Source organism: Mixophyes fleayi, chromosome 4 (assembly GCF_038048845.1).
Source record: "Mixophyes fleayi isolate aMixFle1 chromosome 4, aMixFle1.hap1, whole genome shotgun sequence".
In the NCBI taxonomy this organism is placed as follows: Eukaryota; Metazoa; Chordata; class Amphibia; order Anura; family Limnodynastidae; genus Mixophyes; species Mixophyes fleayi.
The window spans coordinates 309,822,846-310,098,478 of NC_134405.1; the positions used below are offsets into that span (position 1 = coordinate 309,822,846).

General features: G+C 41.1%; 1 protein-coding gene across 3 annotated transcripts; it reads right to left on the bottom strand.

The window, feature by feature from the left end:
- Positions 1-34,811: 34,811 nt before the first annotated feature.
- On the bottom strand, positions 34,812-221,974 carry RNF130 (ring finger protein 130). 3 transcript variants are annotated; one of them, XM_075210032.1, is made up of 9 exons: positions 220,885-221,974; positions 165,295-165,489; positions 130,700-130,950; positions 117,432-117,503; positions 92,958-93,040; positions 80,341-80,437; positions 71,348-71,552; positions 57,029-57,122; positions 36,817-36,919 (listed from the first exon to the last, which is right to left on the bottom strand). In XM_075210032.1, exons 1-9 carry the CDS (start codon positions 221,120-221,122, stop codon positions 36,916-36,918), a joined length of 1,239 nt encoding a protein of 412 aa, XP_075066133.1. In that variant the 5' UTR covers positions 221,123-221,974; the 3' UTR covers positions 36,817-36,915. The 3 variants fall into 3 exon arrangements, with proteins under 3 accessions (XP_075066131.1, XP_075066133.1, XP_075066132.1); XM_075210031.1 differs by lacking the exon at positions 36,817-36,919 and adding an exon at positions 51,792-53,109; XM_075210030.1 differs by lacking the exon at positions 57,029-57,122 and having other exon boundaries at positions 34,812-36,919.
- Positions 221,975-275,633: the final 53,659 nt, after the last annotated feature.

Consider the following 275,633-nt stretch of genomic DNA (forward strand, 5'->3'; position numbering starts at 1 on the left):
TTTGTAATTTGTAGTTCATTTTATGGAAGAGCTGTCACAATTTGTGGGCAATTCTTTTAGACCAGACCAAATGTCAAAATGTTGTACAGACTCATCTGCATCAACACTGGGTGTCTAAGTTTTTTCCTAGCTGCAAATTCCAGAGAAACTGAAGGAGGAGACGTCATTGTGTCATGTATCACTTGAGTTGTCAGCTTGCTGACCAGGAGCTCATTGCATCTCTTGAGATCTGGGTCAGTTGTAAAGCAAGAGAAAACATAGCTTTTAAACCTAGGATCCAGCACAGTTGCCAAAATGTAATGATCAGATTTCAAGATGTTGATAACTCTTGGATCCTGGCGAAGCGATAAAGTACTTAATCTACAAGTCCAACATAATTAGCGTTATTGCTTTGTTTCATTTCCTCCTTCAATTTCTCTAGCTGCTTTTCAAAGAGTCTAATTAGGGGAATCACTTAACTCAAGCTAACAGTGTCTGCACTCTCTTCACAGGTGACTACTTCGAGTGGTTTCAGCACCTTGCACAACACGGAAAGCATTCTCCACTGCGCTGGACTAAAGTACATTCCCCCTAAATTCTATTCTTCTTGCAGCTTCTGCATTCTCCTACATGCTGTTGCAGAATCCTGAAAATGACCCTAAATATTTTGGGACACAGACAGCATATCCTGCATGTCATTGTCATTTTTTTAAAAAGCTCTGTACCACCAAGTTGATTGTGTGAGCAAAATAAGGAATGTGATGGAATTTCCCCCGCTGTAATGCTCTAACAATATTGGTGGCGTTATCAGAAATGACATATCCTCAGGAGAGTCCAAGCAGGATAAGCCATGTTGCAATGACATCCCTTAGTTTTTCAAACAGGTTATTAGCGGTATTACCTCTGACCTGCGCCTTGTGTCCTCTCTGATAACCACCTCTCACTCCCGCCTTCAAGACTTCTCCTGTGCTGCTCCCCACTTATAGAATTCCCTGTCACGCTCAATCAGACTTTCCCACAGCCTTCATATCTTTAGATGCTCTTTGAAAACCCATCTCTTTTTTAGAGGTGACCTTATCAATAACACTATTCACACTAATGCACCCTCACAACTATCAGCTGTGCCCTCTTCCCTTTAGAATGTAAGCTCTCTAATGAGCAGGGTCCTCCATACCCTTTGTTTTCATGTCTCCATTCATTTTGTCTGCCTTGTCTGTTCTTGTTTTCCGTATGTCCTGTTTTATGTATGCCCTTGTCTTCCCTACTGTACTGCGCTGTGGAGCACTGTGGTGCCTTACAAATCTACGCTAATAATAATAATATGCCTCTTAGTGAAGCAGATGATACACAGTGTAGCCTGTCTCTGAAAAATGTGACGTTCTTGGGTACATGCTGCTGCTGTCCCTGCTGGTGAAAGTGAATCACCAACCCAGTGGGCTGTCACAGTCATATAATCTTTAGTTTGCCCAGTTCCACTTGTACACATATATGTGGTTAAGTGTACAGTGGGTAGAATGGCATTTTGTAGCCCAATAATTACATTTTTACAAACCTTCTGGTACAGGTGAGGAATAGCTTTTCTAGTAAAATGGTGTCATGATGGAATTTGGTAATGGGGACAGAAGACCTCAAGTAACAATCTAAAACCAGCTGCATTTATAGTGAATTTTGGAAGCAGATATAATACTAGCGTCTGTGATCTGCTTTGCGACTGGGTGACAGCTTTCATACTTGGTTCCTTCTGCAAAGGATTTTTTAACAGTCAATTGTTGTAAACTACTAGTAGTCTTCTTCTTGGTCTGCTTCTAGTTTGAAGATCCACCCTCAGCAGCAGGAGCAGCAGCAGTGGGCCTAACGCTCAAGGATTCTTCTGAGGAGTCCTGGATAGGGGAGGAGTCATCTCGCCTTAGAAACTTGGAGGATATTGATGATGAAGGTGTTGGGGGTGTGGATTGCAGGTGCTGGGATCTAGCTGACAGAAGGGAGGTACCTCATGCTGGACTGCTTGTTGTTTTTTTTAGCATAAGTTTCTGATTTTCACAAAAGATTTCCATGAACTCACTTCAAATGGTGTAACATGGATGAGGTTACTAGATGGGTAAGGTCCCTACCTCTACTGAGTGTGGCTTTACAATGCTACAAATGGCTAGACAACGGTTGTCAGGATTTGGGTAAAAATAATTCCACACATAAAGATGGATTTTTTGGTCTTATGCCCAAGCATGACAATAGCCTTCTTCTTATCACTGGCAAGAATTGCTTCCACTGGTGCATGACTTGCCACAGTAGAGTTTATTAACAGCACTGTTTGCTTAGGTGCCTTAAGCCCATTGTTAACTTGTTTTGTGGGGGGCCAAACAAACCAAGCACTTCAATCACAAGTGGCACTGCTTGTCGCTGGAGTGCTTGGTTTGTTAAACTGTACATGTCCTTTTCAATATCTTACATAAGGGTGGATGGGAGGGGTGAGAGGGCCCAAAGACAATTCCATCTTGCACCACTTTTCTTTTCTGCCACTGCTGTGTGACAATGTTTCCTAGATGTGCTATGAACTGCCGTGTGTTGCAGCCAGGTCGCTGCAGTCTTTGTTTGAAAGTGCATGGAAAATAATATTGTGACCTGTGAGGTGGTCAAAATTGACTGAAAATTACTTGAAATGAGTGTTATTGAGATTAATAATAATGTAGGGGGGAAAAAAGCAAAATTATGTAATTTTAGAAAACAAGAATAGGGATTTTAGAACAAAAATAGGGATCCAAAACCAAAACATGAAGTTAAACCAAAACCAGAACACCCCGTGTTCTGGTTTTGGTTTTGGATCTGGTCAGTGAACAGCTCTAGTTTTATAGTACCAAAGCACATTGTATCGTTTGATTTAATTTTATAAATGGACTAAAAATCACTATAAACTATGGAACGATGTCCTGCCACTTCTGCAGTGTGAATGTACTCACGATCATCAGTCCGACAATTCTAACAATAGTTCCTCCAAAAGCGATGCCGTTGTGGGCGCGCATATTTAAATTTATTATTTTGTCTCTTATGTCTCCCGTGAGCTGTGTTGTCCAAACGTCAAGTACATGGAAATAGTAGTCTTTTCCTAGCAAAGGGATAACAAAACTTTTTTTCAACCCTCTATATGTCAACAAATGTACAGCTCTGAAAGGAGTTGCGGAACGTACACTATACAGAGAGCAATGAAGGTTTATGGTGCTATTTTCTGTTTCTGGATGTATGTTTGTGGGTGTTATGTGCGCTGAGATTCTGCCTTTTCTTTAAATTACTTTAGCATATTGCTACAGGGACGGCAAATATCTGTACAGTGTTTAAGGAGTCACAATAGTTTGAGCCGATGGTTATGACAGACGAAAATCACAGATCTGGCGGTAAATTGTGTAAAATCGTGTAAGTGTGTACACATGAATCGGGAGGCTGATTGGGATTTTCAGTTGCTGATAAACTCGTTAAAAGATATCGCATCGGGAGAAATTTTCCGAGCTTAAATACCCTACCACACACACTAGGGTCCATTTTAGTCAGCAGCCAATTAACCTGTCTTTGGTGTGTGGGATGAAACCCATGTAAACATGGGGATAACATAAACAAAGTCCACTCAGATAAGGCCACGGAATTGAACTCATGACCTCAATGTGAGGCAGAAATGCTTACCACTGTGGGCCTCAATCATTAAGGAAAGGAAAGCAAAAAAAAAACCAGTAGCTTTGCACCTTGGCAAAATCGTTGCATTGGAGGGGGTGTAAATTTAAAATAGGGTGGCAGATTTATAGTTGGGGTAGAGCATGTCCTAGGTCAACTTTAAATTTCAGTGTAAGAATAAAGCTATCAAATATTTGTGAGCTACATGAAAAATACAGCCAGTATTTAACTTATGTGCAAAATAATAAACTAATTTGCACCCCTTGCATTCATCATTATCATCATTTATTTATATAGCGCCAGCAACTTCCGCAGCGCTTTACAATTGGGAAGAAACATTAATAAAACAATACTGGGTAATATGTACAGACAGAGAGGTAAGAGGGCCCTGCTCGCAAGCTTACAATCTATGGGACGATGGGTGTTGGGGCAGCACGGTGGCTCAGTGGTTAGCACTTCTGCCTCACAGCGCTGGAGTCAAAAGTTCATTTCCTGACCATGGCTTTATCTGTGTGGAGTTTGTATGTTCTTCCCGTGTTTGCGTGGGTTTCTTCCGGGTGCTCCGGTTTCCTCCCACACTCCAAAAACATACTAGTAAGTTAATTGGCTTCTATCAAAATTAAACCTAATCTCTCTGTGCGTATGTTAGGGAATTTAGACTGTAAAATCCAATGGGGCAGGGACTGATGTGAATGAGTTCTCTGTACAGCGCTGCGGAATCAGTGGTGCTATATAAATAAATGGTGATGATGATGAGTTTGAAACACAAGGGCACGTGCTACATCATATTGCACATTGGACTAGCTAGAATGCACAGGTAAAAAGTATTGAGTGGGCTGTGTGATCAGTCACACAGCAATATTGGTCAGAGGGTTGTTGTTTTTTTTTATAATTTTTATCTTTATTGAAGTTTTTAAGGCAGTTTCAACAGAGATTCACAAGAACAGATAAGTGGGTAACAAAACCACCTCATTAATACAAAATGTCATAATAACACATTCAAATAAATGTTAAAAGGAAGAAAAAGGAAGAGAAAGGGTCAGAGGGTTGTTATCTTGTGTTAAGTGTGTAGAGGGTGGTAATAGGGTAATCTAGGGAGATTAAGATGGTGGTTGAGGAATATCATAAACTTGTCTGAAGAAGTGGGTTTTCAGAGAACGCTTGAAGGTTTGAAGACTAGAGGAAAGTCTTACTGTGCGAGGGAGGGAATTTCACAAAGTGGGTGCAGTCCGAAAAAAGTCCTGTAACCGAGAATGGGAGGATGTGATGAGAGTGGAGGAGAGACGCAGATCTTGTGCAGAACGGAGGTGTCGAGTTGGGAGATATTTTGAGACAAGTGAGGAGATGTATGTTGGTGCAGTTTTGTTGACGGCCTGGTATGTTAGTTGAAGAATTTTATATTGGATTCCTTGAAATACAGGCAGCCAATGTAGAGATTGACAGAGTGGCTCAGCAGAGGAATAACGGTTTGCAAGCAAAATCAATCTAGCTGCGTCATCCAAAATAGATTGTAGTGGTTCAAGTCTGATTTTGAGGGAAGGAGGGAATTGCAATAGTCAGTGCGGGAGATGATGAGTGCATGAATTAATGTTTTTGCAGTGTCTTGTGTGAGATATGTGCATATTCTGGAAATGTTCTTTAGGTGTATGTAACATGATTTAGATATAGAGTCGATGTGGGGAACAAAGGATAGTTGCGAGTCAAGAATTACACATGGCAGCGGGCTTGCAGGGTGGGATTTATTGTCATGCTATCAACAGAAATCGAAATGTCAGGCAGGAAGCTTCTGTTTTTGGGTGGGAATATTATTAATTCAGTTTTTGAAAGATTGAGTTTGAGTTGGCAAGAAGAAATCCAAGATGAAATGGCAGAAAGACAGTCAGTAACGCGAGACAACACAGATGGTGAAAGATCAGCAAAGGATAGACAGATTTGTGTATCATCTGCATAGAGATAACATTGAAATCCAAAGAAGCTTATTAGTTTTTCAAGAGAAGTGGTGTAGATAGAGAATAGCAGAGGACCTAGGACAACTGAGCCTTGTGGTACTCCAACTGATAAAGGAAGCGGAGCAGAGGTGGATCCAGAGAAATGAACACTGAAAGAGCGATTAGATAGGTAGGATGAGAACCAGGATAGGACAGTGCCTTCAAGACCTAGGGATTGTAGCGTTTGTATGAGGAGAGAGTGGTCAACTGTGTCAAATGCAGCAGAGAGATCCAGGAGAAATAGAAGAGAGTAATGACCTTCAGTTTTTGCTGTGATCAAATCATTGACAATCTTGGTCAGCACAGTCTCTGTGGAGTGTTGAGAGGAAAGCCTGACTGAAGAGGAAGTTGTTTACTGTAAGAAAGTGTGTGCGGCAAGTGTAGGCAATTCTCTCGAGAAACTTGGAGAGGCACAGGAGCTGAGAGATGGGGAGGTAATTTGACAGAGAGCTTGGGTCAGAATTTAGTTTTTTTCAAAACAGGAGTAATCACTGCGTGCTTGAATAGTGATGGAAACATACCAGTAGAGAGAGATAGATTACAGATTTTAGTTAGAGGGGAAATGAGCACAGGAGACAGGTACATACCAATTTGTGGGGGTATGGGATCAAGAGGACAGGAGGTAGAGTAGGAAGATGAGAAGAGTAGAAACTTCCTCTTCATTTGTGGGATTAAATTATGAGAGAGTGTCAGAGGATGACTGGGAACTCTATAACCTTCAGGGAGACTAAGCCCTCCCTGTCTTAAATACTTAAAAAAGGACCAATCAGCAGGGAGAGGGGTAATTGGCCCCCAAGAGTAGACTAATTAATGGACTAATTAGTCCCACAGGTTTTAGGGCGCAGGCGCCTGGCTTTCAGCATTGCCGGGACACGGCGCTGACCTAGAACGGCGTCCCGGCCGTTTCCCTGACAACGGTCGGGACACAGGATGCGAAAGTGACATCCTGGCCATTGTCATGACAACAGCCAGGACGCAGGTAGGAACAAGCGACTGCTCCCGTCGCTCATAACAGTGGGAGGGTTTAGAAGAGATCTAAATGTGTTAAAAAGGTGCTTGGGGTTAAAAGCCTGAGCATAGATGAGAGATTGGAAGTAGGTTTGTTTTGCAGTGTACAGAGTGTTTCGATAGGAGTTGTAAATATCAGTATATGTGATCAAATCATTAGAGGTACAAGATTTATGCCAGTGACGTTCTGCTTTACGAGAAAGTTTTTGTAGAGTTTGCATTACTCTAATGTCTCACAGTTGGCAACGAAGTCTACACGGAGTATGTAGAGTCGCTGGGGCCACTTGATCAAGGGTAGTTGCTAGAGATTGGTGAAAATGGGGTCCTGCCCAATCAGGGGAGGAGAAAGTAGAAATTGGGGAGAGAGGCTTGGAAGAGTTTGACACCAGGGAGGGTAAAGAACTGGGGTTGAGCGAGTAGCTAATAAGGTGATGATCCGAGAGGGGGAAAGGAGTGTTAAGGAAATTAGAAACTGAGCATAGTCTAGAGAAAACAAGATCAAGACAGTGGCCATCCTGATGAGTAGCGGATTCAATCCACTGGGAGAGGTCATGTGTGGAGGTTAGAGAGACTAGTTTTGAAGCAGCATTGGAACGTGGATTAGAAATAGGGATGTTGAAATCACCCATGATGATGGTGGGGATGTCATAGGATAAGAAGTGAGGGAATCATGCAGAGAAGTGTTCAAGAAATTGTTGGTGTCATCCATGGGGGCGATAGATGACAGCAACACGCATAGAGAATGGTTTAAAATCCTAACAGTATGTACTTCAAAAGATGTGAACGTGAGTGATGGGACACTTGGTAGAACTGTGAATGTGCACTGTGGGGAGACAAGTAGTCCAGCACCACCTCCTTGTCTGACTCCAGGTCTGGGGGTGTGGGTGAAATGGAGACCGCCATGTGATAGGGCTGCAGGTGAGGCAGTATCTGATTGCGTGAGCCATGTTTCTGTTATTAAGGTTAATAAGGTTAAGGTTGTTTGAGAGGAAGAGATCATGTATGGAGTTAAGTTTGTTAAAAACAGCGTGCATTCCAAAGGGCACATTTAAAGGACTTTGGAAGATATGGGAGACAGGTGATGTGTTTGAGGTTTGCTGGATTTCTGTAGCGTTCAGATATATGAGTGTGAAAGAAGTGTGGGGGACCTGGATTAGGTAATATATCACCAGCTAATAGAAGCAGGGAGGAAGAAAAATATGAAAGATGATTGTAAGATGTATGTTGCATTGTAAAATGGTTTGTCCAGGAGAAAATTTACTCCTTTTTTGTCTTACTTTCCTTACTGAATGAAGCCCTGTGTCCCCATGCATATAGAGAGCAAAGTAATCCTGCAAAAAGCCATTAAGCGTTTGAATCACAGGTGGCACTGTGAGCTGATATCTGCACATGCGTCTTTCAAAAGTGGGAGAAGTCAGACAGGATAGTCTCAGATTTAATACAATTAGCACTCACACTGCAACATTCAATACAGCAATTTACGGATTGGGAAAACTAAAAGATTGTAGATTGACATTAACACCTTGTTAAACAGAGATCATGTGACCACATTAGCTGTTAGCGGAGGAGGGGGGTGTTCTAGTTGCCCAGAACCAATCCCGCACGCCCTGCTCACCGGAGGTTCTTGCTATGTTTGAGCTCCATTTCTGCCATTTTAGAATCGGTATTGTGGCCACTTCACTTCTTATTTAAATACTAAAGTACTGACTCGCGCTGCGGAAGTAGTGGCGCTATATAAATAAATGATGATGATGATGATGACTCCAAAGTTGCAAAATGGAGGTGCTACTCCAACCTTAGCAGCTAATCCAACCTTATTGGGCTTTTGAGGATCTGAGAGGGCGGTGTGCAGACTTGAGCAGTTAGAAGCACTATGTGAAATGTTATACCTAGCAAGTTATCTACATATAATAATAATATATGATATCTAATATATATAAGCCTAGCGGCGTGTTTGTGTTAGTGTGTGTGTGTGTGTGTAAAAAACTATTTTCTCAGAAAGGGCTCATCCAATTGACCTGAAATTTGGTATACTGACATTATTTGACAAAAAAATTATAATAGTGAAGTCAGTTAACTTCCATCATCCCCCCTTCCCCCCGTGGGAGGGGTAGTAAAGGCTAAATTTACCAGTTGAGGGCTCAAACTCTTGTCCGTGTGGGTATTTATTTACCAGAGCCTGTCTTTGGTCATGGACAATTGTATGTCGCATTTTCATGAGTACGGAGAAGCAGTGATGTGAAAGTGCAGGTTATGAATACTGCCCTTCAAGGAAGACTGAATGAGCACAGCGATAAGGTGTTTAGCAGAAACGTTGTGTATCGAGAGGTTTTAGAACAGTAAGACGATGGAGATTAAGGATGTGGCGATGAAGATGAAGGATGAGGTGATGGAGAAGAATGATGAGGTGGTGACATGTGGACAAAACCACGTTAAAAAAGGGCGCTTACGTCGGGAAGTAACGCTCTTCCCCTGAGGAGGCCTGGCCTAGCCCCAAATGCATGACAAGAACCTTTTTAACACCTTAAGTAGCTTGATTTGACTAGAATGCATGAGTATCATGCACGGGTTAACTTGTATATCATACTTCCCAACCGTCCTGATTTGATGTCCTGCGGGTGGGAGATTAGGAAGGTATTCTGAGTTCACTGGCGCTCTTCATGGTGACATGCGTACTTTTGAGCAGCGGATTGAAGGTGTTTGGAGGGGGGGAGAGAAAGGGGGAGCCTAGAGCTTCAAAAGCGCTAGACATGCTTCTGGCTGTGGCCACGCCCCCATCATGACATGGCTATGCCCCCATCCCGACATGGCTATGCCCCCATCCCAATGGCGACTACCCAGGTATGATACATCAATAAATATATATATACCTGGGCATGTCTTTGCACTTCTACTTTTGTCATTAAATTTGGAAATATATTTTTCATGGCTGGTGCTGGTCTGTTCTGATTCCTGAAACAATTGTCAATTGTGGATATATATATATATATAAATAAATTACCTTCTATTATATACACATTTATTATAAGGAATAATATTCAGATTTAATATTAAATATATAATTTATTCCCTAATTCAGTTTCGAGCTGGTTTTAATGTAACTATTATTTTCTTATTTATGAAGCACCAATTTAATCACAGTTCTGTACAGAGAGGAGGCAAAACATACATTACAGAAGCTTCATCATACATGAGGTCCTTCGTTAATGCATTCAGCACTTAAGCATCATTCACCGTGGGATGAAATGATTGTGAATACATTGTGGATATTATACTTTAATAGTCTGCCTCTTGAATAGTTTATGTGTATGTACACCAGTGCTGTCAAAATAATTATATGAACATTGTCACATCAAGGTTTTCACAGGCCACAAAATACAAATATTATCCACCCAGAGGAGTCTATGGTGGACAGGGATTTTGGGTGCCACAAACAAGCCATAGAGCACAGGCAAATGGAGAGGGGTTTCCTAGTGCCTGGAAACCCCCCTTCAAGCCTGGGGCACTGTATAATTGAGGTGGCTGGACCCTGCCTCTGCTTGACATGCCTCTGCTTGACATGGCTCTGTTTGAAAAGGGAGAGCTGCATGCACCTAGCAGTAGTCCATGCAGCATTGCCCATTTATATTATAGGGATAGGAAGAGTTGGAGAGCAGCCAAGCACGGTCTAATATTATAGCCACACCCCCCGCATGCTGGTCGCGCCTGCGTTTGCCCCTGTAGAGGGCTATATCTAACCCATGGGCCACCGGTTTGACAGTCCTGGCAAATATCATAGGAATTATTAAAATTGTTAGAGTGGAACTTAAGAAAAGCCCTAAATCTGGTGAAAATGGGTGTTTTCCAGGGACCTCCCACAAAGCGTATTTATCATGGACAGCGGCAGTACACCTCTGTCCTCCTATCACTGCCGACCATCTCAGTATGGAGATAGCCGTGGTGTCACTCAGAAAAAATGCTTTATTAGTAAACTAAAGCATTTCTTCCTTTTATCCCAACATTTTTCAAGTTCTTTTTTACCATTTTTATTTTTAAACTTTATTATTATTTTTTTATCAACCCAAGTCGAGGCTTCTATTTCCAGTTTGCATGAACGAACTAGCAAGTGGCTGACGCATACACAGAGGGATCATTCATCAGCCTGGCAGGCGGTAAGACTTCCGTATCGGCGGGGAGCTGAGCATTGATAGAAAACCTTCAATATCACCAAATATTGATAAATCATCATCACCACCATTTATTTATATAGTGCCACTACTTCCGCAGCGCTGTACAGAGAACTCACTCACATCAGTCCAATGGGGAACATTGGGGCTTACAGTTTAAATTCCCTAACACACACACACACACACACACACACGGGTCAATTTGTTAGCAGCCAATTAACTACTACTACAATTAATTACTACCAGTATGTTTTTGGAGTGTGGGAGTAAACTGGAGCACCCGGAGGAAACCCACGAAAACACGGGGAGAACATACAAACTCTACACTGATAAGGCCATGGTCAGGAATTGAACTCAGGACCCCAATGCTGTGAGGCAGAAGTGCTAACCACCATGCTGCCCTAAATAGACCCCAAAATGAGAAATTGCAGTACAATTTTATTTTTACAAATGCACACATTTGACAATACCTCCCAATGGTCCTGATTTCTGAGTGAACTCTATTTGTGGACCACAAAGGGCGGGGCATAACAGGATAACGGGTTGGGTTTTGTCCATTTGTGGGTGGGGTTTGGGAGGAACTGGGGCGGGGCTTATTTTGTCCTGCCTTCGGGATTCTAAATATTGGGATGTATGTATTCACTGGTGCACACCCCCAACAGATGTGGTCAGGAATGCAGTGAGAAGTTGGAGGTTCTGTTTGGGGGAGTACCTGGACCAGGGGGAAGAGAACAGTATCCTAGGTGTGATAAGGAAGCAGAGAGGAGTAAGGCTTGGTACACACTACATACAGATTATCAGGCCAATCAAATGATCTACAAGCGTTTGGTCCAATATTGCATTAGTGTGTACACTGCAACGATGAACAATTAGCTTTCCAAAGCTCATCATATCATTTCATTTGATTTTGCAAGTGCAGAGCCAAAAATCACCTGTAAGCAGCAGATTTAAGGAACTGGAGAGACTGGAATGTTACCCACAATCTATTAGTCAGAGACAACCAGAAAACCTCCCATAAAATATACTTCATATCCATGATGTTTCCCGTGGTTACTTTTACACATTTAGAGCAATCACAGAAAATTACCCTGCAATGTATTTGTCTATTTCTCCAGAATTCATGGATACCAAATATGTTTACTTTTAATCAATTGTTTAGCGAGTTATAAGGGCAGAAGCAAAGTAGTGTTTTAGTTTTCTTTTTCTTTTTTTTAACTAAAAAATAATTTTTTCTTCCTGATAAGATATAAATACAGGGACCAAAGAACAAAAGGGTCTGGCAATTCCAAGCCACTTTCCTCTCAGAAGAGCAAGTGAGCTTGCATCAGTCCAGTGCATGTGCAGTGAAGTCCTGATTGAAGATTCTGGTTCTGAAACTAAAAGCCCAAATGGGACTTCACTACACATGCCCCAGCCCCTGTGCATGCTCAAGAGAGCAGAGCGGCAGCCTACATAGCAGTAGGTCTATCCAGGGTCACTGACAGAGCCGGAATAAGGGGGCCACAGAGCTCACGTGCCCCAGGTCCCCCTCTCTAAGAGCCCCTCTGCGCTCCTAACGCCAGAGACAGTTATTTGCCTCATGCATCACAGACTTCTCAGAGCGTTGTCTGAGCGTTCCGAAGAGATGTCTGGCTGAGCAGGAAGCAGTGCACAGCACATCTGCAGAGCAGCACCAACGGCAGGCCCGGCGCTCCCATTAGGCAAGGTTAGGCACTTGCCTAGGGCGCCGGGCTCTGGAGGGCGCCTGGAGGGCACCACAAGAATGTAAATTACTTTAAAACTGTGCGGTGACCACTGACCATACCTGTCACGGCCGCCGCACAGCATTCAGATGCCCGGGGGAGGGGGGAGAGGCTATTGCTCACCACCGCCGCCTCTCTGCTCCGTCTCCTCCCCTCCACTTACTAGTGTCAGTGAGTGGAGGGGAGGAGACGGAGCAGAAAGGCGGCGGCAGTGGTGTGACAAGGTAAGGAAAGACGGGGTGAGGAGGGAGGAGGGCGCCGATTTTCGCGGGGGGTGAGGCGCCGATTTTTTCAAAATGCCTAGGGCGCCATGGACCCTAGCAACGGCCCTGACCAGCGGTCACAACTAACGCTAAGTAACATGCAATGAGATGGAGGGATGGGGCTGCAATAAGAACTATAGGGAGGGTTCCACATTGAGAACTATAGGAAAGGGGCTGCATTTAAAACTATAAGCATACCTCCCAACTGTTCAGATTGCTTTACAGTGCAAGGCAGCCCTCTGTGGGCTTGTCCACTACCCCATCATAAAGTGGCCACGACCCCTGTCCTGCTGCCAAGGACTGACATGTTGGGAGATATGTTATAGGGAAGGGGCTGCAATTAGAACTATATGTAGTTACCTATAATGAAAATTATAGGGTGGGGGCATCAATGAGAACTATAGGGTGAGGGCATCAATGAGAACTATAGGGAGGGAGCATCAATGAGAACTATAGGTTGGGGGCATCAATGAGAACTATAGGGTGGGGGCATCAATGAAAACTATAGGGAGGGAGCATCAATGAAAACTATAGGGAGGGGGCATCAATGAGAACTATATGGTGGGGGCATGAATGAAAACTATAGGGTGGGGGCATCAATGAGAACTATAGGGAGGGGGCATCAATGAGAACTATATGGTGGGGGCATCAATGAAAACTATAGGGTGGGGGTGCAATGAGAACTATAGGGAGGGGGCTGTAATGAGAACTAGAGGGAGGGGGCTGTAATGAGAACTATAGGGAGGGGTCTGCAATGAGAACTATAGGGAGGGGGCAGCAATGAGAATTATAGGGAGGGGGCTGTAATGAGAACTATAGGGTGGGGGTGCAATGAGAATTATAGGGAGGGGGCTGTAATGAGAACTATAGGAAGGGGGCTGCAATGAGAATTTTAGGGAGGGGGCTGTAATGAGAACTATAGGGAGGGGGCTGTAATGAGAACTATAGGGAGGGGGCTGTAATGAGAACTATAGGGAGGGGCCTGTAATGAGAACTATAGGGAAGGGACTAAATGACAACACTATGCCCTTCATTTTAGACCATAAGGGACTCCCTTTGTTAAGCGCCCCCAAAGCATTAATCCAGCTCTGGCCAATGAGATGAATCGGAGTCCCTTGCACAGCTGCTTCTTTTGACACCCCTCTAGGCTGCATGTGTGTTTTCACATAGGAAGCTATAGGTCTGAGCTGTAATATTCCCCTACCCATAATCCACCTCAGCTAGGGCTGTGGATGTGAGGATGGAGCCGGAGCCATACCATAATCACCGCTGCCAAGCCCCCAAGGGAGGCCCAGGTACTGTTAACAACTCTCCTCTCACAATTTGGGTCTTCTGTATTTTGCATAGTTTTTCTGTGCATATTGCCAATTAGATATGAAAAAAAATATTGCAATAAGACCTATTGTCTATGTGTAGTTTACTGAAACTGGGTTTAGTAATTTGATAACAAAGAAAAGTTTGATATGTGGGTTGCAGAAATGCAGAGTCATTTAACTAATGATATTGAGGAAGTGCAAAGCTCTTGGTATCTCCCTCCTCCCTCTACAGATGCTGCAGACAAGTAACACATCATTTGATGCAGCATGAGCCGCAGGAGGGTGGTGTGAAGGTCATGGTACTGCTCCCCAGTGCCACTTCTGGAAGGGGAATCTGCTGCATTCACCAACCATGGTGTCAGCTTAAATAGTTCCAGCGTTACTGCAGATCAGAGGCCGAAGCAATGATAGGAATTACGTGATAACCGTGTGTGCCATATATAGCCACAAAATAGTCACTGATTCCCATCAGTATACTAATTAAGGAGACAATATTTAACTTGAATGTAAGATGTTTTTTACATGCACATAAATATATATTATTTTAGTTTCTGACCCCAACTCCCATGATGCGCAGCAGACACGATTAGGTTGCAGGGTCCAATAAGAACAGGGGAAAACTGAAGGCGACCTATATAGCAGTATATGACAATTATTAAGGGGATGACCCAGTATTTTACATGTTGGTTTGCACAGGCACTATTATGGCTTTATAACCTAATGTTGGTATTCTGTCACTTATCCTGCCTCTTTCAGTGATTATAACCCTTTCTATTGGAACTATGGCAGAAAAAGCATTATCCCCACATCTTTAGGCTACCAAAAATCAGGACTATAATGGGCACAATCCCAATACAATTACTGTTCTGCACAGTATCCTCTGTAGGAGAGAGGGCTTATTACAGACTGGGTGCACATATACAGACAGGTGCACTGCACTTCACAGGAAAGCTATTGTTTTCTGTTATCTGCTATTCCTATCTAATATATATAAGCCTAGCGGCGTGTGTTAGTGTGTGTGTGTGTGTGTGTGTGTGTGTTTGTGTGGAAAAAACTATTTTCTCAGAAAGGGCTCATCCAATTGACCTGAAATTTGGTATACTGACATTATTTGACCAAAAAAATATAATAGTGAAGTCAGTTAACTTCCATCATCCCCCCTTCCCCCCGTGGGAGGGGTAGTAAAGGCTAAATTTACGAGTTGAGGGCTCAAACTCTTGACCGTGTGGGTATTTATTTACCAGAGCCTGTCTTTGGTCATGGACCAATTGTATGTCACATTTTCACGAGTACGGAGAAGCAGTGATGTGAAAGTGCAGGTTATGAATACTGCCCTTCATGAAAGACTGATTGAGCACAGCGATAAGGTGTTTAGCAGAAACGTTGTGTATCGAGAGGTTTTAGAACAGTAAGACGATGGAGATTAAGCATGTGGCGATGAAGATGAAGGATGAGGTGATGGAGAAGAATGATGAAGTGGTAACATGTGGACAAAACCACGTTAAAAAAGGGCGCTTACGTCGGGAAGTAACGCTCTTCCCCTGAGGAGGCCTGGCCTAGCCCCAAATGCATGACAATAACCTTTTTAACACCTTAAGTAGCTTGATTTGACTAGAATGCATGAGTATCATGCACGTGTTAACTTGTGTGTGTATATATATATATATATATATATATATATATATATATATATATATATATATCTTGTGTGCTTGTGCAGTGGGACTGGAAGCCTGGATTTGGAAGGGATTAAAGCATTTTTAATGCTTTTAGTCTGGCGTTTTTGCCGGCAATAGGGCTTTTTGTGCTTTGATATATCAGCCCTCATAGTGGTGAAAAATGGGGCTGTCCTGGAAAACAAATGGGGGCTCTATTCCTACTGAGGGACCCAATTCTTGCTAAAGTGTGTATTCTTTCTATGAGTATTTTGAATAATTTTGGATTTATCCACAAATACATAAGAGACAGCAAGCCATTGTCCTTGTAATTGATTGGTTGCTTTAAAACATACTTGCCTACTCTACCACATATCTGGGAGACTCCTGAATTTCGGGGGAATCCTCCAAAACTCCTGGTCATTCACCCACATGCCCACTTCCAAGTTAAGAGGGAGGGACATGGGACTCAATTTCCCACACATTCCGTCATATTGGGCCTTCTTCCCCACTGGCAATAACAAGCAAAGTTTCATTCTTTAGATATATTGACTGGATAAGGACATGTTCTCGGCTGAGAAGTATACATCTAACCTAATTGTATTTCGTATGTAGCGGACTGTCAAATTACTGTGTATATTTTGTCTTTTGAAATAAAATATATAAGATGATGATTATTATTTTCTGCCCTCTTGGAGACAATAAGCACAATCTAAGAATAGTAGTTTGACACAGAGCTTTATTTGGCCTTCTGACCACAGATAAGAATGCTGCTGAGTAACCTCATCTATTAATACATCCCCAGCACTCTTCCTACCAGCAGTCACGTCAGCACCATGGTCCCTACACCTCCACCTGTCAGAGGCCGCTCTGGAATGTAAGGTCACCTTATCTCTTCACAACTCCAAATTACAGTGGCTGTATATTACTTAATATTTAACATGCAATAACTGACAAGGTCTCCTAACCTGTCATCCTTATCTAAATATGCTTAAGTGGCGAAGTTGAGTCCATAGTGGAGAAATAGTGCAAATTAAAGCAAAATTGACAACTATTCCTAATTTACAGGGAATGTAACTGGTTTTAAAGATTTGTCCCTGAAAATGTTCCTAATTTTCAATACTGACCAACGGCACAATGCATTTAACCTTAAATTCTTACTAGGTAATATTTAGTGAATATTTCAAATGCAAAGAAGTTATAACTAAATTTAATAAAAAAGATGGGAATTGTTGTGCTTGAAAGGCCCACATGACATCGGCTCAGCAGCTAAGTTTCCCTCAAATAATCTCAAATAATTACTACTGGTTACTTGCTCCAATAGAGTTAATTGAGACCCCAGGTTGTGTCTAACCACAATGTACCAATCAGAGCTACTTAATCATGCTCTGACCAATCAGAGCGAAGTTGCTTTGGATTGATTAGTTGTGGACAGGCCTCCTGACCTGTCATTCGCCCCTAGGCTATGAAAGAAGTTCAGCGGCATTAATATGCATTGATTTTAATTTTATTCCCAGCTTGTCACAGCTTTGTGCTGTTTGAAGCTTTGAAGGGAGACCCCACCCCTGTCTAAGTGTAAGGAGTTGGAATATAAATATATATAGGAGTAGTATATAAATTACATCCAGTTGTACATAAGGCCCTATATGTTTTACTAAGGTGGCAGCGGTGGAACTACCATTGGTGCTGCAGGTGCCGTGGACTGGGGCCCATGACGATAATGGGGCCCATGAAGATAATGGGGCCCATTGCATGGCAGATGCAGAGGGTTGGGGGCCCCAGTTCCCTCCTCCCCGCCTTCCTGCACTGGGGCCCACAGTTCGCTAATTCCGCCTCTGTAAGATGGTCTGGTTGCTTCACCTACTTGATGACAATTGTATTAAATAAGCTAACGAGTCTGGGAAAGAAAACCTAAAATGATAAGAGCTACAGCTTCCAATAATAAATATATTGACATAATAAATAATAAAAATAGAATAGCTGAAAATTGTACCAATAAAATAGATTACTATGATCCTACTCTGAATGATGTGTTAAAATTAAAATAATACACTATTTTGATTATAATGTTCCTTCGACTTATTGATATTTGCTGGTAAATTGAGAAATTAATCTGTTCCTATTGTTCTAACACGTAATTCATATTTTCACTAGAGGGCAATCTAATCCCCTGATACATGCAACAGTCAAATAAGATAACGCATCTGCATTCAGCTATAATCAAGCATTTACTATAAAAATTACTTGGTTTTCGCTTGTGCCATAAAGTGCAAGGTTTTAAAGGTAATAATTGGTTTTAGATGTGCTCATGTTGCAACATAAATGAAGGACTGTGAATTTTACTTGGCATCATGCGGCTGGTAAGAATTTGGGCAGAGACAAACCAAGACAGTTAAATGGTTTTCGGTGAATGAGGAAGGGGTCTAGTGTTTGAGGCAGTACAGATACAAGTTTCATATGTAGTGTCCTGAAGCCTGTGGTTGTTGTAAAACAACATAGTGGTGAAACATGGTATTGCAGGCATGACCAGCAATGTGGATCTGGCAATGTCTTTAGAGCAGTGCAGAGGGGAGACTAGAGCATACTTGCCAACTCTCCCAGGAATATCCGGGATACTCCCAAAATCCGGGTAGGTCTCCTGAACTTCCAGGAGAGCTGACAATTCTCCTGCATCTGCCCACTGCCTAGTGAAATGGGCAGATTTCAAGCATCCATGATGCGATTCTCTGTGAAGCGCATTATTTTGGGCCGTCCCCCGTGGTAAAATGATGCGTCATTACATCACAGAGGGTGGGGCCAAAATGATGCGATTCGCGGCGCGCCCCCCCTTCCCTGACGCCCACCTCCAGACACCCAGAGACCAATCTTCAAAGGTTGGCAACTATGGACTAAAGACATCGCTGGTCCCCTATGCACATTTTCCAATGGGTCCTAGTAATGCCTGTTCCGCCACTGCCAGTGATCTAACTCATACTTATACATTCACTGGAATCCCTACTCACATTATAACTGTGTAGACGTGTATCCTGCTATATAATGCCCAGCTGCTGCAGTGGTGAAGATGAGGAGAAAATGTTTCAGTGTATATTCTGTGGGAAAATATGTCTGTATATGGTGTGAGGACACAGCCTCTGCTATTATAGTGGTCCTATTAATTATGTGGCTTGGCATATAAAGTGTGGTGCACTAGTTGCTATATGTTTGGTACAATATTTGAGGGCACAAATTGGTACAGTACATGAGTACATGACTGGTATGTGTGGGGGCACAGACTCATACATCATTTTGTTGGTATTTGGTTGATTTATTATGTGTGGAGTCACAGGATTAATACACTGAAATAAGAGTATAAGGACATGGCTGGTAAATTAGGTGTGTGGCACAATATGTATTGGCATATGGTTGGCACAACACATACGGACATGTGGCTGGTATGTCATGTAGGGGGGCACAGGATGGTAAATAATATACAGGAGCTCATTGCTAGTATATTATGTAGGAGCATGGCAGGTATAATATGGTTATTTTACTTACCCACACCTGCCTATGGGCATAAATACCAACCTGTGCTGCTTGTTTGTTTATTTGTTTTAATGCCCATCACATTTTAAGCTATAAACTTGATAGACTTGCACCTAACAGTTGGAGTAATTTGTCTACACCCAGCATGGGGCTATGACTATAACACGTAGAGCTGGTATCATAGGAGGAAATGAAACAACTGGTATAAATGACATTCCTGTGTTCCTGCCTCACCTGATCCAGAGACCCCCAACTTCTGCTGGATTCGGGGTCCTCACTCCGACCAGCAGTGTGTTATCGATGGATAGCACGTTGCCTGTATGAAATAAGGCTCCACAACAAGAGTGAGTAGAGTCCCCAAATGTTTTCCTCCACTCCAGCCTGCATTATACAGTTCTGGACAGAATTAACTGTGAATTACAAAGTTTATCAGTTTTGTCTTCTCTCCGTCTTTTCATTTGGATTCCTGCTATCTCTTTTCCTGCCATCATTATATCCATTCTTTAGCTCAAAAAGGTACCACTGACTAGTTTGTTATTACTTATGATATCACAGCCTCTCACAGATGTTTTTCAAGTATGTTTTAATATATGTATTTGGTCAAGCAACTCACTGAGAAGAGACTTTCCACTTAGAAACACATTGGGCTAGATTTACTAAGCTGCGGGTTTGAAAAAGTGGGGATGTTGCCTATAGCAACCAATCAGATTCTAGCTGTCATTTTGTAGAAAGCACTAAATAAATGAAAGCTAGAATCTGATTGGTTGCTATAGGCAACATCCCCACTTTTCCAAACCCGCAGCTTAGTAAATCTAGCCCATTGTCTCTTCTCTTCTTAGGATAGCAGGGGGTAAGAAGATCCCTGATGACTTCTAGGGCCTGAGTCAATAAGGAAAGTAAGGCCAAAAAAAGAGTAAATTTGATCCCGGACAAACAATGTTACAATGCAAGGGGTGCAAATTAGTTTATTAATTTGCACATATGGAAAATGCTGGCTGTTTTTTCATGTATCACACAAATACTTGATAGGATTATTTTTACACTGAAATTTAAAGTTGATCTAGGACTTTCTCTACCCCAACTATAAATCTGTACCCATATTTAAATTTACTTCCCCCTCCAATGCAAAATGGTTTTGCCTAGGTGCAAATTTACTCATTATTTTTTGCTTTGCTCTTCTTAATGACTCAGGCCCCTGCTGATTAGGTTCCATTAAAAATTTTCACTCTGCAGCTTAATCTGCACATTCATCATCATCATCATCATTTATTTATATAGCGCCAGCAAATTCCGTAGCGCTTTACAATTGGGAACAAACATTAATAAAACAATACTGGGTAATACATACAGACAGAGAGGTAAGAGAACCCTGCTCCCAAGCTTACTGCACATTGCTCTTCTTCTGACACATCCTAGTCTAGTTCATACCTTGTCCATCATATGTACCTCTGTCCTTTCCTCTGCCTTCTATCCATTCAAAATCAAGACTCTTTTTACTACCAAAACTGACCCCTTTGCACCTTATATTACAAATTCCTGTCTTACCTCGTAACACATCCTGTCATCATATTCTACTCTTCCACAATCTGCCCAAATGGCTCTATTGTCTGTTAGAGTACAGTTGTCTCTGTGCTCCTGTCCCATTCTTACCATAAGTGTCGTAGCAGCGCTCTGGAACTGGACAGCACTCTATGGTGATCCCTCAGGAAGTTGGTCTATTAAGGCAGTCACAAGTGTCACGTCAAGCACTTGTTAAACACTTTATCAGACACAAAAATGAGCATTCCTACAGGACGCCAATGTATTTTTAATGATTCTGAATGTTGCGTTATGGGGGAACTTGCACTAAGAAAAGAAAAGTAAAGAGAACTTATCAGAAAATGTGTGTACAACAGTACAAGTCCATGTGGCATACAATATTTTTGGGATTGTGTGTCATAGCCCATGTAATGCACTTTCAGATGACCTTGGGCTAGATTTACTAAGCTGCGGGTTTGAAAAAGTGGGGATGTTGCCTATAGCAACCAATCAGATTCTAGCTTTCATTTATTTAGTACCTTCTACAAAATGACAGCTAGAAGCTGATTGGTTGCTATAGGCAACATCCCCACTTTTTCAAACCCGCAGCCTAGTAAATCTAGCCCCTTGTCTGTGTTTAAAGTCTTTCTGTGTGGGCCACACTGAACTCATCAAACCATGTCTCTGTAGTCCTTAATTTGTGCACTAGGGAACAGTCATGTTGGAATAGAAAAGGGCCTTCCACAAACTGTTTCCACAAAGTTGGAAGCATAACATTGTCCAAAATGACTTGGTATGCTGAAGCATTAAGATTGCCCTTCACTGGAGATAAGGGGCCTAGCGCAACCCCTGAAAAACAACCCCATACCTTTATCCCTCCTCCACCAAACTTCACAGTTGGCATAATGAAGTCAGACAGGTAACGTACTCAAGGCATCCGCCAAACACAGACTCCACATCTGACTGTCCAACAGAGAAGAGTGATTCATCACTCCACAGAACACGTTTCCACTGCTCCACAGTCCAGTGTCTGTGTGCTTTACACCACTCCATCCAATGCTTGGCATTAGTCTTGGTGGTGTGAGGCTTCCATGCAGCTGCTCGCCCATGGAAACCCATTCCATTAAGCTCCCGAAACACAGTTTTTATGCTTACATTAATGCCAGTAGAAGTTCTGAACTCTTCAGTTATAGAAGCAGCAGAGCATTGGCAACTTTTACGCACCATGCGCCTTAGCAGTTATTAACCCGCTCTGTGATTTTACGTGGTCTTCCGCTTTGTGGTTGAGTTGCTGTTGTTCCTAAACGCTTTCACTTTCTTATAATATCACTTACAGTTGAATATCCAGCAGGGATGAAATTTCATGAACCGTCTTATTGCAAAGGTGACATCCTATCATAGTACCACGCTTGAAGTCACTGAGCTCTTCACAACGGCCCATTTTGTATCACAAATGTGTCAAATGGAGACTGTATAGCTAGGTGCTTGATTTCTACACCTCTGGCAACGGGTCTGATTGAAACGCCTCAATTCAATAATTAAATAATTAACAGGTGTGGCCAAATACTTTTGTCCATATAGTGTATTTTATATACACAGAAAATAGGCTTCACAGCAGTCATCGTTGGGGTTATTCCCTCATATTTTGTATAAGTGTAAGCATCCATGCATTATAAGCAATCATACAGTATAATTCCCTTTACTCAGTTACATGATACAGACAGTATGCAAATTTAGTTGTGGCCAGACTGAACATGTCACTGACTGACATCATAGATTGTGTGATGTCCCTTCGCTGGGGTATAAAAGTTAGTGCTTGGTAGAAAACACTTTCAGATGCAGTGTGTACTGTACTGTTTATATTAGCTGGGTTTTTTTGTCGCTGTGTCTACTGAATTGGACATCACACAGTTTAAGGTGAGCTAAATGTATAACTTAAAAAAAAAAGGATTGATTTTTACAATAAACGGAAAATAATGTTATTTTAAAATAATAGTTTAATGCTGTCTTCTTTATAGGTTTCAACTAAAAAACTGACAATAATACAAGTTTTGCACGGTGTCTGATTAATATCTTTTTAATCTTAATATGAAGTTGACTTATATAACTTTATATGATGTAGTTTGTTTTAAAAATATCTATATTTCCATTGGTGCAACTGGCACTGTGAAATGGTTTCTTATAGTATTAAAATGCATATTTTCTTCCTAGGACTAGACTAGCTTTGGAACTTGAGCTAGAGGTAGTGGACATAAACAAGGTGAATGAGGGATAAATCAGGGACACGGAGCAGGTGGAGGACAGTGATATGGTCATTTGAATCATCCTTCGCCATGTTCTCAACAAACAGACGAGTGCATGTCTGGAGACAGCCTAAAGATCTCTACAGCCCTTAGTGCTTGGTGCCAACAGTGGAGGGTTCTGCTGGTTCTGTAATATTTCTTGGGCACATATTCCTGGCATGGTTTAGGTTCAGTCATTCTCTTATAAGCCAAGGCCAATGCTAATCAATACTTAACGGTACTGAGGGATCATCCTCACCCCAAATTGTAGTATTTCATTCCTGACAGGAAAGTTGTCTTCCAGGATAACAATGTCCTGTCCACAGAGCACATGTGGTGGCCAGTGGTCTGATGAGCATTACACTGATGTTATCAACAGGTCATGGTCTTGCCAGTCACCAGGGGGTAAATGTATCAAGCTGAGAGTTTTCCGGCGGGCTTGAAAAGTGGAGATGTTGCCTATAGCAACCAATCAGATTCTAGCTATCATTTTGTAGAATGTACTAAATAAATGATAGCTAGAATCTGATTGGCTTTTCAAACCCGCCGGTAAACTCTCAGCTTGATACATTTACCCCCAGATCTGAATTGAAATCAAGCATTTATGGGATATTCTGGAGCAATGTCCGGGACAGTGTTATCCAACCACCACCAGCCAGGTGAGCGACATTTTTCTGGAAGAATGGCGCTGCATATCCCTGGCATAATTCCCCATATACGTGGATTAAATGCCATATGAGCTGTACTGGCTGCACATCATGCTCTAATTCTCAATTAGATATTAGACATTGATTGGGGGATTCAGATATTTTAGGGTACTGCCATAATATCAGATCAAATATCTGACAGTGAAACATATAAATGCAGCCAGCTGTTTTTACCCAGCCATTGGTCTACCAAACTGCAGCCGATTTAGCTCTGTCTGGGGGGGGTGGGGTTTGGGACATACTAATCATCTGATTGCACCTTTGAGCTGCCTCCACGTTTCTGTGTTAGCTGATGTAATTCATTGAAAACAAGTGCATTTTTTTTTTCCGTTCTTGGACTATATTACTAAACGGTGATGATAATTGATCATTTTTTTTCTGTGCTTTCTGCTGGTACTTTATATTCCATATATGTATTGGACATAAGAGAACAGAATCAGCGCGGTATCTTTGTCTGAAGTGTATCTTTGTCTGGTTTACCTGTGACCACACAATTCATGTCCGTGTGCGGCAGCTGTGAGGCAGATAGAAGATGCACCCAGATTGTTCTGTTTAAATTAGAAACAAATTAGGAATGGCTGGGAAATATCCTCTGCCTTTCGGCTGCCAGTTGCAACCATAAACTGTGCAGCCACAATATTACTGCATATGCTGTCATACTTTGTAGACGCTTCTAGCATGCTGATTGGAAGATGGTCGCTGAGGGCCACCAATCAAAGTGCAGGAAGTTGTTTATTGGGTATGACGGTGTCACAGAACAAGCAAATTTATTCTCCAATGAGCAGGAATAAAGCATGGGACCAATGGAGTGGTAGGTAATCAATTTGGGTCACCACAAGAGATCTGGGGTCTGATGTTGTCACAAACATTGATGGAAAGATGAGGGTCAATACCAGGTCTGTATAGTAAAGCAACAAGTGATTTGTGGATGTCTGCCTTATAAAGCCATTAGAGATTTTAGGGGTCTGCACTGTATCACCACTAGAGATTTTGGGGCCTGTATTTTATAGTGTCCAGAACAGACTTGACACTGAATACCAGTCAGTCACTTAGCCAGTAAGATGTTGTCTGTATTGTACTTTATAGAGGTCACTAGAATGTTCTCTGTATTACATATGGATCATTAAGATGCTCTATGTATTTGTGGTTGGGTCCGGAGGTCTGCCTGCTGCACACCATCTTTAAATGTGCTCCAGCGCCAGGAGGGTTAATAACTGGTGCCAGAGGGGTTAAATTACCAGCGCTTGGGGACACGCCTAGAAAGTAATGTTTAAATATATTTAATAAATGAAAACTGTGTTTTAACTGTGCGCCGCGGTGCCGGAAGAGTAATACTCAGCGCCACAACGATGAAGGGGTAAGCCCCAAGCACAGTGGAGAGTAAACTTGTATTTAAGTGTAAGGGCGCTGTGGCTCTGGGGCTTACATGGTGCGCAGGGTCAAAAGGGTTAAGTCCCGGCACCTATGTAAAGGTATGTTTAATATATACATATATATATGTATTTAAAACTAAATGTATATTTAATAAAATAACTGGCTCCTATCTCCCATGTAGGCGAGTCAAGGGAGGGAGATTTATCTTTAAATCTCAGCCTAAAAATACTTTCCAGGACCCTGGTTCTGGTTCTCCTCCCCGGCTGAAAGCCCCCCTCTCCCTGGCAGCTTGTGGACACATGGTGGGTAGAAGTAGCCTCCCCCTGGGCACTAGCAATAATGTTAACAGTGTGACTCCAGGCTGATTCACGTGCAGGCTGCATGAATCAGCCTGGATTGGTTCTAAGGTTCGGGCCCCAACATCTAATAACAACACTCTGCCCACTACCCTCCAGCTCTGACCATTGTGAGTAAGACGTCTGCATGGAGCTTGTTGTCGGAGCTTCTATGAATATGGGCTTGTCCGTACCATCATTACAGAGGCAGAGGCACTAAATCACTAGTCCATGGTAAAAGAAAATAAGTTTATATATAGCAGGTAGGACACATGAGGTGCTCTCCAACTGTTTTGGAACTACAAGTTCCATCCTGCCCTGTGATAGCTCTCAGAGACTAGCAATGTAGGCTGAGGATTGTAGGGGGGGGTGGATTTTTACATTGTGCCTAGGGCGCCGAGGACCCTAGCACCGGCCCTGCATACTACTAGTACATCCAAATATATGTCACTACTAACTTTTGTGGAACTACAAATCATAGCCTGTCATATCAAATGAGAGAGCTGGCAGGGCAGGATGACACATTTATACTTCCAAAAACAGCTGAAATGAAACTACAACTCTGTCCTACACTCAGGCCTATGAGCAGCCAGGACAGGGTGGGGTGTAGTTGTACAGATGTTATTGTATAAATAGTAACTAGTAGTTCTAATATTATGAGACCATTTATTTGTTGTGGATATACAGGTGTCAGCTTGCTCCTTCCAGCCTCTGAGCTGCTGGGACAGGCTGGGAGTTCTAGTCCCACCAAAGGTAGTCATACTTGTATAATGCTCTAGGTGTACTCATACTAACTTAGCTATTTGGACACCCAAGGATCACTGAATATTTTGAAACAACAAATGTTATCCTTCCAAGCAACTGAGAGAGCTAGCAGGATAGGCGGACATATTTTCATGTTTTACAACAGCCGTTCTATGGAACTACAAGCACCAGTCTGCTCGGAGGCTGTTAGTGAGGGGGAAGATAGAAGGAGGCTCCCAAAAGACATTGGGCCTGAGTCATTAAGGAGAGCGAAGCATAAAAAAGGAGCTTTGCACCTGGGCAAAACCATGTTGCATTGGAGGGGGAGGTAAATTTAAAATGTGGAGACAGATTTATAGTTGGGGAAAGGCATATCCTAGGTCAACTTTAAATTTCAGTGTAAAAATAAAGCTATCAAGTATTTGTGTGCTAGATTAAAAACAGACAGTATTTAACTTATGTTCAAAATAATAAACTAATTTGCACCACTTGCATTGTAACATGGTTTGTCTGTGAGAACATTTACTCCTTTTTTTTTGCCTTACTTTCCTTAATGATTCAGGCCCTTTGTGGCTAGGGGCCTCACTTACAGCTATCCGGCACTGCATGATGTACGTTTGACATGTAGTCGAGACTACATTCCGAGGCCCTAGAACATCTTAATCAACCATTGGCTAATAGCCCTGAATAACTGCATTATTTTTCTGGTGTTATAAAGTGTACAACTTTAACTGAGAAATAACACCTTTACCCATATTACAATGTAATCTGTCACCCTGCTATTTAATGTCTTGGGTGATATCCAGAATTGACACATTTAGGGGCGTATTCAATTGTCGGCGGAAACGCCGAAAATCCCGCGGTCCACACACTATTACAGTTATTACGGTAATAGTGCGTGGAAAAACCGTTACTACGGTAATAGTGCGCGGAAAAACCGTTACTACGGTAATTTTCTCGCTGGATTTCAGTTCGCAGCTCCCTAATAACGGTAGTAGTTTTTACGTGGCGGGACTTCTGGACAATTGAATATGCCCCTTATAATTTAAGATTAAAAATGAGTGATGTTTTCTGTACCGTAATTGCAGAAACACTTTACTAATTGTATTACTGCCATATTGTGGTAAATTGTGATGAAGTAATAGTGACACTGTACAATGTTTGTGCACAGATTGAATAAACAGAGCTGGATATAAGGTTAATACTGTAGCAAGTGGGGAATACATTGTAAAGTGTGGAGTTCAGTCATTTGTTGTGTAAAAGGTTGTTGTGTTAGCAGTAAAGGAGTCCCATAGATTGTAAGCTTGTGAGCAGGGCCTTCTTACCTCTTTGTCTGTATTACCCAGTATAGTTTAGTACTGTTTGGCCATGATTGTGAAGTACTACGGAATTTGATCCCACTATATAAATGTTGATGATAATGATGAGGATGATGTAGTATAATGAGTACGGTTTAGTGGCTTGTGCAGGGATATTAATTTAGAGCTGTGAGACCAGGGCCGGACTGGCCATCTGGCACTTCTGGCAAATGCCAAAAGGGCCGATAGCTAGATGGGCCGGCCGACACTTCTTGGATTCCTGCACCTCTGCTGTGCGACGGACGAGCGCTCCTCTGCTCCCTCCCCCTTATTGCCCTGCAATGTGGACACAGTTTTTACAGTTTTTATTTTTTTTTCTGACTAGGGAGGGGATCACGGGGAGGGGGGGTGCCGTGATTTTTGCGGGAGGGGGGGCTCCGCGATTTTCGCGGAGGGGGCGCGGATTTTCGCACGGAGTCGCGGGAGTGCCATGATTTTTGGAAGAGGGGTGAGAGCCAGGAAGGAAGGGGGTGCTGGAAGATGGGTGAGAGCCAGGGGGAAGGGGTGCTGGAAGAGGGATGAGAGCCAGGGGAGAAGGGGGTACTGTAAGATGGGTGAGAACCAGGAGGGAAGGAGGTGCTGGAATAGGGGTGAGAGAGCCAGGGGGGAAGTGGGTGCTGGAAGAGGGGTGAGAACCAGGGGGGAAGGGAGTGTTGGAAGAGGGGTGAGAGCCAGGAGGGAAGGAGGTGCTGGAAGAGGGGTGAGAGCCAGGAGGGAAGGAGGTGCTGGAAGAGGGGTGAGAGAGCCAGGGGTGCAGTGGGTGCTGGAAGAGGGGTGAGAGAGAGCCAGTGGGGAGGTGGTGCTGGAAGCGGTGTGAGAGCCAGGGGGGAAGTGGGTGCTGGAAGAGGGGTGAGAGAGAGCCAGGGTGGAGGTGGTGCTGGAAGAGGTGTGAGAGCCAGGAGGGAAGGGGGTGCTGGAAGAGGGGTGAGAGAGCCAGGGGAAAAGGGGGTGCAGGGAGTAAAATAAAGTGAGAGGGACAAAGGAGAAGATGCTGCAGGGGCATAGGTAAAAGAAGAGACATCTTAAGAATGGGAATGTCAGGCAAGCAGCCATCAAGTAGTAATGAAGAATGGGAATGCACAGAGGGGACAAGTGTTAAAATAAAATAAAAAATCAAGCCTTCATACTCCATTCACTTATATTTTCCATACCCCAATTCTAAATTTCCACTTTGACCACTGCCCTCGGTCCCTGCTCCTGACTGGCTGTGTGAGCTGACAGCTGCAGATCCCTCATTGCCCAGCGTGCCCAGTAGGAATACAGAACACAGTATGCCATAATCAGGTAAGTTCATATATTTTCTCATGTGCAATGTGTTTTTAACCATCCTTTGTTGAACTGGGGGCACTACTGTGTATCCAATGATGTTTAAAACACTATGTATGTTCATTATTGCGCTGTAATTTTCTTGCATATTTATCTGTACAGAGACTTTTAATTAAGAGGAAAAAACACTGCTTGTCATAAATTTTATCTGTGATGTGTCAATATATCTATTTTTGTTTCCATTGTAAATGGTGTATTAAGCTGCTCCTGGGACTCACACTCTAGTATCTGATATGCTGTACCAATTTTTATTTGTGAATGAGTTTTTTTGTCTGGGCACTACTGTATGGCATAATGTTATTTGGGGGCACTATTGTGGCATAATACTGTATGGTATATGATTTGTAGGCACTACTGCATGGCCAAATATGAATTGAGGGCAGGGCCGGATTAACCATAGGGCTAACTGGGCTACAGCCCAGGGGCCTATGGCATCCAGGGGGCCCTTGAAAGTGCTCAGCAGCAGTATTGATCGGTCGGGGCGCCCCCGGCACGATCAGTGCTGCTGGGATCATGGGGGGGGGGGGGGGGGCGACGACAACCCTCAAGGGGGAATGGAGGCTCCCTTAGCCCAGGGGCCTATTTCCTATTTCCTTAATCCGGCACTGATTGAGGGTAATATTATGTGGCATAATATGACCTGGGGGCACTACGGTGTGGCATAATATGAACTGGGGGCACTACGGTGTGGCATAATATGAACTTCTGCCAAAGGCAAGTCTCTCATTGTTGAATATGACAGGGGCCCAAAGAAGTTGCTGTACTGGGTCCCAAAATTCCTCTTGTCAGCCCTGCCTGTGAGTCAAGGGGGTAGATGTCTCCAGGTAAATAAGCAAAATGTTTCCTATCTAATGAAACTGATGGATCACATCCAATTATCTCTCACCCACCTCCTCTATACCCCTTAATTAATATACTGTGTTATTTAAAATGAATAGAAAGGACGCATAACCAGTTACTGTAGTTTAAAAATATATTTTTCTCTGACATTTTTCTGTAGTTGGAAATACTTTTAATGCGGCCACGTGGGTTCAAATGATCATTCAATAGTTATGTTTTTTCTGATATATTTGTTAGAGTTTTATTCCATGTGGAATGATTCATGAAAATTCAGCCATTGCTATTTAATTGAGGGAAAAGGGTACCTGTTACCTATATGTGTGTAAGTATTCTGTTGTTGCTATTTTGTGGGAGATTTGAAAAAAGCAAAACATTTGTTTCCTACAGTGGCACCTGTATAATTGGTGGTATTGCTGTAGTATGGGGTGGTGTGGTGGTGGCAATGTTGTAGTGTGTTTGGGGCTTAGTATTGCTTATAAGTATGATAGGGTATTGCTGTAATGTGGGGATGATGTCGGTTGCTGTAATGTGGGGGGTTATGCTGGTTGCTGGAATGCAGTGGCGGATCCAGGGGGGGGGCGATCGCCCCCTCTAGCAGACACTTGCTGCCGACGGCTGCACAGTATGTGCAGGTCCGTCCAGCCGTGACAGGCAGTTAAAACACAATCAGAGCAGCCGGGCAGCACACTGTCCCTGCTTGTCACGGCTGGACGGACCTGCACATAGTGTGCAGCCGTCGGCAGCCTAAGATGTTAGAAAGGGGCGGGGCCTAAATTGCCCCCCCTAAATCGCCCCGGGTACAGTAATTTTCTAGATCCGCCCCTGCTGGAATGTGGGGGTGATGCTGGTTGCTGTAATGTGTGTGTGTGTGTGTGTGTGGGGGGGGGGGGGGGGGGGTTGATGCCGGTTGCTGTAATGTGGGGGTGATGCTGGTTACTGTAATGTGGGGGGTGACGCCGGTTGCTGTAATGTGGGGGTGATGATGGTTGCTGGAATTGTAGGTGATGCTGGATACTGTAATGCGATGGACGATGCTGATTGCTGTAATGTGATGGATGATGCTGATTGCTGTAATGTGGGGGTCATGCGGGGTGCTGTAATGTGGGTGGGTATCGATGTAGTAGGAGTGTGTGTGGAGGGTTATTTATTACTGTAATTTGGGTACTAATAATGTGTTGTCATGGTATTTATTGATGTAATATGGGTGCTAACAATGTAATGTTGAGGGTCATTAGGAGAAATATTTACCCCCCCCCACACACACACACTCATACTACATCATGTTGTACTGCACCAGCAACGCACACTGCGCCAGCATCAGTGTGCAACAATATAGTGCATGGAGCCCACAAGAGGTGGGCCTGTGTTCTTTAAATGCCAGGGCTGATTTTTAGTCCCAGTCCGGCCCTGTGTGAGACATAGTAAAGTGCACAATTTAGTATGTGTCATGTGGATAGATCGGAATATATATGAAAGAGACAGTTTTATGTTATTCCTCTGTACATGACATAAGCGTACCTGAGAGGGGGGCACTTGCAGTTGCTAAAGCCATATTTTAGTCCCTTTTTGGACCTTATGCCCCAGTAATGCCATACCCTGACTCCAATATTAAATATATCTCTTGTCACCTGAACGGGTGGGGTATGATAAAACTATGCTGGTAATTCCCACACCCGTCATGCCTCCAAAACCCCCCCGAAAGAATAGAAAATCGACTTGAAAATAATTAGACTTACCTTGAAGACGACGCTGGAGATCCTCGTAGACAGCAGCATAATGACAGGAAGGCTTTCCGATTGGAGAACATACCACCTCTGCTGCCTGATGTCATCGCGACGTGTGTCAAGCAAAATTTAAAGCGGCAATGTGGGGTCCCCTAAGGTTAAGTGGTTAAACACTTAACCGAACATTACCTCTTTAAATTTAGCTTGACAGACATCGTGATGACGTCAGGCAGCAGAGGTGGTATGTTCTCCAATCGGAAAGCCTTCCTGTCATTATGCTGCTGTCTTCGGGGATCTCCAGCGTCGTCTTCAAGGTAAGTCTAATTATGCTGTGTAATCATGTCCTCCTGCTGCACAGGAGACATGCAGGCAGTGGTGAGAGAAAGGGGTGGGGACACACAGCAGGGGAGAGATGGCTGTGAACAGTGCAGATAGAAACGATCTGCACACGAGCTGCAAAGTGGCTGGGTCCAGCCACCTCAAGCATACAGTGCCCCAGGCTGGGAGGGGGGTTTCCAGGCACTGGGAAACTCCCCTCGGTTTGCCTATGACACACCTGAGGCGCAACAGGCTGGCCAGCTTGCTCTACAAGCACCATCATAGTAACAAGAAGACTTTTATGCATCAATCACTTAATATCTACATTAGGTAAATACCAGAGGGAAACATATAAGGTTAGAGTCCCTTTAATGTAGCGTCTGTGTCAAAATGAAAGAGCAGAGTTACTTAGCAGGCTGGATATATGTAATTTGCAGTGCAGGAGTTGTCTGACATTTAAACATCGTGTCAACCCCTAGGTCCATGTTATAAAATGTAAATCCTGCATAGCCTTGTCCATGATCGACTCTAACTCCTTTGTGCTTGCATTCAGCAGCCTCCCCTGTTACATTTCACAAATATCTAAAGATCAACCAACATATTCTCCGCAGCGGTCAGGGGGGGAGGGCTGGCAAAGACTCGACTCAGCAGCCTATTAGGAACATTTTAAAGGAAAAAAATGCAAGTGGCCCAGTGACCCGGCCAAAGGTAGCCCAATATGGGACCAGCCTGGATGTCAGATGCCCCCCTGCCCCCCAGCCCAGCTTCCCTCTGTCATATGATATCACATCCAACAGGTTGTGTCATATGTCAATAACTGTCCCAGTGGTACCTGCTGCACAGATTACTGTACATTGTAATACAGCCGGGACACACAGAGTTCTACATCATATGGCAGCTTAACGATCAGGACAAATCAGTCCTGCCAAGGAAAAATAAGGGGCGGCCTGGTTCAAAAGTGGACAATGCTGTTAGGCTGTGTTCTTCTTTAAAATAACAAACAAAAATATATTACTTAGACATTCCCATAAAATCTTGTACTCCGCACATTGGTCATTATTTGTACTGGGAGCATCTAAGGACAGGTATACTATGTTTTAAGTATAGGCGTCTATAGCAGAGACAGATTTATATGTGTATTTCCATTTGTTAAATAATGACCAACTAGAAAAATCAATTTTACCGTAAAAAAATAATCTATTACACATGTAGATTGCTGATTGTTATCCTTTATAGGAAAATAACATGCTGTAGTGTGTACTGTAGATTACTCGTTAGACACTGGAAATGTTCTTTTCAGAAGCAGCACAGTATTGAATCTGCTTTCCTTGTATTTTTTCCTTTCAGCACTAAGTGGACAGAGTTGTAATACCCTTATTACAGTCCACCACATGCGATGTGAAAACACTCGACTGAACAGCTCTTGTTGAAAATCAGTGATCTTCTCTATGCAATTGTTATATGGTACGCGTCCAATATTACAGTCCGAGATGCTATTTGCAGCTTTTTGCTTGTTAAGTTAACTCTTACAAGTAGCACTACTGCAACTACTGGTGCTTAGTGGTCTACACCATGTAATTATAATGGATGACATTGCACAGGAGATGAACTATTTCCTCCACGCTGGTACTGGGTGGATGGCGGGGTGTCAGTTTTTCGTACTACCACGTAAAGGGCCACAGTCTCATTCCTAAGGTGGAAGAATGACATGGTTTCCTGCTGCCTCTTGTTTCACTATATTACATTGTTTGTATACTATTTATAATAACAAAGTTACATGTCACAAGACTCACAACATACAAATAAGAAAATACAATAAAATCACTAAATAAGGAGTATGCTTAGCGGGGGACAAGCAGGTTACTAGCCGGCAAATTTTAGCCCAGGGGGAGAGACCTGTCTTAGCAGCCTATTAGGAACATATTAAAAAAAAACCAAGCAGGAAGCCTAGTGACCCAGCCACAGGTAGCCCACTATGAAAGTGGCCTGGGGGGCAGGTGCTCCCCAGTCCTGTGGACAAGTGATGGCCATCAGTAGTGGGCTAATGCTAAATAGATTTAAACCTAATCGCTAAAACGTACTCACTTGGTCCTTCCAGTCCCTGGAACCGCCTTGTATCTGTGATATGTAGAACCAACAAAAGATATAAGCTCACCACTGTAAAGTGGCTTCAGTGAGGCGGTGTGAGCCAGAGAACCAATCAGCAGCTGCAATCTCTACAGTCCCACCCCGCTTTGCAGCATTACACACTTCTTGCTATCTAGAGGAACAGCAGAGCTTTAAAATCCAATGATAAACATAAGTTAAGGGCTAGATGTATTGCTATATTTTCTTATGTATGGCCTGCAAGCAGAAAAGTTATTATTTTAATACTGTTAGCATATATTTCTTTCATATACCTGAGGCCTGATTCATTAAGGAACTGAAATTAAGAAGTTTCTTATTTCAGTCTCCTGGACAAAACCATGTTACAATGCAAGGGGTGAAAATTAGTATTCTGTTTTGCACATCAGTTAAATACTGACTGTTTTTTCATGTAGCACACAAATATCAACTTTACATTTCAGTGTACAAATAAGGTATAAAGTATTTGTGTGCTACATGAAAAAACAGTCAGTATTTAACTTCTGTGCAAAACAGAATACTAATTTTCACCCCATGCATTGTAACATGGTTTTGTCCAGGAGACTGAAATAAGAAACTTCTTAATTTAAGTTCCTTAATGAATCAGGCCCCAGGTCTGTGGAACATGGTGGAGACGAATCTGTGTCAGGACACAAAGAGAGCCCTAAGTGAGCAAAAATATTAAACCCAATAACAGTTTAACGGAGTTCAACAGGCACGAAAAGGCAACAGAGCTCCCGTAACGACATAGACAATGTTTGGGAAACAATAATGAAAAGAAAGATTAAGGCGGAGAAACAAAGTGGGCACAGTCTGAGAATCCTGCTGCTCTTGGGTAAGCCAGTAACAACAAACTAGCCGTAAAGTGTGTTTATTAGTTTATTACCAGGTTTGTTGTTTTGTTCCATACAATTTTTTGCGTATATAAACTGCGGCTGCAATCTTGTTCTGCTGTATAAAGTAGCAGTCCCGCTTATCTTACAAAATAAGCATGTTTTATACAAACTATCTTAACACGTTAGGTCTTGTCACACTCTCAGTATGCATCTACATCACAAAAATGATGTACAAATACCAATGCTAGCTGATTTAGGACCTCTTGAAAACACGTCTGGATGAAAATAACGTCAACTGTTTGTCAACTGGAGGGATAGATTGCCAGCAAGCTAGCGAGTTCTGGAGATTGGTAAGTGTTACCAAAAAAAGCAAAATGTTTAAAGTTATAATTGGTTAAATTAAAATAACAATTAATAATAAAGTATTGAAAGACATTTTCCCGACCACCACCCACAATAACAAATGTCCAGGCTGTGGAGAGCTAATGGTTACTAGATCTCACACTGCCATATTACCTAAACATCTCTCAGCAGAAAATCCAAGGCCGGCAATTATCCAGACCTGTATCTTTTCCACAGCTGTAATCAATCTTGCTGAAAGAAAGACCAGTGCAAATGTCTTCTTTATAAGAACCACAAAGAAGCCAGGTAATTATGTTGGTTTCTTGAGCCCTCATTGGTTACCGCTCTACTGCGTAAAGCTGGGACTTTTCGATAACCCCACCACCAGCACAAAGATCTACTGAATGACAAAAGCCGTGATACCCACTTGATCACAGAAGTGATCTCGGTGACTGATAATGTGACCATGGCGACGGAAGAATTAAAGCGACAACAGGATGGAACAGGGCATTTTGCCAATAATGATCTTGTTTATTCCGACCACTGGGAATTTAAATATCGACAGTGGAGCTGAGTACTTGTTATCAGGTAACAGCGACCATAAAGCATTCTTAGATTATCTAAGTGACTTGGCAGATGCCCAAATGCAGTTGTATTGGAACATGAAGTTATTAATCACTTCTACAAATGTAATATAGAAAGTTCATTGTAGTCATACGCTAAGCTAGGACTATCTAATGACCTCTGGCTTTATTAGTCTTTATTGTACAACAATGTTTTGGCTCATGAAATTCTAATAGATAATTTGTTCACTCCACTGTCAACATCCAATCACATTGCCGTAAGCAAAAGAAACATCTAGGGAAGATTGAGGTGGCCACCACCCAATAATTTTTTTGGTGGCTGCATACATGTTGATTTGTAGCTGGAGCTGTTATTTTGCTGAATTTTTATTATTACCTTTAAGATGATGCTTACATACAATGTTTGCCACCAATTCGACAACCAGAGAAGCATATGTATGAACCCAGTAAATATGAAGACCCATGTTTCCACACCCCTCGTGTCCAACGGGTAGTTACAACCACCGTAACACATTGATGGAAAAGCAAGTTTGTGGCTAGGAGCAGGTGGGATTGATCTTTTAGAAAGTTCTCTGTTCCCATTGGAGATAATCCAAAGGCGAATAAGGATTAACCCTGGAGAAGCAGAATTCAAGGCAGATGTGAAAAAACATCTGTAGTATAAATAGTATTTTTTTCACCGACACCCAAGAAACAGGAAATGTAGACAACCATGGACCTGAGGTCTTGGCAGCATAGAGTTAGCAGTTTCAGATCTACTGTGATGAAAATATAATTACTCCACGGATGTTTCTCACAAACTGATACCAATAAGTAGGCGAAGGATGTAAAAGTGGAACGTAGCTGACTAGTTCCTTCTTTGTGCTTCTTCATGCACCATATTAACAAAAGACCTGAGTGCTCCCAGTCCACTTTGCAGCTGCCGTTCCTTTTGTAGGAGGGGATGGGATACTGTGCTTTGTTTTTATTGGCTCTTCACTTGAGACACAGGACACACAACAGGGCAGCACGAGTTGCTAATGTAGAATCTGGCTTTTTGAATGGGGAGTAAGGGAATACAAGTAGAGGTAGAGGGGCATCAGACAGAATGGTGGATGAAGCTCATGTTTTGTTCTCATCGTAGATATCAAGCGATGGCTCAATGGTGGAGAGTTCTGTGTCGTAGCCCATGCTCCGTGGTGACAGAGAGTTTCGATGAAAGAAGAGACTACCTGCAAAAAGACACATGAGAAAATAATTAATTTACAATTTTTTTTATCCACAATGCTTTGATCACACAGACTGTACCATTCCTGGCATAACTATAGCTTGTTTATGCGGTTGGATAATGACCACACACACACCAATAGCGTTCATCATTGGACAGCAATTATTAATATGTCCCATAATGATCCAATCGATTCCAATCAGATTACTATTGGGCATCATGGTTATTCTCAAGCCATATAAGCTGTACAGAGACTATGAATACAATGAAGCATAACAACACATACATGGTTGGTCATGAGCTAGCAAATATAGCTATGTGTGTTTAAAAGTGACCTATTGCATGGCTACAATAAAAGTTGTGTCTATATAATCTTCTTGAATGTCCAGACTTTAAGAATAATTTTTGAAATCCATGATTTAAAGCAGCACATAAATCCCAGTGTGACCCTATAAGAAGAATATAGGCTTTTATCAGTTTTCCTTGGTTTTGATTCTTAAGCCTACTATTAATAATGTATAATTCTGCAGTGACATGTGACTAGCATGGCAACCACAGTCACTTGATGTAGGGAGCAGAGGCTTTGGATCGCCCCTCTGAGTTGTTTACAGTAAAATCTTCCCCCAATGCCATCACATTACATGCTGAGAGCTGTGAGCATGAGAGAGACATTTTGAAAAGGAGATAATGATTTGTAGAACAGCTATGAAATCAGGCGCATGCTTAAAAGATACTTAACTTGCTATTTCAAGGGAGAAATAAACCTATGTGGGATTGCAGATTTAAATAACTGGAACTAAACTTTGGAATTGTCACTTCCTGTTCTGCATAGGACGCCATGTTGTCTCTTCATATTTTAAAATTTCACAGTAAAATGCTTCTTTGAGAGAAGTCACATTAGGGGAAAATGGTCCTCTCAGTCAAAATTCTATAAAGGAAAATACACATACCATATATTTATTTTTAAATGTGTGTCTTATGCAGTCATAATACAGGGCGAGTAAAGTTACTGAATGCGTACACAGGTCATATTAAACATGTGGCTGTGTGTTCTCTTGTGTGTTACAAAAGCATCTGATTGGATGTCCAAAATGCTTTGCTCAATTAGGACCTGGTATGTGTGTTCAAGTGCAGAGCCAAGTCTTCGATGTTACACCTAAGATCTGATGATCAAATGGATTTGAATTGTAAATGGACTGTACAAGATCAGGTATTGAAAGTTACATAGGTGAAAAAAAGCAATCATTGTCACTTGCTAAATTAAGTTATAACTAGGTCTGGTAAAATACAACACTGTGAAAGCTACATTTGCATAAGTATTTAAAACTATTTACAAAATAAATTTTCTGCTTTGTAAACAAGCAAAACTACAAAACTGGTAAGCAAACAAACAGCAATGTTGGATAAAGAATCGCTTTGTATATGTACATGAAGTTTAACTATGTTTGACTCAAGTTAAAATTCAATGAGGTTTGGTTATGAAAGTATTATATAGCTGAAAATATTTACACACTCCTGCCGTTAAAGGGTTTACAAATGAATGGGTGAAGGGGGCTGTGAAAATTTGTATTCATCTTCTACAACGGTCCTCTTCAGTAATGTTACAGCTGCCTGTCTTGAGGTCATAATGCCCATATACCCGGCATCGCCAGTTATTTATTGGCATGCCCCCACTCTCATCATAAGGACAACCTGGCATCCGATCCCGTCAGACACAGTGGCCAATGCTTGAAGTCTCAAGCCACCACAAGATTTTTTATTTAAACTTTTCACCCATTTGTGTGGGGACACCCTTTATGAGTTCACTGCGTGGAATGATGATGCGATGACCTGAAGAGCTTACAATCAACCATGAAGAGACATCCAGAAGAAGATGCTGAAGACTTAGGGGGGCTTCAAAATTAGACTTTTTAGAACCCGAGCAACTGAAAAACAATGTTTAACTGTAGATATTGAAATAAGATCATATGCAACAGGTCAGCGCTAATATATTGATTTCCACAAGATAATATATTTAGGCTAAGCACTATTAGCATATAATGAGACTTTTTAAAAACACTTAAATGCAGTGCAAACCTATGGGTCTAGTAAGGCTGCCACACGTATGTGCTTGATACCAATGGTTTAACCCAGTACAGTATTAATATGGTAACCCACTCTAGAAATCCAGCAGAAGGCTATATCTTGTGGTCGCAGTATGTGCTGCACGGTAAACACACTTGAATAGTCCAAGTCTCAGGAATGTATTTTGGATCACCCATGCATTTTTGTACACATACCCATAGGATTGTATAAGATCCAAAGCATATCCTTCTTCTGACACTAGGTGGCGTGCAGTTACACAACATAGAACCAGGTGCTCTTATCCTTGGGTCTAATTTGTACAACAGTGAGATAATTAGAACAAGCAATTTTTTCATCAACTCCACTTCTAATATCAACTTCGTTTACCACCAGGTATATCCTCTCCACAAGATGGAGTTAGATATATATGTATTACAGTACTGGGAACATTCTACAAAAGTATAGGGATCTGAAACAGGACCATCTTTTCCATTGGGCACAATGGGCAGGTGCCCGGGGGCCCCACGGGCAAGGGGGCCCCATAGGCAGGGCTCTTAATTAGAATAAATAATCCTGCAAAAGAAAAAACCTGCAAAAAAACCTTCAAGGGTCACTGAGCAAGTACATCTATCTATCTCTATCTTTATATATCTATATCTATATCTGTATCTCTATACTCCATATCAATATATATATCTATATATGTAGGGGCCCCCGGTGCACTGCTTTGCCCGGGGGCCCATAATGTTGTTAAGATGGCCCTGATCTGAAAATGATATTTATAACATCTGGCGTGACTGTGCAGTTTATCTGAATATTCTATAAAAAAAATCTTTAATGTGTAAAAATTCCTAAACAGGATAATGTCTTACTTTTGTATGCAAGGCTTTAGATTGTAAGCTCTCACGACAAGGTGCTCTATACCTTCTGTCTCATATCTGCACCTTCTCTGTCACCTGGTCTGTCCTTGTGCCGGTTTCTATGTATGAATTGTTATGACTCTCTGACACTACTTAGTTCTGTGGTGTCTTATAAATAATTATGATTCTAATTCAGTCTGAAAATAATCCGTAAAAAAAAAATACTAGAAAATGTGTATTCTAAAAAAGTGACATTTAATTTTTTGTGGCGTTAATTAAATCATGCTCACAGTTCACGAAAGAGGAGGCAGAAGAAATGACAATATAAAATGATAGAATACCATTTATATTCCTCCATTTTGTATAATATCTCCCTAACGCCCCTAAATATAATGCTACCAGACTAACAGTTATAAGTCACAGACTAAATATCCTAATTTACAGCACTACAACCATAAAACTAACACCCAAATCACCTCGATTATCTGTAACATGTTTCACACTTGACCATCTGCTGTAAATTCGACAGAATGATTTCATTAAATTTTTAGCTTTATCCTTATCTCTCTGTAGGCTAATTGATATCTAAATACTATTATGTGAATTATGGAACAGCAAAAACAACATGACTTTGTACTAGATACAAAAGGCAAAAGCCTAAGCTTTTCATTGTTCTATAATGAGCTCCCTTTATCCTCACAGACCTGGGTTTAGCTACCCAACGGCTCATAGCTAAACAAGAACTATAAGAACATTAGCATTTTATGTTCCGATGCCATAAATGTCAATATAACTATATTTAAGCAGATCACTTATTTAAATGGCATGCATTCTATTCTGCATGTATTCAGACTGAAATCTCTGCTTTCCTAACCCGATATGGCTGGTCTGAGAGCTTGAAATCTCCGGTCCTCAGACTGAGTCTACGGTTTAGGACGGGTAAGTCATGTCTTTGTGGGTCTTTGACAATGAGCTTTCTTTTCTGTCTAAATTAGTCAGCATCGAAAACAGTGCAGTGGTTGTATGCTGTGCTATCTAAGGAATAGGAGGATCCCTGGAATTTTGAGGCAAATTCAATTAAGAGCAAAGTTTCGTAGGAACCTTGCAGGATGTTCCTGCTTAAAATCTCATAGAGGTGTAAGCAAAAATTAGCTAAGATTTCTATACTGTAATTGGTGGTACAGCGGACACTATCACCGGGCGCAAGCTTCCTATGGGACTTCCTCTTAAATTAATTTTCCGCCTTAAAGTGCAAATCATACTTCCCTAATTTTCCTATGTCACCTCCACATTTCCAGGAAGTGATGGGCAGAGCTCGAAGCCAAAGACATCATGTGGGCGTGATAATGTCACCAAGCCCCACCCACCTCAGTAAAACAGTGGCATGGGCGTGCTGGAATGACCACTGCAGCTCGGTACTTACTGAGGTGGGCAGCGCTTGGTGATACAATTTGCATTATGTTTTCACCCACCTTGTGCCAGGTAAGAGCTTTCCGGGATAATTTTCTGCTCTCTCAGCAGGTTTCCCCAATTCCAGAGTCTCCTGGACATGTGGGATCTGAAGGCATTTTATGATGTGGAGATCTGAGGGCATGTGGGTGCATTTTGGGATGAGTAGTGTAGAGGTGCTGAAGTTGTTTTAGGGCTGTTTTTTTTTATTCTTGAAATTAAGAGTAATGTGCGGCCCTTTAGAAGGTTGGAGGGCCACACATTCAGCCCTTGAAGTATATCAGGTTGCCCATGACTGCCTTAGAGTTTTGAGCAGGTAGCGTCTGGACCTTATCGAACACCTGTCTGGCCATTATATGTTCATAGATGGTACCTGTCACAGAACTTACAGCACTGCAATGCGTAAAAGAAATCCTTATCCCACTTATTAAAGTAAAAGCCCATCAATGCTGTTTTTTTTATATTATTTTATGTACATTGACTAATCAGTGAAGATACATTCCTAGTACCAGGTCTACTGGAGACCTATCATCATCTGGGGGGGAGGGGGATTCAATTGTCCATGATGTCCCGCAGAGTGCCTCTGGACTTGTTGGGGTGGCACTCCGCAGCAATGCAACATTGTTGATTTTCCTTGCACCCCATAGATGTATGCAGGACAATCAGTGATGTTGGGGTAGATGAATACCCAGAAATGCACGCAGCAGAACATCGCGCAGAACTGAATTCACTCCCATAGAGTCCTATGGTGATCAAACTCACAAGTGTCCTATGGTGATCAAACTCACAAGTGTCCTATGGGTGATCAAACTCACAAGTGTCCTATAGTGATCAAACGCACAAGTGTCCTATGGTGATCAAACTCACAAGTGTCCTATGGGTGATCAAACTCACAAGTGTCCTATGGGTGATCAAACTCACAAGTGTCCTATGAGTGATCAAACTCACAAGTGTCCTATGGGTGATCAAACTCACAAGTGTCCTATGATGATCAAACTCACAAGTGTCCTATGGTGATCAAACTCACAAGTGTCCTATGGTGATCAAACTCACAAGTGTCCTATGATGATCAAACTCACATATGTCCTATGGTGATCAAACTCACAAGTGTCCTATGGTGATCAAACTCACAAGTGTCCTATGGTGATCAAACTCACAAGTGTTCTATGGTGATCAAACTCACAAGTGTCCTATGGTGATCAAACTCACAAGTGTCCTATGGTGATCAAACTCACAAGTGTCCTATGGTGATCAAACGCACAAGTGTCCTATGGTGATCAAACTCACAAGTGTCCTATGGTGATCAAACTCACAAGTGTCCTATGGTGATCAAACTCACAAGTGTCCTATGGTGATCAAACTCACAAGTGTCCTATGGTGATCAAACTCACAAGTGTCCTATGGTGATCAAACTCACAAGTGTCCTATGGTGATCAAACTCACAAGTGTTTGCAGCAGAATTAGTCATTACACAGCGTTTCTGTGAGTGCAGCCTGCACTTTTCCCTCCATTCAGAATGCTCCTCAGAGGTGGAACGCATGCACAAAGACATGTATTTCTACGTGTATTACATCTGTACGGATGGATTCTGTTAATATAGCTGTGTGTTCATCTCCGTAATTTGTCATATGTTCCTTATAGCATAAGATTTATTTGCTCCACAATTCCCTGAACGTCAACCTGCAAATAATCTTCACAAATACGAGCATGGCCTGGTGGGACTGTTAATGGACTAATATCAGCCTGCATAGCCTCCCAGTCTCATAGTATATTTAAAATATAAAAGGTGGCCCAAACCTGCCATACATGAAATACAGACATTGAGTAAAAGTTAAAAGTCCAAATAACACAAAAATAAAACAAAATAAGTAAATACATCAGACAGCACAGCAGTATGTAGGGGTTAAGGATTTTTATTTAAACATTGCTCACAACTTGAGTTCCAACTACAACACTGGAGATGCTCCATCAAAATAACAGTGATATCAATCATAAAGGCAGGATATAGCATGACAAGCGGTAAATTCCACTGAGAGGTCTCCAGTTACAAAGTACAAGGTCTACAGAGATTTGGTTACTCTTCCATCAGCGCTAATTTAATCAGAATACTAATGCAGCTCTCTGGTCTGCCGGTCTGAACGTTCAAGCTGGAGATTGTTGTACCAATTAACTTCCCATTACACAATCAGTTAATCGTAAGAACTTAGAAACCTTTGCTAAAATGATGAGCATTATGAATTCTGTTAAAGTGGATTTGTCACCATGAATTTACATTTTTCTGATTACATAGAACAATGATTACTAGTTCCAGGAATGCTGGGACATATTAGACTTAGTTCTCCTTTACTGGTGCTAGTGGACGTGGAAGTGCACAGGAGAGCAGAGACAGCATCTGCAAGCATTTTAGGCGTTAAGAGATTGCTACAACCCCCTCTAGGAAACGTAAAGATACTGACAAATGTATGTTGTAAGGGGGATAATCCTCTCTAACTACCTCTGCAGTTTAGCAATATAGGGCCTGATTCATTAAGGATCTTAACTTGAGAAACTTCTTATTTCAGTCTCCTGGACAAAACCATGTCACAATACAAGGGGTGCAACTTAGTATTCTGTTTTGCACATAAGTTAAATACTGCCTGTTTTTTCATGTAGGACACAAATATGAACTTTAAATTTCAGTGTACAAATAAGCTATCAAGTATTTGTGTGCTACATGAAAAAACAGTCAGTATTTAACTTATGTGCAAAACAAAACACAAATTTGCACCCCTTGCATTGTAACTTGGTTTTGTACAGGAGACTGAAAATAAGAAGTTAAGATCCTTAATGAATCAGGCCCATAGTGAGAATTTCTTTCTTGGTCACCCATAATTAACGGATAGAAGCAATTGGACCATACGAATTGACAAGAGGAGCAGCAGAGAATTTGATGATAGAGACTTTATTGGGAAGAAATTCTAAAGATGTCAGCATGGGAAGGAGCTGTGGGTGTCCAATCAAATTTCTACACTGAATACACACCTCCTGTCAGCTCCAGTCCTCCTCACACAAAAGCCATTTCATCCCCTTCTTATAAAACACCTTGCTACAGTAACAGGTAAGTGTCGATGTCTCTCAGAGGGACTTCAACCAAGCGATACAATGTGAATTGTGCATTAAAGGGGGTATCGGACCTTTGTCACAGTCAGCTTCAGCCTCCTCAATGTAACTCTAAATAACAGTTTTTGTATTAGCAACAATGAAAAAATACTCCAAAAAATAAATAAATCACAGGGTGGACTCATTGCAGTGTTACAGACACTAGGGGGGACTTTGTAAACTTTTACAAGGGAGTTCTTAGTAAAAAAATGTACATACTTATTTGTACACTTTGTAAATATGTACTGATGGGTAATTGGTAAATATTTAAAGAGTACTTGCCCTGGATAAATTCATATATTGTTACAAATAACATCAATATTGCCAGACGTGTCCAGTGATACAATGTTACACGATCTGTGCATTAGACTGCAACATCCTATGCTTCTATAGTGAAATAATGTATCCATGCAATCTATTTATTCATTGGTAGAATGCATGACATCATACAGCTCACACATCATTTGCAAGCTGTAAACCGGAGCTTTAAATTGTAATGATTTAGGAACAAAGATTGAGCAGAAAGGTCAGTGAGAAGAGAACCTACGTTAGGTTGAGTAAGGTAGATCTGTTTGAACAGAAAAAAAAATAATAATCAAGAAATCTATTACATAGAAAACAATTATTTGATTATCTTTTCTACACGATTAACAAATATTAATCAGAAAACGAAAAAAATTGATGACATGATAGTTTCCCTGGAGCAGAAATTACCCTTTAATTGCTATCAGAAGAAAATATCTCAGGATACAAATAACTAGACTTTATCATCAATTGTTTCAGGTTATCTTTCTTCACTTTCCCAAAATCAAATCTAATTTATAAGTCTGGAGTCACCTTTACATCTCCTGGATTGGTCATATCAATGCGGTCAAAATGAACATACTTATATTTATTTCAAACTTTGCCAATCTGTATCTCTCCCAATGTCTTTACATCTTTACCGCACTCCTCCTCTTAATTTATATAGGCAAAGAAAAAGTGCGACTCCGGGTTTTACAGATGCTCGGACATACTGAACTTTAAGTATTTCTACAGATCACTCAATGCATTCTATGGAATAGTCCTAATACCCCCCGAGTCTGGACCTTGATAGAGCAGAAAAGCTAGGAATAGCATCGGTTTCTTCCCTCCTCTGGTTCCCACGGCCAGTTCGTCCAAAATCGGTCCTACTTTACTGTGATCTCCAATTTCTTAGCAACCTGGGATTGGGCCACCATGGATTATCCCCTTCCCAGACCCATCATATCATTATTCGCTAACCATGGGTTCCCACCAGGCCCGTATCCCAAGCGTAGCATATATGAATAACATCACGTGTGGACATTCCTTCACCACCTTTGCTGAAATTTAAACAAAGTGCAACATTCCTAACAAGAATTTTTTTTCAGTTTCTTCAAATAAGTCATTACTGTAGTACCATTAAAGACCGCCTAAATTGCACCTCTAAGCGTTGTTGAGTCCCTCTGCCTTAGATAAACCTCTACAAAAGACCTTGGGTCTGATTCATGTTTGGACTTCAGTCCATTTGCGTGCCGAATCTTTCATGAAATTGCTTTGCTCATTTACTGAAACGGACCTTACTCCAAAGAACCCAAATGATGTAATTCATGTTTGAACGCAAATTACACATATGACCATCTATGACATGAAAGGCGGAATGGGGAACGGAAGGGTTGGGTTAACTTAGCCATGTACAGTATGGGCATACTGACGCAGTTGCATCAAATTTAAGACCTGGGTTTCTCATGAGCGTGCTTGTTTCAGAGGTATCACTTGCCAACTGATGGGGATGACTGACATAGCATGGATTTGTATTAAGAACTACATTTATGCCACTGGCTAGCACAGAACATGTGTGTATGAAGGAAGATTGACTGTATAAATGCATTGTATGAACAATAAACATTAAAAGCATCTTGGTTTATATATTTAATGTAAAAACTGAATTATCCATATTTATGATTATACTGTTAAGAGTTCATTTATTTTATAATGCCATTTTTTTGTGTTCTGATGGGACCTTTTAGTAAACGGACGCTTGTGCATATACTGCAGTCTGTTCTGTCTGTCTACATACGGCAAGTAACAATAAGGCAGAGCGTACGTCCACCCAGATTCAGACTGGGATATGCTTGGATTTGAATACAGTCTGAACTCTGCTCAAGTTCCGTGCTCTTTTCTTAAATGCTACGTGCATGCAAGTTCCGTGCGGACATGAATCAGCCCCCTTGTGTTTATGCTATATGCTGAGCTCAAGCTCATGGGGTCAACCTCAAAAGATAAAAGAGTTAAAGAGTTAGCATAGGAAACGGACCTGGGAGACACTGGATAGTGACCATTGGGAGGAAATTAGGGAAAACAAAGTCTACAGCTACAATTGTATTAGAATAAAAAAGAATGCCTACAAATTATACTTCTGGTATTACGTACCAGCAAGATTAAATGCAAGTTCTCCCGATATATGTAGTAGACCCTGGAGAGGCTGCTCACATTTGGTGGCAGTATCCCATGGTCTTAGCATTCTGGCCAAGATATAAAAAAAATGTACTAAGAGCAGTATTACATCTCAAAGTCCTTCTCTCTCCAAGGTTCTTGCTTTTCCCCTTAAATTTTCCATCCGCCTTGTGGCAGACTGGAAACAACCATCTGCCCCCATGTTGTAAGAGGACATTAATATAATCTGGCATGTTTACTGGATGGAATTTATGACCACAGTAATTCATAAGTCTACAAAATCATTCATTAAGGTGTGAAGGTCTTGGACATCAAATTTCAATGTCCGCCTTTTGTTTTCTTGACCCTGCTCTTAACCACTATCTCTTCAACTTGATATGAGTAACACTATCTTAGTGCTGTAAAACACTTTTCTCTAGTCCTCCTGGATCTTACCCTTCCCTTTCCCTTTTTCACATGGCCAGGGCCACCATCAGGAGGGGTACAGGCGGTACAGCTGTAAGGGGCATGGACCTCTCTGTCCGGGCCCCCTAGTCTGACCATGGTGACACTGCATCCCTGGTTCCCAGTCACTGATAGGCTTGGAGCGAGCAGGGGGTCATTTATGGTGAAGTGGGAGGGGAAACGGGGTGCTGCCAGTTTAATTTGTACTGGGCCCCACAGTTTCAGATGGCCGCTCTGCCTACGACAACCACAAACACACAGTCCATTCACAATTCATGGGTGAATGCATGAAAATGGCGTATGCCCTGTTTTTAGCACATTGCGCTGTTGTTCAGTTTGGACACTTTAAAAATATACAAATCTGCATATTGTGACCACAGGAGAAAATATATAAAAATTACCATCTGGGAGCGCAACACTAATGTGACATTATTATATTGAAGATCACTGAAGTGCTGGCTGTAAATGAAGTGAGAGTAGCTGGGTGACTATATTAGGTTATATCTAACAAACCTCACTACTAAATATATCCTGATCTAACACATGGTGGAGAATGCATGCAGCTGCACTTCAATTACAGCCATAAAAGTTGCATGAAAAATAGCCAGAAACCCATTTATTTGGATTTGTGAAAAAGTGCCTTAAGATGGAGAATCTAATTAAAAGCGTACTACATTCTACAGCTGTCCAACAGGTAGCCACAAGGGTACCGCAGCCATTGAGGAGGACTGAAGGCATCAGCAACTGGATATTGAGGAGCTCCGGAGGCAACAGAAGTTAGCCAATGAGGAGGTCCAGAGGCAACAGTACCAAGACCGCAAAGCTCTAAAAGAGGTAGTGCAGTCTCTCACCGCTTTGTCTGGCAATGCGTCCCTGGAGGTCACTACTTGCTCCACCTCCATACGGGCTAGTCATTTGCTCCAAAAGATGACCAAGAGTAATGATGTGAAAGAACCACCTAAAAATGGCCTAAAAATCAATGGGCAGGCCTAATGTCTCCCTTCCTGTCCAGAGGATGGCAAAAAGCATATTTTGATCTAAGCCTGACTGATGCTAAGCACTATGAGAAACTAAAAGCCGAAATTCTGACTCATTTGAGTGTCACAATGTCCATCCGAGCGCAACAAGTACATCCCTGGAGATATCAGGTGGACAAACCTCCCATCTCTCAAATGCATGACCTTATCCAGAGGGAGGGAGATCAGATCAATGCTAGCAAAGGAGAGGAGGACCAGGGTACATACCTGATATTTCTTACCTTTTAAATAAAGGAGTGAAGGGTTAGTTGGTGGCCTCAGTTGGGATACAAGCAGTGTTGGGCTTCATCCGTGAGGCAGGTTTAACAGCTAACCTGAAAAAGTGTTACTTAGGGATGGAGGACACGAAATATCTGGGGTTGAAATGAATGGCTGAGAATAAGAAGAATAACCAGGTGATTCTTGGCTCAGCACAATTATACAATTCTCCATAAAACATAGACCAGGGGGTAATGCAGAAGCATTGTCCCGAGTTTATTGTTAGTGGACTACAAGTGTTCCTCCCCACAGATTGAAACAAAGGGGAGGTGAGTGATATGTGACAGAAGCACTGGGAAAGTTATTAAAGGATATATATGTCCTAGGTTTCTTGTGCGTCTTAAAATTCTAGGGTAATTGTTTGTGTTTGGGAAAGAGCTTCCCAAGGAGTGTTTTCAGCTGTAGGAAAGCTGGTGTAAGAGTCCTTGGGGTTATGAACAGGGAGAGATGGGTGGGCTCCATTCATCAAGCCCATTCCAGGATTTCCAACCTACCAGACACTCTGCTGGTAGTCAAGAGTTGCACTTGTGTGTTGTTGGTAAAAATCTGTGTGGAAATTCCCTCAGTCTCCCTCACTACCTTGGAAACAGGTCAGATGCCTGTTGAGAGACACTGCAATTTATTACCAGTAAGTACTGATATTTTGTGCATGTGGGACATTAGGTCCTTTACTTTAGAGAGGGTGTTCCTGTTGTATTATTTAGAAGCCAGACAAGCTAGGACTTTTGTTTTTGTTTTTTTTATGCTGCTAAATAAAAAAAACTGCAAGTATTTGAACCACGGCACTGAACTGGTGTGATATTGTTTGGCTAATGCATTGGAAGTGCAGCCATTTACTTCAGGAAACGGCATCCTTCAACCGATCTTGTGACACTTTAGTACATCTGGTTTGTTGTAAGCTAAAGTCCTGTCAATATGCTGCAGTTCACATAGTTCTTTATCAAAAAGCAGTATGTTACTAATCTTGGGAACTAAATCTTGGGAACTAAATACACTAACAATCTCAATAAACTAAAAAATAAACTACAAAAACCACATTGGTCCCATAAGGTAGAGGGACTAGACAGGGAGAAGCCAAATCCTAACAAAAAATATACTTAATCAAATTACTATAAATGACAAGGAAACCAAACACACATCAAACAGAAATAGAAAATGTATTAAGAATTAAAATTGCACTTACATGTAGACAAAAGAACAGTGGAACATTTGCAAGCTGTTCTCCACCAGCATAGTTAACCTTCCGATGGAAATAATTGAGACAAATTGAGCCAATACTCAAAAAAGGAGCGTGGTCATGACACATCAGGGGTGTGCCCAGTGTGTCCAAAAACATTAAGATGCCCCGATCCCGCTCCCCTAAAATAGCTTTGAAGTGCCACTTGCACCAGTAGCAGGTCAACATGTCCCTGCTCACTTGGTGAGAGTGAACATACCTCCCAAATTCCTGCAAAGTGGGACAAACGTGCTAATTGGCGGGAAAGTCTCTTTAAATCAAGACTGTCCCGCCTAAATAGGATAGTTTGAAGGTATAACCATTGAGTTCAGGTAACCTGGATACACTCTCAATCAAGCTACACGATTCATATGTCCTTTTTCATTAAGCTCTGGAACGTTCATTTACAACACCTTCCAGGCCTATAGTTCATCTCTTTCACCTGTGTAACTGCAGTGGACCAGGTATCTGACAACTCCAGTTGTATATGTAGACTACTATTGTCCTGAATGGAATCTACTCTTGGCTCATAATACTAGCACTGGACTTTGTGCCATTTATTAAACAGGATATAATATTTTAAAAAATAAATAAAAGGAGAAAGAGGAGACACACACAAAAGGACAATCTTGTGACAAGAGCAGCATTAAATTATATATGTAGAATTGGCAGGCACCAACCCCTTAATAATAATGTTTGGCAATTATTAAGGATGCTGGACTAGTTTTCATTGGCCATTTGCCAATTAGCTAAGAACAGAGAAGAGCATTTGGTATTTTCTTGACAAAATCCTAGAACATGACTACCAGATATGAAGAACATTCCCTGTCACCACATCCTCCAAATCACGTGTCAGGATAATTAGGTACATTATGTAGATATCTGGCCAGGACCAGGTACCACTGATATTTTATATGCCGACTCATTCTCCAGGGTATTACACTATATGGCATTTCATGTCCCATCTTCCGGAGAATCTCTAAGATCAGCCTCAAGTTTACTTTTTATACTGCAGCTTATGCTGGGAGAATACGTATTAAGCGACTATATATCAAGGAGAGCTATCAAGCAAATGTGCTCAAAGACTGAAATTGCCTGGACTTGCTTGAGATCCTTTGTCACAAGCAAGTCAACATGTTTGATCTGGAGGAAATAAAATATCTATCACGTTGGAGCTTTATAAAGCAATGGGCTGAACTTAATTAAAGCTCAGCAGATCATAGATTATAACGAGGCCTAAGGAATCCCACCGTACTTTTTACAATGACTACCGCTTGACTACTAAAAATCTAAATATCTACATAGAATTTAGAAGGGAAAAACGAATACTTCTGCTTTAACTAACTTAACTCAAAGAACTATTACAAAGACACTGCCAAGGGGTTATTTTTGTTATTTGCCCACATTCGAGTCTGAAGAATGAAAAAGTTATAAAGAGAATCCCACCAGTCCGTGATGGTCATCACTAATGGCAGGGGATAAAGGGGGTGGAGCACCCACACAAAAGCGGCACCAGTACCGGGCTATGCCAGGCTGTGCAGCTCACTCTATAACAGGGAGACCTGCAGTGTGGGCTTCATCCTGTCCTAATGTGTGCGTGTCCCAGCCTGGTCAGCATGGGCTGGAATTCCCTAGGCAACGTGGGTCCACAAAACACGTGTCCTCTAAATCACCAGGAAAACCAACCCCATGCTGAATATTACTGGGGCTCCACCCAAACCTGCCATGCTGTGGGGGCCCGAAAATGTGTAAAAGATAAACATTACTTAAGTGTACGGATGTTCTCGCCAATAAATTTTAGATATAAACCTTCTTTAGCCAAGTGGCCAGTAACGCTGCCGTCAGCCATTAAATGCTGGGCCATGCTGGTCGCTGGTAGAACTACTACAGGGCTCGCTGGAGCAAGTAGTCCCAACATTCTAATTAGTAGTAAATAAAGACATAGACACCAGGTGTTGTAATTTTGTTTAATAGTAAATAAATGTTTACCGAAACACGTATTTACAAATTTATTGCAGTCGTAAATCCATATCTTCTTTTCTCCAGTCCTGTAGTAAATCCAAGAATAATCCCGGAGACAAAAAAAACAAAAACAAAAAACTGTTAAAAACGGCAAGAACCTGCTCCTAGTAGAGCTGTGACAGGAATGAATGACAAGAGGCCAGTCTGCGAATACTCAGAATGGCTGCCTCTGGTTGGCTGGAGCGTGAGAAACTGCTCTGATTTTATTTGTGTGTAAACCCATTAAAGTAGACTGATAAAAACTCTACAAGTGCCAGCATGACAAAGTAGTTAAAGGCTGCCCCAGATCCACAAATGTAATATTTATCCGTCACACATGTCTCTGGCCCCAGGTTTCAGGAAGAGCCCCAGTGCTATTCAGCACAGGGCTGGTTTTTGCCTGGTGGGATAGGGGGCACGTTTTTCCACTAGGGAATTCCGCATGTGCTGGCCAGGCTGGAGAACATTACAACAGTGGGACCCCATGTTATACTGTGACCTACCCAGTGTGGTGCTAGCTACCGCAATTACGCGAGGGACTCTGTCTCATTCATTTTTTTTTAACCAGTAAAGATACACCCTGATGATAATCATCATCAGCTCATATCTTTACACTGCGGCTAAGTAAAATGCACATGCATGCCCCCGAGCGCCTCTCTAGGTGAAGGGGAGGTTACGTTTAACTTAAAATTGTGCTTTGTTTAACAATGTGCATTTTTGCAGCCCGGGTATGTATAAAGGAAAGGAAAACCCAAAAGTGGTTATTGTAGCATCAAATATTGTTTTCCTTTTTTTTGCATTCAGTTGTGAATGTGCTCTGTAATAAATGTAACGTGCAAAACCCTTTCAGTCGAAAGTCCAGTAAAGGTGAAGATGCTAACAGCACAAAGGCTATACTTCATTTACATTTTTGTGAGTCATGGTTTCCCTTTAAAATCCGTATCTATTGGCGGAATATTACCAATTTTTTTCCCAACGCTAACTTTGGTATTTCTGTCAGAAATACTGATCTTTTTTGTCAGTGAAGAACAGTGAATAAATGTGAAATAAACGCAAACCTTATGTTTCAATTTATTTCACTAATTAGCAGTTTACATGTTTAATGCAGATTTGGCACTAGAGTAACAGCTTGAAAAAATGACAACGTCTTATTTAAAAAAAAGAAAAAAGAAGGACTTCATATGCAGTATGTTAAATGAAGGGTGAAAAAATAAAAACGGTTTCTTTGTCCTCTTCATTTCAGAAAGTGCCACTTCACGAAGATTCCGCTCTGGAAGGTGAGCATAGAAAAACAAGATGTAAGGGCCAGAAAAGACAACGCATGAGACAAAACAGTAATATCTTATTACTAATTAATATTATGCCGAATACACTGCACTTTTTCTTTTACAATGCTTTATACAACAGTGAAGGCTGCAGGAGGGATCTTGGAAAGGGGTATAAAAGTGACCGTAATGCTCCCTAGATGAGGAATACTGATAAATATTTAAGAAAAACCTGCAATACCATACAGAGCTGACCCAGTTTTCAAGTGTTAATTTGTCTTTTTGCAGCAAGTTCTGGGCTATTTTTGGCCATGATGAATGTAGACTGTAAATGTACTATGAAATAATATATATGCTGCGTATAAATAAAGGGCGTAATATGAGTTTTCCTCTGACAATTTGAAACCTCCACATAAAAACTCTGCACTTGTGTATGTGCTGTTTTTAAAAGTACAAAGAAAAAAAGCGGCCTTTCATTTGAAAACATCTAGATCCGAGGTGTGCAAACTCCGTCCTCAAGGGCTAACAGTTCATGTTTTCAGGAATTCTTCAACCGGTGAGTTAATCTATTTGGCTGGGTCAGTAATTATCCCACCTGTTTCTACAGACAGAAATACAGAAAACATGACCTGTTGGTAGCTCTTGAGGATTAAGTTTGGACACCTCTGATCTAGAACATCAATCTAGCTAAGCAAAAACCAGAAGTGTAAATAGGATTACCTTTAAAAGGGTTTAGATTTTTTTTATTTTTTTTCAAGCACCCAATGCTTGTATCACTGAAATAATCATGGACTGCTTGTGTTCTCTATGCGCTCACAACAAATCACTAACTTGACTACATGAACAACCACCTTACAGCGGGTGAAATACAAGTATTGAACACATCAACATTTTTCTCAGTAAATATATATTTAATGTGGCTATTGTAATGAAATGTGCACCTAATGTCAAGAACAACCCTTGCAATCCACACATGCAAAGAAATCAAACCATAGATGTCCATAATTTAAGTTTTGTGTAATAATGTGAAATGACACAGTGAAAAAGTATTGAACACATGAAGAAAGGGTGATGCAAAAAGGCATGGAAAGCCAAGACACCAGCTGATATCTATCAGTAATTAGAAAGCAATCCTGCCAGCTGGTTCAGCCACAACTGATGGCCTACAAGAAGGTGTCTCATTACAAAGGTGTCACACAAGAAACATCTCATGATGGGTAAAAACAAAGAGCTCTCTCAAGACCTTCGCTAGCTTATTGTTGCAAAACATACTGATGGCATTGGTTACAGAAGGATCTCTAAACTGCTGAATGTTCCAGTGAGCACTGTTGAGGCCATAATCCAGAAGTGTAAAGAACATCATTTCACTATAAACCGGCCAAGACCAGGTGCACCACAGCAGATTTCTGACAGAGGAGTTGAAAAAAATGATCAGAAGTGTTGTCCAAGAACCAAGGACCACTTGTGGAGAGCTTCAGAAAGACCTGGAATTAGCAGGTACAATTGTTTCAAAGAAAACAATAAGTAATGCACTCAACCGCCATGGCCTGTATGCACGCTCACCATGCAAGACTCCTTTGCTGAAGAAAAAACATGTTGAAGCTCGTTTGAAAAAATTTAATTCTTTGGATGCCATAATATACACCATATCTGGAGGAGATATGGCACTGCACATCACCCCAAAAACACCATACCAACAGTGAAGTTTGGAGGTAGGAACATCATGGTGTGGGGCTGTTTTTCTGCACACGGTACTGGCATACTGCATATGATTGAAGGAAGAATGAATGGAAAAATGTACAGAGACATTCTTGATAAAAAATCTGCTGCCATCTACCAGGATGCTAAAGTTAAAACGAGGGTGGACATTTCAGCAAGACAATGATCCCAAACACACAGCCAAGGACACTCTCAATTGGTTTCAGAGAAAGAAAATAAAGCTGCTAGAATAGCTCAGCCAATCACCTGACTTGAATCCAATTGAAAATCTATGGAAAGAGCTAAAGATGAGAGTTCATAGAAGAAGCCCACAGAACCTTCAAGATTTGAAGACTATTTGCGTTGATAAATGGGGCAAAATCACACCTGAGCAATGCATGCGACTAGTTTCTCCATAGAGGAGGCATCTTGAAGCTGCCATTACCAACAAAGGCTTTTGTACAAAGTATTAAATACATTTCAGAAAAAGTGTTCAAAACTTTTGCCCTGTGTCATATCACATTATTACACACAACTTAAATTATGGAAATCTATAGTTTGATTTCTTTGCATGTGTGGATTGCAAGGGTCGTTGCTGACACTTGGTGTAAATTTCATTACAATAACCACATTAAATATATATTTACTGAGAAAAATGTTGATGTGTTCAATACTTATTTCACCTGCTGTATATACTACCAGCTTCCAGGGCACATTGTAGTCTTTAAAATACACACTAAGCTGTGTGATGTATTTTTTATAACAGGAGATGATAACCCATTGACTTAATATATGTTACCAGATGATGCAACTTATACTTTGGTTATTGCTTTAATTTGCAATGGTAAAAAGGCCTTAAAAAACACTTGGTATCTGTACAAAGCGGAGGCAGCCATTTTGTTTACTGACAAATATTCATGAGGAAACTACCTGTCAATTCAGTAAGAGCACTGACACTTCATGACCAATATCCAAGATGCACCAATTCCAAGTGCATGCTCATTAAAATTGGCTCCACCCACAAAGTGGCTGCCTCCACCGTGTGTAATTGCCAGGTGCACTTTAAAAATGACTATGCTAACTGCAGGCACTAAAAAAAAATGAAAAGCCACTATCAAGCATATCTAACTTTATGGTACCTTTTAAAATGGCTTTACTGACAGCAAAGCTCCTATCTGTATGGACAGTTCAATTCATTACATTGCATGCACTCAGAAAGAGATCTTATTCAGTGCAAGGTATCGATCCCTCAATATAATAGGTCTGATGGACTTGCTCTAGTTTATCATAAGCGCCTCATGCCGGCAAGCATCGTAACTCATAAGTGACAGACGCGGAGGAAAATGAAGCCAGTGCGCTGCCACAGGGGAGTGTGCATTAATATAGAAAATGTACATGCATTTATTTGAATACTCAATGACAACCCTTCTTAGAGCTTTGAACACAGTTGTACAGTAGGCAATTTCTATGAAAATGCATTTAAAGCAATACCGTTATTCTGATCCAGACATAGCTGACTGGGAAAGATGGATTTTATAATTAGCCTTCTAATAAGATGACCTTGGGTTAAATACTGCTTAAAAAAATTATGTCATACAATAGTCTATGGAGATTTGGCAGGGAATGTGGGGATCACAAAAAAAAAACCCATAAAGGCTGCACATGGTCCAACCAGAGCTAAGCCAATAAGACAGCTCTGTCATAGTTAATTGATTATTGGTTGATTTGTACTGTAACTTTATTAAGTAAGGGGGCAGTGGAAACATTTGTCACCAGACATGGAGTCATCCATGCAGAATCTGCTTACTGGTTACTAGGCAACAACACACACAAAGAAACTGAGGGGCAAGGAAAAGTGGAGGTGTTGCCCATAGCAACCAATCAGATCAACCTCCAGAATGCACTACATAATTGATAGCTAGAGTCTAACTGGTTGCTATGGGCAACACATTCGATTTTTCTTTAGAACGTTTAATACATTTACCCCTGAAATGTAATTTTTTAAAAGTAGAATATCCTTATCTGCTGGCTAATCCTGTACCAACAATGGAACCCTCCTCTCCTGTTAACGAGGTCCACATAATAACAGGAGTCTCTGAATGGCGCTTTGAACAAAGTCAGCTTTATGTGTTATATTGTAAAATCTTGGCCGCTTTTTAAATGGAACACAAGCGTCTTCGCAGCAAACAGCACATTTGTAAAAACAGAAAAGACATTGTTACTTACTCTGTGGCATACAAGCTAGCCGTGGCTTTGATGATCATGTAACACAGTGTAAGGGCGCTGAGGAGGCCAAAACTGGCAATAATGAACCATTCTTCTGTTGACAAAGGAAATGGGAGGGAGTCACTCTTGACAGCAATTTCAGCAGCAAGGTCAACACATCACTCCCAGGCCCAAAGGCTGAAGGGAACAAGAAGGAGGGCGGCTTTGGGGGCTGCACCACAGGACTGAACCGACCAGCCAGGATGGAAAGCGGAGATTAGTATAGTTACTTGTAGGAGATAGAGAATAGGAGAATTAGCAGAAAATTATTATATAAACATACAGAACAGCAGCAGGAGTCAGAGCAGACCAAGTAACAGGGAGTGAAGGGATTAGTACTAAATGAGGACGAGCAGGTGACATAAGAGTGCAGTGAATAGGTATGTCCAATATTTTCTTTTCTAAACCGTAAACTCTCTCATTAGTTCAGACATATCTAATACATACATACCAACCTTTAAGATTTCTCCCCCGGGAGAACCCCGGGAGAAGTGTCATGTGACATGGGGTAGGAGGGGGGCGTGGTGACATGGTCGCATCACCATAGCCCATAGTCCCACCCCCACTATATAAAGCCGAAATTCACGGCATTGAATAGAGGGGGCAGAGCTTAATGACACGTTTAAGCCCCGCACCATCCTTTTAATGCCGTGAATTTCGGCAAATGCGGGAGCTTTGCCTACTCTTCCGGGAGTCCGTAAGGATTTCCCAAAATCCGGGAGCCTTCTGGGAATTCCGGGAGAGTAGGCAAGTATGATTTATTTACATTTTAAAAGGTAAAAACGATAAGTCCCCCATCACTTCCAAGTGTTTTACTTCAAGACGTGCCAACATAAAACAGAGCCTCAAGTGGATACATTTTTCAATACAGAGTCAAATTAGATTAACATAATAATTATTACGACAGCGGAATAGCTGGTCTTAAACTAGATTGTCAAGTACACTTAGTTTCCAACACAGGTCTATTTCCTCTGTTCTGAACAGCTCAGAGAAAGTCTGCATCAAAAAACAAAGATAAACTAAATATAAAGTTGTTACCGGTTCAACTAATTTTTCAGGTTGAACCAAGGTGTAGTGGATGGTCCAACAACAACTAAGAATTTACAAGGGTTAAGTTTCCAACAGCTGTATACACAATAGTGACATCAAAGTAATATATTTGCATTCTTTTGAATAATTACACCCCTGTATATCTTAAGTGTCCACACAGTTTTCATGCTGTATAAAAGAAAGTTAGAATAATAAATATTTTAAAGCGCAAATAAATATATTCCAGTAAACCAAGGGAAGTTCAGATTATGAACTGACAATAACGATCACAATTTAACTTTAAATTTCAGTAGCTCTAACATTGTGAAAAAAAACCCTCAACATGACCTCATACCTAAAACGCATCAAAGACCTCATTATAACAGGCATGTTGCCTGCAGCGCTCAGAGGTGTTAACGTTAGGTGAAATAGAAGACAGTTCTACAGGAGTGTTAATTAAGTACCAAGTGTACTATTCTGCAGGGAAACTTTAAGAAACCGTAATGAACAATCTACCAACGCTCTGTTAAAGTAAATGCAATGTGGATTTTGTGTACACTTTTATCTAGCATTGTTTTTAAGAGCCCTAAGCCTTATATATTTATATAATTGTGAAACAACGCTGTGCAAGTTTTTCTTTGTGCTCTGAACTGTCAACGTCTCACTGCCTTGTCGATTGTTGTTCCTTTTCATTGGTTAACATTGGTTACTGTATGCCATGAGTATTTATACTCATTGTTTTATAAGTTAGACAAGTTATTCTTAGGCTGGGTAAACGCTACAGGTTTTCCAACCGACTATTGGGTCAATCACACAATGCATGACCTTCAGGCCAATATCGCAGTAGTGTGTATACTTAAACGATGAACGATAGTTGTTCCGAAGATTCATTTGATTGTTCAGCAGAACTATAAATCTCGTTCCAATTCTGCGATGTGTACGCACTCACGATCAGGATCTCCTAGAGTTTACAGAGTCATGACCTTTTCAGCCGAATGTTGACAGTTGAAGAGCACAGATCTGAGGGTAAATCTTTTAAACAATGTATAGTGTGTACACATGAATGGCATGCTGATCGTGACCTTTTTATTTTATTTTTTCTTCAGTCATTGGTACAATCGTTGTAGATAACATATTAGTCGGAAAATTCTGTAGTGTGTACCCAGCCTTAAACGTGGCCATCTGTAGTGTTTAATCACGGATAAAAAGAGGATACGTCTAGGTTAAACAACCAGCATGTGCAGATACTATCAACCTTTTCTTGGTTAGCCAACAAGGTTATTGTATGCTAGTACCCTGGATTAGACTTCTAGGCACCTTTCTCCACAGGGATCCAACCACAATGGGGGAGGACACTCGGGGTTAAGCATTATCAATTTCTGACCTATCACAAGCTGGCTAATGACCACCATCAGCTCGATCACCGTGGAAGTAATGAAGGAAATATAATCGTTGTCTTTTTACTGTATTGGGGCATTCGAAGACTGAAGGCTTTACCTACAAAGAAATCGCATCTGTTGGGTGATTGTATATCCGGCTGTCTGTATTGCTATCTACGGAATACACTTCATTCTGTTTGCAACAATCTGCCTAGGTGAGATCAAAGAACCCCCTAAGATGTACTGTCCTCACAATGATGCTTAGGGCACATTATAGTAATAGATTCTATGGGTGGAATTCAATTTACCACAAAGTTCCGTCTGATCCTCGTGCAATGTGCTCCTGTGCGCATTATGCAATGTACCCCTGGTGCGGATATTACGGTAGGGGCATCTGTCAGACTGGACACTGACGTGGAGACACATCACACCAGTCTCCGGCTCTACTTTGCTTTGAATTGAACCTCCCTCTGAGGCAGACATTATATGTGATGTTTTATTAATGTAATTCATGAAAACACTGAAACAGACCACTTTACCACTGACCTGATCTTGTATGTGCTAGCACTACATGGACTCTGTACCTAACACCTGCATGACAATAGCCATTTTGTGTGGTCAACAATGTTCTTGAGAACGCAGTTCTATGAAATATCTAGGAACCAGTGATATCAATCAGGCACAAAATGGAGCCATTTTGTTTCCGGTGCCACTGTGATGTCCCCATCATAGCGGCACTGTGATGGGGTCTTATTATGCTGCATCCTGATTTTTGGTGCAAGCAACAGAAGGTTTGTCTCCACTCTTTGTAGATGCACTTAGACATGCCATCAGACAGTACTGGCTATTCTTGTAAGGAAACATGGGGCATTCACTGCCATAGGGAGCGTCATAGGCAGTCACTCATAACCAGTCACATGCCCTCTAAAGTACTGAATGTCTTCTCCAGCTTTCAGACCTTCCACCTATAGCTGTCGAAAGCAGCATCAGCAAGTAGGGATGTCCAAGCTCTTTAAATGAAAGTCATACCTTGAAAATAAATTTTACATACATAAAACATTTAAAATGGTGTAGTCCTGATTAAGGATTTAACGGTTTCTGCTTGAGTAGCAATGTAAAGTTTTATAAGACCAGTGCTTATAATATGTATTCAGAAGTCTTTGCTGGTCATACGATCTGTTGCGCTCCACAGGTTGACACTAAACCATCTGAGGTTTCTCAGAATGTCAAGGTAGTTGTTACAAGAGACCTATATAATATATAAGTGATGCTATTATATGAATTTGAACGGTGAGTTCTAATGTTATTGCTTATAATCTGTCATAGTATTCAACTAGAATACTTGTAATGATACAGAATAAGCTAAATACTATTATAATTTGCTATGGATATTAGTTAACAAATTGTAATGTGATGGAATTCTTCAGTCACTTCTAATATAATTTACAGTACTTTATTTACAGTACTTTATATCAACTTTATAGCATAATACAGCAGCTGCACATTTCACAATACATTCAGATCTGTCTCCGTACTGGCTAATGGTAAACATCTACACTATAGCAAAGACACAGAGTCAGGAAATATACAGCTTACTCACAGCAGTCCTGTATCTTACTAAAGCACTAACCTGGGCCATGCTGACTTAAGTCTGTGCTGTCAGAAGAAATGGATTATTGCTACTAAATGTTTTTAGTCCGGATTTATGTTGTTAAACTAGAGCCTGAATGGTGGCTGAGAATACAACTATTAGCTAATACAGTGGTTCCCAACTCCAGTCCTCAGTCATCCCCCACTAACAGACCAGGTTTTAAAGATATCCAAGTACGAGCACATGGTTAAAAAAAAAATGACACCGTTACTCAAACACAGATCTCCTTAATGTGAAACAGATAAAGCCCCCGGCGCTAAACGGAAAAAACTAAAGGACCATCAACACAAAAATATGAGTGGATGTATAAAACAGAAAATGTAAATACTGCTGTAAATAATAAAACCATAAACAAAAATCAAACAACGGTAAATATTGAAAAAACTTTATATAGGTAAAATTACCAGTAGTCTGCAGACAGAAAAGGATAAAATTTAATTTTAATTTTTGTTTATGATTTTATTATTATTTACAGCAGTATTTACATTTTCTGTTTTATACATCCATTCATATTTTTGTGTTGATGGTCCTTTAGTTTTTTCCACATAGCGCCGGGGACTTTATCTGTTTCACTATTGTATCTGTTTGGAGAGGATAGGGATTTCCTCTCTACTTCCCCATTATTTGGCAGCTTAGTATATGTGGAGAGTGCTGGTGTATTTTTTCTATTTTAGCCATTTACAGATATCCTTAAAACCTGTTCTGCTGGTGGGGGTGAGGGAGTTGAGGGCTAGAGTTTGGAAACACGGTCATAATTAATACCTTGTAGTATTGGAATTATAATGGGGCAGGTTAGAGTGAGCACAGCCTCCTTGGGTAGACGGCACACAGCAGAACAGTTTTTTAGCAACAGGTTGGGTGCACCCAACTGGTTTAATTTAGCAAGTTCACATAAAAATAAAACTCATAATACAAATGAAACCTATGGTTCCCCATAGGGAACTATTCCCTTTGCAGACTGTAAATCGATACAAACCTGGAATGGACTTCATGGAGTGGGAAAATAAGTATCTGTTCCTCTCTACACAGTGAAACTCACTCCACTTTCCAGGTGGTCGTGTGTTTCTGTGGTTCATAGACTAAGGTCGCCATTGATACAAACGATAGTCATGAGAATCCATCTCATCAATTCACTAGTATTTAATGGCATCACTGATGCTATGATTGTTTGTGGCACTTTACATATGTTGATATATCACTGATGAGGTGATGCATTTGGGAGATCAGACGAAAGGGTCATTATGAAAGGCAAAATAGACTTTCAATTGATTATTTCCCATAACATTTTATGATAAGAACTTGAGATCAAATCCAAAATGCTTTCTAATAATATTTTTTAGTGTTTAAAAATATTAAAATCAGTCACTGTAGTTCAGAGCAAATCCTATAACAAGCCTAATTACACATGTCAACACCTCTTTAATCAATTGTTCTATTCAAACCATGCAACAGTTTAGAAGCCGTTTATCTATGTCCCTGGGTACACCCCGCTTCATTCATATCAATGAGGAAAAGACACCAAAAGACTGTCAGTGATTACTGCCAGCCCCCGTATCCTTAATCTCAAACTGAAGGCAGCTACACAAATGCTATACATAAACTCAACACTCAAGAGCAAGTCAAGGGTTGGTCATGCCGGACTATGGTATTTCATTGAGTAGCTAAGGGGTTACAGCACTTTGTTTATTGAAATTGATGACTTGAATAAGTTTGTTCGAACCCATTTTATCCCCCTTGCTGCTTTAAGTACCAAGTAAATAAAATGAAAGAATCAACAATTATTAAAAAATGGTCATTATTAAATATCATCAATTAAACTATGTCAATTAAATTTTACTTTAAACTCCTATTCCCATTAAACATACCTTACTAGCCTTTAGAATTCTGAGGAGACAGATCCCGGTGGTTACCTGTGGCTCCTCGTTCCTTAATTCTACCACACCAATAATAAGGTTTATATTCCTTTTTTGGGAATCACACATTTTTAAAGGTAAGGACTCTAACAATTGAACGTTTCTATTGTCAACTAAATACAAGGCCTGATTAAGGGTATTACGCTCCTAGCACGCCCCCTTGCCTTCCACCCCGGCAAAAAGCGAACTTGTCATTAATTTAAAATCTGGCACACACCCTCACCGATATTCACATTTTATATTTGCACCGTTGCCGCCCCTGTCTCTCCAGCTCACTTATCAAGAGCCCGTCTGAGGATGACTCATTATCACAGCCTTTACCATCATCATAATTTATTTATATAGCGCCAACATAATCCGTAGCGCTTTACAATTGGGGACCAACACAGTAAACGAATAAACAAACTGGGTAAAACAGACAAAGAGATGAGAAGGCCCTGCTCGCAAGCTTACAATCTATGGGACAATAGGAGTCTGATACATGAGGCTAAGTCTACGTTTTGCATTTCGGCCCAGCCAGACTGCAAAGGTAAAAGTGACTCATAAGCTAAATGATCCTGTCACACAACAATGTTGGTCAGGGGGTAGTTGTCTTGTGTGAAATTGTGTAAGGGGTGGTAATAGGGTAATGTAGTGAGGTTAAGAGGGTGGTTGAGGAATATTATAAGCTTGTCTGAAGAGGTGGGTTTTCTGAGAACGTTTGAAAGTTTGTAGACCAGAGGAGAGTCTTATTGTGCGAGGGAGAGCATTCCATAGAGTGGGCGCAGCCCAAAAAAAAAGTCCTGTAATCGAGAATGGGAGGATGTAATGAGGGTGGATGAGAGACGCAGATCTTGTGCAGAACGGATTTGCCGAGTTGGGAGATATTTTGAAACAAGAGAGGAGATGTATGTTGGTGCAGCTTTGTTGACGGCCTTGTAGGTTAGTAAAAGTATTTTATATTGGATTCGGTAGAAAACAGGCAACCAGTGCAGAGACATACAGAGTGATTCAACAGAGGAATAACGATTTGCAAGGAAAATCAATCTTGCCACAGTGTGCAAAATAGATTGTAGGGGTACGAGTGTTTGTTCGAGTCTGTTTTGGGGAAGAAATTGCAACAGTCAATGCGGGAGATGATAAGTGCATGAGTGGGAATACATAAAATTTAAAACCTTACTACATTTTTCTTTCATGTTTTTTTTTTTTTTTTACTTTTGAGAACAACTATTCTCTTATAATAAGATAATACTACTACTACTACCACTAATAATTATTATTTCAGTTCATGCCTTTCCCTGTCACAATTTTGCATCACCGAAAATCTTGCTCCACCCTCGGATGCAGCCTAATCAGCTTATTGGATAATCAGGCCCTCTAAATATCATACCTTAGGCACTAACTGCACCACATTTCCTTTGGAGAGGACATGACAACGGCAGGAGCTTAGTCTGAGATAGCAAGTTGCCATCTGTTAACCTATTAGGGGCAGCAGATGAGTTTACTTGGAAGCTGTCCAAACATTTCTCCTCAATGGGTGCTGGCGGAAGGACGGTCAGACAAGGACGTAACATTCATAGACATCAGGGGCAAGATCAATCAATACCAGGCCCAGTAAAGACCTGCTAATGATCATTAAGCCTAAATGGGACCATTAGAGCGCACTGGTTACTAATAAATGAATGTCTACATTAGATATTAGCTCAATCGGTTTTTGGATAGCATTTCACATTAACCATTGTAGCATCAAACTTTAAATTAAAACTTAGGCTTGTCAGCAGCTCTCCACTTCGAAACAGAGATCACAATTTAATTTTATAATCTACACATAGGGCTCAGCGGTCCACTTGATTTGTAACAGTATTTCTACTGCTTGGAGAGATGGAGAGCAGGAAACAATCTGTTCTCATCTACACAGATGAAAGACCTAGAGGATAAGCACAAAGGATCCACTAATCAACAATGCCAGAATTAGTGGTACCAGTTTCATGTAAGTTGTGTAGCAAGTTTTTCCTTGGTACATTAATGTTCCGATTAATGTTCCGATGAAAACCCCCTACCAAGCCACAAACAAAGTATTCAGATAATAGCTGGCATCTTGGAAGAGACACTAAAGAATAATGAACTAATTCAGAGAGCTGATTGAACCAATTAAAAATTAACCTAGACGACATTGTCAACTCAGGAGTTTAACATACTCTGAATATTAATGTGGGCCAAAGAAAGATAGAAAGATATTCATCCTGCAATATAATCACAACAAAATAAAATAAAAAAATAACTTCTGTAAAGAAATAAGTCAGGCTTGTAGATTTTCCTTGGATATCTCCATTATTTATTTTTCAAAACTATTTATGGCTCAGTAATCAAGGGCGGTTAAGATAACACTATTTTGATAGGAAACCTCCCCTTTTTACTGACATACGAGTGGAACAGACTTTAGGACAGGAGTGTTTAAGGGGGATTTTTGAATATTGAAATATACTCCAGACACCAGTGTTTTGAGAATTTTTATAGGAGACTGTCTCAAATGTTTGTGTTAAAATATCCAAGGAGGTTGACAGGCCCTTCAAAAGATGTTGGTGATAAACCTGTAAACACATTTCTCAGTGGCAGTATACACCATGCAGGAAAGATTCTCCATGTTTGTACTACTTCATATATGCTTGAAACTCCTGTAACATTTTTATTGTTCTATTGGATAATAAGCTGGTTTAAAAATCATTTTTTTTATTTTCTTCTGTTGCCTGGCTGCATGAAACAAGACGGAAATCATCATCATCATTTATTTATATAGCGCCACTAATTTCGCAGCGCTGTACAGAGAACTCATTCACATCAGTCCCTGACCCATTCCCTAACATACATACACACACACAGACAGAGAGAGAGAGAGAGAGACTAGAGTCAATTTTTTGATAACAGCCAATTAACCTACTAATATGTTTTTGGAGTGTGGGAGGAAACAGGAGCACCCAGAGGAAACCCACGCAAACACGGGGAGAACATACAAACTCCGTGCAGATAAGGCCATGGTGGGGAATTATTAACTGTCTGCAACCAAAATAACTACATTTGACAGAAGCTCCATCCCATTGCTGTCACCACTCAGTGCTGGAATGTCAGTCTTCCACTTATCAAAGCACTTAGAGAGATGTGGACCTTCCTAGCCATGAGGACAGGGTAATGGATTGAAAAAGTTTATCTTGGTGGGCTCAGAACATACAGGTCCTTAAAAGGACATATGTTGATCTTGGGGACCGAGCTACCAAAGTAAAAGGCCAGCATGTCAAATTAGGTAAATATATATATATATATATATATATATATATATATATATATATATATATATATATATGTATGTACTTCTTTTAAAAAAAAAAAAAAAAAGCCATGGCAATGGGAAGGCTGAAGTGGTCTTTGAGGGTTTGAAAAGTTATGAGTATGTTTTCTGTGTAAAATAAAAATTTTAATCCCACATCTAGCACAAGTCTGTGGATCTGGTATGGCCACAAACTGTGGTAGTGAGGAGTTAAACCATAAAGGGTATTAGGCAACCAGTTGGTTTTAGGTGGATGGCACAAGACCTTATGCTCAGAAGGTGGTCCTCATAGATACTGTTATTGAAGGTTGCTTGAAGGCTCTCAAGACCTAGGACACCTCCACAAACACTTCAACACTGTAGAGGAATAGAGTGTATGATCATCTGAGAAGCTACGCAATATTTATGCCCTGCTGAGAGCTGCAAGAGGGAAAAGCTAAGTTTTGCGAGCCCCGACACCCACAGAACCGCAGTCAAACTTCTTAAGATAGTAAGGGGAGTCTTGGTAAGGGAGTCTCTGCCATACCTGGGCATACACATACCCCTTACCTTATCTATTATATTTGAAACTAACTTTTCCCCCAATTTTTCTCCATCTCTCCTCTTTGGCCAAGAATTGGATTAACTTTGAGTTCTCCTGGCTGGGTCACATAGCTGCCTTTAAAATGATGTTGTTACCCAAACTTATGTATATTTTCCTCACTATACCATATATTGTAGCCAAAAGATTGATGGCCCACTTTCATACTCTAATGATGACTTATGTGTAGAGACAGAAACGCCCCCTTCTCACTCACAAACGTATGACCCTATTTAAGTCGCGAGGGGACCTAATGCTCCCAAACCTAACTCACTCAAGAAGCCTGCACCTGTGGGATTGAGGACTTCTCCAGGCTTCTAAGCCATGGGTAGACACTGAGGGGTTTTGTGCCCAAGCTTTCTCCTACCTGACCTTGTTTGAATTCCCAAGCCCACCTACCCCTCAGCCATTCATAGACTACTGTTCATCTCAGATGCTATGCAAGTGTGGGATAGGGTCATCGGATCACACGCGGATTTGGCACTTCCATCTCGCAATCACTCTCTTCAAGTGGTTTCCAAACTCATTTCCGGGTCTGAATCTCACTACCTGGAAGATCAGGGGGATTGCCTCCCTGTTCGATTTGTTTGCCCGGAGTTTCTTTCTTCCCTTCTCTCTGCTCCAAGAATTCTATAGCTTCCCCTCATCTGAGACATATAAGTATTTGCAAGTCAGGCACTGGGTGATGACTGTCTAAGATTCCTCACTCTCTCTCCCTGCCTCCAGCTCCAGTTCTAGATAGACTGACAAAGGGTGCAAATAAAGGCGGAATAACGTTCTGGTACCAGTACCTCCACTCCTTGATTCCCTCCTCTAAACTCCCAGCCCAACTTTGCTGGGAAGCAGATGTGGGTCTATCCCTCACCTCGCAGCAATGGGAAAACATTTATTAAACCTTCCACCGTATGTCAAAGTGCATTAACCACACAGAAATGCAGGTCAAGCTTCACACTCAGCTATACCTCATGCCGGACCGGCTGCACAAGATCTGGCCAAGTCAATCAAAATTCTGCTGGCGCCACTGTGACCAGATAGCTGATGTCTTTCACATCTTTTAGACGTGCTCTGTGCTTCAGTCACTCTGGGGTGAGGTTTTTGCCTTGATATCCACTGTTTTGAAAACCACCATTGCTCCCAACCCTGCCTTAGCCCTTCTCCATGTTTATCCGACTTCTATTCCTAAACAAGACCAATACCTCTTTGGGCATATACTGACAGCCACTAGGGCAACGATAGCCCAAAACTGGAAGTCCCCTACCCCCCCCCCCCCCCACCATCATCCACATTATCTCAAAGATTCAATAAAATAGACATGCCCTATTCCCCATCTGCATCAGCACCTATAACGAGATGGTTTAGATGGCATGAATATGTTACAGACGGCCCTGGTGTGCATCGGGATCCCTCCAAAAATTTAGGCAACCACTCTGTAGTTTTAGAAGACACGATATGCCACATATAGAATCTGTTTTTGTACATTGATGCCACCAGCTATATTGTATTAGATTCACCATTGTAACCATTTCACTTCAATCCACCAAAACGGTTACCAGTTATTTTTAATTCTTCAATCTCATTCATTTTAATTTTTCAATTGTACTCTTTTTATTATTCACCAATTACTATCCATTACCTTCAACTCTTAACAGACAACAAACTACTGGCACGGGTCTATACCACCTACTGTTAACATTTATCCTTACTATTTTCAGATACCCATTACCATATTTAATAAAAACGTTACAACTAGCTTCACAGGATACGCTAGAGGTTCTAGCTATGATCTCCGTTGTGGTTTTATTTGCGGGTGAGGCACAGTGGCACAACAGTACCTTTAAAATATTTACTATGGATGTGTCTAAATAGAAGCCAACGGAAGTTTTTTAAATTATTGTTCTATTCCTCTTCCTAATATCACAATCTATTTATTTGAAAAGTTAGAATGACCGCTGAATCTGTCATCTCTGCAGAATGACACTGATAAAAGAGAGAGAAAAAAATTATAACTTAAACGTTCCCGAAACAAATAGCTACCATCAAATAAACGTGATACTGAAATAAAAACATGGAGTAACAATTGCTGATAAGGATGGTGTCACACTAGGGTTTCTGAACCACTGACTTCAGCCAAAAAACACAGTGCTCACAAGATGTCACACACTTAATTGAGTGAAACTACTGTACCAATTAGGAAACACTGTTTATCTGACACATGAGTGTTTCAAAAGCAGCGTTCAGAAACTCTAGTGGGACACCAGCCTTACGTAATGTCTACTAATAAAACAAACAAACATGGAGAAAGTCATGTTCTGTAATCCAACATTAGAAAATTATTCCCTACACGTATATTCTTTAACAAATGTGCATTCTAGAAATTCAATGTCTTCACCATAATGACAATTTTGTCCTTTGCTCCAATTGCCAGTGTAGAGGAATCATTTATCAGTTCTGTCTGTACACAACGCCTATGGTCACAGTACAAACACTGGAATCTCCTTCCAGAATAGAAACACAGCGTAATAAGCAGTTTGGGCCATGAATGAAGAAGCTCATTACACAGGGGATGAATAAGAACCTGTAGTCACCTGCTCCACAGATAATAATAAGTACCCTCTGCTCAGTTACGGATTACAGCATTAAGAAGGACGAGCATCCTATAGTGAACTACTGGGAGCTCATTATATCAGAAACACAACATTAGTGCTATAAGCAATGTCTGGGCAGCTTCTTCCCTATTGGACTGGGCCTCATAACCCAGAGGCAGCACCAGAGAGTTACAAACCAGGCAGTGCTAATTCAGCTGACTGGGTATGGGGTTTGTTGCAATGTCATGGGGCTGCTTACGGAGAACCACTAATTCCACATATGAAACTGTATGGTAGACATTGATGGACATGCAGATTGGGTCTGATACACAAAGCTTTACTAATTGTCATAATCAGTATCCTAACACCCACACTAAATAAAATATATCCTTTTTCATGATAGCAACATGCCAAGTATTTACTGCACAGTCTGATTTCTGCAGCAAGCCATGTTTATGTTGGAACATCTGAGCTTAATTTAATTAGTGCTTAATTTAATGTGGGTGTACAAGTGTCTGAATGATGTACTGATTCAACATGACTGATATTGTTTCACCGCAACCGTTTCTTACAAAGATATGCCCTCGATTCCCAGGTACAGGCGATAACTCGGACAGCATCCCTTCTGCAAGTAAGGTATGAATAATAGAAGGGCCGTAACAGAAATCTCAGCCATCACTGTGTTATTTCAACACAAATGATTTCTAAATAAAAAAAAAAAACTACAATCTGTAGAGGTTTGGTCTACAGATGCTCTAACAGGCAGCAAACACATTTTCCTAGTTCCCTTGTTAAGCTCCATTTGGAGAAGAAAATGTGACACGTTTAGTCTAAAGAGTCGAGAAGCAGACTGCATGGAGTGCGTTATATATGTTGGATGTATGAAGTACACGATAAACAAATACAAACGCATGTGATTTGATCCCTGTACATTTTAAAAGTAGTTACAAACAGACATCACAGCTTGCAAATGGAATACAATAGGCACCTGCACCCTAGTGTGACAAGCCTCTGTCTATCTTTTTTGTGTTTAGAAAGTTATTTCTTTTTAAAATGCTGAAAATGCACTAATAACACAATCTAGAGGATAATGAATTACACTATGTGCTATACATACACACAGTTATATGTACAGGAGAAAATGCACTGCAACATCTCATGTTACTTATCCACAAAGCACATATAGGGCTAGATTGACTAAACTGCGGGTTTGGAAAAGTGGAGATGTTGCCTATAGCAACCAATCAGATTCTAGCTTTCACTTATTTAGTGCATTCTACAAAATGACAGCTAGAATCTGATTGGTTGCTATAGGCAACATCTCCACTTTTTCAAACCTGCAGTTTAGTAAATATACCCCATAGTGTGTGTACGTACGTATATATATATATATATATATATATATATATACATACATATATAAAATGTGTGTGTGTGTGTTTCTGACATGTTATGAATGATAATTTTTTTTTTCTTTAAAGAAAAAACAAAACAAAAAACCTGCCAAGCGTTTAGCAAACTCCCCTCACCCACCCTGTGCATGTCCCATGTTCAGAGTTAACAATGACTGTGTGTGTATTTACATTCAGGTCAGAGGCATCAGTCATATACGTCTCTGAAAATACCTCTCAAAATGCACCGCTGGCTCTGTTTCTTTCAAAGGAATGCAGATTGTGAAGTTGGGGCCAGTGTAAAGAAGTGTTGGCCCTTTGAATCCTTGACTTCAGAGTAAATAATTTTATTGCATAAATAACAAGTCCATTGAGTTCTGGCTAGTAAGAGATTTCAAAGGATTTGATATACCCCCAAAATTTAAAAAACACTTCTTTCATGACGACTTACTTGTTACAGCTATGTTGATTTCTCCTGTCCTTGGAGTGATCTCTCCCTCATGTGGGAGCTGAGATATCGCAGAGGAGCGTAGGGATTCCAGAATCAGTGATCCCTCTTCCACCGGGTCACTTGGCGCAGATCCTCGTGTACTAGGCTGACTCCTGGTGAGCCGTTCTACGTCAAATGCTACATTATCGCTGCATGGCACATTAGTCTGAAAATAATAAAAAATATATATGTATTCTCACTTATTTCATCTCAGAGAGTTGGACATGTATTGCACAATATAGGAAAATTAGTTTGTTTTTTTTTTATTTTATTTTTTAAATAGCAGTAAAAACATAGTAAATGCCTTAGGTACAAAAAAAACAATATCAGGTACTTTCCAAGCCACAAGAATAACATACTAGATTATGGTTTGGGATTGTAAAACCAAATGTTGCTCACTACATGCTGCACTGTTCCTGCCTGAACTTAATTCTAAAGGCATCAACTTGTTCTTTTCTATACAGTGCCAACATTCCAGCTTTGTCTCCTGTATCTTTGGTTAACCCACTTCTATATAGTGTCACTTTACCAAATCAATCCCTTGTTGGTGTTAATTCAGATGGTGGTAGTTAACATATCGATGCTGACTACCCCGAAGGGCTCCTTCCCCGATTAGCGGCCAGGATGACTTCTGTGCAAAGCGGCAGCTGATGACGTCACCGATAACCGTGACGCAGTCATCGGTGCTGTGAAGGGGGTAATAGTTACATTAATAGTTACATTACCCCCTTCACAGCACCGATGACTGCGTTGCGACAGCTTCTTCAGGGTTCGCCATGACTGCCGGTCGCCCTGCACGCTGGTTGGGGAAGGAGCCCTTTGTCTCTCCACGTCGGGGTAAGTAGTGTCGAAACAATGACCATCATTATTTTGTACCCAATTCAGAGACGTGTGAATGACATGTGCATCAATCTGCCAGATACATTAGATTTTACTGTTCCTGGTGGGAAGAAATAATCTGCCATCTAATATACTAATTGATCTAAAGCTGGTATGCACCGCTGGTGGATGTACGGAAAAGGGACACGCAAGAAAAAGTGAACTTGGGTCTGTATGTAGAGTCAAACCCACCCGCAATGCATACAATTCAAATAGAGTACAACATACACTGAGTGTACCCATGATGGAAGCATCGGATATATAAGCCAGACAGCAATGTAGGATAGTCAGGCGTCTCACAATAAAGTCCCATTTACCATATTAAAAAATAAAAAAAAACACACCCCCTCCACATCCGTTGTCTATCCCTTTAAAAATGAAATGGGAATCAGCAAGTAATGTGCATAGATGGCCACTAACTCAATTAATTGTTCTAATATAGTCAGGATGCTAATGAATGGAGTGCTATCGGCTGCAGGTCAACCTGCAAACAGTTAATCAGAAGCGTCTAGATAGTGCTGCTGATAGCCATCATCATCATGGCGTATATATTCTCACCATCCCTCCAGAAGCCACAAGAGATATGTCTCCTGACAGACGTACCGCACCTGCATCCATATTTAAGTGTTTTAAGCTTGCTCATCCATTACCTCCCCATACTGCGCTCCAGGTGTAAAGAGTTGTACGTCAAAGATAAGGGGCCTGATTCATTAAGGATCTTAAATGAAGAAGTATCTTATTTCAGTCTCCTGGACAAAACCATGTTACAATGCAAGGGGTGCAAACTAGATTTCTGTTTTGCACATAAGTTAAATACTGACTGTTTTTTCATGTAGAACAAAAATACTTGATAGCTTATTTGTTCACTGAAATTTAAAGTTGTGCTACATGAAAAAACACTCAGTATTTAACTTATGTGCAAACAGAAATCTAGTTTGCACCCATTGCATTGTAACATGGTTTTGTCCAGAAGACTGAAATAAGATACCCCTTAATGAATCAGGCCCAAGATCCTGATACAAACGTATGCGAACATTTATTCTTTACGCGCAGTACGAGAATTCCTATCTTATGCAAAAAATAGACATACATCTAACTCTAAAACTTATACGAGTGAAATGATTGGCTGACCACACTGACTGGTCTCCATGTAATACAATCTAACCACATCGGCCATCTACCTGTTTAACAAAACTCAATACTAAAAACTCAAAACTAAACCAGTTGCTTTTGTTTGGAGCACAATCTGTTTCAGCACACCGCAGAAAGAACTAAAACACCCAGGTTTCTTTAAACATTCTAAAAATAACACAAATGTGCTCCAAACAAAAGCAACTGGTCTAGTGCAAGTAAAGCTGGTTATACACAGGCTGATCCTGGTTCTTGGACCATGTTCCGAGAAAACTAGCCAAACTGGAAAGACCTGTCCATATGGCACTTGAATAGCAATACACACATAGGCAGACAGATTTCTTATGTCAACCATATTTATAGGCAATATCTGATGATGATTCCGAGGATTTCAGACAATTTTCAGGCATTGCACGTTTTCATAGACAGAGTTAAGGCTGAATTCTAAAATGGGAAATTACAATAGAGTGTAGTTATCAGCACAACACACGAACTGCCTGAGGCATATACTGTAAAGCAACATGCCCAAGGTCACTGAGAGATGACAGCAGAATTCATATTGAGGAGAAATGATTGCCATCAGACTGGCTTAGTCACATATTAGCTGCTGTTCATTTATTAACACGGTGGTTGAAATATTTTGTACTTTCATTAAATCTGTAATAGTTTTGCCAGTGAAACTGCCCTCCTTCAACATCTCAAAAGAACTTTACACTATTTAAAAGTGGAATGTTCATTTATTGTTTGAACACATGAAATATCAGACTGGTTACTGACTAAGGGCACCTAGGAACAGGTAATAGCAGAAAAACAAATAGCACAATGATAATTTGGTAAAGAGTGACTGGGTTTTAAAGGGTGTGTGAGGAGAGTTAGGTGAGATAATGTGATATAAAAGGTGAACTAAATTAAAAGAATGTAATATATGATCTGGAAGATGAATTGTTTTCCTCTTGGATTTCATAACAGCTCAGCTTACTCAGAAATAAACTTGGTTGTTCACCAAACACTTCCATATTTCTGTAAAAGACTATCCTGCATCTAAACTAGCAGACATGGATGCATAAATAAATTGCCCTAGTGAATTGGATGGCTTCTCCAGTTTGGTGTGGGCGATGGGTTTTCTTTACAAATAATGAAACGTGTAATCATAAGCTACATACATTCGAAGTTTGGAGAATGATAGATGTCATGCTCGGTGGTAGTGCAGCTTTAAGCTAGGATGTCATTTTGTCGTATTCCTCTACACGTTATCTTAAAATCCTCAAGGGAAAGTGTAGATAACTTGTCATTTTTGCTTGAAACCACTTGTTCTATTACTAGACTCTTATGAAGAAGTGCAGCATAATTCTACTCTTAAACACTGCGTCTTAACAAGTTTCAGGCATACTTCAAAACACTGAAGAGTCTTCACTGCAAGACTTGCACTAATGTCTGATCCTGGAAGGACTGGTGAGCGCCCAACCTCTACACTCACCTAATGCTCCTCATCGCCAGCATCACTTGTTATATCAATATACACAGCTTGCTTATCGGACCAATGATACCGGCAAGTAAATGTGTAAGGAACCGAAAGACCAAGGGCTAGATTTACTAAGCTGCGGGTTTGAAAAAGTGGGGATGTTGCCTATAGCAACCAATCAGATTCTAGTTTTCATTTATATAGTACTTTCTACAAAATGACAGCTAGAATCTGATTGGTTGCTATAGGCAACATCCCCACTTTTTTCAAACCCACAGCTTAGTAAATCTAGCCCCAAATGAGACTTGGGATATGGATTGTATTTGAATGAAAACTTTGCTATGGCAGCAAAATAACTGATTTTTACTACCCATCTCCTGTCTTATCAGGCAATCAATATGACAGGATGATTCTGCTGTGATCAAGGCTACAAATGGGGTATGTCAACGAACAAGGAAAATAATTTGTAATTTTCCCCCTAAAGCATACTTACCTACTTTCTTCAGCTCCCTTCCGGGAGCCAGCCAGTGGAGGGGGGCGTGAAGGGGCGGGGTGGCCGAAATCGCGTCATTTCGGCCCCGCCCCCTGTGACGTCATGACGCAAATTGCGTCATTTGACAGCGGGGGCGGGGCCAAACGCCGCGATTCACCGGGAATCGCGGCGTTTGGGATCTAATTCTGCCCACTTCACTAGGAAGTGGGGCACTTCCTAGTGAAGTGGGCAGAATTCGGGAGATTGCCACACTCGCCCGGGAGTCCGGGAGACTCTCACAAAATGCGGGAGTCTCCCGGACATTCCGGGAGAGTTGGCAAGTATGCCCTAAAGTGTGCAGCTGCTTTATGTGGGACGTAACACATGAAAAAGTTTTAAAGAAATTCTACAAAATAGCAGGAGGGTACTCTTTCCACCTGAGATATGTAATTGGGATGTCATTAGGAATCAATCAGTGAGGCTGGGTACACACTACATAGGCAAACCGAGGGGGGTTTCCTAGTGCCTGGAACCCCCCTCCAAGCCTGGGGCACTGTATAATTGAGGTGACTGGACCCTGCCCCCGCTTCACACAGCTGTTTGAACAGTAGTGCACGCAGCATTGCCCATGTTTATTATGGGGATAGGAAGAGTTGGAGAGCAGCCAAGCACTGTCTAAAATTATAGCTACGCCCCCATGCATGCTGGTCACGCCCACTGGTGTGGAAACCCCCCTCTACAAATCCTGCGTTTGCCCCTGCACTACAGGGTATTCAGCTGATTATCGGGACAATCACACTATAAACGAGCATTCGGCCCGATAGCACAGTAGTGTACACTGCCACGATGAGAGATTATTGATCCAAAGCTCACTGTAACGTTTCATTTGATTTTTAAACTGAACTAAATATGTCGTTCATCAATGAAACAAGGTTGTTCTAATCCTGCAGTGTGTATGCACTCATGACCGGCTGTGTCCATAGATCCCTATGGAGTGTGCAGAGTCACCATCTTTTCAGCCGATGGTTATGACAGATGAAGAGCACAGATCTGAAGGTAAATCGTGTAAAAATGTGTTTAGTGTGTACACAGCTAATCGGGACTTTTATTTTTGTCTCCTGTCGTTTGTAAAATCACCACATCGGGAAAAAATTTCTGCAGTGAATACCGAGACTTAGTCATTAGGTTGGGGGGAGGGGGGGGAATAAAAGAGAGACAAAGTTCAAGTTAACAAGTTACCATCTGCAAATCCCAAATCTTGATATTAAGAAAGGCAAAGAAAACCCAAACAACTTATTTCAGCCTTGAGTCATGTAACAGGAAATAAAACGTGTTATCAGCTGGGAGCGGTTTGTGACCATTGTAATGGTGGAGCATTTTCAGGAAGTGGGTTCATAGTGTGATGGTAGATATCTCATAACTGGCAGTTGTAATATAGGAACGGAACAAAAAAGACCCGAAAAAACCCTCAGTGTTTCCAAAACAAGTTTATCAGATTAAGATTGTTAGTAAAACTGTCTGTTAATCTTTACACATCGCCTACAAAGCCATTGTGTCTCATCACTAATAAATGGTCTGATTTACAGAGGAAAAATTTAAACATAAAGCACTTATTTTGGATTTCATGTTAAAGCATTTGTAGAGCGTTCAAATAAATCTATTATACATACATATCTTGAAAGATTCTTTGTAGGATATAGTTATTGATAATGCGTGTATTCAATTTGTCCTCTTTATTGTTGACATAAATATCAGAACACCACTTGTTTCAGTATATCTGTATCTTTCTTCCATGAGTATCATAGTAGGCAGCACAGTGGCTTAGTGGTTAGCACTGAGGTCATGAGTTCGATTCCTGACCACGGCCTTATCTGTATGGAGTTTGTATGTTCTTCCCGGGATTCTTCCGGCTGCTCTGGTTTCCTCACACACTCCAAAAACATACTAATAGGTCAATTGGCTGCTATTAAATCTTTATAGAAAATAGCAGGAGGGTACTCCCGAGAAATGTAATTGGAGGGTCATTAAAAATCAAGGTTAGTCATTATGTTGGGGCATGGTCAATTAACCTGGTAGGTTCATTTGGTGCTATCGAACTGTCTCTAGTCTCTCCCTGTCTATGTGTGTATATTAGGGGATCTAGGCTATAAGCTCCAATGGGGCAGGGGTAGATGTGAGTGAGTTCTCTGTACAACGCTGCAGAATTAGTGGCGTTATACAAGTAGTTGCTGCTGATGATGATAGTCTGTTGTATCCAAACCCTACATTTTTAAAAAGCGAAAATCTGGACAAAATAAAATAAGCCAGACCCAATCCACACAGATCTGACCACATCCATGTCCTGACGAATTACCAATAGCAAACTTCTCAACTTTTGATTGTCCAAATCGGGACAGCTGGGCGCTTCCTGATAGGGTCTCTGACTTACATCATTATGCCATAATCATCTCTCTGAACGTTAGCAGTATCATGATGAGAACTCAGATCTGGATACTTAAATGAAAAAACAAAACAAGCTGTAAAGGGTTAAAGCACTATGACGACCGGGACAGAAGATAGGGCAAAGAGGTGCTCAGCTGTGGGTTACTCCCAAATTGGGTACTTGTCTGAGGGGGCCTAATTATATCAGCCACCCCAGCAGCACACAGCAAGGGGCACCAGAAAAGGCTCCCCAAAATGAAGATAGGCAGTAGTAGGGTGGTTGGGTATTACTTTTTAAAATGTTCGATCTTTTTCCAAGATCAAGCACTGTGACTGGTTTTAAACTCAAAGTTTAATGTTCAATTTTCCCAGAATTCAGATATGTTAAAAATTATTTAACAGGATTAGCAGGAATAGGCAAATATACAAACATACTCATACTTACGTATTCTCCCGTGACACGATGCAGTCACCTCGTCCCCTCCCACACTTCCCAGCTGACCTCCCCCTTCTGAGCAAAAGTTGTCAAGTATGGGCGTACTGTATGCTATCTAAGTGGTAGGATGGGGCCCCAGTTACAGCCTGAGCAATGTTTATGTTCAATGGCTAGCCTAGTTTCCTGCTATGAACATGCAGCAACATTAAGGATAATTTATATCCTCAAGCCAAGCAAGTGACTTAAGTGGGATAGAATTCCTAGAAATCCATGACAGTATTCAGGACACAGAAATGTAAGATTAAAATTTAACTTCTTGAGTAAAATTCTTTGACAATCAACCTTGTCAACCTTAAATAAGGCTGTGCACTTCATCATCATCAAATTAGAAATGTGAGGATTAGTTTTGCTATTGAAGGTACACTATCATCATAATTTATTTATATAGCGCCACTGATTCCGCAGCGCTGTACAGAGAACTCATTCACATCAGTTCCTGCCCCATTGGAGTTTACAGTGTAAATTCCCTAACACACACAGACAGAGCGAGACTAGGGTCAATTTTGATATCAGCCAATTAACCTACTAGTATGTTTTTGGAGTGTGGGAGGAAACCGAAACCGGAGCACCCGGAGGAAACCCAGGCAAACACAGGGAGAACATACAAACTCCTCACATATAAGGCCATGGTCAAGAATTGAACTCATGACCCCAGTGCTGTGAGGCAGAAGTGCTAACCACTGATCCACCGTGTTGCCCACTATGATTAAAGAAATATGTTTTATACCTTTCAAAATAGATAAAACTTTTCTTACTTTAGTAATCTGGATTTACTGTTGGTCATTCACGACCCACAAAAGCCATTTCATACTTTGGAAACCTCTCAAAAAAATAAAATCTGCAAAGTGGAGAAAGTCCCTGTAAACGCTCCTCTCTGACCCTTTTGTCTTATTGAAATAATCTTATCCAGCAAAGTGTTTGCGCTCCAGCTCCAAAGGAAGGCCTGATTATATGCCTAATGTGTACTTGGCAAAAGAATAACTTAATTCAATCAACTCCTTCCATCATCTGGTGCAAATAGTTGTATCATCCTCATACCTCCCAATATTTCAATTATTGTAACTGTGATAGGGGGGTGTTGTTACCTCTTGATGCATACATCGCAAAATTTATACATGCAAAACTGAGCTAAAATAATCCCCGCCCCCAATCCGATAAACCCCTACTTGTTAGCGAAGCTTCTCCCACTCCCATGCAAGTTCCGCCCTTTTGCAGCCTTTCGGGAGGAAAAATGACAGGGAGTGCCTAGCGCATCTGAAGCACTGGGTCGTCCCCATCCCCACTGCCCTGAAAGTGCCTGGGCTTTGCTGTGCAGCAGATGCACGAGGAACCAGCTCTGTGAGAGGGACATATTTTCCAATGTCCCCCGCAGCCTGGACTGTCCAATCACAATCATAACAGCTGGAAGGTGTGCATCTTAGTCGGCAAATCCATGCTTGCCCACAAAACAATGAGCAGCTGCACAAGCGTAAGCTTGTGACAAGAGCACGTACCCTGCGCTTTTTTACTTTTGCATTTTGTAAATGATCTTTATTGTGCGGACAGGTGCACTGTGGATCTGAAACAGTAGCTAGGTCTCACAAGATCTTTGCTGGATTCACTCATGTAGCCTGGCTCAAGCTATCTAAGCTCTAGACAAGGCTATTAGCTATTTAGTGATAATATATATATATATATATATATATATATATATATATATATATATATATATTATATTGTTTGCAGCATACTGGAAAATTGACAAACCACCGAGATTGATGAAGACAAGCAGCAGTAAAAACACGGGTGCAATAAAACAGTACAAGTTTTGTGCAAAGTTTTATCCACACACACAAACTTTGTCATTTTAGCAACTACACAGTTATAATGGCCATGTTTAAAAATAAATGTTAATGATACAATTATGATAACAGTGTCAATTTAAGAAGCCTTGCGGCTTCAAATCCTATTGTCACCTTGTGATGTTGTAGAAGTCTTCAATATCTACATTCTAAGCTTGACAAGTACTGGAAAGTCTACCTGAAAAATCTGTGTACAGCTCTGGGTAAATTTGTGCACACTATAAGGTTTGTATAACACTGCTGGTCACTTACCACTATTCCCAAGGCCTTCAAAATATTTAACTTGCACATTGGACAGGTGCAGTGCTCGCTGAGCCACGGATCCACGCACACCTTGTGGAATACATGCCTTGAAAAAGGAGAGAATACAATTAGAACATATTACTCTACTTGCTTATCATTTCTTCTCCATAACTCTTAAAAGATCAATAGACTTAAATGAAGACTTGTTTGTTGTAGGCCACACAATGCAATGTGGTTTTTCAAGCCCAAGTGCAAGAGCTTTACACACTGTGGTCAGTAAAGTGATGGCATACACACTCTGATGTAATCTCCAGCTCTGTTATGGTTTGCAAACTTTTGAAGATTGAATACCCCTAATAACCCAGATTCCCAGATGTCATATAAGGGGTCCTTATGTGTTTCATTAAAGATAGTGTGGAAATTTGCCAATGATACAGTTCTTTGTTAAATTACAGATTAAAATATAGTTTTAGATAAGTCATTGTTCCCTGTGAGTAGAGCCTCCCCCCAATGCTAAACATTAATTTATAATGTTCTCTGTGTTGAAGCTATGATATGCTGTTTGTAAAGAAGAGTCTTTGTGCAATGGTCCAATCAAACCTACTTCTGATTGGTTGACTTAATGCAGTCTGTCTACCCCTTCGCCTAGATTGGCCACCCTGCTGAAACATCCACTAGGATTGGTGCAGTAATTCAATGCTTATTTGAACTTGTGGAAGCGGTGGAGACTGGTTTTAGATCTATTTAAAGAGCACACGTTGCTGTACGGTGCAAGCTGTGATCTTGTACTGGTGGGTGTTCATAAGCTGGATGTCAGGACAGGCGAGGGGCAGGGCCGGATTAACCCGAGGTCTAACTGGGCTAGCCCAGGGGCCTCGGGCATCCAGGGGGCCCTTCAAAGTCCGCAGCAGCATTATTGATCGGTCCGGGGGCGGGGGCGCCCCAGCCCGATCAATGCTGCTGAGCACTGTCAGTCCAGTCCTCCGTCCCTGGCGCTCAGTACTCTGCTTACTGAGGAGATCTCGCGAGTGAACTCTCGCGAGATCTCTACAGTTAGGAGCTTAGGGGGGGGCCCTCACGGGGGACGGAGGCGGCTCACAATGGGCGCCTCTTGGGGGAATGGAGGCGCCCTTAGCCCAGGGGCCTCCATTTCCTTAATCCGGCCCTGGCGAGGGGTCATGGCTCCTGATGGACTAAGTGGAGAATCAAAAGGACTACTGAAGGACTGAAAGGATTAGCAAGTAGTCTTCTTTCTTCGGGTCTCTGTGGGTCTCGTGGATCCGAGTGACAGTGCCGGACTGCTGCCTTGTCGGCAGTGCCACTGCCGCACAGATCGGGTAGTCAATAACTGAATGGCTGTCCGTACAACTGACCTGATATGCTTTGACAGCCATGTAATCAATTCCACTGACAGTCAGTAATTCTATACTTGTAACTTACCTTCAAACTGCTCCCTGCTTTGAGCTAATTTTTCTGGTGGGGGGATTCTGGTTTATTGGGAATAACTACTAAGTAGAGTCATGCTGTTTTAAATGCAATAACTGCGGTCTACATAGCATACTGTACAAAGTCACATAGCCAATGATTAAAAACATATATCACATATGCTGTCTTACAGTAACAAATGCCCTTGCAATGTACATCTACACAGGCGCTGAGAAAAAGGAGGCAAAACTTGCTTTGCACAAGACTGGTAGGGACTTAGTTGAAACAAGTTGACATATTTCCATTTACTGGCCACACAAATCCACCTCCCTTTCATTACACCAAGTTCATAATCGGGAGATCTATAAATGGCTTTCAGACATAATGACTTTTAGATTTTATCGACTTAAATTGCGACTAGACTGTTTCGCATTGACTACCGAGCGCTCTCCCTCTCTCTCTCTCCAAATAGTCTGTGATAAAGACCCTTCTATATCAGTGCATTTTATCTTAGAAAACCATTTTCTTTGTGAAAGACAATATTAACGCAGCTTGTCTACTCTGTTATGGATTTGGCAGCTCTTGTTATAACATGCCTGCCAATGCTGCTGGACTTAAATCGTGGGAAAGTTCTTTGTGCCTGTACCACTGTCAAGACCAGTCGAGCTTTTGATATCTTAAAAAAACATAAACAAGACAACAAACAACCCGGCTTGGTTGAGTTGCCTGGCAAACTAGTCTAGCATTTCATATTATTTACACAGTGAACAAATGGTCTAGACATGGATTCTTTTTCCATAGCAGACAAACCCTGTGCTTCACTGTGATAGCTGACAACATAGAAGGGCTCATTTTGAGTTGTGAGCAAGGGTGCAAATTTGAACATGGAAAAACCTTGTGATGTAAGGGGTGCAAATTACTTTATTTTATTTTTCTATGCAGGGGAAAAATAGTGCCAGCTTCTACATCTAGTATCCAAATACTGGGCAGATTTATTTTTACACTGCGGTTTAGAGATTTTCTAGGGTGCTACAATTCTAAACCTTTATTTATTTTCATATATGTGCACGCTCAGCAGCGCGACATGAATTAGCCAAGGTGCAAAACTGCATGTGTGGCTTGATTTCCTCTTAACTCTAAGTGAAGCAGCAGCAGGTCAGTTGGCACAATAAACATGGTTTCCTATATGTTTGCTATAGTAGGGTATTATGATTGATCATCTGTACAATAGTGAAAGTAACAATTTCAGTATAAAAGGAGACGCAAACATCTCCGACCCCAACTAAACCATGTTTCTCTCCGCTTCTCCTTATGTCCTATGATTGTCTTAAAGGACAGCGCCATTGTAATCCAATAAGTGTGTGGAGCTGACAATTGCACCATGGATGTGGCTGTCACAAGAGGACAGCTGAGAGGTAGAAAAATCTGCAGCCGGCGTCGTTGAGATCAAATAATCTCATTAAGAAAAAGTATATCTTGATAACAGCTTTCCATTATAGCTCATGGTTGACACTTTTTGACCTAAAAAAGCAGCAAAAAACCTCTCTTACATAGCGACAACAGGACACAATACATAAAAACGGTCATGCAGGAGGGAAGAAAAGAAGATTAAAGGAACACGGACTCTCTTTGCTTTTGCTCTGAACTTACAGCCAACATAGTGGGTATACAGAAACTTGCAGCTCATGTTTGATCCCTGTTATTTCTAAACTATCATTACAGATCATGAAATGAGACTAAGTGACGGGACACATAACGTTCCCTCCATTTCCGACTGCTACTTTGGCCATCAAACACATTTCTTCGATAAAACCTCATCTGCACCACAGTCAATAATACTGGACTAGGCAATGGTCCCCGCAGAGCGACACAACCAAGTTTAAAATGATTACTGTGATTAGCCTTCAAATAAAGAGAGAAAAACGGAATTAAGGATGGATGGGGCACACTGGTAATTACTCGGTACCATGTTTCAAATGCTGAGGAAATAATAGAAAGACCCAGACACAGCATTTATCATTGACATCCATATCAGCAGAGCTGTTGTCTTGGTGCTTTAGCATCCACAGATAATTTAATACAACCAGACATAAAATCATTACTGCATAAGTATTTCTTCTGCGAGCCCTATTACTGCATGCTACAAGTGAGGGCTTGGAGTTTTCTGCACACGGACTGTTTCTATACGGTCTTTTAGCCCGAGATCGAGTTGCAGGCTTGGGAAAGGTTTATATGAAATACTAGAAATGGCCTAAAAAGAATGTTTTTTTTACTTGCATGGCGCCACTGATTCTATAGCGCCTGACATAATTAACATTAATGATAAACATGGAAACGATAAATATAATAGGAACTTGGGTACAAATCATCAGAATAATATATGCATGGATGCAATTAACAGAACAACAAGCATGCATAAAAATTCAGCATCAGAGATGTCAAAGACATAAAGGTAGACAGATGTTGGACAGACATGAGACAGAATTTAGGGAGGACCTTGTCTGTGACCGCTTACTCTCTAGAGCGGGAGAAGTGAAACAGCAGCATTAGTTGAGACAGTAAAGTTTGTGGCTTGGACCAGATATGACAATGGGGAGACCATTGGTGTAATTCGGAGGCGATGTCACCAGTGTACGGAGGTAGTTGAGGGGCATGAAATAGACCAGGACTTTGGTTTAAAATTCAGGAGCTTGGCTGGGATTTCCGAAATGGCATCTAGAGATCCATGACTGCAGGCGGGCAGCGAGAATCCCTTTTGAAAGCCTCATAGCGCATTACTAATCTCATGAAGATAAGGTTTAAAACCTGATAAGGTTGAACCATCGAAAGTGCGGCACAGGGATCATGTTAACTCCGATGTGCCCAGTAGCTCATTCCAGTATATTCAAAGAGACAACTGGATAGAAGCATGGTGACCGTAAAACCAATGCATTAAGCCACATGCAACATCATGCTTCTGGAACTATAGCCTAAACCTAGCTTTCTAGCATGAAGTATTATCTTGCTCAAAAAGCAAGATTAAACCTTTTCCATGAACTAATGCACCCGACTATAAACTATATCCAGATATTTAAATGTTGCCCTAATTGTAGCAAGGGACCCAATGGTTGTCACAAGAACACAGAAACCACACTATTACATCGCCAACCCACATTATTGACACCTGTATCAATAGATTCATGGACTTGTTCAGTTTTTGCCATATATGTCCCATCAGCCTGAAAAATTCACAATTGAGATTTATTAGACATGAGGACATTTTTCCAATTCTCTAATGTCTAATCAGCTTCCAGTGTCCAAATCACACTCTAACTACACCAGGTTTGCTAACAGGAGTGAAACTCGGTGAGGATGTCGGCTGCCAAACTCAATCTTTTATATTCAAGTTGTCCAATATAATATGCCAATTGAAGCGCCACTGTATTCAATACTCAGTTATTGAGTGATTGATTGTAACTCATACGATATAATGCACAAGTCTCAGTTGGATCTTTTATTTAATCATGTTTCCACAGGGCCACGGTTGGCTGAACGTTATTTATTTGGTGAACCATTCTCGATGCACCCATGAAACATCCCTGGACCAGGAATTTTCGTGACCTGTTGTATTGTGAAGATGGTTGTCTTCAGACCACAGATTCGACCCAGCACAGTGCAATAGTTCACCATTCAGTCCAAAAGCCTTTTATTACATCCACAACTAAAAGTTTGATTACAGGTATTCCATTTAATCACAAATGATTAATCTACAGACTACAGTGCATGGTAACAGAGGAGGGCTGGCAAATTTTAGCCCGGGGGGAAAGACTTGACTCAGCAGCCTATTAGGAACATTTTAAAAGAAAACAAAAATGCAGGTGGTCCAGTGACCCAGCCCAAGGTAGCCCAATATGGGAGCGGCCCAGGGGGCAGATGCCCCCCAGTCCCGCCTGCCCTTGCATGGTATACAACTGTAAATAGCTCAAATCCTTCATGTCTTAATACAGAGGAAATATTTAGATTTGCGTAAACGGACACTATCAAGAAAAAGGAAACACGGTTTATGTTTTGTTCTTATGCTATAAATATAGACGTATTTTCTGTCACACATGTTACCCAAAAGGTTAATGATGTATCTTGTTTCATGGACTTAAAATCACTGTTAGAGCAGGTCCACCGAATCTCCATAAGTATGGTGCTCAGCAGCTGGTATTCACCTGTTGTTATTAAATGCTCCATTACCTCAAGAAGGATCGGTCAACCTACTGACGCTATAACAAAAAATATTTTCGGATACTGACAGCAAACAGGGACTTGTTGGGGCCCTTAATAATTGTTGGAGAAAATAAGCCCATCTGGTTAATACAGATCTGCCAGCCCACCAAGACAGATACCAAGAAGTGCCTCAGTAATGTCACCAATTATTTCTGAATGAATAGGCTATGAATAAAACATCAGCCCACTAATGGCCAAGTGACAGGTACACTGTAAGCACTGTAAGGGATTACCAGATTATAGCATTAAAATGCATCACAGCTAGATTCAGTCCACTCTATAAATATATATTTGCATTGCTCTTTGCCAGGGGGACACATATTTGAAATTGACTGCAGAGACTAGGAGATCAGTTTCTCCACTTTTGCCTGGATTCTGCCAAATAAATAATTCTAAGCATTGCGGTAATTGCAGAAGTACAGAAGGCGGCAAAATCCAATGTGTGCAGCTTTACAATCAAGGACCTTGCAGGAGTGCATAATATACACCAATCAGCCACAACATTAAAACCTCCTGCCTAATATTCTGTAGGACCCCCCTGTGCGACCAAAACAGTTCCGACTCCACAAGATCTCTGAAGGTGTCCTGTGGTATCTGCCACAAGAGACGTTAGCAGCAGATTCTTTAAGTCCTGTAAGGTGTGAGGTGGAGCCTCCATGACTCGGACTTGTCTTTCCAGCACATCCCACAGATAATTGATCACATTGAGATTTGGGGAATTTGGAGGTAAAGTAACACTTTGAAATCTTTCTCATGTTTTTCAAACCATTCCTGAACAATTTTAGCAGTGTGGCACATTATCCTGCTGTAAGAGGATAATGTGCTCCCACCAGGGAATACCGTTGCCATGAATGGGTGTACTTGGTCTGCAACAATGTTTAGCTAGGTGGTATGTAACAAAGTAACATTCACATGAATCCCAGGACCCAAGGTTTCACAGCAGAACATTGCCCAGAGCATCACACTGCCTCTGGTGGCTTGTTTTCTTCCCATAGTGCAACCTTCTGCCATCTCCTCTCCAGGTAAATGATGGACACGCACCCGGCCATCCACATGTTGTAAAACAAAACGTGAATTATCAGACCAGCCACCTTCTACTATTGTTCAATGGTCCAGTTCTGGCGCTCACGTGGCCATTGTAGGCACTTGCGGTGGTGGATAGGGATGAGCATAGGTACTCTTACCAGTCTGCGACTACGCAGCAAGCTGTGATGCACTGTGTGTCCTGACATCTTTCTATCATAGCCAGTATTAACTTTTTCAGCAATTCATGCTACAAGGGCTCTTCTGTAGGGTTTGACCAGATGGGCTAGCCTACACTCATCACACGCATCAATGAGCCTTGGGCGCCCATGACCCAGGTCATTGGTTGTCCTTCGTTGGACCACTTTTGGTAGGTACTAACCACTGTATACAACACCCCACAAGACCTGCCATTTTGGAGATGCTCTGACCCAGCCATCTAGTCCTCACAATTTGGCCCTTGTCAAAGTCGCTCAGATCCTTACGTTTGCCCATTTTTCCTGCTTCCAACATATCAACCTCCAGAACTGACTGCTCACTTGCTGCCTAATATATCCCACCCCTTGACAGGTGCCATTGTAACAAGATACTCAAGTTATCCACCTTACTTGTCCATGGTTTTAATGCTGTATTTCTGTGTATGATACTAATGAAATTGTAGAAAAAAAGTTTAAAAAAATTAAAAACTGTGACGGGCGATAAAAGGTAACGAAAAAAAACTGAAGGAATGGAAAGGTAAAAGTAAAACCATTACCTTAGTTACAGCTGAGACAGACATTTCTAGGTCTGAGCCAACACTCATGAAAATGTAGCCTACAATTTCACTAGAAAGAGGGGGAATTGGTGAGAAATAGGGCTGGCACTTCATAAGAAATGCCTCATTACTTACTAGTCAAATGAAAATTGGTTCAACCCACAAGATGGCTGCCTTCACGCTGTATGGGTGATTAAATAGATGTTAAAATAGCACGACTGCATTTTGTCCTTTAGGGAGAGTTTCCCTGGCTGCTTAGAAGTGTAGCCGTGAAGTCCCTGTCCAATTAGGCTGGTTCACAAATGTACCACTGTAGAATAAATACAGAGAACTAATATAGCTTTGGTACATTGTCTTCCATATAATGCATCCATGTATTGCATACTAATAAAGTTGTAATCAATTTGTATATTTTTTTATCCAAGTGGAATACATACTTGATACAAATTGTTTTCTGTTTCTATGGGGCATATTCAATTCTTTAGTTTACCCGCGGCGTTAAAACCATTACCAGTATTACGGTAATAGTGAGCTGGATTTCAGTTTGCAGCTCCCTGAGCCGCGAGCTGAAATCCAGCGAGAAAAGTACCGTAATACCGGTATTTACGCGCGCTATTACCGTAATGACTGTAATAGTGCGCGCAATGCAAGATTTTTGGCTATAACGCCAACAATTGGATATGCCCCTATAAGTCTTTGGTAAAATGACTAGACAAATCACTATACAGACAACATTATATCTGTGTATGTTTGAACATAATGATCTACAGTGGAAATACTGTGCCATATTAATTGATTTGCAGAGTTAAAATATCATCTAAAAGAAAGCAAAGAAATAGTGCCACCTGATGGCCTTATTATCACAAATCATCTTTGCATGTGAAACCATATCTGTGGAACCAAGCAAGTCATAGATGGGGTTCTCTTGTTTAAAATATTTGTATAACTATGAAGATCTCTCTATACGCTGTGTCTATAACATTATTTATCTGCCAGCAGCCACCATTTAGGAGGTGGGTAGATTAACAACAAAGTCATTAAAGAAATTTGAATCTCCCTAAAAAGCTTCAGCATAGATGTAAATTAAATATTGCTTGTTTATTTTCCCTAACAATGCCCAGGTTTAATTAAATGCAGAAGGGAAATGTAAGGAGACTAAAACACTTCAAAGATAGGACACACACAAACTATGACGAGAACAGGGTCTTGTATTGATTAAATGTTTTATTTTCAAGGAATATTTTACCTTTCCTCTGTTTTATGCATCACCAATATTAAAACAAAGACAAAAGATAACATTTTGTAAAATGTCCAATATATTAACAGGGCCATAGAACAACGGGGAAACGACTCAAGTTGATTAAGGGGAAACAAGTAAAAGTGAGAGGATTAAACTAAGGATTTGATCAGCAGATTTCAAAAATTCACAGACATTGGTCCTGGTGCCTGGAAGTGGACAATACTCCACAGAAAGCAGCCACGTTCAATTCATCCTTGAGCACAAAAGGGCACTTATTACAGCCTACGATTTCATGAGGGAACAGGGTAAGTAAAGGCGTGCAAATCTGGAGCGCATGCAGCGGAGTCTGAGCCAAGCTCTGGGCTTCTCTCAGGTACTTGTTTTTCAGCCGTATCTCTTGCTCCAGCTACAGGACTAGTCTACGTGCTGATTACTAGAGATGACCACTGTGCATGCATGCTATAACATGTGTTTGCAATTAGGAGCAACTGTAAAAATGTATTTTATGTACAGTAGTAAACATACTAATAAATGTATTTCATGTTTTATCATTATTATTAACAGATGACATGAATTGAATAGTTCTTTTTTTTGTTCAGTGCATTCTTTTGAGAGTTTATATTTCACATATAAATTGGATGTATGCTGCAGTATACATATATCTAGGAGAGCACAGTGACGCTACACCCACATTCCATTCACATGTAGCTTTACACTCGCTCCTTGTTGAATTTGGGTGTACATATACCTGATTTACATGTGTTTTAAAACAAACGCCCATTGCGCTCAGTATGCATTTATTAATGAGTCAGGCCCATTAGGTGTAAAAAAAGGACATGAACCCCAAAGTTTAATATTTGTCTGTCTATATATCCTCATTCTGCATACTACTGAGCCAGAATAAATTGGGGGGAAAAAATCCATAAAATGAAAATGCTAAAAGTAGTGAATAAAGTCTTCCTGACTTCAAGATGACAATCTGATTCCTCTCTGGTTCAACACTCCAACACAGCATAATCCAATCGTCCTGTGTATTGTATTTAGCTATATCAAAAACATTTTTATTACAGCTACACTATACATCACAAGGACTAATTTGTCACAGGATGGTCCTGACCTTTGGTATTGGTAATGGTACTATTGCAAACTGGTGCATATGACATTCATTGTATATGCAGATATTTAGAAGTTTGTACATATATTACTATCATTTGTACATTATTAGTCAGCTATATTGATACTAGGGATTGATAGTGTAGGGATCTTATAATACATGATCTGTATGAAATGATACATGGATATTGGTTGATGACATTAAAAAAAAAAAATAGATTTTTTTTTTTTATTTTTTTATTTGATGTTGGTAGGAATTCTTATTGAAAAAGTTATCAATTTGATACAGGAAAACTAATGCAGTAAATACGAGAAGTGTTATATATTGTATGCTCATTAATCCCTGTGCTCATCACCCTAAATGTTTTTGCAATAAAGTTTCAGTGGTTGGTGCACCCACAAGTTACTTGTCCCAGGGCCCCCGCAAATCTTAATCAGACTCATTGGGGTACTTGCTAGAATGAGTGAACAATGGCTTCACGTTATGCTTTAAAGCAAGACATGAAGTAAGTACATTTTCTCAGCACTTTGTCTTACACTTGTACTTTAATCTAATACAGCTGACTGATAAACAGGCAATCCATCAGCCATCAGTAGGAATAAAGAGAGAGATGGAAGTTGATTGATTTAGAAAATAAGTACTTTCATACAAACCTCCTATGGATATTTGTAGGGGACAAATCGAAATGCATTAACCAGCCCATATTTTCTGCCGATACCCAAACCACACAGCCTCAATATAACATGTAATGAGACTGGCTAGATCAGACATAGCTGGAATCCACTTATTACAGTCTAAGTAATTGAAAGTGTGTTTTGCAAAATTTAATAAACCGTGTTGTACCATGAGAAAAGTACTTTCCACCACTCATTCCAATAGCTGCATGTATTTATGAAGGAAATATACTAGTTTAGTATAGAAAAGAAGCACCAAGCATTCTTTAGGTGCAGTAATACAAATGTAGATGTCAATTCTTACTAACTGAACAAACCCAGACTATTATCATCCAACATTATGAAGAGACAATCTATGCAGTACTGTATAAATATAAAAGACGGCCGTGTTCACAAAAGCTTGCAATCTAAATGGAAGAGAACAAGTAAGACACAAGGTGTGAGCTGAATGGGTGACATGCTGGTTTAAACTGCAGCATTTGAATGAGAAAGAGCTGCAGAAAACACACAATTGTTAGAGTGATCTGAACTCACTCCCATTCTGTGATAGGCCAAACCCCTTCCACAGTGTTAAAATTGAGACTCTCCTACAACATCCTGACTACTGGGAAGTTTGGAAGCATGGTAGTTGACAAGGGTTAGCGTTGGGTGGGGGTTTAAGAAGTGAGGATAAGCTTCTCTGAACAGGTGAGATATATAGTACAGTGCTGCCGAAAGCAGCAGCTCTCTTGGGGGGGGGGGGGGGGGGAACCCCCCCTTAAAAATCCTGCGTGCGCCCCTGAAGAGGGTTTGTTTCCTGGAAATTTTTATCGAAACAAGAGAACGTCCAGCTCACTCCTGTAATGCTTTCGGGTCTGTGAGGTCAGTATTTCCATTTGCTCGAAATCAGATGGGGTGACATGAAAATGCCAGATTCACTTGAAGCTATGCCAGATTCATTCATAACCTGCATTGATTATGCAAATCAGTCCAATGTGGACAGGATTAAAAGCCATTATTGATGTCCCTCTTCACAGCCCTAATGTGTAAATAGTGACTTACTTTATATTTTAAGATATCAAAATGCTAAAAGGCCTCAAAAGTATCCTGACTTTCTGTAGTCTGCACGAAAGCGCTTTACCCAACATTTTCAAACACAAAATATTTAAGTGTCCTAAATTTTGCATCGTCAGGAGCAGGGTCGCTTGTGCATGCTTTTTGGGGTTATTTGCTATATTGGTTTACAGCTGCATCTCTTAATAGGCTCCTGAAAAAGTCAAGTAGGATTCTAGATTTGACAGGTCATTAAATTCTGCCCAAGCAATTATGAAAAAACAACATCAAAAAATAACATAATAATTACTGCCTTTCAGTAAATTCCATGGGTACAAAGTAAAAGTGACATTTATTTACATTCATTCACAGATGCCATTTAAGATTGATAAACAGGAAAATGTAGCAATTATTAGGCAAGTTCCCTGCTCCATATCAAACTTGCTGAAGAACAGGTGCCCAGGCATTTAAAAAACAGTTTTTTCTATTTGGAGAAAAATGGAGACCTTTTTTCCTAGCACACATTAATGACCACAGCATGTTGCCCTAACCGTAGAGGCGAGTTATTTTAACATTCTTAAAAGTTCCACACCGTGGGCCTGGTTCATTAAGGATCTTAACTTGAGAAACTTCTTATTTCAGTCTCCTGGACAAAACCATGTCACAATGCAAGGGGTGCAAATTAGTGTTCTGTTTTGCACATAAGTTAAATACTGACTGTTTTTTCATGTAGCACACAAATACTTGATAGCTTATTTGTACACTGAAATTTAAAGTTGACATTTGTGTGCTACATGAAAAAACAGTCAGTATTAAACTTATGTGCAAAACAGAATAATAATTTGCACCCCTTCCATTGTAACATGGTTTTGTCCAGGAGACTGAAATAAGAAACTTCTTAAGGTAAGATCCTTAATGAATCAGGCCAATTAACATTAAACATTCTGTCTGTTACTTCACTACAAGACCACAAGGACTTACAGTTATTTTAGTAATGCAGCAGAAAAGTATTTAATGTGATCAGACCGATACAAACCTATGCAATCCGTTGCTGACCCAATGAACAATCACAAACATGACACACACACACAAATAATTACACATGCTTACTTGCATGGCAGGACGCGTACAATGTCATTCTGCTTGTAGCTCTCGATGCAGACGGCGCAGTGGTCAAAATCTGGGTCTGTTTCCTGTGTGAGAAATAACAGGATGAAATGTTTACTACGTCCAGGTCTCACAATTTAAAAGTAAAACACAAAACAATGTACTGGTCTATTTGTTGATCCACGTTACATGTAAAATGAACCAGACATACTTCTTGATTGTAAACTCATATTTTAAGTGCTTACCAAGGTTCATTCACACATATTATATTACAATCCCTTTAATAGGACCAGACAACATAAATTTAACATTTCGCAGTTCAGCAGAACACAAAACTGCAGACATATTGTGATGGGCGAGTATTGTATAACTTAACATTTTAGTTAGTACAATAATGAGTGTCTGCGGGCAACAGTGAAGCATGGTGGAGGTTCCTTGTAAGTTTGGGGCTGCATTTCAGCAAACGGAGTTGGGGATTTGGTCAGGATTAATGGTGTCCTCAATACTGAGAAATACAGGCAGGTATTTATCTATCATGCAATACCATCAGGGAGGCATCTGATTGGCTCCAAATTTAGTCTCCAGCAGGACCCCAAACAAGCAGCCAATGTCATTAAGAACTATCTTCAGCGTAAAGAAGAACAAGAAGTCCTGGAAGTGATGATATGGTCCCACAGAGCCCTGATCTCCACATCGAGTCTGTCTGGGATTACATGGAGAGACAGAAGGATTCCAGCAAGCCTACATCCACAGAAGATCTGGGGTTAGTTCTCCAAGATGTTTGGAACAACCTCCCTGCCGAGTTCCTTCAAAAACCGTGTGCAAGTGTCCCTAGAAGAACTGATGCTGTTTTCAACTCAAAGAGTGGTCACACCAAATATTGTTTTGATTTAGATTTCTCTTCTGTTCATTCACTTTGCATTGTGCTAATTGATAAAAATAAACTAATAACACTTCTATTTATGAAAGCATTCTTACTTCGCAGCATTTTTTCCACACATGCCTAAAACGTTTGCACAGTACTGTATATATATTTGTATCTATTTTTAAAATTCTTTTTTAGAATTAGTAATTGGATTTGGGCTTTCAGATCCACTTCACATGCACGAGCTGGCTGTGCATATTGGCAGGGACTGGTCCAGAGAAGCAGTAAGTTAATCCTTACTGCTCCTGGACAGTATCACCTGGGCACGAGGGTTCCCAGCTTCCTCAGCAAATTTTGATCAATTGCATCGCTAAGAGAATTTTTTTATCGCCATGATAAACGTCAGTATAGAATAACCCTTATTGCTGCATGATAAATAGGCTCCTAAATTCTTAATCTCTATAAAATAAGATTAAATTAAGGTAAGTAGCAATAAAACAGTATCCTGATCATTTCACTGTTCAGGTCAAAGCGTTTAGCGCTCAATATTATCCAGTGAAACTCCAGTTGATGTGAAAATGGCTGGCAGGGAATGCTGGAACGTGCTGTTCTACAAGAGACACTCGTTTACTAAGCCTGGTTTACAGTGATTCATAGGCAAACCGAGGGGGGGGTTTTCTAGCGCCTGGAAATCCCCCTCCAAGCCTGTGGCACTGTATAATTGAGGTGGCTGGACCCTGCCCCGCTTCACACGGCTCTGCTTGAAAAGGGAGAACTGCGTGCACCTAACAGTAGTGCACGTAGCATTGTCTATGTATATTATGGGGATAGGAAGAGTTGGAGAGCAGCCAAGCACTGTCTAAAACTATAGCCACGCCCCCATGCATGCTGGTCACGCCCACTGGCGGCGTGTTGTGGAAACCCCTCTCTACAAATCCTGCGTTTGCCCCTGTGATTGTCATGTTATGAGCACAGTCGTTCCTGTCTGCCAACAAAGTGTGCCTGGAACATGTAAGCACAGGCAGGCAGCTGCTCTGCAGCCTCTAATGGCTATCAGCAGGGTGCTGCGATTTCACTGTAGATGACCAGCTCAATCTTTGCCTGTTAACTAAAAGCATCTCCAATGAAATTAGGTGACATTATTGACAAATGTAAAGTACAAAGGCAAGGGCATCAGAAACCACTACAGGAACTAAATTAGCAGCCAGTCGATACTTCGTGTAGAGTCATCTGATGGGGCTGTAGTGATAAATCAAGGGCGTTGGCTGTTGCATTCTCCCTCTATGTGTGCAGGAGGGGTTTTGTAGGTGTACTGCTCAATGTTACTGCTGAGATTAAACTAACAGAACTATTTATTACAACGCCTTGAAGTACTAGCGGTTCTGATGACGCACATGGCTCACTCATTAACATTGCAGTCTGTCCTTAGCACAGCTACAAAACACAGCCACACCTGCATTCACTCCATATCTGTCTCCCTTCTGTGCCAGTCCCTGACCTGCAGTTGTAGAACATGCAAAGTATTACCTTTATTTACCAAGCGTTCCATTATGCCTATGACTCCCATGTATCTCAGTTTTCACAGGACAGTGCTCTTCTCATATAAAATCATTAGCTCACAATATTTATTTTTACATAATTTAAACTCTAAGGGGCATATTCAATTGACGGCGGGATCGCCGAAAATCCCGCGCTCCAAAAATATTACCGTTAATACGGTAATCCTGCGCGTAAAAACCGTTAATACGGTAATTTACTCGCTGGATGTCAGGGAGCTGCGAGCTGAAATCCAGCGAGATATTACTGTATTAACGGTAATATTTTTGGAGAGCGGGATTTTCGGCGACCCCGCCGTCAATTGAATATGCCCCATAATGCTCCAAAATGTACAGGGTAAGTGGTAACATGTTCCTCTCTCTTTTACAATTCTTGGAACTCTAAAAGAACTAAGGGCCTGATTCATTAAGGATCTTAACTTACGAAACGTCTTATTTCAGTCTCCTGGACAAAACCATGTTACAATGCAAGGGGTGCAAATTAGTATTCTGTTTTGCACATAAGTTAAATACTGACTGTTTTTTCATGTAGCACACAAATACTTGATAGCTTATTTGTACACTGACATTTAAAGTTGATATTTGTGTGCTACATGAAAAAACAGTCAGTATTTAAATTATGTGCAAAACAGAATACTAATTTGCACCCCTTGCATTGTAACATGGTTTTGTCCAGAAGACTGAAATAAGACGTTTCTTAAGTTAAGATCCTTAATGAATCAGGCCCTAAATGATTATTTTGTGGCCAGGCCAGACATGGATGTCCTAGTTCTTCATTTAGGTTTTAGGTAACTCTTCATTTAGGTTTTAGGTAACCCTAGACACACCGCTTTCCCTTACATCTTCTGAATGGAGCTCCAGATACTATCTTATGCATTTCCTGCCCTCCCACAGTGACCTGCTGCTCTTATATAACCTCTTCACACCAACACTCCAAGCCTCCAAAAACTTGCTTAAGACCAGAGATGAATTAAGACTAAGGACAATGAATAAATTACTTTAGGCCTAAAATCAACACGTAGCCCATCAGTGTACATGAGGGATCATAGACGAAAGCCTATCCCAAACATTGCATTGCCTTGAAGCTGGAAATCGCTGCACTTATGGCATCTATCATAAAGCATTGCAGTGCCGAAGAAAGAAAGACGACAAATGGATCCAAGTCATAAGCATTAGACCATATAAACAGGTTTCCCCTCTACCATCTCCTATGTCACATTGGGTGTCATCAAGTCCTATAACCCTACACTAACACAGCAGTATGCTATAATTCCCCAACAAATCTGTGATTCTATAATTGCAGAAGTCTTCGTTTCCATACAGCAGCAGCCTAGGCACTGTCAACCATCCATGGTTGGACAGACATATGATGCTTGTGCCAGAAAATTATAAGCCCCTGTCAATGAAAAAAAATGTTGCGGAAAGTTCTACAGTGTAAATATATATTTAATACACGATAAAGAATGGCTATGGTAATCATCATGTATATAGCACCACTAATTCAGCAGCGCTGTACACAGAACTGACATCAGCCACTGCCCCATTAGAGCTTAGTCTAAATTCCCTAACACACACAAGCACAGACCGAGAGAGACTAAGGTCAAATTATTTAATGGCTTCTTTCCATCTTTCCTCATACCATATATCTATAACACTATCTACGTCAGAGTTAAGCTGGGTACACACTACAGGTTTTTCAAGTAATTATTGTATCAATCACACGATAAACAACACTTAGGTCCGATACTGCATTTGATGAAACAATGTCGGGAAGATTATGAAGTGTGTATGCACTCACGACGAGCAGTGTAGGCAGATCTCTATAGACTTTACAGAGTCACCATCTTTTCAGCAGATGGTTAGGACAGATGAAGAGTACAGATCGGAGGGTAAACTGTGTAGGTGTCTACACAAGAATTGCCGTGCTTATCAGGACCTTCAATTGTTGGCGAAATCTCAAAATACAGAAGTCTCAGCTAGAGAAATGTTCTGTAGTGTGTACCCAGTTTTTATCTATATTAACAAATTAAATTAGCCACACATTGGCTACATCTGGTAATTTATCCGTTTTCATTCAGTATGTGGGCCAGGACAACCAACATTTTTTGGAGGAGAAAAAAAAAAAGACATTTTATTCATTAGATTTTAATTAGTTGTGACAGAAATGCCATTCGTGTGTGTTATCTGATCACAATTCTCATGACATAATTTAGCTGTGCATGTCATTTAGTCCAGTCTGGACACAGATATAGTAACTCTGCTCAGTCTAAACAAAAAGGACCTGCATGTGCGTGGACAGCTGCAAACTGACCACATACTGCAATCCTCACGGCTCAGGACCCGGGACACTAAATTGGACAAGATCCGGCCGCTTGGCTCTTAGATTTAGTAGCTGTATCACTTCCACCATCACCGAGGACTTTTAGTTCCATTGGAAGATGAAAAAACCCAAACGGAACATTTTGACCTTCAAAATTCATTTCCAAACGTGCTGATAATGATCCTATCAATTTCATATACCTCTGAACTGTCCAGATTCAGGTGCGTCCCAACACCTAGGATGTCGAGATGTATGTCCCCACTCACCATGGTGAGCAAGTGCCGTGCACTCCTACCACTGATACCCGTGGCATTTCACAGGCGTTTTTAGGGGGAATAATGTTGGGTGGGTGGGACCTAGGGCTTCAGAACAAACCCCAGGGGACATGGCACGCCCCCACTTGACCATGCTCCCATGCATGTAACCACACTGCTTTATCCCGATTCCAAGAAGGCCAATACTGGGAAGGTTTGATATCAATAGGGTCCTTGTCAGACAACACTGCCACTTTGAAGCCATAAGCTGCAATATTGGGGCAATAGCCAGCATTAGTGTTATTAATGGCAGCACGGTGGCTAAGTGGTTAGCACTTCCGCCTCACAGCACTGGGGTCATGAGTTCAATTCCCGTACATGGCCTAATCTGTGTGGAGTTTGTATGTTCTCCCCGTGTTTGCGTGGGTTTCCTCCGGGTGCTCCGGTTTCCTCCCACACTCCAAAAACATACTGGTAGGTTAATTGGCTGCTATAAAAAAAAAAAAAAAAAAAATTGACCCTAGTCTGTGTGTGTTTGTGTATGTTATGGAATTTAGACTGTAAGCTCCAATGGAGCAGGGACTGATGTGAATGAGTTCTCTGTACAGCGCTGCGGATTCAGTGGCGCTATATAAATAAATGATGATGATGATGATGATGATGATTACTCTTTTGGGTGATTGATAAAGTGTGATATTTATTGAGGTTAAATTCCAGACCCCAACAACATAAATGTCAACAACAATAAAAACAATAGAAGTAAAATACATTCTTGCCCTGACGTAAAGCTACAGCTCAGTTAAAAAACATATGAATAATTTACTAATATGCCCATCCCCCTAGCACAAACCCCAGGTCTGTAGAATGAGGCCTGTGGCTGGTCCTCGCACTCACATCCATCATCCATTTAAGGTTTGTGAACGTAATTGACTTAGCAACTCTATAATACTGGCAGGGAGAGGCGGCTGCATGTAGCAGCCCCCGGGCTCTGACCCAGGGGAAGGAAACCTTAGTGAAGTCATCTATGTAGGTAGAAGTGCAGCTTTAAGCAAAAGTAAGAAAAAAAATGTGTTTACATGTTTGTAGGCTGTGGAGGGCTTTACATTACTACGCAATGTTTTACAAACAGAATTATTATTTTTTATGACTACTTGCTAAGCAAACATCTTCCAGATGTCTCTCCAGCCAGCACTTAAAAGGAAATAATTCCATATGGTGACACATCTTGCAGGAAAATAACCCATGTTCATGTATTTGTCCTAAACTGATCATATAACTCAACATGCCTTCTCATTACAATGGCATTAAGCATATTGTCCACATCCAAAGTACAGTAATATAATTATTATTATACATGCCCTCATGTAACATTTACAGTACATTTTCTTCCCAGCCATGTCTTTCCATAACCATGCAAATATGTTTTGATTTGTGGGCCAATTTGCCAATATCTCTAGTGCTATTCGCATGTGTGCGGGGAGCATCAGATACTACTGTATCCAGAAAGATTCTATTATATAAAGACATGACTGTAGAGCACAGAAGGAAGCCAGAAAGAGTAGGCATAAAAAAATTGTACACTATCACTCATAATAGTAATGAGCCTGGATAGAACATGCCTATATTAGTGAGCATTCCAAAGATCTGATTGGCAATGCTGTAAACATTCCGTTAACCAAAGTTGCCTACTCTCCCAGAATGTCCGGGAGACTCCCGAAGTCGCGGGAGAGCAGGGCAACCTCCCGGTTCCTGGCGGCCATTAGTTTAGTGGCGGGGGGGGAGGGAGGGGGGCTTATGACGCAATATGTGCGTCATTGTTGCCCTCCCCTTGCTGTAATTGGCTAAAACTGTGTGATGTAATTAAGGGGACATGGCCAATGACAATTCCCAGAGCCCTGCCCCCTACACGCGCCCACCTCCCCTCCGATCTCCCAGATGCCAGCCTGCCCAAGTTGGCAAGTATGCTATTAACCCAATAGGCTAATAAACTGAGTACATAATGGTTGAGCAGGAGATGAAGATTAAATACAATAAGCTGCCCAATACCCTAGTCAAATTGACCGTAATATGGTTTCAAATGTTTATTAATATATACCCACCTTTAGGATAAACATGTAAAATGCAAGAATTATTTTTTTTTAAATAGTAAAAGGATTACGCATATATTAATTTGACTTTGGTCCTCATGAAGAGAGATATTATTTTACAGTTAAATCAAGAAGACAAATGTATGCTGTCTTTGAAGCTTCAGGAATGTGTGGGAAGTAAACACCAACACAGGTACTTTGTCTAGTGCTCCTTAACATTCTTATAGCGTGTATGTAGATTCTTGTACATACAGCGATCAGCCACAACATTAAAACCACTGACAAGTGAAGAGAATAATATTGATTATCCTGTTACAACGGCAGCTGTCAATGGGTGGGAAACATTAGGCAGCAAGTGAACAGTCAGTTCTTGAAGTTGATGTGTTAGAAGCAGGACAAATGAGCAAGTGTAAGGATCGGATTGACTTTGACAAGGGCCAAATTGTGATGGCTGGATATTTGGGCCAGAGCAGTTCCAAAACGGCAGGTCTGTGGGGTGTTCCCAGTATGCAGTGGTTAGTACCTACAACCAGTGGGTCATGGACGTCCAAGGCTCAATGATGCACGTGGGGAGTAAACGCTTGCCCGTCTGGTCCAATTCCACAGAAGAGCTACTGTAGCACAAAAACTTAATAATGACTATGATAAAAAGGTATTAGAACACACAGTGCATCACAGCTTGCTGCGTATGGGGCTGCATAGTCGGCAAACAGTCAGTGCGCTCATGCTGACACTGCCCACCGCCGAAAGCACCTAAAATAACCACACAAGCTCCAGAACTGGACCAAGGAGCAATGGACGAAGGTGGTCTGGTTTGATGAATCACGTTTTCTTTTACATCACGTTGATGGCTTGGTGCATGTGTGTCGTTTACCTGGGGAAGAGATGGCACCAGGATGCATTATGGGAAGAAGGCAAACCGGCAGAGGCAGTGTGATGCTCTGGGCAATGATCTGCTGGGAAATCTTGGGTCCTCTCATTCATGTGGATATTACACTGACATGTACCACCTACCTAAACATTGTTGCAGGCCATGTATACTCCTTCATGGCAACAGTATTCCCTTATAGCAATGGCCTCTCTTTCAGCAGAATAATGCACTCTTCCGCACTGCAAAAATTGTTCAAGAATGGTTTGAGGAACATGACAAAGAGTTCAAGATGCTGACTTGGCCTCCAAATTCCCCAGATCTTAATCCGATCACGGATCTTTGGGATGTGCTGGAGAAACAAGTCCGAGCAATTTACAGGACTTAAAGGATCGGCTACGAACGTCTTTGTGCCAGATACCACAGGACACCTTCAGAGGTCTTGTGGAGTCCATGGCTCATCAGCTCAGAGCTCAGGGGGGACTTACACAATTTTAGTCGGGTGGTTTTAACGTTGTGGCTCATGTGTGTATATATTATATACATTTTAACCTCTATATATCTGTCTTAATTATATTAATGAGACTGTTTATCATTTGCTGTTTAAACCAATATTGTCTTGCACTGTGTGTGTCTATTTTTAAAATGTAGGCTAAAGTTGAAGAATGTATTACTCCTATATTACTTTGTAATGTTAGATGTAGTTACAATGATGTAACGCAACGTGGGGTCTCTTTGTTAGATCGCTTTATGATAAATTCATCTATACTTTGCTTTTAATAAATGAATCTCTGATCATTCCACAACAATTACTTGGTGTTCTCTCTATATCTTCTGCTTTAGTGACTGCTCTCTGTAACTTTCTGCTGCCAGACCTTACTGCATTGGACTGGTGCGTACTGAATGATCAGATTGTCCTTTATACTGTAGGTATTACACCCTGACAATATGCCCTTCATTCTCTTTTGTGCACACATTTTTGTTGGAGTATTATCAGGAATAATAATGTGTTGAAAGAATTGAGGATTCATACATGAATTGAGGATTCATCTGGTCACGTTTTTGCAGTATGTGTCTAAATTCAAAGGCTAGAATTCTCCTTGCAAATACTTTTTTTTTTTTTTTAATTTTTCAACAGAACACTGAATTCTGGGAAATTCACCAACATTCACTTTGTTCCTCAATTATAGCAGAGTGTATGCAGAAATGAATTGAGTATTATATGCTGGAGGCAGCCATCTAGTACACCAGCAAGTGTTGAGTGGCTTCAATCGGCCACTATGTGCAAATATGTGCAGGACAACTGTAATCAATGTTCCCTTCAATGTACATTTAATTTAAAAGAAATTATAAGGTCTCAGTGGACCATTAAACATGAGCTTTGGAATAAGTACATTCCTTCATTTGTGACCAGCATTTTTTTTATTTTTAAACCGGTTTTATTGCATTTTCGATTTGTGTTTTTTTCATACAATTTTACGCACATACATATTTCATTATAAAAAAAGTAGAGAATTTGCATTTAGAAATATTGTCAGTTTTTTCTTGGGGAAGTTTGTACAAATATTTTGGGAGAAGAAATCAGCAGAAAGATGTAATTAACAGACTAGTGACATGATAACTGTTTTTACAAGAGAACTATTGATTATACACATAGAGAAAACTAACACCTGCAATTGTTAGGTCATAGAAATAGAACTTGTATTTTTGGAAGAGAGAAGAAGGTATAGACCAGGGGCAGGCTGGGCTTAGGGCCAGTCCCATAGTGGGCTACCTTGGGCTGGGTCACCTGCATTTTTTTCCTTTAAAATGTTCCTAATAAGCTGCTGAGTTGAGTCTTGCCCCCCCCCCCCGGGCTAAAATTTGCCAGCCCTCCCCTGGTATAGACTACCGAAGTTGAGTGTGAAATTGTATTGTTTTTAATACCAAATTGAATTTTAGATAATTTAAAATAATGAACACTTATACAAACACAATCCCCCTAGTGAAGCCCTCTTAGATGAACTTCCTTAGCCCCTCTGCCCAATAATGTAGAGGTTGAAGCGACAGGAGGACTAGTCTCATTGTGCAGTGCACAAACTGGCCATTGATAAATGCTTGTAAACAATACAAAAGAGTCAGTATCAGATTATCTTGTGAAATTAAGAAACCTTGGTTAGACAATTGTTAATTAAAGACCAGATGACTGGGGTTACTAATGATATAGTTGCAACTTTGAGCATGATCTCTGACAGGTGACAGAACATTGCCTTTTAATCTTATGGTCACATGATCTGCAATAAAATGCTGCTTGTAGATCATGTGACCAGCTTCAGACACATGCCAGCACATACCACCCCACCTCCAACACTCTAATAAACAGGTTTAACCGCTCAAACAATGAAGCTCTTATTTACCTGGAAGATTTACTGTGAAGCGCTAGGTTGTATTATTTATTGCTGCCCTGATGAAGAAAACTGAAAAAGCATTTTTGCACTCTTAAAACAGAAACTTTCTAATACTCTTACCATATTACACCAAAGAAGATATCTATCAATCCTTCTAGAAAGGAAAGTGGAGGTGTTGCCCATAGGAACCAATCAGATCCTAGCTATCATTTTTTTTAGAATGTACTAAATAAACACCTCTACTTTTGAGGTTTGATACATCCACCCCAGCTAAGACTTTGTCACTGTTCTGTCAGGGGAGATATAGTTTTGCTTTGGGAGTTCTGATGTAGGATACATTTTATACCACACTGCTCAGTCCAGCAGCATAGTTTCCCTTCATATTAAAGCAGTAACCAGGGTTGCCAACTCTGAAATGAAAAATAAGCAACCGCTAAGTGATAAACAAGCCCAAAACAAGCCCAAGCTAATCCTAAAAAGTCCCAAAAAGCCCAAACGTACAAGGGACAGGGGTATTGTTGTAGCGAAAACCACAAAGTTTATTGTTCATGATTAAATAAATACTTGAACTGTGTCTTTGCCATTTAAATGAACCAAGAAGCCAGGTTCAATTAGAACTCTGCTTGTGAGATACAATGAACCTGTACCCAGTAATCTATATGTTACTACTGTACCACTCAAATGAGTAAATATATATATATATATATATATATATATATATATATATATATATATATATATATATACACATATACATACATACACACATATATACACATATGGATACATACACACACACATATCACTTTGTATGTGAATTCATGACACAAGTTTGTATTACACTTTGACATACATACAAATCAGTTATGGGTAAACTATAAGTGCATGAACACAAGCACATATCACTTAAGTACACATCTACTACATAAGACACATATTTACCAATAAAAAGGCACCCTGAAATTCTATCAACAGAACTATAAGGAAGAACACATATGTATGCAATAGTAAAAATAATAACTTTCATTTCAAAGGAAAAAATTCCACAAATTAAACCAGTTATGATGCAGACATCAAAACATCAGACGACACTTGTCAATTTCACCACAATTTCCATTCATAGGCGCTGGGGTAAATGTCACTAGGTGCTTAGGCTGGGGCACAACCAGGATCTATTACCCAGCACTGATACGCCTAGACTGGCATTACCCATACCTGACACTCCTAAACTAAGACCCAGAGCTAACGCCTATCACTGAGCAGAAGACATCACAAAGCAATTAGGCTTCTAGACTGGGATCCAACCGGAAACAATTACATAGCACCTGCTTCACAAACAAGGAGGTCCCATATACACACACACACACACACACAGGTCCCATATACACACACACACATATATATACGAGACACAATAATGTGCATAGCTGTATATACAGACATAAAGCAGTATGAGTAGTGCATGGAGTGAGAGTCAGAGGGAGAAGCAGCAGGTGACCTGTAATCAGGGAGCTGGGTAGGGAGCGCTTGTGTCCTCTGCGGAGATCTCACTCTCTGTTACAGTGATAACCCCAGCAGTATGGAAATGACAGCATAGGACAAATAGAGCATAGTATAGAGCAGTGTGAGGCCCACTGGAGCTCGGACATAAACACCTGGATGAGGCGTCTTTCCAGGGACCGCTGGCACAGTGCACACAGCTCCTGATCTAGACTTGGATGATTTACTTGTCATAGTCTTGTCTTATGTTGCCTGCTTTTTGAGATTGGCTGGAGCTTTCCCTCTCAGAGGGGGCGGGGGCATATGGCTGTGCACTGATAGGCCAGTTTGGCTGATAGAATGGTGCAACGTTCCAAAGGGGTAGTGTTTCCTGGAGAAGCCATCAGAAAATTGTAAGAGGTATTCTGGAGACCTGAGCTCGTTACATGTATTTGCAAATCCTAAATACCTGCAATCCACAACTAGCACAAAACAAAACGCAACTTGGAAAAAAAAAACAAGCCCAATTCCGCTTGTTATAAGCGAAATTGGCAGCTATGGCAGTAACAAATATAAATTAGTAGAAACTTTTGCTAATATTGTTTTAGGTCTACAGTACACTCACATACACTTACTTTATCTAATGCCATATCTGAACTGAGATAAAATGAGTTTTTACACTTCTCTCCACCTAACGTTTCTATCTCCAAATGCTCTGTACGTCATCCTGCTTCACTGCTCCCTTCCTGGATAAGCAGGTAGAACATTATTGTATTCAAGTCACCTCTCACCTTATCTTATCAACACACCTTTACAAAATGCCGACATCACGGTCTATGCTTATGGTGTTGTCTAAGAAATTAAGGTGGTCCCTTTGTATCTGCTTAAGCAGTCTGTGCCCAGCATAAGGTAGTAGTGTGTCGTTATCTACCCTCTACTAAGTGCATGTATCCGAGCTTATAGCCCTGACGCATACCTGTGAGCTTGCAAAACTTAACTAAGTGAATATCTTCAATGACACCAGATATGCATTTGGTTTTCATGACTATGGACAGCTCTGGAAACAAAGGAACTGGTAGATAAATTACTAGATTCAATCATGTTACCCCCTGACATAACTATTATCAAATGTGCAGTTCACACCTCTTTTAAGGATGTCTCACAAAGAAACACTTTGAAATACAATGCTTCGAAAACAGTTATTTCTGGGATTTTGCAAAACACCACATACTTTATTTGCAGTACAGCATCATTCTTCTCTGGTCACTGTAAGAAATTTAGCTACTCTTCATAACAAACTCTGCAAAGGTTATGTGAAGGTCTTTTGAGTTGAACTGTCAATAGACAACCACTGGAAATCACCAGACGGTCGTCTGGTGGCTTCAGAAGTCTTGCTCCTGCCTTTACTAATATGCACCATGGGAAGACACATGTGAGCAGAGGATTGATGCCTTCTGCCATGAACTAACATGGGGTTTAAGTCGTAGTTCATAACTTGGCAGATCTACCACGTTGGTAAGTCAGAAGAGACACAACAATCTACACTGTCTCGTCGCAGAGTCCGTTTAGAAATATGCAAATAGATGGAATACAAATGTGAAAATTGTGTATACATGAAATATTTTGGTAATTGTATGTACTGAGGGATAGGTGCCAAAACATACACAATCAGAAAGGGAAAAAAAAGTTAAATTAAAGAATTTATTCCTCTTTTGGGATACAGTTATAAATCAGTTTAGAGATGGGTACGCATTTCACTGGACAGTTAATATGTAAAATATTTAACACTGTTTATATCAAAAATACAGTTCATGTTATGCTCATGCTTTAAGGAAATTAAATATGACAAAACAGTGTTAAAAAAAAAAATAATATACCAAAATGTGTGTAGAAATAGGGTTAAATGGTCTGATGTATTGGTTATGGCAGAGGTTCCCAAAGTGTGCACCGCAGCTCCCAGGGGTGCCGCGGTGCTGTCACAGGGGTGCCGCGACGAGCCAGAAAAACAAAACAAAACAAAAAACTTACCAATCCGTGTGGCGCCCGGGACCCATGATTCTCCGCTTTCCCGCGGCGCGCCCGACAATCAGTGACAAGCTGTAGGAGAGAGGCGGATGCAGGGTCCCGGGCGTCGCGCGGATTGGTAAGTTTTTTGTTTTTTTTTCTCTGGATGGCCGCGGCAGAGGGGGCAGAATAAGAGAGGGCAGAGGGGCAGTGTGAGAGGAGGCAGCGTGAGAGAGGGCAGAGGGGGAGAGTGTGAGAGGAGGCAGCGTGAGAGAGGGCAGAGGAGGCAGTGTGAGAGGAGGCAGCGTGAGAGGGGGCAGTGTGAGAGGAGGCAGCATGAGAGAAGGCAGCGTGAGTAGAGGCAGTGTGAGAGAAGGCAGCGTGAGAGAGGGCAGCGTGAGTAGAGGCAGTGTGAGAGGAGGCAGCGTGAGAGGAGGCAGCGTGAGAGGGGGCAGCGTGAGAGGGGGCAGCGTGAGAGAGGGCAGAGGGGGGGGAGTGTGAGAGGAGGCAGCGTGAGAGGGGGCATTGTGAGAGGAGGCAGCATGAGAGGAGGCAGCGTGAGAGAGGGCAGAGGGGGGGGGAGTGTGAGAGGAGGCAGCGTGAGAGAGGGCAGAGGGGGCAGTGTGAGAGGAGGCAGCGTGAGAGAAGGCAGCGTGAGTAGAGGCAGCGTGAGAGGAGGCAGCGTGAGAGGAGGCAGCGTGAGAGGAGGCAGCGTGAGAGAGGGCAGAGGGGGGGGAGTGTGAGAGGAGGCAGCGTGAGAGAGGGCAGAGGAGGCAGTGTGAGAGGAGGCAGCGTGAGAGGGGGCAGTGTGAGAGGAGGCAGCGTGAGAGGAGGCAGCGTGAGAGGAGGCAGCGTGAGAGGAGGCAGCGTGAGAGGAGGCAGCGTGAGAGAGGGCAGAGGGGGCAGCGTGAGAGAGGGCAGAGGGGGTAGTGTGAGAGGAGGCAGTGTGAGAGGAGGCAGTGTGAGAGGAGGCAGCGTGAGAGGAGGCAGTGTGAGAGGAGGCAGCGTGAGTAGAGGCAGCGTGAGAGGAGGCAGCGTGAGAGGAGGCAGCGTGAGAGGAGGCAGCGTGAGAGGAGGCAGCGTGAGAGGAGGCAGCGTGAGAGGAGGCAGCGTGAGAGGAGGCAGCGTGAGAGGGGGCAGCGTGAGAGAGGGCAGAGGGGGCAGTGTGAGAGAAAATTATTCTTTTCCCTTGGATTTATGTGTATTATTTTTGCATACAACTAAATAAGTATTTCTGTCCTGACCTAAATACTTATTACGTTTTTTTGATCCAACTATTTATAAAACAGGACTGCTCGCTAATTGTTTTAGAGGGGTGCCTTGAAAAAATTATGGAGACTCTAATGGTGCCGTGAACTGCAAAAGTTTGGGAATCACTGGGTTATGGTAATAATATGAAAAATATCCACCAAAGACATGAAGTTTGGACAATTCCATCATATTATTGATGGGGAGACGTGTGTTCTGCTTTTAGTTTATTTACTATCACAATAATGGAACATGCACAGTAGGAAATAGATTGGTTTTTGCAAAGTCCCTACAGTTTATAATCTGGCACACAAAGTAATGACTGACTGAGGGTATTAGTTTATTCGTGGGGTACAGGCATATCGGTTGTTACCTATAAACTAGACAGGGAGGTATTTGGGATACATTCTGCTGCCAATACATTCAAACATTGCATTCTGGGAGGATCAGAAATATCAAAGGAGAAATCAATCACTGATAACAAGGGTTATGTTTTATAAATCCAGTGTATGATCAATACCAAACTTTGTAGTATTAAAGGTGTTATCTGTGACATTGGAAAGGGTTAGTAATGAAACTACTTTCGCTCTTTCTAATCAGTGTTAAGTTTGCTGCAATTAGAAAGTTTGTTTCGGAATATAAAATGGTATTAGAATTTCCTACTAGCCAGCAGATAAAATACATCTGCACTCACGGGAAATGTTGTATGTTCATAAATGCTGCACACATTCCAAAAACTGCTAAAATATTTCATACAATAATTATTGGAGTTTGAGGATCTCATTTAGAGTCGGACGCAAAGTCCATGTAAGAAGTGTAGGAGTGGGAGTGTGCCGCAGCTTGGTAGGGTATTATGAGTGGCAAGCAACCCCAGTTGCATCCCACTCTTAATACCCTATGGAGCTGCGAGCAGTTCCTGCAGCTAGCTAACGCTTGCGCCACCTAATTCCTGCCGCACAGCTTTAGCCCTGTTTTGACGTATGTTGCGTCTCCGCATCACTGCGACTAGGATGTATTTACATGGTCACGCCTTCACAAATCCGTGTTCCTCCCATTCTCTCAAAGTGAGTCGCAAGCTGTCGCAAGTGTTAACTGCGTCCAAGATGCAGGCGGATTTGGTGCTTTCTGCACATGCGTGGTAGTGTTTTTTGTTGGATGCGCCTAAAATGGACTTTGCGTCCGACTCTAAATGAGGTCCTAAGTGCATTACTTTGAACATAGGTTGGCAAACACTATATGGTATTTTGACTTTTGCATGCAGTACTGTATGATTATTATCGCAGATTTGTAAAGCGTCACAGTGCACCGCAGTGCCGTACAGTAGGGAAAACAGTACAAACATAAAACAGGGACATACAAGGTAGACAAAATAAACACAGACATGAAAACAAAGGACCCTGCTCATCAGACAGCTTACATTCTAAGTGGAAGAGGGCACAGCTGAAACAAGAGAAGCAAATGTGGAATATATCTGTTTATTATCTTTTCAAAGTGTTCCTTAAATATGATACGTAATATAATCAATGAGCAACTTGTATCTGACACCTCATGCTAAGAATAAAGTAGACAAGATTCACCCGGAGAAAGTTAGGTGAAAGCAACATAAATGAACTCATACATGGTGAATGTATTTAAGTATTGTGCTATAGCACAAGAGGAGGGATTGAGGGGGTTATTAAATTGTAGGGAATACATTTTTTTTTTTATTTTTATTTTTTTTAAACCTATATGATTATTTTGACCTTGGAGCTCATGAAAACAGATGTGTGCTATGTTTTAATTTGAAGAACATGTAAGCTTTCATGAATATTCCTCCAAGCCACACAATTATGTAGGGAGTAGAAACTAAGAAACGAACACAGATCATTCGGCCTTATCAAAATCTGTCTAGTGCTTATTAACACAGAAATGTTTAATTTGAGCAGCACATACCCTGGTTCCTCACAGTTATTTTCAGTATAAAGATGGGAGTCCACAATGTAATCAAAAGCTGTACAAAAAAAGCCTCATGTTAATCCACTGAGCTATAATATAGAATTTAAATCATATAAATGTAAATCATATCGTAACAGCAATACTGTAGCTATAATTTATATACATACACACTACACAAATTTTCTGTTAGGTAAATGAATGATTTTAGTGCTGAAATAAGTACTCTGTACTTTCCTTTGTATGATTATTATATATATAAATGTGCCAAAAATGAGAAAAAGCTATTCAGAATGGTATAGCTCTGAAAGTGCACATGTGCTGCTTCATTCCGAGTTATTTCTAAATTATTATTATTATAAGTTATATGTAAAAAAAAAATAAGAAGCAAGGTTCCAGCTGCTGGCATCTAATGATTCTCTAAGAAATGGAATGCGAGGGCATAAAAAATAATTTCTACAATACAGTGAATGTTGTGTAAAAGGATATTAGGCTTAAAATTTACATATTGTTAAAGCAAAATTATTTCTAGTTTTCTTTTTACCAAGTAAAACAAGAGTACATCACCATTATCACATCAAAAGTCACTGCCTCATTATCACCCCAAAGTTTAATTTAACACTGGGTGCAACGTACAGCAGGTCCTATTATGAGGCAGACTTCGTTGTCTTATAATAGTCTGAGTATGAAAAGCCCCAGTCTACCACTACCGCTAGGAAATTGGAATGGGTGAATGTAGCAAATTGTTTGGACTCAATATTAATCCAGTAATTAAAATGTCATTCCTGCTTTCATCAGATTTATCCGTTTCTAATACTAGATCTAATTCAGATCTAATACTAAACAAATTGAATATTTGTCTAATACAGCTAATAAAATAAATGAGCACAACAAAACAACAACCTTTTGTCTGCAAAAAGAGAACCAATTTGAGATCTCATTTAAGAAAAGCAGACATCTTAGTCGCATCCTTATCAAAGTTAGCAAAAGCTATTAAACTTCACCATGGTGCCTCTATAGCAGGGGTGTCAAACTCAAACCCCTATTTTTTGCGGCCCCAACAGAGCCGCCGGTTTCCTCCCACACTCCAAAAACATACTAGTAGGTTAATTGGCCCTTAATCTCTCTCTGTCTGTGTGTGTGTATTTTAAGGGATTTAAAGTGTAAGCTCCAATGGGGCAGAGACTGATGTGAATGAGATCTCTGTACAGAGCTGCGGAATTAGTTGCACTATATATATATATATATATATATATATATATATATATATATATATATATATATATATATATATATATATATATATATATATATATATAAATAGATGATGATGATAATGATGATGAAGAAAGTAGTCAATAAAGTGAAAGGGAGCAAAAGCAACATAATGGAGGGCACAGTATGAAATAGGAGACGGAAGAAGGGGAGCAAAAGCAGCATGAAGGGGGCACAGTGTGATGAAATGGGGTGACAAACTTGCATATGAGGCTTTTTTCTTGCTGCCCACACAATCTTAGGACTTTGATTATTTGGCCCAATTGGGGTGTTGAGTTTGACATGCCTACTCTATAGGATGATCCTAACTGTAAACAATTAGAACATGTATATTGGGGACGTCCACCTAAGAGCACCAGAGTTTGAGAATGTACATACAGGTGTTAAATAAACCCTAGTTAAAGCATAGACAAAGCCTTGTACTTTACACTCATTTTAAAATATCATTAGAAGAGTATTCATTAATGTGTCTCACAGCTTTCCAGCAGCATAGTGCGTTATGTACAATGAGAATTCCCAGATGACACCATTGTATTTTACTTGACATTAACACTTGTGAACACTGCAATCAATGTTGAAACTGATGCAAAGTGAATGCTTGTCAAAAAGTGACATTAACATACATTATTATTTCTTGCACTATAGGCATCAAAGTGTGTTTTATAGGCATCTACCATTTTAAAATAACACCAATGTGTGAGGGGCCTTATAATTTAGAAAAAGCTGGATGGACTTTTCTTTGTAACCAAACTGATAGACTTTAATGCATGTGTGTATTGTCTCAGCGATTTGAAATAGATATTTTTACTTTTTGGTTTAGTTCAACTTTGAGAACTCGAAAACTCTATTTTTTGCATTTGAAAACAATGTGTAAGAAATAGGGAAAACTATTTTGAAATGTTGTTGTGGAGAATAGACTGTTCTAAAGAGACAGCACTGTGACTACAGACACACAATACCACGGCAACCAACTACAAGCAGCGTTACATGACTTTTTAGGCTAGCTTATAAAATTCCTCAACCATCCTCTTAAACCTCCCTAGGGTACCCTATTTTCATCCTTTACACAGTTCACATAAGACTACAACCCTCTGACCCTCTGACCAAAATTGCTGTGTGACTGGATCAAACAATGCACTTTTAGCTTCTGGCTGGACCAACATGCAATATGAGGCACTTAACCTCAAGTATCCCATTGTCCCACATATTGTAAGTTTGCAAGCAGGGCCCTCTTACCTCTGTCTGTGTTACCCAGTATTGATCTATTACTGCGTTTGTTCCCAATTGTAAAGCCCTATGGAATATGCTGCCACTATATAAATAAATGCTGTTGGTGATGATGCTGAAGTATAACTTTATTTTAGATCTACTAGGTGTAGGAACCCGTGTCTGCAGTGCACTCACATTACCTCCCACACTAGCCAAGAACAATAGTATACTCACAGACTGTTCAACCTTTGCCTCAAAATCAGATCTTGTTTAATAAACATGTTCCAAAATATATAAACTGAATAGATTATTTAAAAGTTGTTAATTCATTTGATACTTTTAATAGGAGCTCATATGTACCTTGGTTCATGACTGAGCCTAAACCCAACAGATTTTTAGAAGAAATATTGAATTATTTTATTTAACCAAAGGGCTCTTCTACAGTGGCAGGGGATTTAACTTTTGATGTGTAATTTACATTTTTGCCCAGTGCATCTCTACATATTTTTCAGCCTCTCCATAAACCTGCCCACACTGCCAGCCTACAGAGGCATATCCCCAGGGTGCGGAGCAGGTATACACCCTGATGTGCACTGTGCTGCCCACACCCTGATGTGCACTATGCTGCCCACACCCTGATGTGCACTGTGCTGCCCACACCCTGATGTGCACTGTGCTGCCCACACCCTGATGTGCACTGTGCTGCCCACACCTTGATGTGCACTGTGCTGCCCACACCCTGATATGCACTGTGCTGCCCACACCCTGATGTGCACTGTGCTGCCCACACCCTGATGTGCACTGTGCTGCCCACACCTTGATGTGCAGTGTGCTGCCCACACCTTGATGTGCAGTGTGCTGCCCACACCTTGATGTGCACTGTGCTGCCCACACCCTGATGTGCAGTGTGCTGCCCACAGCTTGATGTGCACTGTGCTGCCCACACCCTGATGTGCACTGTGCTGCCCACACCCTGATGTGCAGTGTGCTGCCCACACCCTGATGTGCAGTGTGCTGCCCACACCTTGATGTGCAGTGTGCTGCCCACACCTTGATGTGCAGTGTGCTGCCCACACCCTGATGTGCACTGTGCTGCCCACACCCTGATGTGCAGTGTGCTGCCCACACCTTGATGTGCAGTGTGCTGCCCACACCTTGATGTGCACTGTGCAGACCATTGTTTATTATTTCTTACTTATCACCCTTAATGTAATTCTTACTTATTACGCCGTGGGTTACAGTGAGTGTTTAATCATTTACATCAGTCCCTGCCCCACTGTGTGAACTTATTTTTGGACTGTGAGAGGAAGTCAGAGCACCCGGCGGAAACCCACATGAACATGTGAGAATGAGCAAACTCCACGCTGGTAATGGCTTGGTTACTTTCAATCATTTGTCATTGTGACGCCCCCGGACTAATCTATCTGTTAAAGCAGCATTTAAATCTGTCATATTCTTACAACTGAGAACACTTGTACCTCTATATACTAAACATTGGAATAGGTATAGCGCAGTATAGAAGAATGGAATTCGCTTGACACCAGAATGCGGCTAAGCATTGTAGAACGCTCAGAGGAGGCTAGACTGTATCTCATTGCAACTCTTTGAAACTGCATTTTCTGTAAAGATCACTATTATTTATATACAGTCATCTGAACGGTGATACCTTAAAGCAGGTGTCTCGTTTGCCTATAAATACGGCCCTGAGGATAAGACAGATACAATTTAAAATAATAACGTACACTGTGATGCTTACACCATGATTGTTTTGTAACATAACATCCCTCGTGCGTTTTGCGCTGTGCATTCAGAATGTTTCATAAATGAGATTTGCTGCTAATAGCTGTCTATTGAACTACATTCATAGGCAGACATTTATTTTATAGCACACAAATATACCACACCTTAAAATGTATCAAAGTATTGACATCACCATGGACTATCTCTGCAATATACAGCGCGCATAATACACCATGATGGAATAATTGTTGCAGCCCGTAATCAGTAAATTATAAAACTGATTAAACCGGCATGATGGAACAGTGGTTAGCATTGCTGAATCAAAGCGTTGAGGTCAGGAGTTCAATTGCTTAGCAGGGTCCTATCAGTGCAGAGTTTGTATGTTCTCAACGTGTTTGTGTGGGTTTCCTCTGTGTGCTCAGGATTCCTCCCACACTCCAAAAACTTACTGATAGGTTAATTGGATATTGACAGATATAACCATAGGGTGTGTGCGTGTGGTAGGGAGTTAGAGTGTAAGCTCCAACGTGTCAGGTACTGATGTGAATGACAAATGTTCTCTGTAGAGTCATGCGCTATATAAATAAATAACAACAATAATAAAGTAGCTATATATTATTCATAGGGGGGAATTCAATTCCCCCAGATACAACGCAGTGTTAAACATATTAATGTTAAAACGGTAAGTTTAACACTGATTTCTGCTTGCGGCGTTGAAATTACCGTACAAACGGTAATTATCTGCCAGGATTCTTGAAATTGTCTTTTTCAGAAAAACCCCACCCTTTTAAAACATATATGTTAATATTTTTAGATATACTTCTATTTGAAAGGTTTACATTCATCAAACAACCTGTGTTTAAGTGGAGATTTTATATTATTAAAACATGTAACTTAATCCGGTTGGTGACCAAAACCAAAGGCATAAAAGTCACTGGCAGAAGAAGAGTTAAAGCGCTGGTCAGAGAACGGCTTGTAGACATTACATGCTGGTAACAAAACCCAGAGCTTCATGTAAACACTCCCCCATCTTTATGACCCTTGCAGAAGGTAAAACATTCACACACTAAATTCTCTCACATTCTTCTTTCCAGTTTAACTCTGTGTCTACAGATAATGAATCCAGTCAGTGGGACAAAATTATTTGTGTGCTGAACAATTCACCAGTAATATTGTTGAGGAATCTTTGAGTGTAATAAAACTGTGAGTTTGAAAAAGTGGAGATGTTGCCTATAGCAACCAATCAGATTCTAGTTATCATTTATTTAGTACATTCTACAAAATGATAGCTAGAATCTGATTGGTTGCTAAAGGCAACACCTCCACTTTTTCAAACCCACAGTTTAGTAAATATACCCCTGTGTCACTAGTTTCTAGTGAATAGAAATGTTCTCATGAAAGTCCCCAAAAGTGAAACAAAATGACCTACACACCACTGTGTGTAGGTGACAAGTTCACTTTAAATCCTATACAAACATATTTTATTGACAACATAACTTAACTAAAGTTATTCTATACATAATCTAAAGACATGCTGTTAGGGAGAGCAACTAAAGGGTTAATCATGTACATTTTTCTATTGTGTAGCTACAATGTTGTTGAAATGTCAGTGGGTTTTGTACATAAATTTTACATTTAAGCAGGTGACATTGTATACTGCTGCCTGGTGTCTATTGCTAGAGAGCTCTGGAAATCTGCTTAGTAGTTTGGCAACAGTCGACTAAACCTGGGTTGTATTTCACTTGAATTGGCTTAAAAATAGCATCCATCAAAAGGAATGCTCAATTATAGGCTCCAAACGTTTCACTTCTTGAGGGTTTGTTACAGTATTACTGGAAAAGGTCCCTGAAAATGTATATAATCTCTGTCAGAACTATGCCGTGCTGAGCTAGAGCAAATAAGTGCATACACAGTGGTTAGCATTGCTGCCTCACAGCACTGGGGTCATGAGTTTGATTTCAACCAAGGCCCTACATGTGTGGAGTTTGTGGAGTTTCCTCTCACAGTCCAAAGACATATTGGTAGGTTAATTGGCTTCCGACAAATATTAACCCGCTTGTGACCGTAATAAAGATTGTAAGCTTCAATGGGTCAGGGACTGATGTGTATGATGATATATTCTCTGTAAAGCGATGCGTAATATGAAGGCGGTATATAAAGTACCGGTAAAAAATAATATAAATGGCTTCTTGATCCAGCTTATAATGTTACAACTGAAGACACAGAGGCAGAACTGCATGAGGAGCACAGTTATAGCAATAAGATGGTGTTTCAAAAAGTACATGCTGCCTATATACAATGGAGTCAGCCATTTTGTGAGTTAAACCAATATTCAAGAGCAGGCAGCCTACCAATTCACTAGACAGGGGTGACCTCACCGAGCCATTTGGCACTTTGTGGTTAATCCCACAAAATAGCTTAACAAGTCGCTTGGCGACAAGTACACTTTAAACATAAACATCTGACGCTAAGGTTTTTGTGGCTGGCAAACTTCATGATACTTTTTTAGTAAAGGGATGAACATGGGACATGAAGTACCTCACGACTCATTGATAAAGTACTGTTTCACAATTTAATTTATTTTTGTGCTTGGCAAAGTGCATGGTTTGTTTGATTTTTTTTAATGGATATTCCAGTACTCTCTCTTCAAGTAAGATCACCCCTACTTAGCAGAACTGCGGCACACCACCTGTGCGTATAAATGTCCCCCAAAATGACCACAGGATAAGGGCTTGGTCATAAGACTCAGGCTACTACATGGGAATCTTCCTGGGATTCTTGTATACAATGGCCCCAAAGTCCTGTACGTGTGTGTAATAGATAAAATAATATTGACCCCAAAGGCAAGTCAGCAGGATCTTTTAAAGAGCTATACAAGATGTGCACCCATTGACATCAGTACAAAAGACTCCCAAAAGTTAGGTCAGCAATAGCTTTTTGGGCACATTATCATTTTAAATTACTATCCAGGGAAAATTTGCAAACAATGAACACCATTCTGTCCAAGATCTGGGGGTATATTTACTAAACTGCGGGTTTAAAAAAAAATAGAGGTGTTGCCTATAGCAACCAATCAGATTCTAGTTATCATTTATTTAGTACATTCTACAGAATGACAGCTAGAATCTGATTGGTTGCTATAGGCAACATCTCCATTTTTTTTTTAAACCTGCAGTTTAGTAAATCTACTCCCTAGTCTCACAATCTGCTCACTCAGGTGGACTGAACCAGAACTGCCAGTGACAGCTATTACCTTATCTCCTTTTCTGACCGTCCTCGTTGTAAGTTTGCCGATGGCTTTCTTAGCTGCGTCTCCGAGCCGTCGCTGAGAAAACAGAGAGAGAATAATTAACCATAAGAGGCTATTCTGAAGATGAAGGATAAATCCAAAGTAGACTTAACAAAACATAACTTTTTGCTTGCGATGCACAAAGAAATATATCTAAAATCAAGTAACTGAATTCTGATGAAACATTCACACAAGTGTGAATGAACCCTTTAAAGAGAACTCCAGCCTCCTTTATTTTAAAACATTCTTAACTCCAGATTAGCGAAAGAGCGCGTATGTGTCTACCGAAGTCTTTTGTTCCTTAGATAATGCTGCCAACTCTACACAGCACTATCCAGGCATGAAATACTGGAGAATTCAGTGTGCAGGGACTGAGCCACGGCACTGAAGCAGTCAATGAATGCTACAAGCTTGCCCAAACCTTTAGGTTCTAGATCTTGGACTCTGCTAAAGATGAGCGAGATTTTCAAAACTATCCAGCAAAATATTAGCTGTATTCCTCATTTGGCTGTGACATTTTTTTAGCTGGTGGATTTTGGCTTCATCTGTTACCAGTCCTACCCAACTACACGGCAGAATAATTTAACGATGTATTCCACAAAATGCAATTTTACAAAGACAATGGCTTTCCGCAGAATGGGTAAATGTAAACTGATTTTGAATCGTCAGAACTTTCTACCTCTGCGGAAAAGGCCGGTTACTAAACACTTGATTCATGTAACATTTTACCAAAATTTTGCTCATCTCTAGCCTCTATTATTTTCCTAGTGGGGTCAGAAATGTTTAAACAAATAACCACGACCGGGGTTCTCCTTTAAATAGGTCAATAGCTACTTTTCATTAAAACACAACAACTTATAAGAGAACTCAATAAAGCAGTCTCCATCCCACCACTGACCATGACCCTAATAGTCTCACCTAATGCAGTGGATGAAAATGGTTGCGCAAATGTAGCCAGATTGGATATTACTGAAGTTAAAATATGTCCCTATCCATAGCAGATACTATATATGCATTTGTAAAAACTAACATTTAACCGGTCTATTATGTTGTTGTTCTAGTCAAACCAATGTGGAATATCATTTACAAAAGCAAACATAATTATAGATTGAATTAAACCTTATGGCCTGTTTTTACACCCAGTTTGCTTTTTAGTGTCCACTAAAAGCTCTGGCCAACATAATATTACAAAGATGCGCTTTAAACCATTCTGACATTCAAACACCAGGGGGGACAGGACAAAGTTATTATTTTTTTATTGCTATGAAAAAAAAAAAAAGTCACAGGTTTAAAAGAACTAAAAAGATCAATCTCCGGTCCAGCTTTAAAATCACCTTGTGAACAAAATCCAGCAGCACTGTGTGGAAAAGGTCAAACGCTAATGTGTCCCATCAAAGGTAATGAAGGTCAGCTTTAGTCAGTTTGCTCCCTTAGGCCCTGCAATAAAGGTTCTCTCTATTTTGAGGGAAATCGCCCCTGACAAAGCCATATTAACCCCTCCAAACATTTATCTTCCTTTGCTCTGTGACCTAAGGTAATAAGGTTGAGCAAGCTCCCCTGTAATGGTCCATTTTTTATTTTCAAAGTATAAGGTGTACTTCCATTAAATTCTTCATGGTTAGGACAACTTTGGGGTATATTTACTAAACTGCGGGTTTGAAAAAGTGGAGATGATGCCTATAGCAACCAATCAGATTCTAGCTGTCATTTTGTGTACTAAATAAATGAAAGCTAGAATCTGATTGGTTGTTATAGGCAACATCTCCACTTTTCCAAACCAGCAGTTTAGTAAATCTAGCCCTTTGTCTTTTGCAGTCTAGCTATAAAAATTTATGCAACCTTTTTCTGGTCCCATGTAATAGTAATTTTCATGATAAGTTTTGGTGTTGGGACCAATATATTTTAGATATAGGGCTAGATTTACTAAGCTGCGGGTTTGAAAAAGTGGGGATGTTGCCTATGGCAACCAATCAGATTCTAGCTTTCATTTAATTAGTACCTTCTAGAAAATGACAGCTAGAATCTGATTGGTTGGTATAGGCAACATCCCCACTTCTTCAAACCCGCAGCTTAGTAAATCTAGCCCATAGTGTTTAAGTGATATACGGTTTGCGTATAGTGTTTGATTTTAAATCCATAATGCTTTGTTTAACGTAGGCATTAATAAGAAAGCAGAGAGAATTTTAGGTTGAAAAACATGCATTCATCTGTGTAACCTTGATAGACGTCAGCCCCCTGCTGTGTTCAGGGACAGGCAGTGTTACAATGGCCTATTGTTGCTTTATTGTCATTTTTGTCAATACTGAGCAAACAAAGACATAAAAATACACAAAGGTTAAGAAAAAGGCTTTTGGCCAGGCACCTATAATGATCCAGAATACTAGGAAGGAAGGAAGGAAAGGCTCAGTTTTCAGCTTCACAGCAGCAACCAATCCCATTTGGAAAGAGACCAGCTAATTTTATATTGATATGTAACTTGGAAGATACTTGGTTTCTGATATTGATATTACCAGCGGGACGCCCTCGGGGAATGACACTCCAAACCCCCATCTACCGCTTTTCCATTGATTTTGTACAATGGATATTTAAGAGCTTAGGGACAGGAAAGTACTGCCAATGTAAGCCTATACGGGGGAGATACAGTAGGTGAGATGTTCATAGAGCCATCCAGAGGGCTAGAATAATCATCAAAATGAAACAAAATGCCTGAAAAAGTAACTATCCCAGTGGAAAAAAAATCCAACTATAATTGATATAACATGCACTCTAATGTAATAAGTGGATCTGATAAGTGGAGGTCAGAGATTGTGCAACAACAAACTGTTTAGATTTCACAATAATTATTAAAGCTTGAAATATAACATTACCCTAAGGGCTTTCCCAAATACATATTCACTGGCACAACAACACTGGGTTTTTCTAAATTATCTATTTATTAAGGGGTACAGAGCAAGTAGTCACATTTGTACATGCATTTGCATTAAACATTTGTATTACTGAGTTAAATGGTATACCTTAAATAACGGTTGTGTTTATATGTAACTGAATGTATTCAGCACATTGTCTGTTCAGTCCTTGAGAGAAAACGGATAATACTTAAAAGGATTGTGTTTCACTATCTTGCATGATGTTGGGGGAAGTTCAGAAATCAGATCCTGTTCTATTCAAAGCTATATTCATAAGGTAATCTGGTCTGGACTGTAGATATTACAACTTATTGATTATATAATAATAATAAAAAAAAATTAATAAGGATGATAATGATAATAACTAATAATAATAATAATCCCAGAACAGATGACTTCATTATAATTTTGAATTACTACAATGAGGGTTCCTATGATGCGGTTACACACATTAGTAATAGGTGAACTTTCATTAACCTATATTAAAGTGTGTGTGACTGAGTTGAAGTATCCTAGGAAACAAATATCCTCTTGCTTTCAGACACAGGCATGCTTTGCTTTATCGTTATATCTTTTTGTCCGATATCCGTTCTGGATGTTTTGTTTGTGATGGAGGATAAACGACTGACTCTCGCTGTGACTGTACAATGCATTTTACTTTCATGCTTCTGTATTTAGCTCTAGTGAAAAACCTCTATGATCCAAGCCCTAATTGTAATTAGCTCACTTCCCTGCATAGATGATACAGAGAGTGGATGGAGAGCTGACAGATAACAGGAAGCTGACAGTGGAAGCCCCTGATTCCCCAGTCAGTTCACTTCTGATAGTGTTGTATATAACACAATGCAGGGGGTGCAGGCCATATGCAGGAGACCCCAATTAAGAGGAAACCGCTGCAGAAAAAGGTGCCAAGTACATACATTTTGTTACAGAATGTATCTAGCCAATCAGAGGCAGAACTCGCGAGCTGTGGGCCCCGCTGCAGGGAAGAGGAGGCAACCGGTGCCCACAGCTCGCTAGTTCCTCGTGCAGTGGGCCCCATTATCTGCACCGCACCTGCGGCACCAATGGTAGTACCGCCACTGTAGCCAATGATTACATATAGGACAGCTTTTCGATTTGAAAAATGTACCCAAATGGTCTATTGTGCACAAATAGCAAAAAGTATTTTCTTCTAGCTTTATATGTGCTTTGTAGACATCTAAACCGCTTAAATTGAAAAATAAAAGAAAAAGGCTTCATTAAACATACATTGTTCTTTTAAGAACAATGCAAAAAAAAAAAAATGCAGACATTTTCATTCCATTTGACGATGTAAAAAAAAAAAAATCAGTCCAAAAGCTTTTTAAGGGGAATTTTGTTTTTCTATCTGTGTAAAATAACTATAATAACTACAAATAATCTCAGCTCAGCAGTTAGAGGCGGGCTGGAAGGACAGGTACTGAAATTGGACCACTCAATGCATGAATAGAGAGTGGGAGAGTGGGGATACTGCCAATGATATGGAACATCCACTGAGGCTGCCCAGCTAACAGTTAATGTAGCACAACTGGTTAGAAATGTAACAAATGTTGGGTTTGACTTGCAGAGAAACAAAAATTTCAGTGGGGACATTGAAACCTATTGTTTTAGATATCAAGTGATCACACACCAGGTTCATTAGATATTTCCAGGCTGAGAGTTTTTAAGGTAAAATGATATTATTGGGGAAATGACCAGACAATCACAAGCACTGGCTGGAGTGTTGTGGGTGCAGTCACTAACAGGGCCCGGAGGTGAGGGGAACGGTCAATGCCGTACCCTTTCCCTCTGAGGTCTTCAATGGGGATCACCCCACACTCCTAGGGCCCCCAGGTGACTCTCTGAGGCTACCGTTCTAATATACGAATGCTTTTCAAAGCAGAGAGTGGGTAAGGGGTTGAGAGGTTACAATTGCATCTTTGGGCCCCTAACCAAACTTTGCTATAGGGCCCGACAATGCAGAGTTTCACCCCACAACTCACAGCAGTATAGTGTTTTCTTCTGTCAACATTATAACTCATACAGTAAGCTCTACATTAGGTAATTTGCTCCGCTGCATGTTTTAAATATAACAATGTCCATTATTCCCTTTGAGAAATACACTCAGTAGCCACTATTAGGTACACCTTTCTAGTACTGGGTAGGACCACCCTTTTCCCCCTGAAGCCTGAAATCTTTGTGGCATGGATTCAACACGGTGCTAGAAACATTCTGTACAGAATTTGGTCCATGTTCCACCACATTCCAGAAGTGCTCTATTGGATGGATATCTGCTGACTGTGGGGGCCATTGTAGTACACTGAGCTCATAGTCATGTTTGTGGAACCAGCTTAAGAGGACGGGTGTTTTGTGACATGGAGCATTAAGCTGCTAAAGTATCCATTAAAAAATGGGTAGACTTTGGCCATATATGGATGGACATGAGCAGCAACAACACTCATGTACGCTAATGTGTGCTATGAAAACATTCCCAACACCATTACATCACCAGCCTGCACCGTTGACAGAAGGCAGGATGGATCCATGGATTTCCAAACCTCAAATATCCAGTTTTGGTGAGCCTGAGCCCTATGTAGTCTGCTTCCTGTTCTTAACTGAAAAGGTTTGGAACCCAGTGTAGTCTTCTCCTGCTGTAGCCAATCCACTTCAATGTGTTTTCAGAAATGTTCTTCTTCATACCACTGTTGTAATGTGTGTTTCTGTTTTGAGTTACTGTTGCCTTTCGGACAGCTTCTTTCATTAACAAGGAGTTTTCACCCGTAGAAGTGTCGCTCCCTGGATGTTTTTTGTGCTTTGTCCACACTCCTCGGTAAATCTGAGAGACTGTTGTCTATGAATATCCCAGGAGATCAGCAGTTTCTGAGATACTCAAACCACCCCGTCTGGCACCAACAATCATTCCATGGTCAAATTCACTTAGATCCCAAGTCTTCCCCCATTCAAATCCACCACACACACATGTACAAAAGCTTATTCAGACATTGTTCTCATCAGCGAATCCTGAAGAGAAGACAAAGAGTTGGTAAAGAAGTAGGAAACACAACTCTTGAATCTGGTCATAGCCTGCACAGAGGAATAGTATAACATTAACAAACTAGTATATACATTCTACAAGGTACAATAAACCAAAGAAAATGTCAGGCTACAGTGCCTTTGAAATTTCAATTGCTGTGACTCCTTATTTGAAGTCTCAAACTGAAAATCAAAGGAAGTGGTAGAGAACGTACAAAGGAGATGAAGGTGGGGGTATATCTCACAAGCAGAGAGACATCAAAAAAAGTTTTATACATATATTCTTAAATAATTGGGTAAAAAAAAAAAAAAGTACCAGTAATAAAGAAACTCCACTGATAGCTGCCACTTGCCATCTGATTGCACAAAGATTGTGTGATTATGTCAGTAATAGTGTGTATATGACAGGCAGGGCCATGATGATGTAAGAAGGGGAACGGATAAGGGGGCAGCAACAGAGTGTTAGAGAGTGAAAGAGCAGGGTCCTCTATAACACAGTAGTTATGACAGACTCCTGTCATACTACGAGATGCCATTTGATTACTGTGTATTATATTTAAAATAGGGTAAAAAAAAAATTATATGACTAAAACATGTGTCAGGAAACGCAATTTATTTGGTAGTTTCATAAAAGTTGTTAATTGCATGCACAAAATTTGGAGTTCGGCTACAATTCTATTTTGTCATTAAATCAATTTTGTATCACAGAAACCTATTTAGAAATAATTTTTAGCCATTAAAATGGGAGATAGGGAGAAACCAAACAAATGTTGACAATCTAATATAACAAAATGATAATGCATGATGACGCAACACAAAATCAGTTTACAGCCCCTACATTAGTTGTATCAAATAAATGCGTAACAGGAATTATAAAACATATTGTAATATAGAATGAAATTACCAATATGACCTGTGTCTCAGTGATGTTGGTTGCTCCTAATGAATTGCTAGACTAAATCCTATAGATTGTAAGCTTGTGAGCAGGGCACTCATCTCTTTATCTGCCTGATCATACACAGTCTTGTGGTATAACTGTGATACATGATAGGTATACTAAATTATATCATATTTACCAACTGTCCGGGAGGGGGCTCCATCTTGCGGGCTTGACCACGTGGATCGTGCTATTAGGCCATGCCCCTGTCAATCTTTGCCCATTTCAGCCTATCGGTGGATGGGGGTAGGCCAGGATGACGTGTTTAGCCCCGCCCCCACCCGCTTCACAAACGAGATGAGCTAGACCCGGGATGTTGTCCTGCTCTCCCAGGAGTCCGAGAGAACTCCCAAAAATTCAGGAGTCTACCGGAAATTCTGGGAGAGTAGGCAACTATGAATTATATCAACTGCTTTGTGTAAAGAAACTCAGTACGAAAAAATACACACAAATAATAAAAGAATCGTTGCTTCATGAAAATCATTTGTTTTAGCGCCATATGAACAAATGGAAGACAATAATTAATCTTTTTGGCTATAGAAAGTGGTTTGAATCTTTCCTAATCACACTCAACCCCTCTCTTTGTTTTCCCAGCATAAAGTACATACTTCAATGTCTGAATAAACCTGTTTCTAAGACATACAACAATACAGCCCCACACAAAGGTAATATACTTCTTTCTAAACCATCCCATGATACATCACATTCAGTCTCACAATCCGAAAGGGCACCGACATGGTGAGTCCCGCAGTGTTTCAGCCACCTGCAGAAAAGCATCATCTCTATTTAAAACTGGATCAAGAAAAGAGAAAAAAAAAAGCCCTTGCAGGGATTAGACTTTAAATATGCCAAATGGAGCCCCCCCCCCCCTCCCCTCGGCTAATGGCTGCATCTTCTTTACAACATCTGAGCATTTCAAACAGAGATTCTCGAGTGCTGCCACCTTCTCATTAAACATTCATCCGCTGAAGCTTTTTCACCGCATAAAAATTTCATCAAGTTTCGCCTGACCTTTAGAAAACAGTCAGGGAAAAGAGAAAGGTCGTTTCTCACACAGCAACTTGTCTAATGCGCAACATGTATTTAATTTCATTTTTATTTATTTTATTTTTTTTAAGGTGGAAGCTTGCTTTGTTCTACACAATGGGGCTGTACATTAAACTGGTATTATTTCCTGGCTGTTCTTTTGAGGTATGCCACCTGATTAGCGAATGACAATTGTACAAATCCTCTGTTAGGACATTGCACAGTCACTATTAATTAGGCACATCACCCCTCTATGCAGACTTTCTATGAGGGTCATGCCCCCTGAGGAGACCCAGCTACTCACAGCAACTGTTAAGACCACACTTAGCACTGGCAGAGAGAATTGGGCAAACCAATCTATTCAGTAGCTGTGATTACTACACCCCTCCCCCCTACATCCTAGCTGCTTGAACAGATAAGATTGGTTTAATCCGGCAGTGTTGACAGCTCTCTCCTTTCCTGGCTGCCAGCACTGCAGGACCTAGGGATGCATACCTAACTAGCAGCATGTTATAGTGTACAAGGTCCATTTTATGAATAGTTTGTGTTATTGTGTTGTCTTTTAAGCTGCAAAGTTTTAAAAAGAAATATAAATAAAGCTTAGGCAAGTTCATTGTTTCACATTGTTTCATTTACCATTTGAAAACATTCAAAACGGGTTGATCTTGGCATTGCTTATTTGCACAGCTAGTCTGCAATCGATACTGCCAATAAGCAGAACTTGGCAGACAGTGTTGTTTCACTCCTTGAGGGGACAGCAAGCTAAGCACAATGAAACACGGATGCGTGTGTGATCGGAACAGAACTTCCACTTGACATTCCTCCTAACGTTCTCTAGAAAAGCTGAGTGTTTTCTAAACCATCTTACTTAGGGGGACATTATTCACAAGACGGACACTGCAGGGCGAAAACTCCGCAAATAGAAGAGGATAGATGGTACTGTGCCCTGAGGTCTGAATGGAAAAAACAAAACCACAGCCATTTTTATTGGCCTTGATACAAAGCAAAGTCCATTCTAGTAATCAAAATGCAATACAGACTTCACCGTTGGTGACAAGTATATAACGCAGACCTCAATGTGGTGTTAAATGTACAAAGCGTAAACAAATTCTGCTGGGTACAATACAATACTCTGGTGCTCCTACCATATCAGGCTAATCCTCATCATACACATTCCTGCTATTGAGGAGAGTCTATAAAGATTGCATACAATGAAATCACACAATGAAATCACAGGTGGTTTCAGCCAATGAAACGCCTTAAATCAGAGAAGCTGCCGCATATTCATATTAAAATTTTGCACCTACTTATTGTGTAAAAGTAACAGTTTCAATTGACGCTAATTGTTGCTGCATCAGGACTATAGCGATGCCAAATGGATCAGTTTCACTACAGTAACAGCAATGTCCACCAATAGCGCAGAGCATTGTGATCAGCCACAACATTAAAACCACCTGCCTAATATTGTGTAGATCCCCCTCGTGTCGACAAAACAGTTCTGACCCATCAAGACTGGACTCCAAAGACTGCTGAAAGTGTCCTCTGGTATCTGGCACCAAGACGTTAACAGCAGATCCTCTAAGTCCAGTAAGTTATGAGGTGGGGCCTCCATAGCTCTGATTTGTTTTCCCAGCACATCCCAAAGATGCTCGATCAGATTGAGATCTGGGGAATTTGGAGGCCAAGTCAACACTCTGAACTCTTTATAATATTCCAGAAACCATTCCTGAACAATGTTTGTAGTGTGGCAGGGCGCATTATTCTGCTGAAAGAGGCCACTTTCTTCAGGGAATACAGCTGCCATGAAGGGATGTGCTTGGTCTGCAAAGTTTGGTTTAGGTATCAAAGCAACATCCACATGAATGCCATGTAAGTGACACACACACACACACATGGCCATCAACATGATGTAAAAGAAAACATGATTCGTCTTACCATCATTCTTATGATTTCCCCGATCCCCCCCCTCCTGGATCCGCCACTGCCTTGAGCTACCCATAGATACAAGCAGCTGATATTAAAAGGGCAGGGTGCAGGGTGGATGCAGATGTCTTCCTTGCCCCCCCCCCCCCCATTATACTGGCACTGGTTATTTACTGGTATACGCTTAACAATTATTCTACCATTGTGTGTGACAATTAGACCATTAGAAGCAATGCTCCATTGTAGTCTATGATCACTATCTTAGGTTAACTTGTTTGAACCACCAGCATACCAGTTCTACTTACACAATACACACATTTTACTGTGTAAATTCACTAAAAACATCCACTGGTATGCACATGGCACATTGTTTGTTTTGTAGTAACATATGTACACACAACTAGCTTAGAGCCACACACTGCTCAAATTGTCTTGAAAAATAACAGAAAACTGGCATGGTATTGTCTAAGTAGTAACTTATGAATAATGCTTCCAGTGTCTAAGTTTATTAATAAGAAACAAAATCTAAATATAAAATTGTTTTGTACAATATAGCACACATAATACTAGGTGTGTTTAATAAATTAAGCATCACAGTAAACACATCATGTATGTTCTATCAAAAATTAAACCCCAAGTTACATGCAGGATTTTAACATTTTAATGCAAAGCCAGTTTTTTCAGGGCAGGAGTTATAACGCTTCGCAATAACTCTGTAATTCCATACAATACTCAGCCACTTGAGTTGCAAAACTGGTCGCAGCGATAGCATATGCTGCCCATAGGCCTTGGTGTCCAGCTGAGTCTTGTATGTGCTATGTGGGCTCAGGGAAGGCTCGCAGGGTGCAGTCAGAGAAATATCAGTGGAAGGAGCAGGTGTGATGTGTGTGGTGTTTGTACGGTTGATTCTGTGGGTATTAATAGTGGTGATGGTGGGGGATTTGTAACTAGGCACATTCGGCTACGCAACTGTCCACAACTGAATTTTAGAATTTTTATTTTTCATTTAATTATATACAGTACTGTCAGAAAAAAAAAAAAATAATAATTATATATATATATATACACACACAGTGCTTTTTTTTCCCATTGAACGCTGGGAACGGCGTTCTGGCACCTTTTTTTTTTTACTTTTTTTTAACTTTTTTTTTTTCTCTGCGGTGCTGCTACAGTGCAGCACCGCATCTGTGTGTGTGTGTGTGTGTGTGTCCTGCTTCCGTCGGCCGGAAGCAGGGCAGCGGGAGGAACAGCGATCGAACTAAGAAGAATGAAAAGAAGTATGCAAAGAAGGTAAGTAATACTGACTACAGAAAGCGGGAAGGGGCGAAAGTAGAAGAGGGCTACAGAAAAAAAAAGGGCGAGCAGAAAGAAGGCTACAGAATAGAGGGGGAGCAGAAAGAAGGCTACAGAATAGAGGGGGAGCAGAAAGAAGGCTACAGAATAGAGGGGGAGCAGAAAGAAGGCTACAGAATAGAGGGGGAGCAGAAAGAAGGCTACAGAATAGAGGGGGAGCAGAAAGAAGGCTACAGAATAGAGGGGGAGCAGAAAGAAGGCTACAGAATAAAGGGGGAGCAGAAAGAAGGCTACAGAATAGAGAGGGAGCAGAATGAAGGCTACAGAATAGAGGGGGAGCAGAAAGAAGGCTACAGAATAGAGGGGGAGCAGAAAGAAGGCTACAGAATAAAGTGGGAGCAGAAAGAAGGCTACAGAATAGAGGGGGAGCAGAAAGAAGGCTACAGAATAGAGGGGGAGCAGAAAGAAGGCTACAGAATAGAGGGGGAGCAGAAAGAAGGCTACAGAATAGAGGGGGAGCAGAAAGAAGGCTACAGAATAAAGGGGGAGCAGAAAGAAGGCTACAGAATAGAGGGGGAGCAGAAAGAAGGCTACAGAATAGAGAGGGAGCAGAATGAAGGCTACAGAATAGAGGGGGAGCAGAAAGAAGGCTACAGAATAGAGGGGGAGCAGAAAGAAGGCTACAGAATAAAGTGGGAGCAGAAAGAAGGCTACAGAATAGAGGGGGAGCAGAAAGAAGGCTACAGAATAGAGGGGGAGCAGAAAGAAGGCTACAGAATAGAGGGGGAGCAGAAAGAAGGCTACAGAATAGAGGGGGAGCAGAAAGAAGGCTACAGAATAGAGGGGGAGCAGAAAGAAGGCTACAGAATAAAAGGGGAGCAGAAAGAAGGCTACAGAATAAAGGGGGAGCAGAAAGAAGGCTACAGAATAGAGGGGGAGCAGAAAGAAGGCTACAGAATAAAGGGGGAGCAGAAAGAAGGCTACAGAATAGAGGGGGAGCAGAAAGGAGGCTACAGAATAAAGGGGGAGCAGAAAGAAGGCTACAGAATAAAGAGGGAGCAGAAAGAGGGCTACAGAATAAAGGGGGAGCAGAAAGAGGGCTACAGAATAAAGAAGGGGAGCAGAAAGAGGGCTACAGAAAAAGGAGGGAGGTGGAAAGAGAGGGCCACAAAAAAACCAGGGTGCAGAATAGGGGTGAGAATAGCTAGCGGCCATATGTGAGAAAAGTTGGTAGGCAGCCGCAGCAGGGGACATGTCAGTGTGTAACAGGTGAGTGATGTCCAGTTGTTATGTTTGTGTGATTAAATTAACATATGGGGCCTCCCCTCTAGATATCCTGCGTTTACTCCATCAGTCATCTGGACTGCAGCCTTGTCAGCCAACCAGGAGGAGGTAGGAGTTATTATTTTTATTTTACAATTGTCAAGTGTGTGAGGGGCAAGGAAGGGAGTAAATTTATGTGTGTGTATATATATATATATATTTATTTATTTTTTTCAATGAATTGTGGGCTTTGCATATGAACTTCCTCCACATATTGTATTTTTTTTATTTCAGCTATTGAGATTTACATTAACCAAAAAGCTCCTAATTAATTTGATTTAACAGTTTCATATTTGAATAGTACATAGAAAAATATATTTTTACTTTTTTTGCTTTCCAGCTTCACTTCTATTCAGTATGTTCATGCACAGATCACATTTACAGACGTCACTATTTTCTACAAATACCAGGACATACAGCTAGGCACGGCAGGAACCGAGCATACCATCCCTGTAGGCACCAAATCCTGCTATTCTTTGATGTTTGGGCAAGGTGTATGGTGCAGTGGTTTATTCTATAAACAAACAGTTTAATTTTGGTCCAAAAAATTTAATTTACCTTGTCCGATCAAGGTAAAATTAAATATCAACCATAGAACAGTAATTAACCATGACTTCTAATTTCCAAATTAACGTCTAAAAAGTCAGACTTGAAAGGAAGAAACCTTTATATTACTCATCACAAAGTAACCTGGCAAAACCCTATGTTTTCAAAACCACCAGGCAACAGAATGCCCCTTTAAATATTGACAAGAATTCAATTTTTGCATGATCTGAATATAATTGGCTCACCTGGTTCCGATCATGGGCACTCGTATTTCTAATCTTCTGTATAAAGTAAAATATCAGCCAAGCCGAAGAAATGATCATCAAGACAATGAAGGAGATGGAGACAAAGACCAAAGACCCTCGGCTGATGTTCTTGGCTGGGCTGCGAGAGCCGACTGCTATCGCCATGAGGACGGAGATGTTCCTTTCCACGTAGCTCAGAATTTCTCGACCTGTTGACTCGGAGATCATTATGGCAACAATATCTCCAGTCCCTGTTGTAAAAGAAACAAAACAAAAACATTGAATTTTTTTTGGGTAATCAATATTTCTTTTAATCACACTTATTATATTACTGCAATAGGGAGTAAGGAAGGTGAAACTATGCGGATCACCACCATAGAGGGGAGAAGTGTGTCTCTACAAAGGTGTGATGTGCATGTTTTAGATACAAAACAGTCTATATTAATTCATGATAACAGATGCACTACATGCAATACAAAAAAATGAAAAACAAAACAAATATATAACCAAGATATTCATAAGACTATGTGAAAACTTTAGTCCATAAAACGTTGTAGAAATATTAGACAAGTGCTATTTTTTTCTTACAATTATTTATTTTGGTTGGAGAAAATAATAACACAGACATGTATATGTGTATTTTTGAACAGTAAACAATGACATAAAAAGGCTAACAAAAAGGATTAAGTGCTATTTTGACATTTTAATTTCTGTTTCTCAATCAAAGAACAAACCTATATCTGGTTTAAAAAAACAGGACGTAAAAGTTTCAATATTAAGTAATATTAAGGAGTTTGTATTTCACTTGCCCATTTTTGGTCAAGTTCCTAACATCCTGAGCACTGAAAACACATTCCAGCTGCATGTCTCAATGTCTTGTACTGGTTCACTGGTATCTTATCACCAAGACCAGATTTTGTAATACAGCAATACTGCATCCAAGAAACAGGCCTGAGTACTGAAGTATGGTACTGTATGTTTTCTACAAACCAAGAGTTTGCGACCCAACGCTTTGTGAGTTCTCTTTTGGCAAAATCCTCTTTCTCAAAGTGTGAAAAAAACTCAAAGGGAATCATCTAGGTATAACACAGGCATGTGTTGTACACAATCAGGTATGTCTCAGCTTTGCCATCATTCCCACTGCTTTTTTTGTACCAATATGGCATCTGTGTGTGTGAAGATGAGCACTTTGGATGTATGTATGCTGAGCAATGGAAAGTAACTTGGTGGTTGAGGAGCACAGCTGACCACCAGGGCCATAACTAGGGCTGTGCGATAGGGGCGACCGCCCAGGGGGACGCCATTTTTCTTTCTCGCCCCAGGCGCTAAAAATTTTAAGTTAGGGCTCTGCTGACTACAATGGCAATGTAAAAGTACAAAATACAATATGGTGCATGAGCACCACTGATATTTAAAGTGAAAAACGAAGGGTTGATGATCCCCTTGCATACACTGCAATGCAACGCCCTCAGGACAGACTGTATTTTTACTCATGGACCAGACTGATTGTGAATGGATAAACAGGCATGCATTCAGCCACACAAAACAAAACAAAACAAAAAAAGGAGCAATAAAACTAAAGGCTTTGAGTGGATGAATATGAAACATCCCCACAAGTTGTCATATTTTGTAAATGAACAGTAAAACAGAGAAGTTAGTTAATGGTCATTTAATGATTTAACGAGCTGTTTGGCAGATGGAACAAACAAGAAGTGCTTACACATGAATTTGCACCCAGATTTTAAGGTAACAAACCCCCCTAAGATAATAAAAATGAAAACAATTAACTAAATGCATAATTTAGAAAGCATACATGTATATTTTTGCACTGCGCCTCTCTTTACCCTGAAAACGGTACAGTTCTGTCACAAGTCCTTAAACCCCCCCCCCCCCCCACAAAAAAACAAAAACACCTCCCTCCAAGGCTACATACTCACGGACTGCTGTAGACCCATGGCCCATTAAGCACTCTCCAACCATAGACAGGTATTAGACATCACCTTAGATTTCCATAACCTTAGTCCTTTAATGTGGTCACAGAATTCCTCCGTAAATTCTAATATCCTTATAAATTACAGTAGGTGTATATTATACCATATCCCTATTTATTTAGAAAGCTTTAATAGTGCAATTGAATGTAATACAGAGAACAGAAAACCAACTGTTCCTCAGATGAGAGGAAGCCCAGCACAGAGGAGGACAAGGTCTCCCTGCTTTGCTCTAATAAGTAGAGAAGTTAGTGTAGAATGTATGCGATTGTTTACGTTGGTCTCTGGTCTATAACCAGCAGCTTCAGTCTCTGCATCATTCCCTCATAGCAACTGGTTCATGTAAACATGTCAGTGATGACAGACACTGTTGCATACCCCTGAGCCTAATATTTACAGCCTTCTACTAGTGAAACATCACCTTTGCCTATATCGCTGGCTGAGAGGGCTTATATGAAAGTTTTCTGGGCCCTACAGGCTAGATGACTGTAAAAGAGTGAGGTGGGGTGGAGGAAGTAGTCTAGCTAGGTGACATTACTCAATAAAAATACTACTGGCTTGTGTGTTCACCTTTCCAATCAGGTGATGCCTACAATAAGATGACCAACCCCTGCTTCTAGTCACATGGTCTTTTAAACATATGCCCTAATAATAGTGATAAAGGATTGTTGTTAATACACCTTCATTTACTAAAGTAATAATTACAGTACATCTACTGTTTGAAATAGATAGGCAAAAGATAACATTAAAAATGGAACTGTATGTTGTGCTCTGTTGCCATCCACAAGATGGCCTCCCTAAAGCTCAGACAGGAATAAATGGTAAGAATTGCTAACAGCAGCAGCAACAACAACAACAACAACAACAACAACAACAACAACAACAACAACAACAACAACAACAACAACAACAACAACAGGGAGAATAAGAGGAGGGGAATAGGGACTATCATTGTAAAATAGGGAAAGTTGGCAACTATGCAGTCTTCGAATGCACATTTCCAGGGTTTTGTTTGTCTGCATGATATAACCATTACAGTGTCCTTGTAGTAAACTTCTGTGTGTGAACATAGCTTTTATCTATATTTCCAGTAAAGATTTATTCTTGGAAACAAATTTGCTGTATTAACCCTAGGACTTCACACACTGCATCACTATGTTCAAATCAATACTAACATTTTCATTCATTGTTTAATAAGATAAAATAGAAGATAAAAAGAAAATACAGCTCATTTAAATGCATTATTTTATGGCACAAAAATCATCTTCATCCTAAAACTGTTCACCGTTATTTAAAAAAGATGAGCTGTCAAAACAATAAATAAATAAGCTTTGAGATATGCAAATGTTTGCATTGGGTTGATGGATTGTGTAATGGTACAATCATCTCCATAATTATTGTATGAGGAGCATTTGACGATTACATTATATGTGCCAGTTCTGCTTTATAAGTAAAAGTCTGGCTCTGCACCATAACTGCTCCATTAACTGCTGAGGAGTAAACTGGCTATTTTGCAGATTGTAGGAGTTTGTAAAGCTGCAATGTGAAATAGATTTTATATATTATATATACATATATACATACATACATACACACAAACACAGAGAGAGGGAAACATGTTACAGGAAGGTGGACTGTACACTGTACTGTATGTGTACAGTTCATACTTCTGTGAACATCCATCACACATACATACATCCGAGATCGCCTTGCATACAAAATTTGCTGTTACAGCGCCCATACAGGTTGCTACCTGGCCATTCAGCTCACATTACATCATAGAGCAATATGAGCACTGACAAAGACACTCAGGTTATCGTTGCGGGTGGTAACACAAACACACAGTAATGGGAGGGGTTAGAACATTGTATTTGATGAGCATATGAGAGCCCATATGTGGTAATGTGCTAGGAAAACTGAGCAAACCAAAATTGCAATGCGGGCAACTTTACCAGTAATTTGTTACCATGTGTTTTTTGTTTCTTTCTTTTAAACAATTTAAACTCATTTACTTATTTATGTCACATGATTTTTTTAATTTAAAACAAAAAAACAAAAAACAGATAGTATATTAAATGAGAGCATTTCTGTTAATGAATATTTTCTTTGCTTTAAGACAGCAATTCCATATATGTTTTTACATAAATCACCATGGCATGCTATAAGAATACGTTTGGCAATTACAATTTCCCCTTGGTTTGTTTCTTCAGGGTGCCAGGACTGATTTATATTTCAGCACAGTGTCATGTGACTACCATGGGAACCACAGTCACATGGCACACAATGTAGTCAGCAGAGAGGTTTTGGAAGGCTCTGTAGAGCTATCTGCACTTGAACATCCTCCCCCTGCTGTCACATGACATGCTGAGAGGTGTGAGTGTGAGTGTGAGTCTGTGTGTCTGGCTGCCATACTGGACTTCGCTAAAAAGAGATTTTGAAAAGAAGATCATGATTTGTAGGAGGACGCCTAAGATGCACATTAAAAAGGTACTTAACTTGCAATTTAAAGAAAAAAAAATCTGCTAAGTTGGGTTGCTACTTTAAGTTTGGTTAAAAACACAACACAAACTCCATTACTTTATTCAACAGTTTTAATACACCTTGCTTATGAAATCTGTGATAATTAAATATTCCGGTAAAATACGTTTGATTCATGTTTAACTTTTGTGCAAAACACCTCTCTTTTGCCATTTACGAACAATTTTAGCAACAACATGTGCTTGTTCATATCTCTCAACATTTAGAATCCTGAAAGCGGGACAAAATAAGCTCCGCCCCATTCCAACCAACTCTGCACTCAAATGGGCATAACTTTACCAACTTTTATGTTAAACACTCGTCCCTTTTGTGCCATGCAACTCGGGCTGCCCTGCCAAAACAGGGACAGTTGTGAGGTACGCCTATATACCAAGTCTATAAAGCACTTTGTGCCAGGCGCAATAAAACATCCAAATAAAAATATTTAATTACAATAGGGTAATAAAATATTTTTTTTTAGAAAAATAAAAATAAATGAAAAGAGCATCATTAATGGCACCAAAAGTGATTAAAGGAATTCTATATAATGACATACATAAATTCCAAATGCCCATATCCTTACTATCTAGGGGACTGATCTCTTTGTGCTGTATATTTGAAAGAAAGGAAAATTTGAAGATATTAATCTGCTCTCAAAAATAATAAAGAAGTATTTCCTGACAATAAAGTTACCATACAAGAGACAGTTAGGCTATTCATCTATGTGGCCAACCATAAAAAAATAAAATCTATGTAATCATGTGCAATCTAAAATGTGTATGTAAAAGATCTTACCAGCCACATGTGGACGAAGCATTTCAAGATGAACCTCTGTGTATTGCAAGAGATCAAGTGGCAGAATCCTGTATACTGCAACGGCGTGCAACGAATGAACATTGAACAATTAATCCAATATAAGCAAACAAGAATAATTGTATGATTTTTGTGCAAGGCATTTCTCTAGTCTCTAGTTCATCAACATGGTTGTTACAGCTATAATTGCCGAGACATGTTCATCTCCCAGACCCAGATGCTGCAGAATTATAAACTACTGGTTGTTACAATGTCACATCTTCACATTTCACAGATTTTAGCAGGGGTGGCCAACACGTGGTTCTTTGTACTCCGTACCGGGAATACGTCCGAGTGCCGCCGCAAGGTGAAAGCAGTGAGGACCCGCTGTGTGGGTTCTTCCACACCGAACTCATCAAACCATGTCTTTGCCCCAGTGCACAAAGCAAGGACTACAGTCATGTTGGAATAGAAAAGGGCCTTCCCCAAACTGTTTCCACAAAGTAGGAATTATAGAATAGTCCAAAATGACTTGGTATGTTGTAGCATTAACATTGCCCTTCACTGGAGATAAGGGGCCTAGCACAAACACTGAAAAACAGCCCCATACCATTATCCCTCCTCCACCAAACATCACAGCTGGTATAATGCAGTCAGACAGGCAACGTTCTCCCGGCATCCGCCAAACCCAGACTCGCCCATCTGACTACCAAACAGAGAAGCGTGATTTGTCACTCCACAGAACACGTTTCCGCTGCTCCACAGTCCAGTGTCAGTGTGCCTTACACCACTCAATCCAACGCTTGGCATTGGTCTTGGTGATGTGAGGCTTGCATGAAGCTGCTCGGCCATGGAAACCCATTCCATTAAGCTCCTGCCGCACAGTTTTTGTGCTTACATTGATGCCAGTGGAAATTCAGAACTCTTCCGCTATGGAATCAGCAGAGCGTTGGTGACTTTTACGCACCATGTGCCTTAGCAGTCGTTGACCCCACTCTGATTTTATGTGGTGTTTTGCTTAATGGCCGAGTTGCTGTTATTCCTGAACGCTTCCACTTTCTAATAATATCACTTACAGTTGACCGTGGAATATCCAGCAGGGATGAAATGTCACAAACAGTCTTATTGCAAAAGTGGTATCCTATCACAGTACCAGGCTTGAAATCACTGAGCTCTTCAGAACGACCCATTTTGTTTCACAAATGTTTGCAAATGTAGACTGCATGGCTAGGTGCTTGATTTTATACATTTATGGCAATGGGTCTGATTGAAACACCTCAATTCAATAATTAACAGGTGTGACCAAATACTTGTCCATATAGTATACAAACTCCACATAGATTTGCCAATCGAGCCCATGGCCCCAGCACCGTGAGGCAGGAAATAACCAATATGGCACATTGTTTTCCATGTTTACTAGCTATGAAAAGCCTGTAAACATGCATGGAAATGATACCTAGATTATTCAAGAGTGGATGCAGTGCATCTGCATTTTTGGCCACTAGATGTGGTGTCTGTTCTATTTACTTATTCACTGCAAATTAACGCGGTCAGTGGAATTTCCTCCTTTGAGCCCCTCCCTACCAATGCCTGTCAAACACCATCCTGGTGACACTGGTTTCCTTAATACCAGTAGGACCAGTCTAACAGGTGTCTCTTGGTGTGAAGATACCGGGTTTATCTGGCCCAGTGCTACCCAGTACCTTCTAGGATTCGTATGGTCACTCAGGCAAAATGCAGTTATAAACATACAACAGTATATTTATTGTCATACAAATCACACCACAATATTATGTACACACAGTAAATAAATGCCAGGCTGATTTACCACATCATCTGTCCCTTACCCCAATAACTTAAGGAGATATAGTCACCTGCTGTCCAGACTTCATGACCCATGGATCCCTCTCAGCTGCATATATAGACTTGAGTTAGAAAACGACAATTCAAAACTCCATCTTGCACCTTCCTGAATGAAATCCAAGCATGAACACCCCTCCCCCCTGGAGTTGTCCCTTATATATCACAGGTCTAATTTCCACAGTCTTTCCCCTCCCTGGACAAACCCCTGCATCTATTCTACTTCCCCATTGGCCAGTGCAGGACTAGGGGGTTTGGACAGGGCAGTGGAGATGAGATGTCCTTTCACAGAAGCCCCCTGCTGGGATGCAGACAGAACGTCTGGACTAGTCCTAAGGAGAACAATTGATGCTTAATTGGCTTCCCCTACTTCCAAGGATAAGGTAGCAGTGAGCCCCTCCTAAAATTAACCCCTTACACTACTTTGTGATGTCACAGGGTCCCCAGCTGTTCCATGCTTCCTGTAGAGGAAGGAGGGGGGAGAATGAATGCAGCTCAAGCCCTCTCACCTGTATCCTAGACACCACCTGATCTTTACCCATAACCCTCCTGGCTTCAGTTTAAGGACAATGAATAACATTACTTCAAGTCATCAATATATAATACAAAATATACATATTTAAATTGAATTACAATGTCCCCTTAACCACATGTAATTGGACAATGCAGTTGTAGTCTGATGAGCTGGGGAAACAAAAGAAGGGCTATACAAAGTATTTGCTATAATTCACATATCATACTCGTTTTGTCACATTCCTCCCCTACTTTTTTAGCCCTTGTTTCCCAGTGGCTCCCTAGCCCCAAGTAATCATTTCTTCCAAGTCCAAAGTTTCTGGCCTGCTGTGGTTTCTCCTGGGTCTGATGGCAAGGTAGACAGCAGTACACAGTTCCTCAATCTCCCACCAGGGTCCCATGGCTGCAGGCATATCTTCCCACTCAGCTGGAGTGGGGGTTTATGCTGCCCTGTGTCATAAGATGAGACAACAATAAAACTGGGCCACTCCTGTGCACACATCCATGGTAGGAGAGTTGTAGTCCAACATCCCTTGTGTGCCTTATCCACCCTTAATTGCCCAACTGCAAATAGTCCCTTGGCCTGTCCTCTGTTTCTGGAGACCATGCTCCCCTCCCCCACATATTCAAGTGAAAACTGCCAAGTGGCAGGCAAACTTTCTGGCTCCTTGTCCGTTTGTTTCTGGCAAAGATCCAATCCCCCCTCCCCCAAACACTCAAGGGACAACTGCCCAGTGGCAGGCAAGCGTGGGGGCTCCATTAATTCTTTGCTTATGGGGAATCCTCTGTCCCCCTCCCAAACCACATGTGGGTGCCCCTGTAAGTATGTTTGTGTGCATCTCCCCTCCCCTGCTACCACCTCCAACTGTTGCACTACTTCCCTCGCCTCTGGCGCATCGGGGTAGTGTGAATCCTCATTGGACACAGACTTGTCCTCCTGGCAGCAAAGCAAAGTGGATGGTCCAGTGCAGGCCTCTGGTATTGGGTCCTGGATTCCCAGATTTGGAGCCGGAGTGCGATGCATCAAAGCTGGTGGGGCTGGTGAATCTTGCTGTACTGGTGCCCTCTCAGACACCCACTCAGTCAACATCTCCTCATCTGCCAATTCTGCATAGGGGAAGGCATAAGTGTAATTTTCCCAGGGCCCCATGGTAGTGGCCTCTGACATGACAATTCCTTTATCCTCTCCCATTAATTCTGTCCTACAGTCTGTAAACATGATTTCTGCTGAGATCATATGTTGCGCAAGTTTATGATTCTCTTCTGTCACAATTGGGTAAAGCTGTACATCACTTGCCCCGGAGAGCACACATGCGGTATCCTGCGTTACTTCATTAAACAAATTCTTTTCAGGCACAACAGGGATGGATAACTGGTCTTTTCTGTAATTCTGTTCTAACTCAGACACAGTCTCAGGTTCCAATAACACTGGCAAATTATCAGAAGATGCTACTACATGGTACTTACTTGGTAGCTCTTTTCCATCCAAGTCACCAAATGGGAGAATTTCTCCTAATCCTTTCTGAGTAGTCAGAGGTACAACATCCTCACCAAGCAGTTCTTCTCCAGTCTCCCCCAAGATAGTAGCTTGGGCAACTGTATTTAATCCACTGGGATGGACCTCCCCCTGATTAACAGACTGAGCAGCCATCTTTTTAGAGTGTGATAAAAGATATTCCAATTGGCATTTTTCAGTATTCACTCGATAACACTGATCCTGCCACATTTCAGTGTCCGTAAATCCTTGCCGCCATACCTCATCCTCTGCTTCTTCAAAACTCTGTTGCAGACATTGCATTTGTTCCCAGAGAGGTATGTGGGGACCTAAAGTGAGCATCCATTTTCTATAAACACTAAAGGCATTGACGGGATTCTCCTGATCTTTTAACAAACGTTTCAGGATATCCATGTGTGTGCTGTACAGGTAAGGTACACCCCGGATCTGGCATTCCACTATCAGCTCCTCCATACTCATTGTCTCTAGTGGATCTGTAGAATCTGCTAATGGGACAGATTCTATTAATACATTTGCAGGGGATTCATCAGGCATGTCCCTGTGCTGTAATAGTCCATTTACGTCTTGTTTGTACTGCTGATTATTGTTGTATCTGGATTCTCCCTTGGCCAGATTCTGCATAGTACAAATAACTTCATGTGTAAAATCATCCCATGCTGGTTCATCCTGAAAATTACAGGCACTTGCCTCCTCTTTCAACATTAGGAACACATCCAACAGGTTCTCCAATTTCTCCTGTAGACTGGCTCCTTCCCACATAATAATCTTTGGGCACTCCTCATCCCAATAATCCAAAATGTGCTGCATTGTGGTGGGGTGGTGCAACACATCCATATCCCCATCCTGCAGACACTCCCACAGTCCTTCATCCCAGTACACCTTTCTCCTGGTTGTACTGGACTGCTTCATCCCTTCCTTTGGGAACTTTTTCAACACTGGGCTGTGATCTGCTCTCTTGTTCCTAGAGCTCACACCCATTTTAATTCCAGGGATCACCTCACTGTGATTTCCTCTCTTTGAGACACGGTTCCATCTTCCGCTCTCCTCTGGCGGGGTGCGCTTCCCCTTATCAAATCGGCACTTAGACGGCATCTTCCCTCGCCTAAAGCCCACAACGCTTTTCGTGACACTTTCTACCTTAAAGCCTTTAGGAGTAAGTTCAGGATAATGTGGTAACTGGTTTCTAGTGCTAACTGCTTTGCAGAGCCCTGGAATGTATCACGATACAGTTCCCCTGCAGCTCTACCCAGATAGGACCTGGGACTGAGTGACCCCACTGCTTGCCACCAAAAATGTGAAGATACCGGGTTTATCTGGCCCAGTGCTACCCAGTACCTTCTAGGATTCGTATGGTCACTCAGGCAAAATGCAGTTATAAACATACAACAGTATATTTATTGTCATACAAATCACACCACAATATTATGTACACACAGTAAATAAATGCCAGGCTGATTTACCACATCATCTGTCCCTTACCCCAATAACTTAAGGAGATATAGTCACCTGCTGTCCAGACTTCATGACCCATGGATCCCTCTCAGCTGCATATATAGACTTGAGTTAGAAAACGACAATTCAAAACTCCATCTTGCACCTTCCTGAATGAAATCCAAGCATGAACACCCCTCCCCCCTGGAGTTGTCCCTTATATATCACAGGTCTAATTTCCACAGTCTTTCCCCTCCCTGGACAAACCCCTGCATCTATTCTACTTCCCCATTGGCCAGTGCAGGACTAGGGGGTTTGGACAGGGCAGTGGAGATGAGATGTCCTTTCACAGAAGCCCCCTGCTGGGATGCAGACAGAACGTCTGGACTAGTCCTAAGGAGAACAATTGATGCTTAATTGGCTTCCCCTACTTCCAAGGATAAGGTAGCAGTGAGCCCCTCCTAAAATTAACCCCTTACACTACTTTGTGATGTCACAGGGTCCCCAGCTGTTCCATGCTTCCTGTAGAGGAAGGAGGGGGGAGAATGAATGCAGCTCAAGCCCTCTCACCTGTATCCTAGACACCACCTGATCTTTACCCATAACCCTCCTGGCTTCAGTTTAAGGACAATGAATAACATTACTTCAAGTCATCAATATATAATACAAAATATACATATTTAAATTGAATTACAATGTCCCCTTAACCACATGTAATTGGACAATGCAGTTGTAGTCTGATGAGCTGGGGAAACAAAAGAAGGGCTATACAAAGTATTTGCTATAATTCACATATCATACTCGTTTTGTCACACTTGGATAACCTGTTCAGCCCTTCCTGTAACATAAGAGAAGTCATCATTCACAAACATTCTATTCACTGCATGTATGAAACAGGCTTTTTAGTTGAATACAAGATGACTGAAAGAGATTAGAAGTTCTATTTTTTTTATACAGGAAACAACATTTAAAAATAAGTGCTTGTAATGAATGTTAATGTATGTTATTTACAGAACACAGTAAAGTGCATGTTTGAAACTCTTTGGGATGTTCTCTTTGTGGTTTAGCAAACATTCCCATTAGAATGTCTCTTGATTATAACATTTAATATTTTCCACTGTAAGCCAATATCCTAGCTTAATGGTACTTATCTCATTTACTCTCAATTAGTCACGACAAACTTTTATTTTTTCATAGTTACAGGAGACAGACGATCACTTTGGTGCCAGAGAAAAAAAGTGAAAGCCCCCGAAATTAGTCTAGCAACCCAGTAATGCGACATTTCCAGAGAGGTTAAACTCACATCGATCCCTTCAGTGATTCAGCCCTTTTACTACAATAGGCCCCTTTACTGTAAAATGTGCTCCATATTATTAATATTTGAATACAACTATTCAACCAAAACATTACTCATAAAAATGTAGTACAAAATTCTACAAATAAACGATTTAAAAGATGGTGGGGAAAAAAATAATAAAAAAATAAATAAAATAAAAACAAAAACGTTGTTACAGAAAATAGATGATTGGTAGCTAATCCATGCAACAAGGAGCGAAGGACAAGAAGACAAGACTTCTTCTCCAAACTAGACCATCAGAGTGGCGTGGCATATTGGGTTGCAGCTGTATCAGGGGGATGCTGGGAGACCACCAAAAAAATGCCACATTTTGGGATGTTGTTGAAATCTGAACTATGGAGCTTTTTAAATAGTAAATGATCACCTTCCCACTCCAATCGCAGGCAGTTGAGGACAGTGAGATATGAGGCTGCAGTCATTTAAGCTGCTGGGACCATAAAGGATAACTCTCCCAGAATGTCTCACACTCATGAGAAACTCTGCAATACACCTGGATGCAGTGGTTGAGGACGAAGGCGCAATGACGCACTTTCTTGTATTTTGTATAATTATATGGGCATTTATATTGTCATGCAACTGATCCCATATATAGTATGGGATACAGCGAGCACAGGCTTATTTTTTCTTTGGCTAAATCCAAATAGTCTGCCTGTTTTCTTTAAGAAGAACTTCCACTTTAATATGGCAACTGCTACAGAGAAGTGAGAGAGAGAGCAGGATGGATATATTTCATATCTTCCAACAGTTGCCATGCCTGATCCACCAAACCATGCCCCAAATTCACTAAGCCCCCTCTCTTGGGACACTATGAACAAGGATTGGTATACTGGTTTTATCTGCTCTTTAAATCATATTTTCCCAAGAACAGTTATTCACATTTGTCCCTCCAGACAATCTGAAAGGACAATCTTTCTATGGCATGAGTTATTTTCAAACTTGTCCCAGGTTAACGGCCTGTTAGTCTATTACAGCCCAAATATGGTTGTGTATCTTCCAAACTATTGGGAGGGACCTCTTTTTATATTACAAACATACTTGCCAACTTATGGCAGTCAGTGTTCAGAAGCTACTGGGGGGAGGTGGGTGTGCTCAGAAAAATCGCATAATTTTGGCCCCGCCCTCGTGATGTAATGACACAAACGCGTCATTTTACAGCGGGGGCGGGCCAAATGCCGCGATTGACGGGGATTCGCAGCATTTTGGATTTAATTCCTTCCTAGTGAAGTGGGCACATACGGGATGCTGCCATACTCTCCCTGGGAGTCCGGGAGACCCACCCGGACTCCGGGAGTCTCCCGGACATTCCGGGAGAGTTGGCAAGTATGATTACATGACAATAAGTCAATAGAGTCCAACCTGTATATCAATTCTTCTAGTTCAATGCAGAAAAAATTCTTATGAGAAGTGAATGAACACTGAAATATACTGAATCTGTACACTTTATGGTTTCTCGTTCACTTTCTTTTTATTATGACAATTTGTAATAAAAAAAAGATAATATATTTAAAAGTTCTTAAAAAAGTATATATATATATATATATATATATATATATATATATATATATATATATATATAAAATACAACATTAAAACTGTAAATGATAGATTATGAGGATTAAAAGATGATGTGTGGATAAGTTACCATGATAGGTTATGAGGTCTAACACAGTAAATTTCCAGACCGAGGAAATGAATCTCTAGTGTACTATAAAGATGAAGGGGAATTCAATAAAAATGACTGATTTATGACTTGTATAATAAGTTTTGAAATACAGGGACATCTTCTTGATGACATTTTAAAAGAAAGGCTGTCATGCTCTATGCAGACTGGCGGAACATGAAGCTCTCATGTTATTTAAAGCGGCATCAACTCTCCGTTAAGGTCACAATCAAGTTTTATGATATATACCATTCATGTTCCCATATCTCAAAGGCAATGGACAAATGTATTAGACTATTTTTGAAGCAGAGCTGTTAGCTGCCATAAAATCATCACTATTGAACTGACATAGCATAAAAAAAAGGTACTCTGCTGTAACATGCAGTATATTCTTTTTAAAGGTTATACAAAACCATTGTGCACACGATATTTGAATCACAAGATCGATATAACCATACCATATCAACGTACCTCTAAACGGTCCATTTTCTGACCCAAATCCCCTGTTCCTCTTCATTTGTAATTTTTTCCTCTTCTTTTAAAAGGATGAGAGCACACAGTGTATGTTACATACCCCACCGCCATATTATCCCATCATGGGCAGAACAAAGTATGACTCATGGAACAAGGGATACTTTTTCTTATTTTTTTTTTTAATTAAGAATGCCGTCATGTAGGTTTCTATACGGCTTAGAGCTCTGTGCACTCTACTGCAGCTACATTTTACAAACAATTGCACATGTACCGCAGAGTTTATGTTCAGTAACTCAGCAGACCCAACTTTGATTCTCACGCAGAACCCAATTTGTTCTAAAACCGACCCATCCTATTATGAAATTTTAATCCTCACTGCTATACCCAGTGATAGGGTGTAACTCTGAACCGTGCAACCAATGCCTACAGCTGCTGTACTGGTCCATTATCTAATCAGTTATCTAACTAAATGCTATGTAAAATACAGTGACGTAATCATAATTTGTATGGTATTTGTAGCAACAAAAATACATTGGTGTTAAACTGAATCCTGCAAATCTATCCCTGTCATGTTTATTATGTGAGTTAAGGTGTAGAAAAATGTTGAGGTTCATCATGAATATAGTGAGCTCAGACACACTAAATATAGTGAAACATTGATCTAAATCCATTATATTACATGTTCATAAAATATTTACACATTTTGACTGCCCACAGGTGATCATTCTTCTGATGTAAGCTCATATGCTAACTGGTCTTGTGTCAGCCAATCGCCATCAGAGCCTCGTTGTATCACAGAGAGTATATTCAATGGAATGCATGGGAGGAATAGGGGTCTGGGATGAGATAAGAAAATGGGCCAGGAGAGTGCATTGGGAAAGAAACAGGGCAGCTTTTTTCCCAAGTGGAGATCTCTAATACTGGTAGAACACTTTGCTTACTTATTCATTTTTATTTAAATATAGCACAGGGAAGCTAACTAAAAAATAACTCTATAAAAGATATATAGCCTTAAAAATAACTTAAGTGCAGCAGCATGCCAATAGGCCACATCACTGGGAGAACCCAACATTCCTGTGCTTAAAACAGAAGGAAAACATGGACCACCTATAGCTAGCGTTCTTTAATAAAATATGGCTCCCAAGGCTTGCTCATTGCAACATTTCGCCTATTATCCACTAGATTTTCTATCACATTGGTGACTTCAGACCACTCTTTTATGAGCCTCATATAAAAGTGATATATGCGTCTCAATTCCAACTCACCCCTCCTCCCCTCTAACTATACCATCCAACCTGACCCCTTTTGCTTCCCTCCTCCACCTCTACTTTTCATAAGAACTCCAACAAATGTCTGCTGTCATACCAGCGTCACATACTAGGACTTGGGCGACCTACAGCTCTCCCCAGCTTTTGTGGAACTAAAAGACTGTTCTTGAGGCTTTAGAAACGCAGCCTCTGCCATGATTACATTGTAGTTGCAATATGGAATGTCAGAGATGCCAGATGAATGAAGAAAACTCCAGGGGGTGAACATTTCTTATACTTGTGCCTATTCTATCCTGGTTGTTCACATTTCATTTTGATGTATGGAAAGGGTTCGTGTCTAAGGAAAGCTGGAAAGCCTCTTGTGTACAGTGTATTTTTATCTGCATGATGTTGGCCTCTTTCTATTTCCAGCCAGCACTCTCCCTCCCACACTCCTCCGCTACATCTGGAAACAAAAGAACCAAATTCAATTAATGTCATCTTATTATAGTTCCAGCTGAAAGCCATGGAAAGGAAGAACAGACTTAAGTCACAGAAAAATATATTTTGCTACTATTAAAATGGCAAGAAAATCAATTGCAGAGTACAGAGATGATCTGTGGCTGGAGATACCGACAAGGTCACAGAGGTGAAGGTTTAGAAGTGGGTTTATTGGGTTTGTGTTCATGTTCCAATTCAGAACCTCCGAACGCAAGGGGCACTAAAGGTGACATAAGGATCGTTGATAAGTATGGAAAATACAAAAAGCATGCACACAAATTTTATGTGCTCCTTTGTAAGGTGTTTTTTTTTTTGGGGGGGGGGGGGAGGTCAATTACCTGTTTGACTATCATCATCAAGCTTACAGTCTAAATTCCCTAATATACACGCACAGACAGACACACAGACTAGAGTCAATTTGACTATGAATTATGTTCATGACTTGTCCCTATGTGAATATCTATAGCGCCTGTGTCCAAACAAAACTCAAAGAAAATTTGTATTTTAACTTAGATTGGTCAATCAAGCGCGACTATTTAATAATAGTTCTTGAGTGACAGGTGAATCAGGAGACAGAGTGGAAGGGTGACAGAGGTGAGTAGTCCCCACTTGCTTCAATGTATGAGGACAGAGTGATGTGATGTACTAGGTGTTAAATCAGTGAAAGACAGCAAGAGAGTTTATTTTGTGCAAGAAAGGAAGGGCATCAGCTATTAGGATGTTTACAATAAAAGATTTATGTATTGCCAACTGATTACCAATAGTGGAATTTGACCGATGATCATGGAAAGACAAACGCACATGGCGATGTAACTATTTTTATGCTCCTGCCTAGTGAGGACACCAAGTACTCTCTATTGTCACAAAAAAGTCACAAATACCAATTCAACAACATATAACTAAAACAAAAACACAAAACAAAAAAAAACAAAATAATCCATAAAATAAACAATATAAAACAGTCTATATATTTGTTTACATTGAAGGAACAAAGGAAGGAAGCCAGCAGTGAACTAAAAGGGAGCTACTTGCCAAGCTTTCCTAAAATGCTTTGTAGAAAATCATCTCTCTTTATTCTCTCTCTCTTGTTTTCTGGCCAAAGACTAGAATCTGGGAAGGTGCCAGAGGGAAGAAGCCAACAGGTTTTGCTACTGAAACAAGTCTTCTAATTTCACATTCTAAAAAATGCAAACATTGCTGTGGCTTGTTTACTAAACAAAAACAACTGAATTACAATCTGGACTAAATAAACTCATTACTGCAACTCCCAGGGGAGGGGGGGTGTTTTGTATCCTTGTATCTGTAACTTATGTTATCTGTACTGCAATATTCAAAACATGCCTGTGGAATGCCAAAAAAAGCGATTCATCAGGAATTAATCTGTCCAGGATGTACCTTGATGGCTGCAGTAAATCTATTACATGTAACACCTTAGCAAGAACATTACTTTTATAAAGTCCATGGAGCCCTGGGAATTGTATGCTGCAAGAAATGTTTTTCCCAGGGGCTCGATCGCTGCTGTAGTATAGCACCAGGAAAAGCCTACTGCGGTGTGGTTGCCCAAATGGCTACAGTATGCCAGACCTACTTTTGGATCTGTTACATAGAACTACTTCATCTTATTGTGGATTAAAAACTTAATTTGCATGCTACAAGGTACAAGAAATTTTAAAAATATTGCATTTATTTAGGAGCACCATCTAGAAGATTCCAGCTTATAGACTTTATTTTTATGCCAAATATATATATATATATATATATATATATATATATATATATATATATATATTTGTTTACCTTTTGCTGATTATTGTGTTGATGTTACCTGGGACATGTTTAAATCGCTATCAACATTTTGTTTATTTTGTGTATTAGTGTTATTAACATTTTAAATGGAAAGTGTTTTTTAAATGTTATCAAAAAGATGTTTTTTTTCCTCTCATTAATATGCATTTGATTTTATAATGGTAATAATAATAAAATAGTGCTGTATAGAGCGGGTGAAATTAATATTAGACACATCAACATTTTTCTCAGTAAATATATATTTAATGTGGCTATTGCAATGAAATTTACACCAAATTTCAGCAACGACCCTTGCAATCCACACATGCAAAGAAATCAAACCATAGATGTCCATAATTTAAGTTTTGTGTAATAATGTGAAATGACACAGGAAAAAAGTATTGAACACATGAAGAAAGGGTGATGCAAAAAGGCATGGAAAGCCAAGACACCAGCTGATATCTATCAGTAATTAGAAAGCAATCCTGCCAGCTGGTTCAGCCACAACTGATGGCCTAGAAGAAGGTGTCTCATTACAAAGGTGTCACATAAGAAACATCTCATGATGGGTAAAAGCAAAGAGCTTTCCCAAGACCTTTGCTACCTTATTGTTGCAAAACATACTGATGGCATTGGTTACAGAAGGATCCCTAAACTGCTGAATGTTCCAGCGAGCACTGTTGGGGCCATAATCCGGAAGTGGAAAGGACATCATTTCACTATAAACTGGCCACGACCAGGTGCAGCTCACAAGATTTCTAACAGAGGAGTGAAAATCAGAAGAGTTGTCCAAGAACCAAGGACCACTTGTGGAGAGCTTCAGAAAGACCTGGAATTAGCAGGTACAATTGTTTCAAAGGAAACAATAAGTAACGCACTCAACCACAATGTCCTGTATGCACGCTCACCACGCAAGACTCCTCTGCTGAAGAAAAAAAAAGCTGAAGTTCACTTAAAGTTTGCTGCACAACATTTAGACAAATTTTGTGAAATACTGAGAGAATATAGTGTGGTCAGATAAGAGCAAAATTGAACTCTTTGGATGCCATAATACACACCATGTTTGGAGGAGAAATGGCACTGCACATCACCCCGAAAACACCATACCAGCAGTGAAGTTTAGAGGTGGGAGCATCATGGTATGGGGCTGTTTTTCTGCACACGGTACTGGCATACTGCATATGATTGAAGGAAGGATTAATGGAAAAAGGTACATAGACATTCTTGATAAAAATCTGCTGCCATCTACCAGGATGCTGAAGATGAAACAAGGGTGGACATTTCAGCAAGACAATGATCCCAAACACACAGCTGCTTGAATGGCTCAGCCAATCGCCTGACTTGAATCCAATTGAATATCTATGGAAAGAGCTAAAGATCAGAGTTCATAGAAGAAGCCCACAGAACCATCAAGATTTGAAGACTATGTGCATTGAAGAATGGGGCAAAATCACACCTGAGAAATGCATGCAACTAGTTTCTCCATACAGGAGGCGTCTTGAAGCTGCCATTACCAAGCCTTTTGTACAAAGTATTAAATACATTTCAGGAAGCTTGTTCAATACTTTTTCCCTGTATCATTTCACAAAGTACACAAAACTTAAGTTATGGACATCTATGGTTTGATTTCTTTGCATGCGTGGATTGCAAGGGTTGTTGCTGACATTTGGTGTAAATTTCATTACAAATAGCCACGTTAAATATATATTTACTGATAAAAATGTTGATGTGTTCAGTATTTATTTCCCTCTTCGAAACAGCCAACAAGTAGATTACTGTTCAGTACATGAAATCTTAGCATAGTTATAGTTAAAAGAAAGTAATTGTAACTTAGATGCTCTAGATCAGTGTTTCTCAAATCCAGTCCATGTTTTCCAGGTGACAAGGAAAATAATTATACCACCAGTGGATCTGTTACAATGTGTCAGTCAGTCAGTAATGAATACACCTGTGCTAAAGCAAGGAGATATGGAACATGCACTGTTAGGGGTCCCGAGGACCAGGTTTAGGAAACACTGCTCTGGAAGAGTGCGTCTAAGATTTGGAAAACAAAGTCAGAAAAAGGTGGTCATATCCTCAGAAAACAAATTCTCTTAGGATTTAAACTCTGCCACAGTAATTCTACTGTTCTTTGTAAAGAGAAACCCCCCCCCCCCCACCAAAATATAAATAGGTTACAACATGACATATTTTCACAGTTTATTGCTAATCATGGTTGTCAAATAAACCCTTTTATCACCCTATGGAATCATAAATTTTGTTCTTACAGTCTCTCTAAATGTTCAGCAGCTATACTGTAAGGCTTTCAAACACAAAAGCAAAATAGTTTTAGAACAGTTCTTAATAGAGCCAACATGAAATTTAAAGTTTCAAAAAAGGAGATCGTAGAGGTAGATTTTCATCATCCTGGAAGCCTTTTTCCTTATGTAACAACTGCTGTCTTCTGCATGCCCGTAGCACCCGGAATTATCGGGCAGATATATACATGGGTAGTCACCCAGGGTCCCAAAGCACTTCCTGCTGGGAAAGCTATTCTTGCAGTCCTAGTCGCTAGGACTGATGGGAAAGACACAGATATAAACCTCTTCAACGTGGGGGACCAGAGAGTACGCTGCATGAGGGGAGACCACTAGGCCTCCACAACTGGCGGTGTATGGTCAGCATGACCAACCTTGGGAATCCTTTTACTTTGGGGACCTCGTGAGAGAATGGACAAGAACTAGATAAGTGGGGAAGATCAGAGGCCTCTGGCGGCAGAGCGAAGTGTCTATATAGATGAGTGTTAATATACAGCTTAACAGAGACAGTGTTAGAAGTATTCACATGACAGACTATTCATTACCCGGTCAAAGTATAACTAAGAAAACCAGAATGAGTATCAAAAAATATTTTTTAGATTATTATTGCAGTACCGTGTTAGCCAGAAAAATCTATGTGATGTTAAATACTTTTGTGTTGAAAAAGACAAAAGTATTATAGGAGTGATACCTTTATTGGCTAACCCAAAAAAAATATATTATATTTGCTAACTTTCAGAGCACAGAGGCCCCTTCATCAGGCAAGTTTACAAGTGAATGACTGAGAAAAAGGCACAACATTTAAGAGCTGGCGCATCAAGAAATTTGGGTGGCGGGGGGGGGGGGGGGAATACATCATTAAGATATGCTAAAGTAATAAAAAGGACTATAATACTTTTGTCTTTTTTGACACAAGAGAATATAACATCACATGAGAAAACCAGACAAAGTGACAGGCTATAATATTGGTTTTAAGGAATAGCAATCACCAATAATAAGTGGCCATTTTGGCTGTCAATCTGAAAGTGGCACACTGCAACCTGCATCCTGGTGTGCCCCAATGGCTGCAACATTAACTAAAATAGGTGGGTTCAATTCAGTGTGAGATCTATAGGAGCTACACACAATGTGCCACTGGTTATAACGGTAGAGAAATCTCTGCTCAATTTTGCTAGCACTTCTATGAGCATTCAGAAAGTGTGTGCGCGCTTCTTCACTACAATAATCATTCGCACAGATTTGAGTGCTTGTTGTTAACATTGAGTATTACATTAACTATTATCCTGTTGAGCAGATTTATTGACTATCCAGCACTTGTACATATTCCATAGCTACCAGTTACACAGCAGGGTGGCTAAGTGGCTAGCACTTCTGCCTCACAGCGCTGGGGTCATGAGTTCAATTCCCGACCATGGTCTTATCTGTGAGGAGTTTGTATGTTCTCCCTGTGTTTGCGTGGGTTTCCTCCGGGTGCTCCGGTTTCCTCCCACACTCAAAAAAAGATACTAGTAGGTTAATTGGCTGCTATCAAAATTGAGCCTAGTCTCTCTCTCTGTCTGTGTGTGTGTGTGTGTGTGTGTGTGTTAGAGAATTTAGACTGTAAGCTCCAATGGGGCAAGGACTGATGTGAGTGAGTTCTCTGTATATAGCTGAAAAATCAGTGGCGCTATATAAATAAATGATTATGATGATCTTGTAAACTGCTACCTTACCCCCTTCCTCAAAGTTATATAACCCTTTCTGTCCGCATAATAAACAAGCCAGTTTTGCTTATCCCACTTTTCATATCGGCACTGCGGTTTGGAGTTAAACGAGAAAGGTTGGTAATCTCCCAGCCCAGCTACTGGCAGGGTGAAGAACACATTCGTTACCTGTAACAAACCAAATCACAGATCGATCTCGGTAGCGGCACTGAAAACACCAGATATAAGTAGGACTACGATTCATACTTCCTACCCGTGGGACCTATTTGTCAAGGGGTTAGATTTATGGACATTCCACTGTTTGACGATAGCTGTAAACATCTCAACTCTAGAGATGAGCAAAATAGTAGCTAATTGTGAGCAAATCAGGTTTCGCAGCTGAACAAGCGATTTGGCAGTGTGCGAAGTACCATAGATGAAATCTTCCAGACCCGCTTTGAACTCACCATTCTACTGAATGGGATCCGACACTCTTTGTAATTTGCATTTCACTAAATTTATAGCCTAGGAATAGAGCTGGAACGACTATGTTCAATTCATTCTGCTGTTTGGAGAAGGACTGGGAACAGCCGCTGACAAAACATGCAAAATATCAAGGCCAACTGCAGAATGAAGCGGTTTTAAACATTTTACTAATATCCATTCCCATTGTATAATAACATATTTTATATATACATATGTGAATGTTACAGAATGCCCTTTCATAATGCACCAATTTGCATTTTAGGATTATTGGGAATAGATCATGACATAGATCATGTTCAGGCTTCATGAACTCACATTACAACATAGCTGTCTGCATGGGCCTAGACTGAAATGAAAGCACAAACATGTTTGTGGCATTTAATATTTAGCACAATAATCATCATACATGGAAGCAGACTAAGACATCATTTCTAATTCATGCACTATATGAAGATTTCGCAACTTTACTTTTCTTGTGCAGCTATTGTCTTGTCTCCTCCATTCATACTGTGACAGACACAAAGCTCAATAAGGAAGACTTAAATGTATGACAGTCAGTGAGTGGTAGACTAGAGAGCACTAAAGCTATGTGATTTTTGTGTATTCAGCACCCATGCTGCACAATACACCTCCTTGCCTTTAGAGTGCTCTGCAGTGGTAGCCAGGTGCATCTATCATTGTTTTGATGTCAATAGATATTATGTAGGATTGTAACAGCAGTCTGACGAATCATGTTACTAGAAGAACAGAAAATGATTACAGCAGTAATACATGCAGCTGATAGAAAGGCAGATGTAGCATTTTCATATGCTGACATAACATAACATTTGTTGAACTGTGTAAGTAGTCTTGTTGCAACAGGAGAGCTTATTGTTTGCTCCTGAAAGGAAGATATACTTTATAAGCACAGGACATGTGGGAGCAGTATATAGAGCACATTGACTGATATAGCTTTAACTTTGTGCCCTGTAGTAGTTTAAGATCAGCTGTTCTCTGCATAAACGGGATTCTTCTACTCTTGGGAAACATCTTGCGGTCCCCCTTGGCATACCCTAGAATATGCAAAAAAGTGCAAATACTGGACAAAACAAACCCTATGCAAAGCCAGCTTGATCACATTTGGTCAAGACTATACCTATATCCTGGGGAGCCTCACCCCTTATGGGTTCCACAAATTATGACAGTCACACCTAAATCTGAGCTATTGGCAAATACGCCTCTTGTGAGACCAACAAAAAATGCAGCACAACAAAGATTCATCCCAGAAGCTTTCAAACATCTCCTTCACTTTTATACCACATTGCAGAGATATATTGCACATCAGAATTTCAAAAGACATCATGGTTTCAGACCATGGTTCCCCAGAAGCAGCCATAAATATGAGATAGCCAGGACAAGCTTTCCGTTATTTACAGACACCTATGCTGAGGGTGTAGTGTTTGCTCACACTGACTGAAGTATTCCTCTCTAGATCACTGTCAAACAAGTGGGTGGGGCTGGATAATTCAAGTGCAATAATAGATTCAACATGCTTAATGTCCAAGTATATATATATATATATATATATATATATATATATATATATATATATATATATATATATATAATATATATATATTTTTGGAACATATCTCCACAACAGATGTTTTTATTAAGACAAAAAATGTTTAGAGTGGCAAACAAAACATTTAGCATTTCTGTCTGGGAAGCCCTGTAATCATGTAAAAGATTATTCTATTCTTCCAACCAGTTTCTCCTTAGTACCTTTCCAATGCTAAATTTCCTTTCTTATCTTATGTTACTAGTGGCCAATTCCACACTTAATTCATAAAGCGTAAATATTTATCTCGCTCTGCTCAAAATGCGGAATCAGGTCCCTTAACCATTATTTATCATTTACACATATTGGAGGCAGCCACTTTCTGAACCAATATTTGTTAAAATGTGACCTATATATTCAATAGGAACCCATAAAAATGACTCCTTATACTTTGAAATTCAAAGAGTACCTATTGGCTACACAGACATAGAGCCAGCTTTGGGAATGCCAACATGGAGCATAGATTGCTTCTGTAACGGGTCTTCAGGTTCCAGGACATTGATCAGTGATCTGAAAACTGAACCCTACATCCTACAGTCAGACTATCCTGGTGAAAACTGGTGGTTTGCAGAATTGCAGCCATGTGTAAATAGCTCTGTGAAGATGGGCCAACTCACATGCTTCCTCATTATTTACCTTGGAACTCCGGAGAGCAGTGGACAGTGATTGAACTGAATGTTATTTGATTTAGAGCATGGGCAGGCAAAAATCTTTTTTAGGATGATCACAAAAGGAAAATTGAAACCTGTCAACAATATGAAAGTCCCAGTAGGGTCAGACACATGTGCCCTGCCATGGGAATGGGGCCCAGCCACAAAGGCCGCAATACATTTGCACCACCTCCATTCCCATCCGTTACACATTCCTTCACCACCACCGGCAGCAGATATCTGTCCTCAGCCCACCCTTGCAGCATATTTATCCACAACCCATCCCCCCTTTCCACCCACCCATGCCCACTCTGAGTGAGTACCAGATGGCTCCTAGGTAGGGACAGGAAAACTGTCTTACACACAAGATTACGTTCCACAGTACAATGTCACTGTGGAGGTAAATCAGAATACAGCTGCCAGACTGGTGTCTGGTTTTATAGGAATATGTGGTTTTATATTTCGCTTTAATAATAAAAGTTAAGTTTTAACAGCACCATCTCCGTTGTAATAATAGAGAGGCAGTGCACCTATTTTGTCTTTCTTTTCTTGTGATACAATGTGGCATATGACAGATTCAGGGGGACCTATTCTGTATGAAATCAGTCCCGGTCCCCCTGTATCTGACTGGCTTCCTGCAGGCTACAAAAAAAAAGTCTTAGAGTGTGGTTACGACCACGTAACTTAACTATTAGAAATTTATTTTTCCTTCAAATTAGGGAGTCATTATTTATTTCAGTAGATAAAAGATACCAGTGCAGTGGAGGCAGGAGGACACCTACATAGAAATAAATAATTAATAATAAAAAATAAATAAAGAAGTGTCCTATTAATAGTGAAACATGATCGCATGCCCAGGATCAAATGGTGTGATCTTGTTGCAACGATCATTACAATTTTTTGTACAAATGAAAAGTACAACCCAGCAAAATGCAAAGCCTGATACACCTGTCAGGGATAACCCCCCTCTAACTAGTCCCGGATTTATATCTTATCATATATTCCAACAGTCATACAATATATCACCTCTATTTTGTCAGGAAACCGCTCATGAACCCCTTTATCTGTCATAAACCGCCCTCTGTGCACTCGTGACTTGGAAGCTTACTGTAAGGGAACACACAGGATTCCAGCCTAAAACTCACACTCGCCTCTCTTTCAGGCTACAGATTTTGCTGGTCCCTTCCCAACACAGACAGACGCTTCACTCCTCTCAGCAACTGCCACCAGCTACGTATAAGGCCTGTAGCAAAGCTATGACTTAATCAGCCAATTGCGCATAAGGCCTGTAGCAAAGCTATGACTTAATCACCCAATTGCGCACACTCAGTGCTCTGGTAGCTAAACAGTTAACCCTTCACACTCTGGTTTCTAAAGAATTAACCCCAGCCAAGTAATCTGTCTCTTCTAGACAGACAATGAATTCATTTAGAGCAATAAGGACAGAACTATTCAATTATTAGATTTAATATACAAAAGGTACAATGCTTACAAATAATAAAAAACAATTAAAGATTTGACATACAAAAAAAAAATTGGCAACAGTTATAAAAACAAATGGGATGAAAGTACAGAGCATAACTTACATATAATAATTTGTATGTCTGGGGGTAGGCAGAAAAGATGGACAGTTATTCAATTAAATTGATCCCCAAGAAACTGACAATTTGTTGTAACTGGTCTCAGCTTTTTAAAGAAACCTTTAAATCTTTCCGCACCTCCAGGGGGGTTGTGATCTGTGACACTTTTTACAATCATCATTTGCATGTTGACTGATTTACTACACAATTCTACTATGTGACCTAACTTTTCAGACTCAATTTTGTTATTACTAGATCCCCTATGAATTTACCCATCTATTGATACCAAACAGGACTAGATACAGGGTATCAGTTGAGCTTATACTCATTTCCTCAACTTCTCTGTGTGACAGAATTTTTAATTTGTCATATGAGCTGCCTTTCAAAACACTATTGAGGAATATGTGGGTGATCACTATTTTTATTGATTTTAAGTGGCATATTTCAAAACTTAATTATTTTTGTCTATATAAAATATAGCTAGCACATGGTCTCTTTGAGCCAGACATAATGCTGAGTGGTTCCTAAAAGTCTATTCAGGTGTCAAAACTCCATCCTAGGCCAGGATATAGCACACCACAGAGGCCTTTGAAGCTGCCACAGGTGACTCTGCTATCTGCCACTGAATACACACACAAGAGACTCTCTGACTTCCCATTTTACACTTTAGTAGCTCAATTTATCAATGGATTTATTTGATATACCATATTTACACTGCAGTTATGATTTAGGCCCTACTCCCCACAATTATGTGATGGGTTAACCCTTGTAACCGTAATTCCTCTACGATCACTATAATACCTAATACTCCATGGCCTGCTAAACTGTATGAAATGTGCAGGATATGAATGGTAGCCAGCAGCCTTCATCCCCCAGTCCATAACTGTTTTGGACACAGAAAACCGTGACTATCTTAAATCACAAATCTTTAAACTATCTCAAAATCACAAGAGTGGGCAGGGAGCACATTTTTGGACACATTAAAACTGTCTAAAATTGTATTTAAGAAATAATAAACATATGAGGGAAGGTGACAAAACGGACTGGACTCAGGATTTTTTATTCATCACCCATTTCTCACAGCTTAATGTAATTTTTAATCCTTGGTCCAGACTATGTATATACACTAGAGCATCTGTGTAATATGCATATGTTATTTCATGTTATTAGATACATTTTGCCCTTGCTATTACCTACAATATTGTATGCATTGGAAACATAAAGGCTGTTGTCATATTGTGTGAAAATAGCAAGACAGCAGAAACCAGTTTGCTTGTGTTAGCTAAGGTAATTACCATTTGTCTCAAATATCCATGATTATGAGGTGTGGCATAGAGCTGGGTTGTTTTCAATCAGAACAATGTCTGAGTAACTTGACATAGCTAGCTGGCAGCCCAAGTAAATTAACTAGGTCAACAGGTAATCTGAGAGGTGCACTGTGTCTCCACAGTACTATACTGGCTGAAATAGCATTGAGAAATGTATTAATATGTATCAATATAAATAGTATATCAAAAGATATCTCAGACTTAGATTGTGTAACACTGCAGATACAATGTTTCTAATATCTTAATGTTTCATGTATGCATGAAGTGTCATGTCATTCCCGGATGTCATATTGAAGTCCTTTGCTAAGTGTACCCAGCCAAATAGTTAATTCAGTCAAGCCATTCCATTTGTATAATCAAGGTAACAGAGACAGAATGTCTAACAGTTAAATAATTTAAGTGTGCACTGATAGACCCCTGCTGGGAGGGGGAGGATTAGGACATCTTGACCCTACTCCCTGTGTAGACAGCCATTCATTCCATCTTGGTGGCTCCTGGTGTACAAGACATCAGCACAAAGGACTCTGGGCAACGCATCACAGTGCCAGCAGAGGAACCCTACCAAGACCGGGTCTGTTTGAGCCAGTAGCCCAGGTTTGGGGATACAGGAATGTCTAGCAAACAGTAGTGGTAATACTGTGGGAGGATAAGACTCTGAAGGATACCAAAACTGTTATTTTGGAGTGCTGACTGCAAGAGGCTGCTGGAGGGTGCATGCTACCGTTTACCCTGTACCGTGTGAGCGTCTTATAGTGTTGTGGTGTCGTAAAAAGCCTTATTTTGGATACATTCTGGCCTGCCCAGAATCCCACTGACGATAGCCACCACCCCAGCTAAGTGTGGTTTCCTCACAGCGGGGAGATTCAATTCAGCACAAGGTGTGTCTGGAATGTCCATGGAGACACCTTGCACCAATGTGATGCTGAAATCTTTGTAACTGCCGGCAATGTGCACAGCCAGACATTGTGGTGATGTCTTCGCGCCACATCGACGACAACTGAATATCCCTGAACTGTACAGTTTTCTAATTCACTAAATTGAACGTCAATGTCAGTTTGTCAAAAATACAGGAGCTTTATTGATGTATTTTACATCCCCATTTAAAAACACCTAACACAGCCGTGAACAAGCCATATAAAAAGCAAAAGAAAATACTCATATCTATAAAGACATAAAACAAACTCATCAGCGGTACAACAGTAGAAGGAGATAGCAGGAGTACCTGCTGGCTGGCGAGTTGGATGCACTGGAGTGCACACACCTCGTGGGGACGAAGGCATGACGGCGGCTGTCAGTGCTGTACAACTCTCCTGCACATTTGATATATTGTAGCAAGCCAAGAGTTTTGTTCAATCATTAACCTGTCCCCCAAGGTCTAACATGCTTCTGGCTTCAAACTTTGTGCACAGAGCAAGTCCAGCATTTAGATTATTAGACAATTTAGAAGGCAATAGCAACTCATTTTATCTCTTCTTTTTTAAAGATGCATACATTCTAGAGAATAAACATATTATGGCAGGAAATCCCCTTGCAAAATAAACAGCAGCAGGGGGACTAAGGTCAAATAATTATTTCATATAAAGTAGATAAACAAATCATTAATATTTCTTCTCCAATATTACAGTTTTGTTGCAAATCCTTTTTACGGATATATTAAGAAATACGTAACTAATTGTTTATTATAAAGCAAAGTGTGCTAATATGGGTAAATGGCTTACAACAAAAGCCAAGTCATTATTGTTAGGTTTAAAGTCAGAAACCCTGCTTCAGCGTTTATCTAATTATTTTCCTGATAAGACACACACCAATTCCTCTGAGTGAGTGCAGTTAAGATTGCCATAGACAATGAAGAAGTCAGTGATAAGATGATAAATCCTGGGCCTCTTCGGAGAGGGAGTACATCAATATACATTTGCAAATATGACACTCTTTCTCAAGCAATTACATTCCTCTGCTGCTGCTGTCTGGTACATAACATTTACCTTAGATAAGCAGAGACAACAATTCTCTCCTCAGCTACAGTACTAAAGTATTACTGGATTTTCTATATGATGCAATTTTTTTCATTAAGAGATCGATCATCGATTACTTTTATTTTGTGGACCATAAGATGTAAATTTTAGAGGAAGAAATTTTAAAAAAAATTTCACTCTAAATACACTACTAACACATAAATGCACACACAACACTTTATGCACTGAAAGGCACGAAAGGGGTCAGACGCGCATTCGGGCACGATGGGGTTCAGACGCGCGCAGGGGCACGATGGGGCTCAGACGCGCACACGGGCACAAAAGGGTTCAGACGCGCACACGGGCACAAAGGAGTTCAGACGCGCAACAGGCACAAGAGGGTTCAGACGCGAACACAGGCACAAGAGGGTTCAGACGCGCACACAGGCACAAGAGGGTTCAGACGCGCACACAGGCACAAGAGGGTTCAGACGCGCACACAGGCACAAGAGGGTTCAGACGCGCACACAGGCACAAAAGGGTTCAGACGCGCACACAGGCACAAAAGGGTTCAGACGCGCACACAGGCACAAGAGGGTTCAGACGCGCACACAGGCACAAGAGGGTTCAGACGCGCACACAGGCACAAGAGGGTTCAGACGCGCACACAGGCACAAAAGGGTTCAGACGCGCACACAGGCACAAAAGGGTTCAGACGCGCACACAGGCACAAGTGGGTTCAGACGCGCACACAGGCACAAGTGGGTTCAGACGCGCACACAGGCACAAGAGAGTTCAGACGCGCACACAGGCACAAGAGGGTTCAGACGCGCACACAGGCACAAGAGGGTTCAGACGCGCACACAGGCACAAAAGGGTTCAGACGCGCACACAGGCACAAGAGGGTTCAGACGCGCACACAGGCACAAGAGGGTTCAGACGCGCACACAGGCACAAGGGGGTTCAGACGCGCACACAGGCACAAGGGGGTTCAGACGCGCACACAGGCACAAGAGGGTTCAGACGCGCACACAGGCACAAAAGGGTTCAGACGCGCACACAGGCACAAAAGGGTTCAGACGCGCACACAGGCACAAAAGGGTTCAGACGCGCACACAGGCACAAGAGGGTTCAGACGCGAACACAGCCACAAGAGGGTTCAGACGCGCACACAGGCACAAGAGGGTTCAGACGCGCACACAGGCACAAGAGGGTTCAGACGCGAACACAGGCACAAGAGGGTTCAGACGCGAACACAGGCACAAGAGGGTTCAGACGCGCACACAGGCACAAGAGGGTTCAGACGCGCACACAGGCACAAGAGGGTTCAGATGCGCACACAGGCACAAGAGGGTTCAGACGCGCACACAGGCACAAGAGGGTTCAGACGCGCACACAGGCACAAGAGGGTTCAGACGCGCACACAGGCACAAGAGGGTTCAGACGCGCACACAGGCACAAGAGGGTTCAGACGCGCACACAGGCACAAGAGGGTTCAGACGCGCACACAGGCACAAGAGGGTTCAGACGCGCACACAGGCACAAGAGGGTTCAGACGCGCACACAGGCACAAGAGGGTTCAGACGCGCACACAGGCACAAGAGGGTTCAGACGCGCACACAGGCACAAGAGGGTTCAGACGCGAACACAGGCACAAAAGGGTTCAGACGCGCACACAGGCACAAGAGGGTTCAGACGCGCACACAGGCACAAGAGGGTTCAGACGCGAACACAGGCACAAAAGGGTTCAGACGCGCACACAGGCACAAAAGGGTTCAGACGCGCACACAGGCACAAGAGGGTTCAGACGCGAACACAGGCACAAAAGGGTTCAGACGCGCACACAGGCACAAAAGGGTTCAGACGCGCACACAGGCACAAAAGGGTTCAGACGCGCACACAGGCACAAAAGGGTTCAGACGCGCACACAGGCACAAAAGGGTTCAGACGCGCACACAGGCACAAGAGGGTTCAGACGCGAACACAGGCACAAAAGGGTTCAGACGCGCACACAGGCACAAAAGGGTTCAGACACGCACACAGGCACAAGAGGGTTCAGACGCGCACACAGGCACAAGAGGGTTCAGATGCGAACACAGGCACAAGAGGGTTTAGACGCGAACACAGGCACAAGAGGGTTTAGACGCGCACACAGGCACAAAAGGGTTCAGACGCGCACACAGGCACAAACAAAAAAGGATTCAAACACACACTGTTAAAAAAAAAAAAAAAAAAAGCGGGTTCAAACATGCACACTCCTCATCCTTAGCACTGCAGAATTTGAAATAATGTAAAAACTTAACTAGAGGTACTTGCAAGGCATTAAATGCCAGTGGGGGAAAGAAGAGGGGGTTGCTGACTTCATCAAGTCTCACCTTTTTCCATCCACTACACTACCTTAAATTCTGAAGAGCCAGGGAATGGGGTGAGGGCACATCACATATCTCTTCCATCCTAGCACCCAGCGACTCAGGGGTTACCTCGCCTGAAAGAGGGGAGTCCCCTTTCTCAGACCATGGAAGCTATTCTCTGGTAGTTATGTATAATCAACCAGAGAATAATCCCATCACTACAGATATCATTAAATCCAGGGATGGGGAGGATCACCCCCAATCCTGGCTTCAATAAACTCAGTGGAATCCTTATTGGAAAGAAGGAAGTCCCCTCTTTAAAATGATATGGCCCCTTAGTAGTCATTGTTTTCTGATCATAAGTGATCACCAGACAATAATAACCTACAATACAGAAAGTGCTAAATCATCTAGAGGTTCTAATGCTCAGATATCCTCCATCCTGGCTTTAATAAACACAGGGGACACTCATTTGATTCATTAGCTTTTCTATTTTTTGACACGGACTATCCATATTATTCCTATATATTTTATGCATTTCATTCAAGACTGTGCAAAATAGTAAAAATAAAAATCATTTTTTATGTGCAGATTTCATTATCCAATCCTATGGGCACAAACCTGCTTTTTGCTGTGTTGGAAAGGTGGTTTGATGCTAAAGCAAGTACTTCTTGGTTGTGTTTAGAGAAATAAAAATGCACATTTCCTTTTAGTTCAATTCCACTAAAAAACAACAATAGTGTGAGTAAATACCGTTATTACGGTAAAAGTGCGCGTAAATACCGTTATGACGGTAGTTTTCTCATTGGATTTCAGCTCGCAGCTCCCTGAGCCACGAGCTTACTATTACCGTAATAACGGTAATAGTTTTAACGCCGCGGAAATACAAAAGAATTGAATATGCCCCTTAAACTTAAGCTAGAAAAATATCAATAACCGTAGTTTTTTTTACAACTTTGAATGCAGGAAAATAAATTTGCAAAAATGTCTAGACTGTCATCTAACGATTGTAAAGAACAAAAGTGGACTTCTTCTGCACTCCCCCTTTTTGAGCAAAATAAAACCAGAGATACTGTAAACCCTTTACTTTCACAGAAGAGCAACATTCCAAAATAATGAGAAAGCCGTAGGTATGTATTCTAAATGGGGATTGTAAATAGTATTAGATAAATAAAACCCAGAATAACATCATGAACCTGTTTAAGTCCACAGATTGGGATTTAAATAAACAAATAAGTGAGGATGACTACCAAGACATCTAAATATTCCTCATATTCCCACTAATCTATAGACTACCAAAGCCCCTCCTCCTGACTGGAGCCAATCCCCTCAAATAAAACCAAATAGGACCATCACTATGACAGCTTACAATGAGGTTTTCCTAATTCAAATTAGTAAAATATTTGCATTTTTTTTTCTCCTCATTTGATCTTGCTATGTTTAATATATAATTTTTGCTTAATTTTAGTGTGTACCATCTTATTCTATATATTTTAATAATGGAGAACAAACTGTCTTAAATATTCAAAGACTGTAGAAAATGAACAATACCATTTGTCTAACGTACATCTTTACGTATAAAATATTCTCAATCTTGTTGTTAAATAAAGCGATATGGAATATGTTGGCGCTATATAAATAAATGATGTTGATGATGATGATGAAATAACAACACAGACTCTAAGTTATGTGTTAGAAAAGCTAATACAATTATTTATAAAAAAAAGAATCCATTTGGGCCATTTTGGGTCCATTTCCCTTGCTGTGACAGTATGTATAAGCAAACTAAATGATATTTTCTGGAAAGAAAACACGGTATATTTTTGTGGATAGCAAAAACACAAAATTACTGATATTGATGTTGGAATATGACTAAACCACAAAGTGCCAAAATAGGATCAGCACAGGGGTGAGAAAAGCCTCAGTGGTGAAGGAGTTAACGTATATGGAAATACATGCATACATAAAGAGACACATACTGAGCACAGATTGAGTAGGGTGTATGCACAATCTATTATTTAAACATTCACACACATGTATAAGTCATTCAGTATAGAAAGACACTTTTTTTCATCCTTGAGTTTCAGGAGAGAATGATAATAACTTTAGACGCTGTATGGCCAGATCCTATCACTTAGTCAGCTATGTGAGCCTGAATTAAAAATCCTGGCACTCGGCACTTTGGTGGAGCAGCGGAACGGCAGTGTGTATCGCCACCTTAAGTAAAGCAACAAAACAAATGCCGCAAAGAGTAACATCAATTAAAATGCGGATAGAAAGAAATCTGAAGACAGGTTGCGGAAATAGTGGATGTTGGCCAATCGTGACTAAATTAGGCAGATGTTGTAATGTGCACAGCCAATCTGAATGTAGTCCGGCCTGATCAAAATATATTCCCATGAATTTGAACATATGAAAATCTGGTTGATCTGTGACTGACGCACACACACACACACACAGTACATTATGGTGTCATTTTTTGACCAGAGGATGGAAATCCCTTGTGGTATTGTCAAATGTGGTCATTCGTCACAATCAGTGAACTACCAAGATCTGTGGTCCAATCTACCACATAGCTGATCTTTCTATGATGGGTCCAAATGAGCATATCTGACTACGTGGACAGCTTTACCAAAGTACTGTTGATTAAAGCAAGAAGCGCTAACAAAGCGTCTACGCCAATATAGCTGGACTCTACAGTCATGCGAAATGGTGAAAAAGAATGGATATAAATAAATAATTGATTGTAAAATTAGCCATTTTATACAAAGGTTTAATAATAAAAAGCTTTGCGTCTCTGGTCATTCCATGTCACCACACTATGAAAGTACCAATTCCTTTTTTAACTACCCTATCAGAGTAAAAACAAGACTATCAGAGATGACTATAGTGTTTTTTTTTAATGTAACATTTTCCATGGCATGAAAACATATTTTACAAATTTGTCATTTATAGAAGTGTCTCCAACAAGGCTGTTAATTTCATTTTTTACTTGTTGTATTTAGTTCCTCACAATATTTGAATTTACCTGGATGTGTCATGGTCACAGTATCCTCATTGGAATTATTGTTGTAGATGACCACAGCTGTGGCATTGTGGGAAGTGGCTCTTAGGATCTTCTCTTTGAAGGTGCAGTTTCCACGGTGCAGTAGTGCGATCCACTGCTTGGTGTTCGGAGGCACGGGGAAACGAATGTGAGAGTCGCAGCCTTGTCGGTCTGGAGCTGCGGAAAGGAAAAGAGGGACATAATTAAACTCTGAAGAAGAAAAAAAATCCAAATTTGTGTAAATGTGCACTTTTAAATGAATCTAAGACAAAATACAATAGGCCTCTCAAACCTCACCAGTAAAATATCACTAATAATAGTCCCCTTCACAGCGGCGCACGGAGGATTGTCGGGGGGGGTTTCCCCCCGCCGACCCAAAAAAAAACAAAAAAACCCCAGAGAGAGCTGCGCATGCAGCTCCGTTTCGCCAGCGCTGTCCTATACAGCAGCCGCGGCGCTGTCTAAGAAGCGTCTGCTGCGGACGCTTCTTTGACAGCGCCGCGGCTGCTGTATAGAACAGTGGCCACTTAGTTAGCGCAGGGGGGTTTCTAGAGACTCAGAAACCCCCCCTGCGTGCGCCACTGCTTCACTGGAATGACTCTCTCGCTTCTTTCGTCAATCCCCTAGGCTGTGCACCTTCTAACGGGCAATTAAAACTCATCTGTCGCTCAAGACCTACCAGCCGTCCACCTAACCTTCTCCATGCTTACTCACTTCACCTCTCTTCCCTGTTTGCACTCCTCTAGTGCTTTATCCCCTCCCTTTACTTCTCTTGTGCCTGCTGTTTGTTTGCCCTCTCTTTAGTATGTAAGCTCTTATGAGCAGGACCCTCTACCCTCCTGTATCTGTACCATTTCTTCTCCTCCAACTTCACTGTACTAGCTAGGCTTGGAGCTATTGGAGTCTTGGTATTACTCGTCTTTGTTCTGTACTGTTTTACCCTGTATGGTCTACTGTCTGTACTCTGTACGGCACTGCGGAAATCTTGTGATAATAATAATAATAATAATAATAATAATAATAATAATAATAATATAAATAAAATCTTACATCTCAAACTACTACAAAAACACACTCATTCTCCCCACCATAAATAACCACAGCATAGGACTTAACATATATTTTTTATACATTTATGTCTCACAGGCACGCTATAAGCCACCTCAGCACAGTTATATCACTGATGGAAGTGTGAGAAGACAACAACACAGGAGGCGGGAGTGTCCATTTATCTCCCTCAACCCATGACCACAAAAAAAAAAAAAAGGTAAACCCAAAAACAAATTTCACAAGATGAGATAACATACAAATAATAAAATATGTAAGAATGAAGCAAGTAGTGTAGTTTCAGGTTTTCAAATGCCATGCAACTTAAAAAAAAAAAAATGACTTAGTGAAGCTCTTTGCAATCCAAAACATTTAAAACCCTCTGCGTATGTGCATACGACAGCTTTTCCATCTGGTTCACTCGGTACAACACGAATCAAAGTAACACAGGGCAATAAAATCATAGAAATGGCGCTAATGCATTGATAGCCTAGGGCTGTCTTATGGGTATTGGGAGCACAGATGTAGAACATCATTGTGTTAGTCTTTGTCACAATGTTACCACGGTGTAATGGCGTTGGTCATGGTATCGAGTCATTAATTTATTATGGACGGAGGTCTAGGTCACAAAAAACTTTAAAATGTGGCCATCAAAGGTGCACTTGGTTTAAATTACACCCAGAAGCAAACATATCTCCATATAGCAGCAAATAAAGCATATCTGTTCTATCTCTTCAACCTTACAGTGACACAATAACTGGCCAAGTGTGTATCCAGCATACAATCCTGTCATTCAGGCTCAGGGGCGTCAGCCTTGTCAGTCATCCAAGATAGAGAAGCGCCAACCTCTTACTAATAGGAGATGGCAATTTGCAGAATGGTAGCACAGATAGGTTTAGTTCTTTAATGTGTATATTATAGCTAATACCAAGGCCTGATTAAAGAATCAGGCCATCCTAGGCTTAAAAGCTCGTAGTGCCCCCTCGCCTACCATACCAGGGTAATATGCGGTAGATAAATGGCTCATTCTCTTCATCCTTTACCATGGGAATACATCAAGATTAAAGCCTTACTACATTTTTCTAACTATTCTCTTATATTTTAAAATGAATTCCAGTTTATACCTTTCACCCCCAATAAGCATTATGTCCTAGGCTGCAGCCTAGTCAGCCTATTGCATAATCAGGCCCTGGCTAATACACAGAATGCTACAGTCCAATGGTAGCTTTACTTATATGTATCCCTATCTCTTTCTGCTACTGTGGTCTGCCCATCATGGGGGAGAGCAGCTGGGAGTTGTACGAGGACCGTACAGCAATCTTACCGTAACTGGTACTAACCTGCAGAACATCTGCTTTCCCACGCAGGGACTTCTGCTTTCTACAGCTTTAAGCTGCTATCACACAACCGCTCTGTGCCACAGCGTAAAACATCTCACAGGTGCTTTCCCGTTGGTTTGCTATACAGGATCTACTTCCTACATAGAAACCCCAAAATCTCTACCCAACATCAGCTGCTTCATAGAGATAAGCAGGTGAAAGTCAGTGAGCTAGAGAGGTCTTTTTGGTGCATTTAAAAACACACATGATATAAGAAAATATATATATTGAGTGGATAAACCCTTTAAAATGAAGTTTCTGCTTTGTCTTTATGCTATTTGTTGGACTAGCACGAAAAGAATACAGAATATAGTATAACAGTCTAAAAAGAACGCAAGTGACAACCAATTAAGTCTTTTGGTGGCTTCTTTTCAAAGTCTTATTTGTGATTTAACTAAAGCATTAGCTCCGTGAGGAGAGAAATAAATCTTTGTTCTTTATATAAAAACAAACACTGCACCATGTATATTGGAGCTCTTTGTTCTTCCAGGCTGCCACAATACCATTGCCGTAGAGAGAAAGCAATAAAATATCTAAAATTCACTTTACAACGGTATCATGCTGATTCAGTGACCAAGAAGAAAGACCTTCCTTCCCCACTTCTGTAGCGCATCCTTTAGTAGCGATCAAAGGGAACTGGCTGTTATGGGCGGCAATGACTAAAGAGCTCATTTATTTCACTATTTGATGTACAGATATTCAATTAACTATCAAATGACAAGACAGCCACTTAGGACATAACGGTTATTTGAGATTCAGGTAACAAGCGACTTCACAGAATATAACAAACTTAAATTTTACCACAAAGGCCAATGGTGTGCTATAGAGAATTGGTTTAGTTTCATTTACTTCTCTATTTTTATTCACGTTCAAAGAAACAAGCTTTATCTATAGAATGAGATATGTTTCCCTACATATTAATATTATATTTTACTAGAATATAAATTACAGTTAATGAGCACCTGTTGGCTGCACACAGTGAAGACCACCAATATCTCAATGTTCATAAGAATTTGGCCAATCAGGTCACTAGGATCCTTTGCCTCATGAATCATTTATCCCCAAACATGCCATCAGTCCTGATTTTTGCAGGACAGCTTTGTTTCCTGGCTGTCAAAATGTATATGAGCTTCCAAAAATATGGGGCAATTTCTCTAGAAACAGGCATCATCTAGGGCAAATCATGGTGTGACCCAGTTGTAGTTAAGTCTTGCTCTCATACATAGTGATTCAATAAGCTAACAAAATGGCTCCCTATACTCTTTCTGTATGTGACAGGTGTACTTTAAGTGGGAGCTATGTGTTTATATATATATATATATATATATAAATATAAAAAAAATATATATAATCTCTCATGATTATTTAAAAAAGAACATTCGAAGCAGAACCCTATTCTAATTACCATTCACTAGCCGGATTTTAAAAAATGAATAAATATATGAAAAATATATATTTTGTTACAGATGGGGTACAAATAAAAATAAGAGACGGGGAAAATTAAAACCAACGTCAAAGCTATAGAACTCTTATGGTTTGTTTGTGGTTCTCAATATTTAAATGTTCTACCAGCATAAAATGTGTGTTATGGACATTACCAGGTTAGCAGATGGCCTTAAAAAAATCATTCACCCTCCCTCTACCTGTACAATGGTGGTACCTACCCCATAACCATCATCTTATGGGCTCAGTGGACCCCTAGTGAAAGACTTCCACACAAGAAAGCCCAGTGTGATATCAAAGTTCCAGAGCAGTAATGATTGGTGCTGGGGCTTCGCATCGGGAGTTCCACTGCGCACATGAGAACTTCCTTTCTGGAGGCCTGATTCTTTTCAAAGCCACTTTGGAGAAGTGGTTTATCCTTTTAGATCCACTAAGTCCTGAATATTTATTATAGCTAAAACAGAATCTATAATCCGCCACCCTTCTACAATGGTCCCCCTGCCCACCTTAACAATATCTGTACAGAACCTCACTCGTATTCATCCCTTCCTCACACACAAGACAGCTACAATACTTGGCCAGACTCTCATGTCATCTACAAGTGTACTGTCCTCCTCTGTGGTGCTCCATGAACAGACTGGCTACACTACAGCCAGACACCTCTCCTCCCATTCTTCTGTGCCCAGTTACATTATCACTTAGCCCCCCCTCCCCCCAATAACCAGGCTTCAGAATGCCACAAAGAAAAGTAAAGCCATTTATCAGGTCCTATACCTGGACAACATAGCGAGCTTACACAGAATGTCAAACATTCAAAGGTTTAACATATTATAGCTTGTAAGACAAAAAGACAGGAATGGAAAATATGCATTTTTCGTATTGGATTATGCTGTATTTTGGTTTAACAATGAGATTGTGCCATCAATAGTGGAGAAGGAAAAAAACAGAAACTTATGATTGGCACACTAGTCATGTTCCTGTCCAGATTTGCCTTGTGGAAAACATTAGATCTGGGACGGACGGGAATAATGGATGCACATTAAAATCCTGATCATGTGCAACCTGCAGCTGCTGCCTGTTCTCCCTCACTGGGTAATTTCTCATTTTCAGGCTGAATGCTAGAGGTAACACACTAGGTTGTTGGTTTTTTTGTCCAGCCGGTTTGAACGTTATGTGCAATAAATTATTGTTCGTTTGTCTGCAAGACAATAAATTATCGAAATTTCTCCTGTACAGTTTACAAAATATATCATTATTCAGAGGCAAAAACAACAGCCTGGTTTGGTAGATGCCTAGACAGACTTCACAGGCATGAAAATAATTCAGCAGAGGCAACAGACCTCTGACACAGGGTTAAGTAAACTTACCAGTCCATATTTTGTTGAAATATTATGCTCAATCGTTCTGCCTATTAAGCTATGAACTAGCTATGTATCATGGGAGATGTGATTTTTGATGTGTCTTTTACTGCTAAATTGTTAATTACAGCCCAACATTGACACATAGGTATCAGCCATCGTCCAAAGCTCAGACACACAGTAGATGCCATGTCCATCTTTTAAAATGCAAAAGTATACATTCAAAGGGATTCTACCAGTAGTAGCTAACATCAAAATAAACGGAGTTGGTTTTTTTAACAAAATACAACTTGTAGCTATTTGATCGATCAGCCACTGGTTTTTTTTTTATTTAAAGGAAGAATCCAGTCATGAAATATAAATACATAAATGATATATAAATACATACATTACAAAAAAAATAAAAAATAATGGAAAAAAAGCATTGCAGGACTGAGACTGGTTGTGTGAGAAAAGCTGATTGGACATCCTATGGTAACATGTGACTTATCCAATGTTTAATGAAAACCTACAGCCGTTCTATGTTTGAAAAGAACAACAGACCAAGACAGCTACTATATCAAATCTTTACACATCCAAGTGTTCGCCTTATACATGTTGGTCAGTGTGAAACATAAGCGAGTCCAATGAGCTATCCACAAACGTCCTACAGTCTTTTAAAGTGATTTGATTACTCTTATATTCACCTTTCAACATGATAGACACAAGTCATAACACATGGCAATTATCAGTAGCTTAGATCACACCAAAGGTTGAAGTCTGACACCACAACTGAGGAGCCAGGATGACACCCAGGAAGCGTACAGTAAACACTGGGATTCCAATTAAGATAGTAATAAATTATTGTATCTTTCACTTTAGTAAAAGGTCATAGAAGTGATTCATTTGGGCAAGAGATCAGACACCCAATCCCTGTACACAGCATGGGTGAAGCAGCAGTTATCCTTCGCTGTAACTAAAGGCTCAGATACTTACCCTAGCTCACTAAAATAATGACACAACTATCCTCCACCTAAATAAATACCCAAAAGGAACACTGCAATCCCTCTCACAAGCATAAGAATGCGCCCCCCTCTTTAGACAAGCACACTGTCTAAAACATGTATGGAATCTCTTATCCAGAAACCCGTTAAACAGGAAGTTCTAAAAAACCGAAAAAGTATAAAGAAAAACACAAGTATCTCTTTCAAAAGAGTCAACGTGAAGAGCAACAATTTATTGAAGGTAAACCAAGAGGAAGTTTGTGGAATGACAGTGGTAAGTTTTAAATAGAATTTACAATATTTTAGGCATGATTCTCCAAATAACAAAAAAGGCCTTAATCTGGAAAATCCTTGGTGCCAAGCATTCTGAATACCTGTGCTGTTCGTTTGGGGTTGGTGCAAAGAGGATGACCAATCACAAGTCACAAAGACGAGCTTGCGGCTTCTGTTTGGTCCTCTTGATCATATATTCCCTCCACAATCATTTTAAAGCGGTGAACAGATTAGATTTTCCGGTTTAGGTAGCGCTGCAGATTTCAAAGGGGTAACACCCAACGCATGACTAAGGAGATAATCCAGGAGTCATGTTCGGAAACAATAACCTGAAATTCAACTACAGTCATGTATTTCGCAGGCATACAGGGAGAATTTTATGGCATTAAGCGCACAGGAAACGTGTGCTGTATCCTATAGCAACCAAGTCTGTCAATTTTCAAGTAGGATTTAGAAAATAAAAGCAAAAATAACCTTACATTCTATGGATTACATTTCTTTCACTGCACCAATTTTCATAAATATCCCTAGCAGTGTGAATGTGCGGATTATCTGCCAGATCATGTCGAGACGGCGTATAAATACTAATGTTTCTGTTTAAACAGATTCTGCATGCTCTGTGTTTGTAACAAAGGAGACCGTATTCTGAAGACTCACAACATCCGGGATTAGCTATGGGGTTAATATGTACACCATACTTCTAATATCCTTATAGACAACAGTACCACTCATAATGTATTTAGTAATTAATACATAGGTAATGACATAGCCAAGTATTGTTTATACAGATATTTAAGGACAGTTACACCGTATAAAAAAGTCAGGAAAAAAAAAAAAAAGCAGACTTAACAATGATTCTTGATGCTCATAACTAAAAAAAAAGTATAAATATAGACTTTCCCAGCACAGTGTGTTCCATGTGCAGTTTTCTACTGCAGTTTCTTTTTTGTTATTTTTTTTTTCACATTTGCTTTAGGCATGACTGAAATATGAATACTAATAATTGTAGGAATGTGAACGGCAGCATACTAAGCATTCCCTGAAAATAGTTCTGCCAGGATCCAGCCTTCCTGGCTGTATGGGACCTGGATACAAATTCTGAGGAGGTCTCAATTATCTGAGAAGAGAACCCTGACAAAATCTGCAATAAATGCAACAAATTGCAGTCACAAAGAAACTAGTCTTTACATTAGACTGCATTTATGCAAGAACGTGGGGCAATCTACTGCGGATTATACCATCACATTTCATGAATCTTGCTATCAATAATGTTGGAGAATCTGCAACAACTGTTGTTATTTGCTGCTCTGTGAGAATACAATGATGCCATTTTGGAGCCTGTTGGAAAGACATTTAAAGTGGTTTAGAGAGTGGAAAGTGGTTTAAAGAGGGGTGAATGTTGGGGAGGATTTGGCAGGAGCTACAGTGACCAAGACCTATCAGGTGACTTATGCAACTCACATCACATTTGTGCATGATTACAACACTCCTTGAAGGTGATTTAAGCTGCATTACCCCCCTAATCTATTCCAAAAACATACTAGTAGGTTATCTGGCTGCTATCAAATTGACCCTAGTCTCTGTCTGTGTATGTGTGAATGTTAGGGAATTTAGAGTGTAAGCTCCTATGGCGCAGGGACTGATGTGAGTTAGTTCTCTGTACAGCTCTGCGGAATTACTAGTGCTATAATGATGATGATATAGCTGATGATAATGATGAGTTACGTGCTCCTTTACCCTCCCCCAGAAACCCGGGGGACGCTCCATGAACTCTGAGGTGAGTCTCACAGCCTCAGCGAAAAGCTGCCACTGAGGGAACATAGCAGAGGTTGCGAGTAGGTGAAACAATCAGAAGCCATAAAATATGAGATCACGTTCTTTCCACACAGCCAATTTAAAACTCTGAACTTAAAGTTGTTCAGGTTCTATATCACAGAAACTGGGGGAGCTCGGAGAAGAATGGAACAGCCCCCGGGGCTCCAAGGAAGGAGCAGGAGAGCGATATTTAACAACAAGTTAACCCGTGCATGGTACTCATGCATTCTAGTCAAATCAAGCTACTTAAGGTGTTAAAAAGGTTTTTGTCATCTTCATCGCCACACACACACGCCGCTAGGCTTTTATATATTAGATAATGCTAAGAATTTAGTAGGTCAGTGTAGTATATAACTCCGCCCAGCAGGTGGCGCTGCAGCTTGAGCACTCTGTCACCCGGTAGTTTTTTCCACACACACACACTAACACAGCATGTGTGTTCATGAGGTAAAATTACCTCACGAAGATGAGTTTGAGCCCTCAACTCGTAAATTTAGCCATTACTACCCCTCCCACGGGGGGAAGGGGGGATGATGGAAGTTAACTGACTTCACTATTATAATTTTTTTGTCAAATAATGTCAGTATACCAAATTTCAGGTCAATTGGATGAGCCCTTTCTGAGAAAAGTTTTTTCCACACACACACACACACACACACACACACACGAAGCTAGGCTTTTATATATTAGAAGATAATGCTAAGAATTTAGTAGGTCAGTGTAGTATATACCGGTAACTCCGCCCAGCAGGTGGCGCTGCAGCTTGAGCACTCTGCCACCCGGTAGTTTTTTTCACACACACACACACAAACACACGCCGCTAGGCTTTTATATATTAGATAAGGTGAAAAACAGACTGGGTATTCATGAAGTGGAGCAAATATGCAGGAGCCAATGAAAATAGGGGACATAAGAACCCTTACCATAAAAAGCTCATGGGGTAATTCTACATAAACATAAACTAGTAAAGAAAGAGCAGAAAAACAAAACAACATGGAAACAGAACCTGTGGGACAGTAAATGGGGGGGGGGGGGGGCGCAAGCAAATGCAGGAAAGAGACAGGAACTGGCAGGCTTGGGTATAGGAGGGGAATACACAGGGCCATCTTAACAACATTATGGGTCCCCGGGCAAAGCAGTGCATCGGGGCCCCTAGATATAGATATAGGTATAGGTATATAGATGTATACAGATACAGATATAGATATATAGAGATAGAGATAGATAGATGTACTTGCTCAGTGACCCTTGTAGGTTTTTTTTGCAGGTTTTTTCTTATGCAGGATTATTTATTCTCATTAAGAGCCATGCCTATGGAGCCACCTTGCCCGTGGGGCCCCTGGGCAGCTGCCCATCGTGCCCAATGGAAAAGATGGCCCTGTCTGGGCAGGGAGGATCAGGAGAAGGGTTTAATAATATAACAACGGATAAATTAAACTATGGGACTTATGAGCCATCTGAGGTCTATTCTGTTGGACCCCCAAGAAGAGAGTTGGGAAGAGGGGTATGTGACTCATGCCATACAAAAGGAAAACTCGTGCTTCAGACCGTCTATCGCTTGGGGCAGTGTTGTAAGGTTAATACTATGGATTTGGAGGAATTTACATTAAAATGAGATAATTTGTCTAATTTTGTGAAAGCATTTAACAGATTGGTACGTGAGACCACCATGTTGGTAAGTGTCATGAGCAGAACATCTGCAAAAAGAGCCAGCTTACATTCTTTATCTTTTATTCTGATTCCCGTTATAGCAGGGTTCATTCTAGTTTGCCAGCGCAAGAGTTTCCATACAGAGTACAAGAATGAGCTGGGAGTGGGCATCCCTGCCTAGAAAGGCTTTTAATGCTAAATAGTGCGGAAAGGAAACAGTTTATCTTTATTCTAGCAGAAGGGAATTTATATAAAAGATACAAACTTTTGGGAGCCATTCCCAGATGCCCCGGGAGCCCTTACAGAACACCCCAATCAATTCTGTGGAAGGCCTTCTCTGCATTAGTCAACAGGAGGATCACAGAGGTGCCTGAGATATAGTAATTGAGGTATAATTATCATCATGGCTCGAGCTTCAGCTTTAATATTCTTCCATTTGACAGCAGAGCATTATAACATGACCTGCATCTTCCAGCTACTAAATAACAATATAAATCTGTAAAATGTGAGTGTACTTTTTATTTTGTTAAAACTTTAAAATGAAATAAATGTAGCAATAACTAAGTTGGGTAGATACAGCGATTGACTATATTTTGAGCTAAAACTTCACTAAATCCTTTTTATTAACCGAAAGTTTTAAAGCCAAATTCTTTCTGCATATTCTTACCCAGACGCCACATACCTAGGTAGAGTCATGATATAGCTGCAATCTTTCCTTGACAAAGAATGGCTAGATCGTTCCCATGGTAACTAGTTTCTGTAAGAATGTATAATGTTTAACTTTGTACCAAATAGAGAATGAACAGCAGATGTCTTTAATCAATTTCATTTAATTTCATCTTTGGGATCCAAAGGCTCCAGGAGATGTTGATTAGGGATGTTCAGAAGGAAACGTGCATCAATGTTGCCCTCTAACCCAATGTAATATGTTCATGGGATCCTCACTGTTACTTGAATTAAGGGAATAAAACTGTTTGACAGCTAGGAGTGGAAAGGGTCTGTGTCTATTACATCATGCGGTGAGGATCACACATTTAATGTATACATATATGAAACATGTTGAATAAACATCTTGCATCTGACTTCACACATAACAGAGGCATTAAGACTTTTGTCTGCTGGGGCCCTAAGTGTCAGTGTTCCATTTTTTGGGATCCCCAAAAAGGTGGTCCCCAACGAATGTATTGTACATACGACAGTACGTACGATAGGGGACGGAAAACACAATCTGCATTTGGTCCTAGGCCAGGCCTCCTCAGGGGAAGAGCGTTACTTCCCAACGCAAGCGCCCTTTTTTAACGTGGTTTTGTCCACATGTCACCACCTCATCATTTTTCTCCATCACCTCATCCTTCATCTTCATCGCCACATCCTTCATCAAGCTACTTAAGGTGTTAAAACCCCCCCACTGTCACCCCCGGCAACCACCAACCACTCCCAACTGTCACTTCTCCTTCAAGAAATATATAGGTCAGCGTAAACTCTGCCCAGCAGGTGGCGCTGCAGCTTGGTTTTTTTTTTCCCACACACGCCACTAGGCATTTATATAGTAGATATATATATATATATATATATATATATATATATACACACACATATATATATATATATATATATATATATACATATATATATATATATATATATATATATATATATATGTGGGCTAATGTAGATTTGGACATAGGTCCGTTTTATTTGCGTAAAAATCTGCATTATTTTTTTTTAACTGCGCATGCATACCAAAACATTATCCTGCATCCGCATGCAGTATTTGATGCATGTTACCACTCCTTACGACTGGAGAGGCAGAACTGGGCATACAAGGCAGACAAGTATAGGCCAGGTACAGAAAGGGAGTCTTCGGGAAATTGAGACTGAAATAGAAATGGTCATAGATACACCTACCATGAAGCGGATATCTTTTGGGCGCTGGAGGGCTGGTGAACGAGGAACAATGTTGAAGATGCAATATTAGCAGCACTAGCACTGGGTAGACTGCGGATTCACCTTTATAGAATCACGGTTTGCATTACTCAACTGATATTTCCACTTGTACTGTGGCAGGAAAGAAGATTACATTTAATGTTTTTAAACGGGGAAACATGTTTGCATTTAAGTGAATTAAATGTATAAATATTTACATTTTACACTGAAAATGCAACTTTCACCATTATTAATGATACGGTCAAGACAATATTTATGATGCATATGACACTTTATACACAATATATTATTGTAAACAAGCAGTGTAGTGTGATTTTGGCATTTACTACTAACACTGGCAAGCCAATCTGCGCTCTCTCTACACAATCCTGGGGCGCAAGTACACACACTTGTTGCTCCTGACGTATACCAGACACAAACACTAGTGATGTACAGCTGGATCCGTATAATGAGATGTGCCCGACTGAACATATCCACGTATATGCGCCTATTCACATGTGTCTTTTCCTGCATAAGGTTGCATCCAACTCTGCTTGATCCCCATAATGTTCAATATCTGTCAGAAAGCAGCTTCGTTGTATAGACTTTCCAACCCGTTTCGTGTTTTCAATGACACTGACCACAACTAAGGCTGGAGCAAGCTTTACTGTAGCATTTAATTCACCTTACAACCAATTACCGCCCACCACTGAGTGAGTTACCACATTGAAACAAATGGATGTGGTGTAATAAAGAATATGCATTGAAGACTACTCAAAGTGTACATCCAAAGCACTTGTAAAGACTTGTAAAGAGATATAAAAGACTTTCATTATTTAGTTTTACTCATTGTACCTTGACGACAAATAACAGTTTCCCCTTCTCTAGAGAGTAAACGCCTATAGGCAGTGACTTAAACATTTTGTGGTTCATGTATGTTTATCGCTCAGAATTTCTGTGAATCACAGTTATTCTTTATGGTAAGTGCTAAAAAAAAGTTGTGCTTTATAGAGGACTGTGATGACGATGAAAAATAGGAGCAGACTCATTGCTGGTTAACTGGGGACCTGCACGTGTTAAATACAACCTCACTGCTATGTTCAGAAGTCCAGACATATTAGTGATCCTTCCTAGACACCCGCATCATGTGAATATCTTATCTGGACTGAACTTTGTAGATGTGTTTATGGGGACACTTGAAGCAAGTAATTACAGCTGCACTACAGTTAAGTGGGTTATAATATGGCTAATGTTTAGAGGAGGGTGGATGGGGATGCACTGCTCTGAGACACTAAGGTCATCTTGGAAAGTCATTCACCTACGCACTGTATTTACTGCAGCAAGCGACAAGATGCAGGGTAAGAATTTGCAGAAAGCAGCAAGATACGCCTTCTCCCCTTTTAAACCGATCCAAGCAGCAGACCTGTGCAGTTTTGGAGATCAGACACTATGGCACCATAGCTCCCAGAGCATGCAGAAGCTTATGGGCAGCCGGAAGCTGATTGGATGCGGAACAGCTGGCTGTGAAATTGGCAATTCTGGAATGTTTTTTTTGTGCACCACAACATTCCAATAGATCTCTGTTGGCCATTATTTTAGGATTTAGCATGCTGCATGTTCTGTTCAGTCAAAATAATGGAAAGAACAAAATAAAAACACATCTGAAAATAAATGCAAGGCTGAATAAACCCATACAGTAGTAGACTGTTATCTTTTATTTACAATAGAAAATTATTTCCATTTTGAGTTCCTTTGTAAGGTGGCTGCTCTTTCCAGCATCCGAAACCAGAAAGAAAATTCACCTATTGGATGTAAAGTAAAATGAGGAACGATCGCAACAGTGTAGTAGTTTTATATAATATGGTACCCAATGAGATTAATCTTCATACATTTATTAAGGTGCTTAGAAGGTCTATCTGTTCAGCAGTGGCCAAGCTGCAAAAAACAGATATAAAACCAGATTGAAGAAACCCAGATATAAAAAACACAAAGCCACCTCATGGTGTAGTATTTAAAAATATATATTATAACACTTAAATAAACTCATACATTGATAAAACTATATTGAATCTTAAATGGATGCAACCACAGATGATGACGGAAAGTCCTCTATGCTTTAGGAGTCTATGCCGGTGTTTACTCTGAGTTACGAGTCCCGGAAGTGAATCAATATACAGATGCCATACTTACGTCACGGACAAAATTTTCGAGCACCTGATAGATAGATAAATAAATAGATAGATAGATAGATGATCGGCAAGAGTGTTTAATGAGTTTATTTAAACTATGCTCCAAGCTTTTTAAATCTAAAACAACCATAAACTGAATGCAGTACTGATAGTTCTTTAGAAGTTTCTTGCAAAGTCATATTTCAATAGTAATTGAACATATATTGTTACATCAACCACATTGCCCAAGCAGATACATATACTGTACACCAGTGAAGTCTGAAAACATTAACAATACAATTAAATTGAAAAGAACAAATCACATTTAATTTCATATAATTTGAAAACAAATTGTTGACTATTAGTAAAGTAAAGCGAACTAAACCCCAAAATTAAAGGTGTCCCAGTCATCCACCAAGCCATAACAGTATGCCGGTGTAAGGTGGTTTTAGCTGTGTGGTAGTGAGACAACATAACTGAAGTACTATGGTAAATATCTTGCAGTTGAGAAGGAAAGGGCTAAGCATATAGGCACTGACAAACCATGCCAGTGGAATGGGTTTCACGCTAACTGGATGTGGTGTTGTGAAGTGCTTGGGGTACAAGATAATGGGTGGCTGGTCTATTATGAAGACAGCGGAGGTTGTTTGGTAAGGATAAGATTCTCAGAGGAGAGTCAGCACAGTGGAGATATATCCCTAAGTTAAAAAAAAAATAATTCACCCCATTAACTGTGAATTTATAATACACAAGATACGTGAACATATGTTAAATACAATTTAACCCGTGCATGATACTCATGCATTCTAGTCAAATCAAGCTACTTAAGGTGTTAAAAAGGTTCTTGTCATGCATTTGGGCCTAGCCCAGGCCTCCTCAGGGGAAGAGCGTTACTTCCCGACGCACGCGCCCTTTTTTAACGTGGTTTTGTCCACATGTCACCACCTCATCATTTTTCTCCATCACCTCATCCTTCATCTTCATCGCCACATCCTTCATCAAGCTACTTAAGGTGTTAAAAACTCTCCACTGTCACCCCCGGCAACCACCAACCACTCCCAACTGTCACTTATCCTTCAAGAAATATATAGGTCAGTGTATAACTCTACCCAGCAGGTGGCGCTGCAGCTTGGTTTTTTTTTTTCACACACACGCCACTAGGCATTTTGTTAAATATCCTGTAAAATATATCTTTATAATTGAGGATTAGCGACTACATCATTTATACTTGAACAGCAGTGATGTCAACCTTCTTTAGTTCAAATAGAAATTTGTGTAGTCTAAGAAATTATTGTTAAAAAAAAGAAAAAAAGATTAAATGTCACCATAGTCCTGTGAATTGTATAAAGACTTATGCTTGTATTACAGTAGGGGGGGCATTACTCCCATTAAATCTGTGACTGTGCCAAGATTTGACACAGTTTTACTTAAATGCACATTATAATAACGTCTCTGCTGTTTCATTTCATACCACATTTAATAAGCTTATTTTAGATGCCTTGATACATCAAGTTTGCAGACCACAGCATTATGGGGTTAGGATTTTCTTTTTCTCCTCTGTTGCACAAAGTAATGGGCTCTGCATTTCTGAAGCTTCATATCTTGTATAGAAACTGGAACTATTACGTGTATAAGAAACCCAAACCTGGAAATAATCACCCAGGTCAAGCCGTGTGCTGGCCAAACATGTACGCAGTGTTGAAATGTCCCTGGTTAAACTGATTGAAATACATTAAACCTCAGGTTGCAGGGTCAAGTAAACATGATGTCTGCACATTGTTTATGGGGTTACAAAATATTTGTGCAACCTTTCACATAATACCAAGGACAATTTGTCGTTAGATCGACAGGGAGTTAGGCAGTCATTCACAAATGACTGCCTAGTTTTTCATACAATGTTTGTATTATCAAAACTCCAACAACAGGCTGCTGTGCTTAGAACACTACTGCTGCATAGGAACAAACTGTAAAAATAAAACTACATTCTTCCCTAATGTAAATTAAATTATAACGAGACCCATGCGGGATGTGGGTGTGAAAAGTTAATCTACACAAAACCACCTGGTCTCCCTAAAATGGCTAAAAACCTTCTCTAAAACACTAAGTATTAACTACAACCACTAAGATTTACTTCAGGAGCAAGACACTCTTGGGAAGTCTTCAATTACTCCGAATTATCCCAAAATGCAATCACAATCGAATTTAGTTACTTACTGTAAAGAAAACAATTCCCTGCATAAAATATAGCGCTATAAAAACCACCAAGCCGGATACGCAAATCCTTATCAACACAAAGACAGAATGTTATTACTGTAGACTTGAGACAAAAAAAGTCACAATGCTTATTTAAATAAGAAATAGTGATAACAAATTGACGAATAAATGCAAAACAGTTTCTTAAAATAAAATACATAAACAGTCAACAATCACATACTAGAAGGTCTGGATAACTCCTCAGGTGCAAACCACCCCCCTTTCTTTTCTTTCCCAGAACTCCTGTTATCTGTTGCACTGCTGAAAGAGGTGCGTCAGTGTGCTAATCTGATTTATTGAAAATTGATACAGGGGTCTTCACTAACATGTATTATAGGAAGTATTGTGTTGATCAATTATGTTTCCCATAAGGAATATACACTGAACTTGCACCCAAAGTCTTTACACTAAACCTCTTTTCTACCCATCTCTGGCCTGTCCAGAGAGGTTGAAAACCATGAATGGCATTTTGATCACTTGTTTAACGTGATCAAATAGATCAACAACATGACAAGAGACAAGATTCTGGATTTAAACATAGATTACACCCCGGGTGACTGTCTTTTTCCTGTCACTTGTCCTGTTGAACATTTTGGGAAGCAGACAGATCTATTTCATAATTATTCTGATTAGGCTATAATCATGAGAACACTTAAAAAAAATAATTGAAAAATGTTTATAATCTATTACATAACTCTTCTATGACATTTCTGTGCGGCTGCAGGGGTTAATCCCCACTTCCCACTCATGCCACCAGGGCCACTATAACTAGAAGGTGGAAAGAGCTCTCTTTGCCGCAGCCACACTCACCCACGCTACATGATTGGACAGGTGCTGTGGCCTATCCAATCATATGCCTTCCACTGTGTTGCACAGAATGCTATGAATGGGGTGTAAGGCTCTATTGGGGCACTATTGAAAGGGGGTTCTCCCAAAAGTGGCTACTCTTTCACAAAATTAGAAGAAACATGTCATGAGGCGTTAAGGTAGAAAAACTAAAAGTATTATTTATGCAAAACTCCACCAGATCCATTCCACAACTTGTTCAAACAAGTGTTAAAATATGTGAAACATTTTGACAACCGTCTGATGTGGCTGCACCTTTGTTTCAGTGATAACTTGTTGTCTTAAGTATAATAGATGTTAAACTGTAAAATACAGCCAGTAGGATAATCTACACTAATTATTGCGAGTTCCATATAGACAAAGATGCAGAAAAGCAATGGCCAACCAGGACACAGATGAAATCACAGAATGAATGAGAGTTTGTACATATATATATATATATATATATATATATATATATATATATATATATATATATATATATATACATACACACACAAGTTAACCCGTGCATGATACTCATGCATTCTAGTCAAATCAAGCTACTTAAGGTGTTAAAAAGGTTCATGTCATGCATTTGGGCCATAGCCCAGGCCTCAACCACCAACCACTCCCCACTGTCACCCCCGGCAACCACCAACCACTCCCCACTGTCACTTCTCCTTCAAGAAATATATATATATATTTTTAAAATCTTTATAAACACTTTTAACAATTAACAAATTAAATTAACAAATTAAAAACATCTTAGTATACCAAATTTCAGCCCTTTCTGATTTTTTTTTCCACACACACTAAGAATTTAGTAGGTCAGTGTATAACTCTGCCCAGCAGGTGGCGCTGCAGCTCGGTTTTATTTTTTCCACACACACACAGACAGACAGACTAACACACGCCACTAGACATTTATATATTATATATATATATATATATATATATTATATATATATATATATATATATATATATATATATATAGGTTTTCCAATAAATAGACACCAGTTTCATGGAGTTTTAGCATTCAGGTTTTTATAGTTTAAATCTTGTGATTTCTCAAATAGTAAACTGGTTTTCATTTATTTTTTTCGTACTTCTTGTTTTGACATAATAGAAAGACTTACAAACATGTCAGGATGTAAATGGATAGCTTGGTCAAAAAAAACTCATGTCTAAGCAGATTTCATGCAACATACCTATTCATCTCACAACTCTGTAGTCACATTTAATAAGAAAGACTGGAAAAGTTGTATCTCTAATACAGTAACCCATTATACACATACATGCAAATTCACCTCTTTTGAGCTATATACCCAAATGAATATATGCACACAATATAACACATATATTATAAGGAGGCTGACCACAAGGCTGAGGGGTGGGTGGAGATCAGGGGGTAAATTTATCAAACTGCGGGTTTGAAAAACTGGAGATGTTGCCTATAGCAACCAGATTCTAGCTGTTATTTTTTAGAATGTTCTAAATAAATGATAACTAGAATCTGACTGGTTGCTATAGAGAACATATGCACTTTTTCAAACCCGCAGCTTGATAAATTTACTCCCAGAAGTAAAAATGAGTCTTGGATAGAGAGGGTGTAAGTCAGGAAAGAGAAAGGCAGATATACAGAAGTCTTGGATAGAGAGGGTAGGGCTATTGACACCACAGTAGCTGGATGATCATATAGAAAGAGCAATGGTGGGAGCTAGGTATAGAGATCACCATTGATAGGATTGTATTGCATGTATATGTACACGACTGACCTCCGTCTATCATATCCCTTTACAAGGTCTCAAAGGGGCCAATTCAATTCTCTGCAATGTGCTGATGAATGCTTTCGGAACATTAGCGGCGGTGGCAATGCCCATCACGGATCTTGCCTGGCACCCCATAGAGATGTACGGGAATAATCGCGATGTTGGTAGACCGTAGTATTCCGAAATGCACGTAGCCGAACCTTGCAGTGAAGTACGGCAGCGCATCGCATTGAACTGAATTCCGCCCCAATGACTTCTAATATCCATAAACCTTACAGTGAGTAGGTAGTGCATGATCTCTATATGGGGCATATTTAATAAATAATGATAGTGCGCTATCGTGCACTTACCGTGAAATTCAGGTCCCTATGTGTCCTCCGCATATTTAAGAAGGGTGGATCGCTGCAGATATCGTGGATATCTGCTGCTTTGCATTCCTTTTCGTTTTTGGGAGCAGTCACCATTCTACAGTATGGTGACTGCTCCCAACCGCAATCTAATAAGTTCAGAAAAAAAGTTTTTTTTTGGTAACTTGTCTTGATAATGTACGCCAGCTGAAGCTGGCATACAGTATCATAATTGTCAGATTTCAGTGCTGTCAGCTCTGCTCCGAAGAGCAGAGCTGGACAGCGCATGTGTGGAGGGATCACATGATCCCTCCCTGTCACTCACCGCTCTCTCTGCAACTATAGTTGCAGAGACAGAGCGGGGATGTTTTTTTGCGCATGTGCAGTTTTTCGAACTGCACGTGCGCAATTCCAGTATAAAGAAAAATGAAGAGGACCTGGAGGAGATCCGTGGACATCGCATTCCGAAGAGGGGGGTAAGTGTGATTTTTTTTTTTTATCACAGAAACAGCAGTTTATCGGAACTGCTGTTTCTGTGATCTGTTTTTAATAAATTTGAGAAAAAGTTCAATCCTTATCCATGCGATAAGGATTAATACTTATTTTTCATTTTTGCCGAACATTGATAAATGTGCCCCTATATGAGATATATACATCCATTAAGGGCAACATTACAATATTCTAACTCCTCACATGATTTGAAGCATTGGATCAGAGTGCCAGAACTACAGTATCCTAGTCGTACTAATCACAAGATATACACCATTCATGGTCCAACCTGTTAAATACATTCTTAATGCACTGCAGTCCCTAAAGAGAAGGACATTACTCTCCACAGAAGGACTGCATATGTCAGGTTTGAGGGTAGTAGGTACTGCCCTCCATCCCACTATACCAATGTCAGGGAAGGGACTATCCAAGCATGTCCAGCTGCAGCCCCAGACATAATGAATGTACATACATGGCAGCACTTGATTAGATGCCACTTTGGGTCTAGATGCCAGGCTTTCATGTGAATGCAGCAGAACAGTGTCCAGATACCAGCTCTATAATTAGTAGAGGAACTTTTTTACTTTGTGGTACAAAAATAAAATACAGTAACATTGGCATATTTACATAAATTTACAAACTAAAATGTGTGACTGTTGTTCTTGCAAAGTAGCATCTTTGAAGTCAACTACAGAGTGAGAGAAATAACACTTTGGAAGCTAAAATATACACATTTGGCTCTATTCGTGTATTTAACAAATGTTTGTTTGGCAGTTCAAGTTATTTTAATAGGTTTGGGTAAAATCAAGCAAATATTAACAGTTTTCCCTATTTTTTCATTCACATTTTTAGAACAGGTTTTCATTTGATAGTTTACTGAAATAAATAATAAATCTATGGCCCCACAGAGCAAGTAAAAACATAATAACAAAAATATAAAATGTTTTTTTGGCAAACAAGCTATAATATAAATACCACTTTTGAAAAAGGCGCTATTGCCAGCAATGTGCGCATCGCCGGAAACTGAATCTCCCAATTGCCCATAGCAACCAATGAGATTCTAGCTATCATTTTCTAGACTGTACTAAATAACATAGCTATAATCTGATTGGGTGCTCTGGCCAGCACCACCATTTTACCTTTTTACAAGATTTAATAAATCTACCCCTTAGTCTTAGACCCCCCCACCCCTTCATCTGCATATAATGTAAATTACATTAGGCTAGGGGTATTTGCAAAGAAGGAGATGATCACAACAGGTAAATAATTGTAAAAGTAAGTTTCTCAAAATGGGGCTAGCACAACATATACAGTAGGTTTACTCGACAACTGCTGCTGATTCCAAAGGACAGTTCTGATAGATTGTACTCCCTCTTCTGCCCCTACTTTACGCACTGTATCAGTCGCTGTGCTCCTAACGCCATGACTTCTTGTTGGGGGAGGGTACAGTACAAGTGATGCCTCAGAAGGAAAAGTGAGCACAATGCCCGGGATAAAAAGGGCACTTTGTATAATTCTTTAATTATGCACTGATGAATGGAAATGTAGTAGTTATTTATCCGAGGTCTACTTTATTTCCTACCATGAAAACCAATAATCATCTTACCAGATAGGTCCTCCAGCAACTCAATGGTCTCTTAGCAAAATTGTCCTGTAAGGCATAATTTTAGCGCTGCAACTGCAGAGACAACAACTACAAAAACACATGTACGTTTTCGGGGGGGGGGGGGGGGGGTGCATCTTTGATCTGACTTTATTAGAAAAAGGGATAAATAGTTTAAAAAAAATGGCCTGTTGCATACATACAAAGATGCTCACTCTTTGGCAGATCTTTTCTGGCAAATCTTCACAGTCCAAAACCTCCCTAGAAGGTTGGATTTACTTGTACTGTCCCCAAAGTCAAAACTTCAAATTACTCCACTCTGATCACCTCTTCCCATTCCAGAATCCAGGACTTTTCCCGTGCAGCCCCCCTTCACTGGAATGACCTCCCTCGCTCCATCCGCCTCTCTCCTACTCTGTGCTCCTTCAAACGTGCACTCAAAACTCACCTCTTTCTCAAAGCCTACCAACCATCCACTTAACCCCCATCTCCTCCACTCATTCTCCCCTCTCTCTCATTCCCTCAACTGGCTCCTCTTGTGCCTGGTCTGTTTAACCCTCCCTTAGGATGTAAGCTCGCTTGAGCAGGGCCCTCTTCCCTCCTGTCTCCCTACCTGTTCTTCTGCTCCGTGTCTATTGCATCTGCCTGCCTGGAGTTTCTGAAGTATTGGTACTTTTGTTTATTGTTCTGTACTGTTATACCCTGTAACAAATAAATGATAATAATAATAATAATAATACTCCAGCTTCCTGACCTTTAAATATGTCAACTGACTATCCCCTCCCAAACCCCACTCTCCCAGCACAATGTACCCCACCCCTAGGACCCTCTCTTCTGACACTGTCCCATATCCCATGATTAAAATACATATATGAATACATATGGCCCATCAACACTGAAAAGCAGATTAGAACCCTAACCTTGTTTAATTGTTATTTCAATATGTTGATTTTCTTTTACATTTGGAGTTGTACACGCAAAGTTGCTGGACTGTTGTTGCATTTTAATGTCAATTCGTGAAACATCAGTAGTAAGAGAAATAAACCAATAAAACTTTTTATTGTTGGAAATAACCGGTTCTTGCTACATATGCAACAGCATTAAAAGAGCAAAGTAAGAGCTTTCCAGTCTGCTTTTATGACCTTTCTATGAAGCAGCAGGGAAGAGTGGCGGGTTATGTAAGTAAATGCTTAGTTCCATCGCTGGCCTAATGCATTAGTGTTTGACATTAGCGTAGAGCTGTTGGGCTTGCGAGTACATCCATACAGACACGCAATGAAATGGCCTATGTGGTAGCGTTCATGTTAAGAGCAGGAAACCTTTGTGTATTGACAGTTTTCTTTATTGAAAAACCAATTGAAAAATCTTCAGCATAGCTGAACGAAAACACAGTCAGCTTATCAACATGCAATAAAGTGTATATGTTGGGGGCACAGCCAGGGCCGGATTAACCCTAGGGCTAACTGGGCTACAGCCCAGGGGCCTCGGGCATCCAGGGGGCCCTTGAAAGTGCTCAGCAGCAGTATTGATCGGTCGGGGCGCCCCCTGCGCGATCAATGCTGCTGAGCACTTTCACTGCGGTCCTTCCCCGGCGCACTGTAGTCTCCCTACTGAGATCTCGTGAGTCTCACTCTCACGAGATCTCCTCAGTAAGGAGACTACAGCGGGCCGGGGAAGGAGGAGAAGGAGGTAAGTGCCGGGGGGTGGGGGCGGCTCGGATCACAAAGGTGGGGGGGCCCTCACGGGGGAATGGAGGCCCCCTTAGCCCAGGGACCTCCATTCCCTTAATCCGGCCCTGGGCACAGCTAGCAATCATGCTGAATGTGGTAGAACAGATCTGCTTCTTACAGCCCTTATATTACTCATATTGGGTGAAAGGTGGTTGAAGAAGGCAAAGACAAAATACAGAAAAGCAAGACAATAAAACCTGCTCAGATGCTCCTCTCCCAGCCTGAGGTTACACAAGTTTCATGAATCCTGCTCTGGTCCAGACTCACTGTCCCCAAGCTGAGAGAAGTAGGGAGGCCAAAGAGGTCCTGAATTTCTTTTCTTCCAACGAGGATATTCAAGTGCTGCCAACTAAAGTAGACTTTCAGTATCTGATAGTCAACAGGTGCTTTTAGGGGGGGACATAGTAATAAGGACTTGCAACATAATAGGTCCCAACTTACCCTCCAGGAGGCCGATAGCCATGCCACCACTAGCTCGGCCAAGTCCCTACATAACGTCATCCCAAAACAAATCTTTAAAGTAAAATTCATAGACATCTAGAGGACTGGACAGCAGGGGCAGACAGTAATATATATATAATTCCATTCTAGGAGTAGTAGAGGACTCACACCTCAAGACACATTGATAACAATGTATGTACGAGACCCATTTATGCAAATTTAGGTACAAGAGGCCATCACAAAGTATTGCACCCAAAATGGAACAAAAATAGCAGTGATAGTGTAAAAAGAGGGCTCTTTGGTGCATCTGCAGGCTTTGGAAATGCTCCACAAATCCAATCCATCTAGGGACACACTTGCTGAGTTAATGCTTGTTTGCCAGAAGCTTATTACTTGCTTTAACTGCTGTCTGTAAATATAAATTTTATGAATTTGGTTATATGCCCAGTAAGCTGTTGGTAGGGGCACTTAGTACACTGAGTGGCCAGACTTACACTTAATCAATAGTAAGGGAACTCATTACCCTCAAAGAACTACAAAAGGCACTTTTGGAAACGCCTACTGGGAAATATCCGGGACCAGATGGCTTCTTGTTTCAAAACTATAAAACATTACAGCATGAACTGCTTCACCTCCCGACATGGGCTATCTACGATTCCGCCAAGTTTTCTTGTATGCTCATATTACTATACTTCCCAAGCCAGGCAAAGACCCAAAATAACCTCCCTATTAAATCTCAACCTGAAAATACAAGCAAAGTTTAGTGCAAACAGGTTGAAACAGCTCCCAGCTCTAATCAACCACAAGTAGGTGGACTTTGTTCCGGACAGAATCCCATCATTACACTGAGGATTGCTTTATACTAAAACAGTTCTACGTTATTCATTTTGGGACCAATTCCAACATGCAATGGGTTAAGGTACTTTCAGTAACTCTGCAACTGGACCTGCAATCTAGGACACCATATAAACCAGCTAAACCTGACACTCCCTGCCACACCATCCTGTTTGCCTTGGATCTTCCCTGTCCCAGGTCCTGCTAGTTCTTGTCCTACTGGATTCTCTGGTCTTGCATCTTGCTTGTCCGGCTCATTGTTTTCAACCTGTCTTGTGACCTCTATCCAGTTCTGGAAGATTATCATGTTCTATTATCTTGGACTTTAGTTTTCTTGTTTGTTTCTGCTTTGTACAGCAAGCAACTGTTGTTCTTATCTCTGTTTTCCCAATATTCCCTTGCTTTGTACACACTCACTTCCATCTTGATTCTGATTTTCTTATTTGGTGTAATAAACTCTTAATCATCATCATCATCATTTATTTATATAGCGCCACTAATTCTGCAGTGCTGTAAAGAGAACTCATTCACATCAGTCCCTGGCCCATTGGAGCTTACAGTCTAAATTCCCTAATATAGACACACACTCACATATACATACAGACAGAGAGGTAGAGACTAGGGTCAATTTTTGATAGCAGCCAATTAACCTACCAGTATGTTTTTGGAGTGTGGGAGGAAACTGGAGCACCTGGAGGAAGCCCATGCAAACACGGGGAGAACAGACAAACTCCACACAGATAAGGCCATGGTTGGGAATCAAACGCATGACCCCAGTGCTGCGAAGCACAAGTGCTAACCACTAGGCCACTGTGCTGCCCACACATGCTCTTATTGTGTCAGACCTTAGAATTGCATGGTTGTGAAGCCAGGAACACCACCACTAACGTTTGCTAGCTGGACTAGCCGGTTATGGAATTAGCCTTGCGTAGATTGGGAATAGATCTCATTTTAAATAAAAAATTCCTCTGCTCAGACTAAGATCAACGGGACACAATCAGAAAAGTTCTGCATTGCTAATGGTGTGCTGGAGGGATGACCTCTCTCTCTCTCTTCATTATCTGTATGGATGAATCCTGATATCATGGGGGCATCCATTTGGGCACAGCATCAAAAATCTGTACTGTTCACTAATGATTTTTGTAGCTGTAATCCAGCAATCTATAATATTTCCCCTGGTTAAAGAATATGACACCACTAATTTGCTTTCCAACTTAAAAAACAAAAAGAATCAGAGGGGCAGCACAGTGGCTCAGTGGTTAGCACTTCTGCCTAACAGCAATGGGGTCATGAGTTCAATTCCCAACCATGACCTTATCTGTGTGGAGTTTGTATGTTCTCCCCATGTTTGCGTGGGTTTCCTCCCACATTCCAAAAAAACATACTAGTAGGTTAATTGGCTGCTATCAAATAGACCCTAGTCTGTCTCTTCTCTCTCTGTATGTCTGTGTGTATGTTAGGGAATTTAGACTGTAAGCTCCAAAGGGACTGATGTGAGTTCTCTGTACAGCACTGAGGAATTAGTAGCACTATATAAATAGATGATGAATCTTTACACTTTGTGCAAGGCCTTCAAATTTCAGTGGAAAGACTCCAACATGAAATACTCGGGGAAGTATATACCCATTGATCCAGTTTGTTTGTTCTCAATTTTAATTGCCTCTTTGCAGCTCTATAGAGATCTGACCAGCTGGCGACAGAGTTCATTTTTGTGATTTGGCAGGATTATTATTTTTAAAAATAATGTTCTCCTTTGCTTTCGGTATCTTTTCAGTATATTAATATTCCAGCCACAGCACATTCCCTGGTGAAACTCTATAGGATTGGGTACAATACACGCTAAGGGTGTGATTCATGTTCGGACATATGCGTAGCGTATCTTGTGTGAAATAGCTCTGCATATGCCCAGAAACGGACATTACGCCAATGAATGCAATTTATGTCAGAACGCAAATGTAACTTACTACTGCCTATGACTTCATAGGCGGAACGAGGACACAAAGGGGGATACTGATGTAGGGAACGTACAGAAAGGGTCTTCCGAAGCAGATGTGGCAGATTCCAGTCCTGTGTTTCTCCGGTATCATTTGCACCCACTATAGACTGATAGTGATAACTGACACTACTTAGCCTTTAATCAAAAAGTACACAGGTGTGTGTCAGTAGCCATCACAGAACTGTATGCAATGGAGACTATAAAAACTCATTGTATGTACAGTATGCAATGAAAGCATCTTTATGTAATGTAGAAAATATATATAAAAAATTACTATAAATTACTCTGTTAAGAGTTGGTCTTTTATTTTATGTTATAACTGTTAATGTGGTTTTTTTTTTAAGACGCAACTTACGTAGAAGTTGGTTTTTGGACTTTAATCAGGCCCTAAGCGAGCACTTCACCATTTGGACCCTCACTTACCACCCTTCTTTGTAACCCCACTTTTTCCCCCCAAGATCATTTGACTTCTGGCTTACCATTGGCTTGCTACTTATTTCTCATCTCTCCCCTCAGGGGGAGTTAGGTCATTTGCATAACTCCCAGTGTGGACACTCAATCCCACGCATGGATTTCTGGAAATATTTTCAACTGACAGATTTCACAGTCCATATATCCCAGTGTTCGATGATATTGCGAGGACCCTCCGTCCAGTTGACATGCAGTAGTGACAGGTCATTCTCTTGAAGACAGAAGATGATTTCCATTGAACTTGTGTGTTGCCATAGAAGAGGGACTTAGGCAGCCATTACACAGCAGCAGTGGGCTTAAGCCAATGGTTCCCAAACTGTGTGCCTAGGCTCCCTGGGGTGCCTTGGAGATCTCACAGGGGTGCCTCAGCCAGGGCCAGTGGTAAGCAAGGCGGGGGATTAATTGGTAATTATTTTGACTTAGGGGTGCCTTCAAAAAATTATGGAGACCCTAAGGGTGCCTTGAACGGAAAAAGTTTGGGATCCACTGGCTTAAGCACTTCAATATAGCCATACGAATGAAACAATGGTAGACAGCACAGTTTTTAGCAGTGCCGGATTCCTGGGTTACATTCCAAACAGGTCCCTATCTGTGCGAGTTTGTATGTTCTACCTGTGTGTGTGCGCGAGTTTCCTCCAGGAGGTCCAGTGTTCTCCCACACTTCAAAGATGTGTGTGTGGTAGTGAATATAGATTGTAAGCTCCACTGGGACAGGACGAAGGTGAATGTATATTCCATTGCTGAATTATAGACAGATGGGAAGACCTACCAATGCACCATAGTATGTATCCTAATCCACCCTCTTCCTATATCATTCCACCTCTTCCCCTCCCGCTTTTCTCCTGGTTACGTCATTATTATATTTGTATATTTTGTATTTTTCTCCATAACTCAACAAAAAGAGAATTATTAAAGTGTACAACAATTCACTAGTGACATCACAGACATAAGGCATGCTCCTGATAATATTGGGTCACTAAATGGCTGCCTCCACTATTGGTAGGTCAGGGGTGTAGTTTGAACATATTAAAAATACATGATCAAGTATTTATATATTAAATAAGCATTTAAAATTAAGCATTGAATGTCTTATTTTATTGTTTGTACAACTTTGTACAAATTGTTTTTGTTTGTACAATTTATTTTTTTTATTACTTTTATTTGTTCTTTGACCTTTTTTTCTGTTGAATAGAAATGGAATTAAAGAAGACAGGAATTAGACTGGACTCCAAGTAGTTGAAAGATAGAAAATAGTAGAAAGATAGTGCCTTCCACAGTAGCTGCTGCTAAAAATAATGAAATAGAAAATATAAAGCTTGGCGTTTATGAACAGACAAATAGACACAATCTTGTACCATTTAACACATGGAAATGTGAACAAGAGTACGTTTATTTACCATTAAAAACAAAACCTGTTAAGACATATTGATGAGATTTAGATTATGTTTATTTAAAAAGAGTTGTTGTTTTTTAAATATGATGTTCTCAAAATGTTTTTTTGTCCCCAATTTTTTTTGTTTTGTTTTTAAACTGACAGAAAATGTCTATTATAATATGAATTTTTAATCCACATATGCTTTAAGATCAGACTCCATGTAAAGAAAAAAAACAAAAAACACAAAAACGAAATCAAGCTATGTAGGAAGATAAAACTGAGAACATTATATGCCTTATTGGTCCTTTTCCTCCCAAACAAAAAGAAAAACGAGAATGAAAGATGCAGGGAAGAATACCTCCAATTAAAACCCCCTGGGCCATGTTGTCCACTAGTTTTCTACAACCAATTTAAAATTGAAAGATAATGACAGCTACTATTACAAATGGATGTAGAATTGGAATAAAAATCAACTCATAATAAGTTGGGCTCTGAAAAGGTTGAAAACTTGTCTTTGCATTTTTTATTTTTCAATCAAATCAAATTCCCTTGGCATTGACCTTTGAAAGTTTGCAACTGAGTTACTATAGTCTGGACCACAGGTCACGTTGGGCATTTATACATTCTTCAAGTCAACTGGTGATCAATGCTAGTCCTGTACAAAGGTCTCCATGCCATCTATCTGTGTTACTTACTAAGACACTGTCAAAGTCGAATAATTGGATGAAAAAGTACATTGATTAATATTGTTTTATCGTGCGATTGCGATCAGTACGCCACGTGTCATGGCGCAATCACACAATAAATAACGCACGCATACAATCGCACTCACATTCACTTGTATATAGTTCATATTTATGTTAGTTCCAATCCACAGTCGTTTATGAACAAATGTTATTTAGTTTATAGTTAAATATTATAATGTTATATGCACTTTAGTGATATTGAAGGTTCAGGTCACAGGAAGCATGTAATTTTGGTATCATTCTAATCCCCTATTTATCCGCAGACGTCCGGTTCATTCGCCAAAAGGATCGCTCCTTGCGTATGCTAGTTATGGATGATAGGAAATAAATGATTAGAATAATATTGTCTGTGTAATGCTAATAGACCAGTTTGAACTAGTTCTAGGCGGGAACATTAGTATTCATCTTCTGGAGAGCTGACCCCCACCCTTGGAAAGTAAACCCCCACCCTTGGAGGGTGTCATTTGAACTGACCTATGGACTGCATTACACTGGACCTTCCTGAAGCTTGAACCTATGGAAACATGCCAAATCATCTGTATTGTTCTCACTGTATCACTGAGTGTATATAAGCAGAGGCCCTGGGACCAGCATGCAGTTACATTGACTACAGACTTCAGGATTGATGACTGTATGCTGAACCCAGCATTGCGCAGCACCGCATGTATCGGCTGTACTGTACTTATTTATTGAACTTTTGCTAAAGAAATTGCTTGTGCTTTGGAACCACACAAATTGCATAGACAATAATTATTGGAAAACGATGAAATTACTTTAATAACACCTTCTGCTTGGACACAGCCCAAATGTAATCTATGGACAGACATACATGGCTACACTTACAAAAAAAACGCTGTCAGAACTTCACTACAGAATATTGAAGGAACAATTGTCTACACAGAATTCAACCCTCCATACTACATACAGTCATACATTGATTCATATTTCCATTTAAATGTTTGTCTAAAAGGAAGAAATCATTTCAGACAAACTAGATAAGGAGCCAACACCCACCCCAATTACCAATGCTTTATAAGATTCAAGTAATACTCACCCCTGCAACGTTTATTCTCCAATGTGACATTTTAGTAGCACAATGGAGACTGCATATGGCAACGGTTTGATTTTATTTTTTGCTTTAAAATGATTTGAACAATAGGTATTACAGGTGATGGCCCTGTCACAAATGGCTAGTGGAGGCAGTTACTGAAGTGCTAACAACAGGGGTCATAAGACTAGATTACTAGCATTAGGTCATAGATAGATGTAGTGCAATGTCTTTCCCTACCAACATTAGACAAAGTAGCACAAAATAAAGGGTAATCCAAGTCAAAGCTATACACAACCTTACAAACATTCTAAACATGTTAAGAAACTTCACAAATAATTTTAAAAAGTAAAAAACATATCCACACAATCTTTTGCTTTGAAAAAGCATGTAGCGAAACGCGCGTTGGCGTTTACCCTGCTGCTGCAAATATTCACTCCTTGCTACCTGTATTAACCTAACTATCACTCACCCTTGTATGGGTCATTTATTAATCTAAATGTATGTGTGTGTGTATGATTGCCAAACGGCACTACCGCTATTTAGTAGGTGAACTAACAGATATATCAGGTGCTTGATTGGTAGCAGTTCACTAGTGTGTGTATGCAGGACTGCACAAACGGCACTATCAATATTAGTAGGAGAACTACAGACATATCAAGCGCCTGTTTGTTAGCAGTTCAGTAGTATATTACAGGGACAAAGGATTACTAGATTATACAAACTAATCAACATTAGTCAGAGTTCCTTTTAGCCCCAGAAATACTACTTAATAATAATATATATTAGTACTCAACTTGGTGTGAGCTTATATAAACATGAGGATATACTTATACAACACAAATAGATACAAATGGCGCTATGACACTGCACCAGTAGATATTAGAGTCCAATGTCTTGAAATGAGTCCTTCTTATATGACACTTCCCCTGTGCGGGCGGCTGCCAATCCCCTGTACCAAGCGGTGTAGCAGGAATAGATCTAGAAATAAAATAAGAGGAGGCGCACAATAGTGTAGTATGGCGAGTTAATTTGGCCAGGTGAGAAAATTCAAAGAAGGAACCAAACCACCAGGAATGGATAAGACAGAGCTTCCCACCATGTGGATATCAACAGTGTCTAGGGTAAATGTGATTAGTTCATACAATGAAGAGATCACACAGAACCAGATAACAATCAGGAAAATGTATATATATATACAGGTCACACCAATGAAGGTATATGCGTACCAGAAGCCAGAGAATATATGGCTTATCTGTAGAATTTTCCAATGGACTGTGAGGGTAGAATCAATCTTCAGCCAACCTTGATTATCCAATAGGTTACCTGTTAACAAGGAGACCGTAAGAAAAACTCTAGGATACAGGGGAACGAGGATACCAAACACAAGGTACACTATATATCCTGTATTAGTTAAAAAATGCAACTGGAGGATTCGGCAATGAAGCGTACCAGTGGATCGCTGGGAGGCCTGTAGAGGGTTACGTGCCAATTGACTCATACAAGGTACATGTTACCATTTCTCTTCGAGTTTTAGCGTGGATCTGGTCTATATTGAAGGAGATTTTTCGTAACTATAGACCAGATCCACGCTAAAACTCGAAGAGAAATGGTAACATGTACCTTGTATGAGTCAATTGGCACGTAACCCTCTACAGGCCTCCCAGCGATCCACTGGTACGCTTCATTGCCGAATCCTCCAGTTGCATTTTTTAACTAATACAGGATATATAGTGTACCTTGTGTTTGGTATCCTCGTTCCCCTGTATCCTAGAGTTTTTCTTACGGTCTCCTTGTTAACAGGTAACCTATTGGATAATCAAGGTTGGCTGAAGATTGATTCTACCCTCACAGTCCATTGGAAAATTCTACAGATAAGCCATATATTCTCTGGCTTCTGGTACGCATATACCTTCATTGGTGTGACCTGTATATATATACATTTTCCTGATTGTTATCTGGTTCTGTGTGATCTCTTCATTGTATGAACTAATCACATTTACCCTAGACACTGTTGATATCCACATGGTGGGAAGCTCTGTCTTATCCATTCCTGGTGGTTTGGTTCCTTCTTTGAATTTTCTCACCTGGCCAAATTAACTCGCCATACTACACTATTGTGCGCCTCCTCTTATTTTATTTCTATATGAGGATATACTTATATAATAAAATGCTCCTTACATCATCAGAGGTTTGAGTCAACATATAAGCTCATTACCTTATAAATTGTGTCAACTATAATCATATGACCATTGGTTCCAATCAAGATAACCTCAGTACACACAGCATACATTTTCAGTTGCAATGGTATCTTAGGTAGTCAAATATAATTAGAAGAGGAGTGACTATTATATTTTGATTAGCTTTATATATATTGATAACAAGTAGCAGGGCATAGCAATTCAATTTGCTATTTTAATTCACTTTAGTCACTTTAATATTTCGCTATTCAATTAGGAGGTATATTTTAAGTATATTAATAAAGTACAAGTTTTTTATTTTTAACAAGTAGATCGCTGAGTGCCTTCCAATACACAATTCTTCCTATCCTCTTCATGCTTCAATAATATCCACACAATCACTTTACTTATTCTGTAAAATTTGTACTAGGAAACTCTGCCAAGCTCCATATGTATAGTGAACCGTATGGCCTGTAGTGCAAGTCAAGGTTAGACCTTGTTCTAAGCAAACTATTTGATACAGATAAAGAACAGTCAAGTAAGAAAAATGTGTAAACTATTATAGCTATGTACAAATACATTAAACTGTGACCTATTTGGAAATTTAGAAAAAATGTATTTATATGTATTTATATGGTGGGATTCCTCCCAGGTATTTTTCTATTTTTTTTGGGGGGGGGGTTGGATCACATAGGAATAACTTATTGTAGATATTTATTTTAATTAGGGGTGTAGTGCACCTCTGTATATCATTGCAAGTGTACTTATTTTTTATATTGGTATGTGTTTTGTATGGAAATGTATTGATCTTGGAGATGGTAGGTCATGTTTGGGTTTTTTTAACTTCTCTATAGGAAGTCCTAAGTAAGCATATAAGCATATGAGTGGAAGGGATGTGTTTTTGCAACTGTCTAGAGACAGGTAATCTCATGTTAATTAGACTTTTTCTTTGCTGAATCACCAACACGTCTGGGGGCCTGAAAGCACAAAGGGAGGGGGGGGAGGGGTAATTAGACTGGCTGGTAGACTTCCTATGTGTGTAAAACTCAGGATGCAAGTGATGACAGATTAATGTGAGTTTTGCAAGTTGAATTGTGTTAAAAGCAAGATTAAATAAAGAATATATCCTGATGGTAAACATTCAATATAAAACCTCAGACGTTGTGGTGCCACTAGCAGCAATGTAAAAAGGTGTTAAACCCCTCCAGCCCGAGTTATGGGTAGGCTGCAGGAAGCACCTGGATTGGTTAGTGGGGCAGGAGACTGGATTACCTCCTGCCAGGGTATTTGTGTAAATCTGTATAAAAATCAGACTGTTTTACCATGTACTGTATCATATTCCATCTGTACTTCTGGAGATCACTATTACCTTAAACTAGTGTATGCAACTGTCCTTATTAGGACACTTGAGGTAATAAACATCACTGCTACAAGAAGCCTGCGGCAATTCTTGTGACCTACAGATTAGACCAATCTAATCCATTATCCGGCTGCTCTGAAATTGGAATCCTGCATCTAGTACCAATGCTCTGCCCTCTACTCGGCAGCTCCTATCAGTGTGATAGGCCTGGGGGGGACAATCCACAACAACCCTGATCTGAAGGCATGAGTACACTAGCAGCAAAAGTTACCCAGAAGGATGCAGTTCTAGGTGCTGGTGGAGCCTAGTGGTGGCAGCAGCAAAAGCCCCTCCTACTGCGGTTAGAGGGCGCATTTGTGATAAAGAAAAGGGGACATGACGAGGCTAGCCCAGCCACATAACGGACATGGTGGGATAGGTCAATCCTGTCACAATCGTTAAGGTTCAATAAAATATATGACAAAGAGGACTCTAATTAAAGTAGCAATTCCATGGAAAAAAAAACAACGTTTGTTTCTTCAAGCTGCTATCAGACAAAATAGATAAAAGCCGTCACCCCTATTATTTGAGGGGGGTTACTAGAACTAATTTATCTACAGTTTCTCTACCACATCTCCCTATGGTGGCAATATGCTCAAAAATGTTGCAATAAACTGTTTAGTGAGAAGTCCGCATTGCTCGTTACATAAAAGAATTTTATTTTATGTCCATTTAAGTGAAAATTGTAGAAAATTAACTCCATTTTTACATTTGTAAGAAATGTGTCCATGAAGTAGATGTTTTGTAACATTTCAATTGAGAGTGCCGACTTTCAAATAACCTCATATTCCAGAGGAATGACCTCTAACACTAGAAATGGATTCTTACATTAAGGGTAATTACCAAACTGACACAGAATGTAAATTGCCTTTTGTTAACCATAGGTTATGAATACATTTGGCTAATGGCAGCACTATAAAGTACAGCTATATGTGTACATTATCTAGTCAGACATATATATATATATATTAGTATTGCAGACACTTAACTCACTATAATTAAATATATTATGAGGCAATGCATTCACCCCATGTGTATCTAAATGATGTTGCTGTAAGCATTGTGGTTTTTCTCTAACCTTAAAACCCTGCATGTAGCCAAAGACAAGCACACTGATCAGGGTGAGAGCAAAGGGGGTGATGGAACACAGGTGCACATCCTGCTGGTTAGGACCCCAAGTCTCCAAGAGCTGATTTTGGGGGGGAGGGGGTTCTGTGATTGCCATACATACAATATATTGGGATCTGCTCTATTTGGTGAGGCATTTTCTCAGAGAAATCCCACGCCAACACGAAAAGATTGAGAACCACTGGTGTAGACCACAAACACTGGACAGTCAAGTGTTAATAGGTGTGTTGCATATCTATGTATACTTTCTATGACTGAAGATATGCATTGTTTTAACAGAGTCTGGGTACACAACACTTTCAGCAGATCTGCTCAATCAAACAATAACAATGATGGTTGTTCCAAAGCTCATTGTTTCATTTGATTTTTAAACCGGACAAAAATGTTGTTTCAATTCTGCAGTATGTATGTACTCATGAGCGGCAGTAGCCATAGATCTCTATGGAGTGTGCAGAGTCAAGATCTTTTCAGCCGATGGTTGTGTGTAAAATGTGTTTAGTGTGAATAGACATGCTGATTTGTTTGGTTTTTGTTATTTCAATCATTGGTAAAATCGCTAAGGATATCGCATCGGGAGAAATCTGTATAGTGTGCACCCAGCCTAAGATGGTAACTAAATTTTACATTTCTATCTAATAGCTTTGATGCGGAATGAGATATAGACAACAATATATCTTCCAGTGTCTATAGGTGTATCTAATGACCATTTATAACTGTTCATATGAAAGCAAGTAAAGATGGAATTTCACAAAAACCCGCTGAGCATACGCAGTAGCAGACTGAGGCAACATAATATAGGACAGTGGGAACTTCCTTAAACAGAAAAATTGGGCATTTTGGAATACACCTGCCAGCCCGTATCAGATTGTAAAGTAAGTACCGGGATCGCAGCCAAGCACGTCCTGCCAGGATAGCAGAATCCAATCTCCTTCCACGAAGAAGGAAAAGATGAAAAGGTTTGTTATTTTGTTTTCAAACCCCTTCCCCACACATTACACAAAAAATGGATTCAGACCGCCTGACAGACATTTAGTATAGTGCTCACCACCCAACATTTACATAGCTCCTTATTAAGGTGTGTACAGGAAAACCTGAAAGCGGTGGTAGAGCCATAGATATCGCCCCAACCACATACATCATGTTGTACATAGTGTAACATTTGAAAGAATAAAACCGGTATAGAAGAACACCACACATAATGAAGGCCATGATATTAAAAACTTAAAAGACACAAAATCCAATACAAGAGATTGACAACATTTCATGTACCTGCAGCTCACGATAAATCTAAAGGCACAGATAGATACTTAAGATTACTGTAAATAGATGCTAGTACTTTGCCTGCCTGCCAAAAGCAGAGTGTGTCTAATACCGCTTTCATACTGCCGCCCAGGCAATATCCCGGGTATATGAACCTGGGATATTTTGCCGGGGGACAGAGGCTCCCCAGAGTCAAATTCCCGGGTAGACCGCGTTCATACTTATCATGATTCTGTACAGAGTCTCCATGGCAACATCACAAGAGGAGCTCTGAGTGGCTCCTTTTCTGACGTTTTTTTTTTTTACTTTAACATTGTGTCTGGTGAGACCCGGGTCGCACCATTCATAGTGCAGGCTTCCCGGGGCAGACCCGGGAATTACCCCACCAAAAGACCCGGATCTAATTCCCGGGTCTGATGACCTAGGAATTCGATCTGGGACCATTTGTACTGCACCCCGACCCGGGTCGTCTGGGCTTGACCCAGCAGAAACCCGGGTTTTTGGTGCAGTATGAATGGGGTATAAGTGACATGAGCACACAATTCAGCAGCACAACGTAAACTACAGCTCAAAGGCACAACATTCCACTAGAAAGCAAAGAAATAATATGATCTGCAATGTAAAGAGATGGTAAAAGAAATTTGTTTATCTATAAAGACAAACCGAATTCGAACAAGCTATAAAACAACAAGCAGCTCATCTTTAATAACATGCAATGGTAGGTACTATTACATACATCTTAGCATGAATCTGTTAGTAATGTTTTGCATGGGTCAGCTGGTTTACTGACTGAAATCTTCATGTTTATCAGAATACATCTGTTTACCCAAAACTTAGGGACCGTTGCCAATTGATATTTATGTCCACCGGAAATGGCAAACTTCATGCAAAGAGGCACAAAAGATGACGGTAGAAGAAACTAAAATGATCTGACAACACAGTAACGGTAACAGGATAATTTATATGGTACCTGGGCAGATGCCAGTTTAATGTGCAGTTATGGGTAAGCGGATCTGTCACTTACTCATATTTCAGTAATGTTACAGACATTTTCCAATAACAAGGGATGTACACAGTGTGTGGTTCTGCTTTAGGCAAGACGAAAAGGTCAAATTTTATATAGGCATTTTCTATACATTCAGAAGAAGTCATTTCTGTTCAATTATTAACACAACTTTACCAGAGGAGATCAGGACTGAGCTGATGTAGTTAATAAGTAGCTCACTATTAGTTCTAACAGTGTGAGTTTTGCTGAGTTGCGAAGAGATTACTTAGCATCATTTAGCATGAGAGAAGTTAGAATCAAACTTTAAGGCTGGTTACCTGCCTCATCCCCTTACCAGTTTGTGCCGTTACTAGCATTAAACACCTGTGGTTAAGAGATCTTATAAACCAGTTAAACAGACTTGGATGCTACCTAGAGAAGCGTTGAGGTTGAACAAAAACATAAAAAACCTTCAAAAAACAGACATAAAACACAAAGACACAATAAAGATGTCTGAGACAGGACACATACATACATACATACTCACATACATACATGGACAATTTGTAGAATTACAGTTTCAAACTTTATTACAATTATAATTTGACACTGAGCAGAGGCTGGAATACTTTTGTTAGTCTGTAATAAACTGTTTCTTCCCCAATGCTGTTGCAAAACTTGACATGTTCCAGAATGCCTCTGGAACAAGACGTAGATAGATATAAGGGGGGGCATGAATGAGATTAGGAGTAATCAAGGTGGTAAGGGGTTAACTTTTAGGTTAGAGAAGTTACATTAAGGCAATAAACGGAGATGGTGGGATAAGGGATAGAGAAGGGTCTAGTGGGAAATAATGTTGGATAAAGGGTAGAATTCTCTTTTTTTAAATGTGTAGGATTAGAATGGGCAACATCTCCCGCCATTCTACCCGTGTGGCTTATCCTGGCATTTGGATTAATTGCTTCTTAAAAGAGTTGTATGTCCCAACATGGTTTAGTGGTGTGCTAATGCCTTCTTGGGTAAGGCAGCCTGGTGTTCTCGTAGAGGTGCACCCAAGGGGAAGACCGTCACTGGCCCCTTGACCTATGATATCTCACGGCTGAGCACAGCGAATAGTGGCGGCCACCAACTAAAACCTGCGCGTTTTTCAAGTTCGGCTAATAAGTTCAGGTAAATTAGGTAATTCAAAATTAACCAAGAATTGGTCTTTAACAGCTTTCGTCATTCTGTAACTGAAAAAGCTGAAATCCCATATTATGCCATGTACTGTTTTAGCATTTTGCCCAGTGGTGTTATATGCCAAAATGAAGGTGGCCAGTTGCAATTTTGTATCTGAAGTCGATTATATAACCCCAGTCAGGGACAATTTAATAATGGAACATTTACCCTACAAGAGCAGAGGGTTCACCATTATACTTGCTAGCAATGGAGCCTGGACAGGAGAGGCTCAAAATATCTTCTATTTCAGACCCCTTTTGTCCTGGTTCATTCACTGTATGGTGAAGAGCTGAAAATATAGCAATCATTGATTCCTACCGTAAAACATTTTTCAATACACAAAAACAAACAAACAACAAAAACATAAAAACACCAACTGGTGGTCATGTTCTGTACTTTAAATGTTTGTGTGTGTATTGATAAAGAAATGTGTAACACCCCCTCTGAAGGGTAAGGTCATGGGGTATGGAACAGGCCTCTACAGGGTGCAGCTGAGTGGTGATGCTGCAAACTAGCTTCACGGCAAAAGGCGTAGCCCAGAAACGATGCGCAAGTCCGAACCGCTGCAGGCTGCGCGACTGTAAACATATGACTTACAGCAAGGCCTTAGAGAACAGAAGTTAGTGCCAGGACCTGAGACAAGTGGGCACATATTGGCACAAGACGCAGACACGTGGTCTGAAACTGAAAGCAGTATGCAAGTGGAAGGCAGACTGAGACCACAGAGTGACAGTCAAAGCAAACCCGAAAGACCATCCAGAGAGAGAATGAAGCCTGCATGCCAGAGAGACAGGATGGTCACAAAGAGACTGCGGAGACACAAAAGAGTGAGACAGCAGGCGAGAGAATGCCAGTGTCTGAATGAGCTTGATATTTAACCGTCTTGTCAACTTTATTGAGGTTAACTATCATCAAAGATCTGTGCAGAAGGAGAGAGGAGATGGACTTAATAAAGTCCTTTCTTGTTCATTATGAGAGATGGTCTGGTGGCCATACCTTTATATGACAGAGGCTGTAATGCATTGGTTAATACCATGTCTGCATCACACCTGTCATTAAACCTGCATGCGCAGGGACACCTACGTCCACATTCACCCACAACACGCTGAGAGCTCAGCTAGTAACTGGGTGGTCACAGAGGTAGGCATTTTAGAAGGCGAGGCGCACCTACACCACAACAGTGAATGTCATGGCGTTGTCATCTCTAGTTCCCTCACCCACCACCCGAAAAAATATTAAATGTTTCTGGTTTCAACATATGGTTAGATACCAAATTTTGTACAAACGCTCCTATCCTTACTTATCTGGATTTTCTCCCTTATACCGCAATAAAAGCATCGCACCTTATATACTGTAGATACTTTCCTTCTTCATAGAAAAATAAACTAAACACCTCTGCTTCTGCAATGGAAATCTCTAAACACCAGGAGCTTGAATATGTTTTCACAGATCTGCAAGAAACCAGGCCACTTCTATGTACAGTGAAAGAAAAAAGAAAAAAGAAAAAAAAAAAAAACACTTAGCCACAATAAAACCAGTTAACTCTACAAGCACTGCAGTGCTGTTCTGAAACAACAGTGACTACAGCAAAGGAGAAGAATACATAAGTAAGTACTGCCTACATTTACAAATGAAAATGTGTCTGTCAACTACAATACAAAGAGGTCATGGAGGAAGCCATTTTCTGGGAGCAGCCTATTGATTTGCTAGAAACCAGTGTCCTCACAGGAAGAAGGCATAATAGTTTTTTTGTTTGCTTATTTTTTTGGCCCTCAGATGACAATTTTACATTCCATCAACAAAAACCATGTCCCCCTTCAGTTAGGCCATCCCCTGTGTAAGGTAAGATGCTCAGGGCTGAATTAAACTAGAGCTATTAGTATTAAAAAAAACTACCAAGTAGAGCTTAACTAGTTCTACATGAAAAAGGGAGTGGTTCAATCTGGTTATCTGATCCAAGACCCAACCCTCAGAAGCTTTTTTGTGACTCATTTGAAACCTCCATAGACTGAAGGAGGACTTATTTTTATTTTTTTGTGAATATTATTTGACCCACAAATGTATAGCAATAAGATAAAATATTTCCTTCTTCATGAAAATAATTGGACGACACCACAAAACATGCAGAACTACCCCAACACGTGAAAAACGAGCGCAGATGGATTGCTTTATACTCGGAGCAGAGCGCTTTCCTCGCTAGAAAAGCTCACCAATTTTACTAACACACGTCTCACATGCATGATTACAGTGTGTCAAAACAAAGACTCTAGCAGGTATACACACTCCATTTTATGTGAGAAAATTATAGGTTCCTTGGACACATTTGCTTTTCAAATGAATTCTTTCCTTCATTTCACATGACTGCCTCCAATCTACATAGAGGTGGGAAGACAGAACTGGGGGAAAGAGAAGAGGCTTAACGCATCTACAGCTAGGCGTACTTCTGCAGGACTAAAACTAAAATGTTATATATTAAATACTAAAGGATATTTTATTGTTTTGGGGTTTTTATCATTTTAAAGTCAAGTAAAGCACAAGCTTTGTTTCCTGACTTAAAGGGAAGTGAAAATGATGTAAATAATTTGTTGCCAAATCACATACACATTTATTACTATAGTCTGTGAGCAGGGCCCTCTTACCAGTCTTGTTTTATTAGAGTGTGTTTCCCAAATGGAAACCGCTGCAGAGTATGCTGCAAGCTGTTAAGTATGAAGTTAAAGTAGGAAACATAAATAGCCAGCATAGAAGAGGAGGAATAATCAGCCACCTAATGGGCAGATTACGGTTTTGTAAAGCTGGGTACACACTACAGAAATTTCGACCAACTTTTTATGCAGAGCGATTTTACATGCGATCGATGTTCCGATCGCTCGGTCCATGAACTGCATACACACTAGCCTTGTTTATTAAGATAAAGGGAAGAGCGGACGTCCCTTTAGCGACTTTTTACAGCCATGTTGTCGTGAGCAATGACTGTAATTTCGTACTCACTGTTGTGGATCGGTCGGAAGTTTATACACACTACACAACGGAAACGAGATTGGAACTAAAATATTAAACGGTACGACCAACCAAATGAGGCGACAATCATCCATTTGGGCAGACTTTCGACCATCGTGTCACTACACACACTGACCCGACTTTTGAACGAGCGGTCGTATGTCGGCTGATTTAGCCGATTATTGGATGAAAACAGTGTAGTGTGTACCCAGCTTTATACAACTGCTAGTGGACCACTAAATAGAACCAGGCACAAGATAGCGGGTGTCTCCGTACTCGCTTACTCCTCGCTGGGACAGATCATGCAATATGGGGTGTTCTCAGGTAACCATTTCAACCATCATATACTATGCTCTCTCCCATACTAGCTTCCATAATCCTGCACAAGGCACTACGCAATAAAATGAAAATACAGGTTGATATAGGTCTCTGTAATTCTCAGTATGGGATTACTGAATGGGCCAAAGACGTTTCCCGGTCCATCACCACTGAACAACGCATGTACTTTCAGGAAAGTTGCAAAACTTTACCTTTGTGTGAACCAGACTGAGATCTAGCCAGTGTATAAATTATTGGTGGGCAGCATGGTGGCTAAGTGGTTAGCACTTCTGCCTTACAGCGCTGGGGTCATGAGTTCAATTCCCGACCATGGCCTTATCTGTGTGGAGTTTGTATGTTCTCCCTGTGTTTGTGTGGGTTTCCTCCGGTTTCCTCCCACACTCCAAAAACATACTGGTAGGTTAATTGGCTGCTGTAAAAAAAATAAAATAATTGACCCTAGTCACTCTCTCTGTCTGTGTGTATATTAGGGAATTTAGACTGTAAGCCCCAATGGGGCAGGGACTGATGTGAATGAGTTCTCTGTACAGTGCTGCGGAATCTATATAAATAAATGGTGATGATGATGATGATGAATCAGTCTGTCTCATTCCACCAGTTACCAATGTAGAATCCTCAGACATTGTGATCGTATTGTTCAATGTATCGATGTAAAGTGCACATCAGCCAATAACCCGCCCAATGTTCCACTCAGAAATGAAATCTCATCTCATAATGACCATACACAATGATGATTATTTAGCCAGCATTAGGCCAACCATGGCAGTATTAGATATAGTTGCAGACAAAATGACGAACTAGTAACATCACTGAAGTAACATCGTGCCTCATGCCTCAAAGAGGTCTCTAGTACCTGGTGGTTGGATAAGCTGCTTTGTCAAATACTGATTAAACCCACAAAAAAAGAAGCTACCTCCACCTTGCATAGACAACAGGTACAATTTAGCCCATTTACAGTAGATGCCACTGCCAGACAAAACAATATTTTAAATCGCCAACCACAATGCACTACAAAATTATAAGATAAAAAACTGAAGGTCGGGTTGTTCCAATCTCTAGTTGTTGCATAACAACCCAGAATCCTTTGAGAGCCATGGTGGTTTCTGTGTGACCGCTTCTGGAAAGCCCCCTATTCTAATGACAAAAATAACCAACTACTTGCACTGCTTTACACTGTATACAGTACATCAACCTCCCCAGGTTTCATTACTATGCACACATTAGTTTCTAGATGGAAATAAATGTTTGCAAAAATGCTCAAGTTTCTTTCTGATGGTGGATAGGGGGACTCAAGATGTTTGAAAAAGGACTAAGGGAAAAAAACAGAAAGCACCATCTGTTTGTACACATGCTTTTTTTTACCGTATTACAGCTCTCGTCACAAGATCTGTTGTTACAGGTCTTTACTGCTTGGAAAACATGTTTTTGCCAAGTGTGGGAACAGGAACACAGAGACGCAGGGTCTTCTGAAGGGAGCAGCAGTACTGCTGGGGGGCGGGAGGTTCAGACTTCGTACACTGGCATCTGCAATGCAATTTCTAGGAATACTGAGGAAAAAAACCGTGAGAGGAAAGTGGCCTCATACTTGCACAGCCTGCCACAATACATTTAAAAGAATCTGCAAGTTGTAAGCAAATACTTGTTTTTTACAGCGTCTGGTGTGTGAGATAAACAAAATATTTCCTATGCTTCATTCAGAGTAGATTATAGGAAACAATTTGCTCTACATGCAAATGACCCGACTACTTTTCTAGGAGGCATATTTTATGTATTCATACAGGTGGCCTTCTTCATACATACGCTGTGTAAAAACATATCTCCTTAAAGCTGCTGGGGTTGTGAGACTAACCACACAGCCCCTGGAAGCACCACTACATGGAGCATCCAGGGCTGTGAGGTGGTAAGGAATATGCTCACCATCTATAAGAGGGCTCATTTTCCTACATTTGAGGAGAATGTGCAGGGGAGGGCTGGGAAATTTTAGCCAGGGCGCAAGTCTCATTTCAGCAGTTAATTAGGATCATTTTAATGGAAAAAATGCAGGAGGCCCGATGACCCAGCCCAAGGTAGCCCACCATGGGACCGGCCCGGGGGGGCAGATGTCTCCCTGTCCCCAGCTTCCCCCTGTGCATTAGTCACTGTACTCAGATAAACTAAAGGGGTTTTTTGTTGTTGTTTTTTTGAAAAGCAGCTCCACTTCCTGACTGATCTCTGACAGCAGAGTACAGGGAGTTGAGGGAGATGATGCTTATTCCATTCACTTATAGTGAATAGTTTTCCATCGTGGACAGAACTCAGAGTGGATGGAGGCAATTAATACCACCACTAGGCCACCAGGGACTGGGCAATACTTGGCCACATCGGGCCCTCATGGAATGGGCCCTGTACTGTACACTGGGTCACCAGGGACTCAGTAAATGATGTGCACAAATGGACGTTGTATAATATACTAACCACCTGGAAATGGTCTGTTTATTGTACACTGGCCATCAGCAATGCTTTATATACAGCCACACCTCCCATGTATAAGCCATACCCCCAAATTCATTACAAACCTGGTTTTTTTGGGTGCCCCCTTCACAAGCAGCATTGATTCCCTTTCTGGCACACCCCCTACCCCCCATGATCATCACGAAATGTTAACATGTCTGGTAGTAGGAGTTAAATTGTGCCCATCACCTACTCTTGCTATAGCACAGTGCTATAGAAGCAGCCATTTTGGGAGTTAGAATAATATACTGTACTTGAGAATGTAGTTTAAGTAAACGGTGGCACCAAGAGGCAGAAAGATGAATGAGACATGAGGACATCACTGAGGCACAAAGTCTGCCAAATTATTAGTTACTAGTGACAGCACTGAGGCAGAAGTGCCTTGTGAATACTGGTTCAGCCAACAAAATGGCTGCAGGCAACAATTACCGGTTTGAGTAAGCTGTAAAACAATGACATATATATTCTGTGTTTTGAAAGGTTGCCTAATAAATTTATATATGAGCGGGATCATCCGTCACTGGGTAACAGCCAAAGACAGAGGTGCCAGTTTAGAAAAAAAATCCAGTTTGACATAATTGCCCAATAGACTGCTTCATGTTACAAGATAACTCACCTTCAGTAGGCTGAGAACGCCACAAGAAGTGCTCGTTTCACACTTTCTACAGCTCAGGTCAACTATAGTCTACTACAGATTTGTTGTGGCTCCCAACTATTTCTATGTTGTAGTACATGGCCACAAGCATATATTTGGCCCATGAGATGAAAATCTAGGATATCTTTGTGCTCTGTATACAGCTTAACTCACAGTGGAATAACCACCACATAGTAATAATCCCTTGTGCTACAAAGGAAGACACCAATTGGTTGGTAGCCCTATAAAACTACAAAACCATACTGATGCAAGGCAGCGCTGCATACACATGACCAGTACCCAGTTCAGATAATATTTTAAAATGCTGCGACACTGCTCCACTTCCAAACTAATAGACAGATGGACAAGGTAGTGGTGGGGGAAAAGGACCAGAATTCCAGAAAGGGAATTAAGACTAATGTGGCTGCCCAAATCCCAGACAATTTTTTGGGTGCGTACACACTATCGATCAAAACTTTTCACCCCTAAAATGCTCTAATATGCTGGGAAGCATTACAGCTGGCTTGCTGCATGTAGAAATCAGAAGCATTGAATTCTAGAATGCTGGGCATTTAAAGTAGACAGAAGAGTCGTCCACATTTACTAGAATAACTTGTGACCTCACAGTGGCGGTTTCTGTGCAGAAATGCGCCTCTTGCTGCAGCTATATTGTAATAGTTACCTGCAATGCAATTAAGGCTCAGGCTGGCATGGTGTTCGGGTTAGTACAATATTAGGCAGAATACATGGTCAGGCTGGCATAATATATATATATATATATATATATATATATATATATATATATATATATATATATATATATATATATATATATATATATATATATATAGATAGATATATCAGGCTCTGGACGCTGGTGGGTATTCCAAATGTAGCAGATAAAATGGTATGTAATATTTATTTGATGTGCACAGAGTACTTTCCGGCCGGAAAGAGGATACTCCAACATGTGCACTGAGATAGATACAAAACATAAAAACAAACAAACCACGACTAGAGACCGAAGTTAAAGGGTGAATACATCAGTCCGTGCACATCAGTATATCCACTATATTGTGGAGTCCGTGAACACTATGTAACTAAATTATCCGATGATCCAATATGTCAGAGGAATGTCCTCTGACTATGATGTAGATGGTAAAAAACAAACGTTCCTTATAGATTCCTGACACATCAGTTGGTGCACTGGATGAGCCGGTAGGGCAATATACGTTGTAATGGTAAGTGACAGGGGGTTGTCCCGAATAGTCTATAAAAAGTCTATAAATATTGACTTACTGGTGATGTTCGGCAGTGGATATCCACAAAACAAGGGTCCCTTCTGTAGTGCAGCAGCGCACCCTGTCCCTTGATGTTGCTATGGTGCAGATCGCAAACAGGCTGGCATAATATTCGAGACAAAGGCTGGCATATTTTTGGCAGGATGGGTGGGGGTTACAGGCTGGTGACAAGTTTGATGTGGTACAGGCTAATGACCAACGGGTGGGCACATAAAGCTGTAGTAATATATAACTGCCTGAATTTAAATGCTGGCTATTATAGTGTGCAGTGCAATTAATGTATTTTGCAAAACAACAATCTACTAATTGGTGTAGCCCCACCCCTAATCATCTTCCAGTTCATGCTTTCTGCATTTTTATGCTACAAAATTGCTGGCTCCACTGTTTTGAAGAGATTGGCCAATCTTAAAAGCACAGTACTACATACGTAGCTTCATTTTATTCTTTTTACTTTTAGTGAGTCACCAAGTTAAATATATATATATATATATATATATGTACATTAAAAAAAACCCAATGACTAGATAGACTCTCCAGCGAATTACATTTTTTCCCTTTGCCAGAAAGGAAATTATACCTCTAGCAAGATTAGATCTTCAGCAATCTCCTGCACACAACATATAAAATTATAATGAATGCTAGCTATAACTTTCTTTACATTGCGATCTGGCAGACTGAACAAATACAGTACACTTCACATATAAAAATAAACTTTTTCCTTCTATTCAATTTAGTTGGGAACATCCAATGACAAAGTAGTGTATTCACTGCCAACCCTATAGCCGTTTATTTATTTATTTTTATCTTGCACCCCAAAGGTCAGTGGGTCATTTCACTGGTACCTTAAAAGAGATGGCTCTCAATAGAGTTTATTACATATCTGACAACCACAAAAATAGATGCTGGGGTCCCGCACTGAGGTTGTACACCTTTGCACTACACTATCCTTATTATTGATAGTAGCATTTAAGAATTGGCTACACCAGGTCTGTTAAATAGGTGGCCCACAGGCCAAATACATTTTGGTAATGGCACCCACCATCTCTGAACATCTATTTGCCATTGGGCATTATCTCAATTAGACTAGTCCCCGAAGACTGCTATAGTCCAACGTTGCCCTCCTCACTACTACTTTTGTGGGTCTTTTTCAAAATAACGATGGTGTTGTCAATGACTTCCTAATTGCAAGAATGGGAGGTTTACAAAAAGAGGGGCATCAACATCACTGTTTGACTCAGAAAAGTAGGAGGCAGGAAGCCTTGGGGGGGGGGGGGACATTTAAGATTGGGGTAAATCTGAACTGCAGGTAAGTAGATCTTTGCCTTGCATCTCATCTTAGTGAACTCCACCAAAAGATACGTTTCTTTGGTTTGGGTGACTACTTTATTCAATGTGCTCCCTTCTGAAGGTCAGACAGCACAAACTCTACCTGGCCATTATACAGCGGAGATCTGGTCATCATTGGAATCAGGCAAACCCCAAGTCATGGCACTACGGATTGTTCCCTCTGTGTCACTGTGATTGACAGTCCCAGCACTATTGCAGATTATACCCTAGTGACTATTAGCTAGAATGAGGTCCATGATTAGAATGATGTGTGGACTGCCCATAACCAACCAGCTGAGAGCTGAAAGGTGTCTCTGGAAACTAAACAAACTAAAAGACACATGGACAACGGTTAGTGCAATCATATCAGAAGCGAACAAGTAGAGTAAGTGTGCCAATAATAAACAAAACAGGAAAGACAAGTTTTATATTACACAATAATGCACTGTGTCGTATGAAACAATGTAAACACGTTTAGACACATGACCAGCAAACTTCCCCTCTACGCAAACTAAAATATTTTATTATTGTTTCATCTTATTAATTATGTTTCCTTCTCATGGCACCATTCCAGCTCTGCAGTGTTTGCAGGATATAATCTGAGTCATCAAACTGCCAAAGACCAAGTTTAGAAAAACTGTTTCTTTTTCTGCTACTTTTTAATTTTCTAGTGAAGCCGACAACTGGAAAATCTGGATTGTCAAATTATCCTGTTTTCAAGAGTACATTCATTCTCCAAAATATATTTTCTCCCATCAGTCACTCTACTAAATCCCCTAAACAATAGTTTAGCATGAAAACAAAAACATGTAACTAAAAACTGCAAAAAGGAGAAAACAAATCTCCATACAACATAAACTCCTCTGTATCCTTCCACAAAACTTTAGGCTCCTTGGACCTCTTTACATACTCAACTTCGAATCTTTAACCTAGCTTTTTGCCCATCATCATTCATTCGCCAGCCCCCCTTGGCTAGTTGGCTAAGTTCCTCTTATGTTTGGCCCTTATCGACCTGCTAATACTCTCTCCTTCGTTCCCTGTACCACCCACCAGATCTTAAATGAAAAAAAAAAACAGCATTGTGAGCTTCTAGTTTCCATTTTAATTGTTTAATGTTTTGGTTTTTTTGTTATGTCATCAATGCTCTGACTAAAAACGTCTTCAAATAAATAAATAAATAAATAAAAATACATTATAAGAAATACCACTTCATGTAGTAGATATGTTAAATCACAAACGGTAAGTCCCTTTCACTATTCCTAGCCTAGTAAAAACAAATCAAACAGCTAAAAGCAATAATTATTGTGTCTATTGGCCAAGGACACATGGAACAAAGATTAGAGTAAAATGAATAAATAAAAGATGCAAAAGTAATAAACCATGGAGCATGTTAACTTATACAAACCAAAAATGTGGCCAAAAGGCAATACTTAGATAAGACTGTCCTTTAAACAATGGCAGTAATGCCTCTCCCTAGCATTTCACGGCTCGGCAGATCAGTACCCTGAGATTTGTGTTTTATCTAGTCTAAAAGCTTTCTGCGGAGGGAATTTTTCCTGTAATTTTAATCTGAGTGGTCGCAGCAGCCAAGGCAATATCATTAACATAACACTTTCAGAGGTTACATCATATAAAAGGAGATCTACTTAGGCAAACAAATGAGGCATCAGACATTTATGATGACATTGCTTTTACATGCATAGTCTTGTTCTAGTGATGTTGCAAAAGATTGATCAAGTCTCTAGGACTCCATCAGCATTCCGTCACTTCTATTAGTAATAGTCACAAAATCAGCAGTGGTGCATGTAAGTAAAGTGCCTTAAAAATGTTCAAAAAGCAGAACATGCTCTGTAAAGAAAATCAGAATGTCTAGAGGCATGGCAATAGCAGGTGGCACAAATTATAACTGCTCCAGGCCCAATAGCCCTTGGGGGTCCTCACTATAAAGCTGGGTACACACTACAGGTTTCAACCAATTATCGTGTCAATCACACGATAAACGACTGTTAGGTCCAATATTGCATTAGTGTACACACTCCCACAGTAATGTTTCATTGTACCTAAGCATATTATATTATTTAATTTGATTTTATGAAGACTAAAAATCAGTAAACGATGGAACGATGCCAGGCAAATGTGGACGTGTGTGCATTCACTACCAGGAGCGCAGGCAGAGCTCTATGGAGTGTGCAGAGTCATGATCTTTACAGCAGTGGCGGATCCAGGGGGGGCTTGCTGCCGACAGTGTGCTGCCTGGCTGCTCGGATTGTGTTTTAAACACAATCAGAGCAGCGGGACAGCACACTGCCACTGCTGAATGGACCTGCACATAGTGTGCAGCCGCCGGCAGCCTTAGAAATCAGAAAGGGGGCGGGCATTAATCGCCCCCCTAAGATCACCCCGGGTAGAATAAATGTCTAGATCCGCCCCTGCTTTACAGCAGATGGTTATAAGAGACGGTCAGATCACAGTTCTGAAAGTAAATCGTGTAGATGTGTACAGATAAATCTGTGCGCTTATTAGGACTTTCAGTCGTTGGGAATATCGCTACAGATCTTTCATCGGGAGCAATTTTAGTGTGCTCCCACGGCTGCTTGCTTAACCCAGGGCTGCTTGCTTCTTTTATCCACTGATGTGTCAGCATTGGCTTGTTTTGAAGTTACAAAGTCCCACGGAAAGGAAGTCCGCGTTAATAAACAGGTATTATTAGCAGTGGGGAAATGTGAGCAGGGTACAGTGGCTTTTAGACGTGCCACAGATTAGTTTGTGTCGACTCCTAATGAGGCTGGCATAGGACTAGTAGAACAAGCTACACAATGCCAGAATGTGTAGAGAAATCACCTGCAGCATTTGTTTCCTGCAGTTATCTGCCCACAGAATCTTTGTAGACCTCTGGTTCCTTTCACATGCTGCATTTTCTTACATAACTTCTGTAGCTCCTGTGACAACAGCAGTGATGTCAGCTGACTCATTTCATCCTGAGGATATCTGCCTGCTGCCAAGTTCTGGCTGAATTAACTTGGGTTTAACGACATAAAGCCATCCTTTTACATCATCAGCTCATGATGGAGTCATAGTTAGTGCTAAAGCCACTGCTACCAATTACCCATGTGACACTGCCATTAATGCAATCTAACAGACTGAACAATCAGATAAGAACAGAAAACATATTTACATATGAAGTGCAAATATATTGATAGAATACACCATACTTGCCAACTTTCTAAAATTGGCTTCCGGGAGCCTGACGGGGGAGGTGGGCGTGATGGGGGTGTGGCTGCAAAATTTGCTTTATTTTACAGCAGGGGGCGTGGCCAAATGCCGTGAATCGTGGCGTATTGGACCGAATTCTGCCCAAGTGGGCAGATGCGGGAGATTGCCACACTCTCCAATTGCAAAGCGCTACGGAATTTGCTGGCGCTATATAAATGTTGATGATGTTGATGAGTCCGGGAGACTCACGTGAAATGCGGGAGTCTCCCGGACATTCAGGGAGAGTTGGCAAGTATGGAATACACAAACTGATGTATAAATTATTATATATATTATATATACTATTTGTATAAATAGCGAGGAAAGTTTAGATTTCTGTGATTTATAGGGGGGGAATTAAATTTCCACTGAAGTACCGCAGCGTTAAATGTATTACCGTTATTACGGTAATATTAACCCGGCGAGCTGCGAGCAAACAGCCGGCGTTACAACTAACATAATAACGGTATTTACGCACGCTATTACCGTAATAACGCACAGGCCGCATTACTTTTTCAAGTAACGCGGCCAATTGAATTCCCCCCATATGGTCACAGACTCCTGTAACTTCTAATATCCAACATGTGTAAAAACTACATTATACCATATAAAAATCAGTCAAAAGCAGAAGAACTTGAAAATATCTTAAAGAAAAAAACATAGGAGAAAGATCAAGAAGGCATACGAGGAATAAAGTACTGTACAGGCGATCACAGACATTAAACAAAAATGTAAACAAATGTATTACATACCTAAAAGTTAAAAATGTACATCTATAGTTAAGCTAATGAAATGTTATCAGCCATTCTGTGGTCTGATCAAACATTAATGAGAATATGACCTGATGGATGTCACCAAGGGCTAGATTTACTAAACGGCGGGTTTGATAAAGTGGAGATGTTGATAGCAACCAATCAGATTCTAGCTGTCATTTTGTAGAAAGTACTAAATAAATGAAAGCTAGAATCTGATTAGTTACTATAGGCAACATCTCCACTTTTTCAAACCCGCAATTTAGTAAATATACCCCCAAGTGTCACAGTGATGTCACTGCTTCCTAGGGAATTGGAATGAATATTGGTTTCTCCCCACAAGATGGCTGCCAACATTTTGTATATTTCAGTGCACTTTAACACAGGGGTAATAAACTTCAAACTATATAATAAAAGCATAAATAGCAATGTATCATGTGAGCAAATTATAGCCCCAACGTATAAAAACAGAAGATAAAAACATGGATAAGAAAAGCACCTAATGAAATGTATTACTATAGCAGCAATCCATCGTATAGGGGTTTTTGGCTTAGCAGTTAAAATACACACCACAATGGTTGAACCAAAAACTAATTGTGAGGTTTTCAGTTCAGGGGCTAGATTTACTAAGCTGCGGGTTTGAAAAAGTAGAGATGTTGCCTATAGCAACCAATCAGATTCTAGCTTTCATTTATTTAGTACCTTCTACAAAATGACAGCTAGAATCTGATTGGTTGCTATAGGCAACATTCCCACTTTTTCAAACCCGCAGCTTAGTAAATCTAGCCCCAGGTCTTCAAAAAGGTCCGCTCAAATGTCGAACTCTTCATATATCCACAAGGCCGCTGGGTGTTTTTATACAAGTCACAGAAACTCAAAGTGACTTCAAATAGTCATAATAATTTATAGTAGAATAAACTTTAAAGTAATGACATCAGAACTCACAATTTATACAGATAATACTTACAGGAGTTTATACATATATTAGCATATGTTGTACAATACACACAATACATGATACAATGGGCAGCACGGTGGCTAGTATTGCTGCCTCACAATGTTGGAGTCATGGGATTTAATCTAACCAGGGCCCTCTGCCTGTGTGGAGTTTAAATGTTCTCCCTATGTTTACATGGATTTCCTCTGGGTGCTCCAGTTTCTTCCCACAGTCCAAAAAAGAAAAACAAACAAAAAAAAACATACTACTAGTAGGTTTAAGTTAACAAGAGTGTTTGTGTGGTAAAGAATTTAGACTAAGCTCAAATGTGGCAGCAACTGAGGTGAATGATTAAAAGATTCTTTACAAAGCAATATGCTAGTGCTATGTAAATATAGAACAAAAATAGGTCACATTATTATCCAAAATATAAAGAAGTTATGATGACGTTCAAAGCTGGACTGCCACCATCTTGGAAAATATTTTCCTAAAGCGCCCCTCCACCAGGGGTCCCCTGTATGTCTCACAGCCCTGCCACAAAACGGGGAGGGTGTGTTGACAGAAGGACCAATCACAATACGCAATCAAGGGATTGCAGCTTGTCATTGGTTGTTCTTCTCACACCCCTTCCACTGCCATTTAAATATGGTGAGGTTGCTGGTTGTGTATTACAAAACAACAAGATCTCGGGAAGAATGGCTGCATGCAGCATTCTCTGGCTAGGGAGATGGTTTCCTAGGTGGTATTGCAGCTTTAAACCTTAAACATGAAACAGACTTCATACAGGAGAATATTTATTACTGTTTACAAACATTTTATTCCTTCAGAGTTCAAGCATGTCAGCTGGGGTGCCTCAAAATTGCTGCTGCACTTCTAATGTTTATAAAAACCAACAGACTGGCACAAGACAGTTGAGTGACCTTGTATGTAGGATCTCACGATACAGGTAGTCAATACAACCATATGTCTCAGAAACCTTCTCAAGGAAATAACCTGTGTGTGCATTCATGAAAACCAAACCATTTGGCTGAGCAATGCATTCTGGGGGGAATGTTTGTTCCGTTAGTTGGTTATGAGTTAGACTATAGTGAAACCGTCACATGACCATATAGCAAAAAATCTCAAAACCACCTGATCCATATAATGCAACTCAAAAAACAAAAAACATAGGGTATCAATTTGTGTTTTGCTGGTTGCTGTTTTTAGGGATGTGTCAATATTACCCTAAATATCCAGCATAAACACAACTATGTTTTCGAAAATATTTAACTGGGAATTTAAACCACATTTAATCCATTAGGCTTAACAATCTCAAAAATGTTACTGTCATATGAGATTCAGCGTATATCATCTACTGTTGTGTTCCTTCCCTACTATGTACCCTCCCACCTCCTCCAATTTAACCCCCTCCCTTTCCCCTTTTTTTCTGTACCCGTATTTGAAACTTTGCAAAACTCAATAAAAACTATTCCAGTAAAGAAAAAAAATAAATATTACTGTTCCTGTAAACTGTAGATGCATTATTGTAATACAAGAGCAATTACAAAAACACAGCTATGGGAAGTGGTAACTTTGCTTTGTGCCAGATCTCAACTGAGGGGATTTGTTAACCATTTCAGTTTAAATTGTTATTTATTTTTATTTCGTAGTCTCTTTTTCTGGGACAGACAGAACTTAGCAAATATCTTACTTACCATTACCTTGGGAAATGTATGCAGGCGCTCGATCGCTTAGATTGTCAGAGTACAGCAATGCCAAATATGTGCACTCTATTCAAGGTTATATAGTTATAGAGCATAAGTACCCATTTTAGCTTTAAACCCCAAACCCAATAGTACAATCTGCACTTAAGTGGGCATAAGGATAGATAGGGTCAGTGATGCACAGACAGAATGAGTGCGAGATGAAGAATTGTTTGTGTGTGTTTGGAGTAACTTATATCATGTATGACAATTGTGTTGGAGTCTGACAGCCAAGGAAAATGTGTCAATATCGCGCAGGACTGCTTGGCAGAGGTTTTGGGGCTAGTTTTTATCTTTTTCTTTTTGTACTGGAGGGCCGCAGGACGTACTTAATCAATATCTATCCTGTACATATGCAATATTAGATCACTGAACATTGAAGGAGGACTGTATGTGAACGTATACAGACAACCGATCTGTCAAAGAGGTAATCGTTAAATAAACACTGTTAGAGAGAGTTTACTTAACACAGTAAAACATCCAGATAGATTTTCTTTGACCAAGAAAAGAAATGACCTTTAGCTTTCAATTCAGTTAAAAGTCTAAAGAGCCTTATTTCGCAGGAATACAGCAGCACGTAGAAAGTACCATCTAAATAATTTTCTGTATAAACAGTGCTGTTCTAAAAACCAAGAGAACCTAAGGCAGCTGTTTGTCCTTCTGTACACATACCTTAATCTTTAGTTCACCAACTAAAGTTTTAGTTGGTCTACTAAACTGTTTTATGAGCCAAGGCAATTTTTTTAAAAAAAGCACAATTATTCAACATCAAAATAAAAAAAAAGCTGGTTGGAGGGATAAAGAGGTTTGAGACAATAGGGCGTTTTATTATTATTGTTTAATAGGGCAAATAGAACATGTGGTGTAACCCATAGCAACCATTCAGCTTTCAATAATCTGAATAAAAACGAACATTTGATTGGGTGGTATGGATTACAGCACGTCATGGCTCTTTATGACAGGATTTTAAATATGCCTCTACTATGCAGAAAGCATCCTGCTAATTAGAATATGCAACGTAAACAGATGAAGAATGGGGTGAGTCTATGACCAAAGTCAAATATGAAGAACGCATTCTTGAATGCAAGACTACACCAGGTAACAGGGCAGGGGGAAAAGCAAATTTATGACAGGTTACATAGCGGAGGGCAGGTGCAAGACCACAGGTGGTAGACATGGTCCTCACCAAAAACAACTTCCTTTAGATTTTTGGATTTATTTATTTTTTAACTAAAAAACTTTTCCAATATTTCTAATGTAAAATTCTATTTAACTACAAACAGCATATATTTTTCTTTATTAGTTACTGATAACGTCAGGGGAAAAAAGAGCATTATTACAAATATTTATTATAAAATTTTAATGGCAAGCTTTCAGGACTAGTTATTCCTAGTTACGGAAAACAACGTAGCATTGAAGGCTTGCAATCTAAATTTAGTCTGTTAGCAAACATGAAAAGGTTTCACCTAAATGTAGTAATTTTCCTGATTAATCCAACTTATAAAATGCTGTCGCAATTCTGCATTAAATTGTATATAGTATTGCCATATACTGTAATCTATAGTGTTAGCATATACTGTAATATCAGTGCCAAAGCTTCCATGCAGAAAAATAGAAAAAAAAAATATTAATAAAAGGTAACAAGGAATAAATACCTCCTTGGAGGTTGACAGGTGTCACAATGATCCCTTTTGCTTCAGTTACCGGGGAGTCCAGCCCGTAACGACCACCATCCAGCACAGATTTGCTGCCTGGTTCCTGTGCTGTCACATTCACAATGGCATTGTAATATTCCACATTGGTGGTCTCAGAGCCGCTATGGACCACTGCACAGGACAAGAGGACCAGCAAAGGCAGACAGTTCAGATGCTGCAGCAGCCGCCTTGGAATCATTTTCAACCCGTGTTACTTTTGTTATCAAAACAATCCTTTGGTATATAAATAGAGAAACAAAAGTGCAACAATGCAAAACTATATCCCTTATCAGTGTGGCTGCAAAAGGTTCTTCTCCAGGGCAATGTGTAATAATAGCCTTACATCATTACCTGTTAAACCAATTACCACTGTTATTTCTTAAGCAGCTGATGAAAAGTGCTTAGTGAAAAAGAATAGAAATTAAAAAGCCAGCTCTTGGCACTCCTTACATAGAAAACAGCTTTGCAGAAAATGGACAGATATTATCTTTACTTAATGCATATTATGCAGTTATAATCCAATTCTGGCGCAAAGCACCAACATATACAAAGAGATGCTTATGTGGCCTGACATAGCCGTGATCTTTTATTTTCCATCCATAGGAGGGTGCTGGCAATGAAGCTGGTGTTCAGCAGGAGGGGGCACAGTTCATTGTCTGGAGGGTCGTGCAGCAGCAGGATAGAGGTGATGAGAATAAAGGAGGTGGGTGGTCTCACTGGAACATCCTTGGTGGGGTGGAAAGGGTTACAATGAGAGTGGCACAAGGGTGCCAGTGACCCCCCCACAGCTGGCACAGAGTGGACTGTGAATGTCTCCCTCAGGCAGCTGTAATGCAGCTGTATACAGAAAGCGGCTCAGGAACTTTCCTTCCTCTCTTATAGACGCTCTGACCCGCTGGTGGGAAGTCCGTGGGCAGTCAGTGACCACCACAGCCGGGTGCTGGAGGTGACAGAGGCGTAATGCAGAAGGGCGCAGTGACACAACGCGCAAGACTCCGCTCAGCTGCTGCTGCTGCCGCCGACGGCGCAAGCAGTCTATGGATAGGAGGCAGGAGCTAGACAGAGAGGAAGGATCTCGCCTGGCGAGCTCCGCCCACCCACGTGATCTCTGCCCCTGAGCCCCCGCCCTCTAATGGTATTCTTATTTCCGCGCATGCGTATTAGTCTCTGACTCAATGTGTCGTCTTCCCATATTATATTCCATTATATTAGCAAAGTCAAAGAACTAAAGACACAAACTGCATAGAAAAGGTGGTTGTTTATATACGGGGAAGAGGTTCACTGGTGTATTATATTGACTACACGTATTGCATTTTGTTTCCTGACTGGCCTCTGCTGTGATTTCTCTGAAACTGGGTTGTACTTTGTCTTATGTGTTCATTGTATAATAATCAGCATCACCATTTATTTATTTAGCGCCACCAATTCCGCAGCGCTGTACAGAGAACTCACTGACATCAGTCCCTGCCCCATTGGAGCTTACAGTCTAAATTCCCTAACATACACAGACAGACTAGGGTCAATTTTGATAGCAGCCAATTAACCTACTAGTATGTTTTTGGAGTGTGGGAGGAAACCAGAGCACCGGAGGAAACCCACGCAAACACGGGGAGAACATACAAACTCCACACAGATAAGGCCATGGTCGGGAATTGAACTCATGACCCCAGTGCTGTGAGGCAGAAGTGCTAATCACTGAGCCACCATGCTTCTGATGCCTGAGTATATTTAGGATAGGGTTAAACGTTTAGAATATATTTATGATTACTGTTTGTTGATTAAAGTTAGTGACTAGGGCTGTTTAATGGACTCTCACAGAAACATTTTACTGTTCAGCCGTGGACTTTTTTTTTTTTTTTTTTATGTAAATAGTTTTTTAACCAAATTTGGTGGCCCCAGAGCGCTGCGGCTAAGAAGGGGGTGAGGAAAAAGCAAAACAAGAATTTTTTTTAGGTGCTGGCTTGCATCCGTGCCCCTACAGACTGTCAACTGCTTAATTTCAACTGTTTGCACAAACAGTTATTAGTGATGTGGGTTTCAAACCACTGACATCGGGCAGATGAAACTGTAATTTTACATCTCACTAGTAGCAAGATCCTTCCGCTGGAGCTAGTGTTAGATATATTCTGCTAGAGCAGCGGTACCCGCTATGTGGCCCTCCTCGGTCGTTAAAGTTTTTAACCTTATGCATTTTTATTATCTCATTCAGTGGTCAAAGTGTAAATTTAGAAGTGTCGACATGAAAAATGTAATGGGAATGTAAGTGAATGGAATGTTATAACTTTACAGCTACGGCAGTAGGAGAAGTGGCGGTGTGGCACACCACCATCTGCACCTCCATTAGGACCACTGATTTCACTATAATACAGTCTCCTCGGAGCACTCTGAGATGTCAGATGGAATGCGCCAGAATGCTGTGATCAGAGAGAAATTGTGTCCAAATTTCCTCACTTCCAGTCTGAGCAACATAGGAGCAGAGCGCACAATGGGGCGGCCTGTCAAAAAATAAGGGAGGTGGATGGGGACAGCGGAGGTAGTTGGTTGTAGTTAACTAATGCACTCATACTACAGTTGGGTTGCAGCCCACTAGTTAGTACCTATTAGTGGCTCTTGAAAAATTCTAGTGAGTTCCACTCAGGGCCGGACTGGGACTAAAAATCAGCCCTGGCATTTAAAGCACACAGGCCCACGTGTTGTGGGCTCCATGCACTATATTGTTGCACACTGATGCTGGTGCAGTGCACATTGCTGGTGCAGTACAACATGATGTAGTATGAGTGTGTGTGTGTGGGGGGGGTATTTATTTCTCCTAATGACCCTCAACATTACATTGTTAGCATCCCAATTACATCAATAAATACCATGACAATGTATTATTAGTACCCAAATTACAACAATAAATAACCCCCCACAAACACTCATACTACATCAATCACCCCCACATTACAGCAACCGGCATCCAGCGTCACCCCACCACATTACAGCAATACCCTATCATACTTATTAGCAATACTAAGCCCCAAACACACTACAACATTGCCACCACCACGCCGCCCCATACTACAGCAATACCACCAATTATACAGACGCCACTGTAGGAAACAATGTTTTGCTTTTTTCAAATCTCCCACAAAATAGCAACAACGAACAGAGTACTTACACACATATAGGTAACAGGTACCCTTTTCCCTCAATTAAATAGTAATGGCAGAGTTTTCATGAATCATTCCACATAAAATAAAACTAACATATATCTAAAAAAAACATAACTATTGAATGATCAGTTGAACCCACACGGCCGCATTAAAAGTATTTCCATCTACAGCAAAATGTCAGAAAAATATTTTTGTTTTACTACAGTAATTGGATATGCGTCTTTTCTATTCATTTTAAATAACACAGTATATAAATTAAGGGGGATAGAGGAGGTGGGTGAGAAATAATTGGATGTGATCCATCAGTTTGATTAGATAGGAAACATTTAGATTATTTACCTGGAGACGTCTACCCCCTTGATTCACAGGCAGGGCTGACAAGAGGAATTTTGGGCCCTGATACAGCAACTTCTTTGGGCTCCCATCATATTCAACAATGAAAGACTTGCCTTTGGCAGAGGTTCATATGATGCCACACCGTAGTTTGCCCAGTTCATATTATGCCACATCGTAGTGCCCCAAGGTCATATTATGCATAGTATTACCCTCAATTCATATTTGGTCATGCAGAAGTGCCCACAAATCATATTATGGCATAGTAGTGCCCCCAAAACATATACCATACAACAGTGCCTCCAAATCATATTGTGCCACAATAGTGACCCCAAATAACATTATGCCATAGTAGTGCCCCCAAATCATTAGTAAAGCCCAGACAAAAACTCATTCACAAATAAAAATTGGTAAAGCATATCAGATACTGAGTGTGAGTCCCAAGAGTAGCTTAATACATCATTTACAATGCAAACAAAAATAGATATATTGACACAATTACAGATAAAATTTATGACAAGCAATGTTTTTTCCTCTTAATTAAAAATCTCTGTACAGATAAATATGCAAAAAACATTACAGCGTAATAATTAGCAATACATAGTGTTAAACATTATTGGATACGCTGTAGTGTCCCCAGTTCAAGAAAGGATGGTTAAAAACACATTGCACACGAGAAAATATATGAACTTACCTGATTATGGTATCCTGTGTTCTGTTCTCCTACTGGGCGCTGGGCGAGGAGGGATCAGCAGCTGTCAGCTCACACAGGCAGTCGGGAGCAGGAACAGGGGGCAGTGGTCGAAGCAGAAATTTAAGAATGTACCACCTTCCTTATAGAATTGCACCACCTTCTCCGCTGGCTCTCACACATCTTCCTGTACCACCTACTCCCCCCGGCTCTCTCACACGTCTTCCTGCACCCTCTACCCCCCGGCTCTCTCACTCCTCTTCCTGCACCCCCTGCCACCCTGGCTCTCTCACCCCCTCTCCCAGCGCCCCATTCCCCTTTGGCTCTCTCACCCCCTCTCCCAGCGCCCCCATCCCCTTTGGCTCTCTCACCCCCTCTCCCAGCACCCCCTTCCCCTTTGGCTCTCTCACCCCCTCTCCCAGAACCCCCTTCCCCTTTGGCTCTCTCACCCCCTCTCCCAGCACCCCCTTCCCCTTTGGCTCTCTCACCCCCTCTCCCAGCACCCCCTTCCCCTTTGGCTCTCTCACCCCCTTTCCCAGCACCCCCTGGCTCTCACCCCCTTTCCCAGAACCCCCTTGGCTCTCTCACCCCCTTTCCCAGTTCCAAGTGAAGGTGGTGAGGATTTTTCTTCGTTGAACAACTGGGTGACTATAAGAGGGCGCAGCTGAATTCATATCTATTTGGACTTCCTTGGTGATGCACCATATGCAAACTGGTGAGCAAAAGCCAATCAGGCAACCCGCGTACCGGGTCACACCAGAAGCAAAAATAGGACATATACAAGGAGGTACAGAAGTACTAGGGGCGATCCAGCCAATGCATAGTCCATGGGCATCCTCTTTTGTATTGGTCACCAAGAAGGACAAGACAACAAGGTTTTGGACGTGAGCACTGAAGGTTCTGGGGACCAAAATAATACATATGGTGGCATTATATTACATGCCCTTTGAAACCTCACGTGCCCTGTTATGGAAGTTTTCAGGAATAATTCAAAGACAAAGGGCTAGATTTACTAAGCTGCGGGTTTGAAAAAGTGGGGATGTTGCCTATAGCAACCAATCAGATTCTAGCTTTCATTTTTTTAGTACATTCTGTAAGATGACAGCTAGAATCTGATTGGTTGCTATAGGCAACATCCCCACTTTTTCAAACCCGCAGCTTAGTAAATCTAGCCCAAAGTCTCTTCAGTATATGCTCGATTTATTCTTGTATGCGCAATACAGACCATTCAATTCAATCAGAACAATGGTGATTACATTTAACTTTGCAAGCATTTTATGCCCTAAAACGACAAACTAATACGTAGATAAAGCATCATATAAGACCTTAGACCACTAATATCTCCGCATATGACAGGACCACTCACATCACCCAACATCCCCCCAGATACAGGCATAAATCCAAGTAGACCTTGCCACATCTTATCTGGTGTAGACTTACAGTACCACAACTTCCCCGTTTCCCATCATGGAGGGCACATTTCAGTTTAGATAAGTTACGCTATATAAAATATTTTAGACATGTTTCCCCATATACCTTGAGCAACTCTGTCTAAGATGCAGAAAAACAACTTAATTTGTCAATATATGCGCTGTAGCTTTGTTAACTCTTATGCGTCTTACTACTATTTTATAACCAGCTTTAATTTCACCCCTGATTGTACATTTAACTTCTCTTGCGGCTTATTATTCAGTCTACACACTGATTATGGCCCAGTCTTTGGTTCTACATCTGCACATATCAATGTGTGATGTCAAATCACTCCTAAGCAACTTCCTCCTTCCTCTCATTTCCCAGCATCAGTCAGCCACGATCCCAAACTAAACTGTCCTCCTTAATCCTACTGTCTCTCTTGACCCCCCACCCCCTCTAGAATGTAAGCTTTCAATGGGCAGGGTCCACTCTACCTTATGACTCATGTCAGTCTGCCATCTGCCTGATGCTGTCCTTGTCATGTCTGATGATGATTTTTTTTCTATAAGCCATGCAATTTGTTCTGTTAATTGTGTCCATGCATTTATTATTATGCTCAACAGTACTCATGTCTGATGCTGAAATGTTCTGTATATCTGTAATTTGCTCTGTTAATTCCATCCATATTGTGCTCAAGTGCACCTCTGATATACTTGCTGTGAGAATGGCCACAGGATACTACTGATATACTCATCCGTACCGTGAGCATGGTACCGGGCACCGCTGAATATCTGGGATATTATTGTGGTAATATTAGGGTATTTTAATAATCCTGAGAGTGTATACAATATATTGTGCCACTATATATAGCTCTCTGCATATTGCATTCTAACATAATATACTCATTTATTATGTTTTGTAATATATAGTTCTGCAAATCAGTATGCTGCAAATGTTATCTGGTGTCACTTTACATTGCCATAATTTGCTTATAATTCCCTATATCACTATTCAATGCTCTGAGGAATTGTATGCTGCCCTACTATGCGAATGATCACACTATTCTACACAATATTCTATTCAGTATGCCTTTTGCTGCTTTATAATGTGTCAATGAGGAAGTCACATAGACTAAATGCGTTGGCGACATTCCAGGACATCAGAGATATTGGCAACAATAGATGTTATACAGCATAAAGGGCTCCAAGGACTTTTACAGATATGCTGTTTTTATCATTGTTTTATGATATTATTTTGTATTATTAAAATATTTTTTTTCATATATACTACACTATGTGGTTCTTCATTGTTTATATACCTTAACTGAGGTCCTGCAACTGAAGGACCATGACAAAAGGAGCATCAGCAAGAAAAAGCAATTTGGCTAATACAGATAAGCTTACGTTTTATCACACTTTTGGTACGGGTGGTCTTGGCTCTATTATATTTTTTACAACACAACTGTGAAATAATACACTAGCATTATCACCATTTATTTATATAGTGCCACTAATCTATACAGAGAACTCGCTCACATCAGTCCCTGCCCCATTGGGGCTTACAGTCTATTTTCCCTAACATACACAGACACACAGACTAGGGTCAATTTGTTAGCAGCCAATTAACCTACCAGTATGTTTTTGGAGTTTGGAGTGTGGGAGGAAACCGGAGCACCCGGAGGAAACTCACGCAAACACAGGGAGAACATACAAACTCCTCACAGATAAGACCATGGTCGGGAAATGAACTCATGACCCCAGTGCTATAAGGCAGAAGTGCTAACCACTACGCCAACGTGCTGCTCGCTATTGGGCGCCTATACCTTTTCTATTTACTACATATGTCAATATATATTGCCCTGCGATGGCTTATGCTGTTCCATTCTATCCCCTTCTATTCTAGTAATACTATCACTGTGATATCATATGCTGCAAGAATAATATATTGTTACACCTTGTACTCATTTTCAGTAACACACTGCATATATCAGTGCACGATTCCCATCTACCAGACTGGAGTTAAAGAGCAGACCTGGCATACCATGTCTACAGCCCACATTTGCATATGCATTTGAAGTAATGAAAAACAATAGAAATGTTCATCTTGTGTTCAGCTCAATGTTACAGAAGACTCCAGCTGACTATAAGTAATATTATTGTTTATGTAAGAAGCTGCATTTTATACATATTTAATACTTTGGTTACAGGTTGTTTTTGCATGTTTTCAGCTCATAAAAAATTGTGACCCATTCTCCTAAATCATGGAGAATACATTAAAACAAAGTATGCTATTTTAAAAAATTTATTTTTTAATAAAAATTACAGTTCATGCTTTCAAAGTAGAGTTAGCAATACAATATAAATTACAAAATATAAATGTAAAATGGGATGTATTGCTTTGGCTGAACTGCAACATTTATTGTGATTGGCAGGGTGTCTGCATAAGTGGAACTTACCTAGTCAAAGGGGATGTGCCAGAATTGGAAGTTAGCATCACATAATCATCTCATCTGATCTGTGGCATCGCCCTTTTCTGGCCAGGTGCCCGGCTGCTGCCAAGCCTCCTGGCCTAACACTGGGAATCAGCCAATCTCATTTAACCATGTCCATGCACCTAATCAATGGGCCACTTAACTAGTGTTTGCCCCCAGGGCCGGATTAAGGGTCTGGGCTAAGGGGGCCTCCATTCCCCCGTGAGAGCACCCCCGTGATCCGAGCCCCCCCCCCCCCCCCCCCCCTGGTGAGCCGAGCCGCCCCCAAGGCACTTACCTCTTCTCCTGGCATTGCAGTCCTTCCCTGGCGCGCTGTACGCTCTTTACTGAGGAGATCTCGTGAGAGTGAGACTCACAAGATCTCCTCAGCAAGGAGACTACAGCGCGCCGGGGAAGAACTGCAGTGAAAGTGCTCAGCAGCATTGATCGCGCCGACCGATCAATAATGCTGCTGAGCACTTTCAAGGGTCCCCTGGATGCCCGAGGCCCCTGGGCTGTAGCCCAGTTAGCCCTAGGGTTAATCCGGCCCTGTTTGCCCCTGATGCAGGAGGTTGCTAGCCATACACTACCAGGGCTAAATAACCACTAGCTAAAAACATTTAAAATACAGCAGCACAGAATATTTTAGGAGCAAAGAGTGCTGATTCCGGTTTGGGTGGGAGTTACAGGGGCAGTGTCTTGATGTTAGTTAGACAGAATAATAAGAAGAGACCTTCTGCAGCAAAGAGATGTGATGTATGGCTCCATTCACACTGATGTTGGAATTTTATGGTGTCAAAATCATCTCTGTATGATATATTGGTCATACATTTAACTTGTTTGAATACCATTTATTACAAGGACAGATATACAAATGTCACTATTGCACCAATTGCTAAATATGGAAAATTGTGCAATTTTGCAAAAATCTTTCTAGAATGAAGGTGTTCAAGGCACCTATGGTATCTCTTGTAGTGAGTGTATTTAGGCAGTATTTGGTATTTTGGAGTGTGAGTAAAGATCCTACCTCTCTAAATTATATATCCAATTTTGCAAAAGATTGACTATAAAGTGTTTAAACAAATATACTCTGACCTCCCAATCAGTGCAAGTCTGTAAGCTCAATAATATAAAGTCATTTAGTCTTTCTAAGAAATAAACATTGTCCGCTTACTTTTTGTGTATGTTAGATTCAGGAAATAAGATCACACAAATGGACACTTATAAAAAGACTTTTTATAATTATAAGACTGTAGCAACACTTTTCAAACATAATTTTTGGAAAGTAGAGTAAAAAAGAACAAGAATTACTGCTGACATGGCCAGAGGTTGTTCAGTTACAGGCAAATTTAGTTTTCATTCTGTCTGCTGTCTTAATTTAGGAATGCTGTTTTTTTGTTTTGTTTTTTTAAATGTCTCCCAATAATCACAGGGTATTTATGCTAGTTAGATCAGCTCTGTGTGTAAAATGAATGCTGGTCACAGGGATCCATCTCTGTTGGCTAGTTGCCTGAAATTTATTACCAAATTATTGGAGAGGAACAGTAAGGACCCTTACCAATGCATTCACAGAATTAATAAATAGTGCAGGCAGCTTTGGAAAAATTGCACTGCCAACCAAACACTGCACACTGCAAGTAGAGTGTATTACAATACCCAGTTACACATTTTTTCTAGTATTAAAAATAAATAAAAGGGGGCAGATAAAATAGGCACCGTAATAACATACAGTGAATCAAAATCTCTGAATGTAGTTACCAAGATAGGCACTGTATTTAACAGCAGTCGCAAAATGACCAGTCCATATTAGGTAATGATGTTTAAAAAGAACAATAAAATATGATAAAATATGCAAATATCTAATTGAAATGAAATGACTTTCTGCAACAGGTTGCCAGGTTCTGTATGTAAAAGTAAGACAGAGGCTCCCAAATGGTACTTTTGTAAAGTGTGCCCACTAATTTCATTAAATGAATATGCCAGCAAAAACTTGGTATGAACTTGTCTGCATTGATGACCTCTAAGGTGTATTCCACAGTCTGAGCTGTATGGTGTATCATCAGTATATGATGTATGATACACTATAGCTCAGGACATATGTAGTACAATAGGGAACAGTAATAGTGCAGTATTCTTAAAAAAAAAAATCTTATCCCCAAAATAGAATAAAAGCTTGTACACAATAACAATGTATTAAACAACATATCTGTGTATATACAGGTGATGGTGTTAGCTCACTCTTTGTTGTCCAGGATGAGGTTGTGGGCAGCACGGTGGCTTAGTGGTTAGCACTTCTGCCTCACAGCACTGGGGTTATGAGTTCAATTGGCCTTCTCTGTGTGGAGTTTGTATGTTTTCCCCGTGTTTGCGTGGGTTTCCTCCAGATGCTCCAGTTTCCTCCCACACTCCAAAAACATACTGGTAGGTTAATTGGCTGCTATTAAATTGTCCTTAGTCTCTGTGTGTGTGTGTGTGTGTGTGTGTGTGTGTAAGCGGATTTAGATTGTAAGCTCCAGTGGGGCAGGAATTGATGTGAGTGAGTTCTCTGTACAGCGCTGCGGAATTAGTGGTGGTATATAAATAAATGATGATGATGATCTGTCACTAAAAATACAAACCACATTGATTTGAAGGAGAGAAGCAGTCATCAAGCAGCAAAGTCAAAAGATACAGCAGCAACAAGAATAAACCTCATTCCAATTTTTTATCATACATTCATTTAATGGAATTAGTAGGCACATTATTTACAAAAGCACTTCACCATTTGGTTGTACCTGTCTTACATTTACCTGCATTCGCTAGTGTTAAAAAAGCTACTAAACGCATGTATTTTGAAATCATTGGTTAAGGGGCTTAAAGTGGTGCTGAAACAGGTCTGTATAGTTTGTTTGTTTTTACCAGATACTACCAAGCCAGGCAACAGCTAATACTTCCCATTTATTACTAAAAGAATCAATGTGCATTCCAGGGAGTGGGGCTATATTCACCACAATACGTTAGAGAAGGTAATCAAAAGCACAACACAAATGAATAGACGCTGATGTGTATTAGCCCTAATGCACTTTTCATTGTGCATGGAAATTACAAGAAATGGATGAAGTCGGGCAGGTAAGATTCACAATTAAAAAACCAACCCAAAAACGCTCATTGTTCAGTGTTAGCCTATTGCAGCTCTGTTAAAAAGTACTACCCCTCCTCCTGCTCCATTACAGACAGCTGAAGCTCCTCCCACCTCTTTAGTTCAGCTTCTACTTGGGATCTGACACAGGTCAAAAAGCTGAGACTCCAGTCATTTGAATTTCAGGGACATTACTGGCTCTCAGGGGTTGGGGGACACTTGCCCCACAGGCAGGTCGCATCGACTAGGGCTACCTTGGGCTGCATCACTGGGCCACCTGCATTTTTTTCCTTTAAAATGTTCCTAACAAGCTGCTAACTTGAGTCTTGCCCCCGAGGGCTAAATTTTCCAGCCCTCCCCTGCTGGCTCTGCCCCTGTCAATGAATGGAACAGTCCACACTGTGCATTTTTGCAGAATATGCTTCCCAAGCTGTCAGTCACTTTATATTTGCTGTGCTAGAAACACCTCTTTCCTAACATGGCAACTAGCAGCAGATAAGTGACAGAGGCAATGATGGACTTTTGTACTTAACTATAAATACTCCCTTTATTTTATGTATATGATTCAGGTAACACACAGCCTTAGACAAATAATAATGTCGCCTAGTGCCAATGTTTTTATACACAAATCAGAATGTCTTTGAACCCATGACATGGGCCCAGCAGACACTTTTATTTGCACTCCTCTACTTGAGTTTGCAGTTTGAGTCAGCATGTGACCAGGCAACTAACGCTGAAGGTGGCTGATTGCCATCCTTATGGTAAATTATAAATCATGGCTGAACCAACGTATCTTTGTGCATAGCACAGACATTATCGTTATCTTTGTGTGTTTCACAAATGATTGTATCTTTCTATGACGCACACAAAGTACCTTGTGACCATATTGGCACTGCAGAATATTTCTGTTCCTTGATTCTTAGATTTATGTATGCTGCTCCTTAATAAAGTCTTATTGTTTTTAAATCTCTTTGTTTTTTACACTGTTTACAAAAGACAACAATGTAGAACATGTTCAATGAGTAAAACAGTACTAGGGAGGGGGAGAGGTACAAATGGGGGGGAGGGCGATATTGGGGGGGGGGGCAGTTGTGCGTATTTACATGCAGGCTGGAATGAGAGAGCCGGGAAGTCTGTACCATGGGGTCCATGCAGTGGCAAGTCCAGGGGCGATTTTCCAGATTGCACTCCCTAGTGGCACAAACCTAATGTTAACTTGCTCCAAGACACCACTGATCAAAATGGGAGGCGGCAGGGCCAATCAAGAGCAGGGCCAACCAGAGCTGGCCAATCAGAATGAAGGAGGAGCGTGATTATGCTAAATCGCCCCTCCTAAATATTAAAGTCTAGGTTTGCCCCTGGGTCCATGTCTTGTGAAATTTGGGGAGGGTGTTGTTAAGGAGGGCTGTGATATACTCCATGAAGGAGATGTGCCATAATCTACTTCTCAATTCTGGTTAGGTAGAGGAGAGTGTCTTTTTCCAAGCTCGGGCTATCAGTAGTTTACAAACTTGACTAACCTGAAGTATCAGACGGTCCGTTGGTTTGCTTATAGAAGGGGCGGCTTTGTTGAGCAAAAATATTGCAGGGTCCCTAGGGAAATTAATAGCTGTGAGTTGGTGGAGTTAAATATCCCATAGTGATTGGATAAAGGGACAGTCCCACCAGATGTGTAAGTGAGTACCCTGTCCACCACAGCCTCGCCAGTACCTATCTGATGTGGTAGGGAAAATACAATGGATCTTGGTTAGGACTAGGTACCATCTTGAGTACACTTTATAAGCCATTTCCCTAACACTCACATTAATGGATGCCTTAGCGACGCGTTTCAGAATTGTTGACCATTCCGAGGTCCCCCTACATGCCACCTTGTGGGTATCCAAAGGGGGCAGGTCCAGCTTGAGGAGAAAGCGATAAAGGACTGATATAATTCTTCTGCGCCCCACTGAATATATACAGTGGCGCTCAAAGGGTAGTAGTTGCTGGAGCTTCTTAGTATGCGTTTGGGAACAGATAAAGCTGCGGATCTGTAGATACAAAAAGTGCAATGATTTCGCCGAGAGATCTGCAAATGTGGGGGGAGCAAATTCACCCATTATGTGGAGAAACCAATCTATTTTTCTGAATTTCCAGGGTACAATCATGGAGTCTACATTACCTGGAGGGAACTGATGGTGTCTCCATATTGGGGTCAATGGAGAGGGATATGGAGCCAATTTGAAAAGAATGTTCACAGAATCCCATATGAGAGAGTAAATCGGATTGTGGGACATTCGTATAACGAGGCAGGTCTGTGGGTGCCGGACAACCAGGGAAGATGGACTGGGGCCTCCGTGGTCTTGGTTTTCTCAATATCCACCCATTTTTTTAAGCCCAGGTTAATATGCCATCACATAGTGTAACTGGGTAGCATAGTAGTAGTTAGAGAGAAGTGGGAGACCAAGCCCTCCTTGATCATCATGCTGTGGCAGGGTAGTGCGTTTAAGTCTTTGCCTCCCCATATAAATTTGCCACACGCCGTCTGAAATGCCGCAAGAATGGAAGGGGGGACCCGAACCGGCAATGTCTGGGATAAATATAGCAAACGTGGTAAGATGTTTATCTTTATAGCATTAATCCGACCCGTCAAAGAAATATATAAAGATTGTCATTTGTTTAAATCTCGGCTTATGCAGTCAATCAGGAGGGAGTATTTAAATCTGTACAGGGCACAGTAGTGTTTTGTGATATCCACGCTTAAATAGCAGATTTCCTGAGGGCTTAATAAATTGTTTTTATTGCAACCTGGGTGAATGTGGTGGATGTTTTGAGCTTCAACTTCCGTGTTGGGAAATGCCTCCATTTTTTATCATAACACATTGGGAACCTGCATTTTATAAGGAGTTAGCTGCCTGAAGAGGTCATTTACATATCTAGAAACAGTGACCTATTCTTAACTAGAGATGTTCACTGACCCCCGTGTTTTGGTTTTGGTTTTGGATCTGGATTAACTTTGTGTTTTGTTTTTGGCAAAACCTCCCTCACTTGTTTTGGTTTTGGATCCCTATTTTTTTTTCTAAAATCCCTATTTTTTTGGGCTAAAATCACATAATTTGGCTCTTTTTTTGTTCCTACATTATTAATATCCTCAATAACATTAATTTTCAGTCATTTCCAGTAAATTTTTGTCAAGTGACAAGAACACTGCTACCCCTCCTGTTTCTGTATGAACAATGGCACTGAGCAATAGCACTGGAGACTGGAGAGTGACAAGAACACTGCTACCCCTGTTTCTGTGTGAGCAATGGCACTGAGCAATGTCACTGGAGACTGGAGAGTGACAAGAACACTGCTACCCCTGTTTCTGTGTGAGCAATGTCACTGGAGACTGGAGAGTGACAAGAACACTGCTACCCCTGTTTCTGTGTGAGCAATGGAGCTGGATCTCCTGGGGAGGGAGGTACTTATGGAATCCAAAACCCACTAGATCTGACAATGCAACAATGACGTTTTGCCTTGATTCAGATCCAAGGACGCACAAAAGTACAGAGCCGGCTCGCGAGCCTACTCGGATCCCCTAAGTTCGGGTGGGCTCGGTTTTCAGAACAACGAGCATGAGCATCTCTATTCTTAACGTGTTAGTAATGTAGAATTAGGATAGGTATGAGCAGGAACTTTGCTGAAAAAGCATAATGAGGGACATGGAAAGTTGCTGGAGTTTTGTAAACATACCTATATGCACAGTCAAGTGTCAGAAATGCTGTTTCAATAAATGGCATAATAAATGCTTCATATTTGTGCAGCAGTACTTGACTTGTATTGCAATATTTAATTACCAAGGTATGGCCATTGTTCTCTCTAAGCTGAGTGATATATAATTTATAGTGATGAAAAATGAGCTTGTACCCAACATGAAAAAAGATATTTAGCATTCAAATTGCATGTTACACAACTTTATTAAAGTCCCCTATGAGTAAGCAGAAGTTGAGGTGACAAGCTACAAAGTTAACAAATATTTACTTGTGGAGTCCACCTATATATTCCTAGGTCTTCTTGCATTCATTGCATGTTTAAGATCTCTCTATAGATTTTCAATGATATTGTAGTCTGGGGACTATAAAGACATTCCAAATTACTCAGATTTTGTTTCTGATTGAGGTATGTTTTGGATCATTTATTGTGATATACTGTAAACCAAACAATACCCTTAATAAAAGTAGCACATAAAAAAACAAGCCTGATACATTATTATTTTTAATAACACAAAGACAGAACATTAATAAATGTGATTTAATATGACAAAAGGTCACAATGCTTTATTGAATAAACATGGTGATAACAAACTGACATATAGATGTATAAATACAAAACAGATTGCTTAAAATAAAGCAGAAATAAAACACATAAACAGACACTCATGTATGTTTTCAGGTAATCTGCCATATGGAAAAAAGCTTTCTGCTTAGGTAAACAATTGAATTATTCTGTTAACAGATATCCTGACTCAACTGAAGCACACACATCTCTTTGGGAAACTTTACCTTAGAAATTATATCACTCAGGATATTTGCATCCTTGTCTGACTTAACACAGAAGGGATACATAATCAGGAATGGGGTGTCCTGAACTACTAGGTAGGGTAAGTGGCCATGTTCCATCAATTGCTAGCTCACTGGTTATTGTAAGTAGACAGAACAACAAACTCAGTTTGAAGGCCAGAGTATATTTCAACAAGGAACATTGACTAACTGAATATCTAACAAGACAATAAACTGCTTCGGATTTATTAACAACTAGGTATATTCTCTGCATATCACAAGGTATATTCTCTGCAAACTGCCATATCAATATTCTCTGGTTACAACTGTGCCTACTGCCAGGTATAATTTCTGCAATTCTATAGGCATATTCTCTGACTACTGCTAAGTATATTCTCTAGCTACCTCCAGGTATATATACCCCTACCACCAGGTATATATACCACTAACTCCAGGTATATAAACCACTACCACCAAGTATATATACCACTAACTCCAGGTATATATACCACTAACTCCAGGTATATATACCCCTACCACCAGGTATATATACCACTAACTCCAGGTATATATACCACTAACTCCAGGTATATAAACCACTACCACCAGGAATATATACCACTAACTCCAGGTATATATACCACTAACTCCAGGTATATAAACCACTACCACCAAGTATATATACCACTAACTCCAGGTATATAAACCACTACCACCAGGAATATATACCCCTACCACCAGGTATATATACCACTAACTCCAGGTATATAAACCACTACCACCAAGTATATATACCACTAACTCCAGGTATATAAACCACTACCACCAAGTATATATACCACTAACTCCAGGTATATAAACCACTACCACCAGGAATATATACCACTACCACCAGGTATATATACCACTACCACCAGGTATATATACCACTACCACCAGGTATATTCTGTGCAGTCCACTACCTATATTTTCTGTATGCCACAAAACGTCATCCCTTTAGCATCTCTACTTTCGACTTTTATTCCTCTTCTCTTCCACTCTCTAATGGGGCCCACAAGGCTGTTCTCAGCTCTCTGCTTTTCTCTCTCCTCACGTCCTCTCTCAGCGCTCTCATACGTGTCTTGTTGTGCTTGACTCATGCTAGCGCACGTCTTCTGTTATAACTAATTGAGTCCATGTTTTTACAATCTTACATATCTGTATTCAAGTATTTGCAGAACTTTGGGGCCTTATATCTAATGAAGTATGTTTTTAACATAGTGCCAGATATATTCTGTGCAAGTCACTATATTTTCTGCATTCAAAGTGCAAATCATGGGCTTGATTTAAAGTTGGACGGAACTATTTGTGCACCATATAACAATACGTAAAATACCAACACTGCAGACGATCATTAACAGAATCTGGTACACATGGATTATATAACGAGTATTATTCGCAATACATCTAAATCGTTTAACAAAGTGTGGGCACCATGGGCGTCATACTTCCAAATTTAACATGATTTTTACTTTTTCAACACTGTCCCACTTGGAACCTTTCCTCTACCCCCTACCTTACCCTTCCTTTCTCTTTCTTCTATATTCAGTCTTCTGCTCCGTTATGTCTTTCTTCGTTTTCTCTGGCGGCTCGCCACACGCCTCCTTCTCTGGTGATACTATCTAATCTCTTTCTTACAGCTCCTCTCTTCTCTTCCTTAGGTAAAATCGCAGAATGCATTTTCTCACCCACCTTGCTCAATTATTTGAGTGTTCATGTGCTTTTTGTTATTCACTGTATCTTTGACTGATGTTTACCGTTGACCGTTGACCTCTTTAAAAGAAAAACAAAAAACGTACAATTTGTCACACTGAGCGTGCACACATCTTGTTTTATGACTTACACACTTACACATTTCTTAAAGGTAAACCTTTTATGATGCGCATATTTGCACATCGATAAGTTGAAGTTGATGATGGCAGTATCTTTGTTTCGCTGGGCTCATTTGCACTGATCAGCCACATCATTAAAAACCACTGACAAGTGAAGTAAATAACATTGATTATCTCATTACAATGGCAGCTGTCAAGGGGTTGGATATATTGGGTAGCAAGTGAACAGTCAGTTCTAGAAGTTGATGTGTTGGAAGTAGGAAAAATGGTCAAGCGTAAGGATCTGAGCAACTTTGATGAGGACCAAATTGTGATGGCTCGATGACTGGGTCAGAGCATCTCCAAAACGGGAGGTCTTGTGGAGTGTTCCCGGTATACAGTGGTTAGTATTATCGTTAAAATATAATATGGTCCCCCTCCTTTACTATCTGCTGCACCTAGACCTCGTCTGCTTTCAACTTATGCCAGAATGCCGTAGGCAAGGGATGTTTTATGTGTGTCCAGTTTACATAAACAGCAAGCAAGATACTGTTTCAAATTAATATATGTTCAAAGCCTGTGTATTACTGAGCTGAATAATACATATGAAATAACCACAGCCCTGTCTAATCAAAGTCCAGTTGAGATTGATCAGATTTCAATAGGGATGGCTGGGAAATGTGAGTGGCCAATAGACATTATAAACAACGTTCCACATGACATAAAATGATCATAATAGAACCAATAAGGAGGCAGGTGCCCATAGTTTGCATATATTGACATTGTTGCTAATAATTTATACAGTGGCTGAAATAGGGGACGTTTGTATGTAAATAACAATTACAGCAAAAATCAAATCTAGTGTATAAAAAATAAGCTTAGAAATGCTTACTAACATTAAATGTCTACCAAGATAAGGACACCTGCTTTTCCTCTCCTATGTCCTCCCAAAAACTTCACACTTTTTCTGTAGCTCTGCCCATTGACTGAAAGATCTGAAGGGTATACTATGATTTCTTAAAAGCAATCATCACTTAGTATTCATCTGTATAATACAAGTTAGACCATACATGCAGAAATCGGAGGATGATACATTTATCCCTAGATCTCTATCCAAAAGAGTACCTTTGGGATGTGGTGAAATGGGACATTTGCAATATGAATGTGCAACCGACAAGCCTGCAGGAACTGCGTGATGTTATCATGTCAACATGGAACAGAATGTTCAAGGAATGCTTCCAGCTCCTTTATGAATCCATGCCACGAAGATTTGAGGCTGTTCTGGAGGCAAATGAGGATCCTGTGGTCGTATGTCGGCTGATTTAGCCGATTATTGGATGAAAACTGTGTAGTGTGTACCCAGCTTTACATTTAGCTTTACATTTAGTTATTTCTAGTGAAGGTGTTAAAAAATTATCTATTTAGGTTTTAACTTTTAGCGGATGTTTATGTTGTTATATAATGTTATCTGCAGTAAATTACTAAGGGTGTGGACAGCATGGTGACTTAGTGGTTAGCACTTCTGCCTCCCAGCACTGAGGTCATGAGTTCAATTCCCGACCATGGCCTTATCTGTGTGGAGTTTTTATGTTCTCCCTGTGTTTGCGTGGGTTTCCTCCAGGTGCTTCGGTTTCCTCCCATAATACAAAAACATACTGGTAGGTAAATTGACTGTTATCAAATTGACCCTAGTCTGTGTCTCTGTGTGTGTTAAGGAATTTAGACTGTAAGCCCCAATGGGGCAGGGACTGATGTGAGTGAGTTCTCTGTACAGCGCTGAGGAATTAGTGGTGCTATATAAATAGCTGATGTTGTTTTGTTAAGGGTGCTTTTAAACAAGCATTAATGAGCAGTTAGCAAGAATTCGCTCACATGGTCCTCGGTTACAACTTCAAACAATATGAACGCAACCTGTATTTAAAAGTAAACGCACATAACTTGCACGCACTTTCGCCCGTATTCAAATACAAGCAGATTTCAATAAATGTTTCCATTTGAATCTGGGTATAAGTAGGCTCTGAATATATGTTACTTGCCGTATGCAGACGGACAAAACAGACTGCAAGATACGCACATGTATATACGTAATATAAAAAAAAAAGCGGAACCAGGATGAATGATCCCAGTACCTGCACAATATTTAGAGTGTTTTACTTACATTCATTGTGTACCATCTGGAACATCACGGGAGCACATTCCCACTAAAAGCTCTGAACAAGTCATAAATGTTCTCATGTGAGACAGCCAACGCAGCTCCTATCAACAATAACACACAGCCGGACATAGTGTAAGTATCAGCAACAGCTGGTATTCATTAAGTTCAGGACATTAAACATGATCCACAGAGACTATATAGTTGGTGTTCTCTGTAGGTAAACATATTGTTGTTTGTATGTTTGTTTGCTTGGCCATGGGTGTGTTTGGATGGAAAAACTGCTAAAAATAATTATTGATCATCATGGCACACTCTTAACTGTGTAGAGCTACCCAGATCAATATCGTGCCTGGAATAGATCTCAGTTACACTCAATTTCACAGGTCCTGGAATTGAATTTTTCATAGGTCTGTGTGTGTATTTTCGCTATTTTTACTTCTCAGTTATTAGCTATGAGGTATGCAATCCCTTTTGAAAGAACATTTTCATATCCCCAATAATCCTGTTGGGAAAATAAATGTAGCCTATTGAGTTGGGAGACTGGCTGCATGAAATTGGGTTCATGGCATCTGCTCACTTTAATAATTCTCCAGGCTCCAAACCCTTGAAAGTACAGCAATCCGGGAGTGCCAGTGGGTGAGAACAGTGGAGGTTCCAGAGGATAGATATGCGCTGATCTACTACTTAGGATGGAAGAAATGTTTTAAGTAAAAACACAAGTAGAGTTTTTTTTGGATGTATCTGATAGTAATTTGCGTGGGTTTCTTCCGGGTGCTCCGGTTTCCTCCCTCACTCCAAAAACATACTGGTAGGTTAATTGGCTGCTAACAAATTGACCCTAGTCTGTCTGTGTGTCAGGGAATTTAGACTGTAAGCCCCAATGGGGCAGGGACTGATGGGAATGAGTTCTCTGTACAGCGCTGCGGAATTAGTGGCGCTATATAAATAAATGGTCATGATGATGATAGTATTATATTCATTGTTGTTCCAGCTATATACTTATTAAACTTAGTAAACAAAGTCAAAAATACCGAAAAGCACAAAATCACCCATTTTGAGTTACATATTCTGGTAATTAGTGAAGATTCATGCCAGGAAACATCAACATTAATATACCTTAAATATAGCAAGTGAAACACTGTTGAATGCAAACAAAGGGGAAGTGAAAGCAGGAGACAGAGCTATGTTGGAAAGGATACAATTGTATTTCATTAGTACAGACGGGTAATTGTCTTAAAATGTATCAAGTCAGACAGCACCCGGTATGCATTGGAGCATCTCCCTGGTATTATAAGCAACTGCTCCCTTCCAGTGACACACATTCAGTAACACACAGATTTCCACGTCCATTGTACTGATTAGAGGTACACACAATGCACTAATACATTAATATACTGTACACACATTGAATTAACAATAACAAAAATACACATCAGAAGTTGGCAATGTAATCAGTGCAAGAGGGGTTGGAGCTGTTATCAGCGCTACAGGGCGCTGACAATGGAATCACTTATAGGGAGGGTGGGAATGGGATCATTGCAAATTTGGGATTAGAAACAAAACCAATCCCCGAAGGTGTCTGGCAGTTGGATCCATGCAGGGAGGGTGCTGGCAATGGGATCAGTGCAGAGCTGGATTAAGGCTTTGGGGGGCCCGGGACACTTAAGACAGGGGGCCCCTAAGATCTAAAATTAAGGGCATAGTGACACATCCTGCATTACATCACCTACAGCCCACAGTATGACACTTACAGCTCTCCAAGAGGGCTCGCTTAGGTTGTCTGCATAAGAAAAATCATTGCTTCCACAAACTAAAATACTGTACATTAAAACAATCATCAAAACACCACATTAAAATGGGTATTGACACCACACATTAAAAACTAGCAATGATACCGCACATTAAAAATACCATTGATAACGTACACTAAAACTAGCAATGATACCGCACGCTAAAACTAGCAATGATACCGCACGCTAAAACTAGCAATGATACTGCACATTAAAAACAGCATTGATACTGCACATGAAAACTACCATTGATACCGCACATGAAAAATACCATTGATACTGCACATGAAAACTACCATTCATACCGCACATGGAAACTACCATTGATACCGCACATGAAACCTACCATTGATACTGCACATGAAAAATACCATTTATATATATATATATATATATATATATATATATATGTATACACACACACATACATGATGCAGCAGATATGCTATAGGATCCTCTATTTTATTAATCATTACTAAAGTAATTATCAAAGCCTGTCTCTCATATTAAAGCTTTCATTTTATATATACATATATATATATATATATATATATATATATATATATATATATATATATATATACATGCTGAAATCTAATTCAACCTTTAATATAAGTGGCTGGCTTCAGTAATACTTTAATAATTATTAATAAAGTAGGGGATTCTTCTTTAACATACCGATTCCTATTCTCTCCATTACCTCATTAAAATAGATTGTATATGATATATTTAAATGAACTATTATTACAAACTAAGATTGGCCAGAGAAAGTGTGACTCACCTAGGCAGCCACGATCAGCCCACTCTTCAGGTCTTTCACAGTGGTCCTTGCCTGTAAGGAGCTCCTGCAGCTACACATGCGCAGCTGCTCCATTTCGCCCATTTTAGTATGTACAGCAGCTGCGGTGCTGCTGTACATCTGGCCCGCTGACAAGGATTTTTTCTGTGGGCGCATGTGTCAGCGGTGCAACTGCACCAGCAGGAGAAGTATCAGATCACCAGGTGATCCGATCAGTGGATGGCAGACGGGGGCGGCCTTCTCAGAGAGGGGGGCCCAGGGCACGTGCCCCCTGTGCCCCCCCCTAAATCCGGCCCTGGATCAGTGGAAGATGGGGCTGGAGATGGGATCAAGTCTAAAAGTGTGCTGTCGATGGAATCAGTGAAAGGTGCGTGGCAATGGGAACTGTAATCCGCACATAGCGCTAGACTATGTCCATCTTTCTTCTACGGTATTAATGTAGCACGCAGTGCCCCATGTTACACTATGTCCATCATTGCCTACATTTATAACCACACTAGTAATCCCTCATATTACACTGTGGTGCCTACACTCTACACCATGAACGTCTGTTACAAAACTTACCTTTCTCCGTTCCTACGTTGGCTCGTTTTAGTGTACGTTATCAATGGTATTTTTAATGTGCAGTATCATTGCTAGTTTTCGAGTAGCGGGGCTCGGATCGTGCGGATTGGATACTCACCTGTCACTCGTTCCAGCGTTGGTCTCTGAGTTCCGCGATCGGCTTCCCGATTCAATCACATGATCGGGTCTCTGGGGCGGGAGTTTCAAACCTCTTCCTATTTAAACCTGCACTGACACTTGCTCGGTGTCAATGCAACTAGTTTGCTGTGCCTCTGATTCCCCTGTCGTTCTCTGTTCTGCCTTGCCCTTGGATCTCCCTGTGTACCAGTATTGCCTGTCTGACCAAGTCTGTGGAATCTCCTAGTGTACTTCATTGCCAGAACTGTGTACCAGTTCCCGGCTTGTCTGACTACTCTCTGCCTGATATCTGTGCACCAGTTCCCAGCTTGTCTGATTATCCTCTACTGCATCATATTGATTGACTGCTTCTCCTGCGTTCACCTTGTTATACCCAGTCCAGCAGCGGGTTCTTCATTGCACTGGAGACCTCCTCTTGTGGTTCGGACACTGTGTTACATCCTGAGGCAGTCCTGAGTGCCGCGACCTGCGGGCTCCTGGCAGTGAAGCTCATCCAGCTTTGCAGCGGTTCTTGGTAAACGCCGTGGAATCCGTTAGACTCCGCGCCTCTGGTCTGTCAGCGCTAATCAGGATTGATACAGGTACTCTGAGATTATAACAATGTCCCACTCAAATGACTCAAAGATTTGTATTGAGTGGGTAGTTCTATGGAGGGCTACACGTATTCTATTGGAAGACATCCTGCGTTTCCTTATTAAGACTCTCTTTGTAATTTAGATTGTCCTAATTTAAATAAATAATACAAGAGAATATAATCAGAATAACTAGACCAATTGAAAAATGTAAGGAAGATCAACTTTAATGTAGTAAAAAACAAAGCAAAAAAAAACCTGGTGAATTTTATCATCAACACAGGTTACCTCCAGCAATAGCAGTGTTATCACTAGTGTTAAACCCTCAATAGTCAGTATGGCAGTACCAGGAAATATTACATGAAAAAATGGCTTTTTATTCAAATGATGCATTTTTCAACAGTGACTAATATTAAATAATTTTTAATAAGTTTTAATCATTTTTTTTTATACAAGTGCGACTAAAATCCCGAGACAGGTTCCACTGTGCATGCATGGACTGACTAGCTGGGCCATGCATTCACAGATATACCAAGATGGCAATATTTTCTTGGTAAATTTTGCATATAGGAGGTTTAATATTACTATAATAAGCCCTATCGCTACCCTATAATGAACATGCCAGTTAATGAGTTAATAAGCCTCTGCGGTCACGTTGGCTGCAGAAGAGGTTGAGAGTAACCCATGCAATACCTAAATCTATCACAGGTATACTGTTGACCAATTGTGCTAACGACATCTGAATATTAAGGGACATCTGAATATTTATTACTTAGACACGCCCCCATCCTTGGGTTGGACATGCCCCCCTGTAAAATATCCTGTGGAGGAAGGGCTATTTTTTTTCTGCTACAGGCTTTTAATAGCCTTTTTTAAGCAAAATAGGACATGTTCCAACGGTGACAGATCCTCATTAACAGGATTATCAACTTTTGTAAACCTTGGCCCATTGTCTCCCCCTATACAATAGTAAGCTTCCTTGCTAAGTTATTTATGTATTTCTGTTTCCCAAGGTTATGACACAGAGTCATCCTAATTTGTGCATCAGGTGCCTTCTCTAGTGGCTGCATCACAGCACAAAAGAGAAGACAGTACACAGCGGTGATAGTATCTTCACCGATGCTGGTAAATCCGATGCTGAGGACACCTACAAAAGAAAAACGATTTGAGAAGACAACGACAAGAATATACAGAGACTTACCTGATCAGTGACTGTCCAGATATCTGATCCTAGCAAAACACTGACAGGACTTTCTTCCGAATGCACAGGTGTCCGGCAGTAGTGCCTCACGTCAGTGCGCCCTCAATTAATTTTTATTTAAAGCGGCAATGTCGGGACCACGCAGGTTAACTGTTAAGAGAGGGGTCCCGACATTGCCGCTTTAAATAAAAATGAATCAAGGGCGCACTGACGTCAGGCACTACTGCAGGACACCTGTGCATTCGGAAGACCTGTCAGTGTTTTGCTAGGATCAGATATCTGGACAGTCACTGATCAGGTAAGTCTGTGTATATTCTTGTCTTTGTCTTCTTAAATCGTTTTTCTTTTGTAGGTGTCCTCAGCATCGGATTTACCAGCATCAGCGACGTGTACCCCACTCGTACACAGCATGCTTCCTTCCTACCTAACAGCTTACAAACCAGAACTTGGTTCATGTTTCTAAACCAGCAGAGTGCATCATGTTAGTTGCGGTTTTCAGTCACCACAGAGAGCATGACATTGCTGATCTACACTATCTGTCCCCCCCAGAATGTTTTTCTTTACTAAATAAACACTTAGAAAGAGCCATTTGTTTACAGCGCTAGCCAGCCCACTGGGGGCGTGGTCATGCCCCATTGCAACGTGGCCACACCATACTTGCCAACTCTCCCGGAACGTCCAGGAGACTCCTGGATTTCGCGTGAGTCTCCCGGACTCCCGGGAGAGTGTGGCAATCTCCCTGATCTGCCCACTTCCTAGTGAAGTGGGCAGAATTCGGTTGGTTTGATTTTCGGGACCCCGCCCCCTACACGCCCACCTCTCCCTGGCAGCTCCCGGAAGAACCATTTTAAATGTTGGCAAGTATGGGCCACACCCCTGCCCCACTGTCAGACACTTGCATGTTGGGAGGTATGACTTAAGTATACCCCACAATGGTTACAGTTATACCCTTACACTACTAAGCCTCACGTATTATGGTATGTTAAACACTGGCAACAGTAAAACAGAGTGCCCTATGCAACACATAAGGACAACGTGACTGAGTTTGTTTCTCTTGGAATTAGTGTCTGTATCTTTAAGGAACATTATAATTAATAACTATTACCTCAGTTTCACCTTAGCAGCTAGAGAAAAAGTTGTGTGGTGTTTGCAGGCTTTGCAGTCGCCACAACTTATGTGTGGGTTTTTCTGTTGGTTGTTCTATCTGTGTTTGTGTTGATGTTAAAGGTGTTTAGGTCACTTGGTACTGCTGGAGGTCCTTTGTTTTTTCCTGTGTGTCATGTGTGGCTTATCTGGTATCAGGGTTTATGTATTTGTCATTTTTTAAGATGTAGCAGTGTTTCTTGAGTATTTTGTCAACTTTGTGTTACTTGAGAGTGGTCGGGTTTTTCGTTGAGTGTTAATTAGCTGTGACCTTTCAATTTTTTCTACTCTATTCTTAGAATCTGTTAACATTAAAGTGCTGTAGCCTCTCTCCTTGATTTTTTTTTATATCATGTCTTGGCCTTGGTCTAGATCGATTTGGTTTCTGCAGTTTTTTTTAGCTGCCTGCATTGGTTGAACAGTATGTTGTTGTTCTATGTGTGGTTTTGTGGCAATTGCTCTTTAGATCATAGATATCCATGATTATGGTTTGCAAAATATGGAATGAGAATTCTCAATGTAGTACTAGCTTTGACTCAGTTCCTTCCCAGATAAGGAGTATGTCATCTCTACAGCCTCTTCTATTAATAGCCTATTGCTATTATTCCATTATGGCGTGTAATGCTGGTATATCGTATGCTGTTTTGTTATATTATGTATATTATAAGCTACAAATGCAATTAGTACTCTGTCCTATTGGATACTGACGTGGATGGGGAAGCACGGTGGCTTAGTGGTTAGCACTTCTGCCTCACAGCGCTGGTGTCACGAGCTTGATTCCTAACCTTGGCCTTATCTGTGTGGAGTTTGTATGTTTTCCCTGTGTTCGCGTGGGATTTCTCCAGGTGCTCCGGTTTCCTCCCACACTCCAAAAACTACTAGTAGGTTAATTGACTGCTATTAAATTGACCTTAGTCTCTCTTGGCCTGTGTGTGTATGATAGGGAATTTAGACTGTAAGCTCCAATTGGGGCAGGGACTGATGTGAGGGAGTTCTCTGTACAGCGCTGCGGAATTAGTGGCGCTATATAAATAGATGATAATGCTGGAGCATACATTGAGATGGAGATGACTTTATGATGGGATGTAGAAGGCCTCATCACAATTTTGCTGAAGGACCTAGATATTTCTAGTTATGCCCCTGATTATGTATATATACAATTTTAGCATTACACTCCTACAATATAGTTCATGTTTCAAGTTTTCATTTCTTCCTATATGGCAACATTGCTCCCTATGGCTGGCTGGCCAATAGTTTATTTGTTGGGCATTCAAGGATAATAAGGTGAAGCTAACTTCTGGTTGGTTTTAAGCCTCAGACGAGAGCATGTAGGTCCCTTAGAAATGTCTCCCGAAGCGGTAGCGTTAACAATTTTACCAACGACTGAAGTCCCGATCAGCATGCCGATCCATGTGTACACACTATACAAGTTTTACAAGATTTACCTTCAGATCTGTGCTCTTCATCTGTCATAACCATCGGCTGAAAAGATTATGACTCTGTAAACTCTATGGAGTTCTGCCTACACTGCTGGTGGTGAGTGCAGACACACTGCAGCATTGAAACGACATTTTTCCATCATTGACCGAGATTTTCAGTCCGTTTATAAAATCAAATCAAACGATACGATGTGCTTTGGAACGATAATCGTTGATCATTGTCACACATCGCACCAGTTAACCTCTCATTCTGACTGCTCTGAGCTGAGCATGTGCACACCTTGTCTTTTCAAAACTCACTACATTCACTTGATTGGCTAAGTACCTGTCAGCCTGTCTATATAAAACACCTGCCTCCTTACTATGGCTGCCAGATCTTCAGGTCTCCTTACCTGTTAGGACGTCTCCTCCTCTGGCTCCTGTTTATTGCTTCCACCTTGTTGTGCTCAATTACTCTGCTTCATGGCTTCTTTTTCATCAAGACCTCAGCGCTTCATCACCCTGCAGTTTATTGCTCTCCTGTGCATACCTGTATCACCTCCGCAGTCAAGACGCTGCCACTACTCTGCAGATCATTGCTCATCTCCTCCGAACCATGCCGGCTTCCCAGCCTTCCCCTGCCTCTGAACCGTCTGCTCCCGCTCCGGCAGCTACATCTACTTCTATAATGATTACCAAGCCCCCTACAGTTTGATGGTGATCTCCGCTCCTGTCGGGGATTTTTGAATCATTGTGCGATTCAGTTTGAGCTCCTCCCGCAGAATTTCCCCACAGATCGTTCCAAAGTTGCCTGTATTGTCTCACTCCAGGCTTTATCATGGGTCTCCCCACTATGGAAGAGATATGACCCTATTCTTTGAGATGCGGCCTTCATCACTTCCTTCCAGAAAATGTTCGATGAGCTGGGCTGTGTTTCCTCAGCCGCTTCCAGTATACTTAGACTTCGCCAAGGTTCCCGTACCCTCAACCAGTTGTTATGTGCGTATTGTCGCTAACCAATAACGATTGTCGAACCTCGATTTGTGTTTCCAAAGCACAAAGATTTATTCGCAATAAGTGGAATAATATGCTCAAGCGAAGTAATAGTAAATACAGCCGTTACTTATCGCAGGCGCTCTGGATCCAGTGCAGTCATTCAATCCTGAAGTCTGGGGACAAGATGTCTGCACTCTGGATCACAAGCTGCTGCTTATATACACAATCAAATACAGTAATACAATGAAGATGGTATAGCTTGCATCTATTGGTCCGGGTTTCAGGAATGTCCAAGGGGTCGTCAATCATTGGCTGGTTCATCCTAAGGAATCCAAAGGAGGGGGTCATCTCTGCAGGGGGTATGCTCTGCTCTTCCCGCCAGGATTCCTTAGTCTTAAGTAGTTCATAATTCCCTATCATTCATAACTTGCGTATGCACTCTGCGATTCCCTCGCAGAGTGAACCAAACAGTAGGATATGTAACAAGGTTCATTATGATACCACTCATGAGGTTATTCCTTTAACCCGTTCCGTGTATTTCACTAATATGCATGTAACTCTGATATAACATATAAATACTACTATATTTCGACATAACTGACTATGTGTTGCAATTACCATTAATGTGTACTATTTTATAAGTATGCGTGTTTGTGCGAATGTATGGTAAAAGACCAATTAATGTTGCTGCCACGTGCAGTGGATGCGTACGCCCTTTCACGCCGTAGCGTGCCCTTGTACGTCATAGCGTACCGTACGCATCTTTTCAGACAAAGACAACCAAGTTTGCTAGACTTTAATTGAAATGACTTTATCCAATTTGCTGACTTCGACACAGTACATGATTCAGCTCTGTACTCTTTCCTCAGAATTACGGTGGAATAATGAAGCCTTTGTTGCTGCCTTCTTGCAAAAGATGTATTGGCCGCTCAGAAATGCCTACAAATCTTGATGCTCTGATCTCCCTCTCATCGGGTGGACATCTGTTGTCGGGAAAGGGCCTCTGAGAAAGAATTGCCTCAGTGCTCCTCCTTGAAGCCGGCATCCCGTTTTCAGTTTCCCACCACTCTCGATGAGCCTATGCAATTTGGGTGCTCCCGACTTTCTCTGGAAGAAAGACATAGAAGGATCTCTACTAATCTTTGTATTTACTGTGCCGAACAGCGACACCTGCAGGCCTCCTGTTCTAAACGCCAGGGAAACTCCAAGCCCTATCCTGTTCTCGAGAGGTCAGGTTAGATGCATTTAAATCCTCTTCTAAACTCAGTAACTCTTCCGTCTTTGCCATTACAGTTATCATTCAAGGACCCTCTGGGTTGCAAAACTTTTCAACCCTCATAGATCCTGGAGCAGTGGGAAATTTCATTTCTTCCTCTGTAATGGAATTCCTGTCTCTACCCACCACTTCTTTACCCAACCCTATGGTTATCACGGCCATTGACAGGAATTGGATCACCACTACTATTCTACGAAGGCCTGAATCTCTGTCCCTCCAAATAGGAGCCTTTCATTCTGAGAAGATTGCATTTTTTTATTCTGGCATGAACCACCAGTTTAGTTATCCTGGGCCTACACTGGCTCCAACAGCATTCTCCTCACATCGATTGAACCATTATCAAGTACAAGCCCGGAGATCCGCCTGCCACTTTCGTTATCTAGCATAAGTGAAACCGCTATTTTCCTCCTCCACCTGTTCCAAGGCCTCCAAAGCTTTGCTCCCACCTCAGTATGCTCCTTTAGCAGAAGTGTTCGACATCGCCCTTGGGACTGTACCATTGACCTCCTTCCCGGCAAGACTATGTCAGTGAGAATCTCCAGTGGGGTGTTATCCAGCCCTCCACCTCGCCAACTGGCGCTGGGTATTTCTTTGTAAAAAAAAAAAGATGGTACCTTACGTCCTTGCATTGACTATAGGGGTCTTAATGCCATCACCCTCAAAAATCGATATCCTATCCCGTTGATGATGGAACGCTTCGATCGCATTAAGGGAGTCCGAATTTTTATTAAACATGACCTTAGGGGCGCTTACATCCTGATCAAAATCCGTGAAGGGGATTAGTGGAGGACTGTCTTTAACACCAGAGACGGTCACTATGAATACCTGGTTATGCCCTTTGGACTGGCTAACCATTATTTCCTGATCCTCCATCTATTCGCGCTTATTGCCCTTTAGAGGGCCTCAGCCTGCGGTTAGAGAGCCGCTAAGTCCTTATTCCTGTCACGGGCACTAGGAGTCTTTACCCAGGGATCACCAGGTGGTAGGCTTACCAGAGCAATGTAGGTGGTAATAGGGTACTCTGGTAGCAGGGTGATCACGGAACAGTAAATAGCAGATGATGAGATGCTCAGGAAAGTCTATGACTAGCAACACTGGTAATATGGAGGTAATAGTACACGAGGAACTGTATGGACAAGGACACGTGAAGGTAGTCAGTGGTCTGCGATAGCAAGTTGTACCACTGCTATAGTGAGGAGGAATGTCCAACAGAAACGAGGAGGTGATGAGAGTCAGCGGTCTGCGGATAGCAAGTTGTACCACTGTCTGAGTGAAGGAATGGAATCCAAGTGGAGGTATCCGGGGAGTCAGTGGTCTGCGATAGCAAGTTGTACCACTGCTATGTGAGAGGATACTGGAACAGGTGATACTGGAAACAGGGATCAGTGGTCTGCTACTAGCAAGTTGTACCACTGAATATATATGTGAGGGGGTGCACAGGGAGAGACTGCAACACAGGGTAAACACAGCACCTTAACACGATCCACAGTAATATGCACAATATAGATATATATATGAATGACTGAACAGCACTGCAAATATGGAAAGTCTCTTGAAGTAATCCGGAACAAGATAGTACAGTCAATGATGGCAACAGACTCAGCGGATAGCAGACTCCAGAGGAGAACCAACACAGTTCAGCAAGATATGCAATACACCAGCACAGTCAATGAGAAGTATGCATACCGTGGTTCAGAAGCAGGCAGTCAGACAGGAGTGCAGCGATACCTGAGCGGCAGGAGGCCGGCAGGATGAGAAGTCCCTGGATGGATGACGCAGAGGTCTAGTAGGTGCAGCGCACAGGTAAGTACACCAACAGGGACACGAATCCACAGGAATCGGTAGAACGCGGAACTGGACTCTTGGAGGACCCAGGAGAATGGTGATGATCTAGCAGCAGGATAGCGGATGAGACACGAATCCAATGCTGACAGGCGGGTAGAGACCAGCGGAACACAGGAAGGCGTGGAGAGCGGATCAGCAGTAGATGGACGATTAGCGCTGGCAGCAGCAGCAGGACTCTGCGGACACACGGAGGTAACCAGTAGCAACCAGCAGGTGCAAGTAGCGATGGAACACGGGTGAGCAGAGTAGACCAGCAGCTGTTGATCACGGAGAGTAGCGGATGGCAATAATAGCAGCAGTCTCGAGGAAACACGGGAGAGATGAGATGAAGACTGCAGTGCACAGAGGCAGCGGATAGGAAACAGCTAACAGTCACGATGATGAAACACAGACGAGTTGCAAGCTGGAGTCTGTAGTGCACGGAGGCAGCGGATAGGAATCAGCTAACAGTCACGATGTTGAAACACAGACGAGTTGTACCCTGGAGACTGTAGTGCACAGAGGCAGCGGATAGGAATCAGCTAACAGTCACGATGAGGAAACACAGACGAGTTGCAAGCTGGAGACTGTAGTGCACGGAGGCAGCGGATAGGAATCAGCTCACAGTCTTGATGATGAACAGGTGAGTAGATGTGGAGAGTGGCTGAAGTGCACGGAGGCAGCGGATAGGAATCAGCGAACAGTCACAATGATATGAGATAGAGTTGAAGTGGTTTAGAAGACTGTAGTGCACGGAGGCAGCGGATAGGAATCAGTTAACAGTCACGATGATACACTTGATGGTAGAAGTGGTATGGGAACCACAGTAGTAGAAGTGGTTTGGAAACCACAGGGGTAGAAGTGGTTTGGAAACCACAGGAATCAGCAGCGCTGAATAAACGAGGAAACACAGGAACACCTTCAGAGGCTCATGGGGAATGAGACTCCAAGATCAGGCAACGTGGTGTTGACCACAGGTGCTTAATATAGGGAGTGTTGCCTGATCTGCCAATTAAGTTAAAGGGACATACACTGAAGGGTAGGAAAGGGCTGCGCATGCGCAGACCCTCAGGATGGAGGACGGCCACGGTTCCTAAATGTCCGGGAAGAGGCACTCACGGTCCGGTGAGTGACAGTACCCCCCCTTTTAAAGGTGGGCACAGAACGCCTGGAACCGGGCTTGTCCGGATTTTTGGAATAAAACTTCTTCAAAAGGGCAGGAGCATTAAGATCTTCAGCTTTGATCCAAGAGCGCTCCTCAGGACCAAAGCCCTTCCAATGAACGAGGAAACGGAGGACTCCTCGCGAAATTTTTGCATCCAATACCTCAGTAATCTCGAAATCCTCCTCCTGATGAACTTGAACTGGCTGCGGAGCTGAGGGAGGAGTTGAGAAACGGTTGATGATAAGAGGTTTGAGCAAAGACACATGGAAGGCATTGGAAATCCGAAGATTCTTAGACCCGGCCCCTGGGAGGAGTCTTGCCAGGTAGAAGGTCGATCGGACAATCCCAAGAACGATGAGGAGGAAGACGTTCAGACTGAGCTTTATCAAACACATCAGTAAATGAAGCATACTGAGGAGGGAGTCCCGGTGAGGAAGATGAGATGGAAGATTGCTGTACTTTGAGAGGAATAACCTGGGAAAGGCAACGATGGTAACATTCAGACCCCCAAGACGTAACTTGAGGAGTGCGCCAGTCAATCTGGGGAGAGTGACGCTGAAGCCATGGAAGGCCTAAGACAATCGGACTTGTCGTAACTGGAAGGATTAAAAACGATATTTCTTCATGGTGCAGGGCACCAATCTGAAGTGTTACTGGAGACGTACTCTGGGTGATGAGACCGTTGATGAGACGTGATCCATCTATAGCCGTCACAGTAATGGGTGTTTTTAACGTAATTACTGGTAGAGACCATTGATGCACTAATGATTTGGAAATAAAATTCCCTGCTGCTCCGGAATCAATCAATGCCTGTGACTCAAAGGTTTTGGTAGCAAAGGAAATCGTAACATCAAAAGCGCAGACTTTAGATTTCACAGAAGATGGAGAGGACTCCAGGGACCCTAACTTCACCTCTCCAGAACTAGTTAGGGCCTGGCATTTCCCGATCTCTTAGGGCAAGAGCTGAGCATATGAGTGGAATCAGCACAATAGATACAGAGTCTATTCTTTACTCTTCGTTTCCTCTCCTCTGAAGATAATTTGGAACGTCCTATCTCCATGGGAATCACAGAGGGTGAAACTGGACGAAATTGAGGGTTCGAACGAAGAGGTGCTTTAGCAGAAGTTGTTTTCTCAGCTTCTCTTTCACGAAATCTCATATCAACACGATGGCAAAGAGAGATCAGATCTTCAAGTGACGAAGGAAGCTCCTGGGTAGTCAGTGCATCTTTAATTTTATCGGAGAGCCCCTGCCAGAAGGCGGCAACTAGGGCTTCAGTGTTCCACTGAAGTTCAGAGGCTAAGATCCTAAATTGAATGACGTACTGGCCTACTGTATGAGATCCTTGTCGCAAACAGAGGATGCTGGGAGCAGCGGAGGTCACACGACCTGGTTCATCGAACACACTTCGGAATGTAGAAATGAATTTGGCACTATCTTGCAATATTGGGTCGTTTCTCTCCCACAGAGGGGAGGCCCAAGCCAGGGCTTGTCCAGAAAACAAAGAGATAAGATAGGCCACTCTGGAACGATGGGTGGAAAAATTTTGAGGTTGGAACTCAAAATGGACTGAACATTGGTTAAGGAAACCCCTACAAGTTTTGGGGTCCCCATCGTACTTTGACGGAGTAGGCAGGTGAAGCGTGGAAGCTGTAGACACCTGGGATGGCACTGGGGAAACGGAGGAAAGCACAGGAGCCTCAGTAGTGGCTGTCACAGTCTGTCCAGATGTTCCTTGGGAGGTTAATGATTGATAACACTGAAGTAACAGCTGTTGGCGGGCATCCTGTTGCTCCACACGGCTGACCAGATGCTGCAGCATCTCTTTGGCGGTAGGTTCCGTATCTGGGTCTGTCAGGGCCTGATCTTACTGTCACGGGCACTAGGAGTCTTTACCCAGGGATCACCAGGTGGTAGGCTTACCAGAGCAATGTAGGTGGTAATAGGGTACTCTGGTAGCAGGGTGATCACGGAACAGTAAATAGCAGATGATGAGATGCTCAGGAAAGTCTATGACTAGCAACACTGGTAATATGGAGGTAATAGTACACGAGGAACTGTATGGACAAGGACACGTGAAGGTAGTCAGTGGTCTGCGATAGCAAGTTGTACCACTGCTATAGTGAGGAGGAATGTCCAACAGAAACGAGGAGGTGATGAGAGTCAGCGGTCTGCGGATAGCAAGTTGTACCGCTGTCTGAGTGAAGGAATGGAATCCAAGTGGAGGTATCCGGGGAGTCAGTGGTCTGCGATAGCAAGTTGTACCACTGCTATGTGAGAGGATACTGGAACAGGTGATACTGGAAACAGGGATCAGTGGTCTGCTACTAGCAAGTTGTACCACTGAATATATATGTGAGGGGGTGCACAGGGAGAGACTGCAACACAGGGTAAACACAGCACCTTAACACGATCCACAGTAATATGCACAATATAGATATATATATGAATGACTGAACAGCACTGCAAATATGGAAAGTCTCTTGAAGTAATCCGGAACAAGATAGTACAGTCAATGATGGCAACAGACTCAGCGGATAGCAGACTCCAGAGGAGAACCAACACAGTCCAGCAAGATATGCAATACACCAGCACAGTCAATGAGAAGTATGCATACCGTGGTTCAGAAGCAGGCAGTCAGACAGGAGTGCAGCGATACCTGAGCGGCAGGAGGCCGGCAGGATGAGAAGTCCCTGGATGGATGACGCAGAGGTCTAGTAGGTGCAGCGCACAGGTAAGTACACCAACAGGGACACGAATCCACAGGAATCGGTAGAACGCGGAACTGGACTCTTGGAGGACCCAGGAGAATGGTGATGATCTAGCAGCAGGATAGCAGCAGGATAGCGGATGAGACACGAATCCAATGCTGACAGGCGGGTAGAGACCAGCGGAACACAGGAAGGCGTGGAGAGCGGATCAGCAGTAGATGGACGATTAGCGCTGGCAGCAGCAGCAGGACTCTGCGGACACACGGAGGTAACCAGTAGCAACCAGCAGGTGCAAGTAGCGATGGAACACGGGTGAGCAGAGTAGACCAGCAGCTGTTGAGAGTAGCGGATGGCAATAATAGCAGCAGTCTCGAGGAAACACGGGAGAGATGAGATGAAGACTGCAGTGCACAGAGGCAGCGGATAGGAAACAGCTAACAGTCACGATGATGAAACACAGACGAGTTGCAAGCTGGAGTCTGTAGTGCACGGAGGCAGCGGATAGGAATCAGCTAACAGTCACGATGTTGAAACACAGACGAGTTGTACCCTGGAGACTGTAGTGCACAGAGGCAGCGGATAGGAATCAGCTAACAGTCACGATGAGGAAACACAGACGAGTTGCAAGCTGGAGACTGTAGTGCACGGAGGCAGCGGATAGGAATCAGCTCACAGTCTTGATGATGAACAGGTGAGTAGATGTGGAGAGTGGCTGAAGTGCACGGAGGCAGCGGATAGGAATCAGCGAACAGTCACAATGATATGAGATAGAGTTGAAGTGGTTTAGAAGACTGTAGTGCACGGAGGCAGCGGATAGGAATCAGTTAACAGTCACGATGATACACTTGATGGTAGAAGTGGTATGGGAACCACAGTAGTAGAAGTGGTTTGGAAACCACAGGGGTAGAAGTGGTTTGGAAACCACAGGAATCAGCAGCGCTGAATAAACGAGGAAACACAGGAACACCTTCAGAGGCTCATGGGGAATGAGACTCCAAGATCAGGCAACGTGGTGTTGACCACAGGTGCTTAATATAGGGAGTGTTGCCTGATCTGCCAATTAAGTTAAAGGGACATACACTGAAGGGTAGGAAAGGGCTGCGCATGCGCAGACCCTCAGGATGGAGGACGGCCACGGTTCCTAAATGTCCGGGAAGAGGCACTCACGGTCCGGTGAGTGACAATTCCCTTACCGGGATCCCTGTTGAAATCCTCTCTTTCCGTTAGACTCCGCAACTCTCTGGGGATAGTATTACCGCTTTACCCCCTTACTTTCCGACAATATTACCACTTTACCCCCTTACTTTCCAGATTTATACTACAATATTACGCTTTACCCCCTTACTTTCCAGATTTATACTACAATATTACGCTTTACCCCCTTACTTTCCGGATTTATACTGATATTGTTTTTATTGTATTTTTATTGAATTTATTGTATTTTATGCTATCTGGTCAGAAGCACTCCGTACAACATACACCTTTATATATTGTTTTTTGTGTTTTGTTTGTTTTGTTCAGCGCCCAGGAGTTTTTCTATTATTGTTTTTTGTGAGGATTTGGGGTTTCCTCTGTTCTCCCGATTGGCAGCTTGTTTTACTTATTGCTTTCATAGGGAGCGCAGATCAGGATTATCTTTACTCTCTGGGGATAGTATCCACCTAAGCAGACTTCGAGGCCCATCCTGACTCTGATTTCGTGACAGCGATATTGGGGCGAATGGTCGTTGAAAATCGTGTGATTGGCCCAATAATCGGGTGAAAAACCTGTAGTGTGTACCCAGCCTCACTCATGGAACAGCAGAGTGTGAGGGACCACTTGTCATGTTGTTGATCCATGATGGTGGGAATTAAGATATAATGAAGGATTGTTTTGTCTATCAGGTCTGATTTCCAGGTATGATGTCTATATTCTTGGAGATTATTATAGACTTTGTATAGTTAATATATATTAACTTCCCAGTCCTCTAACCCCCGCCGCCTCTTTGCCACCTTCAGCACTCTCCTGGCCCCCTCCCCTCCCCCCCACCCCCTCCTCCCTGACTGCCTCTGATTTCGCCTCCTTCTTCTCCTCTAAAATCGAGGCCATCCGACTTGAAATCTCCTCCTCCACTCTCTCTTCCACCCCTCCCACTCTTCTGTCCTCCCCCCCCAACCACCTTCCCCTCCACTCCTTCCGTCCCACCACCGGCGAGGAAGTCCACTCTCTCATTTTATCCTCCCCCCCACTACCTGCCCCCTGGATCCCATCCCCTCCCACCTTCTTCGCTCCCTTTCCCCCACCACCTGCTCCCACCTCGCTCACCTCTTTAATCTCTCCCTCTCCACTGGCATCTTCCCCTCCTCCTTCAAACATGCTCTCGTATCCCCCATTCTTAAGAAACCTAATCTTGACCCCACTTCTCTCTCGAACTATCGCCCCATATCTCTTCTCCCTTTTGCCTCCAAAATTCTTGAGAGGCTCGTCTGCAGCCGTCTCACCTCCTACCTTTCTGAATACTCCCTCCTTGATCCTCTCCAGTCTGGTTTCCGCCCCCTCCACTCCACTGAAACTGCCCTGGCTAAAGTCACCAATGACCTCCTCTCTGCAAAAGCCAGGGGCCAGTTCTCCCTTCTCATCCTCCTTGACCTCTCTGCAGCCTTTGACACCGTTGACCACCCCCTACTCCTTCACACCCTCCAGTCTTTCGGCCTCTCTGGCCCAGTCCTGTCCTGGTTCACCTCTTACCTTACTCACCGTTCCTTCTCTGTCACCACCTCTGGGTCTCTCTCCCCCCCATCCACCCTTCCAGTCGGGGTCCCTCAGGGCTCTGTTCTGGGACCCTTACTCTTCTCTCTATACACCTCCTCCCTGGGTGAACTCATCAGCTCCTTCGGCTTCAGCTACCACCTTTACGCTGACGACACTCAACTATACCTCTCCTCTCCTGATCTCTCTCCCTCCCTCCTCTCTAGGGTGTCCGCCTGCCTCTCTGCCATCTCCTCCTGGATGTCCTCTCGATTCCTCAAACTTAACCTTGCCAAAACTGAGCTCATAGTTTTTCCTCCCTCTCATACCCCATCCCCTTCTGACCTCTCCATCACTGTCGACAACACCTCTATCTCCCCTGTCCCCCAACTTCGCTGCCTTGGTGTCATCCTCGACTCCTCTCTCTCCTTTGGCCCCCACATCCTCTCTCTTGCTAAATCCTGCCGCTTCCAGCTGCGCAACATCGCTCGCATCCGGCCCTTCCTCTCCCAAGATGCCACCAAATGCCTTATCCACTCTCTGATCATCTCCCGCCTGGACTACTGCAATCTCCTCCTCACTGGCCTCCCCCACTCTCATCTCGATCCCCTTCGATCCGTCCTTAACGCTGCAGCTAGGCTTATTTTCCTCTCTCGCCGCTCCTCTTTTGTCTCCCCCCTCTACCTAGCCCTTCACTGGCTCCCATTCCCCTTCAGAATCCTCTTTAAGCTCCTCACACTCACCTACAAGGCCCTCGCCAACTCCACTGCGCCCTACATCTCCACCCTCCTCTCTATTCATGCTCCATCCCGCCCTCTCCGTTCTGCCTCTGACCGTCGCCTCTCTTCCCCCCTTATAACCTCCTCCCACGCGCGTATCCAAGACTTCGCCCGTGCTGCCCCCCTCCACTGGAACAAGCTCCCTCCCTCCATCAGAACTTCCCCTAATCTGTCCAGCTTCAAACGGGCCCTAAAAACCCACCTTTTTCTTAAAGCCTTTCTGTCTCCCACTTAACTTCCTACCTTATCTTCTGCCTCTGTCCCCCTACTCTCCCTCTCTCCCCTGCGTCTCTCTGTCTGTCCACCTCTCCCCTTAGATTGTACGCTCCTGTGAGCAGGGCCATCTCTCCTCCTGTTTCCACCACTTCTAACTCTGCTCTCCAGCTACTTAGCCCTCCTCCTCAAAGGTCCTCCACCCCACGTCCACTTTCGCTACCTCCTCCCCCCTGGGGGTCTCCCTGTCTTCTGCGCCCCCCTTCTTGGGCCCCGTCGTTTTCGGATCCTCCCTCCCCCTTCCCCGCCCTCTCTAGCTGTGCATTGAGCGTACTGAGTTGCTGTGTTTACTGTACTGTGCTGTCTCCCATTGTATTGTGATTTTGTTTGTCTCTGTACGGCGCTGCGGATGCCTTGTAGCGCCTTATAAATAAATATTAATAATAATAATAATATAGAGAGTGATAAGATCAGTGGTAGCTCTGGATAGGACAAGGGTGAAATATCATCCAGTTCTCTCTATTTGGTCAAATGGAGGTCTGGTGGCAGGGCATGTATATATCGAGAATGGAAAGAAATGGGCTTTAAACAAGCTGGAGTTCACCTCACTCATGGGGGTTTAATAAGTTTACTTTACTGATGGGCAGGGCTGCCATCAGAAACTGTGGGGCCCAGTATTAATTAATTTAGCAGGGTTCCCCCTCCCCATACATGTGCTCCCCTCCTTCTTCACCATACATGCGCCCCCTATCCCTCATCACAGTAAATGTTCCCCTCCCCCGAAAGTAAATGTCCCCCTCTCCACGGTGAATGTCCCACCCCCAGGGCACAGTTAATTCCCCCCCCCAGGCACAGTTAATGTCCCCCTCTCCCCCCAGGCACAGTTAATGTCCCCCTCTTCCCCCAGGCATAGTTAATGTCCCCCTCTCCTCCCCCAGGCAGAGTTAATGTTCCCTTTTCTATCTGCCCCTCTCTTATAAAATTAATATCTAATTAACTTACCTTCTCCTCCACGATGCTGCAACGCCAGGTGACTGATACACTGGGCGCGCAGTGATGACGTCACCAAGCCGTGCTCCCAGCCTATCAGAGCCTAGGAGATGGCACTGCAGCATCGCAGAGAAGAAGGGGCAGCACTGTCAGTCAGACTGAGAGGAACGGACAGTCCAGGCAGCCCGGACAGACGGAGAGGTCTGTCCGGGCCCCCTAGTCTGTCCGGGCCCCTCACAGCAGTACTGGCCGTACCCTTCTAATGGGGCAAAAAATGGAAGTTGCCGTAGAGATGTATAGGTCTATCAAAATTTGAAAGTATCAGCTTTATATTTCCATGGCAGATCCCTTGACAATGCAGGTGTTAGATATTTTTATGGTTAAGGTAATTATCACAAGAGTGAAAATCACAGGAAGATTTGATATTATAGCTGCTTACCAGGGGTCACAGCAGGATATTTCTCTAAGGGCTGAGGTCCCTGGAAAGTCGGTGGAAGAATTTATGTTTATGGTTGGGACCCCTCATAGAATTAATATATTAATGGTTTTTGTTATGGTTATATAAGTTGGTGTCTGTAACAGCATCACTGTGTTGTCAAGGGATCAACATTTCATACTGTTAGTTTATTCTTAGCTTTGCTTATTTATTTTAAAAGATATTCTGTCAAGTTAATGTTATAATAAAGCTGTTATCCTACAGAAATACTTGTGTGTTGTAATTATTTATGGTTGAGGGGAGAGCTAAAGAGTAGTTAATAGTGTTATTTAATAAGGTAATGCTGCATTAGTCATGATACACACCCCTTATAATCCACATATTATAGTATATCCCCCTGTAATATACATTATTACCCCCACATGCCCTTGTAAACCTTAAATATTACAGTATGTCCTCCTGTGATCTACAATAATACCCCTACACACTCTACTTAATCCCACATGTTAAAGAACAATTAATAGACATCAATATATATCAATTGCTGTGTTTTACTAACATTGCTTAATACTAGTAAAACATATAAAAGGGTATGGGGATGGAATATTTCGGTTCTGTGAAGACTCTTTAGTGGTCTGGTCTGAATACCATATGTGGTCCTTAGCCCTTGCTAGATGGCGGGTAATAGGCAAATAAAGACCGGACCCGCCCCAAATACACGAGTGTTTAACACAATGTTCTACCATGTGGACTGGACACTGGTGTTATAACATGGTGAAGTGCAAAGTTACTATAAAATTGGGCACCAGACGATGTTCTTCTCCAGCACATAAGCATAATAGCTGCAATAACATATAGACCACAGTCTCCTACATAGCTCCAACAATAATCAGGAGCACTGCCCCTGCAAATAACTGATTTATTTATCACAGGGCTCTCCCCCTGCTCACCGTGTGGACTCCTTCCTACTCGAGTAGCCATGCTGCCTGGAAGCAGTGACACTCCCTTTCAGTATGGGAGCACTTTACAAGGGGGCTATCATATAGTGGGACCTACTCCCCTCCTTCTGGTAGCCACACCGCCTCTGCAGCAACCCCCCTTTTACTATGAGAGCACTTCTCAGAGGGCTCTATATGGGACTTACTTGCTTCATGTGGCCTCTTGCCCCACACTCACTCCCCCTTGTAAACCTAAGGCAGCAGGGCCACATCTTCCAGAGGCTCTTCCCAATTACTGCTCCTCACCACTGTGCCTGTAAAACATCTCCCCCATTAAGGGTATAGTCATACTTGCTGACTCAGGGTACAGCCTTCTTTCTTATATGGGCCCTTCTTGGTTTGGGACTTTCTCACCCCTATCTTCATGCAATCTTCTCTCATGGCAGCCGACATGCACCCACCACTTCTGGTGCTTTGCTTGGTGCCTCCTTAGGCGCTGTCCCTGATGGTGGAGATACCTCTAATACTTAAACCCCAGGCAATATGCACTCCCCTTGCTGGGGACCTGGCCCTCACTCCTAGCTCCTGGGTCTCGCCACAGCAAGATGGCACCTCTCCCATTCAAGCGTGGGAAACCTGAGTGTTAAAAGAATCAGGTCCCCACATAAGCACCCTATTTGGGTGCTCTCACGCCTCTAGCCCTGCTCATCGAATGATGCAGCTGTCTGCGTCACCGGCTCTACCTAGTGAGGCCGGCGCCAGTCTCCTCTAGTGCCCTCCCAGGGACCTTGCTTGACGTCACTCTGAAGTGTGGGGCATATTGAAATGAAAGGGGCGTTATGGTTCCAATGAGCCCATACCTGCCTGAACTTGCGCCTATGGCCAGGAGTAGCGTAGGTGCTGACTTTCTCTTGACTGCAGATACGGCCTAATATATGTGAGATGAATTAGGGTTTATGCTAAATATGCTCTCATTATGCTCTCTTTCATCACTCTGTAGCAGGTTGCCATGTTAGGAGGGAGGTGCTTGCAGACCTAATCTGTAGAAATACACTGCATGGATTTGATGAAGTTATACACAGGGGTAGTGCCAGTGATGTCTCAACTTTTTGACATGGGTTTCCATCAGGACACTGTCCTAAAAATGCATTAGGGTTTTCTGATGTCTGTACTGGAGTAGGGAGATAATATTACATTTAACAGAGCTGCAGTGAAATGTTAAGATTGCACTGAATAATGTATCTTTAGAGTTCATATCTGATAAATTCACAATTAGTGGTCTTTAAACTGAGCCCCTACACCTACACTAAACCTTCTATGCACTAAACCACCACACATTACACTGCTTTCAATCTGAGAAACACTTAATGACACTTTTATGGTCTGTGAAGACACACAGACCCAATGTCGCCTACCTTTCTAGCCCTGGGAAGACAAACAAAAAAGGAATGTCTCTGTGTGTCCAGATGCATCTAGAGAAACTATGGAAAAAAACTGTTAAACTTTTTCAATGCTATAGCACCATCTACAGGCATAAATTCATAATGTACAAATGCAAACAATGAATACAAAATACAAACCTCTGCTCCTCAAACATATTTGAATTGGCATTGTTTATTTTTGCCTGATTTTTCTTTTTTCTTTTTTTTTTAAAAATAAATGCTAATTCAACCTTGGTCCTGCTTGATTTTTAAGGAAGATTAGTAAATCATTGGTGCAAAGTGGATAAGGCATTTGCAGGCTTTCATTGATACATAGAAGAAATTCATTAATCTCAATGCTTTGACATTTTCATCCACCTAAATTGTCACACACTTATCCTTGTAGTTATATGGATACACCAATTGTTTCCAATTTATATACTATATTTTTATATTATTTATTTATTATTTAGTGGTGACATGGTTTGGAGTCCACTACACCACAAGAGGTCAGTATAAGTCCTTATCCTACTGTTGTTTATTGTTTAATATATTCTGTCTATGAGCTCTGCTTAAGTTTGTTGATTCAATTTGTTCATTGACCATCTAGCCACTCACAGGCAGGCAGCATGGGAAAATGCATGTGATTGGCTGCCAGTACAAAGGTGTCCTGGGGACTCCTGACTTTAATCATTTCACATTGCTTATGTAGTATGTGAGTCAATGTTTTTTGGGGGGAAAACTTTGCCACCCTATGTGGACTATAATTAATCAAGAAAGAAAGAATATTTTTTTGGGGGGGAACAAGGATTTTGGGAAGTCTTTTATTCAATCAATGTTCATGTGTTGTGTTGTTTTTTTCAGTTTACTCCTTTAGTATAAGGGGCAGGGGTGGTGCTACACCAGGGGTCCTAAACTTGTTAAGTAACCGTCCTCATTGCCACAGGGGTTGGAAAGAGCCCCATCTCCTTTAATTGTTGGGCTGGTAGTGTCTTGGGATGGGAAGCACTTTTTTTTGCACCCACCCCCATAAGGACACCAACCCTGAAACATCTTTAGGCTGGATTTTACTATCACACTCGTGGTCTTTGTGTTATAGGGGAAATCTCACACTTGGGTTCTTGAGGATTTAGAGAGACCATTTTTTAAACATTTCATTTTTACTTTACACAGTGCACTCTGCATAGAAACTGTTTTGTCTCATTAAAAATATAGGGTGAGATCAGGCCCGGCGCTCCCATTAGGCAACGTTAGGCAGTTGCCTAGGGCACCGGGCTCTGGAGGGCGGCACTGAAGTGGGGGACCCAGTGATAATTAAATAAATGCTCCCGCCCGCCCTCCCGCTTGTCCGCCCGCCCGCTCGCCCGCTTGCCCGCCCGCTCGCCCGCCCGCTCGATCGCTATAATGCGGTGCTGCACTGTAGCAGCACCGCAGTTTAAAATTTACCCGGCGCCTGGCAGCGTCGTGACGTCACGACGCACGACGCTGCCAGTGTAGAGGAGACAGAGAAAGAAGACAGAAGCGAGGAAGAAGAGAAAGGAAGGAAAATGAAGAAGTTAAGGTGAGTACAGGAAAGAGGAGGCTACAGATAACAGGAGGGGACCGGGGACGGATGCTATACATAGGGGGAGAACGGAAGCTACAGAAAGAGGGGAATGGAAGTTACAGTAAGGAGGGAGAATGGAGGCTATACAAAGGGGGGAGAATGGAGGCTATACAAAGGGGGGAGAGAACGGTGGCTATACAAAGGGGAAGAACGGAAGCTACAGAAAGAGGGGAATGGAAGTTACAGTAAGGAGGGAGAATGGAAGCTACAGTAAGGAGGGAGAATGGAGGCTATACAAAGGGGGGAGAATGGAGGCTATACAAAGGGGGAGAATGGAGGCTATACAAAGGGGGAGAATGGAGGCTATACAAAGGGGGGAGAATGGAGGCTATACAAAGGGGGAGAATGGAGGCTATAGAAAGGGGGAGAATGGAGGCTATAGAAAGGGGGAGAATGGAGGCTATACAAAGGGGGTTAATGGAGGCTATACAAAGGGGGGGAGAATGGAGGCTATACAAAGTGGGGAGAATGGAGGCTATACAAAGGGGGGGAATGGAGGCTACAGAAAGGGGGGGAGAATGGATGCTACAGAAAATTGGGGGGGGGGAGGAGGAGGCTGGAGCAAATAGGGAGACGGGGGATTACACTTAGAAATGTCCTTGAGTTAGAGACTATGGGGTCTTTATACTAAAATAGTGCCGTGACAAAATGCAGCGATGCATAATGAAGCACAGCTTTAATTCACCTTGCTGGGGCTACTCTAGGATAGTTAAGGAACCATTTATGTGTATTAGTATTTGCCCTCTATTTGGCTCTCCTTTGTTGCCCTCTATTAGTATAATTAATTTTACATCTGCAGAATACATTAACAAATGCAAATAAAATAGAACGGTCTGGATTATCTGTCATTTAGATTACCTTTCTCTATTTATTTGCATGTGTTAGTATATTTAATATATCATCTACAGAATACATTAATAGACAGCAACAGAGGAGAGCCAAGTAGTGGCCAAATACAAAAAAAAAAAAAGCCAAGTAGTGGGCAGGGGGGCATGTGAGTAAAGCTGGTGTTATGTGGCTAGCATATGTGACACAAGCTGATGGGCAAGGGGTGACATATGTGAGAACAGCTAGTGGGCAGATGGGCATGTGTGAGTGAAGTTGGTGGGCAGCGGGGTACATGTCAGTGTGTAACAGGTGAGTGATGTCATGTTTTCTTTTCTTTCGTTTGTTTTGTTCTGAAGTCTAGCATTTGGAGCCTCCACTCTAGATATCCTGTGTTTGCTCCTGGGCAGCAGTGAAGCCTGGACAGCATTCTGCATCAGACATCAGTGCTGCGTCAGACATCTGGACTGCATTGTAGCCAGCCAAGAGGAGGTAAGAGTTATTATTTTTAAGTGTGTTAGTGGCTGGGAAATTAGAATTTTTTTTTATTTGGGGGGGGGGGGGGGGGGGGGGGGGCAAGCTTAAGCTTTGCCTAGGGTGCCGGGCAACCTTGCACCGGCCCTGGGTGAGATCCAATCTTGGCTGTCTCTGATCTGACGCTTAATTCAAAACCTTTTGTGGTATGGATTTGACCATACATGATAAGGAAAGCCCATGAAAGTGTGCCCTGTCCACCTCTTTGTCCCCTTTATAATCTTGCTCCTGAAAATGAAAATGAATTTCTGCACCTACATTTCTGCACCTACTTTGTGCTTCCAAAATCCTCCCCTCTGTCTGTGCAATCTGCCACTCCTCCACAGAGGTGAACATCTTACTCTCCCAATTGAAATCTAGGTGCATTTGTGCAAGTCGAGGCACACAGCGCACCCAATATTGCAATTGCTCTGCATTTTGCACTTGGAAATGACCCCAGGTGCTTTTTTTTGTGTTCCCTCTGTGTGTTGTAGTCATGTATTTATATCTTCAGACTAAGCTGCTTATTTCCGCTGCCCTTCGATACAACCATAGTTGCCTATATTCAGGGGAGGGCTGGGAAATTATAGCCCACCGGGCATGACCCAACTCAGCAGCATATTTTAATGGAAAAAAATGCAGGTGGCCCAGTGGCCCAGCCCAAGGTAGCCCACTATGGGACCATCCCGGGGGTCAGATGCCCCCCTGCCACCCTGCCCAGCCTGCCCCTGCCTATATTATCCGGGAAGCTCCCCCCCTCACAGACTCCTGAGAGAACAATTCTCCTGGGGAGCGCTTAAGCTGGGTACACACTACAGAAATTTCGACCAACTTTTTATCCCGAGCGATTTTACATGCAATCGATGTTCTGATCGCTCGGTCCATGGACTGCATACACACTAGCCTTGTTTAGGATGAAAAAGGGAAGAGCGGACGTCCCGTTAGCGACTTTTTTTAGCCATGTTGTCGAGAGCAATGACTGTAATTTCGTACTCACTATTGTGGATCGGTCGGAAGTTTATACACACTACACAACGGAAACGAGATTGGAACGAAAATATTAAACGGTACGACCAACCAAATGAGGCGACAATCGTCCATTTGGGCAGACTTTCGACCATCGTGTCACTGCACACACTGACCCGACTTTTGAACGAGCGGTCGTATGTCGGCTGATTTAGCCGATTATTGGTTGAAAACTGTGTAGTGTGTACCCAGCTTTACCTTCCGCAAGGTGGGCGGGTGCATGACGCAACTTACTACATTGTGCCACACACACCACAGTGAACAGTGAGGGGCAGGGACATGGTTATATGAATAGTGTAATCACACCTGTACCGGCCAGTTTACTGATGTGGGAGGGGCTTCACAACACCATTGTTATGCCCATTTGATAACGAATATTATGTCATCAACCCTTGTCCACTTCCTCTTTTCCCAGCTCGCCTCCCGGACCAATGTAGGATAACTAGACAAGTATTGATACAGCACAGCTCTGCACACTTTACTGGACACAGTTGTTACCAGAGAGCAGCTTTCTGCTGTCTTACATACATGTACTAAATACATGCCTGATAAGTACAGAAGGAAGCCAGTTATATAAATACATTTATTTTGTAAATGTTGAAGGATGACATATACAAGCCAATAAATTAAAGACGTCGGATAGTGGAAAACCCATTTAAGCAAGTAGGGTATTCCAGGCCGATGAGGGTGACAAGTGATTGGAAGTGAGCTGCACAATGGGTCACATTATTAGCTGGCAGCTAATCACTTTCTACGCTCTTCTACAGGCTAAGATTAGTGCACATTCTGTGATGTAGTCGAAATGTTCATAATTGAACATTCATAATGAGGGTTTTTTATTTTGCCAAGTCAAAGAACCCTAAATTTATTACAGAGGAAGAGACAGGTTCTTGGTGAGAAATAAAGAGGGTGAATGAGGGATGTTTTGGGGTGTTGGAGGGGCCACCCATAATGGCACCTCCAAGTCTTTTAGTGTCAGTGAATTGTGTAAGTGTGGTCTCCAATCTATTCCAGCATAGGACTAGGAATCCTGACTACTGGACATAAGATCTCACATTTACATTATGTTTTATCCTTACATAAAACCTGTGGGACATATGAAATCGCAGCATACTCATGCCTAACCCATCGGTGGTAACTCCTATTAACCTATTGGCTCTTACCACAGCAGAACTACAATTGTACCAATGGAAATATTAATAACTATAGATCCTGCAGATTCCAACACAATTCCACAGCCATAACAAGCAGTCCATTCTTGCGTTGAACGCTTCCCGCCCCACTAAGGGGTATATTTACTAAACTGCGGGTTTGAAAAAGTGGAGATGTTGCCTATAGCAAACAATCAGATTCTAGCTTTCATTTTGCAGAATGCACTAAATAAATGAAAACTAGAATCTGAATGGTTGCTATAGGCAACAACTCCACTTTTACAAACCCGCAGTTTAGTAAATCTAGCCCTAAGTGTCTACCAGATTGATTACTGTTAAATACATGAAGTGGCTGTTAACATTAGCTAAGTATACACACCTTTTAAATATTAGTCAAATAAAAATTAACCTTAGTTTTATGACATCACGCATCTAGTTTTGTGTGTCACTATAGCAGCTGGGGTGCAAAATTTAGCATCTTTAAATAGGCGAAGCTGGGCAGCCCAGGGCATCTCTTGATGTGTAGGTTAGGTGCATGATTGCTCCTACTTATGTACCAACATGCAAACACGAGATTTTGTCTTATGAGAAGAGATTATTTTAAAAAGATCCTAGAGGTAAATAAGGCGTATTTAGAAGAGCGCTGCTTAATTGTGCAGCCATTTCCTCCTAGAAAAAGGAGTTGGGGTATATTTACTAAACTGCTGGTTTGAAAAAGTGGAGATGTTAACTATAGCAACCAATCAGATTCTAGCTGTCATTTTGTAGAATGTACTAAATAAATGATAACTAGAATCTGATTGGTTGCTATAGGCAACATCTCCACTTTTTCAAACTCGCAGTTTAGTAAATATACAGGTACTCAGGAAGTGCCTCTATTTGGAACATTAATAACATATAACATTTATATATAAAAGTTTAATGGGAAAGCTCATTTCTATGTGCTTTATGACCAATGTAATAAAAGTAAACTAAGGGTGTGCACCGGGCACTTTTGGTGTTTTGGGTTTTGGGTTCTGATTAGCTTGAGGTTTTGGATTCTGATTTGTTTTGCCAAAACAACCCACGAAAGGTTTTGGTTCTGATTTTGGGTTTTGGGTTCTGATTTATTTTTAAAAAAGCATACATAGTGCTAAAATCCATATTTCGGTTTTTTTTTCACTCCTACACTATTATTAACCTCAATAACATTCATTTCCACTAATTTCCAGTCTATTGTGAACACCTTACACCTCACAATATTGTTTTTAGTCCAAAAGGTTGCACCAAGGTAGCTGGATGTCTAAGCAAAGCCACACAAGTCGGCGGCACAAACACGTGACCCATCGTAGGTGGCTGTGTAGGCTTGAATGGCCTTTTTCTGCTCCTCCATCCTCTGCAGCATATAGAGGGTGGAGTTCAAGCGCGTCACTACCTCTCGTTTTTGTTGCTGGCAGGGCAGGTTCATGCTTCTTTGATGTAGCAGGAACAGTGAACGTAGTTTAATATCTGATACTAAGATTTCTGGACTGCGTAGTGGAGTGGCCCCGGTACCCAATTTGGTACCGGGGCCACAATACCTCCTTCAACTGGTCTAAATTGCACTGCACAGATGGCGGACACCGGATACACGTCTAACACCAACATAGCTGTTAGGGCCGCAGTTATCCGCTTTGCCATAGGATGACTACTGTCGTACTTCGTGCTCATGGCAAACAACTGTTGGATGGTCACATAATGCCCAAAAAAGAGTTGCAAGATGGAATTGTCCTTGGGCCCTCCCACCCACCCTGATGTTGTTGAAATAGGACATGCACACTTTACCAAACCAATCATTTCAGCGACAGGGCCTACCAAACTACTGTGGCTGAAATGATTGCTTTGTTTGGGCCCCCACACAAAAAAAGCTGTTCATCTCTCCCTGTACAAACTAAACTGGCTCTACTGAGGCAAGATGTTGTCCTCATCCTCATTCTCTGATTCCTCTCCCCCTTCAGTGTGTACTTCCTCATCCTCACACATTATTAATTCGTCCCCGCTGGACTCCACAACCACAGGTCCCTCTGTAGTCTCTGGAGGGCAGTGCCGTTCTTGATTGAGGAATTGATAATTCATTTTTATGAACATCATTTTTTCAACGTTTTGCGGAAGCAGCCTCCTTCGCCGCTCACTGACCAGGTTCCCCGCTGCACTTAAAACTCTTTCTGAGTACACACTGGAGGGGGGACAACTCAGGTAAAATAGAGACAGTTTGTACAGGGGCTTCCAAACTGCCTTTTTTTCTGGCCAGTAAGAATATGGACTGTCTGACATGTCTATTTGGATGGTGTCAGCAAAATAATCCTCCACCATTTTTTCAATTGTGACAGCATCCAATGCAGCGAGAGTAGACATGTCTGCAATGGTTGGCAGGTCCTTCAGTCCGGACCAGATGTTCTCAGCATCCCCGCCAGCGGGTATTTTAGGAAAACTGAGCTTTTTCCTCGCAGCCACAGGTGTTGAAGTTTGACTAGTGGCAGCAGCTTCAGCATTAGGAGGAAGTGGGTCTTGATCTTTCCCTACTTTATCCTCCAAATTTTTGTACTCCGTTATATGCAGCACAAGAGAGAGTACCCCTAAACCACACACACTTTGGGACTGCTGAAACAGTGAACGTAGTAATATAGATTGCAGTTCCTATTTTTTGGACTGCAGAAACAGTGAACGTAGAAATATAGATTACTGTTCCTATTTTTTGGACTGCTGAAAGAGTAAACGTAGTAATATAGATTACAGTTCCTATTTTTTGGACTGCAGAAACAGTGAACGTATAAATATAGATTGCAGTTCCTATTTTTTGGACTGCAGAAACAGTGAACGTATAAATATAGTAGGGATGTGCACCGGCGACTTTTGAGGTCTCGTGTTTTGTGTTTTGGATCCGGATTTTCATTATTTTTGGGGTTCGGATTTGTCTCGCAAAACACTTGACGAAAGGTCTCGGTTCGGATTTAAGGTTTTGGATTCGGATTTTTTTTGGAAAAAACATAAAAAGTTTAAAAATCAAGTTTTTGGGCTTATTTTCACTCCTATGCTATTAGTAACCTCAATAACATTCAATAACAAGCATTTCCACTAATTTACAGTGTATTCTGAACACCTCACAATATAGTTATTAGTCCAAAACGTTGCAACGAGGTATCTTTCTGGACTGCGTAGAGGAGTGGGTCACCACAATATATATAATAAGAAAACCCTGAACTTGTATGATTCGCACCAATAAATGTACCTGGACTGCGTAGAGGAGTGGGTCATCACAATATATATTAAAAACCCTGAACTTGTATGATTCGCACCAATAAATGTACCTGGACTGCGTAGAGGAGTGGGTCACCACAATATATATTAAAAACCCTGAACTTTTATGATTCGCACCAATAAATGTATCTGGACTGCGTAGAGGAGTGGGTCACCACAATATATATAATAAGAAAACCATCAACTTGTATGATTCGCACCAATAAATGTACCTGGACTGCGTAGAGGAGTGGGTCACCACAATATATATTAAAAACCCTGAACTTTTATGATTCGCACCAATAAATGTACCTGGACTGCGTAGAGGAGTGGGTCACCACAATATATATAATAAGAAAACCATCAACTTGTATGATTCGCACCAATAAATGTACCTGGACTGCGTAGAGGAGTGGGTCACCACAATATATATTAAAAACCCTGAACTTTTATGATTCGCACCAATAAATGTATCTGGACTGCGTAGAGGAGTGGGCACTGGGCACCACAATAAAATATATAAAAAACCTTCAACAGGTCTGCATTACACTGCACATACGGCTGCTCCTCCATCCTCTCCATCATATACATGTTGGAGTTTTAGCGTGTGACAACCTCTTGTTTTTGATAATGTCAGTGCATTTTGAATATTTTTCAATTTGCCCCACACCACTGAATGTACTTTATCTATGATACGCATCTATCTATCTTGACTGCGTAGTGTGGTGGCCCCGGTACACAATTTGGTACCGAGGCCACAATATAATTAAAAAACCCTCCACGGGTGAGAATTCCACCAAAAAAGGGTATGGACTGCGTAGTGTGGTGGCCCCGGTACACAATTTGGTACCGAGGCCACAATATAATTAAAAAATTGGGCATCAACTGTCACCGTTGTTTAATATCTGATACACCTAAATATGGACTGCACAGTGGAGTGGCCCCGGTAGTAAATTTGGTGCCGGGGCCACAATACCTCCTCCAACTTCCAAGTGCAGTGTTTATAAAGACAGACAGCGTCGAAGTGTTATTAGTTGACTTTCTTTACCCTAAAATTGTCCCTGTTGCAAATATTCGTGCAATGGACAGTTACTTTTTTATTGAAAGACTCAAGCTTTCAAGTGTAGTGTTTATAAAATATAAACAACAATACAGTAGTTTTAGAGCACGTCAATACCTCTTGTTTTAAATTATGACAGGGCATTTTACTTTTGGTTTAATTTCTTGAATTTGTTTAAATTTGGTTTTACTTTTTGAACATGGCAAACGACTGTTGTTTGGTCATATAATGCAAAAAAAAAAGTTCCAAGATGGAATTGTCCTTGGGCCCTCACACCCACCCTTATGTTGTTGAAATAGGACATGCACACTTTAACAAACCAATCATTTCAGCGACAGGGCCTACCAAACAACTTTGGCTGAAATGATTGGTTTGTTTGGGCCCCCACACCAAAAAAGCTATTCATCTCTCCCTGTACAGACTAAACAGGCTCTACTGAGGCAAGATGTCGTCCTCATCCTCAACCTCTGATTCCTCTCCCCCTACAGTGTGTACTTCCTCCTCATCACACATTATCAATTCGTCCCCGCTGGACTCCACAACCACAGGTCCCTCTGTAGTATCTGGAGGGCAGTGCTGTACTTCATTGAGGAATTGATTATTCATTTTATAAACATCATTTTTTCAACGTTATGAGGAAGCAACCTCCTTCGCCGCTCACTGACCAGGTTCCCCGCTGCACTAAAAACTCTTTCCGAGTACACACTGGAGGGGGGACAACTCAGGTAAAATAGAGCCAGTTTGTACAGGGGCTTCCAAACTGCCTTTTTTTCCTGCCAGTAACAATATGGACTGTCTGACATGTCTACTTGGATGGTGTCAGCAAAGTAATCATCCACAATTTTTTCTATTGTGACAGCATCCAATGCAGCGAGAGTAGACATGTCTGCAATGGTTGGCAGGTCCTTCAGTCCGGACCAGATGTTATCAGCATCCCCGCCAGTGCCTCTTTTGGGACAGAGCACAGGACACAGCACCACTGGACTGATACTGCAGAATGTGTGAACTTTGTAATATTGCAGTACCAATGGACTTATACTGCTGGATTGGTTTTGCAAATTTGGTTATAATTATATATTTTTTTTTAAATTTTAAATTTTAAATTTTTTTTTACTTTTTTTTTATTTTTTAAAAACTTGGGAATAATGGGGAAATAACTATGCCCTTAGAAGCACAGAGCACAGGACACAGCACCACTGGACTGAACAGGACACGGCACAGGACCCAGCTGCACTATGGAACTCAGCAGGACAGAGCACAGGACACAGCACCACTGGACTGATACTGCAGAATGTGTGAACTTTGTAATATTGCAGTACCACTGGACTTTAACTGCTGAATGTGTGAACTTGGTAATATTGCAGTACCAATGGGCTTATACTGCAGGATTGGTTGTGCAAATTTTGTGGTAATTAAAAAAAATTAAATTAGTTTTTGGTATTTTTTTAAATAACTTTTTTTTATTTTTTTAAACACAGGGGAATATTGGGGAAATAACTATGCCCTTAGAAGCACAGAGCACAGGACACAGCACCACTGGACTGAACAGGACACAGCACAGGACCCAGCAGCACCACTGACCTCAGAAGGACAGAGCACAGCACACAGCACCACTGGACTGATACTGCAGAACACAGCACAGCACAGCACAGCACAGAACTAAACAGCACAGCACGAGATCTACCAGGACAGAGGACCACCTAACACACCCTCCCTCTACCCTGATCAATGCCCGAGTGAAGATGGCGGCGACTAGCGGGGAATTTATAGGATCCGAGTATCGCGAGATCCGACAACGGGATTATGAGTCAGAGCCTCAGTTTCAGATTTGAATTTGGCGCCAATACCCGGATCTGTCTCGGATCCGACTCGGATCGGCAACGTTCGGGTGGGCTCGGATTTCAGAAATCCGAGTGCGCTCATCTCTAAAATATAGATTGCAGTTCCTATTTTTTGGACTGCAGAAACAGTGAACGTTGTAATATAGATTGCAGTTCCTATTTTTTGGACTGCAGAAACAGTGAACGTAGAAATATAGATTGCAGTTCCTAATTTTTGGACTGCAGAAACAGTGAACGTAGAAATATAGATTACAGTTCCTATTTTTTGGACTGCAGAAACAGTGAACGTATAAATATAGATTGTAGTTCCTATTTTTTGGACTGCAGAAACAGTGAACGTAGTAATATAGATTGCAGTTCCTATTTTTTGGACTGCAGAAACAGTGAACGTAGAAATATAGATTGCAGTTCCTATTTTTTGGACTGCTGAAAGAGTAAACATAGTAATATAGATTACTGTTCCTATTTTTTGGACTTCTAAAAGAGTAAACGTAGTAATATAGATTACAGTTCCTATTTTTTGGACTGCAGAAACAGTGAACGTATAAATATAGATTACAGTTCCTATTTTTTGGACTGCAGAAACAATGAACGTATAAATATAGATTGTAGTTCCTATTTTTTGGACT

Coding starts and splice junctions, on each gene's coding strand:
- RNF130 (XM_075210030.1), bottom strand. CDS start 221,122: ATGATTCCAAGGCGGCTGCTGCAGCATCTGAACTGTCTGCCTTTGCTG. Junction 71,553..80,340: donor TGAAGGCCTTGGGAATAGTG/GTAAGTGACCAG, acceptor TATTATTTTCAG/ACTAATGTGCCATGCAGCGA. Junction 36,920..71,347: donor AATCAACATAGCTGTAACAA/GTAAGTCGTCAT, acceptor GTCTTTTTGCAG/GTAGTCTCTTCTTTCATCGA.